This window comes from Myotis yumanensis, unplaced genomic scaffold (genome assembly GCF_028538775.1).
Source record: "Myotis yumanensis isolate MYYU_CA2020_CCGP unplaced genomic scaffold, mMyoYum1.0.hap1 SCAF_5, whole genome shotgun sequence".
Taxonomy (NCBI): domain Eukaryota; kingdom Metazoa; phylum Chordata; class Mammalia; order Chiroptera; family Vespertilionidae; genus Myotis; species Myotis yumanensis.
Genome location: NW_027223756.1, coordinates 20,303,126 through 20,572,568, shown reverse-complemented (window position 1 = coordinate 20,572,568; position 269,443 = coordinate 20,303,126). Strand labels below are relative to the sequence as shown.

The following is a 269,443-nucleotide window of genomic DNA, read 5'->3' as shown; positions in this document are numbered from 1 at the left end:
CTGCTGTGTGGGAACCCAAATACTCCCTTGGGGGCGGGGCGGGGGACCCGGACTATACTCCTTCCTGGGTAGTTGGTGTTCACTCTGGGACTCTTAGCCCATGGGGGCTCAGGAAACCAGGGTTTGTGCACGGCCTCTCCTTTCTTCACCCAGGGCCCCTGTCACTGTATCCACTATGGTGCTACTCCTTGTGAGAGAAGGTTTACAGATGGGGACCCCAAAGGTAGGTGTGCTTAGTGTGGGAAGTGAAGGGGACTCTTACCTTCCGCAGTAACAAAAGCCCTGCAGACACACCTCGCAATTGTCAGTGTCATGTGGCCTTTCAAGAGAGATTCCTTGATTGTAGGAATCTCCTCCATGGACTTAAATCCTTCTCTACAGCATTTCTTCGGAATCCGGAACACCAGGTTGTTCAGGACCCTTGAGACGTTCTCTTCCGTGAATTCTGGAACCTCAAATGGAGGCTCAGAGCACATCTGACATCTCTGGGCAAAGATGCTCATCTTTACCTGGCCCGTGGTTTCCCTCTTACTCAAGTGCACGTGGAAAAGGACTTACACGTGGGCAGAGGCCCAACTGCAAGAGCACCAGGAGCACTCGAACCTGTGGAGGCAGAAAACCAGGCCCTCAGCTTGACCGAACCGTGGGCTGTGCCAGAGGGAACGTTACAGAGACACGGCTGGACTGGGGTCCTGGATCAGCGGGGGAAGAAGCGACCAAGTCCCTCGTTTCTATCTCCGTTGTGGGCCAATAAACTCGTGACTCACAGGTGTCTATCATTACGACAGCGGGTCACATGCTCTCAGAACCAAGGGATCTCGGGCAGCTTCTAAGTCCCACGGGGTCATGTCAGAGACGAGGCAGGCACCAGGAGCTTGTCAGGCCCAGGAACTCCATGGGTGTAACAGGCAGGACAAGAACGGTTTCCTGACTCCAAACCAAGGCTTCTCCGAATGTAGATTGAAGTGGGCCAAAGTCCACAAGTGAAGCAGCTGCCATTCAATCAGCCCCGAACCACAAGTGGATACAGGTGGGTGTCTATATCTCTGGGACGTTAACACCTGCAACCTCCCTGCAGGGTAATACAACGACATAGCCACAGTTACAGATGCACAGAGGGCCCTGGAGCCTTCTGGGTTTGGGAAATGGGACCACATACATCAGCAGCAGAGACCGTCCTGATTCCCAATCCAGCTCTGCTCCATCCCAGCTGAGGGGAGCGCCCAGGCCTGGCTCTTATCTGTGAAATGGGAATGATGTGCTGGGCTGGTTCCCGGTGGGAAATGGCTGGGCAGCAGGGGTGACTCGTACCTCCTGCAGGTACAGGAACGGCCAGCAGAGGGCAAGAGCACCCGGTTACCCTTCAGCTGGGGCTTCCAGGGCCTGCACAGGCCCCTCTGGACCCCTTGCATGGACTCTGGACGGGCCACTGCTCTCCTGTCTCCTTTTCAATCCCAGCTGTCACAGTCCCCGCAGGGGAGAGATGGCATGCGCAAACGATTTTCTGGAAGGATTCTGGCAGAGGGACTGTTGACAGGGGTGAGAGCAGGGTACCGCCAGCCAAACAGGGAGGTGGCACTTGGAAACAGAGACCATGCAAGGTCTCAGGAGGGCGGGGCCACATGAACACAGGAGCGAAGGCACCTGAACAAGGGGGTGGGGCCAGGTGAAGACTGAAGGTATGTGGCCAGGAGCCCCCAGAAGCTGAAGAGGCAGGAAGGACCCTCCCCTGGAGCCCTGGGAGGGAACACAGCCCCAGACACCCTGATTTCAGATTCTGGCCCCAGAACGGGGAGAGCACATGTTCCTGGTTGTTTAGGCCAGTTTGTGGTCATCAGAGCAGCAGCCCCAGGAAATAGACCCCTCCCTGCCCCTCCCTTTGGGGCTTTGACCAGGTTCTGGGAATTGCTGAGCCCTGTGCCCAGCAGGGGAGACCCCTTAGACCTCTCGCTGCAGGGCTCACAGGGAGATCCATCCCTGTGTCTGTGCCTCGGCCCTGTCTCCCGCTCCTCCAGGGGGCTCCTTGGCAGTGACAGTGCAGTGGGCACCAGGGCAGGCTGCTTGGTGGGAAGTGCAGGCCACGTGGCTCAGGGACTCCTGGCGGCCTTGCTGCAGGATGAGGCAGGGCACTCCCCAGTCCCGCCCTTACCTCCCAGGCCTTCCCCCTAATGAGTCCAGCCTGGGCCTCAGCTTCCTGGAACACCTGGGTTGACAGGAGCCAGCAACTGGTTGTCGTGCCCATATTCTAGATGCCAAAACTGAGGCTCAGAGAGGGGGAGCAGAGGTCCCTATCCCCAGCCCACCTCCCCCTCAACCCAGCCCAGCTCACAGGTGGCTTCCCCAGCTGCCACCTGGTTGCTATGGTGTCAGAGGAAGAGAAGGAGATTTCTGAGAAGCGATCTAAAAATAAACACCAGCTGGTCCCTTTCCTCCCTCTCTCCAGCTTCAAAGCCTCCTTTTGTGCAGGTCGGCAGAGGCCTCTTCCTGGCCATGCAGCCGGGAGCAAAGGAGGTCAAGGAGGTAGAGGGTCCAGGTAGTGGGTTCTGGGACCCCAGCCTCACCCAGCAGATTTCCTGCACCTGGGTTCCATCTCCCTCCCACAGTCCCCAGACCAGGCGGGCTGTTTCCTGCCTCCCTGCCTCCCTGCATGCAGTTCCCTCCACCTTGAATGCCCTTCCTCATCCTTCAAATCTTAGCTCGGCTTTAACTCCGCTTAAACGGTGCAGGATACAGAGGGAGCCCCAAGTGAACCTTCCCTGAGTCACCTGGGGCTCACTCTGCACCCCGCACCGTTTTCTGGATGATGCTTTCATGGGGCGGTGAGGTCTCGGGGATGCCAGCTTTGCCTTTGTACCCCAGCCCCTGGCACAGACAGGGGCTCAGTAAACCCAGAAGGAAGGGAAGGAGGGAGGGAGGGGTAGGGGGAAGGGAGCGAAGAAACTATAGGATTGGAGAGGATCTGGACCGTGAGCACCTAGCACAGGGCTAGGCACGGAGCAAAGCCCACTCTCTTCCTGCCACCTCCACTCGAGCCTGGGCTCCAGCACCTTCTGCCTCATCTGATTTGGACCCGGCTCAGGGGTCATATCCATACCCACAGGCCTGTGTCTGTTGCCCATTTGGATGCAAGGTAATTGCACCAGGATGCAGACGTGCACTTGACTTTATAAGGAGCTAGTGTGTTTGGGAGAAAGGCCTCCATTCTCTGAAATCCTGACTGTGCAAACTTGCAAGGGCCTGAGGGCTGACCTTGAGCAGGGGGTTTTCAAATGGTTTTCACACTGAATACTTTCTGCAAACAAAGCCTTACCTGACGGCCATTATATAAAACAGATGGAAAGTAAGCTTTTGGGGCGAAGTGGTGGGTGTTGAAGGGACTGGGAGGCGGGACCAGAGTCCCATCTCCCCTGTAGCTCTGGGTCCCGGGGAGATGGGGGTTGGGGTTGGTCCTGGCGGTGGGATGTGGCAGCCAGGAGAGAGAGAGAGCCCTGGGGAGAGTACAGTAGCTGACATTTACTAACGGGTACAGAAGGGCTTCAATATTTTCAGAACTGCATGTTCATGCCAGTGTGGCTGGGCCAAGGAACTCATCTTTCACAGCAAGAAGTCAGTTTATACAAACAAAAATGAAAATATGTCCTTGGAAAAAATCATAATTACTTCAACGTTTAATGTTCTCAGTTTCTTTTTTTTAATCTTGAAGGGATATTTTCGGGGAGGTATCTCTTGCCTAGAGGAAATATTTATATGAATTCAGCAATCCCATCAACTTCTTTTTCTTTTGTGAAATTCAAGTAAAATTAAATTTAAAATTGTCTAAAAAAATAACGCTTGCATGTAATTGCTATAATGTGCATTTTTGAGCCAATTGTGAAACTAGTCTGTGACTGTTGGTTTATTTTTTTTATTTTTTTAAATATATTTTATTGATTTTTTACAGAGAAGAAGGGAGAGGGATAGAGAGTTAGAAACATCGATGAGAGAGAAACATCGATCAGCTGCCTCCTGCACGCCCCGCAGTGGGGATGTGCCCGAAACCAAGGTACATGCCCTTGTCCGGAATCGAACCTGGGGCCCTTGAGTCCAAAGGCCGACGCTCTATCCACTGAGCCAAACTGGTTCGGCGTGACTGTTGGTTTAATCTGTTGTTAAATTCACACAAGATTGTTGAAGTTTATTTTTTTAAACCGATTCATGAGTGTCTATTTTGAATTTAAAATTGTTATGCCACTACAAAAAAAAAAGCAAAAAGTTCTGGAGGGGAGAGCAGACAAGCTCTATGTGGCACAAGAGAGCAGAGCTGACTAGGGTCACTGGTACATTTCATTTAGAGAACTTTATGGTACACAGCTCCCTCACATCTCCATGGCTGCTTCGGTCGGTGGCATTCTCATGTGCTGGGGTTAACCATAGTGCCTGACGGAGGCTGCCTGTGAAGGAGATTCCTGAAAGGCAGGCGTGGGAAAGGTGTGAGGAGTCGGGACTAGGTAAGTTCTGAGTCCCTTACAGCTCTCAGTTTTGATTTCAGGACTCTCCTAATAAGAACCTTGACTTACGAAGTTGTAAACTTCTGGAACTAATGGTGAAGTGCTCCATTTGAAAAAAAGAGCCACACCGCCATCTGGTGATCATCACAATTATTTTTTAGTAATTGGTTTTTGATTATTGGGAGAAAACTCATTAGTTTCTTAACTTGTTGACATTTTTTCCCCTCCAGTGCCTCTTCTTTGTAGCATCCCCTCCTGGAAAGGACCTACTTTGTTTCTACTTTTTATTTTGATAAAGGACAAATGTTTGCATCTAAATCCCCATTCAGCTGTCTGATAATTTCCTGGCAATAATTTCCTAAGAAAGGGTCAAAGATTATTGTTTAATGGAAAGCGTTGCCTATGCATTTTCCAATTGTCCTTGCAGGGAGCAGAAAAAGAGGATAGACTCCTCACCTCACTTTATAAGGGCAGCACAACTTCGATGCCCAAACCTGAGAAGGACATTATAAGGAATGAAAACTATAGGATACCATGTTAGAAAGCTGAATCGATTTCTCTCGCCCCCTCTCTATCCATCTATCTATTTAATGGTATATTACAACATATTGTTTATTTCCATAACTCGAGATTGATTAATGTGTAAAAGTAAACTGTTGACAACCACCACAGTAAGCACACACCAAGCTCAGTGATGCAGAATGTGCATTTGAGAAGGACGTGGGTGCAAGTGTTTATTTGGAAGATGGTCCCAGGAAATCCAAGTGAGGAAACTGGGAAAGTGAGACAAAGGTGGAAGAGAAGCAAGAAAAAAAGTGCAGTGCCCGGCTGGTGAGGCTCCATGGTGGAACGTTGACCTATGAACCAGGAGGTTAGGATTCAATTCCCCATCAGGGCACATGCCCAGGTTGTGGGGTCTGAGTGGGGCCAGGGTGCTTTGGCCCCTGCAAAGCAGGTAGTGCTCCGAGGCTCACTTGAAAATGAATCGCATTGGGAGGGGTCCAAGGATCAGCGAGCCACCATTTGGAGGCCTTGTCACAAGGAGAAGGTTCCTGGTGCTTCCAAATTGCTCTGTTTCCTGCGGGTGAATTTCAGAGCGCCCTGGATGCCAGCTCCTGCGTCCTCATGCCCAATGTTGTGATGCCCATGAAAGCACACTGACCATCCAATCTATTCTTGAACACTTACAATCCCAAGACAGGCAGTCTGGTCTGTTGTGGGACATTCTTAACTGATAGAAAATCCTTTTATCTGAGCCATAACCTCTCTCCCTGTGACCATCAGGCACTGACTTTTGTCTACATCAGAGGCCGTGCAGCACACTGTGCATGTGCACGACTTGTTAGTAGCTATCAAAATGTAAAATATGCATACGCTTTGGCCAACACTTCTAGGAATCTATTCTGCAGATACACGGACAAAGTATCTATCTATAAAACCCTAATATGCAAATAGACTGAACGGTGGTTCAACCGAACAACTGGTCCCACGCTGTCAGCGGGTGCGGGGGGGGGGGGGGTGTTGTGTGTGATTAGGTCATGAGGGTGGAGCCCTCATGAATGGGATTAGTCCCTTATAGAAAAGGGTTCTTTCCAGGACGGGACCGTGTGGCATCCCCTGCTTGGTCTTTCAGCTTCCAGAAGTGTGAGAAATAAATTTATGTTTCTGATAAGCCACCCAGTCTATGTAATTTGTTGTAGCAGCCTGAATGGATTAAGACACCATGCTTTCCTCCTGTATCAGAAAGGAAAGGTCCTCTTTAGACCCCACTTTCCCTCTGTGTTCTAGATCCTAGTCATCCCACTTCACCGGGGTCTTTTGTGCAATACAACAGCCCCCGTTCCCTGTACACAGCTGTGTTCCAAGATACAGAGCCATCAAAATCTTTGCACACAACACATACTCATCCACGTGTCTGCAAACATCACACCAACACCAAAGATGAGCAAAGGGGCGATGGATGGTAGGGGCGCCATCCCAGTTACAACAAGCATTACTTCATGATACTGAGACGGGCACTGCCCTTACCTAGAGATGAAAAGAGAGATTGTCCTAAACCCTGGGAGGTAAACCCCACAGTGAGAGAATCCATTTTCACTTGTGGATGCCAGGACCTACCCCTTTGCTGGCCTGAGCTGACTCTGAGGTGGGTAGCAGATCGAAAAGGCACTGGGTAAAGAATATAGGAAGACATCCACCGTGTTTCCATAATTTCGGAATCAGTCAGGGCTCCATAAAAAATGGTTTAAACTTTGATGGGAAATGGGGAGACATGAGAATCTCTACGGCTGAGCACCTGAGAGAAGAATGTTTGCATGTGAGCCATTTAAATAAATGAGGCTGACATCTGGCTGCTGCTGTGTGATATCAGCCTAGGGTCACAGTGACTCTGGCATTGCTCGAATGGAGCCATTTTTCTGGCTTTTGTATAAAAGTGTCGCTGATCACTTCTTCCTCCTAGAAACGCCTTCTTGGCACCAATGACAACCCACTCTCCTGGTTTCCTTATTTCCTGGACTGTTCCTTCTCTGTTTCCTTCCTGGGTTGTTTCTTCTCCCCTGACTCTGGTGAACTCATCCATCTCCTGGTTTTACCTACGTCTGTGCTGAGAACTTTCCAACTCTACCACCAGCCCCGCTCCTCCATAGAGCTTCAAAATCATAGCCAAACATCTGCATTTGGCCGCCTCCATCTGATGTCAAGCTTTGCCACTAGCTGTTCTTTTTGTCTTCACCTGTGTCTCCCTTCAGATGCAAGAGAACATCTTTTTTTGTTGTTTATTGTAAAAACCTTGTTTACCTCCTGAGATCACCAGTGGAGCCTGACAACAGTACTTGGGCCATTTCACCGAGGGCACAATGTACATACCTGTCTTTGAGGTAAAAGGCAAGCAGAGACCAGAGGTTAAGACTTAGCAGAAACTCTAGAAGATGAGGCTGGAGTGCTTTGGGAAAGGAGTCAAAGGCTGGTCCTGCAGTCTTTGGTGCTCTCTGAGACTCATCTGGAAAAAACATCACATTTGGAAGGGCCCAGGGCCAAATGAGCCACATTTGAGAGGTTTTCCCAAGGGCGAATTTCAGAAATTCTTTAGATGTCAGCTTCTCTAATGCCCTCTACAGAATCCAGATCACTAACTCTATTCTTGAAAACTTATTACTCCAACCCAGGCAACCTGATCTGATGTGGGTTATTTTTAACTATGAGGAAGCACTCTATTTTTAACTATGGTCTGTTTCCTCATGATGGTCATGCACTGATTTTATATGTCAGAGGTAGTTCAACATGGTTGTGCACACGTGAACAATTTGTTAGCAGTTACCAAAATGTTAAATGTGCATAGCCCTTGGCCAGTAGTCTCACCTCTAGGAATGTATTCTGCAGATATATGAACAAAAGTGTACAAAGGTGTATGAGGATGTTCACTGGTGAACTGTAGTGGTTCTTTTCCTCACTGGCTCAGGCTCATGAGGGGCACAAATGCTAAATCACGGATCATGCAAGGTAGATTGGTAAGTACCACAAGAAAGCAGCCAAGTAACATTAAAAGGATCTGGCTATTTTCCTCTCTGGATTATGAGCTCCATAGGGCACGAGGTCAGGTCTACTGTGTAATGAATTGATGTCTCCTGTGGGAAGAAACGCTTCATTGTGCTGCTTGCCTACTCTGTGCCAGGTGTTGTGAAACTGGCACTTTACTGTCAGTTTATAGCTAATGCTCATAATGAGACAGGCCAGTAAACTAAGACAAGTGGATTAGGGAAACTGAAGCAGAGAGCTAAACAAACTGGCAGAGTAATTTACCCAGATACAGAAGGTCACCTCCCTAGAAATGACATCTAGGCCTCAACTGCATTTCAGCTCCAGACCCAGAAGAGCAGCAAAATCATGTGGGTGACACCAGGATCGGCTGCAATGACTGACGAGACCCTGCTCTGACACTGACCAATCAGTAACGACCACGATTCTGTTGAAACCCTCCCCCGAGACCTCCCCTAGATTCCCACCTGCAAGAAAGAGATAAAGCCTCCAGACAAATGACCCAGCCCGTCCTCTCCCTCTGGGGAGCAGCCCCCTCACTGCTCATAATGAGACAGGAATTGGCCCACATCTCTGTCAGATGTGCCCTCTCCCCTGCAGAGGTTCTCCCCAAAGGGGCCTGTCTTTTCACAATAGACAATTCTACCATGCAAGAAAGGGATCAAGTGAGCAGGAAATGTGAAGGAATCAAGTGGGAACTAGGTGAACATGGGTCAACTGTTTATTCATAAAGACACCCTCATCTTTTCCAGGTATGCTTTCCCACAGGCACCTCCAGCACAGGTCCTCCTCTAAAGCTGCTTATGAACAAACAGGTAAAACCACAGGAAGGAGGGCAGGAAATAATTTAGAGATATCAAATGCTCAAATCGATGGCAGGCATGACTTCTCACCCCAACAGTTTCCTCTGTAAGTACCCTCAGCTCTCAGGGAGAACAGCTGAGGCTGCAGGGCAGGGGTCAGAAAGGAACTGAAGAGATATTAGACTGGGTCTTTATGTGCAGTCACCACAGTTTATGCAAGTGTATGTAAAATGTAATAAGAGTATAATAAAATATAAAATGTCACTTTAACATAGCAATAAGCAAGGCCACCAAGACCAAAGACAGTAAATGAGCCAGTCATAGGAATGAGATATCAAAAGCAAGAGTGTCTGAAGTGCAAGTACAGATGTGTCTTTTAGACATTAGCACCTGTTATGGCAGGAGAGAGAGTATTTTTTTAAAAAAATATATTTTATTGACTTTTTTACAGAGAGAAAGGGAGAAAGATAGAGAGCTAGAAACATCGATGAGAGAGAAACATCCATCAGCTGCCTCCTGCACACCTCCTACTGGGGATGTGCCCGCAACCAAGGTACATGCCCTTGACCAGAATCGAACCTGGGACCCTTCAGTCCACAGGCTGACGCTCTATCCACTGAGCCAAACCAGTTAGGGCAGGAGAGAGAGTATTAAAGAGGACTAATATTAACTAAAAATCTGCTCTGTATTACACTTTTATTTACCAACAAGAAAAAAATATTCAGATGGGCAAAGCAGGCTTGCCTGAAGTCACACAATCTTTGAATAGTTGAGCCAGGATTTAAACCCAAGACCATCTGGTTCTGTACCAAAGTCTTTCCACCATTCCAAATTCCCAGTGAAGGAAATAAAGGGGATACCTGGTCAAGAAGCATCCATTTCAAGGTTCAGGACACTTCCAGAAGTACAGGTCAATCTATATGCTTGAGATGGGGAAACACATAAACATCACCTTTATTGCATTTGATTAACTATCACTTTCCATCATTGCACAAGAATTTTACAAGTATCATTAGGGGTCATGCTAAGCCCCTCCTTATAATGCAATTTCTAGGAATTTATTTATTTTTTATTCAAGCTTTCTCCATGTCCTCTATAGGGTCTGGCTGTATGGCCAAAACTATGATAAGCTAATATTAGCAATTTCACAATGTCTGGTTATTATTATATTGTGTAATAAGGAATATGTAACTTGACATCATTCTGTATACATAATTCTATTGACCATTCAGTTCAAAGCTATACATGCCATGTAGATTAAGTTTTGCATCATCTTTGCTGAATTACACATCATCACACTACAGACATGAATTATCTTGTAAAATTTTATGTATAATGATGTCTTCCACAAATTTATCAAATTACTCAGGTTTCTAGTATTTATTAAGGCTTGAGCTAATACTGAAGGCTTTTCTGTGTTCACTTCATTATGGTTTTCCCATTGTTATGAATTCTCTGGTGCACAGTGAGTTGTGACTTCTGTATGAAGGCTTTTCCACATGTAGCACACTGATAGGGTCTTTCCCCAGTATGAATTCTCTGATGTAAAACAAGGTCTGACTTTTGAGAAAAGGCCTTTCCACATTCAGCGCACATGTAAGGCTTCTCTCCTGTATGAATTCGCTGATGTCCTGGGAGGTGGGACTTCTGAGAGAAGGCTTTCCCACATTCAGTACATATATAAGGTTTTTCTCCTGTGTGTACTCTCTGATGTCCAATGAGATGTGATTTCTGACAGAAGGCCTTTCCACATTCATTGCATTTGTAGGGTTTCTCTCCAGTATGTGTTCTCTGATGTATGATGAGCTGTGACTTCCGGGAGAAGGTCTTCCCACATCCAGTACATTCATAAGGTTTCTCCCCAGTATGAATTAACTGGTGTGTGATGAGTTCTGTCTTCCTGCTGAAGGCTTCTGCACATTGATCACATTTGTAGGGTTTCTCTCCAGTGTGAATTCTTTTATGTATAATGAGGTGGGACTTCTCACAGAAGGCTTTCCCACATTCAGTACACTCATATGGCTTCTCCCCAGTATGAGTTCTATGATGTATAATCAGTTGTGACTTCTGGGAGAAGGCCTTACCGCACTCTCTACATTCATAAGGTTTCTCTCCAGTGTGGATTCTCTGATGTATAATGAGGGGTGATTTCTGGGAGAAGGCTTTCCCACAGTCACTACATTCATAAGGTTTTTCCCCAGTATGAACTCTCTGATGTATAATGAGAGATGATTTTTGAGAGAAGGCTTTTCCACATTCAGAACATTCATAAGGTTTCTCCCCTGTATGAGTTCTCTGATGTACAATGAGATGAAACTTCTCACTGAACCCTTTCCCACATGCACCACAATCATATGGTTTCTTTCCAGTATGAATTCGTTGATGTATAATAAGCTGTAACTTCTTAGCAAAGCCTTTTCCACATGTAATACATACACAGGTTTTCTCTTTAGTTTCAACATTCTTATAATGAAGAAGGGATTGTCTAGTTAAAATGTTTTTACCATCACAGGGTATTACTCCATTTTGAATTTTCTCAAGATTAGAATTGGACACATTGTGGCTAGATGATTTTTCACATCCAAATCTCTCATCAGGATTTTTTCTTGAACCAATCTCATTACAACTAGGTAGGTCAATATTAGATTTTAAGTACTTTTTAAATTCATCATAGTTATGGGGTCTTTGTCTTGAAGTATCTGGCTCTATGAACTCTTGAAACATTTTCCCCAATGCCTTATATTTATGGCCTGCCTCCACAGTCACTCTGTTGTTACTGATAACTGTTACTTGACTGAAAAGTCTGTCTTGATTTTGTGGACATCTCTGCAGCTGGCCATCAACGTGACATACTTTTAAAATGGAGTACAATGAACCATCCTTTGTGACTCCTTTCAATGTCTTATTATGGAAGGAAAAAGACCCAAAAATACATGATGGGGGGTTTTCAAGGTTACTCGTCCTGTCTAAAGAAAAGAAAGATAAATAAAACAATCATAAAGAACAGTTAACAGATCACAGAGGTGTGAAACAAATAAATGATCTAATGTAGATGAACTCAGAAAACAAGGGTGGAGACAGGCCATTTTGTAAGACAGTACAGCATATAGTATGATCAGGTGAATGGACATACAAAGATCTCAAAGAGAAATATTCATGGCAAAGATAGACTTGAAGAAGATAGAAAAGTGTTCATGTTATTAACACTCTAATCTTGGATTACTATACTAGCATCTTCCCATTTACACCGCCTTCTTAATGAAAACACCTTTCGCCTTTTTAGTTCATTTATTTTATAAACCATTTGAGATATATATACTATTGTCCTGCCACCACTATCTAAAGAAATAAGTACTCTCTGGTACTCAAAATACTTTACTTCTCTGTCTACATTCCTAATTAACAAATAATATAAACAACAGAATAATCCACGATCCTCTTATGGGTTCAATATCAGATTCACACCAAGAATCCAAACTTGAATTCCACTATTCCTCATAAATATCTTTCCCACATTCAGTACATTTATCTTCTATATGCATCAAATAAAACTAGCAAAGTTCACCCAGAAGAGCCATATTTCCCTAACTCATATACTACCGCCCCCCCCCACCCACCACCACCACACTACAGCAGTTTGACTTCATCTTCCTCCTTTGGCATCATCAATACTTGATATCTTTCAAAGCAGCTACTGCTGCATACTCTAAAAATACCTTCTCAAATTCTGTTGCATCTCTTTAGATTCTAATTTTCTCTGAACTTTTAAAATTGGAAGCTATATTCGATATTTAATTTTGTATAGCCATGCACCTGGAAGTCTTACCTTCTAAAGTATAACCTATGTATCTTGTATGGCCTATTAAGACTTTTCATAAAAGGTAAAGGGATATATATATATATATATATATATATATATATGAATGAAAGAGTGGGGATCAGTAAGAAATAGCTCCCCCTGTAAAGACTTATAATTATTTAATTGATTATTAGTTGAATGCCTACTAAATTCTCAGCACAGCAGCAAAGAATAAGAGATTTCAATAAGGATAGAAACATAAGCCTTGGGCACCAGTCTGTTAAATAAAATAAACAAACAAACTGATATTTCACTTCTCTTGTCTCCCATCTGCCAGATTTTTACCTGGATAAATCCAATTTGATATGTCTCTCTTAATGATCCATGGATCTTCTCCTTGTTCCAACTTGGAGATTACATCAGGTTTGGAAACTGGATGCCCTATTAAATGGAAAACACAGAGGAACTGGGATACACTACATTGAAGGAAGAAGAGAAGGTACCGTTCAAGTGTACAATGAAGCAGTCCAGGTAGCCCTCAACAGAGTAATGACCTCCATTTGGGAAGGTATGAGGATCATAAAAGTTATTATATGTCAGGAACCACCTAACCACAGCAACTGATAAGGAAAGGTATTGGATTGTACAAGTCTTGGTTATGCAGAAAGCCATCCTTACCCATTGAGACCAGATGGCTGTAGTTCTCCAGCATCACATCCCTATACAGGGTCCTCTGAGCAGGGTCCAGTTGCTGCCACTCCTCCTGAGTGAAATCCACAGCCACATCCTTGAATGATACTAACCCCTGTAACAGTATATTCCTGTTCAATCTGAAGTGGCCATTCTTATTTCTACTAGAGCATGCAATACTATAGCTACACTTGGTTTTATATCATGTTATCTGGGATAAACAATGTAATATACTGTCATTAGCTGGAAGAGCCAGATAGACCTGGAAAACAGAAGAGGCAAATAATAAAATGTCTACCTAATACAAATGATAATTTGATATATGATAAGGGCAGCATTCAAATAACTAGGGGGAAAGTGGATTATTCAATGGATAGTAGTAAAAATAGTGGATAGTCAACAGGTAAAGAATAATGCTGAATCCAGGTTAAATTGTCTCCCCTGAAAACTCGTATGTGGAAATCCGAACTCCCAGTGCCTCAGAATGTTTCCTTATTTGCAAATATGTCATTGCAGATGTAGTCAGTTACAAGAGGTCGTTAGGGTGGATTCTAATCCAATATGACTGATGTCCATATCAATAGGAGAAAGTTGAACAGAGGGACAGGTGGACATAGAGAAAAGAGGATGATATGAAGAGACATGAGGAGAAGATGGCCATCTATAGTCCAAGGAGAGAGCCCTGAAACGGATCCTTCCCTCACAGCCCTTCAAAGGAACCAATCCTACTGACATCTTGAGTTTTAACTGCTAGCCCCCTGAACTGTGAGATAATAAATTTCTGTTGTTTAATCTACCCAGTTTGTAGTACTTTGTTATGGCAGTCCTAGCAAACTAATACACCATATCTTATGTCTTAGAAAACAGAAAAAAATCCATTCCAAAGGGAGCCAAAATTTAAATTATAAAAAATACCGAAGGCCATAAAAGTAACAGAACAAAACATGAGAGAATTTTTATTAATAATTATAGAGGAGAAAAGGCCTTTCTAAGCATAACACTTAGAAATCACAGAATGTCAGAGTTCTTGAATTAGATCATAATCAAATCTCATTTTATAGAAACATAATCTTAGCTTCTCTGAAATCCAACAGTTCTACTACATATACTCAATAGCCAGTAATATAATGAAATACATCAATTGAAATAGCAATATCACAGAACAAACTTAAGAAATGTGCAGGAAATATTCATGGGGGAGGGGGAAGAACACCTCACCGAGAAATTATTGACATGGCATTAAAATAAAGGACTTGGGTAAGTGTAGAGCAAGAAGATGTTTCTGGAGGGAGAAGTAACTATTTTAATGATGTCAGCATTATGTTCACAACAGTTGTCATCGAACAGAATCTGAATGATCTGTATTATTTTAAGCTATTTATCAGTCTTTCCTAAATATTCCATTATTATAAAACACTGCTTTCAGAATGAAAACAAATTAAATATTGTTTCAAATATCAACATTCCCCTGCTTAAAAAGCCTCCTTTGGACCCATCCTCCTGGAACATACAAATAGCCTCATCTCAATCTTATAGTTTCTCTTGTCCCACCCCACGTCCCATATTCAGACCATCAAGCTGCCAATCATTTAGTTTATCCTCAAAAAGAACTCTATTAATTTTCCCATTTTATGTTTGAGAAAACTGAGGATTACAGTGCTTAACTAACCACTTGCCAGAGGTTACACACTGAATATATGATTGATTAACTGAGACTTAAAAGTACGTGTTCTGATTTGGTAGTTTGGGTTCTTGACCACTGCCTCCTTGCTATTGTAAACATGATCTTTTATATTTTATGACTTCAATACCATCTGTAGTCAAATTTTCCATGAAACAGCCTCCACTTTGGTTTTCCTCAAATTCTCAGCCTTCCTAAAACCACTCTGCTCTTTTTACTTTTGCAAATGCTGTTTTCCATCTTCACCCTACCTTCCTTCATGACCCAAAGTTCAATAATCTTTTAATCCTATTTCCAACTTCCTTATAAAGCTAGTTGCTTCCCCCTCTCTGCTGTAACAGTTCCTTGCACCCATATGTCAATGTTGATTTCCACTTGGTTTACCCCATTTTTCTCCCTCATTTCTCCTAGGAAAGAACCATGCCTAACCATTCTTGAGATAGTCCTCTTTAGAGACCTGCAAATCATGTAACTGATGATGTCTGCAAGGAAGATCTGAAAAATCAGTACATCAATTTATTTAAATGGTTTCAGGCCAAGTTATCTACATATTACCTAGCAACTCTTTTTAAGTTCTGATTTTTATTTTGCCTACCTGTGACCTAACCCAAATTTTAGCTCTTTTTAACTTTTCCATTTGAATATGTGGAAAACCAAGGAGGAAATTTAAAAAATTAAAAATAAAAGCAACTCACCTGGGACTTCATATTTTCTGCTCTCTTCTAAAAGAACAGATGCCTGAAAAAAGCAAAACAGGTGATCAGAAGGACGTTTTCACAGACCAGACCCAGAACGCAGCTTCCGTATTCACCATTCGACAACAACAGGGACCAGAAGTTGGGTGGATGACAGGCCAACCTGTGGGAGAAGGTCATCTGGTCCTCACAGAATGTTCAGCAAGCACCATGTGAAGGAATTCCTCTTCTGACCACATAGAACTTAGACAAGGTTTTTTAATTGTATAGAGTGAGGATGTTACATGTTGATTTACTGATAACTTACTCCGCCCCCCATGAACCAGCAATTATATTTGTAAAGTGTTTTCATAAGGCATACACATGGATAGATCTCTATAAAGATTTAACTGCAGATGGAGATCCTTGGCAATAAGAACGGCAATGACCAAATGGAAAACTATGGAATGTATTTCTTTATTCCTTAGAAAGAACCAGCAACTGAATTCCAATACTCTATTATTTTCCTTCAACTCGGCAAACTCTCCTGCCAATCAATATTCATGGACCTAAATGTTGATTTTGACCTGTTTTCTGTTTAAATTTTATTGGAAGGTACATACCTGGTAAATGTTTCTCAGTCCCAGTTGGAGGCGTGCAGACAGGACTGAACTGGTTCAGAGGACGTGAGCGCTCCCGTGACACAGACACTTTATCAAAACAGATCTGGCAGGAAAACCAGGAGAAATAATCACACCAACTTCTCGGTACCCAGCAGGTACTCAATAAATGTTTCTTGAATAAAATATAAAATGATTTCAATAAACTTAGAAACAAGTAGGTCCAAAATCACACTTTTCATAATAATCCTATCCTTTTTGTTTGGTCTTGTTTTAAAATGGTTATTTCTGGGGGTTGCATCAGATTAAGGGTGCAGTGATGATTAAAGAACTCAAGTGTCCTATGACCTGTGGAAATTTTAATGGATGTAAAACCTTTTCCAGTAAATTAGTGCTGATCACCATGATGCCCTGATACCATTTCTGCTCCATCCAAACCGCTGAACCCTGAGGCTTAGCAATCACATTCCCCACAGAACTCCCCTGTGCCCATCACATCACTGACCACCACAAGGACGCCCCCATCATTCAGTCCACAGCCCCCTCACCAATTCCCAGTCCCCTAAATCACCGACCCAGTCATCCCCACCCGTGTGCCACCTTACGCGCCACTGCAGATTCCACAGACAACCCCGTCAATGACACATCACTCCCCACTTACTAGTTCATAGTTCACACCATCCCAGACTCCCAAATAAACGCAGCACCAATCCCACATTCCTTCTCCACCAAGACTTCTTAAAGCTCTAATCAATGACCCTCACGGACCCCTCCCTCCTCATTGCCAATCCGCCTTCTGACCTGCGGCTGCGTTTTCAGGTCCCCAAACGCCGGTCACTGGTCACGGCTCAATGCGAGGCGACTGTCACATCCATATGGATGAACTCTCTTGCTTCCTGTCTGGGCGAGCAGAGCGAGGGGCCTCCGAGCCTGCGCTGATCCGTACAGGGCTGCTTTGACACTTCGCATCCTCAGTGGCTTTGTTCAGGAGCCAATGTGGCCGCCCCCGCGCTCTGTGTGTGAATGGGAGCCGCCCTGTTGAGGGTCCCTGCAGTTCCGTACGCGGAGGAATTCCTTGGTTCCCAGCTGTGGTTAGCAGCGCCGCGGCTGTGAGGGAGGGGAAGTGATGGGAAGGAGGATGATACAATCCAGTGAGGCACAAACTTTGCAGAGAGATTTTACAGGAGTACTGGGGAATACTAACTGCTAAAATATTTGGGCAAAGAGCCCAGCAATGACTGAATGTTTAGAGACTTGCACATCTGCTATACTTTTAAAGCATTCTGACACGTGCACAATTCAGGTGGCAAAGAGTGGGAGCCATACTGGCTTTGGATGTCTGATATAACTTCTGTTCAAAACCGTAACTCACTTCTATTTTGTGCAGGTGCAGGGGAGCCCCTTAGAGACCCTGGATTTAAAACAAAACAAAAACCAAGCAGAGAAATCAGTAATAACACTCCATGGGAGAAACAAATGTCACAGTTTGAGTCTAAGCAAGTTAAATGTTTTTATACCAAAAACAAAATCTTCAGAAGGACCAGCAGAATTCAGAGACACTACATTACAGTAAATGGTCTACGATGTCGTTTTCAACCAAAGAAACAGGAAAATATGAACAAAATAAGTCAATAGAGACTGACTTTAAGTGGGTGTAAATGTTATATTTAGCAAACAAAGTTATTAAAGAAGCTATTATAAACATTAAATATTTAAGGGAAAATATGATAAAAGTGAATGAACAAATAGGCAATTTCAAAAGAAAGTACATAAAAGGATGAGTTGGACTATAAAGAGACAGCAAGAGGAAATTTTGAGAGTAATGGAGCTTTTTTATGTCATGATTGGGAGGTAGTTAACTCACTTTATGTCTCTGTCAAAATTTAAAGAAGGAGTAATATGTATTTTATATAAATTAAAAGACAAAAAAATTCCAAGGCTGAAATAAAAATTTGACTAGATGGGCTCATTAGTAGATTTGACAAAGCACAAAGCAAAATCAGAATTGTAAACTGGTAGCTAAGTCACTACAAATTATCCAATCCAAAGAACGGTAACAACAAAAAGATTATAAAAAATTAAACAAAACCTCAGTGATCTATGGAACAATATTAGGCATTCTAGCATATAAGTAATTGGCATGATAGAAAGAGGGGAAAGAAAGAGGCAAAAAATGTTTGGAGAAATGTCTTTAAAATTACCAAACGTCATGAAAAACATTAATTTACACATCCAAGAAGCTCAATAAACCTCAGAGAGTATACCTAGACAACTAGCCACATTGCCTTGGCTAGTTCACAACACTGAAAGCACAAAAAATAAAATGTTGGAAGCTGATCCAACCTACAAAAGAGTCTAACAATTCACTAAGGCACAGAAGACAGGTTCACTCAATATCATAAGTTATACAATCACAGGAAGGTAAATACCGTTCAAGCTATTCAACATAGGTTTTTGAAAAGAAATAAAACATATTTTCAATGTTTAATTAATTGCAGGGTAGTTGTTTTACTATATTTCCATTTCTCTACACAGCTATAAACAACAGTAAAATAGTGTTTAATGTTTTGACAAGAAAAGTTTAAAGGTCGCAAAACAATTAGGGTTAAGAGGTTACTTCCCAGGAACCTAGAACAAAAGCCAGCCAAATTCTTTATTACACAATAGTAAATGCTGTTTAGGCCTTTCTTTTTGTTGTAATTTTCAAGCCACATGAAAAATGTCATAACACGAAAGGTGATTATCCAATATTCTTTTTTCCAAATGACCAGTTTCCCTCGAAGCATGGCTACCTATCAGATAGGGCACTGGTTAATGTCGCACTAGATCAATTCGGAGGAACAGCATCTTCATAATATTACACTGTCCTGTGGAGGAAAGCTGCCTCTCAGCTTTTTCAAGTTTTTCTTTTTAGATATTACTCAGACGAGTTAGCTATTAGTCTTTTTTTTAAATTGATTTCTTTTTTAGAGAGAGAGAGGGAGAGAGAGGGAGGAAGGGAGAGCAATGTCGATTTGTTGTTCCACTTATTTATGCATTCTTGTATGTGCCCTGACCAGAGATCAAACCCACCATGTTGGTGTATCAGACGATGCTCTAACCAACTGAGCTACCCGGCCAGGGCTTAGCTATTGGTCTTCATATTTGTGTAATCTATATGCATGTGTGTGTGTGCTTAGGAAATAGCCCACTTGGTCACAGAATACTAATTTAAAGCACTGTACGCCTTGATTTGCAGGCATTTTAAAGAAATCTCTAAGATATATTTCCCCTTTTGTCATAACGTTTTACTCACAGATCCACCCAGGGAAGTGGAAATGCTGACCACAAGAAGTAGGAAAGGCCTTGGGCTCAAACTCAATTTCCACAGTGCAGCCCTCACATCTTCAGTGAAATGTGATCTCACCAGGCAGAATTCTTGCAACGGAGAAGGTCTGGTCGCCATCCCTACGCTTGTCGCCAAGCGCCGCCTGTGCCTCGCTGAGCCTGCGTCTTTCTTAAGGAGAGTATTGGGAACGGAGGTGGGGGCCGCATGCTGGAATCGGGTGGAACTGGCCTAAAGCCTCGCGTGCACCTGACCTATCACTGCGCCCTGTGCCCCGCCGAAGCGCAGGCATTCTGGGAGATGCAGTTTGCAGGCAGAGGAAAGGGCGTCCGCTTTTGCGCAAGTGCTCTCCTTGCCCTCCTAGCACTACCCCAAGGGGCCAAGTCCCTCACTTGGCTGGCCTTAGTCACAACTGGGGGTGTGCTGAGCCGAGGAAGTGGGTGCAGGCAAACAACAGGACTTTGCGGTAGGTGTGCATTGGAGTGTGTCAAAAGCTGCTGTGAGCCCTAGCCAGTTTGGCTCAGTGGATAGAGCGTTGGCCTGGGGACTGAAGAGTCCCAGGTTCCATTCTGGTCAAGAGCACATGCCAGGGTTGCGGGCTCCATCCCCAGTAGCGGGTGTTTAAGAGGCAGCCAATCAATGATTCTCTCTCATCATTGATGTTTCTATCTCTCCCTTCCTATCTGAAATCAATAAAAATATATTTTTTAAAAAAAGCTGCTGTGACCCTCCATAACCTGGTCCTTGTGCTCGAGTTAAACTGGGTGGGCGGACCGGTGGGCGGGCCCAGGACTGCGTTCTTGTGGGTACACTTGCACCTAGGTGTCCCGCCCTGCGCTCCCAAGAGTACCCAACCCTGACACTATGATGAGGAGTGCCTCCGGGGTTTGGAAAGAGAATCAAGCTTTACTGAAGGTCTGAAATGTTCCAGATGAAGTGTTTCCATGGGTGACTAAATTTAACCCTTAGAGCAACCTTGTAAGCCAGTCTTTCAAACTATGGACTGCAACCCAGTAGTGACTATGGATGGTTAAGTCTGCTTGGTGACTCAAGACTAGTATATTTATTTGCCAGTACTTTTCTTAAGTTGGGATACAATTTACATAGAGTGTTTTGCACACAATTTACATAGAATAAAAGTGTAAAATTTGTTGTAAACTCACCAAAGTAATATAATATTTTAATCCTCCAGAAAGTTCTGCCCTTTTCCAGTCAACCCCTCCCCGCACCTGCCCCCAAACGACCAGTTTTCCAGTTTCTATCTCTATAGGTTAATTTTGCCATTCTACACCATCATATACATGGAATCTTGCAGTATCTACTCTTGTATGCAGGCATTTCAGAAATTAAGTAAAATAGCATATATGTATCCCATGTAATAAGGATTTTTTATGAAACTTATTCAGAGAGAGAGAGAGAGAGCGAGAGAGAGAGAGAGAGAGAGAGCGCATTTGTGCATTTGTGACACGGTTCCTGGTGCTGGGGATGCCACACTGAATCAAACAGACAAAAATCCCTGCCTTCATGAAATTTCAGTTTTAATTGATCTAATAAGTTTATTTTTAAAAAGGAGTAATGGCAATATATTGGTTGACTGTAGCCTATGGGTAAGTGAAATGAATGGTAGCCATGTCATGAAGAATGGGAGGGAGAAACTGTCCTTTAATCTTTGTCTATATATATGAGTTTCTTGTGAACAACATACACTGCTGGCGGGAATGTAGACTGATATAGCCACTTCAGAAAACACTCCGGAAACTCCTTAAATGACTACACATAGAGTTACCCATAGGACCCCAAAATCCACTCCTAGGTATATCCAAGAGAAATGAAAACTCACGTCCATACAAAAACTTGTACAGATATGTTCGTAGCACCACTATTCACAACAGCTAAAAGGTAGAAACAACCCAAATGTTCATCCAGTGATGAACAGGTAAGCAAAAGGTGGTATATATCTGTACACTAGGATATTCTTTGGCCATAAAAAAAGAATCAAGTACATGATACAACTTGGGTGAACCTTGAATACATTGTGCAAAGTGGAAGAAGCCAATGACAAAAGACCACATGTCCTATGATTCCATGTATACGAAATGTCCAGAGCAGGCAAATTCTACAGACACAAAAAGTAGACTAGTGGTTGCTTAGGACTAGAGGAAGGGATGAGGGGATAGGGGTATGATGGATAAGGGTACAGAATGTCTGTGCCAGTGTTCTAATATCTTCTTAAATATGTTTTTAAAAATTTATCTTTATTGTTGAAAGTATTATAGCCCAACTGATGTGGCTCAGTGGTTGAGTATGGACCCAGGAACCAAGAGGTCATCAGTTTGATTCTCGATCAGGGCACTCGCCTAGGTTGCAGGCTCGATCCCCAGTAGGGGGTGTGCAAGAGGCAGCTGATCAATGAATCTCTCTCATCATTGATGTTTCTATCTCTCTCTTCCATTCCCTTTTCTCTCTCTCTAAAAATCAATAAAAGTATATATTTTTTAAAGAATTACATATATCCCCTTTTTCCCTATTGACCCCCACCCCCAGGCCTTCACTAAATGGGTTATGCATATATGCATACAAGTTATTTGCTTAATCTCTCCCCACTCAACCCCCACCCCGCCTTCCCTCTGAAATTCTTTAGAGAGAGAGGAAAGAGTAGAAGAGTGAGAAACATTGAAGTGAGAAAGAAACATTGATCAGCTGCCTCCCACTGCACCCCAACCAGGGGTTGAACCCATAAGCTGAGTATATACCCTGACCGGGAATCAAACCCATCAATCTTTTGGTGCACAGGATGCTCCTCAACCGACTGAGCCACACCGGCCAGGGCACAATGTCTAATATTTATTGTGATAATAGTAACACATATTTGTGAATATACTAAAATCACTGAATTATACACTTTAAGTGGGTGAGTTTATGGTATGTGGACTAAATCTCCATAAATCTGTTTTTAAAAATTGAATTGTTGGGCCTATAAAATAGAGAGATTTAACTTATTTTACAGTACAAAGGAAGGGAGAAAGAAATTACAAGGGAGTAAGGAAGTGACATCAGATGGTAACTTGAAAGCATAGGAAAAATTGAAGAGTGCCAGCAATGGTAAATGTTTTTTAAAAAATTATATATTTGTGTGTATGTATATATGTGTGTGTCCTTTCTTCTCTTAGTTTCTTGAAAAGATACAAAGTTAGATAGAACAACAGTTAGAATATTTGTTTTTAGCATATATAGACATATATGATAATAATAGCACGAAGGGGTGCAGGGTGGGGCAAATATTTTATATATCACTGGAACTGAGTTAACATTAATCTGAAGGAGATTATGGTCAATTAATAGGTAATGTCTAAGCCCTCGAGCAACTGCTGAGAAAATAATAAGTAGTTTTAAAGTCAACAGATACTCTGCCCTCAAGAATGTAGAGCATAACTTCTCAGTCCTTGAATGTGTGCTGTGCATAGTGACTTCCCCAAGGGATTTTACTTTTCTAACAGACAAACCCTGGTAGAAGACCCAGACCTCCAGCCCTAGATTCCTCATTCTCCTTGGTCCCTATTCCCACCTTCTTCCACCCAGGACTCTCTGCGTGGAGCAGGTCCAAGGAACAGAAAAATGACTGTTGAGGCTGCCTCTCAGCGAGGCCCACGTCTCTCGGTTTAACGTAAACATCAGTTTATATATGTGCATGCAGTGTACTGGAGCATGAGATATGTTTAAAATATATGACTCAGCGTACTCCCTGACTCAGATCGGCCTGTCACAACAGGCAACCAATGGGGTTCTTGTTTTAATAATAGGTTCCCCACGTTAGATGAGCTAAGTGTTTCGAATAGCAATATACATGCCCATTGTTAAAAACTCAGACATACAACTATAAAGAAGAAAGTGAAAAGCAACGGAATTTCACCTCCCAGCATGAACACGATTAACATTAGATGTTTTACAGAAAAGGAGCCAAGTTTATATGTTTATAGCTAGAGTTTTACTTAGCAGTACATCATAGAAGTCATTATATTAAAATGGCTCGATAATATTCCCTTGTGTGGGTATATCATCACATATTTAGCCAAACTCCTATTTGGAGGCCTGGTTACTTTTCAATTTTTCAGTAAAAAAAAAAAAAAAAAAAAACAACCACAAACACACACACACACAACAATGCTGAGATAAACCTCTGGTTCCTAGATTATTGATATTGATTGGTTTTAATATGCGATTTGAATTTTATCCACAAGGGGGAAGCAGGCTACTGTGAGAAGACAAACTAAGATTTTAAACAAAACAAAACAAAACACCAGAAATTTCTTTAGCATACGTAAGCTCACCCCAAGCTTGTGAGGCAGACTTTAGTGTCTTCCCTTCATCTGGATAAGGAAACACAGTGGGCAGAGTAAGCGAGGTGTATGGATTTTCACGAACAGTGAGTGCCCAGGGGGTGTTGAAAGGTGACCTCTGGTTCCTAGAGCTGGCTCTCCGCTTGTCACTGTGCTTCCAGAGCTGGCAGCAGGCAGACCTTCTCCCCACGTCCCATTCAGTTCTAGGAACTGTGCCGGGCACTATTCAGAAGCGAGTAAGAGGATCCTTGCTCCTGGTGGTGGTGGTGGCGGGGGGGTGGGGGGGGGGTGGGCATTCATTATCAAGTGTGAGGACAGACCTATTCATAAATAGTTGAATAACTAAATGCCCCCAGAATACAGAGAGGCCAGGAAGGCAGGAGAGTTGCTCTGACAGTGAGCTGGGCACAGTTTTATAAAAGAGGCGTGACAACCATAAGAGTTGAGGTTTATTTAGCATTTTCTCTGTTTGAGGCAGAATCTCATTTAAAGTTCCCCATGGACTCAGAAAGCAGTACAACCCACACCCTCAATGTTTGTTTGGTAGGATCCAGAAGGGATGGTAGACCTTCAATGGGCAGAGCTCGGAGAAAGACTTGTAGAGAGGGAAACGCAGAGACAAAATCTGGGGGACAGGAAATGCCGGCACAGTTGGGAACACTAGGGGACCGGTGTGCTTGGAGTATGAAAGAGGAAGAATCTGAAGAGATTAGAACGAGAGGAAGAAAACTGAGCCAGATTGGAGAAGTCTGTGAATAGCAAGCCAAGGAGATCCTACTGTATTGTATATTCAGGCGGGGAACCGACCGCAGAGAATGACATCACCTGTGCTTTCTGAAGATTACTTTGGTGCATTGCATAAGGGAATAAGGAGGCTACTTAGGGGGTTGTTAACATAATCCTGGCTAAAGATAAAAAGGAATGAGAACAACAAAAAAAAAACCATTACTGAGATAAAATCCCCAAGATCTGACATCTTATTATATATCGGGGAGAGGGAGAACTGTGTCTCAGCTTTCCATGTTTGGGCAACTGCGAGAATGTGAGGGTGTACACCAAGAGAGGGGCTGCGGGGAGAGAAGAGGTAAGGTCACTTTTGTTATATGAGATTGGGGAACCTGAGCCACCTCTGGGTGGGTTGTTCAGTGGGGAGTTAGAAGTAGGAAGCTGGTGACTTAGATGTGCTACCTGAGAATCAGAAGAAATGACCGGGGAGCCAGCCAGGGAGAGTCTATACTTGAGATTCGGCGGGGGGTGATCATGCCGTGGGAACTGTTGAGAAGAGGCTGCTCCAAGACCTGAAGGCTGTCTGACCTGAGAGCTGGACCTGGGTCAGAATGGAGGTTGCTCACTGCAAACCCACCTCCCTTGGGGACTAATCATAATCGACATAGACCATCTGACATAAACCAGCACCCCTCCTCCGCCTCCTGGTGCATGCTGGTTCCCGGAACAGGTCACTGTCCTGACCTGGTCAAGCATGTATGGTAATTTCCCATACCTGGTAGCATTCACGTGCTATCCCTCTTTTATTTTCCTTTTTAAAAATAATTCTTTATTGTTAAAAGTATTCCATATGTCCACCTCTTTCCCCCATTGGTCCCCTCCAGCCCCCCCTCCCTCTTTTATTTTCTATGTAATTCTTTGGCACCTGCAAGTGTGCAGGGATCCATTTGCCTGGCGGCCACCCAAGACATGCCTCGTAGGTAAGTTTCCCTCAGGTCAGTTACCAGACTGAACTGGGCGGCTCTTTCTTCAGTCTTTCCCTACTCTCCGCGTACAGAGGTAGATTTTCGGACCCAGGAACTTTTTCTGAGTCTGTAAGTACTTAAAATAATCTGTAATTCCACTGCCAGCTTTCTGTCCCCAGGAAATGCAATCACATGTGCACAGGAAGGCGTCCGGAGGCCAGTCACGCAGCACTGTTTGCAGCCTCGAGAGACCGGGTGGCCAGAGGAGTGAGCCAATGAACCATCAAACACCCACACGGTGCCATGGTTAAAAATTAAGTAGATTAAAAATACTAACGTGGACAGATCTCTAAAACATACAGTAGTGAGAAAAACAAGTTGCAGCACAGTAATAATGTGTAATAGTACTTACGGAAAAAGAAGAAGAAAGCCCCAAAATGCTGCCACCTCTGCATTTTAAATGCTGACTGTGCGCGTTTGTGTGCGTATAGAGAACATTCTGGAAGAATAAGCATACTGCTAATTGTGCTAGAGAGGCGTTGTGACAAAAATGGAGAGCAGAGGGGGTGAAATGGGATTTTAGCCTCACTTGTCAAATTTTAATTTTACAAGGAGAATGTAATCACATATCACTCATGTGGAAAAAACTCTCAAACTTTTAAAAAATATATAGATTTAATGGGAAGAAGAGAGAATGGAAGAGAGAGGCACATATTCCGAGACTGTGGGTTGGACACTGTTATTGGGAGCACTGGAAGACGTTTCTGGGAGCGCGAGGTGGAGGGGGCCGCTATTGCACTCCTAACCCTGCAGAGGCAGCCTGCTGGATGGGCCCTGTGTGCTCAGTTAGTTTCTAACACCTTTCAACTACAGAACAAATTCCTGTGTCTTCGAAAGGTCACCATGCCCCACCACTGGCCTTGGAATGAGACTGTTCTACGTTGTAAATGTCCTAGGACTTTTCATCCAATTCCTGTGTTTGCACCTGCCCCTCTTTCCCAGAAATTCCACAGTGGTTGCTCTTGGTGATCTCATTTTGAAGCTGCCTATGAAATCCACTCCCGCAACCATCCAGCCCCAGCAGATAACCTGCCGCATATTCCCAATCCAGGTCACGTGTGAGAGGATTGCTGGGAGAGGCCTCTGATGGACTTTCTCAAGGGGACACTGGAATAGATGTAGCTAAGACTGAGCTCGGGGAGGTGCCAGGCACTGTGCCCAACTTCATAGAAAGTATCTCTAACCTTCCAACAACCCAGTAGGTCAATACTATTACAGCCCTTGTTTCATAGCTGAGGCTTGGTGTGCTGGTAAGATGGGGTAGTTGAGTGTGTGTGTGTCTCACTACTCGAGTTTGTCTTAAGGGACTGAATGAAGGTGGGGTGTGGGGACTAGGGAGGAGGAGGGGCTGGACTAGGGAACAACTTCTCGGGTGCTCAGGGGGCTTCAGTTTGCCAAGTGCCCTTACAGCCATGATGTCATCTGATTTCACCACAACGCTCTAATGGGGCGGGGGTCATTAGGGAAAATAAGGAGATGAGTCAAGCTGTAATTCCCTTAAAGTGGCAACCACTGGGTCAAAGGCTTCTAGGGCCCATTAACCTACTATAGGGCCTTGAGCAAGTCAGCGAGGGGTGGACACAGGATGTGCACTCTCGGTGGCCTCTTCTGGCCCAGCTCTTTAAGGATCATCGAGTTCCTGGCAGCCGCTCCTCCCAGTCTGGAAACTCTTGGCCAGGCACCTCCTGCTCTCCATGGCCGCCCACCCAGCCGATAAAGCTAAGCAGCAGAGGAGCCAGTTTCCCGGGGTTAATAAACAGGCTGTTTATATCCAGGAGCAGTCACGGGTTGGGAACAGGTCACGCTGCTTCTGAATGTTTAAACATTTGCCCAGGGAGCCTTCTGGGATGCAAGGACAACTCCAGGCCCATCGCCCTCGTGGGGTAGAGCACCAAGGCCCTCAAACCTCACCTCCTTCTCCCTTCTTCCCACTGTGGCTCTCCTCCTCTTTCCTGTCTCCTGTCACTCTCTCCTTTCTTCTATAATGGAAAGGGGATCCATTTTCACAGTAGACGCACCCATAATTCATCCCTGCATCTCAGTTTCCTCCCTCGTAACAAAAATAAATAATTTTTTTAAAAATGGGGGTAACTGCCCAGCCGCAGCATCAGCCCATGAACCAGGAGGTCATGGTTCGATTCCCGGTCAGGGCACATGCCCAGGTTGATGGGCTCACTCCCCAGTGTGGGGCATGCAAGAGGCAGCCAATCAATGATTCTCTGTCATCATTGATGTTTCTATCCTTCTCTCCCTCTCCCTTGCTCTCTGAAATCAATAAAAGTATATTTTTAAAAGACAAAAACAGGGGTAACAATGGGGCCCTCCTCACAGGGTGCATGGGAAGGTGCCTAGCACTGTGCCTGGCACACTCTGTGGGTATTTAAAACATGTTTGTTCTTCCCTTTCCCCCCTTCAGTCCACCTTTCCTCCCTAACCTGGCCCCTGCCCTTTTCTCTGTCTATTTTCCTGCTCCAGCCCTGCTTCCCACCTCCATCCCCAGCACTTCCGCCCCCTCTGACTGTGCTTATGGGGCCTGGGTGGGTGAGAGAGGGCTGACCACTGTGGGACCAGCCAAGCCCACAAGGACACACCCTAGGCCTCTTTGCTTTTACTAAACAGCCATAGGATTTGGGGGTGGAAGGATAATGCAGAATGGGAGAGACTGGGGTATTTTAAGCTTCGGCTTATATTTGCCTTCCATATATGACTCTTTCAGTGGCTTAATGGTCAGAGATCGTCGCTTAAGTCGCTGTGTGACTTCGGGCAAATCCCCTTCACTCTCTGGGCTTCCGTGCAGTGTGGGATAGAAGTGAAGGGTGTAGGTCCTGGAGCCAGATTGTCTGAAATGGAACCCCCTTCCCACCACTTCCTAGCTTAGGTTATTAACCTCCCTGTGCCCCAGTTTCCTCAATTTTAAAATGGAATTTATATTATACATACTTTATAGAGTTGTTATGGGATTACATAGTCTGTTTAAAACACTTAGGCCAGAGCCTAGCCCGTAGCAGGCATCTCTCAGTTAATCTTGGCGATTATATGTGAATGGCAGGTTGAACAGAGGGTGTGTGCCCATGGGGAGAGCAGGCATTCTAAAGTCCTGAAACCTCACATTCCTCCTCTTCGTTGACCTCCGGAGAAGAAGAGCTCAGACTCTTGTACGCAAAGTCCTTGCCTGTCCCGGGGAGACCCTAGGAAACTAGTCAAAGTTTTTCCAAACCAGGTGGAGCCCTGAGGCCATGTGACCCACGGAGCAGAAAGGGCAGGTGAACCGGAGCGACTACAGGGACGACGCTGTGATGAGTTGTAGAACTGCAGGTGGTGACCTCAGAGCACGGAGGGGCTAGAGGGGACAGTGGATGGTAGAATGCTGAGGGTTCGAGGGTGCACTCACTCCACAGCTAAGATACTTGGGGCCTCATTGATGTCTTTAGTGATAACCATGTGAGGAGGAAGGAATATATCCGAAGCACTGCACCAAGTGTATTTACATGCATTACCTCAGTCCACACAAAATCCCCTTTTACAGACGAGGCAAGAATCCTTGCTTAGGGCGAAACAACTAGAAAGAGGCAGAGCTGAGATTCAAGTCCAGTGTTTTCGGATGCCAGAGCCAGAGTGCTCGTGTGACACGCTTTTAGTGCTTCCCAGCCTCACTTGGGGCTTGAGGCCACAACCCAGAAAAATAAGGACCTTGCATTTTTGTCCAACTGACTGGCCAAGCAGATAATACCAATGGGTGAGCCTGGGCTGCAGGTGATCTTCCCAGCCCTGCTCACCCTGACCCGCGAGCCACGGTGGGAGACCAGCCCGTGTGGGGAGAGTACATCATCCTCTCCTTCAGGGGCCCTGCCTTGATGCGATCTGCCACGTCGCCCCCCCGCCCCCCGTCAGGGGAGAAGTGGTGGCTACTTTTTGCCAGAGGCAGGGAAGGAGGGCTTAGAACCTGGGGGGAAGCTTATGGGCCTGACTTGCCCAAACTTCAGCCAGGGCCTCCTTGATCGACTTGGACGGAAGATCAGGAACAAATGGAAAGTGGGGGGAGATGCAAGAAAGGGGGTAACCTGAAAAAGAAACTTCTTCCTCTCAAAAAAAATGTAAAGTTGACATGAATCTGTTATTTTACTGCAGTGTAAGAAACATTCGATTTACGTTATACAGTCTGCCTTCCCACACGTGCAGAGACCCATCTGTTAGTTCACTAGAACATGCTCAGTGCCCAGCCCAGGGCCTGATGATGGTCGGTGCCCAATAAACATATGAAAATACGGATGGAGAGAGTGCGACCTGGGTCAGAAGACCTGCCTGTTAGTGTCTAGCTCCCTGGCTCGCTGTGACCCTTGGGCAAGTCACTCTCTGACGCCATAAGCCTCAGCATCTGTAACATAGATGCCCTGGTAGTTCCTAATCCAAGGGCTTTAACATCATAGGGTTCAGGGTGGGTAACAGTGGCTTAAACGCTGAGTGTCAAGCTGACAATGGTATCCCTCCAGCGCACAACAGATGGCTGGGTGTAGCAATGCATTCAGAGAGCCTTGCCAGACCGGGGCAGGGCAAGGCCAGAGTGTGGCTCTAGAAATGGCAATGAAACACGAGAAAGACTGCAGAGCTGCTTGGAGAAATACCATCCAGGAGGGTGCAATAAGCAGGCCCCTGAAAGAGATTCTTCGGCCTTGCCCGTTCAGGGGGTCGGTTAGCACTATCTGGGGCACAGAGAGACTTAAATCTGAAGGGCTTCTAGGTCATCTAGTCCACATGCCTCCCCCACCTTCTCCAGGTAAGAAGACAATAGTCCTGTGAGGGGGGTTCGGGGCTGCGTGACAAGGACCACGTAGTCTACTCTCAGCTCAATGCTGTTCCCACTGCACCACGTCAAGAGGGAGGGAATGCAAGGGTGGGTTTTAAGAGAAACAGGTTAGGACAGGGAAAGAGAGCTTCCACCAAGCAATTTAAAATGGGCTTACAAAGGGCTTAAAGAGGAGGAACCAGGGGGAGGGAAAGGTTGAACATAATCTCTTACCCCTGTGTGGATTGTGTTTCATGTGGGACGGCTTGTTAAATGTGTGGTTTTGAGGTGGAACGTTACGGATGGGGCATCAGAAAGGCCCTTTTCATCACCCAGCTCTGCCATGTACAAGCCCTGTGACCGCGGGCAAATCCTCTCTCAGATTTGAAAATTATCACTTGAAGCGGGAGGATAACAGTGCCCACCCTGCGGAGCTGATCCTCAGGGACCCATTGGGTGACGGATGGGGGGTTGCTAATAAAAGCTAACAGAGCCAGAACTAGATCCCAAAGGTCCTGTTACACTAGATGGGAAAAGAGAGAGCCACGGGCAGGGCAGGCAGCTTTGGGAACGCCTGTCAGTAGAGTCCCAGGACCACATTTTGAGTAGCAAGGACTAGGTCGTCTCCAAGGGCCCTTCTGGCCTGATAGTCTCTACGAGGTTGAGAGATCAAAGCCTGAGAAGTAGGACAAGAACTGATTCTGACCCTACCCTAAAAGACATTGGAATTCAGCATGAGGGCCAGGCTATTTATTTCCCATGGACCACAGACCCCTTAATAAAAAGGAACTTTATGTCCAGAGCTCAGGCAAGTTTTCAGCTTCAGGGTCAGCTTATCCGGATCCTCCTCACTGGCTCATTTCTTAGCCTAACCTGCACTTCACTGCCTGAAGGCAAGAGACAAAACTTTCTGAACCACACCCCTCCCCTTTGGAGGGTGGGAGGCCGAGGCTTGTCCCTAAATAAAAGCAAAGGACAAACCAGGAATAAGACACACTCTCAAATCTATGTGCCCCACTTCTTTTTCTCATTCATTCATTCATTCATTCATTCATTTATAAACACACACACACACACACAAACTATGTATTGAGTACTTTATGTGCCTGGTACTCTGCTAGGGGCTGGAGTTACAACAGAGAATAAAATAGACATGGTCTTAGACTTCATGTTGCTACATTCCCTTTGGGAGGAGAATGGCATAGACCATAAATAGGTAGATAAATGAATGCGATTATTTAAAACTGTGAAAAGTAATAAAAGAATAACAAAACAAACAATGACAAAACAAAGTGACGGGGTTTTCTTCTGTCCACTGTCCTCAAGATAAAGTCCAAGGCCATCAAAGCCCATCACCATCTGCCCTGTTTAGTGCTCCAACCTTCTCACTTTTACCTCCAGCCTTTGATCATGTGATCATGTGGTTCCTTCTACCCCAAACACGCTTTCCCTTTTCCCCGACCACTTTCATGTCTCTCACCCAGCTGCTCCTTATCCTCCTTCCCAGATTCCTGGATACTTCCACCTGGAGGCCAGCCCTGCTACCACTGATCTGGGTCAGTTGTCTGTCTGTGCTGTCCTTTCCCCACAAGAGCATCCATCACCCTGTGCAGCCAGTTGACTGTCATCAACTCACCAGGCTGTGAGCCTCTGGAGGTCAGGAATCATGTCTTGTTTGCTCTGAATGATCGAATCCTCAGCGGTTGGCACAGTGCCTCAATAAACACCTGTTGAATTAATTAAGACGTAGTAAGTTTAGGAGCTCAGTAATATGAGGAATGTATTGACAAGATCTGGTTTTGGAGACAAAGAAGAATTGGAAGGAAAAAAACAATTCCTCAGTCTTTATTGGAGTTCAGAGTCCAGCATCTCCCGCCCCCGACCCTCTAACAGAGCCTCCTTAATGGCTTATCCACTAGACAGGGCAGAAATTATTGACCCCATGTAACAGCTGGGGAAGGTCACCCCTCAGATGGGAGATGTCATCGGGCCTAACCTCTTCATCTCACAGGGCATGTGGATGGGGTGGTAACATGTAGACTCTGAACTAAGTGTCTTCACTCACTTAAAATCAAAATAACCATTCGAGGGTGATAATAACCACAAAGGATTTACCCATAGTCCCCCCTCACCCTGTAACCCAACCCCGACTGGGCGGACACTCAAGGGCACTACTCCATTTGTCCTCAGGAACTCCTCCCCTGGGTCAGTTCATGAGAAACTATAATTACAGACCGACGAGCATGGACAAAACCTCACAATTCTAATTTCCTCATTGCAGAATTGGAGGGAGGCCAAGGCTCAGAGGGAAGGGTCGAGGCCAAGGCACATACTGAGATAGGATCAGGACTCCAGATTTTCAGTCCACAACTTTTTCACATGCACCTCCCTTGACATGAACCTTCTGAGTTGAGGAAGGGGTAAGAATGACGTGGACCTGACTTGGCCATTTGTTAGCTGTGGTCCTGTTGGGAGAAGAGAGGCAGGAGGGGTGGTAAGCTACCCACCCCATTTGGTCGCCCGACTCTAGAGTTTATTGGTTCCCTCTAGACCTCATTGTTGCTGTTGTTTTAGGCTTTTTAAAAATTTACTTTTTATTGACTTGAGAGAGAGAGAGGAAGGGAGATGGAGAGAGAGAGGGAAACATTGATGTGAGAAAGAAACATCGACCAGCTGCCTTCTGCATGACTCCTACTGGGGATCAAGCCTACAACCTAGGCATGTGCCCTAAAAGGGTCCAACCAGCGACCTATCGGTGCACAGGACAACGCTCAACTAACTGAGCCACACTGACCAGGGCTAGCCCTCACTGGTTTTGTGCATTGTTAGTTAACCCACAGAAGTAGGATGTGGGTTGCTCACTGTTTGGTGACTGTTTATGAAGGTTTTTTTTTTTTTTTTTTTTTAATATATTTCTTTATTGATTTCAGAGAGGAAGGGAGAAGGAGAGAGAGATAGAAACATCAATGGTGAGAGAGAATCACTGATCGGCTGCCTCCTGCACACCCCTTACTGGGGATTGAGCCCGCAACCCAGGCACATGCCCCTGGCCAGAATCGAACCAGGGACCCCTCAGTCCACAGGCCGACGCTCTATCCACTGAGCCAAACCGGCCAGGGCTATGAAGGTTGTTATTGCTACTCCAGCACTGTTATCTCCCGGCTAATAATAACCTAGAGAGGATGGAGGGTGGGTGGAGTGAGGCTAGCAGAGGCATAGGTAGGGCTCCCCACTAAGAAATGGGAGAAAGAGTACATGTGTTGGGTTCCAGCAACATATAAGGACATCAAGAGAAGGGAAGGGACATTTTGACTGCAAGCGTGGAACTGTGTCCAGCCTGTCTGACTCTTGTAGACACCTCGTGCCTGTGGGACCTTGGACAAATCACTCAGCCTCTGAGAGCCGCAGCCGCTCAGATGAATGAGATAGTTTCTAGGGACTTTTCCCCTTTTTGTAACTCTCCCTCCAACAATGCAGACTTTGGAGGGAGTGGGAGTCATTAAGTCCATTTCAGCATGTGCCAAGGCCTACATTTGCCAGGCCAAGTCCTGTTGAAACTAAACCAGGAGGCCGAGGAAAAGAGTTATCAAAGCAGGCCCAAGAATGTTATCCTTAGAAAGATCTGCTTGCATGGCTCGTCCTTGGGTGGCATTCAGGAACTTTGATTTCAGGAGATTTCTATTGTCCCCAGAACTGATAATTGTGGCGCAACTGTTTGTACAAGCAACGTGGTTTGTGCTGAACACCTGATTTCCTGCTGGGAGTCTGGAATTACATGCGCGGCAGGGGATGCCTACGTGGCCAGCCCCCGGTAGAAGCCCTGGGTATTGAGTCTCTAATGAGCTTTCCTGGGACAACACTTTACACATGTGGTCATGGTTTGTTGCGAGAGGAATTAAGCTCATCTTGTGCGACTCAGCTGGGAGAGGACTCTTGGAAGCTTGTGCCTGGTTCCCTTCAGACTTTGTCCCCTGCACCTTTTCCCTTTGCTGATTTTGCTTTGTATCCTTTCGCTGTGATCACATGCTGAGCTCTGCGAGTCCTCCTAGGATCACTGAACCTGGAGGTGGGCTTGCGGGACCTCAGACAGGAGATAAGCCTAGATTTCACAGAGACATAATCCTACACCAGCCTTTCATGAATAGGGCGTCCCAAACACTGTATACACACACTTTAACAGCTCATGGCTCAATTTTGAAAACAAAATATATTTTAGTAAACACTGCCTTTATAGTTATTCCAAGTGTGTGCCTACTTTTTGGGACACCCTATATAGCTTAAACCAGCACTGTCCAGTAGAAATGTAAGATCAGTTGCATATTAGATTTTAAATTCTCTAGTAGTCACATTTTAAAATTTAAAATAAACAAGTAAATTAATTTCAAGAAAAATATTTTCTGTAACCCAATATATAAAATGTTAACATTTCAACATATAATGATATAAAGAGCTATTGAGGTATGTTTATGTTCCTTTTTTCATACGAAGTCTTCCAAATCCAGTGTGCATTTTACAAGGATAGCACATCTCAATGTACACATTCCAAGTGCTCATTAGCCACACCCCTCCAGTGGCTGCTATGTTGATGGCCTAGAGATGAATGACAAGGGCTCTGGAAACAGGACATCCGGGTCAGGATCCTGGTTCTGCCACCTACCAGCTGCACGACCTTAAGCAAATGTACTTAACGTCTCTGTATTTCTTTCCTCATCTGTAAAATCGGGATAATAATGTTAACTACTTCATGAGGTTGCACAGACTTTCCACAAAGTGCACAAATCTAAGGGAGCACCTGGTTCATATAGGATGTTGGGTGAATGCTGGCTATTACTCTTATTATACAAAAGCTTGGCTCTTGGGATCAACTTGTCCAACTCCTCATTCCATAGATGAGGAAACGGGCTCAGAGTTTGGAAGGCATTGCTTTCAAAAGCAAATGCCACCGCTCCTCCTGATAGGCTCCCTCTCTGCTGGCTCTGAGACAGGATCTGCCACTAATTCAGAAAAGCAGCATCTGGCCCTACCTGGGTTCTGCAATCCTGTTTGGTAGGCCAGACAGGGTCACTATTTGAAGTTGGCACTGAAGAGATGGGGGCTGGGCCTCCTGGCTGCTGCCTCCACCCGGACCCATTAGTTGGGCTGGCTGACCCCATCACTGAGTTCAGTGCTTACTCAGCAATGGCAGGGCTGGCTTCCACTGTTGGCTTTTGCAGCCTATTGTTTATTAACTCGTCTTCCTTCCTCGAAGACACAGAGCATCAGCACTTTTTTTTTTTAATCCTCACCCAAGGATATGTTTAAAGACAGGAGAAAAGAGAGAGAGGAATAGGGAGAGAGAGAGAGAAGGGGGGGAGGGGAAGGGGGAGGGGGGAGGGAGATCCATATGTGAGAGAGAAACATCGATCAGTTGCCTTCCGTATGCACCCTGACAGGGGATTGAACCCACAACTTTTTGGTGCACAGGATGACACTCCAACCGACTTAACCACCGGGCCAGGTCTATCGGCACTATTTTTTAAACCTCCTTCTAAGTCATCTGCAGTCCCCATTCACCAGCAAGCAAAGATTCTGGGTAGGTAGTGAGCTCCCTGTATGTGTCTCAAAAAAAAACAGAGGGTGAAGAGGTACTAGGTGCCCACATGTCGATGCAGCAGAGCACTTTCTCAGGTTGAGAGCAGAACTGCCCTATGATTTGTCTACAGCATCTATTTCCACCCTTTCTTTCCTGATATTCAATGCAAATCATCTATTCTCCTTTGACAAGTTCAGTCAGCATAACTCCCATGGCTCGAGTCTTGCTAGCAGCTGGAATCAGATCAGTTTTAAGGGCTCAAACTTCTTAGCATACACTGAGTTAAAGCTCTGCTTATTCTTTATGCCAGATAGTGTTTTATTTATTTAGTAGATTTTTATTGAGCATCTACTATGTATTAACCCCTGTGCAAAGTGCTGGGAATGAAGCTTTTGTGGACCTTATGATTCAGTGTAGAAGATAGATAAACAAGAAATGATGATGAAGTACCACAAAGGGTTGATGTAGAAAGTGTCCAATGTTCTAGAAATTGTAAGGGGTACTGGACAAAACTCTTTTCTTAAGAAATAACATCGAAGTTGAGACCTGAAAAAACAGTAGGAGAGAAGCAGTTAAAGAGAGGCCATGGAGTGCTCCAGGCAGAGGAACAGCATAGACAAAACATGGGGTGAGAGAGAACGGTGTGTGGGAAGAATCGACCAAAGTCCAGCACAGCTGGGCTAGAGAGAACAGGCGGAGTATGGCAAAAGACGAGGAGGCGGCTGGACTTTGAGGATATTGAAGCGCTAAGGAATTTGGACTTTAACCTGAGGGTAAGAGCAAACAGCCTGGAGAATAACATCTTTCAAAACATAGGGTTTCTGGGAACAAATCACCAAAATGTGCTTCAGAAGCTGGTGGTGGAAGCCTGGAAAGTACTTCGTCTTCATGCTCTTTGTACTAAGGCTCAGAGCTCCATTGAAAGTATTCTATAGCCTGAAGGCCTCCTCAGTGCCCAGCCATGCTCCCCGACCTCTCACCCCACTGCCCATGAAATCAGGACTCCTGAGTCTGGTGCCGCACAGGCCTTCCTTACACCCTTGGAACTGCAGGGCCTCTGAGGCCTTCTCGTTCCCCCAAAAGAAAAGGAACAGCAGGGCTGGGACTAGGCTGAGGCAAGTCAGGCGCAGAGGGTGCAGAATTTAGAGAGGTGCTCACTCTCTGGTGCCAGCTCTGCAGTTCCATGACCCTAGGTGCCACTTGTATCATCCTACCCCTCGCTCTATTGGCTCACACTTTGAGGGCAGGGATTATAACTTCAAGGAAACTCTTTGACATCTCTCATGGTGTTGACATGATGCCAGGCACACATTTTGAGGGTCACTAGATGCCTACTGATGGTAATGAACAATGAATTTCTGACAAACTGATAGGTGTACAGGTGTTTGTATCTTTGGGTGTATATGACCAACAAAAGACAACGGAACAAAGTGAAGAGAGCTTGAGATTGGATCCTAGAACCCTGGATTCTGGTCTCCTCTCTGCCACCTATGTGCTAGGGCAGTGGTCGGCAAACTGCGGCTCTCGAGCCACATGCGTCTCTTTGGCCCCTTGAGTGTGGCTCTTCCACAAAATACCGACTTCTGTGCATGGGCCACGAAGTTTCAATCGCACTGTACGTGCGCGCCTACACGTGGTATTTTGGGGCCAAAGAGCCTCATGTGGCTCGCGAGCCGCAGTTTGCCGACCACTGTGCTAGGGGAACTTGGGTAAATTGTTCCCCATCTCCAGGCTTCAATGAAATGAGGTGGTTCAGTAAATCACATTTATTGAGCACATCGTCTGTTTCAGCCACTGTTCTCTGTGCTATAACTCATTTCAAGACTTCCTGGCATTTAAGGTTCCCTTCATTTCAACAGTCAGTGGTTGGAGATAAGGAAGGCTTCACAGAGAATGTGGGACTTGAGACAGACCTTCCAAGTTCCCACGGGAACATAATATCTTAAATCATAATAAAAACATGGTATCCCAAGGTACTTCTCCAACAGAAGACGGAGAATCACCAGCCTCAGAATCACCTTTGGAACCTGTCTGGTGTAGATTCTCAGCTTCCGCCCCTGAGATTCTAATGCACTGATTCGGAAGTGGGGCCTGGGAGTCTGTATTACAAGCTTCCCAGGTAGGCAGACAGGTTTGCAAAGTACTGATCTCAACCCATTCCCCTATCTGTGGACAGAATCATACCTCGACAGCCCAGACCTAGAGCTGCCTGACCTGAGCATCAGTATCTCCAGGCAGAGAAATGAATTCATTGATTGAGTGATGTAGCAAATATTAAGCACCTGTTGTGTTCTAGGCCCTGTGCCAGGTATTGATTATGGTCCCTACTCTGGAGGGACTCCTGATCTGTCACTTATTTTAGAAGCAAGCCATCTAGCCAGAACCAGCAGGGCCTTAGATAGAGATCATCAACCAATCCCATTACACAGATGGGAAAACTGAGGCCCTGAGAGGAAAAGCAAGTTGTTCGAGACGACACAGGAACAAATGAATTTCCTGCTCTCAAAGCAGCTGAAGTATCCCAATGTTCTACCCAGGACACCCACAGTTTGCTTCCTAAACATTAAACCTATACAGAATAAATGTTCCCTGAAGTCTAACTCCAGATCTTGCTGACATTTTAAATCCTCAACAACCGAATGGACGGGGAGGAAAGAGGGAACGCCATGGGGTATTTTAAAGCTCAGAGGAAGAAAGGCTCTAGACTAGGCTCGAGCCTTCCCAACATTGAGCCTTCCATCACTTCCTCCGGGCTGTCTAAAGCCCTTTCCCGGGCTGTGCCGGCGGGCATGCTGCCTGCCTCCTCCGCACTCTAGAGCCAAAAGAAGGGGGGCGCCTCTCAGGTTCACAAGAACCTGGCTCCCACCTCTCTGTCCAGACTTGCTGACGTCACTGTCGCCCCGAGCCTGGGGAGGGGGAGAAGCAGGGCAATCGTGCCCGCCCCTGCAATGCCAGCCGCCCTGCGATTGGCTGCAAGGACTCGGGGCGGGTCGCGGATTGGTCATCGCCGAGGGCTTGAAAGGTGGCTGAGCGCACCGGACACCTCAGACGGACGGTGGCCGGTGGCCGGGGATCAGCGGCTCAGGCCAGTCCCAGACGCACCCTCCGCGCGCGCGCCATGGCCCGGCTGCTCCGGGCATCCTGCCTTTTCTCCCTGCTCCTGGCCGGCCTCGTGCCGAGCCTGGGGCAGGAGAAGTCGAAGGTGAGTGAGCCTCCGGGGTAGGGGCCGGGAACGCGCATAGCCCCCAGGTGTCCATCTCGCGGTGGTGAGGCACCCCTCCTCCCGGGCTTCCCTCCAGAAGGGCGACCCTAGGGGAGAGGGACGCCTTTAACTCCGGTTGCTTCCCGCTCCTGCGCCGGGACCCCCACACCCAGACCCTCCGTCTCCTCCTCGCAGTTCCGTCTGTAGAAGGCCTGGGTGCCCCGGGTGCGCAGCGAATAGCGGGGGAAAGTCCCTCTCCCCGAGTTCGCGAGTTCTCCCCCATGGCTACCTGGGGTCGCCTTGCTACATCCATGCCACCTCTGGCCTGGAGCTGCTCCCCTCCAGACAGGCCTGAAGGGGGTGCGCTCACAGAAAAGGCCTAGAGACTTTGCAACTGGTTGGCTGTGGAGGTTCCCAGGGAGACTGACAAGGCAGGAGGAAGCGGGGAGAATTGCAGCTGGGTGGTCCCCTGTTTTGAAGAATTGCCTTGGGGGCTCTTCTAGTCCAAGAATAAACGCAGGTAGAGATGCACTGGGATTCGGGGCATTGGTAGACGAGGCAGAGATCTGAGACAGAAGGAGCTCTGGACTGGCAGGCAGGGCACAACTCCCAGGTCCCTGACTAGTCCCGACTCCTTAGGACCTGATCCTCCACCTGCAGGAGGTGAGTGTGGGCTGAGGTGGAGTGGGGGGGGAGGGGGTTGGGGGAGGGGGGGGGGCTGTGGCAAAATGAAGCTGATGATTTCAGAAGGGATGCTGCTTGGAGAAGCTGTTCTCAGGAGGGTTTCCTGCCCTGGGGCAGCCTCCCCCCCCCCCCCTCCTGCCCCCACCCCCACCTGCCTATATTGGCCTGAGCACACCTGGTAGTTGGAGCAAGCTGGGCACTGCCAGCTCAGTGGGAGAGGCAGAAGTCTCCTGAGCCTCAGTGTATCCCAGCAGGCCGTGTGACCCTTCGCTAGAGTGGGGGTGCTGAGGCCAGGACGACCTAGCACACCTATCTCCTTGGATGGCATGTGCCAAGGTGGGCCCTAGGATTTCTCCTCTTTAGGGAGGCAAAAGCCAGGCCTAGGGCTAGACCCAAAGAGAGAGATTCCCGTCTCCAGCCTCCCAGCACACACATACACCAGGCTTGTGCAAGCTCAAGAGAAGCTTTGAGCCTCTGTGTTCCTAAAATCTTCGGGGTCTTTATTCTAAGATCTTATGAAACAGTCTATGATTCTGTTTCCAAAATGCTGTCCACTGCTCAGGAAGCCCGTTCCAAGCACAGGGTTCCTTCATCATAGCTGTGTGTTCTCTGTAGAACTCTGGGGAGGAATAGATGGACTTAGAGAGAACAGGATGGGGATGGCCAAGAAAAGTCTTAGGGTAGGTATGGTCCTATCAGATGCTACCAGCTAGGACTTGCTGGCTAATAACAGTTTGGGCATGCCCGTCTTTCTTCCCTGGTCAGCAGATAGTTGCGATGTCATAACCCTGGTTCTAGGGCTCAAATGTTTACATTACCCTCACCCCAGGGCCAAGAGGTCAGGCAGGGGGCACGTGGAGAATGGGCAGGACCAAAGGTGACTGCCCCAGAGAAAGGTTTTCTCCTCCCACTCAAAGGGGGGGGGGGGGCTAGAGAACAAAGGAGGGGCTGTCCTCCTTTCCTTGCTGTGTCCCCTCTCCAGTCCAGCTCCGGGCTGCCCAGACTCCCTGTCCTTGCTCTGCAAAAGGACTGTGCAGAAGCTGGAGAGAGCAACAGCTGCTGACGTGCACAGGACCCTAGTAACCGCTGGTTTCTAGGCGACTAAATCAGGCAGAGAGAATCATGGAACCACAGACGGATGGAGTTGAAGGGCCCTTATGACAGCCCTGAATCTGACCCCATCTCACAATAAATAGCGGGGAGAGCAGTAGTTACAGAGTCAGAGGCTCGGCCAGGCCCAGAGCTCAGGTCCCCTGCCCCCAGTCCAGTTCTCCCTTCACAGCATCCCATTGACGGGAGTGGTAAGATAGGAGAGGAGAAAGACGCAAGCGCAGCGGCCGAGTCCCTGTGCGCCTCCCACTCTCCAGCCATCAGAACTCTCCTGTCTTGTCCAACTGGGAGGATTGAGGCACTCTCACTGCCCCTCCCTCCGTCTTCTCTGGCCTCCCCTGTTTAAGGTGAGGGCTCTGGGATTCCATAGGCCCAGAGCGGGTAAGGAGGCTTCCGTAAGAACTGGGCTGCAGTGCCCAGTGGTGAGTGCAAGCCATGGCTTCCCGGACCCTGGCCACTCCGAGCCCCATTGGTTTGAACCCTGAGCACTGACCTCACTGGTCCCAGTAGAAAGCGAGGAAGCTCTGTCACTGGTCCTTCGTCCTGGAGACACCCTGCCAGTGCATCACCTTTATAGTGGCTGGGGAACATCAAGGCCTCTTCACAATAATGTAGGAACAAGGGGCCCTCTACCCTGGCTGCAGGCAGAATAAGCACTACCCCTGGATGTGGGGGTTTCTTTCCAAGAGAGGCTTTCAAGACTTTTGGGACCTGCCATCAGATTCTCACAGCCATTTGGGGAGGCTCAGAGAGTGAGCCAGCAAAGACTGAAACCTGATGAGAGGGGATTCCCCTCGCCCCACCCCCACCCTGAAACTGTGCTCAGAAGTGGATCCTCCTGTTGTTTACAGGCTTTGGTTATTTGGACAACCTTTTGGCTTGTGTTCTCTCCTTCCCCAGAGGTTGTCTTTGGGTCAGGGCAGAGTGGAGGAGGTGGAGAGGCTGCTGGGAGGCCTTGCCTCTGGCTGCTAGACCTCTGTGCCCCCTGGGGTGTGTTTGCTGTTCCCTCAGTTGTTTGTATTTTGAGGTGGAACTGATCCCAGATGGGGCTTTGGAGGCCCAACGGCTGGAGAAATATTGAGCTTAGGTCTAAGGCCTGCCTTTAGCACCCACCAAGTCATGGGCATGGAATATTAGACTCATATAAAGCAGGGAATTTGCACCGAAGCCAAGAGAGTTTTCGGCTGCCAGGGAATGGTGGGACCCAGCCTCACCTGGCTCAGCAGACCTGTGGCCTCTTCAAGACACAGGTGGCTTTTCTTCACCCTCCTGGAGTCACGCCCTGCCAGCCCAGAGGGCTCCCTTCACCTACTTGGGCCCAGGTACCTCACCTCAACAGCATGTCTTCCGTCTTCCGGGACTGACGGGAAGAGATGGTGTGGACTTGCTTCTCTAACTCCATTCACCTGTGTCTGTCTGCCCGGGTCTATAATGCTACTTTGCATAGGCAGTCAGGGCCAGAAAGCACCATAGAGATGACCTGATACAATAGTGGCAAGCTCTTTTCTTTCCCATCAGGAGCAGCGCACCTGCCTGTCGCGTTATTGACGCCATGACATCCTTCCAAGAACAGACCCAGATTTTTGTAATCTGGGCTAGAGCTGAGGGAAGGGCAGTGGAGTGAATGCAACCTCGTGCTCGTTAGCAGCATTCCCACTGACAGCATGCTGTCCAGCCATCGTGGTTGAGAACAGCTGATCCAGATTCTCATTTTATAAATGAGGAAGCTGAGGTCCAGAGAAGAGAAAGGGCCAGTCCAGGACCACACAGCGAGTTAGGGGCAGAGCTAGACGTGGAATCCAGGTCCCCCGACTTGCAGTCCATTGTACCCTGTTCCTACTTGTCCTGGAGGTTGACTGTGGAGCAGAGGCTGGGCAGAGAGGAAGGCACAAGGCTCATCATCACAACGGCTCACTCACAGGGACATCTGATATATGCGAGGTGCTGTTCTTTACCCTTCATCCTCACGGCGGCCTTTCCCCATTCCTGGCTCCTCCTGTGTCCCTATTCTACACCCACAGCCTCAGCTTTCCAGTCCCCTAGTCTGGAACCTCTGAATCACCTCTCTCCATTCTGCCCCTTCCTTCTTCCTGCTCAGCTCTGCCTTTTCAATGGTTTACTTCAGCCTCATCATCACTTGCCTGGGTTCTTGCAACAGCCGCCCACCCCGTCTCCATCAGCCCATCCAGTAACAAACCCGCCGGTATCAGCGTAGTGTCCCTCAGGGCTGGTAAATCTTTATGAATCCACGTGTGCTGTGCAGTGATGATGACAGGAAGTCACCTCCAGGTTTCCATGGCACTCACCAGCATACTAAGTGCTTCCATAATCATTTTCTTGCGCAAGGAGTTAGGAGGCCTCGGTGCTAGTCTAGTTCCAAAGCCTGGAGTGGTCTTGGGGTCTTTCATGGTCTTAAAAGTGGAGATGCCCAAGTTCCCTTCCAGCTGTAACCACTCCCTGGCGCTGGTCTCTGTTCCAGACGGACTGCCATGCTGGGGTGAGCGGCACCATCTATGAGTATGGAGCCCTCACCCTCAACGGGGAGGAGTACATCCCCTTCAAGCAGTATGCCGGCAAATACGTCCTCTTTGTCAACGTGGCCAGCTTCTGAGGCCTGACGAGCCAGTACGTTGGTAAGAGCCCTCTGCTTTATTCTGGACCGTTTCTGCCAGTTGGGAATATTTCAAGGGGGGAGGGGGACAGTGATCATGAGATTCCAAACCGTGTATCCCGGTCCTCTGTGCCACCGTCTTGTGAAGATGATTATCTAAATCTGAGATCTGCTTGCCTTGGACATGTTCTAGAAGACTCCCTGCAACCCTTCATCCCTGAGCACAATTCCCCTAAAAGCAGGGGGATGGAGGTTTGTGCCTCAAGTGTCCTTTCCCTGGAGAGGAATGGTAGCGTTGCCTTGCTGAGAATTTCTCACCTGCCTCAGCCCCATCGCCCTTAGTACTTCTCCTGGCCCCTATCTGGAAGGCAGGCAGTGGCTCGAGGTGTTTCACCCAGGTTCTGAGAACTCTAGTATCCCCACTCATTTCCTTTAGCCGGGCAACCGTGCAGGCACAGGACCTTCAGCGCCAACAGGAAAATGCTCTGGGGCTGAGCACAGTTGGCTGGGAGGGGCTGGGAGGAAGCAGGGCACCTGAGTGTCCTGCCTGGCAATTATGCGAAATTCCTGCAAGTGCAGTGATGGCAACTGGGCTGCACAGTGGGCAGGGATGCTCTGTTTAGAATGCTTCTGTCAGGCCTCGGAATAGAGCCGTGCGTTTGTGCAGGAGTACGGTTGGACATGGCCTTTGACAGGCCACGGGCAGAGGGAGCTGGGCCAGGGCCTCCCTTGGATCCCTGATTCCCAGAGTATAGGAGGATTGCGAGGGCCCCACCTCACCCCAGGGAAGTCCTCTGCCTTCCCCCAGCGGGGGATAGTTTTTGTTCCAGGAAATAATCCTGAAGGAACTTGGCCGTGGGCCAGTGACTGAATACTGATTTGAGAAAGGGTGTTACTTGCTTCCCCCGCAAACCTGCAACCCATCCAGCTGAGTCAGGAGGGTGGGATTTGACTCCCAGCATTGACATGTTCGATGAGTGGTCCTGGGCCAAGCCCCCACTGTCGGGCCTCAGTGATTTGAGCTGTACGACGGGCGAGCAGGCGCTGGTGCGATGAGGCAGGGCTCCTCACCAGGCGAACCGGGTCTCTGCTCTCTCTCCCTGGCCCAGAACTGAATGCACTACAGGAAGAGCTGCAACCATTTGGTCTTGTCATTCTGGGCTTCCCCTGCAACCAATTTGGAAAACAGGAGCCAGGAGACAACTCGGAGATCCTACCTATCCTCAAGTGAGTGCTCAGGCAGCGTCCGGAAAGCTCCGCCAGCACAGCCAGCCGCGTCCTGGCCGGGGCGCCAGGCATCTCTTGCGTTGGCTCCCACTCATGCTGGCATTTATCAGCCCCGAAGAACTCCTCTCCCTCCCCAGGAACCCACTTAATGGAATGAGGGGAAGAAGGGACGGGGAGGAACAGGGACAGGAGGACTGGCTGTGAGTGCATGACGGATGGGAGAGTGCATGTGGGGGGCAAGGGTTACGGAGAAGGTACCAGAACGGAAAGAGAAGACCGCAGAGCCACATTATGCCATTGCCCAGTCAATACTCATGGGCTCCCACTGCCCACTATGGAATAGAACCCAGACTACCCACACCCCCTGCCCTGCCCTGGCCCTTCCTCTCATTTCTGAGCCTTGTGCCCATCCATCTCCTGGGGACCCACCTACGAACATTTCTCGTAGGCATGTTCGGCCGGGTGGGGGCTTCGTCCCCAATTTCCAACTCTTTGAGAAAGGAGATGTGAACGGGGAGAAAGAGCAGAAGGTCTACACGTTCCTGAAGGTGAGTGCACAGCCACCTCTGCGATGCTGGCTCTGGGGGGGCTGCTCGGCTCCAGCCCCTACAGAGACAAGGCCCAGGCCTGTGCTGCCCTGCCCTGCCCTGCTCTGCTCTAGGGAAATTTCTGGGCATCCAACTGTCGTTCCAATAGAGGGCTTTGCACACCCTAGATCCCATCTGTCCATTTTACAATAAGGCCCAGGCAGGGCCCCAGAAGGGACAAGGGTCTCACAACCCACTAGAGCCAATGACGGTTCTGAGATCCAGTCTCCCAAACTGGTGCTCTTTCCTCAGTGGCAGGCTGTTCCCCCGTGCCCGTCCCCCCTGCCGCCCCCCCCAGGAGGTAGGAGGGGCCCCGAGCAGGTTAACATTTTTCATCCCTGTTCCAGAACTCCTGCCCTCCCACCTCGGAGCTCCTGGGCTCGCCTAACCGCCTCTTCTGGGAACCCATGAAGATCCATGACATCCGCTGGAACTTTGAGAAGTTCCTGGTGGGGCCGGACGGTAAACCCATCATGCGCTGGTACCACCGGACCACGGTCAACAACGTCAAGATGGACATCCTGGCCTACATGAGGCAGCAGGCAGCCCTGGGGGTCAGGGGGAAGTAACCGAGGCCTGCCCCACCCCACGTCCACCACGCGGGGCCTGGGAGGGACTCTGTTCAGGAAGGAACCCGTATCTCCAGCCACACTACTCCTACCACAGACCCTTCTTACTATACAAGGCCCCAGTGTGCACACAGTGTGTCTATACTGCTGTGCACGTGGGTGTTTGCCCACAGGTGTGAGATCAAGTGTGAATGCACCTGAGTGTGCAGCCACATGTGTCTACCTGGACGAATACCCAGGAATGTGTACCAATATGTGCCCACGGCTGTGTGCTGTGGAGAATGCTAGAGAATAACACCCTTTCTCTCCAGTTCTCTGCCCCAGTGATAACAATTCACTGAGCCGAGCCCAAAGAAACCAGCTCTAGATGCAATTATTCTGCTCTCCCTGGGCCTCAGCTTTGGGGCCAGCATCTCCCCCTGCCTCCAAGTACCACCACGGCAGTGCCCAGAAGTTCCCAGGTTTACCATACTGTCCATCCTCCCTCTGCTCCTCTGTACATCTCTCTCCTTCCTGAAGGGCCCTCCCAAGCCCCTCCCCGCACCCCACAGTGCTCCCTGAGCAGCCAAGGCAGACGTGAGAGTAAGGGCCACGTTCCCCGTGTCAGGAGTGGCGTCTCTATGAAGGAGGGGCCCAAAGCCCTAGTGGGCGGACCTCCCCTGAGCCTGTCTGAGGGGCCAGCCTTTAGTGCATTCAGGCTGAGACCCCAGGCAGGGATGCCACCCCTGCTACTTCGGAGGATGTGCTCTCACCCCTCACCCTTGCCCATTGGCATAGACTCACCCCCACCTGCCCAGTAAAGGCCTTTCTGCAGCAGCTGAGCCTACTGTGGTACTTCCTCAATGGGGCCGCTCCAGCGGACAAGGGAGGGGGAGGGTCGAAGAGGGGGAGATGGGAGGGTATGAGAAAGAAAGAAGACATGGAGTGCTTCGGGCCCTTGCTTTTTGGTTTCTACCTAGGCCCACTCTGCTTCTCTCAGCATTTGGAGTTTATGAAACATCTATTCTCATTCCCTCCCACAATTCTCCAAGGGCTGAGGCGAGGTGTTCTATTTGACGGGTGAGGAAAATGAGGCTCACAGAAGGCCCAGGCCTTGCCCAATGTCTCCTGATGAGCGGTGCGGGACTGGAATGTAGACCAGGTCACCTTCCTCTGCCCCTGGATGCCCCGTTCTCACGGAGGCTCTGAGCAGGACCCCAGGGACATCAGCCAAGAGTAACAGTGATGCTCTTGGGAGGCTGGGGGGTGGGGGTGAGGTGGGGCACAGAGGACAGGGACCAGGAAAGCAGCATTCTGAGTGACTGGGATGGAACATTAGCCGCAACATAAAAACACCAGCTACAGAAACTTCCATTTGGATTTATGTCCAAGATTCGTGCAAAGAGCTGCCCAGGGACGGACAGCCACCCCAATCCGGGCCTCCAGCACCACAAGCCTCCAGTGGCGGGGCCGAGGGTCTGGTCGCTTCAGGCTTGGGCCCCTCAGCATATGTGGCTGGCATGGCTTCATCCCGGGCTGCAGTGGCGAGAGCAAGGCTGCCGTGGCGGAGGTGGAGGGCCAGCAGCAGAACATCCCTCGTTCTCTTCTGCTCCCAGAGGCAAACCTCCTCTTCCCACAGCTCCTCACAGAGGGAAGGGATGGGCGTGGTCTAGGTCCTGCTACTACAGAGCTTGAAGCAAAATTAAACACACACATGAATTGAACGTGGTCCCCAGAGGGGCTGGAACCCCTTCTGGGGTAGTTTTGAAAGAAGGGTCTCAGCTGCACCCCACTCTTGTGACTGACGTCCCCCGGCGGATTCCACAAAGGATGGCAGGTCCTCTCTCCAGGCGGTGGCAGGACAGTGAGTTTTTTCCAGTAGCGCCAAAGGCAGGGCGCAGACAGAAACCTTCTGGGTAGAGCCTCCCCAATCTGCAAACAGTTCAGGTTGGGCCAGGACATAGGCAGGTGGTCCCTCTCAGCTTCCTGTCTGGCTCAGACTCTGGCCACACAGAGCAGGTGGCCTCTAGTTTTTCAGAAATCTGAGGTCAGCTGGCTCTGCAGGACGAAGGTGGAGCCAAGTGAAGTAATCTGGTCTCACTGAGGCCCCTTGCGGTCATTTTTTGCAGAGTCTAAATAAACAAAAATTTTGAAGACTTAAAGATGAGGTGGTACAGTAGGTTTCAAAGTCCTGTGGAAACCAATACAGTAACAGTGAAAGTAACAGCTCGAGTTATTAAGTGTTACCGAGCGCCAGGCCCTGGGCGAAGTACCGTAGGTACATTCATCATTCAATACATTCAGTTCAGCCCTATGAAGCAGGCAGATGACGATCCCTTTATGGAGGAGGGAGCTGGGGCCCATAGAGGTTTCAGAAACCGGCCCAAGTCCCAGTTCTAGGAAGTGTTGAAGCCTAGTCAGTCTCGCTCAATCCCAGAAGTGGGGCATTTCCGGAAGAGGGGACAGCCCTGCCCATTTGGCCGCCTCTGGGGAAGATGAGAAAATGATTGAGCAGCCCAATCCCTCCTCCCAACCACTACCTCCTCCAACCTCACTCCCTCCAAGCTGCCTACAGCCTCGGCTCGCACACCTTCATGAAGGGGCCCACGACCTCCCGGCAGAGCCCCCCTGTTTCTGCACAGCTGAGACCCTTCCCAAACCCCTCTGTACTAGGGGATCACACTTACCTGGTTCTGCAGGCCTAGCTGTAGGCGAGTCCATCACTTGGGAGGTCTGATTGCGCATCCCTCCATAGGGTGGCCGCCAGGTGTATCCTGGCTGCAACAAAACGTGCTTAGTAATCAACAACCACACTTGCAAATTACAATAGCAGGTACTGAACACATACAGGTATCCCTCAGTATCCTCAGGGGACTGGTTCCAGGATGGCCCCCACCCCCAGGATACCAAAATCCAAGGATACTCAAGTCACTTGTATGAAATGTTGTAGTATTTGTATATAACCTACACACATCCTCCCATATACTTTAATCATCTCTGGATTACTTACAGTACATAATACAACATAAATGTTACGTAAATAGTTGTTATACTGTATTGTTTAGGGAATAATGATTTTTAAAAAGGTCTTGTTCAGTACAATCAACCATTATAGGCCTAACTACATGGTGCATGTCAGCAACAACGTAACATTTTTTCCGGATATTTTCAAGCCACGATTGATTGAACCCAGGGATGTGGAACCCGTAGATATGGAGGGTCGACTGTAATGGAATCCTTACAATAATCCAGGTTGCCATCCCCATTTTACAGATAAGGAAACTGAGGCTCAGAGGGGCTAAGTAACTGTTCAAAGTTCATCCATCTAGAAAAGTGCCCAAACGTTTATTAGATCCCAGATTTCTATAAACCCAGAGTCAACCTCTTAAGCCCCACGTTATACTCCAGTAAAGAATGGTCATAGGGAGAGAAGCTGAAAGAGAGGCCGGATAGGAGGCTGCTGTCCCTGTCCAGGTGAGAGTGGGGTTGCCTGAGGGGGCTGTGGCGGAGAGGATGGGACAAGTGACAGCAGCTCTTTGGAGAAACAATGATCAGCAGGGAAAAGAGAAGAAAGAAGAGAGAGAGAGAGAGAGAGAGAGAGAGAGAGAGAGAGAGAGAGAGAGAGAGAAAAGAAGAAGAAGAAGAAAAAGAAGAAGGAGGAGGAAGAGGAGGAGGAGGAGGAGGAAGAGAGAAAAGGAAACTGAAGAAAGAGAAGAAGGAGAAAAAGGGGGGGGGGGGGGGGGGGAGAGAATGCATGTGAGGAACTGTGGTGCCTGACCACATGTGGAAGTTAGAAGACAAAGTAAACCCACACTCTGACACCCTGGCCTGGTTGGTTGGAGGGAGTCCTCCTTGCTACCCAGCCCCCTTTCTCAGCCTTTTCTGTCCTACATCGTGGCTCTGGGCTGGAGTCCTGCCCCTGGGATAGCAGGCCAGAGCCGGGCCCTGGACATCCGCCCGCACAGCACGATGCTGTTAGGAAGAAGCCCAGAGTGGAGTTTCTGACACCCTCGCTTGACTTTGCCCTCTGGAAAATGTCTGGGGTGGCCCTGTGTGGGTCCTGGGGTGAAGGAGGGACACAGACTCACCATAGGGTAGAGGTGCGAGTTGGGAAGTGGGGGCGGGTGCTCCACAGCCATGGGGGGCGGGGGGGTAGCGGATCTGGGACCATTCCTCATAGCCGTGATGTGGCACGGGCGGACCATAGTACCCGAAGTATGGGTGGGGTTCCACGTGGTAGCGCTCTGCCGAGGCCTGCAAAAAAGGCTGATGTCTGGCTCTGGCCTGTGACAGGCTGCAGGGCCATCCCCAGGGACACCATCTCATCTCTCATCCTCTAGAACAGTGGTTCTCAACCTTCTGGCCCTTTAAATACAGTTCCTCAAGTTGTGACCCAACCATAAAATTATTTTCGTTGCTACTTCGTAACTGTAATGTTGCTACTGTTATGAATCGTAATGTAAATATCTGATATGCAGGATGGTCTTAGGCGACCCCTGTGAAAGGGTCGTTCCACCGCCAAAGGGGTCGCGACCCACAGGTTGAGAACTGCTGCTCTAGAATGTTAGTTCTCTGAAGGACATGGGCACAGAAGGCTGGCACATGGCATGGAAGAGCAACAATGATGACAGCTAATGTGACCTGAGTAGTTACTCCGCCCCAAGTCCTGTTCTAAGTGCTCTACTGCATTGCTCAATAGTTAGCTGGGCACCTGAGCAAACACTGCCTCTCCCATCAGACTGTAGCTCTGAGGAAGGTCAGTGAAGTCAAGGCTGCTTCCTCCTTGAGCCCCCTCACCTTTGCTTTCCTCTTCTGCTGTTTGAGGGCTTCTTTCGCCTTCTCTTCATCTTTGAATGCTTTTAGCTGAGGGAAGAAAGGAGGGAGAGAAGACTGTTGGCCCAGGTGCTTCTGAGCCAAGCCTGGACCCGGCCTTCAGCAGCCCCAGGTTTGATGGGCTGATGCTCCAGCGTGGGCTGTCCTGCCTGGCCCAGCCCTGGGGAAGGACCCTGTGGGGCAGAGCACAGCCCAGGCTGGGGGCTACCAGTAAGGCCTGCTCACTGTGGGAGGTCTGAACACTGGGCAGGAGGCGTCCGGTGCGCTCACTGCTTCTGCGCTTCCCTATTAACATTTTCCAGGTGCATTCTGCGAGACAATGGGGGGCTCAGGGCCAATCCCCGAATTTGCTCTTTAAAGGCATCAAAACTGACTGTGGAAAAGCAGAGCTAGAGGTTAGGGGCGGGGTGGGCATGTCCCCCTGAAATCCACAGAAACTTATAGCAGAGCTGGAAGGAGAAGCAGTGAGTGCCCTGACATCCAGGCTCACATCCAGGGACCCTGCAATCCATGCCCCCGTCCCGAGGGCAGGCCAATGGCCCCTTCCTCGGGCCAGCTCTTCTCACCTGGGCGTTTGACAGGGTGACCTGGGCCTGCAGTTTCTCTACCTGCTTCTTCAGCTCTTCCTTCTCCTCATTCATGCGCTCCCGATCACTGCGCTCTCTCTGGAAGTCCTCCTCAAAGATCTTCACCTGCAGGGGTGAGGGGGGGAGAGAGGGAAGGGGTGAAGGGAGAGGGACAGCTCTGAGTGGAGGCTCAGACCTGCTGAGGCCCAGAATCCTGGGTTGGCTGCTGAGAGACACAGACATCGGAGCTGGTGTCACCTCATCTCAACAGCCCCCATGGAGTGGGGAATGTGTACACCTCCAGCCCCACCCCCATCTTCAAACAAAGTAGTTCTGGATCCCCCTACTTTATTTATTTATTTATTTACTATGTCTTAGATACATTATTTTTTAAAATATGTTTTTATTGACTTTTAGAGAGAGAGGAAGGAAGAAGGATAGAGAACTAGAAACAGCAATGAATGAGAAACATCATCTATCTGCTGCCTCTTGATGCCCCTAGTGGATGGAGATAGAGCTCGAAAACCGAGCATGTGCCCTGACCAGGAATCGAACCAGTGACCTCTTGCTTCATGGGTCGGTGCTCAACCACTGAGCCAGGTGTGGATCCCCCTATTTTATATTCTTGGCTTCAACACAGGGTTTCATTTAAACAAGGGAAGTATGACTTTTTAAAATATATTTTATTGATTTTTCACAGAGAGGAAGGGAGAGGGATAGTTAGAAACATCGATGAGAAAAAAACATCGATCAGCTGCCTCCTGCACACCTCCTACTGGGGATGTGCCTGCAACCAAGGTACGTGCCCCCGGCCGAAATCGAACCCGGGACCCTTCAGTCCACAGGCCGACGCTCTATCCACTGAGCCAAACCGGTTAGGGCAGGGATGTATGACTTTTTTAAAAAGGTTGACAGCAATTAGCCAGTCCAATCCTATCATATTGCTTTGGCCCCAGAGGCGAGGCTATGGGACCAGAATGTGGATGGAAGACCTTCTGAGAGTAAAGGCTTACAAAGCTCTCCCACGGCTCCCGGGAGCCTGGCAGGGAAGAGGCTGGGACCTGCATGGCATCACATGGAAACACATGGGACAGTGTGACCTTTTCAACCTTTCAAACCTCCCGTCCCTTGAGGAGAAAGTCTGTTTTATGCTAGTATGTCTTTAAGGCCTTTCTGGTATGTGTTAGTTTCCCTTAAGGCAGCGGTTCTCAACCTGTGGGTCACGACCCCTTTGGAGGTCGAACGACCCTTTCACAGGGGTTGCCTAAGACCATCCTGCATATCAGATATTTACATTACGATTCATAACAGTAGCAACATTACAGTTATGAAGTAGCAACGAAAATAATTTTATGGTTGGGTCACAACACAAGGAACTGTATTTAAAGGGCCAGAAGGTTGAGAACCACTGCCTTAAGGGAAGGGAATGAGGACTCAAGTTCAGAGTCTTCATCAGAAAGAGTATCCGGCTCAAGTTTAATAACACTGTTTTGCTTGCTTACAGCTAGTTTTTTTTTTTTTTGTAATATATTTTTTTATTGATTTTTTACAGAGAGGAAAGGAGAGAGATAGAGAGTCAGAAACATCGATGAGAGAGAAACATCGATCAGCTGCCTCCTGCACATCTCCTACTGGGGATGTGCCCGCAACCTAGGTACATGCCCTTGACCGGAATCGAACCCGGGACCTTTCAGTCCGCAGACCGACGCTCTATTCACTGAGCCAAACCGGTTTCGGCAGCTAGTTTTTTATTTATGGAAAATAACAAACAGGTTTTTCTATTTATGATAGTGATATAAAGCTCCTTTTTAATTACATTTATTGAAAGTAATTTATGTAAAACTTATTCTTAAAATACTAGGTAGATAATGGCATAGTTGGAGTAAGGATGGCTAAATCATAGAGCAATGACTAGTTAGGGACACAATGCTGGAAAGGATGAACCTATAACCAGGCCGGGGTCCTGGCCAAAGGCAGGAAGTGGACTACCAATAACTGCTTCCACGTGATGCCAAGCCCATCCTGGGTGCTCAGGATGCTGCTCCAGCTCCCACTACCAGCTCCTTCCTACCTGGCCTCCCCCCAAGGCTCACCTGCTGTTTCAGCAATTCGTTCTGCGTGACCAGCTCCTGTTTTCTGAGGAGGCCCCCAGCTCCTTCTGGGTTCCCAAAGGCTGTTGGTGGAGACGATGGGGAGGCCTGGATGCTCAGTGCTTCCTCTAGGGCCTGAGACCAGGAAGAGAGAAGATGGGTCCATCAGCAGAAGCCCTGAAAGTCAGGTTCCACTGACAGGGTCATCCTTAGGGACCCCCTTCCTGACAATAATGATAACAATAACCACCACTACCAGTACTATTTAATAAATGCTACCCTAGTCATTAATACTATGCACACATCATTTCACTGAATCCTCTCCACAGTCCCAGGAAGAAAAGGCTATCATCCCCATTTTACAGATGTGAAAACTGAGGTTCCGAGACCTGAAGTGATTTGTCCAAAGCCACACAGCAAGTGGCAACGTGGGGATTCAAATCCAGTGTGTGCTATTAACCAGCAGCCTAAACTTCATGAAGAAGGGAGAATTTCCCTTTCCCGGAGCAGGTGTGGCTCAAGCCCAGCACCCAGACCTAGAAGGAATATTAAGTCCCTCCAGAGAATCTTCAGTCTGGCCTGGCCTGAGATCCGTCAGCTTTTACAACCCATTCCCACTAAACCAACCCTTCCATCCTCCTCTCTCCTGGAGTTAGATTAGACTGGATTTTAATTTCAACTTGCTCACCTCTTAAAAGGTTTCTATTAACTGGTTTTCTCCTTCAGACCTGTTAACTTGTTAGGCGAGAACTTTGGAACACTTCTCACGACTGGCCACCCTCATCCCCACCTCAGCTTCAGCCCCTTGGACAGCAGGGCCTCTGCCCTGCACATGGCAGCATTGCCCAAGGTGCCTTCCTGGATGGCACGGAGGTCAAGGAAACCTCCCCCAACTTGAATGGGGTCCGCCACTTGGTCTGCTTGACTCCTCCAGAAACAAAGCAGAGTCAAGAGTCGACTCGGGATGCTGCGAGGGGAGGCTATGGCTCCCTTTCATCCTCCTACTCCCTCTGCCCCATTTTTTAGGTGGGAAGATGGAGGTCCAGGGGCAGGGAGGGCCTGGCATCAGTCATCCACACCTGTGTCTCTGTCCCCAGCTATGCCAAGGAAACCTGGGGGGAGGAGGGGCATGATCCTGCTGGGCCATCCCTATGACCAGCACCATGTACAGTATTCTGCCTGGATTTTAACCCCAAGTCCCCCAGGTCGGGACACATCATTCTTTTCTCTGAGATCAGGTCCCAAGGACCCAGACTCATCATGATCAATGCTTTTCAAACACCAAAACCAATAGAAGGGAAAAGCTGGCCCATAGACTCAGCAACTCCAGGCCTTCAGAGGTTTCCTCCCAACGCTCCCGTCGGCAGTGCCTTCCTCTAACCCTGCACTGGAAGGTGGGTAGGGCCAGAATGAGTCCAGGGAGGACTCAGATGGCAACGTGGAGGCCCAGAGAGGGTACAGACCTGGCCGTTCACTGCCACTCGCCTGACTCAGAGGAGAGGGTTTCTGCTTTCCCCAGCCCACCCCGGGCGCCCTGTCTCCTGGGTCCTACTTCACAAGGGTGGGAACCCCGGGGCCTGTGCTCACTCACTCCCGTCAGCGAGTATTCCCTGAGCATGTGCTTTGTGCCAGGCACTGGGGGTATGTGTCCCTGTGAAGACGCGCACCTCCCACCACTGCATGAGAAGACAGATGTTAGATAAGTAATCACAAGAAAATGCGAGAAGGAGCGGGAAAGAAGTTGCTGGTACTCCAGGTGCGCAGAACAGGGCGACCTGCAGGAGATTTGTGGGAGGCCTCGCTGCACCTGAACCATGAGCAGGGTGGCACTGAGTGAGGAAATGGCACGTAAAGGGCAGGAGGGGAGCGAGCACAGGCTCGTCCCAGGGCTGGCCACTGCACGCGGGGAGGAGAAGGCAAAGGTGGGAACCTCGGGTGACACCAGGCCCGCAGCACCCATGCCTTGACCCAGACCTGCCCCTCCTGAGCTGAGGGTTGGGCGCTGGTGGGAGTTGGGCTTAGGGAAGCTCTGGTGCCCGAGGGACCAGGACCAAGGCGCCTACCTTGTTGAGCCGCTGGATCTCCTTCTCCTGGTAATCCCGCTGCCGGGTCAGAGGGCTCAGCTGATCCTGCAGATACCTGACCTTCTGGCGCAGCTCCTTGGCCTCTGCTGACAGCTGCTCCTTGTCGGTCTGCAGGGAGCACAGGGTGGGTAAGCTGGAGCCCGTGCAGGAGACTGGGACTCCCTGCATGCCGCCCCACCTCTCCGGCACGCCTCCTCTCTTGCTCTCACTCCGCAGCCCTCACTGTGCTCACACAAGGCACCTGGGGTCACAGCAGTAATGCCCAAAGGGCCTGACCTCAAAGAAGAGGCACTTTGGTTGAGTGAAAGGCGCTGGGTTCTGACACCAGCTCCTCCACCAGCTGAGACCTGGGGCACTGTCACAGCCCGCTCTGGTCTAAGCTTACCTATCCGCCGTAGGCAAGGAGTTTCTTTTGTTTTTGTTTTTCTGTTAATCCTCACCTGAGGATATTTTTTTCCCTTTGATTTTTAGAGACAGTGGAAGGGAGGGAGAGGGAGAGAGAGAGAGAGAAACATTGATGTGAGAGATTGGCTGCCTCCTGCATGTTCCCTGACTGGGGGCGAGGATCAAACCTGCAACCTAGGTGCTCACCCTTGACCAGAAATCGAACCTGAGACCCTACGGTGCACAGGCTGACGCTCTAACCACTGAGACACACTGGCCAGGGCAAGCAGTTCTTAACATGAGTCACACATGGACCTCAGGAAGTCTGTGAGCCCCAAAACAGTGTAAAATTTTGCCTGTACAATTTTCTAGGGAGAAAAGCCATAGTTTCTGTCAGATTTGCACAGGGATCTTCTGTGACACAGAAAGTGAGAAACCACGAAGAATCTCTAAAAGATCTTTCTGCTTTTTAGTCTCTGAACCTAGAGGAGAGAAAACACTCAAAGAAATAAAAGTAGCATAAGGCAGAAAGTGTTCCTACACAGAGAAACAGTCCGTCCTGTAAGGTTAAAGAGAGAGCGCAATAGCCGAGAAGAAATCAGGGAAGGCTTCAAGGTGGAAGCACTGCTCCAACACCCACTATGGAACAATCAGGGCCCCTTCACTGCAGGGCCACAGCTGGATTGGCCCTTAGAGAGCATCAAGTCCTAGCCCCTTTGTGTGATGGGAAATGACTGTGCAGAGAGGAGAGATGATTTCTCCCAGGCTACACAGTGAGCTGGGGTTAGAGCCCAGTTGTCTTAATTCCAGTGCTCTCTCTCACCTTGCAAGTCACAGGAAGTGTTTAAAATAGGGACAGGCAGCCAGAGGTTGCTGAGGGCAGCCTTGGTCAGAACGGGTGGGAGCCGGTCTGGACTCCTGTTGAAGAGGCTCCAGGATTAGCACGGCCTCTATCGCCATGTGCCCTTATCTACAGGGCTGTGCTGTGTCTCGAAACATCCCCCCTCCCCGCAGCTGAGAGGGAGGTGCTGTCAGATCCAGGGACGTGTCTACCTACTGATGTGAGCCAGGAGAAGGGACCAAAGAGCTAGGGGTCACAGCCGACAGTCACAAGATGTGACTGCACTGAAGAGAAAAGATAGGCAGTGTCCTGCCTAATCCTCATCTTCAAGGGAGGGGTGGTCACGGAGGCAGGCGACAGCCCAGACAAGGCCCCTGAGTGTCCTATGCTGATGAGAGGGAACTCTGAAATGCAAACCGTGTTGAAAATGTCCATTTTGAAGCTGAACAATAATAGCCTGGGCCGTTCCCATGAAAGGGAAGGCAACACGATATAAATAAAATCTCCCAGAAGTCTGCGGGTCAGGCGGCCTTTCCTCTTTCAGCCGTAACAGGAACCTGAGGGCCTTGGCTGGAATCAGTCACACGGAGGACAGATCAGATGCTGCTTCTTCAGGGGGCAGAGTCCTGGCCCCATGACTGAATCTGATGCCTCTTCCTGCCCCTCCCGGTCCCTGTCACTTCTCCTGTGTAGTATTTAACACGCTTCAGCTTATTGCTTCTGTAATCAGTTGTTTAGCGTCTCTTCCCCCTCAAAGCGGGTACTGGACGGTTCAGCACTGAGTCTCTCCGCCCAGCACAGTGCCAAGTGTATGATCTGTTAAATAATGACTAGAGCAGTGATGGCGAACCTTTTGAGCTCGGCGTGTCAGCATTTTGAAAAACCCTAACTTAACTCTGGTGACCGTGTCACATATAGAAATTTTTTGATATTTGCAACCATAGTAAGACAAAGATTTACATTTTTTATATTTATTTTATATATTTAAATGCCATTTAACAGAAAAATCAACCAAAAAAATGAGTTCGCGTGTCACCTCTGACATGCGTGTCATAGGTTTGCCATCACTGGACTAGATGAATGAATAAAGAAACTCTGTCCCCAACCAAGAGCCATCACAACTCAAACACTCAACAGCACCCACCCCATCAAGTGCCCCAGAGCCGGCCTGCTTCTCTCTCTTTTCTATTCTGTGCTTCCCTAGCCCACAGATTTTAATTGAACAAAAAGTTCTGTTAGAAAATAAGAAAATATGAAAAGCAATGGCTAATCCAATCTTCTCAATGTGTAGATGGGAAACTGGGGCAAGGGGAAGGAAAGTGCTTTTGCCTGTGGCCACACAGCCCTTTGCACCAGAGCCGGAGCTGGAATCCTGGCTTGTTTACTCCACTGGGGTGGGAGGAGCAGGCCTCCCTGAGCCAAACCCCCAGGGCCCAGCAGCCACACTTGCCTCCTCCATTTCAATCTTGGACTTGGCCAGGAGAAGCTTGCGGTCAAAGTCACGCTGCTTCTGCTCCCGCTCAGCTTCCAGGTCAGTCACCTGCTTCTGCAGGTCCGCCAGCTTCTGGCGCAGCTCAGTGATCTGGGTTCAGAGGCAGAGGGAGGGGGTGCGTGAGCGTGACTGTCCAAGGGACGACACTGCTGAGCAGGACGGCGGCGGGGGGGATGCGCTGACAACAGCTGAGAACCTGGGCTCAGCCTTGACTTCCCGTAACTCCCACACTACCTTCTGCTCGTACTGCTGCTTCATGGACCGGAAATGCTGGTCCCACTGTTTGTTCACTTCAAGCAGCTGTGGGGAGAGAGCGGGGTTAGCAGGGGATAAGCAGAGGACCACAGACAGCCAACTCCACGCACACCAGCTTCCCCAGCAGTGCACAGTGTGTGCGAACGCTGGCTACAGACACTGCCTCAGTCTCTTGCTTCTCAATAAATCTTGGTGCTCCTCAAAGGGAGTCCCTCTATCAACCGCCACATTTTATCCTTCCAGGGCAGCGAGACTAACACCAAGACACAAAAACAGTATATCAGTTCGGTGTAGAATTATGAAACACACCCCCATTTGAAGGGCAGTTTGGGACTATGTATAACCCCGTAATTCTACTCTAAAAATAGTAACCAAAAGAAGCATAAAAATATATGTATATTGTGATCATTTCAACGTTTGTATTACAAAACAATCTAGAGGCCAACCTAGGCACAGGAGATGGGTGACAGAAATTACAGAGTAATCAGAAGCGGAACGCCATGCAGTTGTTCAGAAAACCTAATATGCTGCCTCAGTTCTAAGGTGACACTACTTATTTGTCATACTCTCGATATAACAATTCCTCCAGGACCGAAAACAATCCTACATCACAAATAAAATGATGGGAAAGGGTATCCCAATTTCAGAAACATAAAATAAAAAGTACTCAGAATTAAAGAAATATATATATTAAATATATACATATATATTAAAGGTATATACATATGTACATATATATGTGCATCCTTAAAGTTATAGTTTATTTTAAAGAAAAAAAGAAATTTGTAATGCAATACGTACAATTTTTTCTGCTATTTTAAAAACCAGATTATACATCAGTGAGTACATAGACGAAAACAAAGAATATGTAATGAATTGTTACTAACCGTTAATTGTTACTCTAGGAGGTGAGATTCTCAATCTTTTTATAATGAACATTATATTACTTTGTTAATCAGAGAAAAATACCTTAGGGCAATGCAAGCAGGAAACTAAAATTAATATGTACATAGGCAAAGGACTAATGGAGCCTGCCTTCCCAATGTGCTGGGGCCAGGGAGGCAGAAAGGCCCAGGACCAGGAGAAGGATGGAGCACCGCAGAGAGGAGGGGCTCAGAGAACAAAGGGGGCTGGGCTCCACCTGGGGGTGGGAGGTGGAGGGGGAATAGGCATGAGACAAGGAAATAGCCTCGATCTGGGGGTTCTCAGCTGGTTAGAAGCAGTGCCACAAGGCGTGGGATCTCCCTCTATAACAGTCCCCCCCCAAACCAGTCGCAAGGTGACCGATGAACCCCAAGCTCCCCATTCCTGAGGCTGAAACTCACCCACCTTATCACAACCTCTTTCCACCATTCAGGTTTAGCCTTCCTAAATTACCCCTCCCCTGCCAACAATTTTAGGCGGCTGTGCCCCAAATGCCACCTCCTCAGAGTGACCCTTGTGGGCAAGGGGACTGACCAAGAGACAAGATTCCAGGACAGCCTGGCTGGATGGCTCAGTTAGTTGGAGTGTCAACTCATACACCAAAAGGTTGCTGGTTCGATTCCTGGTCAAAGCACATGCCTCGGTTGCAGGTTTGATCCCCAGTTGGGGCACATACAGGAGGCAAACCGTCCATGTTTCTCTCTCACATTAATGTTTCTCTCTCTCTCTCTCCTTTCCTCAAAATCAATGAAAACATATCCTCAGGTGAAGATTTAAGAGAAGTCCAGCGAGTTATGGGCAGATGGTTCAGTGGTCACCATGGCAACTCACCATGGTGACCTCGGACTAACCAGAGCCAGGGGACAAGGGAGGGCCTTAGTCCTGTGGGTCCTAGGAGGCCACCTACTTCTGTGCGCTGCTGCTCCAGCATCTTCACCTTCTTCTCAGCTGCACCCAAGGCTCCCGCCTCTGGGATCTTACTTGCTGTTGCACTAGCCTGGGGAGAAACACAGAGGGGCCTTTAGCGAAGCTTCAAATAACAATACTCTCACGGATCTAAGGCTCCTTACCTAGCCGTTTGTCCCCACCTCTCTACCCTCCCACCCATCAGGACACTGCTACACATCCCAGCCATGACTAAACCCCCTCGGGAAGTCCACAGGGGCTCCTAGGCCCTCCTCCCGTCCTCCTCCCACAGCCACTTCTTTCCCTGCTCAAACTCTGTCTCTAAGGCACTGCCAACTGCTCTCCCCTCCTCCATCCCCATGTCAACCCCAAATCCTCTGGCCTGGAGGTAAGAGTTATATATTTTTAAATGTTTTATAAAACAATTATTTTAAAATGTTTTTAGAAAGATACAAAAATAAAGATGTTTATGTCATTAGTACAGGTACACATACTTCCTAGCTCTGTTCTCTGAGAGAGCCTAAAGCAGTGACACTCCAGTAGCAACGAGCACACCTAAGACCCAGATCTTGGTTCCTAAATACCATTCTCCAACAACAAGGAACAGGACTCCTTGGGCAAGGGGTTAATTCTAGGGCTGGGGCAGGGAATGGGTTTGGGGCATCTCATGGTGTCAGAAAGTAAAGAAGTGCCAAAAAAATAATGATAACAATAATAACAGCCTGTCAAATGGGCATAGGAGACAACTTGAAAGAGCTTCCCACAGCCAAGCTGGAACAATGTAAACCAGAAAAATAAAATCGTGATAATACTGGGTTATAATCCAAAGAATAAAATAAATATCCTTGAGTCTATAGTGGTAGGAAAATATAGCTGAATAATTAAATAAATGGGGAGAAGGAGCACTCTTCCTTACAGAAGAATTCCAATTAGTGACTGTGGAAAGAATGAGGGAAATGCAAAACTGCCATCATAATACTACAGCTCTCCTAATCACTGCAGTGAGAGTCACCAATGGATACCGAAGCTAGTGAGCGAAAGCAGAAGGAGAAACAGGGCATTTGCATAGCCTCCAAGTTTCTCCTAAAAATAAGTGTTTAATAATTACAGAGAGAAATTCATCACTTTATATAGAGAAAGCTGACAAACATCCACTTAGCCACATGATCAAGGTTGACAGCAATAAGACACTTGACATAATGCAGTAAGGAGGGTGCGACTCCTGTGATGTTCTTGCCCAAATCCATAACCCCAATCCAAGCACGGGCAAACATCCCATAAACCCAAATTGAGGGACATTCTACAAAAGAAATGGCTAGTATAACCCGAAAGTGTCAAGCTTATGAAAGACAAGACAAGGAACCCTGGGACCTGTGACAGATTGGAGGAGACTAAAGAGTCGTGACAACTAAATACAATGTGGGATCTGGAATCACGGAACAGAAGAACATGAGTGAAAAACTGGTGAAATCTGAAGTCTGCAGTTTAGTTAACAGTACTGTGCCCAAGTGTATTTTCTAGTTTTGATCATTGAACCATGGTTTTGTAGGACTTTAAGGCCTGGGGTGAGCCCTGAGAGCAGAACTTGGGAGGCTCAAGTGCCCCCTGCAGGCTAAAGTCTGTAAGCACACCATAGAACTGGGAGTAAAGGGAGCAAGCTAGGGGAGCCCTCCAGGGACCACCACCTCCTCTGAGAAAGATGAGATGGGCCTGACCCTAGAAGCCTGCTGCCTCCTGGAGGGGAGCTGTGCTTAGCATTACTGGGGAAGGAGGAAAAGGGGGTGCCAGGCTCCCAGAGGGTACATTCTTAACCTCCACAAAGAAGAGAGGAGTCAGACTGCTGGCTGCTGCCACCCAATCTGCCATTAAAAGCAACAGCTAATGTTCACTGCTGACCACGTGCCAAGCACTGCACCTACTCTATAGGCACAACACCGAACCCTCCAACTACCCTCTGAGATAGGTGCTAATATTGCCATTATGAAAGAAGGAAACTGAGGCCAGAGCGTATGTAACTTGTCCAAGGTGGCAGCAGCATTCAACCCACATGGGACTCCAGGGCACTGGCTTCATCGCTGCCCATGAGCCCACAGAGCCTTCCTCTGGGCAGGGTGGAAAGACTATCCGGCCTGCTGGGGAGTCAAGTGAGATGAGGTGATATTAAAGGGCTTTGGAAAAGTGAAGAGGCCTGCCCACAGAATCCCAAGAACCCAGAGATCAGGAGTCCCCAAGTCACTTCCACAAGAGGACAAACAAGGCAGACTCCGACGGGAGGGGCAAATGGAAGCAGAGATGGCCACTTCTCAGTGTGGTTCCCGGCCCGCCTCGGGTCTGCCTCACAGCGAGTGGTGCAGGAAGCTTGGTTAGTGATGCCACATGACCTCTGCAAGGTCATGCTTTCCAGCCTCCAGGCAAGGCTGGGTAATGGAGTAATAGTCCTGGCTCTGCCTACCTTACAGGGGAAAAGAGATCCAAACAGGACGATGGATTGGATTTTTGAGTCTTGGGTAAACTCAATAGTAAGAAGTAATTAAGTTTTACTAGGACAATTACATAGGTGTGGGGCTTATTAAATACAATTGAGTCCTGCTGTGCAGCCATTAAACTCCATTAAAGGGGAAAACGTGTTAGTAAGAAACTGGGACTCAGCCCTGCAGCCAGGGGAAAGGCCCTGACAGGGCAAGGAGCCAGCTCCTGCCTGGGGACTGGATGTGAGTCAGTCTCCCTTGTAGAGTGGGATGTGTTCAGGGAATGTGCTCACACTGAGCCAAGGACTCGACCACCGTCTTTGAGCAATGGAACTGGAGCTATTCAGCCTGGAGAAGAGGGCTGGTAGGGGCCACAGAGCCATGGTCCTGGCTGGCAGCCTGCGTGTGTGTTGCAAGGAATAGATGTTCCATGTGGCTGAAGGCAGAATAAGCACTGAGCGGTGGAAGCTCCAGTGAGGTGGACTGTCAGGCCAAGCTAAGGAAAAGCCATCTAACAACCAGAACCTTCGATCAGCGGAACTGGCTGAGCAGGAGGCAGTGAGGTCACTGCCACTGGAGGTGGCAATGGAGGCTGGCAACAGCAGGTGGGATGCTGTGGAAGGAGTTTCTGATCACATACCTGCAGCTGTCCAGCTACCCCCTTCTTGCCTGCGCCTTCCATCTTGGGTGAGCCTGGCCGCCTGCAGACACCCTCTTTGCCGCTGGTCATCAACAACTTCTTGAGCTCCATGTTTTCCTCCCTGGGTCGGAGGCAAACACAGAAATCACATTGTTGGCTCTGGGTTAAGGACCTACTATTCATCTGAGTTGCAGCTGAGACCTGGGGTGTAAGGCAAGACCCTGAAAGCTTTCCTCTGGTGCAACCAAAAGGCATCCTTAACCTCCTTGTGGCAATCTGTGGGCTTCCCTAGGAGTCGCCAATCATCACCGCAGGGTTCCCCAACTGGGATGCCTACAGACATGGGATCCTCAGGACACAGCCAAACCTGCATTAAATAACCCTGGATCACACTCTAGTGATCCTTCCCAATTATCTTCCAACTCCCGGTGTGGAGCAGGGGAAAAGTCTCAGCGTGATGTCTTGAGCATCTTTCTTGTACTCGCCAGTCTCCCTGGTTAAAAGGGAAATAGCTGCCCAGTCAGTGTGGCTCGGTGGTTGAGCCTCGACCTATGAACCAGGAGGTCACGGTTTGATTCCCTGTCAGGGCACATGCCTGAGTTGTGAGCTCAATCCCCAGTAGGGGGAGTGCAGGAGGCAGCCAATTGATGATTCTCTCTCATCATTGATGTTTTTTTCTCTCTCTCTCTGAAATCAATAAAAATGATTTAGAGAGAGAGAGAGAGAGCTCGAGGGAGAGAGCGCGCAGGCTTCAGGCTCAGGGCCTTCAGTGGGCAATGGTACTTTGCCAGAATCAAGAACATCCTCTGATTTTCACTACATTTATCATTGGAATTACCTTTTACTTAGTAGAGGTAATGCTGTCTTCCATTTACTTTAGTGAAAGCTTTCTTTATAGTATTTTTTTTAAGTCAAAACATGATTCAAATTAAAGTAAATTCTTAAGTAAATAACAAGATAGGTGATACAGGACATAATAAAAGTGTGACTGGAATATGGAAAATATTTATGTTCTGTTTGCCAGCTGGGTTTCCACGTAATAGAAAAACAGAGAAGTGGCTTTCCCAAGGTCACACGGCTTTGTACACCTGCTCTCTAGTCAGGAATCTTTCCTCCAGCCTGGGTTTTTGGATCCATGGATGGAGTCTTAGAGCTATAAAACTCCAACTACTTGGAAGTAAATAAATATATGCAGATTCAAAGTGGCACGGTGGCTCAGTCGTTACTATTGCTCTATCCGGACCTCACATGCCTCTCTGGGCCTCAGTCTCCCTCTGCACAATGAGGTAAAGGGTTAGCCGCCGAGATCTCACAGGCCCTTCGAGTTCTGACAGTCAAGATCGGTGTTTCTCAAGTGTGATCCTGCACCAGCCGACATCATAATCCCAGCGGCCCTTTGGAACATGCAGATGCCTAGGTCTTGCCTCAGACCCACGGTCTCAGAATCTTGGTAGAGGAGGGAGGTGTGGGAGTGTAAAATGGGGGCCTTGCCTGATCCTCAGTAATCCTGGTGCATAATTAAGTCCATGATCCACTAGCCCTGATGAGGGAGCCCTGGCTGTTCTCAGGAATACAGAGCAGAACAGAATGATGACCAGCAGGGGGCAGCACAGTCCTGAGCTCTCCTACAACCAGCCAGCAGCTGTTCACGGTTCACAGGCTAAGCTTAGGCGTAGGCTCCCAAGGAAGAAGTGCAATTTGTACAGATCTTCTTTTGAAGTTCTCAAGGCACTTTATAAATAGACACCCCCCAAGGTACCCAAGAAGAAGAACCAAAGACATCCAAAGCAGGGCTCTGGGCAGAGGCCTCAGAGCTCCATAGGCCTCTGAGCCCTCAGCCCAGAAATCACTGCCATGTACCCGCCCCCTCCTCGGCCATCCGACTCCTCATCCCCGCTCTGAGGAGCCTGGACTTACCGCAGCCTCTCAGCAGCCTGATCCCGCTGTTCCAGGCCCTTGTCCAGTTTGGCCTTCAGGGTCTCATTCTCCTTCCGAAGCTGCTCACACAGGGTCTGAAGGGCAGAGGGGTAGATGAGGACAAGGGAAGGGGAGGGGTGCATCCCTAATCCACGCTGATGTTGGAGGACAGGACAGGAGCTACCAAGTCCTACACATTAGCCCCTTGGCATGGCCTGACCCAACCCCTCCCAGGACAACTGAAAGCCAAGCCGCTGGGACCACCCAAGCTCCTTTAAGCATCCTCATAAAGCTAGCATAAGGATGCCCACACAAGAATCAGCCAAAGGGCCTTTTCCTTCTCCAAGGCAGAGAGCTCCATCTCCCCTCCTTCACTGCTGTTCCCTCATCCTAGAACACTCTTCCCCACAGGCCTTCCCGATTTCTCCTCCTGCTTCAAGTCAGCCTAAACACCACCTCCTCGGAGAAGCCCTCCCTGATTTCTACATCCCAGTGAGTTAGGTCACCTCCATTATCCTTGCTCACAGCCCCCTGTTCTCGGTACTTGTGGCAATGAGAGCTGAAGAGCCATTTTTGTCCTCATTTTCTTAATATCCAACTCCAACCCACCCTCTCTAGTCTGTGAGCAACCTGTGGCCTGGGACCCCTCCCCATTCTCTTGTCCACTGCCAGATCCCAGCCCAGCCCAGGGTCTACACAGGCTGACACTTAACTCTGTTGAAGGAACGTACAACTGAATGACTGAATGGCCAAACGAATGAACAACCAGTAAAGATCTGAGACCTAGAGCCCTACAAGCTTAGTCGATTTGGGAAGTGGACGAGGCTTCCACGGTGGTCAAATGGCATGTCAGAAGACAGGGTATCCGGTCAACTCCTCAGGTGTGGCCCAGGCTTCCTTTGTCTCTGAGCCACAGTTCCCTCCCCTATAAAATGTGGGCAACTGCGCCTTCTCTACCTCCTTCGTAGGGTCCCTCAGAGGACAAACAAGACCGAGAGAGGGCAAGCATCTTTGAACTGTCAGTCCCCTGATAATACCTGACGGCCTGTGTTCCAAGAGCTTTGAGGTGAGGGCATTACAGACGGGGAAGGGAGGGGGTGCAGAATAGCAATGGTGCTGTGCCGTGTCGTACTAAGTACTCAATCTTTAACAAATACTGAGTGAGCACCTAACCGCGCCAGGCGCGTGGCTGGGTGCTCTTCCACTCACTGCATCATAGGAGCCTCACAGTGTCCTCAAAGCAACATAATTCATGTCTATTTTTAAAGTAGGCTAAGGCAGGTGAATTAATTTGAATGAGGTTGAACAGCTGTTAAGAACCACCAGGGGGGTTAAACTCCATCTGGCAGGCCCTAATCTGGTCTCTCCCCAAACTTCCCCTCTCCCCCCTTGCAGTGGTCATGTGACTATTTCTGGCCAAGGAAAGGTGAGTGGAAGTGATAAGGGTCTGTTCTGGCTGGCCCATGCACATTCTGTGGTCTCTCTTCCTGTGCTGTGGCTGTGGCTGTCTCATAATCCAAAGGGCACAAGATGAAGGGGCCGCTAAGTAACTGTGGAGCAGAAATGAGGAGTCCCTGCCACAGGGATTGAGGGAAAACTTTTGTTATCCTGAGGGATTTCAGAGTTGTTTGTTTCCCAGGAGAGACTTGGGAAGGCATCAAAGCCTGAACTGGGGATGGTCGGACACGAGAGGTCCGAGGCAGAAAACAGAAAACTACTGTAATTAGTTCCAATGCCTAGCAGAAGCCTTGCGTCATAGCTGGCCTTGAAAATGTTGTCGAGTAAACCAAGAAACAAATCCACAAATGAATGAAGAGGAACCGGATTAATCTGCCTCTACCCATAGGCGGGGCAAATACCCAGGATGCCACAGCCCTGGGTGGGGCCTCCAGGGAACAGAACGTCCTGCTCCTGGACACTAAGGGAAGGCCAGGGTGTGCTGTCCACCTTTCTAGGCTAGAGGGCTGTTCCCTCCAAGCTTCTGGGGAAATGCCCTGCGCACAAAGCAGCTGACGGAGGTGAGTTGTCACAAAGGTCACAGTCCATTAAAGGGGCTAACAGAGCTCACCTGTGAGTTCCTTAGTCCACTCACTCACTCATTCATTCATTTGCTCACCAAATGTGCATTAAGCACCTATTTAGTGACAGGCACTGGGATACAGTGATGAATATGACAGACAGTCCCTGCCCCTCCTGTGAGGCTTATATTCCAGCAGGAAGTACAAGGAAAAAAGCCACAAAGCAAATAAACCACTGAATGCAATAAAACTATTACAAACTATGTTAAGAGCTAAGAAGGAAATAAACAAAGGCCTGGTATAAAAAACAACAGAGGTAGACAGGACCCCCTTTGATGAGGCCAAAATGTTGACACTGAAAATTCTGTCACCCGTGTGATGCACCGGCTTCACCTCCCTGGAGCTGGAGCTCAGCTTTGACACCTCTAAGCCTTGCTGACATCTGAGAATCTCCCTCAGTCTGGCTCTTGGGCTCCAATCACTCCTCCAGCCTTGCCTCCCTTGTGCCCTCACCTGAGGGGGTTTGAGGGTCCTGCACTCTCCTTGGGGTCCTCTGCTCCCCACATCTCTCCTCACACTGTCTCCAGCCTGGATGCCCTTCTACTCTTGTCAACCTAGGCCCTTCTTGAGGTCACACCTGGTAGACTTCTCACCCATTAACTGGGCACTTGAGTGTTTGCTGCCACGAATGAGATCACTGACCAGTGACTGGAGTAGGAGGGCCCGGGAGGGAGGCAGAGGACTTAAAGTTACAGCCTTGTCACTGAGGGGACAGGTGCTCAGGTCCTGAGCAGGTTCCCTAGGAGCCTCAGTTTTGCCATCTGTGAATCCTGCCCTACCCCAAAGCCCTCAAGGCTAAGACCCCCGGCCCAGTATGGCAGTCTGGTCATCATCAACTCCTAACAGTGACCACTTTTTGAGCACTTAAATGTTCTAGACTGGACTTCATTTATTACTCCCAGCAATCCCATGAGGCAGGCACTCCCAGCACCATGCTACTGAGAGGGACAGTGTGGGACAGAGAGGATAAGTGACTTGTCCAAGGTCATTCAGCAATAGAGTCCCTACTGAAACCAAGGATCATATGGCTTCAAGGCCTGGGCTGGCCTAGAACTCAATCTGGCTTCGTTACCACAGCACGGGAAGGGTTATGAAAGGAAGCCTCCTCTGCTGGGAGATAAGCTGGGATGGTGGTGGAGAGCATGGGCTTTGAAATATGACAGGTTGAGGTTCAAATCCCAAGTGCACCATCTACCAGCTGGGCAACCTGTGAAGTGGGGATAATGATGGTCCTCTTGCCTTGGTCCCCTCCCTTTCCCCACCTGTCGGTGAAGAACAAGGCAGGGCTGTTCCCAGCCTGCCCACATCCACGGCCCCCAACCATGAAATCTGCATTGCCCATCCCATATTTCCCAACTTCCTTCCTCTTCCTCACCCCTTCCCACAACTTCCTTACCCTGCTCACTACCCCAAACAAGAAGCCCAAAGTCAGCCCCCAATGGCAACGTCATTCTCAGAAGTCCCCCGAGTACCCTGATTCCCAAGAAGAGCCAGAGGAGGAGGGAGGGGAAGCACACTGCCCACCCAGGTGACCCTCTCCCGGCCAGCCTTACCTGCAGGATGGAGGTGCGCTGCTCATTCTTGTGCACCTTGGAGGCTAGCCGGTTAAACTCGAGGGCCATGCGGCCCAGGTGGGTGAAGAGCTGGCTGTGGTCCGGCTCCTCGGCGCACACGCTCAGGGTGGTCTCCAGGCGCTGCAGGTGGAGCATCAGGTTGCTGTCCTCGTGGGGCAGGGGACCCAGCTCCTGGCGAGGAGGGGAACAGGGCCGTTCTTTACCAGGGTCTGAGTAGGCGCTGCCATTCTCCTTCTGCTTCCCCATTCCTCATGACTCAGTTTCCCCCTCTGATCCCAGCTCAGCCCAGGGAAATTCTCCAGTTACGCAGGTTCCCTGTCTGGGGCTGACTCACAGGGCAGGACCAGGACTCCCAGGCCAGCAGCTGGCTTACCAGCAGCAGAGCCACTTTCCTCCCACACTCTGGGCCTCCCCGAGTGCCTGGGGGTGGATCGCTCATCTGCTGGGCTTCAGAATCCTCATCTACCAAATGTGCACACACCCGTGAAGGCAGCAAGCCCAGGAAAGGGGTCTCACTCGATGCACAGTACTGCTCCTTTGGCTTAGGGAGTCTTGCTAAGGGAGCTACGCAGAGCAGAGCTGCCTGACTTTCATGTCTATTGTGTGTCTTCTGGGGAATAGCTGCAGCATTCATCAGCTTCTCAGAGGAACCAAGACTCAAGACAGGTTAAGAACCATAATCTAGATATTTCACAGAACCCAATCCAGTAGCATACATAAGAAAGGAAGCGTACCGTGGGCAAGGGAGTCCAATGTCAACAATCAATCAATCTTTCTCTCTCTATCTCTCCTGTGTCTAGAACATTCCTTCCAAAGACAGTGCCTTAGTTATGCCAACACTGTGCCTGAGGATCCAGAGTGGCCCCTTGCAGCTAACTGCTACCCTGCCAGGCATCTGAGACCCCACCGTCCCCACACACTTCCTATGGCTCCATTCCCAGTGTCCCCTCTGCTCATCCTTCCTGGCCTTGCTGACGTTTCCACTCTTCTAGCAGGCCTCCCCTAAACATGGATGTTGCAGGACCGTAGAGCTATGGGGAGCCTCCGGGTTCAGGCTGGGAAACTAAGCTACAGGGAACAGGAACTTGCCCAGAGCCGCCCAGTGGCTCAGTGGCAGCGCCAGGACTGGAACCGAGGCTTCCTGATGCTCAGTAAGTGCCTATGCAATACTGTTAGTACTTTATTCTAACAGGAGATAACGCGGCTTCTTGGACTCTGCATTCATCCCCCACTGCCTCTCTTCATAAAGGATTTGAGGTGGCAAAAGCTGCTCTATTTAAGGTCCATGAATTGCTTCATCCACTCATCTCCCCCACTAGCCTACAAGCTCCCAGAGGGCAGGGAGGCTGTCTTGTCTTGACTCAGCACAGACTAGGCACATGGTGGGGCTAAGGAGGAACTTATTAATGAGATAATGTTACTGGTCCAAGGTCATAGGGCAAATACTTTCTGAGCAGGGGGTTCTTGCCGCCTCCACCAGCTTCTCAGAGCCCTCAGAGACAGAGCAGGGTAAAAGCACAGAAGTTCCCAGGAGACAAAACTCAGAACCTTTCTAACACTCAGCCTGCACAAAAGGGTAAACTGCTTGGCTAAGCTGCTCTGGGTCTCCCTGACCCTTTCTGTTCCACCTTCTAGGAGCCCACTGGCCCAGAGGCTGAGTCATAGTGTGTGGAGGTGCCCGGCATTCATGGAGGCCAGCAGGGCTTTCACAATGATCGGGCGCCTGTGTGACCCAAGAAGGGAAGTCACCAGCAAGGGATTTGCATGTTCGAGAAGCATCCCCTCCTCCGGCCCCCCATGGGTCCCCAATTGACTCCAGGGTGCCCTAGGGACCCTGTGCCTCTGACCCGGGGCCAGGTGACTGAAACAGAGAGGAGACATGGGATGTGCCCGGGACCTGCCATCCACTCACCATCATGTTTCTGGTTTGGCCGCCGCTCTCTGGTGGAGAATTCTGCTCGTTGGGAACCACTTCAAATTCAGAGGATGTGCCCTGTGCAGAGGGGGAGTTAGTTACAGGCTGCCTGAGAGAAAAAACACTCAACCCACAGCTGACAGCAGCAGGGAGGGGCAGGGAATGGAAGGACAAAAATCTCTTCCCTCATCCAGTTCATCCCGGCAGCCCCTCCGTGCAGAGCTGCGCACCCCGGGCAGTTACACATCAGTTCATGTGCGACCATGAAGCAGGATCCCAAGTCTGCCCACAACCCACTCACTGTGAGGTCTGAGCTTACAGCCCTCTGTGACCAGTTTCCTCATCCGTAGAACAGGGATATTGGGCTAGCTGACCTTGAACCACCAGAACTTCAGGATCTTTTCTTTTTTAAACTTGTACTTTTAAAATCTCTCCCACCAGAGACTTAAAATGTTTTCATGAACTCCATTATGGTGAGTTATATCCCCTTTGGTCAGATAAGGAAACTGAAGGTACTTTCTTAGCTAATGCAAAAAGTAGGGGGTGAACCCAAGGCCTACAAAACCAATGTTCCTATTACGACCTCGGAGCTGTCTCCCAGGTCCAGTTGTCCCCTGACTGTTCGGATGGAGAACAGACAGCAGTCAGTGCGGCCACACAGAGGTGGTTCTGTGCTAGCCTTACCAAACCAGCTCCAGAAAACCCGATTCTCTCTCTCTTCCTCCCTCCCTTCCACTCTCTCTCTCTAAAAAAAAAAAAAAAATCAATGGGAAAAATATCCTCAGGTGAGAATTAACAACAAAGATCAGTGAAATCTGAGTCTGAACTTTGGTGCTTTATGAATGGGGTCAGGAATCTGTTACATAATGTGAAAATTAAAATTTCAAAGACATTTCTATTAAAAAAAAAAAAAAAGACTCCCAGCCTTTTTCTCATCTCTCAGCCACTCCAAGTGGAATGTACTGGTTGTGCAACCAACAGATAGGCCAACGGTCCCTCTGAACTAGTAACTGGCTCTGGGATTGCTATTAACCTGGTCTACAAAGTCGACTGCAGCCCTCCCTCGGAAAGGGCAGATGGATGGGAATGGACGGGAGGATCTCCACTCGCAGCTTCTGGATCTCTGCTCTGAGCCTCATGGCCACCAGGAAGCCAGCTCTGAATCTTGGCCGTGTCCTATAAAACCTCACGTTCACCTCTACGTTTCCCCCACTGTCTGAGAGACTGTGGAAAATGCTCTTCTCACTGTGGACCTGATCTGTAGGATAAAGATGCTACAGGATACGATCCCTTGAGTCTCTTCCAGTCCTAGGATACCAAGCAAAACGTCTCGAGGCGATTCCTCAGCCCCTCTGAGAATGAGTTCTATGTCACATCCACCCGCTTCCTAGCACCGTGCAGTAGGTAGATACATGCTTCACATTCTGCGACTTAGCATAAGGGAGGAACTCCTTGTGCATAGCAGGGTCTTCCTGGCAAGTTTTAATTGTGACCTTCATTTAAAGATGGGGAAGCCGAGACCCCAGAGAGAGATTGAGATCGGCCTGCCCAACATCACCCAGCAAGTCAGAACCTAGGCTTCCAGACGCCAACTCTCTCTCTTCATGTCCTTGTATCTGCCAAAGGGATCTCGAAGTCCAGGCAGCTTTCAGCCAGGACTCCAAATGCAACTTACACTGGATGGAGGTTTTTGGACTGGCTCTGGCTTGTCACTGGGGGGTGCAGGGTCAGCAGGGGGTGCTGGGACATTTGCATCCTTTCCTGGAGAATGGAGAAAACACAGATGAGCAGTAGGGAAAGAGGAAAGCTGAGACACCGCCCCTTCCAGGACAGTCCTGGCCAGAAGACGTCTCCGAGTTCCCTCCATGAGTCTGGGAAAATGGGAGGTGGTCCCACCAGGCCCAGGGACAGAACTTGGGCAGAGAGACCAACTTCCCTGGACTTGCTGGCCACTGCTTTCTGCTGCCCTAGACCTGCCTCAATAATGACAGGATGACGATTAACAAGTAAAGCGTTTTTATATGTATTATCTCAGCCAATTCTCATGGCGGCTCCAAATTCCCATTTCAAAGGTAAGGAAACTAAGGCTTGGAAAAGTCACAGAGCCAGTGACTGAAAAACCAGGACTCACACTTGGCTCCCCAACCCCCGACCTTCTGGGGCTCCTGCCATAGGGAGTCCCTTGAGGATAGCTGCACATCTCACCCTGGGGATGGGCCCGGACCAATCTGGGACTCAGCAAACATTGCTGAAGGGACAAGTGGAGACTGGAAACACCCACTGATGGGCACAGTGGACTCTGAGGTCATCACTTTCCTCCATGTGTCCATTCAGCCCATGTAACCGCCAGCCAAAAGGAAGGCTGGCACGCTGGCCTGGGCTGGTGCTGTGGGTGGGGCTGCAGCAGGAGGCCGCTGAGCCCCACAGGTGGAGACCTTTCCCCCCGCGCCCCAGACGTTGCCCTGGACCCAGAGACATGCCAGAGGAATGCATGGTGACCACATGCAGGACTTTAACCTTTAGTCGCAGTCAGCACTTTCCAGCAATAGGTAACATAAGTAACCTTACATCTGAAATACACTGCAGCAGGCTGATAGGCAAGGCCAGGTTCTTCCATGGGCCTCAGCTTCCCCAGCTTTAAAATGGAAGGAGAGGGGCCAGACCAGAGAGCTACTGACTCATGTGCCAACTCTGAGTGACCTGAAGTAGATGCCTGGCGTGCTCAGCCTGGTACATAGCAGCTGCTCATTAAATATTTGCTGCATAAATATGCTGATCTTTATCTGATAAAGATCTTGAGGCCATATCTCGGGTACAGTGGATTGCTGTGATCCATAACTGATGTCTGCGAGGGCCTCGGGAGTGCAGAGTCCCATCCAAAACATGACTGGAAGGATGGCCTGTGGCCCAAGGGTAAGTGGAGGAGATGTGGACTTCTAAACAGGAAGGGGTCCACTGTTGAGGGTTTTGGGAGCTGGGAGTTACAAGGAAAGGCAGAGGACAAGCTGGTGCCCTTGGACCTGTGAGCTCAGGCAGGTGGTCGAAGGAAGTCAAAGTGGGAGACGGTGGTGGGAGCAGCTGCCTGTCCTTGCCCAGCTCACTGTCCTGGACCAGCGCTTCTGCCTTCTGCCGTAGCCTGGATGCTTCCATCTGGGACTCTTCCAAAAGCTCCCCTGGAAAGAACGGGGAAAGGAGGAGCAAAAGGAATTACTCAGCACTGTACGTGGGTTCTCCACCCTGTGCCGCTAAACCTGCTTCGGCCTGGCTTTGGATGCTCCAGGCCCTGGACTTTACTGCCACCGCTGCCTTATGGGTTGAGTGGGACGAACATCATTCCAGCCCACAATCAGAGACAGGCCCTGAGGAAGAGGGCCCTGCAATCAGGGAAGGGGTGGAGGGGAATCTAGGACAAACTCCTGGCCCCTGGTTCCCTCTTCCTGCTCCATCCCGCCACAGCTGGCTGGGACTCCACAGAAAGCCAGGGCTCTCTTAAACCTACCATCATGGCACCCAGGGGCCACCCACAGCCTGCACCCACAGTCAGGGGCAGTCTTAAGGGACGAGCCCCTTGATAATGCCAATCACCCTCTGGGCCTCAGTCATCCTTCTCCCACAGGTGGAGAAGAGGCAACTCTACTCCTCGTTCCCCAATCTGCCATTTTAAGCAGTGGTCTGTGAAGCAAGGAGAAAGCATTTGGAAAATTGGAGAACTGAGCTCGCCCCCAAAACCTAAGACCAGAGAAGGTGGCAGCAAGGCAAAGGAGTAGTTGTAGGAGTGTGGAGGACAGAGGGACCCCTCTGCGGGGAAATCACGGAATGTCGTGGAGGAGGAGGTGGCATCTGAGCTGGGTGCTGATGGATGGGGATGACAGTCATGCAAGGCAAGTGGAGCTCCTTGGCAGTGGGGACAGCTTGAGCAAAAGCCAGGAAAAGAGAAATCAAGGGACCTACTCCCATCTGCTTCAAGCCAAGCTTGGCTCCCTGCTCCAACACCTGGGGACCGAGCCCTGGTTGCCCAGATGATGCCAGCTCCCCCTTCACTGGTGTTCTGGAAAATAAGGCCACTCTGTTTCCACATCCACAAAATGGGCCTTCTAGCTCCCTCTCTCTAACCCCACACCTTTTTCTCAGCCCCTCAAGGTATTCTGAGTCCTGTCACCATGGCTCTTGGGTGCTGGGGACTCAGGGCTATGGAAGTGCATAAAGACACAGCTGTGGGGCAGGAGCCAGCGCAGGGCCGGGAAGGGCAAAGGGATGACATGGGTGGAGGCATATGCCAGCTGGCACTGCAGGCTACAGGGAGATGGCTCGCAGGGAGAGTGCAGCGTCTGCTTTACCTAACATCTTTATCCCTTGCATTTTTTCCTTTAGTCTGGAATTCTCCTCCACTAGGCGCTCAAAAGCTGTGGACGCCTCTCCCGGAGGGACGCTGCCCCCAGGGTCGTAGATCCGGTACGGTCCTCTCCCTTCCATGAGGGTGGCTCAGCCCCTGCCGGGGTGCCCGCCTGGCTGTAAGGACAACAGCAGGAAATCAGGGGGCTGGCCAGGCCATTGAGGTGCCCCAGAGGCAGTCCCCATAACCCAGAAGAGAACATAGCACTTCGACTGGTCTGGCCACAGCATAACAGAGCAAGACAGTCACCTCCTTTGATCTGGATGCTCTGCCTCTATTAATGCAACCTAAGAATGGCATCAGTCTCTTTCAGCTGCCTCACTGCACTCACTGCAACAGCAATCAACTATGAAGTACAATGTGGATGGAGTATAAGAAAGCACTAGACTTGGAGTAAAAATACTTGAGTTCATGTCCTATTGGTGGGGTCCAGAAGGCCAGGGTCCCTGCATCACAGCATCCCCAGAACCCAGCACAGTATCCTATATAATAAAAGGCTAATATGTAAATAGACCGAACGGCAGAACAACTGGTCACTATGACATGCGCTGACCACCAGGGGATGTGTGCGTGGAACTTGGTGGGCATCAGCAGCAGGTGGCAGAGTGTGGAACATGGCGGGTCTGGGCTGTGTGGGATGGTGGAGCAGGTGAGTGGGGACACCAGACCAAGGTGGGGTGCAGATTGCTGTCATTGGGGTGAGCCTCTGGTAGTTACTGAAAATTCTTTGCTCCTGTGTGCCGCGGTCCCACCCAGCGCCTGCTGCTGGCACCAGAGCCTGGCGCCAGCCTCGATCGCCCTCAGGGCTTCTCCACCTCACCCTGCTCCTAAGGGGCAATCAGGGCAGCAGCCACTGCTCGCACCCGCTGCTGGCACCAGCCCCAATCACTCCATGCTGTCAGCGGGTGCGAGTGGGGCCAGTGCCATCAGCCCATGGGAGCAGTGGCGGCGAGAGCAGGGCTACTGGCAGACAGGGGGCTGGGGGCCACGGCGGGAGGGGACAGGCTGGAGCTCGGAGGATGGGCCGAGACCTGCCCCTGTGCCCACTGCAGCCTTGCAGCCTACAGTTCCTTTCAAGGTGCACAAACTCGTGCACTGGGCTCCTAGTTAGCTATAAAAGAGTGCCCAATAAACACTAAGTAAATAAGTGGTCTAACCATTAACTCACTATGAAATCATGGGCAGTCCCTTCCCCTCCCTGCAGAGGGGAAATGAAAGTTGTTCACTAAATTAGGACTTTATAGTGAAATGCTTATGCCCTAACAGATAAGCTAGTCAATGCAATCCCAAGTTCCATTTATATATATGTCATCTTTTTTAAAAAGAAAGAAGAAAAAAACCCTGACTAATATTTAATATACTAGTTGACACTGTCACTCTCATCCTTTACTCTCATATCATGCATGGTCTGTCCCTTCCATTTCTACTGAACAGATGAATTTTCCACCAAACCACTAACTACTTGCTCAAGTGTTTCACATTAATCTGTTCAATTTCATCTGCTTTCTTTCATTTGATTTTAGAATCCTAGTTCTGTGACTTAGTAGAGAAACTTCGTTCTTGCATTTGTTCATTCATTCAGCAATTATTTAATGAGCACCTACTCCTTGCCAGGTACTATTTTGGGAAATTACCAGCTAACAAAACAGACAAAAATCCCTTATGCAGCTTACATTCTAGTGGTGGATGTGATTGATAGATAGATAGATAGATAGATAGATAGATAGATAGATAGATAATGGACAGACAGATACACAGACTGACAGACACAGTATTAGGAGTGATGAAAATATCTATGGACAAAATTTAAACAGGAAGCACGAGGCAGGGACTTTAATTGTACATGGAACTGTCAGGAAAAGCCTCACAGAGAAGGGGTTATTTTAGCAAACATCTGAAGGAGGAGAGGGAACTAGCTATGCAGACAGATATCTGGGGGAAGAATACTCCAGGCAGACAGAACAGTGAGTGCAAAGGCTCTGAGGCTGAAAAACGGATCCAGCCTCCAGACCTACAAAGAGCTTCCCAACACAAAGGAGTTCCAAAGGCCTCCACTGGGACCTCAGAAGGACTTGGGGCCCTGAAACCTCCCTCCCAAGATCACTATCCCCACAGTGATCCCCGAAAGAAGAGTGAAAAGGGACTAATGATAACAGCCACCATCCATGAATCATCTACATGCCAGGCATTGAACACCTCAGGTGCACTATCTCAGGTAAGCTGCAAATGACCCTAAGATACATACTAAATTGTCCTCATGTTATAAGGGAGGCCTCATGTTATAAGTGAGCCAGGATTACATGGCCAGCAGGTGACAGGGGAGATGAAAAGCCAGTTCTGCCTAAGAAAGCCCAGTTGCCCCCTGCTACACTTGAGCAGCTCCCCAAAGGCTCTGGCCAGAGGAGTTCAAGCCAGACTGTAGGGTAACATGGGGCTCTTAGGTACCCTCTGGGCAGTGTCCCCTGCCTTGAAGCATAAGAAATAACAAGGATTTTGGCCAGAGGGTCCACATTGCCATAGTTCAGAATGAAAAATAAAGTTCTGGTGAGCAGAACCCCTCCCCGAAAGCCTGACAAACAGAGAAGACGAATACACCCACGCCCTTCTCAAGGCACCCACGCCCTGCTGGGCCCCATGAAGGCAAAGGACAGCAGCCTGCCCCCCCCCCCCCCCCACAAAAGTCATCACTCAGCTTGGGGGTGGGGGGAGGGGGCTTGTTTTCAAGTTGAAAGGTCAATACTACACAGTAGAACAAGAAAGCCCTGAAATGTTCACTGAATTAAGAGGCAGTGTGGGTAAAGCACTAACGCAATGACTGGCACAGAGCAAGGTACTCAGAAATGTTGGTAGGTGTGTGAGGGAGGGAGGGGGACTTCCTTGATGCTCCCCTTTCTCTTCATGTGCTGCTCTAGCAAAACCTACTGACCAGTGTGGAATGTATCTGAGTGCCATAAGCATTCAAGCATTTGACGGAGAACTTCCTGTTTTCACAGGTCTGGCACTTGGAAGGTGAGCCATGATTGACAGCTGAATGAAGTTCACCAAGGGGAAGGCTGAGAGCTGGAAGGGACTTGTAGCCACCTCTGGTGATAAGGGGCGGCAGGAGTCCTGGTTCCTGCTCACCACTCCGCACCCACCCAGAATGGGACTGACAGATGACTTGATGTGATAATTTGGGTATGCTTTTTGCTTCCCATCTGGCTTGCCCAACAGATTAGAAGCTCCAGGAGAGCTGGGCCGAGTCCATCTTGTCCACCAGGGCATCTTCAGAGTGGTCCAGAAGAAAGCCTCAATACATCTCTAATCAGAGCAGACAGAGAGAGGGTGGGGGGAGCCCCTGCCCCTGCCTCCTGAGAGGCCATGTGCAAACATCCAAGAGCCTGACCGTGACCCACTGACCAGAGGCACTCTGAGCAACCATACACTTGTAGAATCAGGGCTGGCACGGCCGTGCTCCGTTAGAGATGCCCAGATGTAGGGCCAGGAGGCAAGGCAGGATGCAAGATAGAGGAACTGAAAACCCATCTCCACATCCTGCAAACCACACAACGCTCGGGCTCTTTCTCGGCACTGGGGGTTGACAGGGAAGAGCTCTTGTTCAGGAGAAGCCAAAAAGGGGGCAGGCAGCGCCATTCTCCCCAACTCCAGCCTCAGCAGGGAGAAGAACAGGCAGAGGATGGATGAAGAAAGGCGAAAGGGCCTCCTGTGAGAAACCCTCTCTGGAGGTCAGAGGAGCCACCCAAGGGAGGGCCTGGGCTTCTGGAGGAAAGACAGACAAGGAGGAAAATGGGGAATTTCCACGTCCTGCTGACCTCACGCCCAGATGGTCGTCAGCAGTTCCAGGATGCTGCTGGGCAGACAGGAATCTCCTCCTGGCCAGGGTGGTTTTTTTACCCTTTCCTGGAGAGAGGATCATTCCCAGGATGACGGAGCTGCACAGGAATCTCCAAGGGCAATGAGGCCAGGCCCAGACCGAGACCATTCCCAGGCGTCCAGGGGCTCTCTGGATGAGAGGCGGCTTTACACTCTCTTGCCCGCCAGGCTGGCAGCATGTGGGGTCACAGATCCCACCCCTCGTCTGGGGCAGTGCGGGAGCTCAGTGCCTAGGGTCCTAGGGCCCTCCGACTCTCCCTCATGATATGAAGGCCACCAGTCAGGGCCAGAGCACAAAGACCAAAGTCACCAAAAGTCAGGACGGGGCTGGAACCAGAAGGTCTCTGCTCTCTCCAGCCTGCCCACTGCCCGCCCGCCCACCCCCCGACACACACACACCCCTCCTCCATTACTGCTCCTGCACTGGGATCCCACTGCAAGGAGAGGCCCCACCCTATGTTCTTGCAGGGTCTGGCCCTGACCCGGTATCCACCTGGGCCTTGTTCCGGCAGCTACAGATCAGCAGAGGGACACCAACCCCCGCTCCAAAAACAGAAACAGACGGTAGTGAAGAGGCAGCCAGCTCAGACCTTCTTCCAAAACAAAACCTTAGCTGGGGGCAGGGGGTGGAGTGGGGGTGTTCCTACCCCCTGCCCCGAGGGGCCCAGGGGTGCCCACTGGAACCTGAGAGACCCAGTTTAGGGGCAGAAAGGGGCCTAGACAGATAGGCAGGCAGGGACCACAGAGTGAAGATGTAAAGTGATGCTGTTGAAACAGGAGGAGCCACCAGCCCCCCAAAAAAGAGGTGGCAGAGTGACAGGCAGCAGCTAAGGAAGTGTGAGGGGGTGGGAGCATGGGTCCAAATCGCAGCCTCCACCCAAGAAGAAGAGGGTTGAAAAAGGTGAGGTTCGGATTTAAATTTACACCCCAGCTTCTGCCCTGAAGTGCTTCTGAGATTGCCATGTGCTGTCACCAGGAGGAGGGCTCCCGGGCCCCCCAAAGGATGGAATTTGCACACCAGTAACATTTGCAAAATACCTAGTAGTTTCCCAAGCACTGTTTTTCCCTCTGATTGCCACACAGCCTTGGGAGAAAGGCAGGGCTGATGCTTCACAGATGAGGAAACTGAGGCCCACCTGGGAATTTAATCGGCCGATCTATTGCTGGGGGGACTGGCTGCATCCTGGGGCCAGCTATAACCTACAGCCAATCGGGGCGGGGGGGGGGGGGGGGGGGCGCGGTTCTGAAGCTCTCCCTGTCCCAGAGGGAAAAGTCCAGGCAGATCTCAGGTATTTTGAGGTGGAAGGTCACAGTGGCCAACAGTCAACTACCAGGCAGCTTGACCAGGCAGTGGCAGGGGCTTCCAGGAATGCTGGTGGGTGGAGGTGACAGAGATGTGAAGCAGAGGGGTCTCCAGGGAGGAAGGCACAGGACAGAAAGCCAGAGGGTCCTAGCATCTACTCAGCTACTCCTGGCCATGGGCAAACCTGCCCACTCTCGGCACCTTAGTTCCCTGGTGTGCACAGGGAGGAGCCTGCACTAGAGAGAAGCTGGGGGATGGCTTAAAGCTGGCCTGAGGACTGACTGAGGCCCAGCAGCAAGTCACAGAAAGACAGGGGTCCCAGCACACTGGAGATAATACAGCCTGGGAGTCAGGAAGAAAGGGTCCAAACAGGGTGGAGCAGGTGAAGCATGCAGGGCGCAGCTCTGAAGCGGCACCCACGTGCAAGCACGTGACCCTGAGTGCCTCAGGTGCTGCACCTGGGGCCACACCTGCCCTTGCCTCACCCCAGTCCCAGCTCTGTCCACCCCTGCAGGCTGAGTGATACCAAACCAGTCCCTCACCTCTTCTGAGCCTCAGCTGCCTCATCTGCAAAAACCCTATATAATAAAATCGTAGTAGGCAAATTGTCCCCTCGACTAGGAGTTGTCTGGGAGTTCGACCAGGGGGCGGGGCCGACCCGGCCAGCAGCCGGCAGCAGCTAGGGGCTCTACCAGTGCACAAATTTTGTGCACTGGATTTCTAGTAGGAATAATAATAGAACTAGCTGGTATCACATTAAAAACATTAAATGAAGCAATATGTGTACAGTTGGGAGTTCTCATTTCATACTTCCTCATTATTTGGTTAATGCAACAAGAAATGTACTCATTTTATAATAAAATTTCTGAAATAGTAATAATGTGTTTATAGCACTTAGCTAAGTACCTGGTACATAGTAGGTTCTTGGTACCCATAACTGTGCCAGCTGATTTAAGGGCCAAGTCTCCCCCAACCCCATTTAATCCTTCTTTTAACAAGTTTTTAGGTTCCTCTGTAGGCTCTGTAAGCCAGGTCGTGACATCTACTCAATGTCTGGTGACTGCAAATAACCATTCAGCAGGGACACTGGAACAATACCACAGCCAGTGAAGATGTAGGTAGAAGCAGCCATGGAGAGGGTACCACACTCATGCAAGACTGAGAATCATCTGAGCCTCATTCTCCTCAACTTTAAATGGAAATGTCCTTCAATTCCCCCTAAAGATGAGAGGAACTGAGGTGTCCTAAAAGCATCTTGCCAACGAAAGCAAAAATCTTTCCCTGCCCATTTCACAGTCAGGGACACTGTGGTCCCAGGCCCATCCATCAGAGAGCTGGCTGTGCCCTCTTGATGACTGTCAGCAAAGACACAGCACCTACTTTCGATGGTGTGTACTCAGGGAGCCCACCCTGGCATCCTCGCCAGTGAGGAGCCAAGGACTTAATAAGTCTTTGCAACCAATTCAGCAATCAAGAAGCCGCAGGCAGGCATCGGGTGCAATATGAGGAGCCAGGGCTCAGAAATCATGGGATGTAGTCAAGGGACACCAGGGCAAACATCTTCCCCTCACTGGGCCTCAGTTTGCAACAACAACAATAACATCGTGGGGGGACTAGACAATCTTTAAGGCCCCTTCTAATTCTAACAGTCCAGAACTTGCAATTTGTTATCATCCCTTTCTATAACCTTATGACCTTAAGAAGGCTACTCTCTGCAGCCCCAATTCCTCCTAACACCCAAGTGGATTTCCCTGACCCATGAGCCCTCCCACAAGTGCTATGGGGGTGGGGGGTGCTGTCGCCTCCCCAAGAGCAGTCAGAAACTCCCAGATAATGTCTGCAGCCCTTCACAAGGTCCTACCCTCCTGCTGTGTTCTTCTTCCTTCCCTTCCCTCCTGTCCCCTCCTCTGACTCACCCACAGAGGGAACTTCCACTCAGCCTGCAAGACCTAGGCTCCACACCACCAGCCTGGAGACAGGGGGGTAGATCAGGGCCATCAGCCAGCTGGAATCACTGCAAAAGAAGACTAAGGAGCACCTATCTAAAGCTGGGAGAGGGCCTGACCATTGTGAAGTGCTCCCATATGCCAGGCCATGGGCTGTGCCATGAAGCACATTGGCTCACTTTTCTCTCCCACACAGAGATAAAAAATTATTATCCCTGTGTCCCAGCAAGGAAACCAATCCTCTCGGCTAGATAGCATTATCCCTATTTTTCAGATCAGAAACAGACTCAGATTGGTTAAGTAACTTGCCTAAGGACACACAGCTGGTTAGTGGCAGGACAAAGAATCCAGTCTCGATCTGTCAGACTCCAATACCCATGCCCTTCCCACCGGCCTGTACTGCCCCAGAGGCAACTGACTGAACCTCAGAGGGAGGAAACCAGTCCTGCTGTCGGCTACCTGGAACAAGGCCCCAGGTTCCCAGCGCTGCCTGTGTGGCTATAACCTTGCATGCAATCAGATCCCAGGCTGCCCGTAATCACCAGCAGTCACCAGGGCTTAGGTCTCGGGCTGGAAGGAAGCTCAGGGGAAATTCAGTCCCGTGCTTGTCCAGTGCCTAGGGGAGGGGGCCGAGGGACTGCCGTTGATCACCTTCAGTGACCCAGACTTCCTTCCCAAGGAGCCTCCCCTCAGCGGCCAGCACTGGCTGCAGTCGGCTACTCCCAGTTCTGCTTCCACCAGCCCTTGCTCTGCCTCTGGGGTCCCTGGAATAAGGAACAAGATGCCTGCCTCTCTTCTCCATTTCAGCCCTGAAGAGATCTGGACCCTGATGCTTTCTCTTGAAGCCGATCAGCCCCTGTGCCCTCCATGGTTTCTCACAGGGACTGGCTTCCAGACCCCTCCCCATCCACTCTCCTCAACCCTCCACCTCCTGTGCGCTACTTGTAGCTGGTCCTGAAACAGAACACAAGGCTCCAGGTGTGGTTTGCCTGACCAAACAGAGAAACTTTCTCCTCCACCCTTTTATATATTATGTTTCTACTGATCTCACCTAATAAATATTTGTTTTTCTTACAGCTGGGTCACCCACAGTAACTCATGCTCTTTCTCAATGATGTCAACATTGAGACTGTTGTTTGCTTGACTGCTGAGAACAAAGTTCTCTTGTAGAAGAGTACGCTTGAGGAGGTTTCAATTATCTAAAGGCCCAGAGGTAACTGACTGAGTAATCCCCTATCTAAGAATCTAGAAATCTTCGCATCACTGTACACAGGGCGCTGGACAAAGATGTGTACTGTCATATGCTTTGTAATAGCAAAACTGTCCTGAATGTCCATCAAGAGGGGATTGGTTTAATTAACTACAGTGAACTTATTCAATGGAATACTAGACAGCCATAAAAAAGAATGGGACATTTGTAATACTTTAAGCGAAAAATAAAAAAAATAAAAAAAATAAAAGAATGGGACAGACTGCTTTGCAATGACACAGAAAGGTGCCTATAAGATACTGTTAAGGAAAAAAGCAAAGTACAGATTTATATGTAAACAGGATTTAAAAAAACAAACAAACACATAACTATGTGTGTATGTGTGTGTGTATAAAATCTCAAATGTGTATAGGAAAAGCTCTTGAAAGATACATACCAAACTGCTACTAGTAGACAGCTCTAGAGGAGAAATTGGGATACAAGACTAGAATCAAAAGAAGCTCTTATTTTTACCTACAGTTATTTTAGCTCTTTTAAAGGGAAATCTAGTTCTGTTCTATTTTTTAAAATTCATTTTAAAATACAACAGGGACGGAGCAGGGGAGAGGAAGAAGAGAGAAGACAACTTCACTTTTTACTTTATACCTTCATATTGGTTGAGTCTGAGGGGAGGTATTTTTTTCTCCAATGAGCACATGCTATTTTGTAACTTTTTTTCCCATTGATTTTTTAGAGAGAGTGGAGGGGAGGGAGGGAGGGAGGGAGGGGAAGGGAGGGAAGGAAGAGAGTAAGAGAAAGAGAGAACCATTGATATGAGAGAACAGATGGATTGGTTGCCTCCTGCATGCACCCCAACCAGCACCGGGGATGGAACCTGCAACCCAGGTATGTGCCCCTGCCAGGGAATCGAACCAAGACCCTTCGGTGCGTAGGCCGACGCTCTAAGCATTGAGCAACACCAGCGAGGGCTAAAGAGAGGTTTTAAAATAATTTTTTTTTAAATTTAAGTATCTTGACAAGGTTGGGACAATAGGGAAAGCCTATTGTTCCAGCACCAAAGAAGGCTGGAGGGCTGTGGGAGGGTTGAGAGCCACCTGGCCATGCATTTGCTTCATGCAGACAGACAAGGCTATAGGGATGTGATCATAAATCAGGAGGTTAAGTCCAGGAGCAAGGTTTCTAGTCAAGGAATTTGGCAGATGGAGAGTTGGCAACTACAGAGGAGAGTTTCAGCCTGGAACCTGCCAGAAAGGATCTGGCTTCAGGAAGGTCAGGGCTGGCCTTGAGGTGGCAATGGTGGGAAGAGAAGCTCCAGGCTTTGAATACCATCCTCAGCTGGGTACAGGTGCCAAGCTCCCTGCCCACTGCCCGTGGGTCCTCACACCGGGCTTGACACCTGCTTTGCTGGAGAGGAAGCTGGGTTGAGACAGGTGCAGAGCTTGGCTCAAGGCCACACAGTTCCCAAGGGACAAAACGGAACCATCACCAGTCCTCACCCTGTGCTCCCCACGGCCAACAGCCCCTAAGGAGGGCTAAGAAGGCAGCACAAGCAACCCCAGCTCACTTTCCTTCTCCCCCATGCACAGCTCCTCTCAGCTTCTGGGGTCCACAGTGTGCACATTCCATGACTAGAAGCCCACTTCCCTCCCAGCAGCTGGGAACTCACCCAACCCAGAAGGACCTCAACTATCAGCTACAGGGACAAAGGGCACTAGGCCCAACTGTGGGATAAAAGGGATGGGGAACTCAACTGTCCTCCTGTCTCCTAGTCCCCAATATACCCAGAGGTGGTTTCTCCAACTCTGTAATTACCCTTTCTAAGAGGAAAGATGACAACTTGTGAGAATTCCTTTATAACAAATATGATGGAAGAAGGTTGAATGGGTTCAAATCCTGGCTCTGCTCCCTTACCAGGTGACAGTGAGTGACCTCACTTTCCTGTTTCTCCCTCTGGAAATGCTGAGAGGACCAACTAGAAACCATATAGCTCTCTGTAGATTTTAAAGTGCTGGCCCAACAGAAGCCATAATGGCTAGGAAAGAGACAGCTGGACGGGGTAAGAACACTCAGATAAAAGCCGAATATGTCTTGTTTTAACAGCAAAAGCTGGGAACTACCTAATGAAAAAGAAAATGAGTAAATACAATGGGGCAATCTCATATTAGGAAATACTACAAAGCCATAAAAAATGAATGAACTTTTAGTGACCCAGACCTAGAGATATCAACATGGATGAATCTCACAAATATATTAAGCAAAACAAGCAAGTTTCAGAATAATACAGACAGTATGATAGCATTTAAGTAAGATTTTAAAACATACAAAACAATACTACATATTGCTTAGGGAGGCATACATTTATAATAAAACTATAGAGAAATGCAAGAGGATAAACTCTAAATTCAGGGGAAGGGAAGGGATGATCAGGGAGAAATTTCAGGCGCAGAGAAATGTGTCCTCGTGGGTGCCCAGGTATCTGCCTCTTACCCTCTATGTCTGAAAGATTCCTTCATATTTTCTAAAAGTCCATGTTGCTGTCCTCAGAACCTCTTCCCAGGTGACAAACCTGTAAGGCACTTCGATCTCCAGCCTCCAGAATGGGAGGGGCTCGCACTTGCAGAGGCAGAAGTGGGGTGCGGAGGGTCGGGGTTCCTGAGCTCTCTGACAAAGCTGGCCATGACAAAGGCAGAGGGCAATGACCTGCACTCTCCAGTGTGGGTGGAGACCAAACCAAAGGCCCCTGACTCATGGGCCACCCCCCACGCCTGCCCTAAAAATACCAGCTCTGGCCTCTGAGTATGACTCCTCGGTGACAAGACTCCCACAGCACCCCTCCCCTTGTCCTCCCCCCACACACATCCATCTGCCTCGACCACCAGTTTGTCCACCCCGTAGGTGCTCAAGGACACAGGGACCAGCCTCGGGGTAAGGTCCTCAGGAAGAGAAGACCTCCACAGGAAGGCAGCCCCAGACAAAGAGCCAGCAGTTCCCCAGGGCAGACATCCATTCCTCTTGGAAGAGTGACTGTCCTGGGCCGGTCATGGGGAAAAACATGGAGAACTTCCTGCAACTGGCCGTGGAGGCTGCCAAGATCTGTCTCTAGGGTTGGGGAGCTTCTCCCTGCTTCCCTGGGCCTTCTTTTGCACAACCCTCCAGAGGACTCCAGACACTCTCCCTTCAGAGAAGGACGGGAAAGGAGGGCAGTGGCGCAGCTCTAGGAGCAGGGAGGGTGGGCACAGGAAGACATGGCCCACCAGGAAAAGCTCAGCAACTGCTGGAGGCCCAATCGCTGGGCTACAGAATTTTCAGAGCTGGAAGAGGACACCCTGAGGCAGCAGCCAGTGCAATCCCTTCATGTTGCAGCTGGGATGCCAAAGTCAGCAAAGCAAAGAGGCCTGCCCAAGGTGGCACGGGATGGCAGTGAGGCCGAGGGGAGGGGCCCAGGTCTTCCGGTGGCCAGCTGTGCCTTCTCTGCCTCACCACCCTACTACCCTGTCTCTTTCCTTCCCTCTCTCCCCAAAAGTGGTCAGGTGAGCGAGGAGGGAGCAAAGAGGAGGTAAGAAAGGAAGGACCTGCATCAAGCCCCCTCCCCACTGCTGTGAAAGCAAGCCATCTGTAACAACACCGGGAGGCAGCGTGCTCCCTGACGCTGAGGGTGGGGATCAAGTGGAGGCTGGATGATCACCTGCTGGGGTGCTGGGTGCTGTTGAGGGAACTTGGGCCAGATGTCCTGTGTGCCCCTCACACAGGTAAGCTTCCACTATTCTAAGAGGTCTGAGACAAAGCAAAGGATGACCCCGTCCGAGAGGACACGGCATGGTCCATAGGTGGCAGAGGGTCGATGGCAAGTTTTCCTGAAGCACGGAAAACAGACCATCCTCATCTTCTCCTATTAAAATCCCTCCAATGCCCTTGTGATTATCACCATTAACAAGGTCAGCAGTGGCATTTACTGATGGCTTACCCCGCACCAGCCCTGTGCTGAGTGCCTGCATGCACTCTCATCCATTCGCCCCACTCTAGAAGGTAGCACGGGGGGCACAGAACCTTACAGGTGAGGAAGCAGAGCCAGCACCCACCCAGGAGTGCCCAACTCAAAAGGAGGGGGTCCACACCAGGGGTTCTCAAAGAGCCGCCCGGACCAGAAGCAAGCATCTCCAACACTTATTGGATCAGACACCAGGGGCCACAGCCCAGCGATCTAACAAGACGCCCAGGTGGTGCTGAAGCCTGCTTAAGTTTGCCAACCAATGGTCTAATCACTTCCCAATGCTGCCCACAGGGAAAAACCAACACGTCTCTACCTGGTAGTCAAGACCTTAGGGTTTTTCCTAGCCCAGCTGGTCAGCTTCCCCAACCCAGGAGAACCTTACCCCACATCTGCTGCTCAGCCCACCAAGTTCCAGAAGGGGCTCAGGCCCCCCTCTGCACCTCATTATCAGGCCTGGCCTTGGAGTCATCTCTCTCCAGAAGCCCCCAGCCCACCTGGCACCTGCAAACTGCTCCGCACGACAGTCAGACTTACTGCCAGGCACTTGCTGGCACACAAGGGCTTCCAGACAGCACTCTGGGCACCTTCCTCCCCATTTACTACAAGCTCCTCAAGGGCAGGGCCAGTTCCTATGCACCTGAGCCTCGGGCCATATTCACAGCACCAGGCACGAGGGCCATCAGGAAATGTTTGCTGACTGTAGAGACGGATAAAGGGTGATGGGAAAGATTAAATTAAATTTTTTAAAAATGAAAAAAAAAAAGCCTCGGAAAGCAAGTTCTGGTTCTCATTCCAACTCTGCCACTACCTCTCTGGGACAAGTGCCTTCCCACCTCTAGGCCTCAGTTTCCCACCTGGGAAATGCACCATTATCCTAGTTTCTTCTATTCTACTCCCCCATTGAACAAAGCCAGCAGAGCCTTACCCTCGACCCTCTTATCTATTATCAGGGATGCACACATGAAACCAAAGAGGCCCCTGCTCTCACTCTTCTCTTCTAGGAAAAAGAGAAAGACGACAAACTGAAATTACTATATGCCAGACACTGAGTTCTATACATAGACTTTCTCATTCACAAATAAATAAGATTATTTCAGAGGATGACAACTGTATAAAAAAAAATACAATAGTTTTATGACAGAAAGTGAAAAAAAGGGGCTACTTTGCATAGAAAGGTCAGGGAAGGCCCCTCTGAGGAGGTGACATTTGAGCTGAGACTTGACAAATAAGGAAGAACCAGCCATAGAAAGAGCCAGAGAAAGGAGTTCCAAGCAGAAGGAACAGCATATACAAAGGCCTCAAGGAAAGGCCAAGCCTGGCAGGGAAGAAAAGCAGGGGCCATGGCTACACCACAGTGAGAGCAGAAGTAAGGTAGTACCCAGGGGACTCAGAGAGGGAGGCAGACAAACCTCTTACAAGGCTAAGGTGCTCAAATCAGGTCGGCCCGACCCAACCCAGGACATCCGGGCCCGAGTCACAAGCAGCACTGGGGGTAAGGGTATGAGTCAGACCCTACGGCTTCCTGGGGCCCCAAAGGACTGGTGTGGGCATAGGGGCAGGCACCAACCCTCAGCATGAGTGCCATGCCATACCCACCGGACACTCACCGGACACCCACGGGTGGGGGGAAACAGGGTCACCTAAGTATGTAGAACACAGGACTCTCACGGCTGCCGATTTCAGAGGGACATGGTCAAGTGCTTCCATGAAGCGCCAGTCCCCGATAACATTATTTTCCCAGGACACAGCAAGGACAAGAGCCTTGGTCAGTGGAAAAGGAACAAGATCCAGGGTTCAAAGCTTACTAGTTTGGGGCCAGTCTTAACCTTTTGGGCCTCAGTTTCCTCACCTGAAAATTGAGGCTACTAACAGTCAGGATCTCCTAGGATGGTTGAAAAATTAAATGAGATACTGAATGTAAAGCACCAGGCCTGGCACATGGTAAGTGTTCATAAATGTAAGCTGTTATTATTACCAGTACTGGTTGCTCACTGCCTCAGTTCCCTCTGCTGTAAAATAGGGATATTGATACAACATCATAGGATTGCTATAAGTCTGTACTAATCAATACTCCAGCTTCCTAATGCAACATCCATTGTCGGGAATTAAAAAAAAAAAATGCTGAGAGTCCCCTTTCCTGACCTCTCATCAGATGCCGAATTCCCCTCTACCATACCCCACTGTTTGGAAAGTGAGTAAGTGCTGCTTAAATTCCATTTTGACTATACTGTGAAATAAAAATGATGCATTCGGAATCCACAGCTTCCCCTGCGCTGTCATTCTGCAAGGGGGTGGGGATGGATGTTGCAGATTCTTCCGCATCGTCCACAAAAGTCCCGCCCTCCCAACCAAAACACAATGTTGCTCAGTCACATAAACACGTCCATACACACGATTAACGAATGTATAATGCCATCGCTTCCATACACATCAATGTATGCACACAAATGTCCTACAGTGGAAAAGTCACCCATACGGAGAAACTCCACACGCAAAATCATTCCCAGAAATTCACTTACAGATACCCCGCACATGCACACCGATGTAGTCTCCAACACTGTGCAAATATGGTCAACAGTAGATCGGGGGACTCGGAGACAAATGCCAGCTTTCAAATCCTGCAACCCCCTAGCTGTGTGACCCCAGTCTCCAAGCGCCTCGGTTGGGAGCAAAATGGGGACAATAATACTAATACTCACTTTGAAGAGGAATGTTATTTTCCTCTTCATTACCCATGCACACTGCTTCCAAAACTGGCCTCCCCCAGCGGTTCTCAACCTGTGGGTCGCGACCCCTTTGGGGGTCGAACGACCCTTTCACAGCGGTCGCCTAAATACATCTTGCATATCAGGTGTTTACATTACGATTCATAACACTGGCAAAATTACAGTAATGAAGTAGCAACGAAAATAATTTTATAGTTGGGGGTCACCACAACATGAGGAACTGTATTGAAAGGGTCGCGGCATTAGGAAGGTTGAGAACCACTGCGTGAGTGTAAACAGACTCAAGCTCACGCGCTCTCTCCACCGGCCGGCGCACACCGCCTGCAAGCCCGGCACTGGCCTGCACCCCGTTTCTAGACACGCGCGCCTACGCAGTGCGCACGCGCACCCACCACCCTCCGCGAGAGCAGGGATTCCCCACAGAGCCGGACCCCCCAGGAGGCGCCCCGCGACCCGGGGCCTCAAGCGCCATTGCCCCGGAGCCGAGAATCCCAGGCCACCTGGCGGGGCCTGACCTCCCACTCCATGCCAGGCCGCCGCCGAGGCGCTGAAGGGCCGGTCTCAGACGCCCTTCCTCCCCCTCCATCCTCGCTCCGGCCCGGCAGGCTTACCTGAGGGTGAGGGCCTTGAGGGACAGCGCCCTCTCTCCGCGCCCAGCACGGGCTCCGGGGACGCTCCAGGGACGGGGTGGCGGGGTAGCGGCCCGGGCGGCACACCTCCGGCTCCTGGGAAGGGGCTGGGACGAGGAAGTGCCGGGAGCCGGGCGGCCCCACCCCTGGGAAAGTCCCCGGAGATTGACAGGTCTGTCGTCCAATCGCGCCGTGCTCTAGGGCGGGCCCGCGGCTGCTGGGGTGGGGCCCGGCGAGGTAAACAGCCCGAGCAGCTGCCGAGCGGCCGCGGGTGTCCGTCCCTCGGGCCGGCGACGCCCCGGGTCTGGGCAGCTCCAGACGGCACTCCCGGCGTCGGAAGCCTCGGGCTCCGGAGTGAGGCTGCGACCACTTGAAAGCCCAAACTACCGAGCGGAGACGAGCCGCAGAGACCACCCCACAACTTCCTGGGCCCGAGGGGCACCGGGCCAGAGCGAGGAAGGAACTTGCCAAAAGGCACGTAGCGTTTGGAGCTCAGCCGGAGCTCCGGCTGCTCAGGGCCCCGGCGATCGGGGCTGGGCGCTCCCGGACTTGTGAGCAGAGCTCATAGAAATTCCGAGCTGGAGGGACCCTGCAGGACTCTCACTGTTGCTGCTAACATGCACTGCTCCAGACACTGTAAACACTTTGCACGCATTACTTCAATTTACTCGGCCATCCTAATGAGACGGGTTTTGTACACCACCACCCCGCCTTATTTTATTTTATTTTTTTTTACCATAAATATATGAAAGACAGAGTATATCTTATGGTAGATGGGCCAGGCTGTGGGATTTCCCAGATGCATAAGGAGCAGTAGTTTGGTTTAAGGTTGGGAACACTGGTCTTTTTAAGGTTATAATTTTATTCTACAGAGGGTAAGTTTAATTTCAGAAGGGATTTGAGGAGCTGTTTCACACAGGCCCTCATTTTACAAATTGAGGGATCTGTCAATCAACTGATTCTGTGCGAACACACACACAAGCATATGCCTAATCCAAGCATTCTCCTTTCAGGCTCGGTGACAACCTGGGATGCCTTCAATTACTTCAAAGGTGTTATCAAATTCTCAAAACAGCCCTGGCTGGTTGCCTCAGGGTGTGTGCCAGAGGCACCAATGATACATTGATGTTTTTCTCTCTGCCTCCCTCCCTTCCATTCTCTTAAAAAAAAAAAAAAAGAAAGAAGAAAGAAAGAGAAGAAAGAATGAATATCCTCAGGTGAGGATTTAAAAAATAATAATTCTAGTTCATTTAAATTATTAAAATAAATACACATATACCCAGATTTTGAAGGGAGGGAGCCAAGGAATGCAAACACCAAAGCACCATTGAGTGTCACCAAGAGGGAGGTTACAGGGAAATTAGAATCTATAAGGCAGCCCTCAGGCATCACCTCTATCCATTGGGTCCCCACACCAGTCTCCTTCCTGTTCATCAGTACACCCCAAGTTGCCTCTTCCTAGAATGCTCTCTTCCTAAGCCCAACCTCTCTTCTCATGAACATTGACATTTACTTAAAAAGAGAGAGAGAGAGAGAGAAAAGGGTCTTCAACTATTTGCATTTTGTTTCCAAACTATTTCAGCTGTTTTTATAAAATGTCCGATTGAACTTAGAGAGTTAGAAAAATAATTCCATTCCCCAAAATACCAGATGACTCCTAGGTGGGGTTTTTTTGGACAATGCTCTAGTATGACATAAAAAGGTTACATAGTCATCTTGTTGCCTGTATTCCTACTTTGGGATAATTTTTCTTAACAATTACAACGTGTGAGAAAACTCATCTCTTCAAAGTCATGACCGCACCCACCCCTTCCATCCTTTTTTAAGTCTTTGTTGGACTTCAGAACATCCCACCATGTTAGAGGCCGTGGGGACCACTGATCACAATCTCTTATTTGACGGGTAGGAAAGCAGAGGCTTCAATGTAGTGAAGGACTTGTTAAAGGCCACACATGTCGAGTGATGCAACCAGTGTTGGAACTCGGGACTAGGGCTCCCCAGCATATGTACACTTTCCACTGCACCACGTTGCCTTTACAGTGTCATGATTTTTCGTACCGTCTTACAGAAACTCAGCACTCATTATGAACCTAGGCTATGAATTTAACTAATGGGGTTCCAAACCCTACTCAACCACTTGCTACCTGGGTGGCCTCTCTAAGCCTCAGTTCCTCTCTGAATGTGGAGATGATCATTGTACCTACCCCTCAGGTGATCCTGAGGATAAATGAGATAATGCGAGTAAAGCCCAACGCTTGGCACAAAGAAGGCATCTGAGAAATGATAATGGCATGCAGACATGGGTTACATGCATTGGGTAGACCGTCACAGTTAAACCCAGGAATACAGTTTCCCCAGTTGCCAGCCACCATCCACATCCACGATAGGGCCCTAGATTGAGGGCCTGGCAGGGTGGGAAACAGGTCCCCTAGCCTGTCACTTCTGCTCCCCCCAGATCTGGAAGATTTCCAAGCCAGGAAGCTTGGCCTCACCCTGGAAGCTAAGCGACTCAGGCAGCTGGGAACCTCTTGCTCTTCCAGAGTGACAACAAGCACCTGTGCAAAGCCCCACCTGGGAGGACAATCAAAAGGCCTGTGTTTTATTTTGCTTTGTTTTAAAGTACACAGATTCCTAATCTCCTTTCTGCCACTACCTCCCCTCCTCCACCAAAGCTGTTCCAAAGTCAGACCTAAATCCACGTTTGAGGAAAATAAAAAACATACCCCAAAGAAGAAAAAAGTTGGAGGGTCACAATACTGTATATCAAACTATACTGCAAAGCCATTGTAATCAAAACAGCCTGGTACTGGCATAAGAACAGTCAATGGAACAGAACAGAGACCCCAGAAATCAACCCACGCCATTACGGTCAATTAATATTTGACAAAGGAGGCAAGAGCATACAATGGAGTAGAGACAGTCTCTTCAATAAATGGTGTTGGGCCCAGTCGGTGTGGCTCAGTGGTTGAGCACTGACCTATGAACCAGGAGGTCACGGTTTGATTCCTGGTCAGGGCACATGCCCAGGTTGCAGGCTCAATCCCCATTGTGGGGCGTGCAGGAGGCAGCCGATCAATGATTTTCTCTTATCATTGATGTTTCTCTCTCTCCCCCTCCCTTCTTCTCTGAAATCAATAAAAATATATTTTAAGAAATAAATAAACAGCACTTGGAATAGTGCTGCTTTATACTATTCTCTCTATATTTATCCATGTTTGAAAATTTCAATAATGAAACATTAAAACATTTAAAACAAATAAAATAAATGGTGTTGGGAAATTGGATGGGTACATTAAAAAAAAAAAAAGGAACTGGACCACCAACTTACACCATACACAAGAATAAATTCAAAATGGATAAAAGACAAATGTAAGTTGCAAAACCATAAAAATTCTAAAGAAAACATAGGCAGTAAAATCTCAGACATCTCACATAGCAGTATTTTCACTGATACATCTAGGACAAGAGAAACAAAGGAAAAAATAATTAAATGGGACTACATCAAACTAAAAAGCTGCACAGCACAAGAAACCATCATCAAAATGAAAATAACCCATGTGTGGGAGAACATATTTGCCAATGATGCATCTGATAAGGCGTTGATTTCCAAAATACATAAAGAACTTATAGAACTTAACACCAGGAACACAAACAATCCAATTTTAAAAAATGGGCAAAGGACTTAAATAGACACTTCTCCAAAGAGGACATACAGATGGCCAACAGACATGAAAAAAATGCTCAACATCACTAATCAGTAGAGAGATGCAAATTAAAACTACAATGAGGTTTTAATCACCTCAACAATGGCTACCATCAACAAATCAACAAATGACAGGTGCTGGTGAGGATGTAGAGAAAAGGGAACCCTAGTACACTGCTGGTGGGAATGCAGGGTGGTGCAGCCAATATGGAAAACAGTATGGAGTTGCCTCAAAAAATTGAAAATGGAACTGTCATTTGACCCAGCAATCCCACTTCTGGGAATATATCCTGAGAATCCCGAAACACCAACCAGAAAGATTATATACATTCCTATGTTCATAGCAGCATTGGTTACAATAGCTAAGATCTGGAAACAGTCCAAGTGTCCATCCGTAGATGAGTGGATAAAAAAAGAAGTGGGACATTTCCACCATGGAATATTATGCAGCTGTAAAAAAGAAGGATCTCACCCTAACTGGTTTGGCTCAGTGGATTGAGCATCAGCCTGGGGACTGAAGGGTCCCAGGTTCGATTCCGGTCAAGGGCATGTACCTTGGTTGCATGCACATCCCCAGTAGGGGGTGTGCAGGAGGCAGCTGATCGATGTTTCTCTCTCATCGATGTTTCTAACTCTCTATTCCTCTCCCTTCCTCTCTGTAAGAAAATCAAAAAAATATATTTAAAAAAAAAAAAGAAGGATCTCTTACCCTTTGCAATAGCATGGATGGACCTGGAGATTATTATGCTAAGTGAAATAAGCCAGTCTGAGAAAGACAAATATCACATGACCTCACTTAAATGTGGAATCTAATGAACAAAATAAACTGATGAACAAAATAGGTTCAGAGGCATGGAAACATGGAGCAGACTGACAGATCTCAGAGGGGAGAGGGGGTGGTGGGGACAGAAAGAGATTAACCAAAGAACATATATGTGGCTCAAGTGGAAGGGGTAATGGGGGAGGGGTAATGGGGGACATCTGTAATACTGTCAACAATAAAAAAATAAATTTAAAAAAATCTTATATTTCTAACCAAAAATTTCATACTCCCAAACCCTCCCATGACTGATTGAACTCTAAATCAAGTGCCTAAAGAAGAGTGAAGGCTGCATATTAAAAACATTGAAAGGTAACATTTGTGGAGTATTTGCTGTGTGCTAGGCCTGCACTTTCACATATTGTGTCTCCCAGCCACACTCTGAGGTCAGGACCATTATCATCCCCATTTCTCAGATGAAACTGGGGCTTGGAGCTGTTAAATGACTTGGACGAGGTCATATACAGCAACAGGTAACTGGAGCAGGAAGATCCACGCTCTTAAACTCGTAACACTCCTAAGCATTGTGTTATGGAGTCTTGCCAGCTAGCAAGACATAGAACTCAAAATGCCAGACCTTTTAAAGAGTGGTTAGAAAGGATCAAACCCAGACTTTTACTTGTAGGGATGAAGACACCGAGAACCAGAGAAGCAGGGATGTGCCGGAGATCTCACAAGTTCGTGATTAGTAACTTGGGACTGGAACCCATCTCCTGCTTCCAGATCAGTGTTATTTCCACACGCCCCACCGATGGGAAATGGAGCTTTCAAACAAGCACGTGTATCATTCCATTGTGTGCATTAGTGAGCCGGGGCCTTGGCTAGTGGGGGGGTCAGTGAAACTCAGGGCCAGCAGCTACGGACCAAAGAAAAGAGCAGTCCTGGCTCTGGGTCCCTTCCTTAGATCCACGTGTCCATAGCCTGAGGCCGCCCCGGGAGTGTAAAACCCTCTGTGGATTCTAGGTGCTTTCTGGTATTGGGTGTGTGTGTACACAAGAGAGATGTCAGCGATAGTTAAATGAGAAATGGGTGTCAAGCACGTTTCTGTTGACTGAAGTTGTACTAGGTAATCGTGTTTCTTGGTAAGAAGTAAATCAGTCTCTAATTCTGTCTACTCCCAAATACCATAACTGAATGAGGGCACAGACACAACGGCAGTAAGACAGCGTTAGCTTTGCACATTCACTCGGCACCCTGATGTGAATTAAACCATATACTGTACCCACAATTGCCCTTCCTCCAAGAAGCAGAGCCTGAGAGGATTAGGGAGTCAGACAGACCTGGGCCTAGAGGACAGCCCTGCCTCAGCGAATACTCCTCGTGATTGTTCTCTGCCTGTTTCCTCATCCACAGCATGAAGGTTAGAACAGTGCCCAACACACAGGGTGGAGCAAGTGAAATGCCACAGGGCCTGGCATCAGTGAAAGGCAGCAACAATAATTACGATCAATCCTATAGGGTCCCCATGGGCTAGAGCCCTGGAGGAACTTGCCTCAGACCTCACAGAGTATGTTCTCGGAACTGCCAGGCCTGGAAGGGCTCTCCTGTTTTCCTCTTTCTCCACCCCAACTATTTCCCCTAAGTCCCTGGACCTGGGGTTTCTAGGGCGCCACTACAGAGAGGAGAGGTAAAATGACACTGGGGACATTCCGGCCTTCGTGACCCCACCAGGCCCCTCTCATAGTTCCTAGGAGCCCAGGCCTCCCCTGTTCCAGCTCCTCTCCCTCTGGCCTCCCTGTCTCCAGGTCAGGGTGCCGATTGGATTTGGGTTTAGATCCAAGCTTGCCCCCTGTCATCCTCCTGGAAGTGGGAAGCGGTAGGCCAGGCCCAGCCCAGCCCCCGAGGGAGGCAGACCCATGGGAACCAGAGCGATTTCTAATCCTGGGAAGCCCTGACAGGGCCCTGAGAGTAATCAATCCTCCTTCAGCCTCACCCCTGTCCTCTCATGCTCGTTCTGCCTGGCCCCTCCTGCTTCTCCCAGCCAGAAGCCACTGCAGTGACTTGGCCTCCACTGCTTGCCACTCCTCGCCAGGGACTTCCCTGGGCTGGGCCTCTGACCAGCTTTGGAAAATCTGGACTGTTTGTGATCAAAGAGGAGGCCGCATCGCTGCCGCTATCAGCCCTTCACCCACTCCTGGTGCTTCGGGCTCTGTTAAAGGTTCAACCCCAGAAAGGCCCAGCCTCCCCGGGAGGGAAGCAGGTAGGGGAGTGCTCCATAGGGTCCCAGCCTTCCAGTCTTTAGATCACAAAGTTCCCAACACACACACACACACACACACACACACACACACACTCATAATACCCAACCACTCACATACACACCTACATACTCCTCACACCCAGATACACCCAGATACACACACCTACACACCCTCACACACACACACACACACACACACACACACCTACACACCCCTCACACACAGACACACACACACACACACACACACACTCATAATACCCAAACACTCACACACACCCCTACACACTCCTCACACACAGACACACACACACTCACATAATACCAATACACTCACACACACACACACTTCCCTCACTCACACATACAGACACACACATAATACCCAGACACAATCACACACACCTACACACCCTCACACACACACACACACACACACTCACACATAGCTACATACTGCCCTCACACACAGACATATACAAACACACTTTTGCTCACAGGGTCATACACATGTACACCTCAGTAGATTGGACTCACTAACAAAGACACACGTACTCACTCACACACACAAACATCCATGTTCATACTAGGGAACCTACTCCCTTTTCTTGGGGGGAAGAATAAGATAAAAATAGACCTTTCTTTTCCTTCTCTTTGGAAAAACTAGTAGCGACTAGAGAGAAAAGACTGGCTGAGGAAGCCGGGCAAGAAGAGGAGGGCAGGAAAAGGAAATAAAAGGAGGGAGAGAAGCAAGAAGAGAACAGCAGGGCCTGCCAGCTGGGCGGGCAGGGACATAGAGAGGCCCAGAGCCCAAGCCCTAAGTGGGGGAAGAGGGACCTGGGCCTGGAGCAGCGACCCCAGCAGGCAGGAAAGTGGGAGGCTGGTGGCCCTTGGCCCAGAGGTGGGAGGGCCTGGTGGGCCCAGCACCCTGGCGCAGTGAGCCCTTTCCCCTGTCCTGCCTGGCTCGCCGCCCCCAGGCTGGGTCACTCACCTGGAGAAGGGCAGGAGGAGACAGGGTGTGTGTGGCGGGGGCTGCCGGCCCTGTGAAGGCTGCTCCGCTCACTGTGCTTCTGCAGGAAGGAGGGCTGGGCTGGGCTGGGCTGACTTTTAGCAGGAGGGGAATTCCCCGAGATGGAGGAGCCAGGCAGCCACACAAGGCTCAGCGGAGGCCCCTTCCCACCCCTGGCAGAGCACAGGGCCCTTCCCTATCAGTCCCCACCTGTCACTGCCCAGACTGACTGTCGCTTGCTGTGAATTCCAGGAGACGGCTCAGGGGAAGAGCTGGAGCCTGCGGATTCCGTGGCTGGTCTGAGCACTGGCGCAGGGGAGGCAGGGGCCACCTGGTCTGCTCACCCCACCTCGCCCCAGGGTTCTCCCAAGGACCTCTATTTCCTCCTTTGCCTAAGATGGGGGATTCCAGTGCTCAGGACCCTGAGGAAATCACCAGATGTCCAGCCCACATCCTCCTGCCCCCAGTCCTACCCCATCTGTTTCCACTTAGTCTCAGTGGATTCTCTGCTGGACAGGAAGAGCTTACTCCCTTCTGTGCAGACCTCATTCAGATGTCGAGGGGGGTCTTAGAGACCTCCCCACCCCGGAGCAGCCAGCTCTGCACGAACCAGCGCGGGTGCTCTGGAGCCTTGCTTCCCCATCCGGAGTCTCAGTGATCCCTGCTGGAAAATGGGGACAGTGAGTCCTGCTTTGCCTGCCTCCTGTGATGATAAGTAAAGTAAAACGATGGATTGCAGACATTCTTTGTAAACTATCGACGGCTTTACAAACATAAGGTCTCAGTTCATTATCTGTTGACGCCTGGAGAAAGGATGGGAGGGGGCCGTGTGGATGAGCTGGCCCCTCTCTCTCGATTGGCCTCGGTACAGAGTTTCTTCATTCTTACAGTTTCTTCAAGACCACTCACAGGCTTACAGACCACTGAGGATACGGGGTGGACAAGCCAGCTCCTGCCTGCTCACAGATTTGGTGGCTGCCCATCCAGAACAGTAGCCATTGGCCACACGTGGCTATTTGAATATAAATTCGTTAAAATCAGGAATTCAGTTCCTCAGCACCAGCCACATTTCAAGTGCTCAGTGGCCACATGTGGCCATCACATTAGCTGCACATGTGCAGAACATTTCTATCATTGCCAAAAGTTTTATCGGACAGCATTGCTGTGGGGGCTAAAGGCAAATTCATAGGTAGTGACAGTAAAGCGTGGTAGAGATGTGTTTTGGCAGGAGAAATACAGGGAGCTACACGAGCTTGGACAAGGGAGCAGCTAGTCAGAATTTGGGGATCTGGGAAGTCCTCCTGAGGAAGTGATGCCTTAGCTGAGACCTGAAAGTAACCAAGCGAGAGCATAAGGAAGAGTGTTCTCAGCAAAGGGAAGAGACTGTGCAAAGAGAAGAGGACATTCGGGGAACTTAAAATCGTTCGCTCTGAATGGAGCCTGGAGTTTGAAGCAGGCAAGGGGAAGTAACATAGGTAGGGCCTGAGGAAATAGGCAGGCCAGTCACAGGGGCCACATTCATTCCTGGGGGTGGGGCAGGGGGGTGAAGTGGGAGATAGGAGGGAGGAGGGGGAGAGTTCACGGAATCCAATCCTCAACTGCTCTGTGCCCTTCACACTGGGATTCCAAGAGAGTGCTAGAGACACCTCCTGGCTCAATGGCCTCACTTTACAGATGAGGAAGTGAGGGACAGGCAAGGGAAGTGACTGTCCAAGTGAGTACATGGAGGGACTTCCTGGCTCCTAGTCCAGTGCTCGGTCCCACACCACATTGTCCCTCGGTGGCAGTGCCACTTTAAAAATGTGCAATAGCCGCCCGGCAGGTGTGGCTCAGTGGTTGAGCGTCGACATATGAACCAAGAGGTCATAGTTCGATTCCCAGTCTGGGCACATGCCCGAGTTGCAAGCTCGATCCCCAGTGGGGGGCATGCAGGAGGCAGCCGATCAATGATTCTCTCTCATCATTGATGTTTCTATCTCTCTCTCCCTCGCCTTTCCTCTCTGAAGTCAATAAAAATATATTTAAAAAAATAATAAATGTTCAGTAGCCACACAAGTGGCTAGTGTACCAGAATGGGCAGACACTCCCATCACCATAGGAAGTTCTATAGGATTAGATGAACCAACCAGTCCTTGAGTTAGCCAGGCGCACAGGATGGTTGCTACCTTCTCTCCACATAGACCCTTTTCTCTGCTGGGAGTAAACACACCTTCCCACACTCATGCTGTCAGATGCTCTTCTCTCTGCCCCCTGATACCAAACTGAAGGGCCTCCCTCACAGCTCAGAAGCAGGCATCTGGGCTGGTGGCAGGACTTAGCATCAGGGAGAGAGATCTCGTCCCGGCTCCCTTTATGAAATCTCCTGGTGACCTGGGATCCGCCCCCAGGGTCAGCTAGAGCCTTCCATGAAACTGACAAATGTCCCTAACTGGAGGAAATGGAGTTTTGGATTCCTCTTTTGTAGAATGTATCACTCAGTCCTAATATTTCTGGATTGCTACATTCCCTCCAAATGCGATGTTTTCTCTCCCGAGGCCACAATAATCTGTGAGTCCTCTGTGAGTTCACGAAGCCCCACTTAGACAGGTTCCTGCTCATGGAGTCTTAAATGGCAAGGGGACCTAGAAGCACTAAGGCGGCTGAAGGAGCTGGATCCTACCCCCTCACCCACCGTCCCCCACCCCCACCCCACCCCCGAACTGGAATCTCCAGTCAGGAATACTTGGCTTGCACATCTAGGGGAAGATTAGCACTGGGTTTCTTTCCCTGCCAAGATGCTGAGGGCAATTAGCTTCTCACACCTCTCTCACCTCTTCTTTCTTCCAGCTATGAATTCCCTGAAATTGCCTCTTCTGTTCGGGCCATGCGATAGACATCAAGGAAGAAGAGGCCCTTGGACTGAGTCCTGGTTCTGCTGTGTGGTCCAGGGCAAGTCCTTCCCCCTCTCTGAATTTCCCCTTCTGTGAGGTAAAGAAAGGAGTCAGACTAGATCACCACTAAGGGACCTTCCATTCTGACTCGGTACAGAAGTCCCAAAGTTCAGAAGAAGGAGAAATCGGGGAAGGCTAATATGGTCAGGAAATAATCGGTAATATTTAGGATTGACATCTATCAGACAAAGCCCTCAGTGCTCTTAAGTGAATGATGGCATGCGTTCCTCATCAGAGCCCTCGGAGACTGGTACTGCTATTCTACAGATGAGGAAACTGAGGCTCATGGTGGTTTAGGCCAACGGCTAATCAGTGGCACAGCTGGAGTTCAAACTCAGGTAATGTCTCCAGAGCTCACCTGGAGAGGAGTCCTCGAAGGATGGGTATACATGGGAACCTCTCCCAGGCCCACGCCTTTGATGCTTAATTTTTCAGCTCCATCTCTTCCACCTTGTTAATGTGTGGGGACAGCACCCCGGGCCAGTCTCATCATAGTCAGTCAATCAATATTTATTTAGTGAATGAATGGATTTGAGCCCCTGGGTTTCCTGACTCACGAATTCTATTGAAAGCTCCCCAGGATGGGGACTCCTCATGCTCTTAGGACCTAGCCCAGGAGTCTGGGCAGATCCAGGTCCCACTGTAAACCTAAGAAATCAGACTCTCGGGTGGAGGGAGGACTGGAGGCAGCATTTTTAATAACCTCCCAGGGGTGACCTTAGTACTTAGTAGAGTTTGAGAAAGCCAAGTCCTTAAGCTGGGCCTTCCAACTCCAAAGTGAGAAGTATCTGCTTGTAGACAGGCAGCCAAGGAGACCTCGGTGTCATGAACCCTCAGGAGGTACCAAGTAGGCTAGTACTTCTCTGGGTCCCCCAAGCATCCAGTCCATGATTTTTGCAAAAGCGCTTTGAGTCTGTGAACATCCACTCGGTGCCAGGCCCACTGCCATTCCTGAACTCCCCGTGTGACCTCAGCAAGTCGTTTCCTCTCTCTGTCCCGCACTTTCCTCATCTGTGAAAGGGGGTCAGTGCTCTGTGCCCATCTACAACCCTGGGCATGTGCCCAGAAGGGGTACCCGTTAGGATAACTTCGCAAAGAATAACATAGGTCAGGGGATTGTCAACTCTAGTGTCCATTGGAATCCTCTGATCTATCTGGTCTCGGGTGGGTCCTTCCATCAGCAATTCTCAGTCCTGGCTGCAGATTAGAATCACCTGGTGAGCCCTGTGAAAACACAGATGCCCAGGTCCCACCCCAGACTAATTACAGCAGGATCTCAGAGGGTGTGGCCTGGGTTTGCAATTTTAAAAGCTTCCCAGTTGGTTCAAAGTTGGGACTACCGCTCTCAAAGGGGCCATTCTAACAGTTCTGATGCAGGTGGTCCCAGGACCTCACAGTTTCTTAGGGCTCTGTGGTCTCACCCCACCTCTTCCCCTTTTTTTGTGCCAGGGAAGGTGCTTTCTCAGTACCAGGGTCAGAGACCATGAGGACGACAGATTTTAGAACATTATACATGATGGATGTGAAAAGAAAAATTAAAATTCAGACCAAGTCATGATGAGGAGAGCAGATGCATATAACTCTGTCGGCATCTGAAAAATGGGATTCAGGGATGCATTTTGCAAAATTGTGTTTTCCAAGGAAACAAACACCGGGCAGTGTGTTGCAAGATTTTTGTCCAAGGAAAATGCTCCAAGGACAAATGTTGCAAGATTGTTCTGCTGAAGGAAGTGGCTTCTTGGCCCATCAAATCTGGAACAAAGCTTAGAGATGATCTTAAACCACCCCCCTGGCTGGATAGAAGAGGACACTGAGGCCCAGGGATAGGTAGGCACGTGCCCAGGGTCAAGCAGGGAGTTGTGGATGAGCTAGCATCACAATCCAGGCTTCCCAACCACTTCCTGTCTCCTCCCTTTCCTCTATTCCTCAAGTATCCACCACGTCTGTTGTTGCTCCAGGTCCCCAGCCCACCGCCTATACTCCCATTCTCTTGGACAGCACCCAAGGTCAAAGCCTGGGACTAAATCTGTGCCTGGGTAGACACCTGCCAGATAACTGGGGCCAGAGCCAGCGGGAGGCTGGGGCGCGCTAGAGAGGAAGGAGCCGTCTGATGATGTGGCCTGACCTCAGAAAGGAAGCCTGGTCACCAGGGGGAATTTCCCCGGGGCGAGGTCTCATGTCTATGCAAATATGGTACTCCAAGTAACCTGGACCCCAGAACGGGAGAGGGGAGAGGCAGGAAGCAGGGAAGGCACGGGGTCTGCACCTCCCAGGGTACCCACATTGTGCCAGGCTCCCTCTGTGTGATCTCATTTTGTCCCTGAGACACCCTGCTAAGGAGGAAAGTTGGCCAGGAGTCAGTGAGGGGAGGGTACATTTGCCCAAGAAAATGCAGTACATTCCAACCCCAAAGAGAGACCAGGAAGCGGCATGAGTGAGGATGGATTTGGTGCTGCCGTGGCTGCCACTGACAAGGGTGACAGTAATGATGCTTGAGTCCGAGAAGTCTGACAAAGTTTCATTTTAGGTTTCCATCTTGCTCACTGGGGAGTTTTATCCTGGGGCCAGGTCCCCTGCGGAGGTAGTGACCCTCGCCTGTTGGGTGAATCTCAGCGCTCAGAACGCTCGGGGGTATGGCAGCTGGCGCCGTTAACCCTTTCACCGCCAGCTCCCAGAACATTCCTAGATAAGGGGAGAGAATGGGAATGATGTTTTTGAAGGAGAAATCTCTCTTCTGCCTCTTTACATGTCACTCACCTTGAGCCTCACTACCCCCAAAAACCTTCCCCCAGATCCTGCTCCCTTCCAAGGCTGACCCCATCACTGCCTGGCTCTCCAGGGAGCTGGCCTTGCCTCCCCAGAGCAGGGCGGCAATAGGACCAGAGTCTTGGCAGGACAGTTAGGCCCCACATCTGTTTATCCGCCCATCGCAGCACATACACTAGAACAGCGGGCTGCTGACTTCTGGGGCTGTGCGCTGCACACGAGGCTGTGTGCCAAGAAGAGTGAGTGTGTGAAAAAGCAAGTGCGGGTACTTGTGTGAGCTGCTTCCTGTGTGGTCAGTCATACATATACGGACCACAGACCAGTCTTTCTGATTGTTACCAGCAGTGTATGTGTGGACCTCATCGTTTTATTTTTCTCTATGTGGCCACCAATGTGTGTCCCTGTGGATATGACTGGCAGTGATTTGGAATCCCGTGTGTCTGATAAGTAGTCATTACAGGCTTTGAGTGGATACCAAATAGATGGGAGCGTGGGAATGGGAGTCGCTGGCCCAGCACTGGCTTAGAATCTCTGTGTCCAGGCCCTCCCATCCCTGCCCATGGCTATCTCCATCCAGGCCAAGGCCATCGCAATGGGGTAGCACTAGAGGGTTCTGACTGCAGCTGGTGGCACAATAGGCAGATGGTGGTAGCGGGGAGGAAGGGGCGAGACCCTCCCACAGAAGGAAATGTATGTTCTGGAAACCGCTACAACAGCTGGGCCTGGGGGGAGGGCTCATTCCTACATGGCTCTGATTTAGGGCTTCCTCCATCCTCCCTTAGCTGAGAGGGCAGTGGGGTGGCCTGCACCTGGGGCCTGGGCCTCACATCCTGCCTCTAAAAGCATTTCCTGCCTCTGGGTTCCCAGGTAGTGACTCCTGGCTTCACTGCTGCCTCCCTCGCTCATTCCCCAAAGCCAGTTGGGCAGTTCCCTTGGTTTCTTGCTGCCCCGTGTGTTCGTTTTCTTTTCTTTTCTCCATCTCTGCTTCCTCCACTCTGGCTCAGACCCTCCTGCCTCCACATCTGGGGAATGACTACAAGCCTGTCCAGTGGTCTCCCAGGCACTGGGCCCATCTCCTCCACAGACACGTCTTTCTAAAGGGCCTCTCTAATCACACCAGTCTCGTCCCGAGCACCTTCCGGGTGAAGTCCACACTCTCGCCTAGACTCTGTGAACTTCCAGATGGTATTCGCACACTGGGTGTGGGGCCCAAGGCCCAGGGGCCCTTCCCCTTGCCTCCACTTCTGTGCCCTTATTCCAGCCGTGGCCTCTCCCACCCACCTTTAATATCTTTCATTGTTGGAAGCATATCTACACATCTTTCAAGGTGCCTGGACATGCCTCTTTCCAGGGAGCCGCTCTCTGCTTCTCTGTGGTTAATCTGTGGCCTCTGCCCTTGGTACCACTTGCTGCCATGTGCTTGGTTGAATTTTTCTAAAAATATTTCTCCACTTGGCTGAGGGTTAGTGGCACAGTGTAGGGACTCAGTAGTCCTCAGAGACTGTTGGAAGAGACTCTCCCCCACCCCGTTCTCCTCCACGGACTGGAATCTAGTCCATTTATTAATAACAAAGAGCTGAGTCCTTACTGTATCTTGGACAGTGTGGTCTAGTCTTCACAACCCTGTGAGTTAGAAACCTTTGTCATTCCCTTTTTACAGATGAGGAAATCAAGACACGGAGAGGTCAAATGACTTATCTATGTCTGAGCGGTTTGCTGGGATTTGAGGCCACCTGCCTGCCTCTGTAGATCTAACCACTGAGCAGACGGCTGTTATTCAACGAGAATTTCCCACTTGCCTAACTCCAAACGTAAAGCGGGGAAGTCTGCGTTGGGAAACCTGAGGTCTGAGGGGAGTGGAGAGGCCTGTTGGAGCGCCAATTTACCGCTTCTGGGTTCTGAAATTTGGGTTGGGCAACTTGACACTTCTCCCTCCTATTGTCTGTGGGCTCAGTTTGGCTTCCGCATGAGGAGGAAGAGGAAGAGGATATGTCAGCAGAGAGAGCAGGGCAGGTGCTGGCCCCAGATCTAGCCCTTACTCAGCCAGGGCCACAGTCCTGCTCTCTGGGCCGCAATTTCCAAACTTATGAAATGGGAGGGCTGCTTCGGATGACCACTAAGGCCAGTTCCCGCTCAGTCAATCTTCAGGCAATTTGCTTCCCCACTTGGACCATCAGTGTCCTCATTAAATGGGGTGACACCCCCGCCCCCCCCCCCCCCCCCCCCCCGACGCTACTGCAAAGGAATGGTTGTGGAAAAGCTTCTCCCACCAGATGCCTCTGGCAGGGACTCTCTCTGGCACAGTGAATGGGGATGGGGGGGATGGGGGTTAAAGAGCCAGTATTTCCCACACTGCTCTCCAATGGCAGGAAATGTGACAGTGGCAATTCCCAAACAGCTGCTCTGTGCTCGGACTCAAAGGGCAACCCCTCCCAACCAGCCACTTTCTTCAGGCATTTCCTGTGGCCCCGGAGACCAAGGTTGGCACATCCCAGTCCAGAGCTTGTGAAAAGGGTTTGCCTTGAAGGGAAAATGCATGGCTCAAGGCAGCAGGGGAGCAGCGAGGAGCTCAAGAGAGGATGGGTCTGGCCCTAGCTGGTTCGCTCAATGGTTAGAGCATCGGCCCGTGGACTGAAGGGTCCTCGGTAGCAGGCTCAATCCCCTACCCCGGTCATGTCTCTCTCTCATATTGATGTTAAAAAAAAAGTGTTTTTTAAAAAATATATATTTTATTGATTTTTTACAGAGAGGAAGGGAGAGGGATAGAGAGCTAGAAACATCGATGAGAGAGAAACATCGATCAGCTGCCTCCTGCACACCCCCCACTTGGGATGTGCTCACAACCAAGGTACATGCCCTTGACCGGAATTGAACCTGGGACCTTTCAGTCCGCAGGCCGACACTCTATCCACCGAGCCAAACCGGTCAGGGCAAAAAAAAAAAAAGTTTTATTATATAAATAAATAGGATGGCTCTTGGTTGAAGCCTCCCCTTGGAGGAGAAGAAGGAAGTGGGAGAACGAACGTTCAGGGAGTTTATAAAAGCACTGAAGCTGGGCCGGGACTGCAGGGTCCCAGTTCTGTCTGCTGCTAAATTGCTGTGACCTGGGCCCATTGCTTCCTCTCTGTGGAAGTGACAGTTGCTGCAACGGAGAGGGAGGTGAGAATTTCTGAGGCCCCTTCCACATTCAGAACATTCACCACCATCGTCGTCTTCTCCCACTTTGAGACAGTGCGGTTTGGGCTTCTGCTTTCTCTTTCCTTTTAGTTTTAATTTAGTCCCCACTTCTCTCCCTTGAACTCTGGCCACAGAAGCGATCTCCAGTCTGTTATCAGTTGATACAGGTGTTTTGAAGGGAGGTGGGTGGAACACTCAAATGGAAGCTCGTAATGATTAGGACCAATTGGATCTAACTTTTTACATCTTTAGCATCGAGCACATAGCATGGCACATAGGAGGCGCTCGGTAAGTATATGCTGCATGAATGAATGAATGAATGAATGAGTGAAGTACCTTGGATTCACAATAGTGGCTACTCTGTCCTCTGCTACATCTCCAAGAAAAAAATGTGGTTTGTTCTGCAGGCACCTGGGTCTTAGTGGGATTGTTGCACTAGATTCCCAACTGGCCATGCTCCCTTCATGTTTCCTTTTTTACCTTTAATTTTAAAAATTTTATTTTTAGAGAGAAACACTGATCAGTTTCCTCCTGCACACCCCTTACAGGGGAATTCATTGTCTGCCTCCTGCACACCCCCTACCGGAGAATCAAGCAACCCAGGCATGTGCCCTGACCAGAAATAGAATCAGCAACCTTTTGGTGCATGGGATGATGCTCTACCAACTGAGCCACATGGGCCAGGGCCCTTCATGTTTTCCTTAAGTGCCTGGCTAGATGCACACCTTCCCTTCTCAAGAAAGGCTCCCCTCTGGGTTATAAGATAAAATCTGGACATACATGCCTTCCATAATTGGATGTGAACTCCCATTTCTAATCTGGTCTACCTTACCCCACCAACCTTGAGGGTCCCCCTTCTACTACTGACCAGTCCTAGAATACAATCTACCCAACTCAAAGAAAATTAAGTGGAAAATGCATGTTGGGAAATTAGAAGTGTTTTGTCCAGCACGAGGGCTCAGAGCTGTCCTCATTCCTGATTTCTAGGAATTCTACAAGTCCTAGTTTCTCCACTTGTGTGTTCCCTCAGCCTCATGGGGCCTCCCAACTTCTATTCCCTCAGGTCCCATTGCTCTTTCCTTTCCACTCCCAGCGTATTTTCCCACCAGAACATATTTTTAAGCAAATGTCATATTTAGCTTCGGATGCCTCTGTGACCTGCAGCTGACTTCTTGAGAACAAAGCTCAGAAAACATCTTGGGATCCACCTCTCAGCTCCTACAATGGGGCCTGGCTCAGGGCAGGTGGTGCCATAAAGGACCCCACTCCACACTTCCACGCATCACCTCTTTCACCCCACACCCCACACAGAGTATGAGATAAGCAGAATTGGGGGCCGTGTTTTACAAATAAGAAAAGTGAGACTTAGAGATGACATGCTCACAGACAGTTAATGTTAAAGGTCTGACTCCACAACTCTTAACCATTTTGTTATCTCTTGGTAACAGTTAAATTAAGTTGGGCAAATACCCCAAAAAACTCAGCTGACTCTCATGGGGTTTGGGCTCACCATGGGGTGGAAGACAGGAAGTGGAGAAGACACAAGGTAAATTGTCTTACTTTCAGACTCATTTTGTCAGAGATGAAGAGAGGGCTCTTCAATACTGTTGGGTCCAACCCCTCAATGTACAAATAAAGAAACGGAGGCCCAGTGAGGGCACTGGCTAGTCCAAAGTCACACATTGAGGGAGGGACAAGACCAGACCCAGCTAGTCTCCCAATACCCACGGCCCTTGCACAGCAGCTACATTATAGACACAATGAACTCCCAGGACGGCCAGGACAGGGAGCAGAGCCCTCCAGCAGCAGGCACTGTCATGCCATGTCACTGGACAACGTTAGATCCAAGTCTCAGGGTAGAAGCAGAGCTGGGGGAAGGGAGACAGAGAAATTGCTGTTGATTCTACTGCTTATCAGTGATCTTCACAAAGTGGAAACTTTCCACAGGCCTCCCCAGATCACGATCACATCTGGTGCCCTTGAAGAGTTCAAAAGAGGAAGTTTGGGTTTGGTTGTAATGGATGAAGAGCACACAGACAAACGTACGTCCAAGCAGCAGGGGGAGAGGGGGCCCAAGACCCAGAGCTCAGACTCTCCTCTGGGATCCCCAGGAGAGAGTATAAAGCTAGCGCTCACTCCTGGGCAGGCTCCAATGAGGACAATCTAGGCTGCAGGTTCAAGGTCAAATATGCAGGTCCTCACTGGGAACGTATTTATGTGTGTCTTTTTATTCAAAGAAAGAAGTATACAGAGAATGATCTGGAGGCACATCCTTGAAGGTCAATGCTAGAAGAAAAGCCAAGATCTCTTTGCCCAACCCTCTCATTTTGTAGACGAGAAAACAGCGAATGGAGAGGGGAAAGAGATGGGCCCAAGGTCAGAAAGAAAGTATGTGGCCGATGCAAAATTGAACCCAGGTATCCGGACTCCTGGTTCAGTGCTCCAGCACAACCACCTGGACGGAGGTGGGAGCTGAAGAGGTGGCAGGACTGTTGGCCGGAAGACCTTTACTCCTCCCTCCCTCCCCGCTGCCAAGAACACTCAATCGGCACCTGCCACCAGGCCCCACCATTCAAAACACACACGTCACTCATTTCATAGACAGAGGCTCAATATCTTTTTGGATTTGACAACGCCCAAGCTAGGGCAGGGGCTGTGGCAGGGACAGAAGGGTGGAGGAAGAAGATGGGGAATAGAGGTGGACAGAATCTAGGGCTACCATTCTTCAGCCAATCAGATGTGAGGAGTGACCATGCTGGGCCTTCCGTGGCCCCTGGGAGTGGGAGCCTTTCCTAAACCCCAGTTGACGACAAGAGCCCACCCCTGCCCCCCTCCCCCCACCCTGCCCCTCCCTTAGTCTCTGAAGCTGGAGAATCAGGCTTGGTCACGGTGGCTGGTGCTGATGACCGTGTCTCGGCCCAGGTGCCCGTCAAAGCCAGCGCCCTAGTCCTGGCCCCCACAGATAGCCAGCAAGGCCTTCATGAAGTCTCCGGAGGTGTCACCCTGGCAGAGGCAGAGGGAGAGCCCAGTAAGTGAAAACAATCCTGATGGTCTCGATGTCCCTCCTCCTAGCTGCCCACGTTCCATGCAGTCTGTGCATCTACAAACGTGTGTATATGACATCCCTTTCCTACACAGAAACAGATATGCAACAGCCGCACTATCTGGACCATACTTTTTTGAATTAAGAGAAGATCTCAAACCAACACATAGAGTCTCCTCATGCTTTTTCACGCCTGTATCTTATTCTACCAGAGGGATATACATCAGGTATTTAAGCAGTCCTGTATGGAGGGCTTCCACTCTTGTGACTATAAACAATACTGGCATAAACATTCCTTTACGTGCCTTTGGGAATAGGTACGGCTGTGTCTGTAAAACGAATTCCTACACACAAATACCAAGTCCAAAATGTAAATGTCTTGAATTTTAAATTCTCCAAACTCCCCTTTGAAGACATGCTACCACGTTACCTTCCCACCAATCTGTGTGGAACTGCCTGTGCGATTTCCCACAGTCTTGTCAACCAAGTACAGCATCAAACTAAGACCCTGGTCAGTCCAAAGACAAGAAAATGGGCTCCGTAGTGAAAAGAGTCGGACACAAAAGAACCACATATTACGTGATTCCATTGATAGGAAATACCCAGAAAAGGCAGCTCCGCAGAGACAGGAAGTCGCTTGATGGTTGCCCAGGGCTGGGGGTGGAAATAGGTAAACAGGTACGAGTACCATAGCAGGTGATGGAAATGTTTTAAACTGGATTGTGGCCATGCTTGTACAACTCATTGCATTGACTAATATTTTTAAAATTATACCCTCAAACAGGTGCATTTTATGGTATGTAAATTATACTAGTTCAGTAACAATTTTTAAAAAGCAAAAAAGAAAGGCCCTTGTTTTATCTGGCAATCTTTAATTATAAACCTTTGAACCATCTGGAATTTATTTTGGTGTAAACAATGAGGCAGGTCTTTCATTTAGCAACATCCTGGCTGTCCTCAGAGGTAAGTCATTGAGAAAAAGAGTATGGGAATAAAAAGGGCTTCAAATCTTATGTTCAGGGATCTGACTCTCACCCCCTTCCCCACTGACCTCTAGCCCCTACTCCTCACCTCAATGACTTCGTTGAGAGACTTGTCATATTTCTCAATGAACTCCCGCCGGATGTTGAGTAGGTCGATCTCACTCCGGGAGACCATGATCCTGGTGAGGGTCTTCTCATCCGTGCCGGCACCCTGGTAGAGCCGGGCATGAGGGAGACACAGGGCAGGAGAAGAAACAAAGCCAAGTCAGGCAAGGAATAAAGGGTGTCTATCTGCCTCTCTCCCTTTTCCTGCTTCTGTCTGCCACAAACAGTCCTGACCCCAATCCCCCTGGGCTTAGGGCTGACCAGACAGGCAAAACTGGCTTGTCTGAGGTAAAGAGTGTACCCCCAAAATTCACATCCACCTGGAACCTTACAATGAGACTAATTTGGAAATAGGGTCTTTGCCCATGTAATTAGTTGAGGTCCTACTGGGTTAGGGTGGCCCTCGATCCAGTGACTGGTGTCCTTATAAGAAAAGGATGACCCGGCTGGTGTGGCTCAGTGGTTGAGCATTGACCTATGAACCAGAAGATCATGGTTTGATTCCCCGTCTGGGTACAGGCCCAGGTTTTGGGCTTGATCCCCAGTAGGGAGCGTGCAGGAAGCAGCCAACCAATGATTCTCTCATCATTGATGTTTCTCTTTCTCTCTCCCACTCCCTTCCTCTCTGAAATCAATACAAATATATTTAAAAGAAAAAAAAAAAAGAAGAGGATGTATGGACATGGACACAGCAGATCCAGATAAAGGCAGAGACTAGAGGGATTCATCCACAAGCCAAGAAACACCAGGATTCCCGGCAACCACAGAAGCTAGAGACACCAGCGAGTTTCTCCCTCGAAGCCTCCAGAGGAACCAATCCTGCCAATACCTTCCCTTTGCCCTTCCAGCCTCTAGAACATGAGAGAGTAAGTTCTGTGGTCCCTCAATTTGTGGTCACTTGTTACAGCAGCTCTGGAACACAAGGCTCAAGGAGCAGGCACAGTGCAGGGACTGTGTGGGCAGCTGGGGCCCACTTTGCCCCCGAGAGCTCAGGAGTCAGAGCTGGCACATGGTTAAGTTCCAAGTAAATGGTGTCATGTTTGGGGACTGCAGGCTGATCGGGCTCTCAGCTCGCTCTCACCACGCAGCCTCCCCAGGCTCTGTCAGCAGCTGAGACTCCACTTACTGGGCTGAGAGGGTGGCCAGCGTGGCCTGGGTTTTTGGGAAGCCAGGGCCAGACCCAGAGCTGAGCACTTGCTACCTTTTGTGATCATTTCATAGGAGGCACTGTGACAGCTGCTGGAAGGTGAGCTCTGAGAGGGCAGACTGTGTCCCTCTCACTCAGCCCCGTGTCCCCAGAGCACGTTTCTCAACCTTGGCCCCTGGGGCCGGATCATTCTCTGCTATGGGATCTCTCCTGTGCACTGTAGGCTGTTGGCAACCTCTGTCCTCTACCCACCAGGTGCAAGCAGCTGTCACTCCCCAAGCGGTGACGCTCAAGATGTGGCAGAACACTGCCAATGTTCCCGGGGCTGGGCCACCCTCCCCCCACGGGCTGAGAACTACGATCCTAGAGCCAGACACAGGGCAGATGCTGCCAAACATCCCATGGGAACCCAGCTGTCACAGCGCTGCTCTGGGGGATGGTGGACGTGCTGGAAACGGAAGGAACGGACGAGCACGTCTTCTTACCTTCATGGACTTGTAAAGTTTGTCGGCGAAGAAGAGAGGCTTGTTCTTGACACTCTGAACTGCAGGAAGAGGAGGGGATGCAGGGAACTTGGTCAGAGGAGCTGTGCCCAGACTCTGGGCGGGGCTTTCTTCTCCCACTCCCTCTCCCCCCAGTCACTGCCAACCCCAGGGTCAAACTCAGGGCCTGGCACACTCACTCCCCTTCCTGATGTCACCTCCTCTGGCTCTCACTGGGTTGCAACTCACTCCCTGCTGAGGTGCTTGTAGCTAACCAAAGGAGAGCAGAGGGACTCAAAGGGAAGAAAACCTCATGAACCCAGCCAGGCCCTGGGCCCCAAACTTCTAAGCGCATGGGAATCCCTAGAGAACTTGTTTAAAACTCAGGTGCTAGGCTCCACCCTAGGGGCTCAGATTCAAGGAATATTTCGAGCAGAGTTCTCAGACAATGGTCCTGGACAGCATCACTGGGGAGGTGGAGGAAATGCAAATTCACATGCCCCACCCCAGGTGTGCTGGCATTGCAACTCTGGAGGTAGGGAACCAACTTGTCCCTCATTGCCCGGGCAGTCTTAGTGTTAGCACGAATCAGGATGGTCAGCAGCCCCTGGTCCCCAGATAATGCCTGTCTGGCTGTACCAATCCAGCCCTTTCTCAAGGCCTGGGGGTCTCTAGCCCTTGGCTGCTGAGGGATTTCAAGGCTCCAGAGCACACATGGGGGTGTCTCAGACACCAGTCCCAGAGAGCCAGAATGACTCTGGATAAAAGTATTTCTATGAGAAGGGCAGGGGGCAAGAGGGTGGAGCTGTGCACCCCAAGATCACAGTCACACAGGGTCAGTCCTGCACCCTCCCTGGGACAGGCTCAGGAACCCATGGGAAAGGTCCCATTTTATCCCGAGCTTCCAAGCTCTGTATGTAGTTCCCTACTACCTTCCACACTGATCCCAAGCTCCTTGGCTAAAAGTCAGAGCTCCTACCTCCCTTTGCTGTCTCATCGCTCTTGTTCCCCCGTTCTCGGAACACACTATGAATTTCCTTGTGCCTCTGTCCTCCTGGTATGGAGTTTCCCATCTACCCTCCACTACTTTATCCCCGCAACCCCACCCCATCCTGCAAGGCTGTACTGACATGCACATCCCCAGTTGTGTCACCTCCTCCAAGAAGCCCACCCTCACTCCAGGCCCAGGACTCAGTCAATCTGGTTAAGGAGCAAACTTGGCAGAAACTTCCATCCTCAGCAACCAACCCTGAAACCTGAAGCCTGCTCACCTGCCTCAGAGGACCCTGGCCCTGCCACAGTGGAGTGATGTGGAGTGGTGTGTGTGCGTGTGCGTGTGTGCACACGTGTGTGCACGAAGGCTCGTTCCAGGTGGGAGGAGAGAGGAAAGAGGGAGAAACACGAGGAGACCAAGATCTGAAAGTGCCCAAAGACCAGTTGTTCTGGTGACTGCAAGCATGAGCTCTGGCTCAGGCAGCCTCTGGTTTGAGTCCTGCCTCCACCACTGATACGTAACTTCTCTGAACCTACAGGCCCCACTTTGTAAAATAAGCTGATAAAAGTACCTCAAGAGGATTCAACAAAAGCTGTGTGCGACTAACTCCACACAGGGCCCGGCAGGAAATAACAATAAAAGCTAACACTTCTCCAGTGTGTTCTGTGTGCCAGGAGGCAGTGTTCTCAGTCTACACATAATTAACTCATTTAAATTTTACATAAACCACTTTATGGGCTGGATACCGTTATTCTCTCCACTTTACAGAGGAGGAAACTGAGGCACAGGGTTTTCGTGACTTCCCCAAAGTGGCAGAGCAAGGATTTGACCTAGATTCACTATGCTATACTGCCCCCTAGGTATTGCCCAGGGGGTAAAGGCCCATTTGAATGCTAAATAACAACAATATCTCTATTTCATCTATTCCAAACATCTCCAAAATGTTAACATCTCTAAATCACTGTGCCTTATAATTGATGGCAATTATGTGAAATCTTCCACCGATACCTCCAGGTGAGATTAAAAAACAAACAAAAAAACACGAGCTTCGATGTAATGCAATTTATAGTCATAAAAAAGATACTACTTCTCATTAATGCTAACAAACACAAGTTCAACCTGTGCTCATATCCACTCACCCATTTCTAAACAAGGAGAAACTGAGATCCAGAATAGGAAAGACGTTTTCAAAGTCAAGGACTCAAATCAGGGAGTGGGTAACAGAGGTGAGTGGATTAAGTACAAATTAAAAAAAAAAGAAGTGCAAATTGGTGGTTACAAAATAGTCACAGGATGTAAAGTACAGCACAGGGAAGATAGTCAGTAATATTGTAATAACTATGTATGGTGCCAGGTGGGTGCTGGGAATACCGGGGAAGACACTGTGTAAGGTATGTTACTGTTCTATGTTAAAGTACAGAACACTATGCTGTACACCTGAAACCAATACGAAATACTGAAAGTAAACTGTAATTGAAAAATAAAAAAGTAAATTTTTAAAAAGGACTCAAATCATGCAAGAAGAGAGTAACCAAAGAGGTCTAGGTACTGGGAGGAGGAAAAGGTGCGCGCGCAGTATGAGTGTGTGTGTGTATATGTGTGTGTGTGTGTCTGTGCATATGTGTGCTCAGGCGTGTGCGTGTGTGTGTGTGTGTGTCTGTGTGTGTGTGTGTGTGTGTGTGTGTACACTGCGGTCCTGCACACGTTGCGCCCCTACCCAGCCCGCTATTGCCCTCCTGGTTTCTCCTGCAGGGAGAGCTGTTTCCTCTTCCTGCCCTGCAGCCTGGAACAAGCCCTCCTGTTGCCCACCGCTCCATCACACAGAGGCAGGACCGCGGGAGCCAGTGAGTGGCAGTGTTGATGTTCCGGTACCAGTTGCTTAGGCAGCTGCCACAGCCACATGTTCAGGAATCTGCCCATGTGCCCAAATCCCCAGTCCCTGCCCTGGACCCCGAGCCCCTTCCCTTGGTCCCCGCCAGTTACCAATGGCCACAAACGCGTCCTTGACATCCCCAGACATCTCCTTCTTGATGACGTGCTCCACGTCATAGTTGGTCATCTTGATGAACTCCTGGAAGACTGGCCCCAAGAGAAGCCCCAGAGGGGGGGTAAGCTTCAGCTCAGAAGGAGGGGGGAGATCAGCCCTCCCCCGCATCCAGCTCCGCCCACAGGCTGTGGGAAGGGGCAGCAGGTATGGCTGTGCCTAGTGCACCATCATTGAGGGAGGAAGTTCTGACCTCAGGCTGCCTTGGGCCCAGAGCCAAACTGTGTCAAGTCAGACACTGCCCCAGAGCCTTGGACAAGTTCTAGGAAAAGGGCCAGGGCAGTAGATGAGCGTGGCTCCCAGTCACAGCTCTACTGTGAACTCACTGAACGACCCTGGAGGACCCCTCCCCGTTTCTGGGCCTCCCGTCCTCCTGTGTCAAGTTGGGACGGAGATTACTCTAAGACAGCGGTTCTCAACCTGTGGGTCGCGACCCCTTTGGCGGTCGAACGACCCTTTCATAGGGGTCGCCTAAGACCATCCTGCATATCAGATATTTACATTACGATTCATAACAGTAGCAACATTACAGTTATGAAGTAGCAACGAAAATAATTTTATGGTTGGGTCACAACATGAGGAACTGTATTTAAAGGGCCAGAAGGTTGAGAACCACTGCTCTAAGGAATCCTAATGATAACACTGAGGCAGTTACTATGTGCCCGGCACTGTGTTAAGTGCTTTTTGTGAATTACATTTGTTATATCCTCACAGCAGTCATGTGTGGTAGAGCTAACATCCCAGTGTATAGCTAAGGGAACTAAGACACAGATACTGACTGACTTGCTGAAGGCCCCAGGGCTAAGTGGGAGACTCAAATCCAGACAGTCCGGCCCAGCCGGTGTGGTCGACAAATGTAGGGTCTTCCTGCGGATTGGAAGGGGAGGGGGGAGGCTCACCTCTCCGGAGGTGCGGATAGCTGCGTGTACACAGGATCGTCATGAAACGCGTCTCCAGGGAGGTCTTGTCTCCACTGCTGGACGTGTCTGCTATTTCCTGCAGGGACCGTGGGGGCGAGGAGTGGGGAGGAAGACATAGGAAGGCCTTGGTTATCTCTCACTTGCATGTCTCTGCCTGGGTCCCTGGGTCCAGTTAGGAGTTGGGCTAACCCAGCCACCCAGGGGCACTGACACTGGCCCCTTCTTCTTTCCTCGGCCTCCTCAACCCCCACCAGTTCCCAGGATCCCTGGGGACTGACACACAGGGCTGAGCCTCAGGGCGGAGGACTGCGACCCAGGGGAGGGGCAAACAGGCACTGGGCGTGAAGACGTGGGAAGTGTGTTGTGCACACGGGCAGGGAAAAGTGGCCCAGCTAGTGTTTCCCGAGTGTTGGAGTGTCACACAGACTTTAACACACCACAGCTATGCTTCCACAATGATCTCGCCAGCTACAGTCTATTTACATTGATTTAAAGTTTCCCTTTAAAAATAACTGATTTCAGGTTGTAAAAAAGAGTCTATTTAAAGGAAATATTCACAAGTCAGGGTATGTAGCACAAATCATGTGGGAAATGAGTGGTAAAGTCAGGGAAACACTTGCCTGGCCCATGTTTTACCCAGAGGGGTTCTTAAAGGAGAGAGAGAAGCTGCGAGGCAAACCCCAAATCACCGCCTGACTCTGCCCCCTCAGCCCCGCCCAGAGGCACAGGCACAATCAGACTTCACTCAGGCAGGCCTTAACCCACAGGGAGACCACGGCACTCACCAAGATCTCAGCAGCCACCTGAGAGCAGGGGGGAGAGAGGGGGGGAGGCAAGAGTCAGAGGAGGCCCGGAGAGGGTGGCTCTGGGGGCCCTGGGGTGCAGGGGCAAGGGCCTGGCTCAGGGTGGCAGAGGTCCCGAGAGGCCCCAAGGGGACTCGGGACCACAATGGGAGCAGGGAGGAGAGAAAACATGGTTCCCTGACCTTTGGGCTGGAGATCAACATGGGGATAGGCCTGGGAATTCGTTACAAAAGTGCTCACCAAGGGGGGAGGGGAGGACACAGAGCAGGGCACTCTGCCCATCGTCACCCGGGCAACCCAGGCACCTCCAGACCTAGTGTGCTCCTCTGCAAGCCCTGAGCAGTCAGACTTCCTCACACCCTGCCCCCCGCTCGGTGGAGGGTCCTCAGGAGACCTGCCACTTCACTCCCTCAAGTGACAGAGAGCAGACAGGAGAGCTGAGGCCTGGAGGCGAGGGGATTTACAGGGCACACAGCCAATCAGGGGGCAGTGCCAGCCTGCCAGTCATTTTACAGGGACAGTGTTTATTGCTGCCTCAGGCCGAGCACAAATTCTGTGGGGACATGATTTTGTTAGGCGAGAACCACGACCTGGAATGCCGGGGTATGACATGTGGCCATCCCTGTGCAGCCCAGGCTGAGTTCTGCCTTTGCCCACGTTCCCAAAACTGCCGGCCCTTTCATCTGTCGGACAGACCAAAACCATCCTCTTCATGAACTTCCCAACAGCTCTCTGCTTTGGAAAGCTTCTTTTCATTCCAGAAGTCGGCAATGTCCACCAAAACTTAAACGGCCCATGCTGCTGGATCCAGCAGCGGTGTGGGTGGAACCTGCCTCACAGACCGGCCAGGTCCGCGGAGACGGCGCATGGTGCCGCCGAGGTCTTCGAAACGGAACAACCGGGCACCATAACCAATGGCTTGTTACCCAGGCCACGCATGGCTCATCCAACGTGAGAAAGGAAACCCACACAGCTATTTAAAAGAACGAGAGCGGCCTGCAGTGTTGATAAGGAGTTTCCATTTAAATTAAGCAGAAAAGTGTAGCCTAACAGTGCGTAACTGCGGCTAACAGTGTTCCTTTTATCTAGATAAGGAGACGAACACACACTCTCTCCTCCCTACTTCCTGGGAAGTCGCGTAGAGGGACGGCCAGGACACTGCTGACCACAGTCAGCTTTGAGGGGGACTGTGGGGGGAAGCTTTTGCATTTTATTTTATTTTCCCTGAAGTTTTATGCTTACATTTGCTCAGCATGCGAGTATGTTATTTTTATTTTTTATTTTAATGTCAAATCGGAGTTATCAGGGCTACTAGGTTTACAGGACGCTTCTGGTTTTTACTTATACTTTTCTACATTAGAAACTGCCTGGCTTAGTAGCTGAGCGTCGACCCCTGAACCAGGAGGATTCCTAGTCAGGGCACATGCCTGGGTTTTGGGCTCCATGTGCAGTGTGGGGGGCATGCAGGAGGCAGCTGATTGATGGTCCTCTCTTCATTAATGTTTGTATCTCTCTCGCTGCCTTCCTCTCTCTGAAATCAATTTTTAAAAAGGTTAAAAAAAAAAAACCCCAGTAAGAAACAAACAAACAAAATGACGTAGCTGAACCTTGAGGACATCATGCCAAGTGAAATGAGCCAGTTACAAAAGGACAAATACTGGATGATGGTGACTATCTGACCTGGAGCAGTCAATTCACAGGGGCAGGAAGTAGAATGGGGGTTGCCAGGGGCTGGGAGAGGGAAATGGGCAGTTATTTCATGGGCACAGAGTTTCGGTTTTACAAGATGAAGAGTTCAGCGGATGGACGGTGGTGATGGCTGCACAACGATATGAATGCACTTGTCACTGAATTGGACACTTGCAAAAGATTAAGATGGAAAATTGTACGTTATATGTATTTTTATTATGTGTCATGCACGTTTTGCCACAATTTTTAAAAAAGTTATGCCAAAAATGCCTAGTATTTTATTTTAAAAGAGGGAGATGTTTTAAAAATTTTAAGAAAAAGGAATTAAGGTATCAAACATTCTTCATTTACTTGGGTCAGAGAACCTCAGGCATATGTTTTTTTCAAAACACCTTTAAAATAATAGTTTTTGGCCGAAACCGGTTTGGCTCAGTGGATGGAGTGTCGGCCTGCAGACTGAAGGGTCCCAGGTTCGGTTCCGGTCAAGGGCATGTGCCTGGATTGCGGGAACCTCCCCAGTGGGATATGTGCAGGAGGCAGCTGATCGATGTTTCTCTCTCGTCGATGTTTCTAACTCTCTATCTCTCTCCCTTCCTCTCTGTAAAAAAATCAATAAAATATAATTAAAAAATAAATAAATAAATAAAATAAAATAATAGTATTTGTAATACGAAAAATGCAGTGGGTTACTAAAATAATTTTCCAGATAGTCAACACAAAAACTTTTCCTCATTAGCCTAGCTACTTCATGTAAAAATTAATCTGGGCTGTTCCTCCAAAAGTTAAGTCATCCACTCCTAGAAATATACCCAAAAGAAACAAAACATATGTGCACACAAAGACTTGTACACAAATGTTTATAGCCAGCAGCATTATTCGTAATAGCCCTAAAGTAGAAATAACCCAAATGTCTATTAGCTGATAAATGGATTTTTAAAAAAACGCTATATTCATACAGTGAAATACTATCTGGCAATGGAAAGAAAAAATATATGTGGCATAATATGGATAAATTTTGAAAATGTTATACTAAGTGAAAGAAAAGTCACAGAAGACCACATATTACATGATTCCATGTATGTGAAATGCCCAGAATAGGCAAATCTTAGAGACAGAAAGTAGATCGGTGGTTGCCCAGGGCTGGGGGTCTGCGAGGAAATGAGGAGTAATTGTAGTATGTACAGAGTTTCTTTTGGGGGATGATGAAATGTTCTAAAGTCGACTGTGGTGGTGGTTGCGCAAGGCTGTGAGGACACTAAAAACCACTGAAGTGTACATTTTAAATGGGTCATTGTACTGGTATGGTGGATGAATTATATTTCAATTGTGCTGTCATATTAAAAAATACCATCCGGGGACTAAATTGTCTAAAACTGGCCACAAATCTTCATTTCACTCTTAGAGTATAACTAGAAAAGTTATAGGTATTCTTTTGTATGGCCACAATTCATTTCACAGTTAGATTATCTATATTATTTGTTGCTCCAACCGGAGCACGGAGAGTGAAAGGGAAGCTATTGGCAATGACTGTGGGGCAGGAGGTGAACGCTGGACATGGGTCACCTGTTCACAACGGACCCAGAGCCCTAAGAGCCTGTTCTGGAGGCCCAGGCGAGAGTGTGGAAAGGAGGAGGCATAAAACAAGCAAACACTGCTAAGAACGAATGTGCATTATCTAGATTTTCAGGGGGCAACGTGGTTCTGCCTACCAAATGCCTTCAATTTTTGGATACATATTCTGCCAGCACTCCCATTTCACCTCTAGAAATCTAGTCAAGGGGAAAAGTCACGCATGTGATAAGAGAGTTGGCTGCTCGGACGAGGGCTGGTTAAATAAAGTGTGGCAGATCTTAAATGGGACAGTATATAGCCATTAAATGATGGTGATTTTTAAATATAATATGCCACAGTTTTATCAGGATATTACTTTTACATTTTTAACTATTATAAATCAGGAATGACAACTAGAACAATATGTTCCGAAATGTTAACAATGGTTATGACTAGGTTCTGGATTTTGTATTTATTTTGCTTGTCTCTATTTTCTAAAGTTTCTACAAAAGAATGCATGTACCTTTCCTAGTTATAAGGAACTAAGACCAGGGTCTAGCATCTGGAAAGGCAGCGGAGTGGGGCAGGGCTCTGGTTCCTTTGGTTGTTTCCACCCAGGTTCTCTCTCACCCCTTCTCTTCCCCAAAGCTGCAAGCGAGGCTCACCACTGCCCCCTGCTAGTAGCAACTGGAAGCATATTCTCATAGGCAGACCAGGCACCAAATTTCCAGAAGCATTGAGACAATGGATTTCAGGTCAGCTTTAAGGAGTAAGCCAGGTTCAGAGACCCTCAGCAGCACCATAGGGCCACTCTATTGAATGAGTGAATGAAATCCAGCCTCAGAAAGCCACTCTAGGGGGCTGGGTTCCCAGGTTAGTCCCTGAAACAGACTCATGATGCAGCTGGCAGACCCATGAACGGTACCCTGCAGCTTCTGGCAGCGGACTCCCAAACCAGGGGCTGGACACCTGGACGACTGGTTTGGAAGGTGCAGGGAAATAACTATATTGAGTCAGGCAGGCCTGGGTTCAAATCACACTATGGGCACTTAGACATTGTACCCTTGGCTTTGTAAGGAGTTTCATTTTCCTTCAATAAAAAGGGGGGGGGGGACGTAAAAAAGTACAAAGTAGTCTTAGCAGCATACTCAGTACTTAGTAAGCATTCTAATAGTTCTATAGTTGTCAGGTCACAGCTAAGGATGCCTCCGGCTCAGGTGCTGCAGTAGCATTCCACACCTCTGTTGGTGGAACTGGGACCTGACTCCTAATCCATCAGAGCTCTCTTCAACCCACAACTGTAAAAGAAGGGGCTGGATCCGCAGGCTGTGGTGTCTGTGCCAATCCCTGGACCTAGAGTTTTGGGGGCTGGGAGTGGGTCAGGAGAAAGAGACAGAGACCAGGACCTGGGCCAGGCCAGAAGGAGCTGGGATCAAGGCACAGGTGAGTGGGGACAGTGCGGATGGCCTCAGCGGGGGCTGCCAGCCATAGGGACACTTAGGGACAATGGATTTGGGATTGTCCAGCCTCTGTGGGAAGCCACCCCCAGACTTCAAGCTCCCCAAGCCTTAGGAGCAAGGCAGAAGCAGAGAAGCCAAGAGACCCGAGAGAACCCCTTACCCCTTTATTCATTCAACAACAAATATATATTGCGTTCTGATCACGTGCCATTTCGGTACACCAGTGAGCAAAGCAAAGATCCCAGCCCTTGATAAACTCACTTTCTAGGTTCTCCCAGGATATGACCTTCAACCTTGGTCCCATTTCATAAATAATAAACTAGGAGCTGTAGCGCTCAGGCCCCCGTCCCAGCAAACTCCCCGACCTGCTCCCTCTGGGTTAATTTCACCTGGGCTACTGATTTGCGGTGTGACTTGCAGGGGTCATTTGCCCTCTCTGGGCCTGTTTTCCCTCTGTAATACGAGGAGTTTGACCTGGATGATCTGTAAGTCCCTTCCAGCTCTCAAGGTCTGGGACTTTTAGCCTAACTCTCCACACAAGAAATACCAATAAGACCAGCACCCCATCCCCGAACATCACTCTGACAGCTCTGAGGGCCCTCAAAATCTCACTTCTAAGGGTGGAAAGGGGCAAGGGGCCCAGAGTCCAAGTGTCTGCCCATCAAACCACCCATGCCTTTGCCAGAGCCTTCCCCACTCCCAGAGCCAGGGCCTGGCATGGATGGATGTCAGCTGAAGCAGCTGGGGTCTCACCTTGGCATCTTCCCGGGCCTTCTCCCGATCTTCTCCTCCCTCCTCACGGTTCCCCTGCAGCAGGACCAGTGGGAAAGGTCAGTCCCCAGACATCTACCCTCTCTGTCCCTCAGCAGCCACAGGAGCCCTTTCCCTCAGCTGGAACGTGGGGACAATAATCCGGCCTTCATGGGGTCGGCTTCATGAGCACTACATGTGAATAATCCGGCCCTCATGGGGTCGGCTTCGTGAGCAATGCATGTGAACGTCTGGAAGGCACTTGGCCCAAGGCCCGACTCAGACACAGTGAACTTGCATCAGGGCCTGGCACCCGGGCTGTGAGAATTCAAGAGATGGTGGTGGCAGCCCCTGGGTAACAACACAGGGAAAGGTCACCCACATGGTTTCCTCTTGTCAGCCGAGTGCCCAGAAAGCCAGGCCGAGGGCCATCCCGGGAGGGCTGCCCGGAGAAGGTGGCACCAAACCAGCGTTGAAAAGTGAACAGTGGAGAAGGCTTTACACGAGGAAGTAACTGCCTCAGCAGTGGGACTGAGTTGGCAAGAAGGGAAGATCCCTACTCTTCCTCAGGATTGGGCTCCTGTCCCCTGCCCCCCAGATAGCAACCCTGCCCTCCTCCCAGGGCCCCAGAGGGCCAGCAGGCCTGGGGCCATGAATCACCCACCGTAGCCAGAGAGATGAGGATCCTTCTGAAGTGGCCAGATGTGTCTGAGCTCAGAGCATCCTCCAGGGACTTGTGATAGTCTGAGACAGAGAAAGGGGGTGTGGGCAGCTGCGGGCCAAGAGGACTGGTGGGGGGGACCTAGAGACCCAGACTTGGTGGGGGTGGTGGGGATGAAGGAGTCTGTAGTTGGTTCTTGGGAGTATTCAGCCGTCTGCTGATCTTGACACTGATATGCCCATTGGTCCTTCACCACCCTCTGCTCCTGTCCCGGGTGAGGTCTCGCCTCTCCCATGAAACAGCCTCCCTGTCTTCATTCTCTCTTCTACCTTCCCTCCTGCATGACAGTTGCTGGCTCCACAAGCACAGCTCTGACCTCACAAATTCTACCATTTAAAAGCTGCTTTCAAGAGAAAAAGTTTAAACACTCTTGATCGGTATTGAAGGTTCTTCAGAATAATATAGGGTCACTGGTGAAAAAATTAGTAAGAATTTCAAGATGGCAATGGTGTGGCATGCAATCAAACACAGGCCTTCAGGCCGCCCACCGAGCTGCCCTTCCTCTCCGGGGTGCTCTCTCCCCTCAACTCCCAGACACTCTTCTACCCTCAGGCCTTTGTCCGGCTGGGCCTCTGTCTGGAGCACCCTTTCCCCAGACACAGGGCTGGCATCACCCACGGCACTTATCAAAGCCTCCTGGCCTGAGAAAAAGGAGACAGCGGAGCTGTGGACGAGGCGGGAAGCTGGGGGACCTAGCTGTTCGCCCACCCGCCTCCCAGTAGTGCTGGGCCCAGGCCTCCTTCCCAGGACTCACCTTCCTTGTAGGCCTCATTGATGGCCTGGATCTCAGCATTGGTCCGAGTGGCTAGGATTTCGATGAGAGTCTTTTCATCGGTGCCGGCTCCCTAGAATGTCAAGGTGAAGAGCATCGGAACCACAGCCCTGATCCGCGTGCAGAGGTGCGCACGCTCCGAGAAACCACCAGGAGGTAAACACTCAGGCCACCAAGCCCTCCGGGATTTTTCTCCCCTTACCCAGACGCAGCCCCCAGACCACAGACCTTGGCCCAATCAGGGGCGAACATGCCAGCTTGTCAAGATTTCCGGAACCTCCCACAAAAATTGCTGCTTTTCTTTTTAAATGTTTTTATTGATTTTTAGAGGAAGGAAGGGAGAGAGAGAGAGAGAGAGAGAGAGAGAGAGAGAGAGAGAAACATCAATTGGCTGCTCCTGCATGCTCCCTACTGGGGATTGAGCCCACAACACAGGCATGTGCTCTGACCATGAATCAAACTGGTGACCCCTTGGTTTCTGGGTTGACGGTCAACCACTGAGCCACACTTGATGGGCAAAAATTGCTTTGGCTCAAAATTTAAAATGAAAAGAATATATGGTATATGGGTACTTGTACATAAAATGCATATACCACGTGTACATATCGGAATATAAATATTTACACACGAGTATATAAAAGGAACAGAGGACACGCATCACAGGATCCGTGACTGGTCTCTGGGTAGATGAGGGCTCACAGATGATTTCTATTTTCTTCTCATTTGCTCGGTGTATATTTTCTCAAGTTTTCACAGTGAACACATACGGTTTTGTCAGAGGAAAGAAGGAAAAAAATATGCTCTATTTGTTTATATTTGGATGTATCAGTGATACATGGACTGATCCATTAGGTCTTTGGGACTGAGGCAGCTGGGGAACCCGCTCCTCAAAGGTCCCCACTTTGAGGGAGGGCGACAAGACTGATGGACTAATCGATCGGTAGATTCAAATATCTGTTAAACACCTGCCATACGCCATTCACTGTGCAGGCTGCTGGGCTATGACTATAAAAACAGGGAAGTCGCCCTGGCTGGGTGGTTCAGTTGGTTGGAGTGTCATCCCATACACCTAACGGTTTTGGGTTCGATTCCCAGTCAGGCACATACCTAGGTTGCCGGTTCAATCCCTGGTCTGGGCGCGAACGGGAGGCAACCAATTGATGTTTCTCTCTCACATCAATGTTTCTCTCTCTTTCTCTCTCAAATCAATAAAAAAAAACATATCCTAGGGTGAGGAAAACAAACAAACAAACAGGGAAGCTGTGTTCTCTGTCCTGGGAGGTTACAGCCCAGTGGTCAAGTGGTCCCTGAGTTCTCTGCCCTGAAGCAGACTGAGGCTGCCTGAGAACTTAACAGCCTCTTTATTAAAAGCTGCATTGGTGAGGTCAGCCGATCCTCAGTGCCCAGACACCCAGGGTCTAGCCCAGGGGTGGGCAAACTTTTTGACTGGAGGGCTACAATGGGTTGTTAAACTGGACCGGAGGGCCAGAACAAAAGCATGGATGGAGCCAAAACCGGTTTGGCTCAGTGGATAGAGCGTCGGCCTGCGGACTGAAGGGTCCCGGGTTCGATTCCGGTCAAGGGCATGTGCTTGGGTTGCGGGCACATCCCCAGTGGGAGCTGTGCAGGAGGCAGCTGATCGATGTTTCTCTCATCGATGTTTCTAACTCTCTATCTCTCTCCCTTCCTCTCTGTGAAAAATCAATAAAATATATTAAAAAAAAAAAAAAAAAAAAAAAAAGCATGGATGGAGTGTTTGTGTGAACTAATATAAATTCAAAGTAAACATCATTACATAAAAGGGTACGGTCTTTTTTTTTTTTTTTTAGTTTTATTCATTTCAAACGGGCCGGGGGCCGTAGTTTGCCAACGGCTGGTCTAGCCTCATCCTTCTCTCAATTCTGTGGGTTTTTGTTTTTTTTTTTAAAGTCATTCGCTTTTTTGTCTAGGAGTTTTAAAAGGACAATCTCAACTTGCCTTGCCAGGGAATGTTTATCTTTAAATCCTTCAGAGGCCAAAGCCCTAGTGATTTTGAGGCAGGATAGTAAGAAATTAGGAAAACTCCTGGCAAGTGGAATGAGGGAAACGGAGACAAAAACAGCTGCATAAGGCTGAGCTAACGAATCACAAGATCTTATCTTCCCTAACCAAGGACACTTGGGAGCAGATGGTTCCCCAACCAGAGAGTGAGTAGCTTAAATCACCCTGGTCAGGGAGACAGGTAACAGAGACCCAGTTGATGCCATCACTGCCAGTTAAACTCCAGAACAGATGAAATCAGGGGAATAAGTAACAAAAAAGCCCAATTAGAGCCAGACAAACCCACGATGAAAGTAAAGCAGTGAAGCTGACCACAAATTTATCCCAAACTCCCCTATAGGCTGACTTCGATGTATCAGCACGTTAAAGGACACGCCTGGAAAGCTACTGAATATTCTGTTGAGACCCTGTCCCGAGACCTCCCCTAAAACTCCCACCTTTAGAAAAGAGACTCGAACCCTCAAGACCCCGTGTGTGCTCTCTCCCTTGAGCACACCCACACTGCCCCTTTCCTTGGGTGCATACTTTTGCTTTCCTTCTCCTAAACTCTAAGGGTCCCCATGAGACTTGCAACCAGGGGAGCAGCAGCAGCTTGTTCTGGGCTAACCCTCGGAAGCTGTCTCTAAGGATTCTCCTTTTACCCCTGTAACTTGTTTCCTGAGTCCATGCAGCCCAGCATGGCTCACTTCTTTTGCCTCTGCAACTTCCTTTCCTGAGTCCACACAACCCAGCCCTGGTTCGCTCCTGTTGCTGTGATTGTGCCTCTACTACATTAAGCTTCCTTTGTTTCACTGTCCCCAGCTCTAATAAACATACTCTCAAAATCACCTAGACCTGTGTTGTGACATCTTTTCCCGCATGAAGTCAAGAACCCACACATTCCAGACCGTGCAGGGCAGACCCGCCTTGGTCCTGGTCCCTTTCTGGTGACAATTTCATGTAGTTGTCAAGTCAGGCTCTAGAGCCAGACAGATTTGCTGCCCACACTGTACCTCCATGGCCTTCTTTAACTGCTTGGCATCGTAATGGTCCGGTGGCAGCATGAGCCCCAGAATCAGCCTTGCCAGGTCTCCAGAAAGCTCTGACTTTAGGTCAGCCATCAAGTCCTGCAAAGGGCAGAGCCAAAGTCACACCAACAGTAGCACTTGCCCACATGTGACCCAGGTCAGGGAGGATATATGGAGGAAAGGGGCTCCCCGTGGGGGCAAGGGTTCATGGGAGCCTGTGTCTGTTTTTGCTGATGTCGGGTTTACTGTTTAGAAGAACTCAAAAGAGGGTGGGGAAAATACAACCCGGAGGAAGACCTGCTCTCCTTGGAGCAGCAGACAGGGAAGGAAAGGGGACAGTGCCACTTCAATCCCGGGCAAACATGCCAGCCGCAAGCAGGTGCCACGGAGGCACAATGATGAGTGACACTCAGCCTTGAAGCCTCTCTGTGCAGAGGGAACCGTGGGACGCCCGAGACACTGAATGAAAACGTATACCCTCGATCTCGCCCAGAGCCGAGCCTTCAGCAACTCCAAGCCATTCACACGAGTGTTGCTGACCACAAGGAACTGGGGGGTGCAGATGTGTTCCATACCCAGCGGTGGAGATGCTCTCAGAACACGTGACCACAGGGGGCCCCCTGCCATGAAGACCCAGGTGCCCCACGGTGCAGAGCTGGCTGCGACAGGCCAACAGACAGCCCAGGTCCCAGGCTGTCCCTTACCCGGCCGAAGTGAGACTTGAAGGTCTGCCGAAGCTGCTGCCGCTGGGCGTTGCTGCGGTGTGTGATGATGTCAATGATGGTGTCCTCGTCGGTTCCTGAGTCAGAAAGCCACGGGGCTCAGAGGCAGGCCTGCGGCCCAGCTCCCCCCACGCCCCCACTGATAGGCCCTGTCAATCTCTGACACAGAACTCTGTCTCTCAAAAGCATCTTTGCACTGTTATCTTTGAGTCCTAGATACACTCAGCAGACACCATCCTTCCCAAGAGACAAAGGAAAATGAGGCCCGAGAGCAGGTGCCTTCACCCCAGGTCCCAGGGAGGTGCCCGTGGGCAGAAGCGGGGAAAGGGCAATGGAAGCCCCACCCTAGATGCTGTCCCAGTGGCCTTTCTGAGGACGGGCCATCCATCTACCCCCAGGATAGTTCTCCCACAGGACAAATGGAGGCCTGGAAGGGGTGGCCACCAGGGGGCGCTCCCACCTGAGCCTGGGGACTCTTGGGTTACAGGGTCCACACCCCTTATTCGGCATGTGGGGGGACTGAGACTTGGGAGGCTTGAGGGATCTGCCCAAAGTCACACAGTGAGTCGGTGGCAAAGCCAGGACAAGAGCCCAGGCCTGAGGACCTTCCACCTGCACTAGGACATTGCTCCTGAGGGGCTCCTTGGTCTCTGGGAAGGGACTGTGCCAAGTCCCTCACCAACCCCTCCTGGCCATGCCCCCTCCACTCAGGGAACCAGGAGCCTCCTCAGGAGGGTGGAGACTCAGGGGCCCAGGGCTGAGCCCTCTGCTCTTGCTCCTGCCTGGCACCCTGCCAAGCTCCAGAGGCCACCCGGTCCCTTTCCCGGCTCCTTACCAAGCCCCTTCATGGCTTTCCTTAGCGCTTTGGCATCTGCGTCAGGGTTGAAGTCGTTGGCTGGACGCACGGTTCCATTCAGCTGCAAGAAGCAGAAATAGACTGAGCAGGTGCTTGGAGGCCCCCCGGGGGGCCAGGCCAGGAGAGGAGCATGCGAGGGAGGGGAGGCTATCCCCACGAGCCCCAAACCAAGCAGCTTGGGGGGAAGAGGCAGGAGTGAGGGCATAGCAGACAGACCCTTGCCCGGGAGCTGAGAGGGAGAGAGACAGACCTACGGCAAGTGCTGGGCAAGCCAAGTGTCCAGGCTCTTGCCCAGTCAGCTCTGCCCTGGCTCCACGGGGGCCTCCCCAGTCCCTCAGTCTCGTCCTGTCCCCAAGGCCCTCCTGCCTCTTAAAGAGCCACTGCCCCCCGAAAAGACAATAGGAATGCTCTGGAATACTAGAACAGTGTTTCCCAAATGTTAGTCACCCCTGAATGACCTTCACATTGTTTTCCATATTTGTATACATCCTAAGCTTTTTAACTTTTTTACTGCATTCGTTCTCTTTTCTGTTTTCCTTAAAGCATTCCTTTTGAAATACATTGAAATGCTGCTCAAGGGCAAGGCTTTCTGTCCAGGTTGTTCTCTGACGTATCCTCAACAGTGCCGGACACAGTAAACACTCAAAAATATTTGTTAAATTAATGAATGAGTAACATAATTTATATCACTATCCCAGGTAGGAAGTTGGTATCATGTTCTATAAACCCAGGAAAAGAAATATAACACAAACAAAAAACCCACATTGTCAAATACGCATCACATTGAAGCAGGTGCCGTTCTTGCCAAAAGCAAAGACGCGGAGCTTGGAGCTGGCTCGCTCGGCTCTCTCTCGCTCTCTCTTTGTGGAAAAGGAAAATCAGCAGGTGTGGCAGAGATGTGGCACTGACCAACACCCTCTCTGTGACATGACCAGAGAGAGTGAAGAAATGAAGAGGAGCAGCTCTCTCGCCCCGCGAGGTTCCGTTATTTCGTGCTGCGGAGGCCCGCCTCTCCCGGCTAAACTCATTTCCCATGTAACTCCAGGTGATATGCAATGGCAGCTCTTGCCTTGTAATTTGGGAAACGCTGTTCTAGAACATCAGAGCCCAAGAGCCCTTCAAGGGCACCGAGACCGCCATGTCCAACACCCTCATTATAAAGGTGGAGACAGAGGCTCGGAGAGAAGCGGGGACCTGCCGAAGGGGGCACAGCGAGTATCCAAGGTCCCGGATATTTCCGTGTGGCGCCCTGCTCCCACTCCTGAGTGGTTTGCTCCAGGCACTTCTGTGAACACTCTCGTCCTCGTCCTTTGTGGAGCCTGGGTCTGAGGGTGGTCAGGACAACCTTGAATCCTCCGGTGCACCCCTGGGTGCCCCTCTGTTCTCAGCTTTCATGCCTCCTCAGCCCAACTGTTGGACCCAGGATGGGACAGGCCCCTCCATGGAACCAGCCAGGTTAGCAGTTAGTGGGCCAGAACCCTTCCCAGCGTGTTAGAAGTCAGTGCAGGAAGCAGATACCCACACCAGAGTGCCCACACAGATTCATCACTCCCAGGAGAAAAGGAAGCTTCAGATGCGAGAACCCTGTGCTGGCCAGCAGGGGGCAGCTGGGCGCTAACCAGAACAGCAGGAAAGTGCGAGCAGGAGAGTGGAAGCTTGTGGTCAAGCAGGAAGTGGGGAGGGTCTGACCTCTACTCGGCCCACTGCACTAAGCTCCCACATCTGATAGGCCACCTGCGCTGCCTCCGGGAAGAACTGGCCAGCAGCACTGGAATGGAGGGGGTGGGGGAGGACAGGAGGGAATGTCATCGTAGGCACCACCACCACACACACACACACACACACACACACACACAGTAAACCCATCTACCTTCTCCCCAGCCTATGCCTCACCCATTCACCAGAGCCCTCCCTCCTTCCATCTCTGAGGGCCTGCTGTCCTCTCTCTCGACCCGCTGCAATGCTGGCTCTGCCCAACAGCCTTCCTGCCCGGGTCCCAAGCAGGACAGCATTTCTCCAATCCTTCTACTCCCCCTCTTCCTTGTACTTTGAGTGATTCCTATTCAAGTCTCCCCTCAGAAAAGGCCAGGCCCAGCTTATGGCCACATCACCTCCAGCGCTCGCTCCTCCTGCAACGCCCCTGGCATGTCGGGTGCTCAGTCAACATCTGAACTGAACCACCCGCTGTGGCACTTACCAAGGGGAACCAAGGTTCTTGTAGCCCTTACTTAACTGGGCCCTGGCAAGCCAGGGACTCACAGATGGAAGGAGGGAAGGGAAATCTCAGTGCCCACAGTTCCCACCCTAGCACACTGGTCAAGTCACACTCCAACTTCATCTCTGCACTGGCCCACCACCCGGCTCATGTGCCAGGAAGAGGCCCCCAGCCCGGCTCCCTCACGGCCTCACCTTTGTTCCCCGCATTCTATACAAGTGCGACCTCAGTTATGAAAATGAACCAGGCTGGCCCTGGCTGGTTTGGCTCAGGAGTTAGAGTGTTGGCCTGTGGACCGAGGGGTCATGGGTTCGATTCCCGGTCAAGGGCTCGTATCTCGGTTGTAGGTTCCCTACCCAGGTGGGGGCCCATGTGGGAGGCAACAAATTGATGTGTCTTTATCATAGTGATGTTTCTCTTGCTCTCTTTCCCCTTCTTTCCTTCCTTTCAACCTCTAGAAATCATTGGGGAAAATATCCTCGGGTGAGGATTAAAAAACAAACACACACCAAACTAGGCTGTACCCTCTCATCTCAGGGCCTTTCCTCCATCCCAAACCCTCTCCTGCAGATGCTGACTTAACACCCCCGCCCCCATCCCCCTTGGGCCTCAGCCTCATTGTCTTCAGGAGCCTCTCCCAGCCTGGGCTATGCACCTCTATGTGCTTCCACAGGCTCACACCTTCCCCCTACAGGACTGTCCCGTATATATGCCCTGGTCTGTATGCCTTTCTAGGCTGCAGACATCATTAGGTGCTTCCCACGAAGGCACTTTGTAAAATATACTGAATACACGAGTAGGGAGAGCAGGCATCTATATTTTTGCCATTTAACGGATGACGAAACTGAGGAGCAGCTATGAAGCAGGCCTGGGCCCCATCTTCTGGTTCCTGGTTCACACCCCCAGGCTGACGTTCCAGGAGCAGACATCGTGTGTGCAAGGCCACGTTCATGTTCACACACAGACACTCGGACTTTCACCCGCATAGTGCTCCTGGCTCGGGGAATCCCCAAGCTCATCCACTCCATCCACTAGGGTGAGGGCCAGGACAGCCCTGGCCTGCCGCCCCCCCAAGGCCACTGCCCCGCGGCCAAGCACCCACTTACTCATCGTCTCCCCCACACAGCTTCAGCAGAGCCTTCTTGTATTCGCCAGAGGTGTCATTCTGGAAGGAGGAAAGAGAGCAGGGTTACCTCTCACCCAGCCCTGGGATCCTCAGACAAGGAGAGACGGTTCTGGGGAGCCCCAAAGAGGGGAGGCGAAACATTTATTCACTGAGGCCCTGCCTCTCCTCCTGTCTGGCAGTGGCCGAGACACCAAACAGCGGTGTACCCGCAAGTATTTAACAACTGCTCTCTGGGGAAAAAAGCAAAACAGCCCTGATGTGTAGCATCTGCCAATTTCTGGGTATAAATACCTCCAACGGACAATTCCAAGCACCAATCTGATTTCATAGACTGTGAAATTAAGAAGAAACGCTCACTGCTCATCTACCAGATAATCCCCAGCCCAGCCCTCCCAAAGTGAAGACAGGCCTCCATGCACAAAAACCTTGGCAAAGGCAAAAAATAAGCAAACAAACGCACATTTAAGGGAGGTGGCATATTCCCTCTTGGAGCTTCATAATGGACTTAACACATTAAAAGCTGTGAGAAATTCTGAGATAAAGAAACTGGCTTATCTTTGCTTATTCTAGTTTTTTCCCAAACATTTTCCCACGGAGCCCTTTTGCATGTCATGCCTATAAAATTCTGCTTTAGAAATACACTTAGGGGAGCATAGCCTGAACTCAGAAAGCTTCATCCCATTCACCCCCAAAAAGGAGAAAAAAACCCCAACTCTACATCAGTCTCTTGACCAAGTCTCATGAGCTGGACATCCCAGAGTCAGCAACTGGCCCAGGGCCAAGGGGTTCCCAATTAACTCTTCAGTGTCCTCCCCCTTCTTCCCCGAGACTGAACGCTCGCCGCCCTGGGATGGAGTCCTCCTGGATTCAGCTTGCGTGCCCTTCAGGACCCAGCCCTGCCTTCTCTAAGAGGCGCCTCTCGGATTCACGTCTCACAAGCACCGGCAGACATTAGCTTCCCCGAACGTGCCACAGGCAGGGCTCCCGGAGCTCCCGGGACTCGAGCTTTCCAGGACAGCCGCTCCCAGCCCTGTCTCGGCAGGAAGCCCCCGCCTCGTCCCCTCGCCCCGCTTACCTTGATCATGCTGTAAAGCGACTTCTCATACTTGGTCCGGAATATCTCCCGAATGTCCAGCATGTCCAGCTCACTGCGGGAGACCATGATGCGGATCAGGGTGTTGTCCCGAGTCCCCAGGCCCTGGAAGACAAGTGGGTTTGGGGGACGGAGTTGAGAGGAGGCCAGAGCGCTGACAGCCCCCCACCTTAGTTGAAAATACAATTTTCCTAACAAAACGTTATGATCAGGAGCAAAAGAAGCAGAGCCTGGCCTTCCGTCCCTGTGTGTCCCTCCTGCTTTGATCTCCATCATTCCGACCCTCGTTAGTTTACCTCACTTTGTAGCTCTAAGCAATACACTGTGTCAGTTTGCACATCTGGGATCTTTGTAACTGTGCCACGGTGACCTTACTTTCCCTGCTACTCCTGATGGAGACTGGGTTGTTCCTAGTGTTTTCCTGACACAGACAATACTGAGAAGACTGTAAGAACACAGGCCACACCTCTCCAGGGCCCCACTCTGGCACTGGGAGACACAGAGTAGGCTGCCCACCCCTGTGGGACGGCCACGCAGGAGCCTGGGCCTCTGGCCTCTGGCAACACATGCCTGCCTCCATTTCCCTGTGTGCTATGGGCATGTCATCGGTTCTCTGTGTCCTGGGTGTTGTCAGATGCCCAGAGTGCAGTCGCTGGGTCATGTGTGAGCATCGTGACTCTTAGCGGACAATGCAAAAGTGCTTTCTACTTACCTCGGTCTCTATATGAACATTCTGATTGATTTTTTTAAAGTGGGGGCTTCCAGTCCACCTGACTGGATGGATTGGGTGCAGGCTGTCACTGTGCCCTCTGCTCAGTCGGGAGGCCAGGGCAGGTACTGGGTGGGAAGGTGTGTGATCAGGGAGCATCGCAGGCTCTGGAGCTCACCTGGGACAAAGTGCTCTCACTCTGACCTGTGGCCAATCCCCGAAGGCTCCCTTGGGCCAGTGGACCACAGGGACTTGCCCAAGAGTCCTGGCGGGGTGGGCAGAGACCCCTCCCCGAACCTCGTTCACATCAAACCCATTACGTACCTTCATGGCCTTGAAGAGCCGCTCAGCAAAGTACTCAGGGGTGCTCCGGATACACTTCACTGAGAAGAAAGAAGAGGTGGTTTCAGGAGGAGGATGGGGTGACCTGCCCCTGTTGCCATTGCTTAGGGGGCACCAAGTCCAAACCCAGGAAGAACCTGGCTCCTGATAACCTGCAGCCCCAGAGCGTCCCAGACCTGCCCACTTGTACCGCAAACCCAGGGAGTAAAGAACTGAGGACACGGGTCTCTTGTCATGTGGGTCATGCATTACAAAGACCCACTTTCTAGTCCTTTGGGGTTTCACAGGGAACTGGGCCGGATGGGTGGTAGCATCTGGGCGGAGCAGGGAAAGGTGTGTCTTTAGATTCGGCTGCACTGAAAGGTACTGGCTGCTGGACCGCTGGACCCCGTGGGCAGAGCGGCCAGAACCTGACCACTGGAAATGGGGCTGCCAGGGGCCAGCTCTGGGTGGGAGGATGAGGCCTGGGCTGTAGCCCTCTCCCAAGAAACACACACACAACCCAGGCTCAGACATGCGGGCTCTTGGAATGTCTGGATCGCAAGGGCCTCTGGGTCAGGCACTCCGTCCCTGCCCCCATTCGTCAGATGACGACACTGAGGCCCAGCAAGGATAAGAGGCTTGTTTTAAGTCAACAGCAGATTGGGAGAAGCCCCAGGTTTGAATGTTGACTCCACATTGACCAATCAGCTCCTGGCATCCCTCACACCGGAAGTTCATTACAAAACGCAGCCCCAGAAGGCAACATCAGGACGTACCCACAGCCAGCATCAGCTTCTCAAAGTCCCCGGACAGCTCCGCTCGGATGCTGGCTTCGATGGGCTTCCCCGTGTTCTTCAGATACTCATCGAACACTGAGGGGGGCAGAGAGTCAGGGGTGTCATGAATGTCCCCGTGGCATTGAGAACAAACAGGGACGTCAGAGGGGGAAGGCGCTGTGGCCAGGACGGAGTGCCAGCATGAAGGCAGGGCTGGTACCGGGGAGGTGGCAAGGAGGGCGTGCACACCACCAGCCACCTGCTGCGAATGCTGTGAGCGCCTGTGCGCACCTCGGGCTCCAGCGTGAGGACAGACGGGACTTAGGTGGAGGGGATAAGCATCCTCCTAATGACTCTGGTGAAGGACATACAAACCACAGCCCAATAAAATCGGGACCGGCGTCTGGGCTGCTGATGAGGTAGTTCCCACGCTCCGTCGTAGGGAAGGAGAAGAACAGAATTCTTGGCACAACTCCCAGGGGGCAGCTGCAGTCTTTCCTGGTGCTTACCCAACCGAAGATGCTGCTTGCTGCGATTCCCCAAAATGTAAACGAACTGGGCTTCATCTGTTCCCCATTTCAGTTCCCCCGCCTCGTACAGGTCCTGAAGCGGGAGAGGGAGGACTAAATGAAAGAGGAAACCTCAGGAGCAGGGCTCGCTGGCCAAGACTCTCAGAAGTGATGCTGAATCCCTGAGCAGACCAGTAACGGGCAGCCTCAGGACCTTTGCATATTCCGCACAGCTTTCCCCCTTTCTTTCTGGGAAACTCCCAGTCAAGCTTCAAGTGCCAGATGAGACATCTCATTGGTTCTCAAAGCACTTCCTGATATCCCCAGGCAGACCTGTTTCCCTCTCTCCCCCTCTCTTCCAGTTCCTGCTTATTTATAACTTTGATCCACTGTAGATTACAGTGATTTCTTTATATGCCTGTCTCTCCACTATGACCTGGACCCCTTCAGGACAGGGACAACATCTTAGCATTCTCTCTATCTGCCCCTCCAGAGTTACTGCATACAGTGGGGCTCAAATGCCTGGAATGTTCGGTATATCTAAGGACAAGGTGTTCGTGTGATTAATATAATCCCAGTACTGTCTGATTTCGTTTATTAGAGATCCCTCAATGCCTGGCAGAGTGCCTGGCACACAGTAGGTGTTCAATAAATATTAACTGAATAAATGGAAAAATTAAGAAAGCTCCAAAATACATCTTACCCACTTTACCCATGTTGTATACCTTAGAGAGACAACATAAATCCTCTCTTTAACAAAACACTATATACATGATGCCCGTGAGTCAGTTATTTCTGGTATTTGCAAATTACTTCGCCTCCAGCCCTTCCCCAGGGCCCCAACTATTCCCGTCCCTTTGGGCTCCCTTGCTGTGCCTCAGGGACCTCCATCAGGGCTTGTTTACCTGGGCATCCTGCTGCACCAAGTCCTCGCTCACTACATCGTCCTCCTCCCTGGTTCCCTGGGCAGAGAGACAAGGAACACGTGGTTCAGATGCCAGGACCAGGAAGGCCTGGTGCCAGTGGTGGGCACAGAGAACACTGGGAAAACCCCGGTGGCCCGAGTGTCCAGGAGCAGTGACTTACAGCAGCCACTGAGTCGAGACCACATCATCTATTTTGTGGGGAATCATAGTCCCTCCACTGGCTTTTCCCTTCATCCTTGGAGCTGGGACCAGAAGGGGGGTCCTGGGAACAACCAAGGTCCTTCCAGGTGCCCCCGCCCTGAGGAAGCCAGGCCTTGTATCGAGAACACCTCGGAGGGCAGGGCCCCTGCCACAAGTCCTGGCACAGCCCACGACGCCCGCAACAAGATCACAGAAGTCTGCATGTGTGCCTTCTGGTAGGGGCTCCCACGAATTCACCAACCAGGATCTGAGGCCTGGGCCCTCAGATCTCAGCTCAGACGCTGTGAAGGCACCAAATCCCCTGGTGCTCCTTGCTCCCCCCAGGTCCTCGGCCCATCAGACACTCGCAGGCACAGGGGACAGCCAACAGAAACAAAGCGGTGGCTTAATTACACACACAGCTTCCTAAAGGTTTGCTCCTCGGAGCTGGGCTTGCCTATCTCAGTGTCTGTTCCCACAGGGCCTGCGGCCACAGAGATGGCTGCGCGGCTGGACAGGTACAGGTCAAATGGCATGAGACCTGCTCCCTAGTGCACTGCAGTCATGCAAAATGCAGGCCTGCTGCTGCCAGAACTTTCAATTATTCAAAAGAGTCCAGACGCCTGGAGTTTTCTAACAAAATCTCCCTGTTTGTAAACGTTGGCAACTAACTAAATATGGTTGTTGTTTTTAAACCCACTGTGTGGGGAAAATCCCTACTTGGCAGCCTTTCTAATGGTCTCTTTTTTATGTGCTCCTCTGTGGGGAGGGAGGAGCAGCAGGGCAGCTGTGGGGGATACAGTGCGGCAGCCCCGGGACCACCACAGCCCTGACTGGAGAAGCAATGGCAGGAGGGAGGCCCGGAGAGGAGGGGGAGTGCGTACGGAGAGAGGAAAGAGGTCACAGGAGAGGATATTCCTGGGCACAGAGAGGAGGGTGCGTGCAAAGGGAAATGTGGGTCACCTGCCTGTGCAAACCATGGCAACAGAGCAGACACCTGGACGCTCAAATTCTACACCAGGTGAGCCAGAGGGAAACCATCTCAAGTTCAAGGATAAATGGGCAAAGGGGGAGGGAGTGGCCGCAGTATGTGAGGAGCCACCAAGAAGCCCCTCACAGGCTACCCCGCCTGTGGGGACAGGGCGGTGCACTCTGGTAGAGAGCTCGGGGGAGAGCCCCCCATGGACCAACCTGGAGCAGGACCACGAGCATCTTCTGGAAGTGGCCTGAGGTGTCGCCAATGATGTCAGCCTCCAGGTCTCGCTCGTAGGCTGCAAGGTTGGAACACAAGCTCTAGTCCCATCCCCAGGACACCCCAGGGATCCAGGAGAAAGGTCCCTGCTACCCCCAAATGATCAGATATTGGTTACAAATCCCAAACCCCAGTCTCCATGACAACCCTGGCAAGACCCAAGGTGTATTTTCACAGTTCCTTGTACTGACCCATGAAAAGATATGATGGCATCTCTATCCCCACCTGTGCCATCCTCCTCCGGGCACCATCATCGCTCAGTGGACAGCGGCTACCGCCTCCTGACTATTCCCTCTGCGTCTGCTCTCACCCCCCTCTCTAATCCACAGCAACAAGGGTGACCATGCCTTAAAGCCATGTCTGATCACAGGCTCCTGCTTTCCACTGGACTTAGAATAAAACAGCATCGCTTCCTCTTGTCCCACAATCCCCTGTGCCCCACCCTGCACTGCTCCAGCCTCACACTGGCCACCAGGCTCATTTCTGCTCCAGGGCCTGGGACCTGCTGTTCCTCTGTCTACCAGGATCTTCCCCCGACTCTCTAGTACTGGCTCCTTCTCATTCTGCAGGCTTTCCCTGACCACCTGTCTGAAGCAGGTCTTCCCCAGTTAAGGTTTCATTCTTATATCATTTGTCTCCTTCATAACATCACCACATCATCATCATCGTGTTTTAACTGTTCATTGTCTGAATCCCTCATTATCTCATTAGTCCATAAGCTCTCGGAGGCAGGGACTACATGTGTCTTGTCTAGTGTCATATCCTGAGAACCTAGCACACTGCCCAGCACAGAACCCCTGTGGACAGGGGGACAGTCAGATGAGGGAAGGAGGAAAGAAGATGGATGGATGGATAGGTTCTTAGGGTCTCCATCATTGCAATCACCCCCATTTCATGTCTAAAATCCCCAAATGGCCCCTCCCACCCATCTCACCATCTTTGTACGCTGCCACCAGCTGGTGGATCTGCTCATTGGTCCGGGAAGCCAAGATCTCAATGAGGCACTTCTCATCGGTGCCGATGCCCTGGGAGAAGAGAAGGGATACATGAGTCAAGGGCTGGGATGGGCCTTGGGCTGGGATCCTGGAGTGGCCAGAGCTATGAAACCCTCAGCATTTAGGGTGCTCCTACTACAGTTTGTAAGCAGCGATTGGGAAATACTGCTCCGAGAATCAAAAGACATAGATTCTAGTCCCCCCTCTGCCTGTAGCTTGCTTTGTGACCTCTCATTAAGAAACTTTATCTTTCGGCCCTGGCTGGGCAGCTTGGTTGGTGAGAGGTTGTCCCAATATGCCTAGGTTGCAGGTTTGACCTCTGGTCTGGCCACATACAAGAAGCAACCAATCAATACATAAATAAGTGGAACAAATCAATGTTTCTCTCTTTCTCTCTCTCTCTCTGTCTCTCTCTCTTTCTCCCTCTCCCTCTCCAAAATCAATCAATAAATTAAAAAGAGACTTTATATTTCTGGGTCTCAGTTTTCTCATTTGTAAAATGGAGATGCTACTAGTCGCTCTACCACCTCATAGGGATATGGAGAAGGTAATGATCTGCTTCCTCAGGACTGGGAACTGCTGGTGTGGGTGTCTGGGCCAAGGGCCCCTTTCCACACTGACCTGTGTCCCACATCTGCCCACCTGGAGGGAACGTGGTTCCCTTCTGGGAAAGGGTTTAGGCAAGCTGCCTCCTGAAGCAAGGCACATCCGTGCGTGGGTGAGGGCTCACTGAAGACTTGTTGTAGGGCCAGAATCTTACCCTTAACCACGTCCACACCCCTAACACACACAGCCTCACAGTTCTTACCGAGAGGGCGTCTTTAATTTCTTTGGCATCACAGTAGGCAAGAGGCCTCATCAGACCCACAATCAGTCGTTCAAACTTCCCCATCAGCTCATACTTCAAGTCTGCAATGAGGTCCTAGCAGGTGGGGGTGGGGGCGAGAGGAGGTGGGGGAGGAAGGGGAAGAGCAGTTACACTGATAAGAATTACATTTAATGAGCATGAATTCTGTGCAGGCACTGGGCTAAGTAAGCTCATTTAATCGTCACTCTTGGAGGTGTGTGCTATCATCAACCCAAAGAGGCAGGCGTAGAGACTTCAGGTCACCAGCCCAAAGTCACGCAGCTAGCAAGTGGTGCAGGGGTCAAGTCCACAGCGTCCTGCCTGCTCCCCACCATTGCTTATTTACTTGTTTATTGTGTCTCCCTCCCACTATCAGTGAGTCCAAGGGGTTGCCACCTCCCTCCCTGGTCTCATCCATCCGCGTGGCCATAACACCCAGCATAGGGCCCAGGCAATTTGTGGCTGAACGGTCCCTGACTGAAGAGAAAGAGAGGCTAAAAATGCCAGCACAGAGGCTGACCGGGAGCAAAATGCTTGAGAAAGACCCTGAAGGAACACACAGGTGATGAAATCATTCCCCCAGCCCCACCCCCTGCCCTCCGGTCGCCATGGTTACCTTGCCATAGAGGGACTTGTAGCTCTGGGTGATCTCCTGCCTCTGTCTGTTGCTCCGGGAAGTGATCAGCTCCAGGATGGCCTCCTTGTCACTGCCTGGAGGAGGGGAGGACACCGTCACCTTACCCAACCTGCCTCCAGGAAGCCCACCAGGGCTGCTCCCTGCAGTCCTCGGCATTAGCCTTCTACTCATCAGATCAGGTGGTGGCATCACAGAGGAGGACCTATGGGGCCCATCAAGCCCCCACTAAGAGGGATCATAGCACACGCAGTATGTATGCTCAGAGGGCCCATGATTCAGCTCCTCATCACACAAAGAAGAAAACTGAGGCCTGGGGATGGGGAGCAAGGACTCACCCCAGGTCTCACAAAGAGCCTGGCTTAGAAGAACTCAGGGGTCCTAACACCCAGGACAGGGTTCTTTCAACAAAGAAAATAAAAGAGAATACTGAGGCCTTGGCTGGTGTTTCTCAGTGGTTAGAGTGTTGGCCTGCACACTGAGGGGTTGCAGGCTCGATTCCTGGTCAAGGGCACATACCTGGGTTGCAGGTTCAATCCCTGGGCCCTGTCGGGGCGTATGCAGGAGGCAACCGATCAATGTGCCTCTCTCACATCAATGTCTCTCTCTCTCTCTCTGCTTACCTCCCTTTCTACTCTCTCTAAAAATCAATGGAAAACATATCTTCAGATGAGGATTAACAAAAGAACAAAAAGAGAGAATACTGAGAACCAAGTTCAGGGTAGTGGTCACCCCGAGAGGAGAGGAGTGGGGTGGTCAGCAGGAGGACCCGCCAGGGGGTTCTGACCACAGGAGGAAGTGGGGTGGCAGGTCTGTGGGTGAAGCTTCTGTTTATTCTTTAGACCTTGCTGGTCTGGAGTATTTCATTGTAAAATTATGAAAAATAATAAAAAGAGGAAACAAAAGAGTGAGTGCATCTTCCATCTCACCCCCACCCCCAACAGGGCTCAGGGCTGTGCCCACAAGCCCCAGCGAATCCCGCCTCCTTTCCTGTGACCCACTCCCAGTGGTGGGCACCCACCGATGCCCTTCATGGCGGTATACAGAGCCTCGGCATCCTGGCTCGGATCGAAGTTGGGGAAGTCATGAATGGAGCCGCGGTACTTGGCACCCTGTGGAGAGAAAAGCAGACGGTGCGCTGCTGAGCCTGACCCTGACCCTGACCGGGGCTCCCAGCCCCAACCTCAGGTCATATTCCCAGCCCTGGCCACAGGCAGAGTCCAGATTGAGCCCCTTTTCCTAATATTGAGCGTTGACTACAGAAAGCCTGGCTGAGGGCTGACTCTCTTGGTATCTGCGACCACAACCTGCCCCAAGGACGGTGCCAATTCCCCGTGGGACGGTGGCCCAGCCGAGCCCACGGCCCTGTGCCACTTTGCTGGGTCCAGGAGAGATAAGAAGCCAGGCCTGGAAATGATCCCTACAGGGGTAACAAGAGCCCCACATATTTCTATGGCACTCTCTGATTTACAAAGCCCTTTCGCCTTCATTATGACTCTTTAGCAACTTGGAGAAGCACCTAAGACAATCTCTACCACAGAAACAAAGACACCCAGAGCCCAGAGGAGGGAAGCCTGTTGGCAGGGCCCCTGGAGGCCAGCTCTCTGCCTGCTCCGCTCGGCTCTCCAGCTCCAGAACCCTGCAGCTGCCAGCTCCTGGGGGCGGGGGTCTTGGCCCGGAGAGCCCAGAGCCACCCTCAGAATCAATGCCAGGACAAGGCACCGCCCCTCTGGGACCAGTAAACTGAGCTGTGAACTGGTATCTGAGGACAAGCTGGCTGGGTGCTCGGGGCCAAGGGGCGGAGACGCAGAGCCAGAGGATCTTAGACATCGAACCTGAATGCACAATAGGCTGGTTCACAGCAAAGTCAGGGGTGGGTCTGCTACACGGCCTGAGAAGCATGGGGTCTAGGAGAGCAGCAGAGAGCTGAGAGCCGAAGGTGCCAGGGCCCCAGGCACTGAGCACACAGCTTGGGGACAGGGCATTCAACCTGGGCCAGGCCTGACATTGCAAGCTAGAGATTCAGGGAAAGAGAAGACCCCATCCCGTCTTTCGCGAGCTTCTGACCCAGTGGAGACAGGGACAAACATAAAGCTTGCAGTAAATACCCGAAGACAGAGGCCAAGTAAACTGGGGAAACAGCAGAGGTGGAGGCCAGCCTGGGGGAGGGAACCAGGAAAGCTTCGTGGGGGGTGGGGGGTGGCCCACATAAACTGTGCCTTAAAGGAGGAAGTAGGCAGGCCTCCGATCACCTCCCGAGTCTCCCAGGGACCTGGCCAGGCATTTGGGTGCTCTTTGGTTTATGTCTGCAGTTGCTGGCTTCTCCGAGGTATGCACGCGTGGGCGCCGCATGGGCACAGGGTTGCTATTTAAAGTTCTGACAGGGCGGATGGCCAGAAAGGAACACAGTCCTCTTCCCGCCATCAGTGAATCCCTTGCAACCTGATCACAGCCCTGGCCAGAGAAGGAAAGAGGAAGGAACACGTGCCAAATACCGGGACCAGAAAAGACAGTCCCTCTAGAAAGCTCCGAGTGTCTGTCCTGCTCACTGACGTACTCCAAGCACCCAGCACAGGGCTTGGCACAGCAGCACCCACTGAAGACGTGTTCCCTAGATGAATGGGTGCGTGAATGGGTGATGACCGAGTGTGTCTGAGCAGAAGGAAGGTGGAATCTAAGCTGTGTCCTAAAGGAGGTGTAACAGCTGGCCCCACGGGGGCTGGGCAGGGAGAGGGCTTCATACAGAGCAAACAGCCTGCCAAAGGCTTGGAGGCAAGAGCAAGCAACATTGAGGGAAGCAAGCCCAAGGCTTCAGCGCTCAGTGCAGACGCCCAAAGTCGTCAAGATCACGCACTGTAAACTGCCAGGAGGGAGCAAGAAGATAGAAACGTGTCCCCAGGATGAAGGGCAGAGGTGTCAGCCATGGCCTGTGAGCTGAGAACCCTCTCCTGTCCCTGCTCCCCCACCTCCACCTTCTCCCTCCTCACACACTGCGGTGGCTGAGGCAGTGTTTGGGGAAGCAGCTGCAGCTGAAAGATGAGGCAATGCCATCCTGGGGGAAGGGAATTCTAATGACAGGCATAAGCCTTGATCAAAATGACCCCTTAGAGCCAGGCCGTTGTGGCTCAGTGGAGGAGCATCAACCTATGAACCAGGTTTGATCCCCGGTCGGGGCACATGCCCAGATTGTGGGCACAATCCCCATTAGGGGACGTGCTGGAGGCAGCCGGTCAATGTTGATGCTTCTTTCTCGTGGATGTTTCTTCCTCACTCTCCCCCTCCCTTCCTCTCTCTGAAATCAATAGAAACATATTTAAACAAAAACAAAAACTATCACAGCCGCCAGAAGAGGTGGGGTGCAGGGCGCCTCAGCACTGGTCACACAGAGACAGTCCTTCAAATCACCAGGCTCAAGTGTCCCGCCATCGGTTATTCTCCCACCAACTTGGTGAATTTGGTGCCACCTGTGCAGCTGCCCCTACTTCTCCGGCAGACAGGTTCCAGGCCTCAGGTGCCCATGATCGCGGGGGGAGGGAGAGCAGAGACAAAGGGACTTTCCACCCTGAAATATTCAGCAGGTCCGGATGCCAGCTGGTGAGCAGCCTGAACCCTGGGGCTCTGAGGTCTTGGGCCCCATCCAGGCTGCGGCTAGAGTAGGAGCGCCCAGGCCTCTCGGGAGCAGAGGTGACACCACCCAGAGAGAGGGCTGCGGCCAGGGCTCCCCCGGAGAGCTGCCTTGATCAGTCCTGACCCAGGCCTCGTCTCTGCACCTGCTGGAATTCCAGCACCTGCCCTCTTGGCCTGTCCTCAAAGTGTTCTTACTCCCATGATCACATTCAAACTCAGACCTCCCTGTGCAACTGAGGCCACAGAGCCATGCCTCCGGCACCTTTCTGACACCACACTATTTCCTCAGTCTTTGGGCCTCCAGTTCTCCTCTTCTGAACAGAAAGGGAGGGAGACTAGCACAATCACAGAAGTAACTGGGAGTGATCTGGGCCAGAGGAACGAGTAGCTTTTCTGTGCATGCATGCATGTGTGTATGTGTGTGTGTGTGTGTGTTTGCATGTGTGTGGTGAAAGCAGGCACACTAGAAGCCGAACTAAGGTGCTAATAATTGGGAGCAATAGACACAAACTTGGAAGACCTTTGTCACACTTCTCTAGTATTGTCTTCTGCAACCTCCTCCCCTCCTTAACCCTTTGCACTCCGAGCATGGCTGTTACTGCTACTGCCTGAGTGCACTGCATCCCCTCCCTCCCTTCTGCTCCAGCAGTCCCTCTACCTAGACCGCTCAGCCCCTTGCCCTTTCCGAGTAGCGACTCCAGGCAGCTGCCCCATTCCTCCCACCTGTGTGCCCCCAGAACATCAGCACCGTGCCTGGGGGATTCCAACTCACCCCATAGGACCCGGGACCCCTAAGGGTCTGCCACCCCAGGACTCTTGCTTGCAGGATGTCTACTGGCCTTGGCCCATGGCAACATGGGTCAGCCAGGCAGACAGCATGGTCTGGGAGCACTAAACCAGGAGTCCAAGATCTGAGCCCTAGGTCCTGACCCCTCTGATCTCCCAGGGTCTGATGTGTCTACTTCAGTCACCCAGAATCTTGCAATTTGAGTGCCTCTCAGGAAGTCCTTGGGGATGACTGCCCATGGAGAATGAGGAACAGCAAAAGTGCTGCCTTGGATCTTTGCCCATAACCGGGAATACCCTCTCCTCCTGGTCAAAGAGGCCCCTTGTGCCAAGTGTACTCACAGAAGCTCACAGGGGGCCAGAGCTATATCGTCCTATATCACATGATATACTGTGCTCTTCAAAACCTGTGACTAGACATCCTTAAGGCTCTTGTTCATTGGGGACATGAAGACAGGGACGAAGTTTAGTTTTCACTGAGCTCAACCACCTCACAATGGAAACTGAGGCCCAGAGAGGGTAAAGGATCCACCCAAGATCACACAGCTTCTGTGTATGTCCATGGCCAGAGGCTCTGTGACTGAAGTGAGGCACAAACAGGCCAAGTCGAGAGGCCCTTCGTTTTATTCTCCCTTTCAATCCCATTGCTGCAGTGACCATGTCTCTTTCGCTAAAGCCAGGAAACAGGCATCTCTCTCAGGCAAACCAGGCACAGAATGACCCTCGCTCTTTCCAAGGGCAGAACCCGGTCCTGGCCACACACAGGAGTGAAAGCTCTGACACACCTCAAATTCTACTGCCCACAAGGTGTCACACAACATGAAAACTGGGGTCTTGCCCGGCTGGCGTGGCTCAGTGGTTGAGCGCCCACCTAGGAACCAGGAGGTTATGGTTCTATTCCCAGTCAGGGCACATGCCCAGGTTGCGGGCTCAATCCCCAGTAGGGGACATGCAGGAGGCAGCCGATCAATGATTCTCTCTCATCATTGATGTTTCTATTCCCCTCTCTCTTTCCCTTCCTCTTTGAAATCAATAAAAATATTTTTTATTTTTTTATTTATTTTTTTAAATATATTTTATTGATTTTTTACAGAGAGGAAGGGAGAGAGATAGAGAGTTAGAAACATCGATGAGAGAGAAACATCGATCAGCTGCCTCCTGCACATCTCCTACTGGGGATGGGCCCGCAACCCAGGTACATGCCCTTGACCGCAACCGAACCTGGGACCTTTCAGTCCGCAGGACGATGCTCTATCCACTGAGCCAAACCGGTTTCGGCAGAAATCAATAAAAATATTTTAAAAAAGGAAGAAAGAAAGGAAGGAAGGAATGAAGGAAGGACGGACGGACGAACTGGGGTATCCTAAGCCAGGGGAACTTAATTCCAGATGTGTGTGACAGCACACTCCCACCGCCAGAGCGTAGAGGACCCTCTGGTGCTCCTGCCTGTCCAATGTCCATTTCCCCTCCTGGGGGAACCCCTCTTGGGCCATGAAGTTCAGGTGGGACCAACTCAACTTTCTGGATCCAAGTTACCCAGGCCCAGCCAATGAGAATCTAACCTTGGACTTTCCCTAGAATCACGGGGAATAAATGATGTTGTTTCCTCCAGGCTTCTCAGGAAGCAGAAGGAAAGCCCGGAGCTACTGGTGACTAGTGTGCCAACTCAGGGGAAGACCTGCCCAGGAATGAAGCCAACCAGAGGAATCCCACTTCAGAGGCAGAGTCTAACACTAGCACTTGGACCCCTGGATCCAGCCAGACCTGAAGGCCTGGGCTTCTCAGTCATGTGCACCAATACACATCCTTCCTGCTTAGGATGCTGTGTTACTGTGGGTCACATGCCTGGAGGAGCTGTGACGTGGAACAGGAACAAGCAATGCCGGAGAATCTCTCCAGCTCCGCTCAGGCTGAAGGTACCAGGGGTCTGTGCAGCACACCCAGTGACTCTAGGAGCCCAGGCCCGGGGAAGGCAGAGCACAGCCTGAGGCGGGGAGAGGCTCCTTACCTGTGCTGGATTGGCCATGGTCTCAGGTTCTGCAGCAGAATAATACACTGTGGAGAAGAAAGAGACCCCATGAGACTCCCTTATACTCTGCTCCCCTCCATTCTCTCCCCTAAACTTGCTCACCCTTCCTTCTTCCCAAGGGAGAATATGTTCTCCCTGCTCTTTCCCAGCTGCCTCCAGCCCTTCAGGTTCAATGACACTCCAACACCTGGCTTGGGGCCAGGTGAATTTTCCAGAGGACAATGGACAGACTAGCCGGTGTCCAGGCACTCCCACCAGAAAGGGAAAGGGACTTAGAACCCAGAGGGAGAGAAGTCACAATCACTGACTGCACGTGGCCCCTCCAGGCGGGGCAGGGTACTTTCCTAGAAATGGTCTCACTTAACCCTCACAGCAATCCTTCCCAGCATCCATTCCCCCTTCTTACGGAGGAGAAAACTGAGGATGAGGGGAGTGGGGGTCAGGGAGGTTAAACAATTTTCCCAAGATCACACAGCTTAAAACTGAACTCAGTCAAGTCCAGATTCCAGAGTCCACACCATCTGCACCTGCGTGCCCTCTTTCCAAGTCACCAAGATCTGTTCCAAACCCAGACAGCTGCACATGAGAAGACTCGGGGCTCCTGGTCCCCTGCTGCAAATACCTGAAGGGCCTCGGGGCTCCTGGTCCCCTGCTGCAAATACCTGAAGGGCCTCGGGGCTCCTGGTCCCCTGCTGCAAATACCTGAAGGGCCTCGGGGCTCCTGGTCCCCTGCTGCAAATACCTGAAGGGCCACGGTGTCTGTGTAAGTCACGAGACACGTCCTTAGCATCTACTCTGATAAGGCACCGCTCTCGGGGCTGAGTTCAAAACCTGCTTTTCTGGAGCTTACTCCGTAATGGGGAATGCAAATGCATGTGATAAAAACCAGGGAGAAAAGTCCCGGTTGGGTGGCCCAGTGGGTTGGAGTGTCGTCTTGTAAACCAAAAGGTTATGGGTTCGATCCCCAGTTGAGGTTCGTATAGAAGGCAACCAATTGATGTTTCTTCCTCACATTGACGTGTCCTCCTCACATCTCCCTCCCTCTCTTTCTCTCCCTATTCCTCTCTCAAAAATCAGGAAACATTTCCTCAGGTGAGGATTAAAAAAAAACAACAACAAAAAAAACCACTAGGGAGAAAAGATAAAGCTTGGTCGGGAGAGAGCGACAGTGGTCAGGGGGCTCAGTGTGGCTAGTATGGAGGAGGTGGGGTCAGGGGCCCAGTGCTTGAGGCCACTGTGGAGACTGAAATTTTCTTTGATGAAACAGAAAGTCATGGGGTTGGGGGGTGCCTGAACAAACAGGGCACACGATCTCACTGAAGGAAATGCCAGGACACAGGTTCTACATGAAAGCATTAAGAAACGAAGGTAGTAAGTCACTAATGTTGAGGTAACTGCACGGTGCCAGTGGGTACTTGAAATACGGGGGGGACCACTTTGTAATGTATATTACACTATGCTGTGCACCTGAAAGTTATACAAAATCATACTGAATGTCAACGGTCACTGAAAAATAAAAGTAAAAAAGATACCAAGGTATCTTACCTAAAAACAGATGAAAAAGGAGGTGTGATTGGTTTGGAAAGGGGAAGAGAAGGGGGAGGGGCCGATAATGAGCTCCCTCAGCGGGAAGGCAAAGAAGGAAGTAAGCAATCTTCTCAGAATGAGAGGAGAAAGGAGGACCAGTGCTTTCCATTTTATGGAAATTAGAACTTTTTAAACCATGTCTATAGATTGCTTTTTAAGAGTAAACGTCCCAACTCTGTCAGACATACTCCGTAAGATCTACGAGGGGCTGAGCTAGGAGAGAGGGCAGACACCCAGGCGACTGCGGCTCAGTGCTTTCCAGTTCTGCACATCAATTCTCCCCCAAAAACCCCAAACAGAAACGTTGAAGGGACAGCAGCCCGGGCCTCACTGTGGGGTCACTGGGGCCAGTGTGACACAGCGGGGGAACACCAGTTTTGGAATCAGACAGACAGACCCGAATTCAAATCCAGTTTGTCACTTATTAGCTATGTGACCTTGGGCATATGACTCATCTCTGAGCTCAAGGTTATCTCAAGTGCAAAACTGGGGCTGCCCTTTCCTGCCTTGGTGGGTGGTTGAAGGATGAGACACGGCTCTGGTCGGGAGCAGAGCACACGAGGCCAGGCAGAGGCCTGTTCTTCGTCAATGGCGGCATTTGCTGCACTAGTGGGAAGCTCTGAGGACGGGTCCCCACTGCCTGACTATAAGCTCCCCAAAGGGCAGTCAGCAGGCAGACATGAGATGTGGTAGGAAGTGAAGAAGTGAAGTGAAGAGCAGAGGACGAAGATTTGTCTGCAAACACCCTGCTGTTTCCCTGACAACCAGGGGCCCCTTGGTACAAATGTGCAGCTCTTACCAGGAAATGGAAACCTCCCCGCCCCCCCCAGCCCCCCCCCCCAACTACCCTAGGGCCTGGCTAGGAGCCAGTCCTGGGTTTCCCTGGGGCCTGGGGGAAAGAGTGGGGGAAAGAGCACCAAGGCCAGCAGAGAAACAGAGACTTCCGAGGAGGCCGGGAAGTCAGCTGAGGCGGGAGGGCGGGCTGAGGCCTGTCACCTGCGCCTCCCGCCTCGAAGCATTTTCTTTTGGCCTTGGAGATGGAAACTCAGCTGCTGGCTGCAGCCCAGCCCATTTGGACAAGAGCCCCTTCCCAAGGAGAGCGGCTCAGAGGAGGGGCCCCCGAGGTCCTTGGGAAAATGCTCTCAGCTCTGAGAGCTGTTTTTGAGTGCCTGCCTTGTGTGTACGTGGAAAGCAAGCTTCTTCCAGAATTAAATGTTCAGACTGCAGCTCAGGGGGGTCGATTTCCAACAGCCCCCCCTCCGAGGGCTCAGGGACACTCTGGAGCTAATCTCAGAGGCGCCGTCTACACTGCTGTACCCTGGCTTTACAAGGGGCTCCGCGTCTTCCCAGAGCAACCCAGAACACACTTCCCAACTGGCTGAGTAAATGTTTTCTATCCAACGTTTCCGAAACCCAGAGGGCCCCTTAATGATCCACTACTCTCATCTCTCATTTTCTAGATGGGGTGAAGGCGCCTTAGGGAGACAAGGGACTTGCCAAGACCAAGACCACAGCCACCGCTCCGCCTCCCAGCCTGTCACAACAAGCACCCGCACAGCCCTGAGCCCTGGCTGCAATGGGACCTTAGGAGGAGGCCCCAAGGTGAGACCCGGGTTCTTGTTCCCAATCTGTCTGTAACCTCAGACAAGCCAGGTTCCCTCTTTGGACCTCAGTTTCTTCATCTGTAAAATGGGGACATTATCACTCCCTCTTTGGGAAAACTCAGGGTGGATGTGAGAGGCTTTTACAGATTTCAACCAGGAATCTTCATAGCAAAATCTCAGAATATCAATCCTACTAGGATTCTCCCCAGACCCCACAGGATTCCTCTCCAGCACCCCATCCCACCTCAATATGCACGTTTCATCATCTTGGTTGAGACAGTTTCTCAAAACCAGCAGGTATGGCCACTCTAGACCTGAGCCTCTCTCCTCCTACGAACACTGAATCTCTTCTGATCTGGCTACTCATGAGGGCTCATCATGGCTGATCATTCCAGAAATCCACTCAAGGGCAGAGTAGCGTCGTGGCTGCTGTGGCCACCCCCTGCCTTTGCCCTGTAGCCTGCACCAGCCCTGTTTCCTCCTCCCTCTTTGGGAGCTCAGGACTGACTCTAGGAAGAATGCTCTGGGGCAGAGAACACACCAGAGCCGGAAGAGCCTGTGGCTCGCTGCCACAGAGCTGGGGAAACTGACAGCTGGACAGGGGAAGGTCATGTCCAAGTCATGCAAAAGGCATGGGCTTTGAGATCAGATGTGACTGTGAGTCACAGCTCTGCTCCTGCGACCAATTTGTGATTTAAGTGAGTTACTAAACTAAATCTCAATTTCCACATCTGCAAAATGCATTTAAATGTCACCTCCATGTACTGAGAAATAAATGAATCAGTGAATGTACAGCTCTTAGCACGGTGCCGGCACATAGCAAAAACAGAATAAATGGCAGCTTTTATAGTGACGAGCCCAAACAAATACAAGGGAGGCAGCGTGGCATCCTAAGAAAGAATGCAGGTTTTGCTGTCATGACCCAAGTTCAAATCCTGACACAGCAAATTCCTAGTTCATGACCGTGGGTGAGTTATGTCATTTCTCTGACTCGGTTCCTTCATCTCTGAAATGACAATCTCATAAGGTTTTTGTAAAAATTCAATGAAGTAAGGCAGGTAAAATACTTAGCATGGGCAGATACAGATGCAATGTTTAATAACTAGTGGCTTCTGTTACTGCAGTCATCCTCTTAGAGCAGTCTCTCCAGTTTTGATGGTCCATGGTGATGTTTGTCATACACACAGACAGTTAAAGATACACACAGAAGGTCACAATCAAGAGTGCAGACTCGCCCTAGCTGGTTTGGCTCAATGGATAGAGCGCCGGACTGCAGACTAAAGGATCCTTGGTTCGATTCCAGTCAAGGGCACATACCTGGGTTGCAGGTTCGATCCCCAGTAGGGGGTGTGCAGGAGGCAGCCAATCAATGATTCTCTCTCATTGATGTTTCTATTTCTCTCTCCCTCTCCCTTCCTCTCTGAAAACAATAAAAAAAAAATTTTTTTAAAAAAGAGTGTGGATTCAATGCAGCGACGCAGAGGGAGGAGGAGAAAAGGGGGAGAGGCAAGGCAATACAGAAACACCAACATAAGAAAAACATTTCTGTCCTCCAAAGGTTGCCCTGGCCTGTGTGGCACAATAGGTTGGAGTGTCGTGCTGTGTACCAAAGGATTGTGGTTCCATTCCCGGTCAGGGCACAAATGCAGGTTACGGGTTCGATCCCTGGTTGGGACCTGCAAGTAACCAATGTTTCTCTCTCTCCCCCTCCCTCTCTAAAATTAATAAAATAAAATTCATTTTAAAAAGGTGGCTTGTGGGCTTTGGAGGAACAGAGTGCACTTTTAGGGAGGGAGGACATGTTGTGTGCAAGGGGGTGAAATCAGGTGTGTGGGGTGGACAATTTGAGGAAAATCAAGAAATAACCTGGCCGTGGATGGTGTCCTCAGAGGTTAGAGCATCAGCCGGCAAACCGAAGGGTCTTGGGTTCGATTTCTGGTCAAGGGCACGCGTATCTGGGTTGCAGGTTTGATCCCACATGCAGAAGGCAACCAATCAATGTGCCTGTCTCAGAGATGTTTCTCTCTCTCTCCCTCTCTTTTTCTCTCTCCCCCTCCCTCCCTCCCTTCCACTCTCTCTGATAACATCAATGGGAAAAATATTCTCAGGTGAGAATTTTAAGGTAGGAAGGAAGGAAGGGAGGGAGGGAGGGAGGGAGGGAGGGAGGAAGGAAGGAAGGAAGAGCCTGGACGGTGGTATATGTGTGCCCCAGGAATCCCCAAGGGACTTAAACTTGAGCTGTGTCACTGCCCTCAGTACAGCACTTCCCTTCCCCCCTCACCAGCTCAGCATTCAAGGCCCTTGACATCCTTCCTGATTTAACTGCCCTCTCCTCCCTCCATCCACCACCACACCCTCCCCTGCACCCTCAAACCCAGAATTTCTGTCTATCAGCATTTTCGATCCAGCTTTCCAGCATCAACACCAGTGCTTTTAAATTCTGGCTTCATTAATACCCACTGGGAGCTTGGGGGCGGGCGAGGGGGGCTGGGGGGGGGGGGGGCGGGGAGGGTGGTGGTTCAAACTAACCAACCCATACATAAGGCCAAACCCCAGAGATTCTGATTCAACAGTTCAGAGGTGAGGTCTGGGCTTTGGTAATTTTTTTAAACTTTCCTAGATGATTCTGCCAACTCTTCCAGGAAGCCAGGAGAGATTTCTCCGGCCTCTGACCCCCCCACAGCATTCTGAAACCACCTACACTAGGTGGTGTGGGGCAACCACTGTGGATTTAGTATTCTCCTATTAGATCAGCGGTTCTCAACCTGTGGGTCGCGACCCCTTTGGCGGTTGAACGACCCTTTCACAGGGGTTGCCTAAGACCATCCTGCATATCAGATATTTACATGATGATTCATAACAGTAGCAACATTACAGTTATGAAGTAGCAACGAAAATAATTTTATGGTTGGGTCACAACATGAGGAACTGTATTTAAAGGGCCAGAAGGTTGAGAACCACTGGATTAGATGGAGGCTGCTTGCTTCCAAGGTGGAGGTATTGTGGGGGGAAATCTGTACTTCAAATTCTCCAGGTGTCTGGTTTCAATCTTTGTTTCTGAGCTAGTTTACAGCTCAGTAAGTTGTAGATAACTGACAGTAATGCAAAATAATTCTTATGGCATGCTCATCCTGTCCTACCTGGTAAAGGTCTAATTATTTCTCTCCTCCTCTGATGGAAAAGAGTTTGCCTCCATTGTACATTCCTTTCAATATAAAGATATAACACCTGGCTGGTTGGGTCATTAATTAATGAGTACAATACAATCCTTAGCACATGGTCATTTTTATAGCTGGGTGAGCCATGATTCTACTCTTTCTTGAAAATTGTTGTATATGTGTCTTTGCCATGTACCACAGTGTGTGGCTCATAAGGACTGTTGGATGAAATGCACTGAGTAGCTTTCATGCTGTCTTTAATGACCCCCTTGAAAAATCAGTGTAGCCCTAGCTGGTGTGGCTCAGTTCGCTGGGCATCGTCCCATGCACCAAAAGGTTGCTGGTTCTTGCTGGTTCCATTCCCAGTCAGGACACATGCTGGATTGCAGGCTCGATCCCTGATAGGGGGAGTGCAGGAGGCAGCTGATTGATCTTTTGCTCTCACATCAATGTTTCTCCCTCTCCCTCCTCTCTCTAAAAAATCTATTAAAAATACTTTTTAAAATCAGTGTAGGGGAGGAAAAATAATTTTCCTTTTACTAGACCTTCTAGGTTCTTCTGTCTGGTTTAATAATGAAATCAACATGAGACAACTTAACAAGAGAAAATAACCAAATTTATCACGTATGTACATACAGGAGTTCCATAAGAATATGGGACTCAAGGGCAAATCTCCAGTGGAGGCTTATAAACTCCTACTAAAGGGAAAGGAGTAGTGGCTTGGACTTCAAAGAGGAGGCAGGCCGTTCACAGATAGGTGAGAAGGAGCAAACATCTGGGCCACCCAGAAATAATGGGACCCTTGGGGGTCTCACCACCAGACTGTTAGGTTCCTCTCCATCTGCCACATCTAGTTCATATGATGCTAAGGTGAATATGCTAGGGTGAGCTCCCTTCCTGGGGCAGATTTTTCTATCTAAATTATTTTAGGCAAGTAGCGGGGAGTTAAAAAGCTCTTCTTGAGTCTTTTGTTTCTAAAAAAAAACAAAAAAACAAAACAAAACCACACAGCTGAAAATAATCACTATTCCCCCAAAATGGGCATATTTGGGGGTGGCAAACTCTGCTCCCCCTCAACAGAATAAAAGGAACCATCCAGCCCACTGCTTTTATTCCTAGTTAGAGAGCTAAGAGAGGAAATAACCTCAGGGGTGAAGTAACTTGCCCAACTCATAAAGAAAATTCTTAATTAAGCAGGGGCTCGTTTTTCAAAAAGCATTTACTGAGCACCTCTTGGGTGTCCACTGATAGGAACTGGGGGTAGGATAAAAAATGAAACAGACGAGTCTCCCCCTGCCACAAAGTTGGCAATTTAGTGCAGTAACCTGCATTTTTTTGGATCCCGTACACCACCAGCAACAAAGGAAAGTAATTGTGCATTCATGATGATGAACAAAAATAGACTTTTTAAGCATGAGATCAAACGCATATAAGAAGTCAAGAAGTTTCTACCTGTACCTTTCTGATGACAGAAAGTCATCTTTAGTGCCTGCCGGGGTGTGTGCCCCCCACTTAGAGGTCCCTGGCCTATAAAATTTAGACCCTTCCCTTTCCTCTTTCCTGATGGCTCCGCCCCCAGCCCGCAGGAAAACGCCCAGGACCGCCCCAGTCCTCCGGGAGCCTCCCGGGTAAATGCCATTCCTGGCCCAGAGCACGGGCACCCCCCCCCCCCCCCAGCTCAGGCACTCGGGTTTCTTAGAGAGCAGTGTCTTTCCCTCTCCTGACCCAGAATCATTGATCCCAGGGCTGGACAAGGCCGCAGGGGATGACTGGGCTGCCCAGGTTGGAACTGGACTGACCCGGTTTGAATCCCAGCTCTTCACTTTCATGGGAGGCAGCAAGGTGTAGTGTCTCACAGTACAGAGGCTAGAGCTCCAAGGCCTGTGCCTAAAGCTTACCCAGCTAGGCAGGAGCCTTGAGCAAGCACTTAACCTCTTAAGATGAGAGATAAAAATAGTGCCTACAACAGGTAAGTTATGGTGAGGGTGAAAAGAATTAAAATGGGGGACATCTGTAATAGTGTCAACAACAACAACAAGTTAAAAAAGCCCTAGCAGGTTTGGCTCAGTGGATAGAGCATCGGCCCTCAGACTGAAGGGGTCCCTGGTTCAGTTCTGGTCAAGTTCTTGGTTGCAGGTTCCCGGGCCCTGGTTGGGGCACGGGCAGGAGGCAACCCAACCAATCAATGTGTCTCTCTCACATTGATGTTTCTCTCTGTCTCTCCCCCTCCCTTCCACTCTCTCTAAAAATCAGGTGACGATTAACAAAAAAATAAAACAAAAAGTTAAAAAGGAAGAAAACATGGTTAGTGCTTAGAAGAGGCCCTGGTGCATAGGACACATTATGTGAGTATATTATTTCTCCCCTAAACTTTTAAAGGCTCAGTTTCCACATCTGCAAAATGGGCATGGTAACAGCATCTCACATATCAAGAGCTCAGCCAGGGCCTGCCAAGTTGGAAGGGTTCAATAAATCATAGAAGTCGCTATTTTATTATTAAAGAGCACCAGGACACTCATTTTGCAGATGAGGAACCTGTGGCTCAGGTCACCTCAGAAGAGCACCACCCTCTTCTGAGATTACAACAGTAGCACTTGCTTCTCTGTGCACAGCACTCTCCGGTTTACAAGACACTTTCACATCTGCAATTCTGTCATCTCAGGAGGGTAAACTCATCCTCATTTTACAGGTGGGGGATCTGAGGCTCAAAAAACCCAAGGACAGTCATGCCTCCTTAGCCAGTCTCTGTGGGGGTTTTTCGACCCCAGGAAGAAAGAAAATGGAATGTGGCTGATTCCCAGCCAAGAAGTTCATAAGCATAAAGGCACCCCCACTGCGCAGACACAGACTTCCGCTCCTCTACGGGGATGGGGGTTTGGGGGAGAGAGATGTGCATACTCAGAAATCTGGGTAAAGACCACATCCTGTGCTTTGTCTCCCCCAGGAAGTATCTTGGAGAGGCTGGGTGGGGTGAGGTTGGCTACACCACTGGGCCTCCCCAGAAAATCCTAGAATGATACAACAAGAAGACCCCTGCAGCCCCAACCCACTCTAGCAGCTGGGTAGGTACCCTGGGCACATCTCTTACCCCTCTAGAGAGGGAGGAACTAAGGACCAGGGTAGGAGGCGTGTACCCAGGGCTCCCCCCCCCCCCCCCCCCCCCCCATGCTGCAGTGCAGAGGTTCCAGACCCTGGCAGCCACCCATCACTGCGGAGCTCCCCCACCCCTCCCAGGAATCAGCCCCAAGAGCTCAGGTCCCCGACTTTCCAGGGGCAGCCTGGAAAACTCACACATTCTGCCCCAGCAACAGCTGTAGCCCTTACCCAGAAACCACAACTATTTTCTGTATCCCAGCAGCTGCCTTGGGAACAGGGGTGGAAGGCAAAGGAAGATGGGTGAGTGACTATCACAGCTGCAGAGAGGGAATGAGGCCTCGGCCTCCCCGCCCAGCCCCACCCAACTCCCAGAATTCTAAATCTTGGGACCTTGAATCCTAGAAAACCAGCACCAGCTCTGGAAGAGAAAGCCGGTTCAGCAGACTTTGCTACAGAGGGGGTTAGAGAAGGCCCAGAGAGGGAAGGGGCTTGCCCAAGAACCCCCAGCACCTGGAACTATAGCCCAGCTTTCCACTGACCCCAGGCCATTGCCCTCTGCATGGTGCAGGGCGTGATGGGCAGAAGGGCAGGGTGCGTGGGAGCTGAAGCAGGGCCGGTCATTCACCCCGAAGGGGAGGGACTAAGAGGTCAGGATATCCCCTCCGCTCAGTGGGGCCAGAGATTTAAGGTGTGCTTTGTGCAGGGAAAGAAGGGGAAGTGAGGGAAAGGGCGGACTCAGGGAAACCAGAGGCCTTTCACAAACCCTGGAGCCATATATCCAAATTTGGAATAGTCCTGGGAGACCCACCAGGGTTTAGAGAAAAGGAGGGGGAGGGAGGAAGCAAAGGCTGCACCCATCCTCCCAAAGGACCCCTTGCCCCTTCCCCTTGCAGGGCTACAAGGGGGTGGGAGGTGGGGGGTGGGGGGGGCAGGCTTTTCACAGCCACTGTTTCCCCGGAGAGGGGCTGGCTCTATCAACTTGTCCTTGAGATGGAAACTGAGGCCGAGAAGGGAAGCTACCGCTCCAAGGCTACACTGCACGTTGTTGGTGGCGCTGGGCATTGATTCAAGGACGTCACTCCCGTGCAGGTGTTCTAGGGGTTCCTGAAGCCCCCAAGTTTGGGGAAGGCCAACACCGGGCTTGGGGAGAGCAGGAAGAAGGGTGGGGCCTTTGGTGGAAGCCTCCTTTAGAGGCCAGCAGGGTCCCCGGGGCCTTGCGGTGAGGACAGCCGGTCCACACCCAGCCTACCCTCCCCCCAATGCATCCTCCAGCCACTTCCGAGGGCGGAAAGTCTGACTCCTCGCGACCACTGCCTGCGACTCGGCCACGCCCGTCCTGCGGGTCGGGTCCTTCGATCCGATCCCCCTCCCCGAGTCCCGGGCCTTCCGAGCCTCCCCAGCCCTCCCCGCGCCCAAAGCAGGGCCGTCGCTGCCGCGGCCTCAGCCAGGTGCCCGGGCCCCTGGACCACACCCTCCGCAGAGCCGGCCCCCCGCGTCCCTCCGGCCCCCGGCGTCCCCCAGCCAGGGCGCCCTCCGCCCCCAGCACTGGCTCTGCTCCCCGCGCTCCCGGGGCCGCACCCAGCCTGCGACCCTCTCGGGTTACCGCGCCCTTGGGCTCCAGTCCCGGCGGCCCTCCCCGCTCCCGGGCGCCTCCTCCCCATCCCGGGCGGGAGACGTTTACTCATCGCCCCCGCGTCTTCGCAGCCCCCGGCCGGGGGGTCCCCGAGAGCGAGACCCGCTCGGCCTCAACGCACTCACCGCGCGGCCGAGGCCTCTGGTCGCCGACCGGCGGACGGGCAGACGGGAGGAGGGACGGGCGGACGCGGAGCTCGCTGGGTGGAAGCCCGTTAGCGGAGCAGCAGCCGCAGCGCGGGGGCGGGCCGGGCGGAGAGCCGTGGGCCCTGCATGGACACGTGGCGCGCGGGGGCCAATCCGGCTCGCCCCGCCTCCCGCCTCCAATCCCACCCCCCTTCCTGGGCTTAGATTCCAGTCCTCCAGGGCCCACCAGGACTTGACGCGACCGACTTACCTGCTTTCCAGGAGACAAGGGCCCAGGGAAGCCCCGATCTTTGGCGAGTGCCACACAGCCAGTAGGTTGTGGAGTCCGGAGAGGAACCTGAGCCAGGTGACTCCAGGGAGCTGCCGCTTCGTGCTTGGTTCTGGGTAGTGCATTGTCCAGAGGAGAGGGAGACAAAAAGACCAGCAGTTATGATCCAGGCCTGGGGAGAAAGCAACAAACATTTTCTGAAAGCATAAACTCTTCGGCAATACAGAGAAAGCCGAGTATGATCGTTCCCCCGGGATTTGTAAAGGCTTCCTGGAGGAGGCGATGTTGCAGGGAAAGTCAGCAGGACCTCCCATCCTCCGCCTCCTTCGAAAGTCGGCTTTGGAGAAAAGACGGAAAGATGGCAATTCTGAGATGTCATTCAGCTGCAGAGACTCCCTGGGCGAGACTCTGATGATCAATTTGCTCATCTGAAAGAGAAGGATAGCCAACATTTTTACAAAGATGGTCCTCAATCTGTTACTATTTCAGAGCCGTCTAAGCCTCCCACAAGGAGACGTGGTTGGAAAGTCCTTGCATCTCTTCATTTCCCAACAACATTGAACACCGTTCGAGCGAGCAAGGGAGGAGGCCGAAGTGCGCCGATGGGAAGTGGAGCCCGGCCCTGCCCTCATGGAAGGCAGATGCAGATGCCTAGGTCATTGTTATAATAAAGTTCAGCCAGTTGTAATCTGGAAATCGTAAAGGGCTGTGCTGGCCCACAGCTGGTGGATCCAGCCTCACCTAGGCTTCCGCACTCGAGTGATGCTACGTTGTGACCAGAAAGATGAGTGTAATCTAGTAAGAGACTAGGAAGAAATTAAAATAATTACCTTACGATTAGGAGAGACCAAATTGTGGGGGGGGAGGGAGGAGGCTTGTGAGCCCTGTGAGACCTTGCGTTTACTCTGAGGCTTTTGGGGAGCTGTTGCAGAGTGTTGAGCAGATGAGGGACATGACATTTTTGTCTTTTTTTTTTTTTTTTTGTAAAATCTACCTCACATAAATTAAGCATTTTACAGTGAACAGTTCGGTGGCATATACTACATTCATATTGTTCCACCACCACCTCTATCTAGTTCCAAAACGTTTCCATCACCCTAAAAGGAGACCCCATAGCCTTTAAGCAGTCACTCCATTCTCCCCTCCCCTCAACCTGGCAACCACCAACCTGCTTTCTGCCTCTATGGATTTACCTGTTCTGAATATATCATATAAATAGATTCGAAGTATATGTGGCTCTGGTCTCTGGTGTCTGGCTTCTTTCTTTTAACTTAATTGTGTTAGGGTTTTCTGGAAAAACAGAACCAAAAGGATATAAGAGGAGATTTGTTATAGAAATTGGCTCACGCAGTTATGGAGTCCGGGACATCCCACAATCTGCCATCTCCTGGCGGAGGAGCAGGAGAGCCAATGGTGTAATTCAGTCAGAGTCTGAAGGCCTGAGAACCTGGAGCCCTGGGGGCAGGAAAAGATGGACATCTCAACTCAAGGAGAGAGAGAGAGAGAGAGAGAGAGAGAGAGAGAGAGAATACATCCTTACTTCACCTTTTGTTCCACTCAAGCCCTCAATGGCTTGGGTGAGGAGGGAGGGGCCTTTGCTCAGTCTACTCAATCAAATGCTAACCCTCACAGACACACCCAGAAATAAAGCTTTACTAGCTCTCCAGGCATCCCTTAGCCCAGTCAAGCTGACACATAAAATTAATCATCACAATAATGATTTTGAAGTTCATATCAATACTCTATGCTTTTTATAGCTGAATAGTATTCCATTGGGTGGATGTGCCACATTTGTTTATTCACTCATCAGCTTGTGGGCAGGGCTGCTATAAATGCTTGTGTACAAACATTTGACTGAGTACATGTTTTCAGTCCTTCTGTGTATTTCCTGAAGAGTGGAATTGCTGGTTCATACAGTAACTCTATATTTAACTTTTGAGGAACTGTTGAACTATTTTCCACAGTGGCTGCACCATCTTTCTTATTTTACTTATTCATTTCTCTTTCATGGCTCCTCTGGTCCTGGCGTGTTCCCTCAGCTCCTGAAGAACTCTCATGGTTCCCCAACCTTCTCTATGCATCTCTCTCTCTCTCCTTTGTTTTTGTGAAGAAGCCATTCAATTGGCCTTCAGTTGTCTCTGGGGAAGAATTGCTCTAAATATAGGTGTACCTTGCATCTGCTCTTGGAAAGGGGTGAGTTCAGGGTCCACCTACGCTACCATCTGGGACCAACCTCCATTTCATATTCCCACCAGCAACGTATAAGGATTCTCCACATCCTTGCCAACACTTGATATTTTAGTTTGTAATTGCCACCCTAATTGGTGTGAAATAGTATGCATGTGATTTTGACTTGCATTCCTCCAGTGACTAATGATGTTGAGCATCTTTTCAACTCCTTTTTGGCCATTTGTATATCTTCTTTGAAGAAATGTCTATTCAAGTCTTTGCCCATTTTTTAAATTAGGCTGTTTGTCTTTTTGTTGTTGAGTTGTAAGAGTTCTTTATATATTCTGGGGATGACATATGTCTCAAAGGGTCATCAGACCCCTGTGCTAAGAGCACTGAATACCACTGAGGGGAAAGAGTAGAAGCAGATCCCAGTGGTTCTCAACCTTCCTAATGCCGCGACCCTTTAATATAGTTCCTCATGTTGTGGTGACCCCCAACCATAAAATTATTTTTGTTGCTACTTCATAACTGTAATTTTGCTACTGTTATGAATCGTAATGTAAATATCTGATATGCAGGATGTATTTTCATTGTTACAAATTGAACATAATTAAAGCATAGTGATTAATCACAAAAACAATATGTAATTATATATGTGTTTTCCGATGGTCGGGTCTCGACCCACAGGTTGAGAATCGCTGCCTTAGGAGGTTTTTGCAGTAACCTGGGCAACAGATGCTGGTGGCTCAGTGTGTGTGTGTGGGGGTGGGGGGGTGGGGGGACACCAAAAGTCTAAATTCAGGATTGATTCCGAAGAACTGACACGTAGCCTTATTCAAATCCATAAGAGCTTTAGTAGGAGAAACTTACATACAGGGGCAAGGCAGCTGCTTCCAGTGGTGGCCGGCTGGGGAATAATCCACAAGCCTCCCAGGACAGGGTCTCTTTTTAATCAGGTGTTAATAATAAAACCATAGGGTGGAGAGTCCCAGAGGCCACCGGAAAGAACAACCCATTCCTAACTTATCAGTAGCATCAGGCAGTGATCACACTCTATACATTCATTAACCCCCTTCCTAGGCCTATGGTGTTTACCTTTGGGAGGGAGGCATTCTGGTTTTTTGGGTTAGTCGGCCAGTCAACCAAGCCCGAGGCTACAGAGAGTTAAGAGTCCAACATTTCCCAGAGGCCTTTGCTGCTGGAGCACTATCGCATTTCAGCGAGTTCACCTACACTTGGCCGGAGGTGGTGATAAGTGGTTAGAGACAGGATATATTTGAAAGTGGCGTGAACATGATTTCCTGAAGGATTGGATGTGAGGTGAGGAAAAAAGAGAGGAATCAAGAAGGACTCCAGGGATGTTGGCCTGAGCCACTGGAAGGATGGTGTTACCATGAACTGAGATGAGCAAATGCAGGCGGGGCAATTTTGGGGTTGGAAGTGGGAAAAAGATTAGGAGTGCAAATTTGGACCAGTTTGTTCAAGATTTCTATCTCACATCCAAGAGGAGACGTCACAGAGGCAGTTGGATAGACAAATCTGGAGTTCCGAAGAGGTCAGACTGGAGCTATGAATCTGAAAGTCAGAGGCATATAAATATTGCTCAAGGCCTGAGAAAGAGATGAGGTCATCAAAGACGGAGAGAACCAAGGGACACGCTACACTGAGTCAGGGGGAAGAAAAGGGTCCAATTAGGTGACTGGGGAAGAGCTTGCTGTGCCGTGGAAGGAACCCAGGGGAGCGTGGTGTCTTAGAAACAATGAGGAGAAAGTGCTTCAGGCAGGAGGGAGTAGTCAGTGTGCCAAATGCTGCTCTGAGGTCCAGCAGGACAGAACTCAAGAATCCATCATGGATTTAGCAACGTGAAGGTCAACGTTTCTCGTGCTCTGAAGAGCAGACGTGGTGGAGTATTGGGGGTAAGGGCCAGATAGGAATGGGCTTAGGATAAAAGTGCCCACTACTTATTCTAGGAGTTTTGCTGAAACGGCCAGCAAAGAAATGGGGCAGTGTCCAAATTCTTAATTTACAGTGAAGTTCCGAGAAATGGTGACCTTTGCCCAAAGATAGCCCGCGTGCCTGAGGCGGGACTGGAAGCCCGGTCGCCTTGACTTCAGAGGCCAGTCTTGTTCCTGAGCTGCAGAAAAAGGAGAATGCACCGCTCCGTCTCTTTGAGTTGATCATCTCATTTCTGGAAACCACACCTAAGAAAACAATATGAAATACAGAGAAAGGTTTGAGACCCAACACTGTATCTTTTTAAATCCTCACCCAAAGGGAGAGATAAAAGGAGAGAGAGAGAGAGGGAGGGAGGGAAGAGAGAGAGAGAGAGAGCCCGATTGGCTGCCTCCTGAATACATCCTGACAGGTATGTGCCCTGGCTGGGAATTGAACCCGAAATCTTTTTGGTGTACAGGACGACATTTCCACCAACTCAGCAACCTGTCCAGAGCAAACACTGTATTTTTTTTAACCACAAAAAAGAAAGAAAGAAAGAAACAATTGAAACACCCAGGGGCCATGCAATAGCAAATAAACATGTTACTGGGAGGAAGGCTGGTGGAAGAAGGCAAGCATGGGGTAGAAACACTAGGATGACTTCAACTTTTTGGCCCTCTCCTACACCACCTTCCTCCATGGAGCTAGGCTTCCAGAAGTGTTTGTAAAAGAGATCGTGCGATGTGGCCCAGAACAATGGACTGGGGTTCCCTACTTCCTCACCTCCCTTCTCTGGGCTTTAGTTTCTCTGATTTAGGAGGTCAGGATCTCCCGGCTGCCCTCGGGGGAAGCTGGAAATGGTCCCATACTGCCACCTGCTGGCAAGTCCTAGTTATGTCGGCCTCCCTCGGGAGAGGGTGCCTAGTGTTGGGCATTCTAGAGATGGGTCTCCCTTTAAATTCTCTAGAGCAGGGATTTTCAGATTTTCAACCCGTGTGCCGCAAGATTTTTAAAGACATGAGATACCTGACTATTTAGTCAGGGACACTGACATCTTTTCCCTTAGATTGTCAATTAAGAAAATGACAACAGCCAACACAATAGCTGTCTGGTGTGAATGAATCAAAATTATACATATTTTTTTTTTGTCAGATCAGAACAAAAAAATTTTTTTTGGTGTGCCCCAGAATTTCAGTAATTGGTTTCTGTGTGCCTGAGATGAAATGGGTTGACAAACCTTGAAGGAACCCTGTTGGAGTGACCACCAGGAAGCCCCCTTCTGCCACAACTTCCCTTACGGCAGCGGTTCTCAACCTGTGGGTCGCGACCCCTTTGGCCGTCGAACGACCCTTTCACAGGGGTCGCCTAAGACCATCCTGCATATCAGATGTTTACATTATGATTCATAACAGTAGCAACATTACAGTTATGAAGTAGCAGCGAAAATAATTTTATGGTTGGGGGTCACAACATGAGGAACTGTATTTAAAGGGCCAGAAGGTTGAGAACCACTGCCTTAAGGCCTGCCGTCATCGTGCCTGCCATTCCTCTATAGGAGTTGAGGATTTCACTTCCCTATGGGAGAGAACATAGGACTTTCTAACCTCTTGGCGTGAGCTGATTATTTTCTGCGATGGTGTCTCAGCAACATGAGGATGCTGAGCTTTGGGCAGGCAGGTGGCTTAGAGGGCGGAGAGATGGAGAAGCAGTGCACAAATGAGAGCCAGGCTTCACAATCACAGAACCACTTTTCTCATGACTTCCATTGTTTTATTACTGTAACAATAATAGCTATCCATTTTAGAGAGCCACAGATAAAAAATGTAAAGTTGATCCGACAATCCAAAGATAGCCTACATTAACACTGCATTAACACATCGTTCTTTTATTATAGAACAGTAAGAACAATAATAGAATAGCCACATTTATAGAGTGCTTATGTGCCACACACTTACACTTTGCAAAACATTGAAACTTATTGCAAATATTAATTTACCTTTTCTAAACCTTCATTTATTGTGAATATCCTTTTTAAAAATATATTTTATTGATTTTTTTTACAGAGAGGAAAGGAGAGGGATAGAGAGAGTCAGAAACATCGATGAGAGAGAAACATCAATCAGCTGCCTCCTGCACATTCCCTACTGGGTATGTGCCTGCAACCAAGGTACATGCCCTTGACCGGAATCAAACCTGGGACCCTTGAGTCCACAGGCCAATGCTCTATCCACTGAACCAAACTGGTTAGGGCTGAATATCTTTTTTTTTTTTTCAATCCTCACCTGAGGATATGTTTAGAGAGAGGAAGGGAGAGAGAGAAACATCTATGTGAAAAAGAAACATCAATGGGCTGCCTCCTGCACACGCCCCAACCAGGGATTGAACCCCCCAACCTAGGTATCTTCCCTGACCAGGACTCAAAGAACCCACAACCTCCTGGGTTATGGGACGATACTCCAGCCACCTGAACCACCCGGCCAGGGCTGTGAACATCTTTTTATGTGATTAAATCTTCTTCTTCAAAACATTTAAAAGGACTATCAAATTCCATTGTTTGGTAATAGTATAATTGATTGAATTGCCTATTGTTGGACATTTAGGTTGACTCTAATTTTTCCCAAACCTTGAATTCCAGATAAAAGAGTAATGAATAGCTTTTGAGGCTTCTGATACAAATTGCTAACTTGCTTTCTGTTGAGAGGAAACCTCACTCACCAGGTAGAAGGAAAACCATTGAACCTTACCTCTATTGCATAGGTCACAAAGCATGTTTGAATCGGTGATTCCTTCACAATGGAGGTAGACAGAGCAGGCACTGTAATCCCATCTAAAATGCATGGACTCACTGGCTGGTGGGAGCTCACTGGGACCAGGGAGGCTCCGTGACTTAGCCTGCATAACATAGCTATTTGGTGCCTGGGCTCAGGCTGGAACTCATGTTTCCTGAGTCCATGCTGTCTCTTGGATCCGATAAACAAGCACTTCTTTTAGGTTTAACAGCAGGCGTAGGCCTTCAGAATGCTTTGCTTCTTGGACATGAGCGTATACGATGGACCTTCTAGGCAGCTCATCACCCCACAGTCTAGTCAAGCCAAGAGATTACCTTGACCCCTGAAGGGAAAGTTATGGAAGGCTGGGTCACTGTGAAAAGGGTAGGCCTGTAAGCCGCTGTAATTAGAAAAGCAACTGCATAGTTCAGTGCTTTAGAGCAGGGGTCCTCAAACTACGGCCCGCGGGCCACATGCAAATACAAATATTGTATTTGTTCCCGTTTTGTTTTTTTACTTCAAAATAAGATATGTGCAGTGTGCATAGGAATTTGTTTATAGTTTTTTTTTTAAAACTATAGTCCGGCCCTCCAACGGTCTGAGGGACAGTGAACTGGCCCCGTTTAAAAAGTTTGAGGACCCCTGCTTTAGAGCATGGTCTTTAAATTAAAAAGCAAATAAGCAAAAACAGCCCTAGGGTCTGGTTCCACCACATTCTAGCTGAATAACCATTAAGCTTTTTTTTTTTTTTCTGAGAGTCTATTTTCTTGGTCATAATACATGACTAGTATAAGAGTATCTGCCTCTCAAGTTTGTTGTTGGAATCCACTGATATAATGATATAAAATCACTTAGCAGCATTAACACGTAGTAATGAGACAATAAATGTAAGCACTGCTACTATTATTAAGTAAATGGATAGAGCCCTGCTTTATTAATAATAAGGGGTGAGAGCTAATGCTGGCTGGGCTATACATGTCCTTGCAATTTTGCTTTGTTCTGTCTGTACAATGGTAGAGAGAAGGGATAGGAACACGTGATCTCTTCAGATTCCCTTTATTCTTATATGAGGAAACTCTGAGTCTCTCACATTCTAAGAGTTTACTGTTAAAGAGTCGGTAAGCGCTTGTCTCAAGATTCTGTGAAATTAAGATTCTATAGTTCTGAGATCCTTTTTTCTGGGATTCCAAGATCCCATGACTCACTCAAAATTCCGTTGAAATATTTCATTTGCATGGAATGAAATCTTCTAAGCCTGGCAGAAGCTTGCCTGACTAGCTCTTACTATTCTTGTAGGTCTCTCCTTAAATAGCACTTCTTCAGAAATTCCTTCCTAATTCTTCCTCCAGTGCTCTTTACCCACCCATTCCCTTGTCTCTGCTGGAATCCTAGCACAGTCCTTCTTGGTAATCAGAGATTGGTGTGATTTGGTTAATGCCTGTGTCTCCATTGCTTGGTAAAGTAGACTCTCAATAAATATTTGATGAATGATACATAAATGAATGCATGAATTCTATGAGTCAAAGATTCCATGAGTGTTTATTCCCAAAGTCTACTATTCCAGACACTCCCCATCCCCCACCACCTGAGGACCTGACACCTGGGAAGGGAGTGACCTGTGACCTTTCCAATTCCATGATGTTGCCTGGCCTGTTTGTGCCCCGCCCCCTCTCTCCCCACACCTCCATTATTTGCCTGTTTGGGAGCTCTTGCTCCTGAATTAGAGAAAAGCCTGGACACCAATTCATTCATTCATTCAGCAAATGCTTGGCTAGTGCCCATGAAGTGCCAGGCCTGTGCTAAGGGACTGGGACAAAGGGTGAACAAAGCAGACCTAGTCCCAGCTTTCTCAGAGCTCACACCCTAGAGAGCCAGATATGGGCATTCATGACATAATCACAAACTTAAACCATGAACGTGCTGTGGGAAGAAGAAGAACAGGGTGCCCGGAGAGCTTACAACAGCACATGGTCTAGACCCAGGCCACCACTCAGGGTCCTCCAGGGCCTTGAACTGGTCTCCACGTCCATTGTCTGGACATTCTGCTTATGAAACCTCTCCCTGGGGAACAATCAGCAAGAACTTGGGTTCAAAGTGGTGACAGGCTGAGCTCCCAGTACCCTTGAAAGTACTACATCCAGCCCTAACCGGTTTGGCTCAGTGGATAGAGCATTGGCCTGCAGACTGAAGGATCCCAGGTTCGAATCCGGTCAAGGGCATGTACCTTGGTTGCAAGCACATCCCCAGTAAGGGTGTGTGTGTGTGTGTGCAAAAGGCAGCTGATAGACGGTAAGACAGACTTCACTGTAGGGCCCAAACCTCCCTCCGGGGCCCGAACCGCCCTCCCAGGACCCTGACTTACATCCGGGGCTCAGTCCTACATCCGGGTCCCAGACCGTCAGGCCGGGGCCAGAAGTCCATTCCGGGGCCCGTACCTGGTACCCAATATCTAGTCCTTTATCTGGGTCCAGACAGCCACAGTAGTCTAGACCACCATTCCGTGATCCAGAGGTTTAGTCCATGACCCAGACTTTCAATGGAAGCCCAGACCGCCCTCCAGTGCCCAGGCCTCTCTCCCATGACTCAAACCTACATCAGGGCATCAGACCTACATCCGGGTCTCTCACTGTCAGGGTGGGGCCCTGAAGTCCATCCCGGGGTCGGGACCTGGAACCCAGTATCTAGTTCTTAGTCTGGGTGCAGACATTCACAGTAGTCCAGACCACCATACCATGATCCAGAGGTTTAGACCGTGAGCCAGTTTTCGGCCCAGAGCCCAGACTTCCCTCGGGGGCCCTAACTGCCCTCCTAGGACCCTGACCTACATCTGGGGCTTAGTCCTACATCCGGGTCTCTGTCTGTCAGGCCGGGGCCCAGAAGTCCATTCAGGGGCCCACACCTCGAACACAGTATCTAGTCCTTTATCTGGGTGCAGACATTCACAGTAGTCCAGACCACTATACCATGATCCAGGGGTTTAGACCGTGCGTGAGACCTCCCTCCAGGGCCCACATCTCTCTCTGGGGCTGAACCTCCCTCCCATGACCCAAACCTATATCCCGTCATCAGACCTACATCTGGGTCCCAGACCATCAGGCCAGGGCCCAGAAGTCCATGCCGGGGTCTGGGCCTGGAACCCAGTATCTAGTCCTTAATCTGGGTCCAGACATCCACAGTAGTCCAGATCACTATTCCATGATCCAGAGGTTTAGACCATGAGGGAGACCTCCCTCCAGGGCCCCAACTGCCCTCCCAGGACTCAGTCCAACATTGGGCATTCGACCTACTTCTGAATCCCGGACCTTCATTGGAAAGCCCTGAAGGCTATTCTGGGTCCCAAACCCCAAACACAGAATCCATTCTTGTATCAGGGAGTCAGATCTTCATCGGTAGTCCAGACCACCAGTCCATAACCCAGATCCAGCCCACAGGCCAGACTTCCCTCCAGGGCCCTAACCACCTTCCCAGGGCTATGACGTACATCCGGGTCTCAAACCTTCAGGCCAGGGCACAGAAGGCCATCCTGGGCCAGTCCTCTAACCCGGTATCCCGTGCTTTATCCACAGTAGTCTGGATCACCATTCCCTGACCCAGAGGTCCAGCCTCTGACACAGACCTCCTCTCTGCCCCGGATCGCCCTCCAGTGCCAAGACCTCCCTCCCTGGACCTATACCTCCATCCGGGGCTCAGACTTACATCCCTGTTTCTGACCTTCATGCTGGGAGTGGGCCTAAGCAGCAGTCTGGCCTCCCTCTGCGGGAGGCGACCGGGTAGATCAGGGGAAGGCGCCACCCCATCACCCCACTGCTGCTGCCTGCCCTGGGCCCCTGCTACTTAGCGCTGGCCCTGCCCCAGACCACTGGTGGGTGGTGGGTGATCTGGGGCTAGGCCAGCTAGGGGAGGGGCCGTGGGAGGTTGAGGCACAGCATATAGCACCCTGTCCAGCCTCTGAGGAGGCGTGGAGTCCGGGCCGTGCCGCTGCCTCTGTGACTGCCTCTCCGGAAGGGGAAACACTGGGACTGATACCGAGCAGCCCCCTCTTCCGCTGCCTCTGCGGAAGGAGCCAAGGCGCTGGACTGGCCCGGGCTGTGGCCTCTCCTGAGCCGCCGGCACTCGGCCCTGGCAGATGCCGTGGCTTTGTCAGGAAGGACATCTGGAAGACGTCCGGTCCAATTAGCATGTTAGCCTTTTATTAGTATAGATTATTTACTTAAGTAAAGTTATTTTTTAGAAATACCAGTCTTTAGAGCAAGGTTAACAAACCTCTATGGCAGAGGCACAGGCAGTAAAGATTTGGGCTCTGTGGGCCACATGTCACTGCCACTAATGCTCCATTCTGCTGTCGTGGGGCAAAAGCAGCCAGACAGTACTCGTGAGTGTGGCCATGTTCCAATACAACTTTATTTTTGGACACTGAGATTTGAATTTCCTATAATTTTCATGTGTCACCATTTTTTTTTAACCATTTAAAAATATTAAAACCATTCTTAGCTCACGGGCTATGCAAAAGCCAGCGGCCAACAGATGCGGCCCAGGGGCAGTTGCCAAGCCCTGCTTTACGTCCAGTTCAAGCTCCACCTCCCTTCAATCCATTCTCACCTATTTTGTCCTCAAATCTTCCTGTCCTCTTCCTCCATGGCCCTCCCGTGACCTTCATGGCCCCTCCAGCTGCCTCCCAGCTCCTCCTGTCTGGCCTTGGGGACCCTCATCTCCTGGCGGCAGGACTGTTTTTTCCTGAGCAGGGCTCTGAATAGCTCCATTCACCTTGGCAAGGGGGAGCCCAGAGGAAAGAATTTTGTTTGGAGTCCTGGAGAAGCCAGGACTCGAGACTTCGATTTGCCTTTGAAATCAGGTCCCTTCCCCTCCCATTCCCAGGGGTCCCTTGCTACTACTTCCCCTGCTCACACCCCGCCAGCCCCAACAGTCTGTTCCCTGCAGCTCCTACGGCCACATCCGCTCCAGGTCGCTCACCATGGACCTCAGGACCCTCTGCTTCTTGTCCTGTTGCCTGTTCATCTGTGTCCTTTCAGGTATGGACCTCTCCTTCCTTCTCCGCCAATAACTTTGACTCCCCCAGGATGTCCTGAGACCCCTCCTGCCTCTTCTGTTCCCCGGAGTGCCCGTTCCAGCATGGGGCAGGGGAGTGAGGCTGGAACCCTGGTGTCAGGAGGCTGAGCTCTAGGCTCAGCTCCTCCACTCACTGTCTGTGCTACCTTGGCTGGGTCCTGCCACGTCTGGGACCTCAGCTTCTTCATCTGAGCAATGACAAGGATGGGCTGTGGGACCTTCCGGAGCCAACAGGCCTCTCTGATCTGAAAGTCAGGGGCTATCCGTTTAAGTCTAGTACTGACTTAGATTCATGGGTGGTTCTAGCCTGTGGAGCTCTGAAATCTGACGGGACAAATCCCGGCTCCTCCGCTCGCTCACTGGCAAGATTTCATAAAACAGTCTCTAAGACTCAGTTTATTCAGGAGAAAAGTGGGGATAACAGTAATCTTAAAATTATAGAGCGGTTTTGAGGATTAAATGACATAATGTATATAAACGTTTGGCCTGGAGCCTCGCGTGTAAATACTCAACAAGTGGTAGCAATGTTATTTTAACTTTAAAGACCCCTGATCAAAGCTGGCCAATCCAAGATAATATAATTCTAAAAGTCAGAGTGATTGTTTCTAGGTTCTTTGACTCTAAGAGTCTATATATTTTGCTCACAAACAGCAGCAGTTGGAGGGCTCCATCAGGGGCACAGCCTGAAAGATTCTAGCCCAGAACCTAATAGAAGACAGATCCTCAGGGGAGGCGGAGGCCCCAGGGAGACTCTTCCTCCATCTCTCCACTCCCAGCGTCCCCAGAGGAGTTGGGACTAGAATAATCTCTGCAAGAGAAGAGCTGGGTTTGGCACAGGATTTGGAGAGATGCTGTCATCTCAGACCTCCTCTTCCAGATGCTGTCTGGCCACTGGCAATCTCCCCACGTGGTGCTATCAGATGTTATGTAGGGAGCTTCCAATGGAAGGGAAGGGGCAGGCATCCTCCTGGTAACCAAGGAGCAGGTTAGCGAAGGGTTGATGGTTGATATTGGAGGGTTATTTGAAGGAGGAGGAGTTGGGGGGGCGGATTCTGGAGGTCAGGTGATCTCAGACATTTAGAACAAGGGCACTGACAAGGCTCCTTGAAAGTCATCTACTAGTAGACGAGGTTTTATAAAGCTATATACTCTAAGGAAGTCATTCTGTTGTCCCACTGCCTGCCTTGGGGTGGGAAAGAGAGGGGAGAAACAGTGGTTGAAAAGCTGGATGGGTGGGTTTCCAAACTCCACCCCCTTCTACCAGAACAACCCTATTATTATGCTTGATCGTTGGCCTTTCTTTTCTTCAATATATATATTGATTTTAGAGAGGAAGGGAGAGGGAGAGAGAGATAGAAACATCAATGATGAGAGAGAATCATTGATCGGCTGTCTCCTGCATGCTCCCTAATGGGGATTGAGCCCACAACCGGTCATGTGCTCTTGACTGGAATTGAATCTGCAGGCCGACGCTCTACGCACTGAGCCAAACCAGCTAGGGCTATCATTGGCCTTTCAATATTCCAAGAGAGGGTTCTGCTATCTAGACTCTATCTATTGATTGGTTTGCTCTTAAACTTGAAAACCTCTGGTTTAGTCCAACCTCTTTGTTTTATAAATGCAAAACGGAGACCTAGATACAGGAAGATGAATAATACAACGTGGTAGCATCAGATAGAATCCCTGGGCAAACCATGGGACCCTCGTTTCCTCTTCTGCAGGCTTGTGAGTGTTAGATAAGATAACGCACAGAGAGCACTCGGCACAGTGCCTAGGGGCCCAACAATTAGTTACAACTATTATCATCATCATCAGATGCTGAAATAAAACTTGACGTCTTCCTGCAGTTTGCCTAAGTGCCTGTTGCCTTGGCAAGCCCAGACGCTCCAAAGCTGTAGACATCGTGTGACGGCTCCCAACGTGGTCCCACAGCCCTCAGTCCTGGAATGTGCTTGCAGCCCCCTGTCATCAGGGCTTGTGGTGGGCCCTGTCGGGTCTGCCAGGACAGCTCCAGCTCTGGGAGCCACCCAAACCCAGCCCTCGGCCAGATATATTCTGGTTTAATATATGTAATACAGGCATACCTTGGAGTTATGGCACAGACCACCATAAATAAGGTGAGTACAGCAATACAGTGAGTGGTAATCTTCTTGCTGGTGAGGTTGTAAAGAAAACACAACATCTGGGAAGCACAATAGAGTGAAGCGCCATAAACGAGGTACACCCTAGTCCTGCAAGACAGGCGTTCTTGTTCTCATTTTCTAAATGAAGAAAGTGTGGCTCAGGGAAATCAAGTGACTTGGCCAAGGCCACACAGCTAGTTTGTAGCAGAACCAAGATGGAGAGCCCAGACCACTGGCTCTGAAGTCCGTGTTCCATCAGCCGGTCCAGGCTCGCCATCCCTTCTCCGGAGTGGCCTAGGTTTGGCCTCTGAGAATCTTCGCGTTTAGATGCCAGACTTCAGTGTTCTAGGTCACCTCGTTCTTATGTTGAGCCCAGCTGTTCTCTCTGAGGCTTTCTCAGCCTGTAAAAAGGAGTAAGAAATGGTCCCTGGGTGGCTGTTGGGGCCTATGGCTAAGATTAAACCAGGATGTGTGTGTGTGTGTGTGTGTGTGTGTTTAGAGGGTGGGGGAGGAATTCTCTGTGAACTGTTGTTAAGTGCTCTTCCCAGGTAAGGGACTCAGAATAAAGCTCCCCCAAACTACCAGAACTTCTTAAAATTATTAAAACACCCTTTCCTTCTAAGGTTGGGCATGGCCCCCAGGATAGATGTCCCCATTAGGGACACCAGGGAGACCTTTTACCTTGTGAAATGATAGAAAAATTATATTTTGGTCTTTGCCCCCAGTGCCGGGCACAGAGCTCCCAAAACCCCTGCAGTTTTCTCAGTGATAAGAGCACAGGAGTGTCTTTTGTTCTAATACTTGGTCTTTGACCCGCCTCGATTCCTGACTCAGAGTTCCTGATTCTCCTGGAATTTCCTGTGTGATAGGAGGGTCTTTTGTCCTAATGAGGTGACTCTTGGAGGGCTGCTGGATAGCTTCAGGATGGGGCAGGCCACCAGAAAGACCAAAGAAGCTTGGAATGGTCAGCCCCACCCCCATCCTGTGGGAAGCAGAGAGGGGTGGAGATTGAGTTAATGATGGATGGCACCTGTGTGGGGAAGCCTCCAGAAATATCCCAAGAGGATGATGGGTGGGAGAACTTCTGGGCTGCTGAGCAGGTGGAGGGGCTGGGAGCGTATGTACCTGAAGAGACCACGGAAGCCATGCGCTCCTCCCACGTAGCTGGCCCTGTGCGTCTCTCCCATCCGGGTGGTTATATGTATCCTTTATCATTTCTTTTTATAATAAACTGGAAAACATGTTTGCCTGAGTCCTATGAGTCATTCTAGCAAATCGGACCCCAGGAGAGGAGTGTGGGACCCCTATTTATAGCCTGTCAGTCAGAAGCACAGGTGACAACCTGGGACTTGAGACTGAGCTCTGAAGTGGGAGGGGAGGGCCAGGCTTGTGGGACTGAGCCCGTAACCTGTGGGGTCCTCTCTGTGTAGATAGTGTCCGAATTGATTTAAGCTGTAGGACACCAGTGTGTTGCAGAGAATAATACGTATGTACTTTGCAGTCATTAGGAGAATGAAATAAGAAAATGTATATAGCCCTAACTGGTTTGGCTCAGTGGATAGAGCGTTGGCCTGTGGACTGAAAGGTCCCAGGTTCGATTCTGGTCAAGGGCATGTACCTTGGTTGCAGGCACATCCCCAGTAGGGGGTGTGCAGGAGGCAGCTGATCGATGTTTCTCTCTCATCGATGTTTCTAACTCTCTATCCCTCTCCCTTCCTCTCTGTAAAAAAAAAAAAAAAAAATATATATATATATATATATATATATTTAAAAAAATGTATATAAAGGGGCTAGTACTGTTCCAGAAATGCTGTAGACTCTATAAACGGTAGCTATTGGTATTATTAAATACTGAGCTCCCCATCACTAGACAGATCCAAGTGCAGATTAAGCGACCTCTTTTGGAGCATGCTTAAGAAGGCATTCAAATATTGGTGGCAAGTTGGAAAAGAAAATGTGTTGAGTTCCCTTGCATAGCCCACCAGTAGTTTCACTTCTAAAAAATTCATTCTCAAGAAGCAGTCTGGCCCTAACTGGTTTGGCTCAGTGGATAGAGCATCGGCCTGTGGACTGAAGAAGCAACCTGAGTAAAGGTGTATGTATAAGATGATTACTGCAGAATTGCTTATTTTGGATAAGAATGTAAAAACCCAAATACCCAACTATGAAAAAATAAATCATGAAATCCCTACCATGAAATCATATACAAGTTATTAAAAATGTTGGTGTACAGCCCTGGCTGGTGTGGCTCAGTGATTTGGGTGCCATCCCATACACTGAAGGTTGCTGGTTCAATTCCCAGTTAGACACATGCCCAAGTTTCAGGCTCGATCTCTGAGAGGAGGTGTGCAGGAGGCAGCCCATAGATGTTGCTCTCACATGGATGTTTCTCTCTCTCACCCTCAAAATCAATAAAAAAATTTTTTTAAAAATGTTGGTGTACCTGTGTTTGCCATGGAATAGTAATCAAAACATACCACTAAGTGAGAATTCAATTAAAGACATGTATTATATTATTCCACTTTATCTTTAACAAAGTAGTTGTTTAAAATACTTGCATTCAAATAGCCTTGGGGAAACGTGCTTCAAATATTCATGGTGCTTATCTCTGGATGGTAAGTTTGGGGGCAAATTTAATATTTTTCTTGGTTTGCCTGTATTTTATATTTTTCCCCTAAAGAGGGACAATGACTTGTGTACAAGGTCCTAACAGAACTCCTGGGGTGAGGAAAAGACAGAACTGGAGGCTTATGGTGAAGGCCGGTGACCCCAGACCCACCCTGTCTTCCTGCAGCTGAAATCCAGGAGCGTGGCAGAGTTCCAAAGGCTCAGAACAAGGACAGCAAAGCAGCCAGCCCTGGGGGGGTGAAGCCCTCAGGAGCCTCCGGCAGGAGAAAACCCAAGTCAGAGCGGAGACAGCAGCCCCTGCAGAAGAAGACTCGGGTGGAGGCTGCAGCTCCCAGCACCCCGGCCCCCTCCATCCTGACCCTGGTGTTGGGGAGGGGCCACTTCCAGAAGGTGGGGGACTCTCTGAGCCTGCGGGCTGGGGAGCCCCTGGAGCTGCGCTGCCGGGGAAAGGTGGTCCGCTGGAGGGTGCCCGTGTACCTGGAAGAGGAGGGTGAGGGCCGCCTCAGGTATGGGGAGGAGGAACTCCTGCCACAGCCTGAATGGGTCCAGGGTGGCTCGGAGGAAGCTGGGCAGCGGCTTATAAGCACTTACACCGTTTTCATAGGGATTAAGATGGACCCACACTGGGCATCCCATTCTGCACAACTGCAGGCACCTAAAGGAAACAGTAAGATGGGCTCGCAAGACCCATCAGAGGCAGAGAGGCTTCACAGAATGGACACGTGCCTTCCCGCAATTCTGGGAAGTCAGTTCTGGGGGCAGCAAATAGGGCCCGTAGGGAGGAATGTGGCAGAGGCAAAGCAAAAGAGGCGGACAGTCCAGCTGGCGGCCACCCTTCTGTCAGGGGCACCGCGTCGGGAAGCCAGAAAGAGAGACAAAGTTGGCCCCACCAGCACTGCCCACTCCAGCCCAGAAGAAAACCAGGCGGAGGCTGGGATATAGAACTGGGTTCAGAAGGTTTGCCTACTGTTTGTCAGTTTAGTTTCTTAACATGAGATCTCCGGGGACTCTGCCTCCTTTAGCAGGTGGAGGCGCTTACAGGGCAATTGCTGCCCTGAACCAAGGGCCAGAGGAAAGCCAAGGAGCACAGAGGTGTTTGGGGGATCCCGCTTGCCCTGTGTGGGCATGGTCAGCGGGGAATAGATGATCCAATGAGAAGTTGCGTGTGGGATAGGCGAGCCAATCAGAAACGGCGGGTGGGGCCAATACAAACCGGGCCAGCTCCATTGGGGAAGGGGAGCTGGCTGGTTGAGCGATGACAGTTGGGGAAGAGGACTGTCAACCAACCCAATGCTGCCACTAAGTGTCCCAAGCCACCCCCTCTCCTGCCCCCACCGACGGTCTTTCAGAATCAAGCACTTCAGCCAGCACAGCCGGTTACAGCTGGTGAACTCCACGGGCGCGGACACCGGGGAGTACAGCTGCTGGGCTCGAGACTGCCAGGATGCCGCCTGCACGGAGGGCGAGGACCGCCAGGGGAAGACCTTCATCTTCGTCACAGGTGCCCTGGAGCAGGGTCTCCAAGCACCGCGGTCCCAGAAAACCCTCCAAACATAACTGTCTAAGTCTTTCCCCTTCGTCCCACCTGTACAGTGAGGGAATGCGCGAGTGGTCTCCAAGATCCTACCTGTGACGATCTGGGGTTCCATGGCTAATTCCAAGGAGAACTGAGGAGCCCTACTTTGTCCCACCAAGGAAACAGATGACGCCCCTAGAATCCGCTGGGTTTCCCTTACTCAAATCCAACCGTAGCAGTAATGATACCCAACCCAGAGGTCCTTGACCCTGACTCGGTGTCACTCAGAAACACCTTAAAAAACACAGGTTTCTGGGAGCCATGCCCATTAAGGCTGGATGAAGCCTGGAGCCCTGGAATGCCAACATTGGGAAGATTTGGGAACCAGCAGTCAGTGCTCCCCAAGTCTGGTTGCCCACTAGGGTCACCTGTGGAACTATAAATCACCTGATTCTCTCCCATGCCCCCAGCAAGGTGCTGATTTACTTGGTCTGGGGGTGGTGCCCAGGACTTGGTTATTTTTAAATCACTTCAGGTGATTCTGATGTCCAGCCAAAGTTAACCATTGCATTTGCCTCACCCTAGAGCGGTTTCATCCAGTACAGATGCCACTAAATCGATGTGGCTATTTAAATCTAAATTAATGAACATGAAATAATGTTTAAAGTTCAGCTCCTCAGTTGCACGAGCTACATTTGAAATGTCCATGGCTAGTGGTGACATAGGACAGCACGGATACAGAACATTTCCATCCTGATGGAAAGTTCTATTGGACAGCACTGCTCTAGAAAGCTGGTCCCCAGGTAATTCCTACTCATTGCACCATTGTGCAGCCAAGAATCTGGCCTGAGGCTATGTTGCTAAAGGTACCTTGAAAGAGTTTGATGAATGTGTGCCTCTCATAGGCCCGGTGCCTCATATCCAGTATCCCATTTGCTTCTTATCAGCTCTGCAAAGTAGGCCATAATCGCTCCTACTTGACATGTAAGAAGAACCAAGGCTCAGAGGAAGAAAGTGATTTGCTTAAGATCCCACAGTGAGAGGGTGGCAGAACTGGAATCCAACCAGAAACCTAACTGCAAGTTCAGTACTTCCTGTAATACTTTCCACATAGAAGGACCCTTAGAGACCAAGCCATCTGAACCCCACATTGTACAAATGAGGACAGTAAAGACCAGAGAGGGATTTAAGATGCACAGCCAGCTAATGACAAAAGCTTGAACTAGCAGGCTGGTCTTCAGCTCCCAGTCCAGAACCCCTTACCAGTGAGGAAAGAACATGGAGAATAGAGAAGGGCAGGGAAAGTGGGATTTCAAATCCTCTCAAGGGACTTATGCTCATGAGTGATGGTAGAGCATCAGGAAACAATACATCTGTCCTAAACTCATTCTTCTCTCTCCCTCCTTCCTTCCCAGACCCAGAAGAACTCTTTGTCCCCACAGAGAATTATTATGAGGTGATACAGTTACGCAGTCATCAACCAGTCCTGCTTCCCTGCCAGGTGACCAACCCCCTGGCCCAGGTGACGCTGCATCGAGAGTTCCCCCCAGAGGAGGTCCCAGTAGATGGTACGGACATCTCCTTTGATGTGAAGAAGGGCTTCACCATCCACCGGCCCCAAGCTTCCTTGGCTGGCTCCCTCTTCTGCTTGGCCAGCCTACGAGGCATGAGACAAATCTCTACCAAGTACATGCTGATCTACATCAACTGTGCGTGAGCCTAGGTCTCTGGGTGGGCAGGGCAGGGCAGAGCAGGGCAGGGCATGGCAGGGGAGGATATGGGAGGGATGCCTCCTTTGGGAACCTCAGGTTTGGAATCTGTGGATTAGCTCTAAACCACCAACCACCTTTTCACAACACTCTGTGTATTCAACCATCTTGTCCAGAAATAGCCAGGCAATCAGCTATTGAGCTAGCCTGCATCCGTTCAGCCTTTCTGTCCACCCACTTATTCTTAATCAAGTCACATTATTCCATTCATCCATCCTCCCTTCAATCAACCATTCCATTCACCCATCGTCCATCAGATTAACTGTTCCATCACCTACTCATCCTCTATCAATTCATTACAACCATTCACACATCCTCTATCAACTCAACCACCTCAACCATTCATCCTCTATCAATTTAACCATTTCACCCATCCATTCAATCACTGCAACAATCAATTCAACATGTTTGTCCCCATTTCTCCCATCTTCTCCATGGCAGACCCATCATCGTCCCCAAAACCCACCATCCAAGCTTCAACAACATCGGTCCTACTGGGAGAGAATTTCAGTGTGACCTGCACGGTTCTGAGTGAGCCAGAGATTGCTGTGGACTTCCATTGGGAATATCCGGGGCAGAAGGTAAGCAGAGGATGAAAATATGTGTGTATGTGGTGGTGGTGTGTTGGGACAGGAGTGTGGGAGTGAAGGGTTAGGATGAGGGCCAGGAGCGATCACAGCAGAGTGGAACCCCTGCTTGACTAGGAATCTGATGAACAGGGATTCTAGTCCCAACTCTGACACTACTAATTTGAGTGACCTTGGGCAAGTCACTTCCCTTTTCTGGGCCTGTGTGTCCTCATCTGTCAAATAGAGCTACTTCTCAGGTTAATGTATAAAAATGTATAATGTGCTCCTTTGTTAATTTATCCAACAATAATTATTGAGCATCCACCACAAGCCAGACACTGTACTGGGTACTCTGACTATGATGCTGAGCCAATAAGAGAGGGCTTCTGCTCTCTGCGAGCTCACAGTTTATTTATTTATTTATTTTTTTAATATATTTTATTGATTTTTTACAGAGAGGAAGGGAGAGAGATAGAGAGTTAGAAACATCGATGAGAGAGAAACATCGATCAGCTGCCTCCTGCACATCTCCCACTGGGGATGTGCCCGAAACCCAGGTACATGCCCTTGACCGGAATCGAACCCAGGACCCTTGAGTCCGCAGGCCGACGCTCTATCCACTGAGCCAAACCGGTTTTGGCTGCGAGCTCACAGTTTAAACGGGAAGGGCAGTGAACAAACGTCATCATCTGGAGAACACTAGGAGCTACATCAAGGATGAAATGGGAAGGTGACCAGGTGTATTTAAGATAGAGCGGTCAGGATGTCTTCTCTGAGGTGACACTCAAGCTGAGGCCCAACCAGCCCAAATCACTTAAAAATGGGAGTTGAGCCGTGTCTTGCTTCTGTCTGTTTTGTATACTTTCGTGTTTTTGTTTCTGATAGAGGGGCTCCTTTTAACATTTCTTTGCCTGGGAAAGCTTTAATTTCTCCTTCATATCTAAAGGATAAAATCCTTGGCTGATGGTTCCCATCTTTCACTATTTTCAATATTTCCTTCCATTCCCTCCTGTCTTGTAATGCTTCTCTTGATAAAATTGGATGATAATCAAATGGGGTTTCCATTGTAGGTTATAGTCTTACTAGAGGCCCAATGCACAAAATTTGTGCAAGAGTAGGCTTTCCTTCCCCCGGCTGCTGGCACTGGCTTCCCTCTGGCACCTGGGACCCGGGCTTCCCTCGCAGCCCCGGCTTCATCCGGGCTTCATCTGGAAGGATGTCCAGTCTAATTAGCATATTACGCTTTTATTATTATAGATTCCCTGGCTGCCTTGAGAATTCTTTTGTCACTCATTTTTGACAATTTAAAAACAATGTGTCTTAGAGAAGATCTTTTTGTGTTGGTATAATTATATGTTCAATTAGCTCCCTCAATTTTAAATTCTAGTTCTTTCCATAGGTTGGGAAGTTCTCATAAATTATTTTATTGAACAGGCTTCTCTTTCTTCTATTACATGTATTATCCTTGGGTGGCTCTTCCTAATGTGATCAGTTCTTGTAGGGTGCTTTCATTAAAAAAAACAAAAACCCTCTCTTCTTCCTCCTGGGTTATTCCTAGATTCTATCTTCAAGCTTACTAATTCTCTCTTCCATCTGATCTGCTCTATTTCCAATGCTCTCCAATACATTGCACATCTCATTTATTGAGTTATTCAACTCCAGAATTTCTGTTTGGTTCTTTTTTGTAGTTTCAATCTGTTTGGTAAAGTACTCCTTTTTATTGATTTTATTCCTGAGCTCATACAACTGCCTTTCTGAGTTTTCTTGTATACCATTGAGTTTCCTTGTCACTACAATCTTGAATTCTCTGTCATTTAAGTCACAGTCTTCCATGACTTTGAATTTGGAGACTTTTCATTTTCTTTCTGTGCATGTTACCTTGGTTGTTCATGGTATTTGATGGATTGCTTCTCTGTCTGCACATCTGAGGCAGTGAACGCTTGTTTAGATACTGTTCTGCTCTCTCTTCAGCACGTTAATAGGTAGGTACTTTCTTTCGTTTCCCTGTAGATGGTGGTATAGCACCAGTTTTGTGTTCTCTTACCTGCACCATTAGCACCTCTGGGCTAGTGGTGGAGTAACATTATTAAGGTTGAGGAAAACGCTGCAAACCCACTGGGATTCCCCTCTGTGACCAGCTCGCCTCCGTTACATGACATGACCATTGAAGTGAGGGATGTGGTGGGTGGTGGAGAACGGCTTTCATGAGCTCCCAGAGCCACCTCCCACCCCCCAACACACACACTAGTGGCCACTGACCCTGCTGTGTTTTTGGAGGCATCACACTGCCTCTACTGGGCTCTGCTGAGATGGGTAGGGCAGAAAGGCAAGTTCATGATCTCACATCTGCCCCTCTTACACTCCAGGCCCTACTGTGAGGGCTGCAGCTCCACTTTTTCACCAGGACCTTGTTTGCTGGAGTTGCAGTGGGCAGCAAACCACATCGGTTGCCACCATCCCTGTCCTTCCCTGTTCCACCTCCCCTTCTCATTCCAATGTGCCCACCTTCAGATGCCCCAATGCATGGATCTTTCAGGCTGTTTGTGTGTTGAGCTAGGGATCCTCTGAGTTACACATACCCAACTCGTTGTAAATTCAAGGGGAGAAACAAAGGAGTCTTGTCACTCCGCCATGATGGAGATGTCACTTTAGGAACATTTAAAAGGGCTTCCTGAAAGAGCTGGGATTTGACTTGGAGGGAGGGCTGGACCCAGAAAAAAATGTGCTGAAGGTGAGCCCTGTCCCCAGAGGTTTTAGGACATAGATATAGTGTGTGTGTGTGTGGGGGGGGGGGGGGGGTTGCGGGGGGGCGGGGGTGGTGGTGGTGGTGGAGGGGGCGGGGTGTCATTCTCCCACTTGTCAAAAGTGCAAGCTGAGACCCAATAAGAGAAAAAGGACATGCAGATGGTTGGGAGACCATGGTTTCCCTCTGCCAGCATTTCCCCAAACATTTTCTCCTCGAAAAAGAGTGTTCTTAGGAGAACACTGCCTCTTATAACCATCACCCACTTTGGAGATTCAAAACCCACCTGCACACGTGACAGACACAGTGGTCTGCGTCTCCCCAGTTAACTTTGCTTGCTCAGTGTTTCCTAGGCAATTTTGATAATGAGTCCCCCACTTCCCCTCTTCGGGGAGGGAGTAGCCATTGACATCCCCGCGGAACCAGAGTGCTACCCACCCACCCAGAGAGGTGCTGCTCTGCCCGTTACCCCCTGCATGTCCGTGAGCGGGGAGGAGACCCCAGCTGCTCTCCAGGGACTTGACAAGCTTCGCAGTTTCCACAAAAAAACCTGACCTTTCGGGGGCTCTGACACTGAGCTGTGGTCTTGGGCAAGTCACTTCCCCTTCCCCGGAAGGATACGTGGTACCTCTTATCTGCTGGGGCCTGAGTGAGAGATGGCACTGGGAGAAGCTGACAGATGGTTATCTCTTCCCTACAGATGGGCCGACCCCCCTACGTCAGCGAGTGGGCTGACGTGGTCCACAGGGAGGGCCAGGCTCAGCAGGAGGCAGGGAGCACCCTGTATGTGGAAGAGGCCCGGGCTGGGGACGCTGGCGTCTACACCTGCCGGGCCACCAACCTTCAGGGCACTGGGATGGCCACCACCCGCGTCCATGTGACCCGGAGCCCTCGAGTCTCCCCTGTCCCTTCCTAGTCCCTCCCTGACTGCAGGTATCTGCGTATGGAGCAGTGGGCAGAAGCAGGGGTAGGTAATTGTGTGAACTTTGGTGTTTTATATGACAAGGAGGTGCCCCCCTTGGGGAGAAAGAACCTTAGCCTTCACCCCTTACACTCTCCCATCTCTACTTTCACCCCTCACTTCACGATCACTGCCTCACGCCCTGCCCTGACCTGCTCTGAAAGCCAGCTCCATTCCAACCCCAGGTGCAGGGCTGGGCAAAGCCAGGGCCAGGGTGGCACCAGCACCCCGGGAGGAAGCCTAGACCCTGCTGAGCCACCCAGGCCCCAGGATTATTCCTCACAGATGCCTGCCCCTGGCAGAGGTCATCAGCAGGATCCACCTCTTCCCTCTCCCAGGAAAACACAGAGGCCAAGAGAATACTATTGTGTTTCTATTTGGTTTCCATAGCTTGTCTGCCCCAGGGTGAGGCTAAGACCACAGTTTATCTCCTCCAGGCACCACGGGCTACACAGGGAAACCCCGCTCCCCACAACCTGCCCCCTTTCCAGCCCAGCCCCGCCCATAGAAACAGGCTTTCCAAAGGGCATTCTGCCACCGCCAGCAGCGCTCTGAACGCAGCCAGAGAAGTTTAGGAACCGCTTTGCTTCTTCCCTGGGACTCTGAAATGTCTGTTAGCATATTAAAGGTTCTGAGAAGGCCTGCAGCTGGCAGATCTGCTTCATCAGATTGAACCTAGAGTTGCTCAAATTACTTGGCCACCACTTCTTTTCTTGGTTGTGTCCAATGAACTAGTGTATCCCAGACAGGCTTTGGGTAAAGTTACGTGAAGAAGTCCGCGTGTAACTCACTCCAGAGCTGCCCCAAAGCTCCTGGATAACCCGTCTGCCCACCGCCGGACTCCCCTAGCCCCACAGAACCCCCAGAACTAGAAATGAATGAAGAAGGCAGCTGGGACGATGGAGGGAAATCTTAGTTCTAGTGGACTAACTTTTCCTACGAGCTGGCCCAGGGCTGGGGGCCTCAGGCAAGGCCCTCGGGCTCCTGTGATCTGTCTGCTTTGATGTTGAAGAGAGGTAAGAACCTGCTTCAATATTTTATGCAGATCGGAGGGGGAGGTGTATTGGAAAGCATTTAATTAAAATGATCTATGCAAGGAAGGTTGTTATTATAGCCTCCTGCTGACTGGAAGCTTCCTGAGAAGAATCTTAAATCCACAGATAGGAGGGCCGGATTGGCCTGCCTGGGTGAGTTGCTCCAGCCACCCCTTCGCACTAGGTGCCTGGGCTCAGGGGTGGTAGAAGGAGTTAAGGTGCGAGCAGGAGTAAAAGAGAGACCGGAGTGTGTGGGGGCCAGAGAGAGGAAGGAGGAGAAAGACTGTCACAGACTTGATCTTCCCAGAGCCTGGGGAGAAAGAAAAAGCACACGATGAGACCTGAATGGCAGATGAGGCCCCTGTCCTGGCTCCGTGAGCCCCACTCCCCACCTAGGTTTCCTCATCTGGACAGAGAGGAGGTTCCAGCGTTGGCTGTGGAGTGATTCAGATGCACCAGGTGGGCCCCGTGCCCACATGGCACTGAGACTGAGGACCCGGAGGGCTGAGGAGTGAGCTTTGCCTGGTCAAGGAGGAGCTCTGGCCACACGCCCTGGCTTAACCAGACTCTGGGAGCAGGAGCAGTGGCATGCCCGATGCCCTGCCCAGACCCTGCCTTGGCTGGGTGGCCCCTGGCACTGCCATCCCCAAGGGCCTCCATTGACCCCCTCCCAGATGCTCCCTTTCCCAGGTGAATCGTAGGGTTTGGCCCACTTCCTCCCCTGTCCCGAAGTCCCTATCTGACCTTCAGACAATCCTAGAATGGGACACTGTCGTGACGTAAGAGTCATTTGCTCAGTTCCCCCACCCGCTTTAGAGGAGTGGTAAACTGAGGCTGAGAGAAGGCCAGGGCAGAAGTGCGGACATCTACGGGTAGGTTGATGAGCTGGCAGCAAAGCTGACAAGTTAAGACCAGGAGGTTGTGTCCTCTTTGTCCGATGCTCAAAGCGGCACAGGCTCCCCCTGGGAAAAGCCTCAAAACTCCCTGATTTGAACAGAGAGGAGGGAGGGGCGGAAGGGCTCCTCTTGCTTGTTCCCTGGGCCAACTTGAGGGAAGGCTTCCTGGGGCTTCTAACGCCCGTGGGTGAGTCTACGTGGCCCGAGCCCCGCGGCTCACCGGGCACACACCCCGGCTCCCATCTCTCTCCTGCCCTCGTCCCTCCTGGGGACAGAACAAGAGGCTCCTGCCATCTCCTCGGAAGGTCCTGCAGAGGGAGCGGTGACACAGTCGGCATGGTGGCCAGGCCCTGAGCCTATGTGGCCAGGAAGGAGACCTCAGTGGGCGTGACGGAGGCCAGGGGGAAGGCGGGGGAGACGTCAGCCCCGAGGACCCGGTACAGCAGCTCCTCCTTCTCCTGCTGCAGCTGTCGCCTCAGCTGTGACTCCTTCTCCAGGGCCTCCTGGGCGAGCAGCAGGTCCTCCGAGAGCTGCCTGTGGGTGCAGACAGAGGCCAGGGTTGCCCCGCAGGGTCTCTAGTGGCTCCAGAGACCAACCCGTTCCTCTAGGACCTCTTCCATAGATGGGTCACCTGCTTGCCCCAGGGTCCGCACCGCCCCATCAGGCCCCCTCGCATGCAAGAGGTGACTTGATCTGTTGACCAAGGAGCCCTCATGGGCAGACAGCTCTGGGTTCAAATCTGCCCCATCCCTTAGCTGTGTCTCCTTGGACAAGTTATTTACTCGTGTCCAATTTCAGTTCCCTCATTTGTAAAATGGGAATGAGAATAATGGGACCCAGCTCCTAGAGTAATAAGGAGGATAGATGATATGTATTCATCAAATTATGTCTGACATGATATCAGCTCTGATTTACTAAGTCCTTAGATCTGATTCATTCACGTACATTCATTCATCCTTTGGGCCTCCTGAGCTAGTCTCAGATTGGGCTTCCCATGAAGCCCACTCAGCCAGGGTGGGGACAAACGGATACTAATCAGGGCCTTTGATTTAGGTTTCCAGGCAGAGTTGGTCCCCAGGGATACTGGCTCCCAAGGAAGGAGGAGCCACCTTCCCCAGATAGGCCTGGGCCCACGTGTCAGCCCATTCCCTGGGCTTCTCTGAGACTCGCCACTGGAGGTTTTGGCAACTAGGGTAGAGGAGTGGAGGCCGGGGAACAGCTACCTGGACACAACCGCCTGGTTGCGGCCTCGGACATGGAGGTCCTCATTCTCCTGCTGGAGGGTGGTGATCTTCTCCTCCAGCATCAGGTTTTTTTCTTTCTGTAACAAATCAGGACGAGCTCAGATGGCCACCAAACAATGTGTGCCGTCACCTCCCTCTTATCCGTGGGCCCTAAAAACGCTGACTCACTCTAGACCAAATGTTACAGTTCATGGAGCAAGAAGATGCCTTTAAAATAAATAAAGCTAAGGAGGCACAGGGGGTGGCCCGTTTTTCATTTGGCCACATGAGAACGTGACAAAAGGATACGGCCACCACCACCTAGTGTCTCCATCATTTCAGAAGAGAAAGGATGTTCTTGGTTCTCCAAAAATCAGGGGATAGACTATATAGAAATAAAATGAAGTGTGCCTGTTCTGCTATGCCATAAAAATGGTTGGACAAAATGAATAGGGAACATTTGAGATTAAATGTCTGATTAAAATATAGGTTGTGGCACGCACAGGCCAGGGAGACTTCTTCCAGAGCCACATAATCTCATGCAGATCCAACCCCCGGTTTCCAAGGCCTTCCTTCTCCTGCAGACACAGCCACCTGTGTCCTCAATATCCTCTGCTCCCAGTCCTGTCCCCGCTCACTCTGGTTTTCAGCCTTCCTCAGCCCCTGCCTGACACGTGACATCTGCCAGGCCCTCCTCATTAGCCAGGCTACACCCTGGTGTCACCCATGTGACAGCAACACGAGTAGCCAAGAAAAGTGCAGGACCCAGATGACAAGGAGCCACTGCTTGACACAGACTGGCCACAGAGCAGTCTCAGCATGGGTGGCAGGTCAAAGCTGGTAGGGGCCTCATCCGGGTCCCGCCCTCTGCACACTCCACTGAGGAGGTCCTACCCTCTGCACACTTCACTGAAGGGGGGGGTCCTACCCTCTGCACACTTCACTGAAGGGGGGGTCCTACCCTCTGCACACTTCACTGAGGGGGTCCTACCCTCTGCACACTCCACTGAGGTCCTACCCTCTGCACACTCCACTGAGGTCCTACCCTCTGCACACTCCACTGAGGAGGGGGCCTACCCTCTGCACACTCCACTGAGGAGGGGGCCTACCCTCTGCACACTCCACTGAGGGGGTCCTACCCTCTGCACACTCCACTGAGGAGGGGGCCTACCCTCTGCACACTCCACTGAGGAGGGGGCCTACCCTCTGCACACTCCACTGAGGGGGGTCCTACCCTCTGCACACTCCACTGAGGAGGGGGCCTACCCTCTGCACACTCCACTGAGGGGGGTCCTACCCTCTGCACACTCCACTGAGGAGGGGGCCTACCCTCTGCACACTCCACTGAGGTCCTACCCTCTGCACACTCCACTGAGGGGTGGGGGGGGGTCCTTCCCTCTGCACACTCCACTGAGGAGAGGGTCTACCCTCTGCACACTCCACTGAGGAGGGGGTCTACCCTCTGCACACTCCACTGAGGGGGGCCTACCCTCTTGCACACTCCACTGAGGAGGGGGCCTACCCTCTTGCACACTCCACTGAGGAGGGGGCCTACCCTCTGCACACTCCACTGAGGAGGGGGCCTACCCTCTGCACACTCCACTGAGGTCCTACCCTCTGCACACTCCACTGAGGGGGGCCTACCCTCTGCACACTCCACTGAGGAAATGCTCAGAAAGCAGAGGCCTGAGGCTGCATCCCCCTTGACACCCCCGCCCCCACTTCCTCCACGTACCACTGTTTCCATGAGGATCAGCCGCTTGTCTAGCTCATGAATACGCTCATTCTTCATCTCAATGACGAAGTGCAAGCTCTCCAGCTCCTGCTCCCAGAACTGACTGGGGCTCCCGTAATCCTAGACAGGGACATGAGTGGCTTCATCAGACCAGCAGGCAGAGGGCACGCGCTGTCTCCCTCCTCCCCGCTCTGCCTCCAACTCATGGTCTGACTTACAGAAGTCTCCTCCCTTTCTTGGCCCACGGTAAGTGCTTCACATGCTCATTCTATCCCAATAACATCCCTTGAGACATCACAGATAAGGAAACCGTGGCCCAGACAGGTTAAGTTGCTGTGCTAAGCGGTCAGTTTGCCGTTTGCACCTAATTCTCCCTGAATCCAGAGCCTGAGCATTTTACTAACCCATATGCGTCTCTCTGAGCCTTGCTTCCCCCGCCCCGGTGACACGGGGACCCTGTGTCTTCCGGTCCCTGGTGAAGAGAAGAATGTCAAGTCTGATCTCTGTCCTTGAAGAGGGCTTGGCCTTTCCTGTGGCCCAGACCTCGACCTCCCTGGAGATTCCGGAAGGAAAGGCCCCAGCTGTCCTGCCACCCACCTGGATGTGCTTCTTATAGTCTCGGCTCAGGATGGACTCCTCCACCCTCTTCATCTTGGCCTGGAAGACCTCCAGCTGGGAGCTCAGTCCATCGATGGTCTCCTGGAGCAGGAGCGGATGATCAAAGCCTGGCTCACGGAGGCAGTAGGTGGCTTCTCCACCTCCCAGAGAGGGATCCGTTTGGGTTCCTCAGCCTGTCTGCTCTACCACACCCAACGAGGCAGGCGCAGACCACTCCAACCACTGCTTGAGACACACCAGCCCCGCGTCGTGACCTAAAGCCTTTACTGCCCCTCCATAGCCGTGGTTACTGCACACTCCACTGAGGAGGTCCTACCCTCTGCACAATGTCCTGGTATTCAAGGCCGGTGTTAGCTTGGCATTCACAGTACCTCCAATCCAAGCTCAATACACTCTCCCCGGCTCATCTCCACGGCTCCCGCTACACACCACCTCCCGCAGCCAAGTATCACATCACCCCTCCAACTGCAAGGTGCACCCTTGTCTCTACAGCTCTCCCCTGCCAGGGATTTCCTCCACCTACACCTTGCCCATTGCCTTTAGGACGGAATGCACCCCTTAATGTGATGCACAGGCTCCCCTGCGTTTGGCCCTTGCCTACCTCTCCAGTCCCAGTTCTCTCTCCCACTCTACGCTACACCCCAGGCATCTTGGGCTTCTTCCAGTCCCACAGGTATTCCATATGGCCCCCGCTCCTCCATGCCTTGAAACACACTGGTTTTTGTTTTTGTTTTTTTCTGCATAAGGCACCTTTCCGACCCTTGTTCTGAAGAATTCCAACCTATCCTTCAGGTTCTGGTTTCGATCTCACTCCCTTTAGGAAATCCCTGACCAGCCAGATTGGGCCGGATGCCTTCTCTCATGCTTCCACAGGTCCCAGTCATCCGTCCACTCTCCATTCTCATCACACTGTGGCAGCAGCCCATGTAGTCGCCAAGATCCTCCCAACAGTCCTTGCAAAATAGGCCAACCCTAATCTCAAGCTTGGCTGTCCTATCAAGGCCTGGATACGTGGAAGGCAATCAAGTCTGTCCCTCAGGCCCAGGTAGAGGCCACCAGCTTTGGCTGTTTGGGGCTCCGTGCTGCTCCTCCCCTCCTCTCACAGAGACTGACATGGCCCAGCCCCTCTTACCTGCAGGGCTGCCTTGGCCTCCTGGAAGGAGTGGGTAAGGGCTTCCTTCTCTTGCTCCTGTGAGGCCCGGAGGACTGTAGGGAAAGGAGACCTCTGTGAGCTCAGACACCCAGACATGCCACCCTAAAGCCTTCTGGCAGGCCCACGGAGGCCAACAGTGTGGGGATGCTCTTGTCCTTCCTCCTATCTCACGCGCGTGCGTGGGGCTGTGTTATAAATAAAGTAGATATCTAATAAAAGCTCATGGAAATGGCAGTAAATTATGTCCTGCGAGGAACCATGAACCCTACTAGATTATGGGTGCCACCCACACGTCACTGAGGCTAAGATCCAAAGGTCTTACATCAAGCTGTTCATCTCAGTCCATAGCATGCGTGGAAAATGCGTGGGGCCGATGTTTTGTAAGCTGGGTTACCCAATTATGAAATCACTGAGGTATGACTCGTCAAACCATGGCACAAAACTATGGTAAGTACATTAGATCTGGGGCATGGAAGTCCACCTGGTCCTGATCCTGCTTCTTCAAAACTGAGGACCTTTGAGGTCACTTAAAATATCTAGAAGTCCTTTTACCTCGACTGTGAAACGGATCAATAAGCCTGACAATGAGGCCAGGACATGCAAGGACTTTGCAGGCTGCACAGTGCTGTGCAGAGCTGGATTTATTCATTCTTCAAATCAACAGAGTAATATTTTTCATCCCACCTTCTCTACAAAGTACCTTCTGGAAAATTCCAACTATGTCTCAATGGAAAGAAGACAGCACAGAAATGACCAATCAATAGTGGATGGGAAAGAGGACAGAGAGGACAGGAAAGGTTAATAGAGCCAAAGGCCCAGGGACAGAAGGGTCTGTCAGAGTGGGCAGTGACACAGAGAAGGGAATGTTCAGGAATAGAAATGTGATAGGGCTGTCAAAACTGAAAAGACAGTTACAGAAAAATTACAGGCTTAATTTTTTTAAAAATCATGGGTCTAATTTGCCTAATTAATTTGCCCATCAGTACAGGTTCTGGTTCCAGGAAAGAAGAGGGAAGCTGAATGTGGCTATACAACCTGAACAGAATAAATGAAGCTGCTGTTTCTAGACTCTGAAAAGTAAATGGTGGCAGGCCGACTGGGCAAGAAGACCAGAATCTGAAGTACCACTGAATCAGTAGATTTAAACAAGACCCAGAATCTCTTGTACTCAAATATTCAAAAAGATAACAATACAAAATTGCTCAGCATATTGAATCCAAAATGGCTCAGCACACAATCCCAAATACTTAGCATACGAAGTAGCAAGATAATCGGCCTAGCACGTTTGTCTCAGTGGATAGAGCGTTGGCCTGTGGACTGAAGGGTCCTGGGTTCGAATGTGGTCAAGGGCACATGCCTGGGTTGCAGGCTTGATCCCTAGTAGGGGGCATGCAGGAGGCAGCCAATCAACGATTCTCTCTCATCATTGATGTTTCTCTCTCCCTCTCCCTTCCTCTCTGAAGTCAATCAAAATATATTTTAAAAAAAGAAAAGAAAATCTCAACTTGCCAGAAAAGAAATCCAACAGATGCCAACACTGAGATGCCACAGAATCATTACCAGAGACTTAAGGCAGACATTTTAAAAGCGCCATGAAGTGATCAGGGTGAGCACTCTTAGAAAGAATGGAAAATAGGAATTCTTAGCAAATAAACAGAACATATGAAGAAGAACTAAAAGGAAATTTTAGAACTGAAAAATACAATAAATGAAATACAAACTCACTGAGTGGGCTCAATAGAAGAATAGAGATGACATGAGAAAGAGCTAATGAAGCTGAAGTTAATCAGTAGAAATTATCCAATCTGAACAACAGAGAGAAAATATTAGAAAAACTGAACAGAGCCTCGGGGACCTTTAGGATAATCTCAAAATGTCTAACATTTGTGTCATTAGTCTCAAAAAGAGAAGAGTGTAGTGCAGAAAACCTATTTAAAGAAAGAATGGTTGAATGCTCCCCAAATATGGCAAGACAAACCTACAGATTAAAGATGCTCACTGAACCCTAAATGAAGTAAACCCAAAGGAGTCCACACCCAGACATATCACTTGTGAGAACTAATGACAAAGAAAAAAATCTGGAATGAAACCAGAGAAAAATGGTGTCTTATTTAGAAAAAACAACAGTTTGAATGACTGTGGATTTCTCATTAGAAACCTTAGTGACTAGAAGGAATAAGCACATTTAAAAATTGCTGAAATAAAAACAACAACAACTATAAATCTAGAACCCTATATCCAGAAAAATATTCTTCAGGAAAGAAGGTAAAATAAAGACATTCTCAGATGAAGGCATACTAAAAAAAAAAAAAAAAAAAAAAATTCATCACCAGCAGACTTGCATTAAAAGAATTTCTCAAGGAAATTAATTATTCAGACAGAAGGCAAATAACACCAGAGAGAAACCTGGAACTTCAGGAATATAGAAAGAGCAACAGAACTAGTGAATACCTGAGTAAATATAATAGGCTATTCTTCTTCCCTGAGCTCTTTAAAACATGATTGATGGTTAAAAGCAAAAATTATAACATTGTCTGATGGGTTATTCAATGTATGTCGATGTAAGACATCAGACAAGTACAAGAAAAAGGGGAGAGATTAGAGGGATGTATATGATGGTAAGATTTCTATATTCCGCTTGAAGTGGTAAAATATTAATTTAAGTAGACTGTTACATTTACTGTAATTCTTAGAGCAATGATTACACACACACACACACACACACACACACACAGAAAGATATAGTAAAAAAGACAATAGGTAACGTAGATCTAAATGTAAAACTTAAATCTATAAAACTTCTGGGAGACAACATAGAAGACCTTTGTTACTTGGGGTTCAGCAAAGAGTTTTTAAAATGATACCAAAAGCATCTAAATATATATAAAAGCCTAATATGCTAATTGTCCCTCCGATAGTTCAATCAGTCACTATAATGCACATTGACCACCAGGGGGCAGACACTTCAACCAGTAAGTTAGCTGGGGTCTAGCCGGTCAGGACTGGGCAAGATAGGCCAGACATGCCCTGGAGCCCTCCTGTGGTTCCTCCCCACCCCGATTGTGTACCAGTGGGGTCCCTTGGCCTGGCCTGCACCCTCTCGCAATCCGGGACCCCTCAGGGGATGCTGGAGAGCCAGTTTCAGCCTGATCTCCACAGGCCAGGCTGAGGGACCCACTGGTGCATGAATCTGTGCACCAGGCCTCTAGTAATCAATAAAATAGAAAATAATACATTGGAATTTATCAAAACAAAAAGTTTTGCTGTTAAGAGAATGAAAAAACAAACAAACAAACCCACAGTCTAGAACAGTGGTTCTCAGCCTTCTGGCCCTTTAAATACAGTTCCTCATGATGTGACCCAACCATAAAATTATTTTCGTTGCTACTTCATAACTTTAATTTTGCTACTGTTATGAATCATAATGTAAATATCTGATATGCAGGATGGCCTTAGGCGACCCCTGTGAAAGGGTCGTTTGACCGCCAAAGGGGTCATGACCTACAGGTTGAGAACCGCTAGAAGAATATATTTGCAAATACAAAGGACTCACATTAAAAAATATAAAGACCTCTCAAAACTCAACAGTAAGAACAAGCAAGCTAATTAAAATGGGCAAAATATGTGAAAAGACATTTGACCAGAGGCTATATAGGCAGCAAGCACAAGAAAAGGTATTCCATAGCATTAGTCATTATTGAAATGTAAGTTTAACCCACAAAGAAATATCACTGCACGCCTATTAGATCAGCTACAGTGAAAACTATTGACAAGTATTGGCAAGAAAGAATAGTAGGACTCATACATTGCTGATGGAATGAAATGATGGTCACTTGGGACCACAGTTTAGCCATTTCTCATAAAGCTACACCTACATTTATTATGTGACCTATCAATCCAACTCCTATGGATTTGCCCAAGAGAAATGGAAACTTACGTCCACACAAAGCCCCGTGCCCACATGTTTAGAAGAGATGTATTCATAATCGCCTCGAATTGGAAACAACCCAAATGTTCCACAAGTGAATGAGTGACCAATGCAATGCAGCTCAGAGATGAAAATGAATACACTAATGATGCATGCAACAGCTTGGATGAATCTCAAAGGCATCAGGATGAATGGTATTGTATTATAAAAATGGTATTGTGTTATTTTGTTTATATAACAGCCTCAAAAAGACAAAACTATAGCGGAAGAATAGATCAGTGGGGGGTAGGGGAGGATATGAGTACAAAAGGGCAGCCTGGGAGAATATTTTTGGGGTGATGGAACTGTTTTATACCAGATTATGGTGATGGTTACATGAGTCTATGCATGTGCTAGAATTTATGAAATTGTATACCCCAAATAGTCAATTTTGTTTTAAAAAATAAAAACAAAAATAAAAAATAAAAGACAAAAAAAGGTCATCAAATGTGGAAAACCACCACTATCCTCTCCCAGTTACCTGTACACCTTCTCCCAAAAAAAACCCATATATTTCCCCCCAAGCTGTGCATTCATTTAATACATGTTTATGTAGCACTTAATATGTGTCAAGAAATTTAATAATAACTAGGAAAAAATTCTGACTGATGAGAAGAACTTAAGACAGACAGTCCCTTCTCCTCTGGGGTTTTATAATAGGACATTTTTCTTGTCAATATATTTATAATGCTAAAAATCACATCCAAGCAAGGTTTGGAGAACAGTTGTTTTCCCACAATAGCCTTGTGAGGCAGGGAAGGTAGATTTTAAATATTTGGGAAGTGAACTGAGATGCAAGGTAGAATTTAGAGTCACAAAAAGTGTACTGAGGTCAAGAGACAGGCACAGCTTCACAAGGTGTTTCACGGGGTGTATTAGTATTAAAACGCAACTCTTCCAATTCCCAGGGCGAGGGCCTCAATTCCACTTCAAAACATTTTGTGCTAATGTTGCAATATGTTTCAGGATTCTTAAAATTGTTCAGACCTCTGTTCTAGTTATTCCATTTCTGGGCATCTGAGGACATCATGTGAAATGTGTGCAAATCTTTATGCAAAAGACGTTCAGCGCAGTGTTATTCATAGTAGTTAAAATCTAGATGTCTAGACTCATGGGAACTTAAGGAAAACCATGTATGCAATTGTCTAGCCTTCATAAACAGTTAGTGACAGCATAATTACATGGATACCTGTTTAATAGAATGTTAAAGTGAAAAGAACAGGGTACAAAATATTACCTGTAAGTAATCATCACGGTGTTTTTAAAAGATAAATAATTCTGGGGAAAGGTCATGCAAATACTGATGATTAAAGGGAAAGCTGGCATAACATTTTCTAGGTCAATTTCAATAGCATCAAAAATAGTATATGTAAACTTTTTCAAAGACAATGTACAAACGGCCAACAAGTGCATGAAATGATGCTCAGCAAAATTAGTCATTAGGGAAATGCAAATCAAAACCACGATGAGAAAACACTTTGTACCCAATGAATGGCAATAATATTAATAATAATAGTATCAACAACGGAAAATAACAAGCGTTGGCAAGGATGTGGTGCAACTGGAACCCCTGTGCGTTGCTGGGGGGAACGTAAAATGGTGCAGCCGCTGTGGAAAACAGCTGGTGGTTTCTTAAAGATGTAAGCATAAAATTACCACATGACCCAGCAATTCTACTCCTGGGTGTACACGCAGGGGAACTGAAAGCAGGTGTTCAAGCAGGTGCTGGTTCTAGTGGCACTGTTCACGGTAGCCCAAGAGTGGAGGTAGCCCATGTGTTCATCAACCAGTGAATGGCAACAAAGTGTGGTGTATCCATGCCAATAATAATGAAATATTATTCAGCCATGAAAACGCATGGAGTAATTTGTAAAATGGGCAAAGCAACAGCAACAACAACAAAGGAATGGAGTGCAAATGCATGCTGCAGTCTGGATGGGGCTTGGAAATATGCTGGGTGAGGGAAGCCACAGGTTGTATACTTCCATTTATATGAGTGATCAGAATAGATAAAGCCAGCAGATAGCGGATAGGTGGTTGCCAGGGGCTGGGATTTGGGGAGGGGGTATGTGGAGTGACTGCTGGGTGAGTATGGGGTTTACTTTTTGGGTGATGAGAGTGTTCTAGAACTGGATAGTGCAGTCCCACGGAGTGGAAGTGGGGTCATCATAAATACGTGGAGCAACAAGTGATGGTGATGGACAGTGGTGGTGAATGTGGCCAAGATTTTACAAAATGGGGTTCACACATGTATCATTACTATTGTAAAAAATGGCAAAAGTTTGAAATGATCTAAATGCCTATCCAAAGGGGCCCAGTTAAATGAACAAGGATACACACTGGAATGCTATGTTGTTACTGAAACTTATGTCGCAGAAGTTTAATAAGTTGTTAATACAATTCAAAGTAAAACAACAACAATTTATCTCCTCCCCCCAAAGTATGTGTGTGTGTGTAGATGTATAGCCTACATATACCCCCAAAAATGAAGAGGATCTATATCGAAGGGGTAACTGACCAGTTCTGGGTGGAACTGCACACGATTTTAATCTTCTCAATAATAAAATAATAACGCTAATAATTATTTGCTAAATATCTTGCAAAATATCAGGCCCTATTCTAAATTCTATTTATTTACCTAAAAATTAAATACCCTGTGAACAAAGCTAACTAACTTTTTCAAGGTTACACAGCTGCTAAGTGGTAGAGCTGGAATTCAAACCCAGGGCTGATGGCTATGGAGTCTGAGATCCTAACCACCATGCTCTAAGATCTTTTTGTTTAATCTGTAGATTATAGATTTTCTATGAGGACCACATTTGGTGATATAAGAGGAAAGGAAGCTATTTGAAAGAAATGATCAATCTAACCAGAAATTGTAAGCACTGTCATTACTGTGCGGAAGAAATATGAAACATTCTCATACATGTCTAGGTTTTCCAAATGTCCTTTAAGGAACATGAATAGCCTTTAAAATGGAAAAGAAAAAAAAACCCCACCTCCCAACTAAGGTGAAACAAAGCATGATGTCAGACTTTTAAAGCGATGCCCCACGGGGCCAGTCAAGGAGCCGACAGACTGCAGTCCTGCAGCTGCCAACTGCTGGTGCAGCAGAGGCAGAAGGAGGGGCCAGTGGGAGTCCCCCCTGTGAACTTGGCAGATGGGGCCAGAAGGAGGCCCGCCCACACCCTCCCTAAGCCCAGCTCCATCCTTACCTTGCAGGGCTGCCTCATGCTCGCCTTCCAGAACTCTCCGCTGCTCGGCCAGTTTCTCTTGAAGCTCTAGCTCCCTCTCCTTCTCCACCTGGGGGTGGGGGTGCCAAGCGGGATGAGACTGAGCAGGTTCAGGTTCAGGTTCAGGTTCAGCACAGCCTACTTACCCACCCACTGCTCCCTGGTGCTTCGTGGAGTTAGGTGATCAGAATCCACCCCCACCTCATCAGAGTGATGGAAATGTGCTCGGAGAGGGCACAAGACTCCCAGACATAGCAGGAATGACTGACTGCTTTCTTTAGGGCTTAGAGGGGGGTCCCTGAGAATTATCTAGGTGGAAAGGGACTTAGGAGTCTTCTAATTCTGATGCCCACTCGAGGTAGAAAGCCCTTCTACTGTGTTAGTGTTTCTGCACCTTTCTTTGCATATAATGAATATAATGAAATGTATGCAAGCAGTTAGAGATATTTGTTCAACTGATAAATGACTCCCTTCTTGGAAAAAGGAGTAAGAGATACTTACCTCAATAATAAAGCCAAAAGTCGGTCCTCACTCCTGGATTTTGCAAGGCTAGCTGAACAGGAGGAAAGGGGAGTGGCTGGGACTTACCTGCTGTGCCCATTTCCTCTTGTCCTCTTCGTGCTGCTGGAGAAGCCTGGCAATTTCCTTCTGGTGCTGCTCAGTCTCCTCAGATGCGCAGAGCTGGACAGTTGTGGCTACAGGTGAAAAAGCAAAAAAAATGCAGTCCCACGGAGTGGAAGTGGGGTCATCACAGCGACAGAGCGTGTGGGAGGCTGGAGCTGGGGGGTGAGAACCCTGATCTCCTCGCAGGAATGGTTTCAGCTGGGGATCAACCTCCAGAGGCAGCCCAGCCTCTCGGGCTTTGCAGGCCTCCTCAGTGCAGGAGCCAGTGGTCTCGTGTTGGTCCCTAGGATCCACAGCACAGCTGGTAACTCACAGGACAGACTCAACCCAAGCACCCTACCCAATATCCAAATTAAAAAAAAAAAGTTGCTAATATTTAATGACTGGGCAGCTGTTACTTACTACAGATTTTCAGCTTTTTTGCAGAAGCCAAAGAACTGGCGGTGTGTGCCTTTGTGTCAAGCAGGAGCTGGGGCGAGGAGCAGCTGCCGCCCTCGTCCAGCAGGGGGCTCTGCTGTTCCCACAGTCCCCACCTCTTCCCACTGCGCTTCACCTGCCTGGGCCTGGGAGTGTCTGACCCTCGCCTTTAGCATTTCCCCAGCTGGAGGGTGAGGAGCTGCCTGAGCAGGAAGGAGCCGCAAACAGGAAGTCTAGCCCTTGCTTAGGGAAACTCCAAACAGTCTTAACAGGCTCTGGGTAGGACCTGCGGCAGTGGCCCATCCCCTCTGTGCCTCAGTTACTCAACATGTGAAATCAGGACAATAATAATACATTCCTCATGGGGCTATTGAAATGATTCAAGTAGAAAACAATGGCAATAGAAATAATGACAGCAGGAAAGGAATACTGAGAGGTCAGCGTGCCCGGAATCATGCCCAGCTCTGCTCCAAATGCCTCACAGGTGTTACTTAATCCGCACAACCACCCAATGGTGGGCACCATGATGATTCCCATTTCACAGACGAGGAGACCGAGGGACAGAGGAGTTAGGCAATTGGCCCGAGAGCTCACATTTCACAATCAGGGAGAAGGGCGATGAATCAATCTGATTCCACCACCACTTCATTCACCTGGTTATGCACGAAAAGCAGTAAGTGTGTGCCATGGCCAGGTAGCTCAGTTGGTTAGAGCATCACAGGATACACCAAGGTTGTAGATTCGATCCCCCGTCAGGGTACATACAAGAATCAACCAATGAGTGCATAAATATGTGGAGCAACAAGTCAATGTTTTTCTCTTTCTCTCTCAAATCAATAAGTAGAAAAAAAATGTAAATAAAGAAAAGCAGCAAGTGTGGTGCCAAGCATTTGGAAGTGTGCAGTACTCTCTATTGTTCACTAAATGGCCTCCAACTGTTCCTTGGGGCTCATGACAAGCATTAGAGGCAAACACTAGTGTTGTTCGCATTATTACTCATGTTCGTATTATGATCACAGACCTCCATAGGCTGGGCCTGGCTAGGGTATGACCAGAAATGTGGGGATCGGGGCTGCTAAGCCAGAAGCCAACACTGTGATCAGTCTATCGGGGCAGAGGAAGCGAGTCAGCGCTCTGAGTCCTGGCAGTCACAGTGGTCAAGGTCAGAGAGCCCCACACGCTCACAGATCACTCAGCTCAGGGTCCCAAATGTTAGTTCCCAAGACCAGGAGCAGACTGGCCCCAGCTGCGAGAAGCTTACTCAAAAATATATCATCACTAACAGTGCAGGCTCTCCAGCCCCACTCCCGGGGATTCTGATTTCATTGGTCGGTGACGGGGCCCCCGGACCTGTATCTTTGAAGTTTCCCCAGGCAATTCTCATGTACAGCCAGGCGAGGGAAACTCTGATTTCTGGTTCAATTGTTTATCTGGTACTTGAACCTCATCTACAATATCGCTGACAGCCTCCAGGCTGTAATTAAACACTTTCAGAGATGGAGAACTCTTCTATTACTAGGCGGCTCTGATGGTTTTAAGCCAACCACCACACAAAACCATCCTTTGAGATTGAACTGAATCCTGCCTGCCTGTTCCTGTTACCTTGAGGCCCTAGTTCTGACCTCCGGGTCACACTGTACAAGGCTTATTTTTCTTCTCCATTGAGGGCACTTCAAACACTTGGAGAGAACTGTGTTTTACTGCGACACCTTCTTTCCAGGTAAAACATCCTCTGTCCCTTTAACTGCTCCTTACAGGGCCCGGCTTTCCGATCCCTCATAAGCCATTCTTCCTTCATTGTGCTCCTTCCAATTTTTCTGGATTCCTCTGAAAAATGTACTTTACAGAAATAAACTCAGGTGTGGTGTCACCAGAACAGGAAAGCACAGGTCAGGACTATCACCTCCCTGATTTTAGACACGATACTCCCATTAATGCCACCTATCTAAAAATCTCCTGAGGTAATTAAATAGCTAGGTCACCTTTGTTAATTATAAAGTAGGAAACCTCATGGATGTCAGGGAAGGCATTTATGGAGCAGGCTACTCACCTGTGTCCCCATTGAGGGGACCTAGTTCCTGGGGCTCCGGTCGGGGTGGCTGATCTGGTTCTTGGCGTCTCTGGAAGAAATGGCACAACAATGAGGTGGAGGCGGAGGGTGGGAGTCAATGTGAGGATGGCTGCTACAGTAGCATTCTTCCAAAGCCAGACAGGACTTCCGCTGTGGGGACCACGTAGGCCGCCTCCCTCCCCACCCCAACGCCGCACTCCCTCCGCGTGGAAGGGGTTCCCAGAGCAGGATTTTTCTGCATGGCCAGGAACAGCCTCCCTGTGGTTTGACTCCTGCCACAAACCAAGGCCTCTTCTTCCTTCTCCCAGGATTGGCCAGATTTTCTGCTTTTACCCTCACCCCGGTTATGACCTTCAGGTGCCCTAACACTTCCCAACTTCCAGTTCAGTGACAATTCCCCTTTCTCCTCAGGGCCTGTGGCTAGCACCACTTCCAGCCAAGTTCCCCTTAAAGTTCTGTGGTTTTGGGGACAGAGCATTGGAAGTCCAAGCTGTGGCTTTGCCATGTTTATCTCTGCTGGAAGGGGCTGTTTCCTCAACCCGAAGGAAGCGGAAGTGCTCACCTTGCCAGACGGGGTGAGACACTGTAATTGGGATGCACTGGGCACTATGCTGTCCACACTATTTAGCTAATCTTTAGAGCAACCCTGGGAAACAGGCATGTCCCAGTTTAAAGAGGAGAAGGCAGGCTAGGACTCCATCAAGGTGGATTAGGGCATAAAGGGCAGTCAAGTATTTGAGCCAAACCTAATGGGCGATTTAACCAGCCTTGGCCAGCGTTGGCTGAATCTGATCAAACGAGAACTGGTGAATGCAAAGGGCTTTCTAAATCACAGTGTCAGCGGCTTCCAGATGTTCAGTTTTCACAAGTGAGTAATTTTTTTTTTAATATATATTTTATTGATTTTTACAGAGAGGAAAGGAGAGGGATAGAGAGTTAGAAACATCGATGATCAGCTGCCTCCTGCACACCACCCACTGGGGTTGCCTGCAACCAAGGTACATGCCCTTGACCGGAATAGAACCTGGGACCCTTGAGTCCGTAGGCCGACGCTCTATCCACTGAGCCAAACCGGTTAGGGCAGTGAGTAATTTTTTAAAGATTCTCACCTAAGGATGTGTTTAGAGATGAAGGGACAGAGGGAGGGAGGAAAGGAGGGAAATTGAAGGGGAGCGGGGGAGAGGAACATCAATGTGAGAGAGAAACATCAATCAGTTGCCTCCCACATGTGCCCCAACCTGGGATCAAACTCGCAACCTAGGTATGTGCCCTGACCAGGAATCGATCCTGCAAACTTTTGGTGTACCAGATAATGCTCCAACCAACTGAGCCACCTAGCCAGGGCAAATGAGTAATATGTTTAATAGGAGAGTTTTTACGGATTGATAAGCAAAAGGGCTGAAAAAATTATTTGCAGACTACCACGCACTTCACAAAATAGAGAACATTTTAACCTTGAAAAATATAGTAAGAAAAGCTCAAAAACCAGTTCTTCCAGGAAAAGGGAATGACATCTTTATTCAAGGTTGCACACACTCACACCTTTAATTTTCTCATTTCGCCTCAGATAGGTGAATATTTGGTCACTATCTGGCACTGACCACTGGACCAGAACCAAAACAAAATAATGTAAATCCTTTTGTACACTTCTTAAAATATTCTTTAAAAAAAAGATATCCTAGACCCCATTTTGAGAAACATTTTAAAAAATAAGTCAGCCCATGAAAAGGCTATGAAAATGTTCAATTGTGAATTACCACTATAAAAGAAAAACGTTAACAGATGTTTACATGTAATTATTAGAATAAAAATTATTAACAATTTCATGAACTCAAGAACCACTGAATGCTGTTAGAAAGCATACTTCTGGTTGGGGAGGGAAGATAAGTGAAGGGAAGGCTTCTAGATTCCAGAACATTCTGCTCCTGGCACAGTATGAGCCCCTAGCAAACTGAGGGAGGCAGGGTGCCTCCCCCAGGCCCTGGTGCCCCAAATCTGCTCAGTGGCTGGGCGTGCCTGACAACAGTGTCCTCCATCCACCCTGTGAAGACTCAGCCCTCCCTTCCCAGGGGAGAGGGAGATGCCTGGGCCAGGCACAAGCCAGGGAAGCTGTCAACACAGGAATCTGGGGAAGTGACAGGAGCCAGCCTCTCCACCCTGGGCTGGAGGAAGGAGGGAGATAAACGCAAATGGTTGTCTCATCCCTGTTGCCACCACTGGTTACATTCATCTGGGCAACGTTTCCATGGGAGTGAGAATTCCTGAGCTCCTGTCACGGCTCTGCCACGAACTTGGACAAATCCCTTTCCTCCTTTGGGAAGGGGAGGCGAGGAGGTGTTCATTTCCCCCGTGGCACTCAGAACACTAGAGACTGGAGCAGCGTGATCACAAACTCTGGGTCGCCCAGATCTGGATTCAAATCCTAAACCCAAAACCGAGTGATTTATGACCTCCCCAAGCCCTGGTTTCCTCCGGAGGTTGTTTTAAGGATTAGATGAGATAATGCACCTCTCACACCTGGCACATTCTAAGAGCTCACACATTGCATAGGTTTATTACGTTATGTTCGAAATGATGGCAGGAGCAGAGACTTCGAAGTGCTTTGGTAGCTCACTGAGGCTGCCTGGGCCTCGGGTTGCCTGAAATCAGATCATAAAGCTCATGAAGAACTGTCTTCTCCCAAAGAACAACCAGAGGAAGGGGCACAACTCTCCTTCACTGGTGGCTTCCGGACCACAGGGGGGATGTGGCCTGCACCCGAGTCCCCAGATCCTGACAAAACCACCCCAGGATCACTCCTTACAATGACATTCAGAGTTTGTCACGGTCACTCCTCAGTATGCCATCCTCCTCCTGCACCCCATTTCTTTAATTGAGGTAAACTTGGTAGAGAGCATTATATCAGTTTCAGGTGTACACATTAAAATTGGATATTTGTACACACTACAAAGTGGTCACTCCCCCCACCATAAATCTAGTGTCCACCCATCACCACACAACTGACCCTCTTCCCCCACTTTGCCCTTCCCCACCCCTTTACCTCAGGTAACCACCATCTGTCCTCTTTATCTCTGAGGTTTTTGTTTTGCTCTGTTTATTCATTTGATTTGTTTTATAGATTCCACATATAAGTAAAATTAGACAGTACTTTTCTTTCTCTGACTTATTTCACTTAGCATAATACCCTCAAGGTCCATCCATATTGTTGCAAATGGCAAGATTTCCTCTTTTGTGTGTGTGTGTGTGTGGACAGGTAGTATCCCATTCTATATATGTGCCCCATCTTTTTTTATCCATTCATCCATCAATGGAAACTTAGGTTGTTTCCATATCTTGGCAGTTTTAAATGTTGCAATGAACATAAGGGTACAGATATCTTTCTGAATTAGTATTTTGTATTCTTTGGATAAACACCCAGAAGTGGAACAGCAGGATCACTTTGTAGTTCTATCTTCAATTTTTTAAGGACTCTCCACATTGTTTTCCATAGTAGCTGTCCCAGTCTACAGTTCTACCGACAGTGTAGTAGAGTTCTCTTTTCTCCACAGCCTCTCCAACACTTGTCATGTCTTCTCTGTTGGGCATAGCCATTCTAACAGGTGTGAGGTGAAATCTCATTGTGGTTTTGATGGGCATTCCCTGATACTTAGTGATGCTAACCATCTTTTCATGTGCTTGTTGGCCATCTGTATGTCTTCTTTGGAAAGCCATCTATTCAGATCCTCTGCCCATTTTTTTAATTGGGTTATTTGTTTATTTTTGTTGTTGAGTTTATAGATTTTGGAGCCCATTTTCTTAATATTTAAATATGTGTAAACATTTTTCAAATTACAGTAATAGCAATATACATACATGTATTCATTATTAGAATATTACATTATTTCCTTACATATTAATTTTTCAAATATATTATGAGCATTTACTACATGGCATTAAATACTCTGTAAAAAATATTAGTGTTAATGACCCAAGTATTACATCTCTATGGATGGACTTAATCTTTTAATCAATAATCTACTGTGGAGTATTTAGATTATTTCCATTTTCCAATTTCCAAATTATGCTTCAGTTAACATACTGATGTATAAGATTTTTTTACACACCTAAAAGTACTGGCCCTACCCTCCAGCAAGGTTCTACCAATTAATTTGCCCACTAATAGCACATAAGGCCAGTTTCACTGCAACCTTGCCAACATGGAATAGTATCACTTTTTTTGTGTGTGGCAAATCTTCTAGGCCAAAACCAAACCAAAACAACCTATTGTACCCCACCACATGCATCCCAAGGTCCTCAAGATGACCTCAGCATGACATACCTCGGAAATATTGAGGGTTTGGTCCCAGACCACCGCAATCAAGTGAGTTGTAATCTTTTTGCTGGGGGAGGGTCTTGCCTTCAATTTGTAAAAAAATGCAACATCTGTGAAGTGTAATATAGTGCAGCACAATACAATGAGGTATGCCTGCACAGCCAACAATTTCTCAGACCTCCAGCCCCAGTTCATCTATCATTTCTCCTTCATCTCTCCCTAGGCCTGAGTTACTTCCTATCTAATCTCCAGGGCCTAGTCAGACATGTGAGGGCCTACCTGATCACTTGTGTTTCTCCTGCTAGTTCAAGGGGCTCTTTGAGGACAGGGACCATTTGTGAAATCTACTATGGATTTGCCCCATTACGATGCCCAGAGCGGTATTTGTAGGAGTGGCCGCCGGGCCTGCTGTATTAGAACCACATGGAGTGCTGGCTTAACATACTCCCCAGGCCCAGTTTTATACCTACAGAACCTGAGAGTGTGTGTGTGCTGGGAGGCTCCAATCTACAATCTCTAGGTGACTCTGATGCTCATAAAAACCTGGGGACACATTGCCCAGTACTGGGTAGGAATTGATAAGCAGCCACTCATGGAAAATCCCCAGGTTGGACCCTGGCCGCTTCCTCCTTGGAGGTCATGGAGCAGAGTTCACCCTGCAGTGCGAGAGGACAGGAGCAGGGAGGGAGACATGACAATTTCCCATCCAAAAGCACAGCCAGGGGGTGAGGGGGAGGCCTGGGACAGGGGTGGGACATCTGGGCTGAGCTCTGGAAGAGGGACGGCAGCTTCCCCAGTCAATGGAAACTCGTGAGAGGGGAGGGCCGAACCCAGGACTAGGGGAGAGGCTGGGAGACCTGGGTCCAGCTTTACTGTGTGGCTTTAAGGCAGTCCCTGTCCCTGTCTGGACCTTAGTTTCTCCATCTGGGATGGGTCAGAGTTGGGAACAGATGTTCTCAGTCCTTCTGAACTCCCAGGCAGCCCTTCAACTAAGAAGGCTGGAACAGGATGCCTGTCTCTGGGTAACACACACAGTTCTGGGTCCAGGTCCTCGTTGTCACGCAGATTAGAGCCCTGCTCTGGGTTCAACCCCAAGCAAACCTGGTCTGAGTAGGACGCGGCCGCCCCAGCAGACACAGTCGGGGTCCATGGGAGGACGGTGCCCCGAGCAGAAGCCAGACAAGTTCAGTTGGTGAGACCCCCTAGAATGTTTGCATTTTGGAGGGTAAATCGAGAAAGGAATGTGTCCAAAAGGAACCAACAGGATGTGGAAGGAGACCCCAAACCAAATTACAGGGGGGACTGTTAACAGAACACTGTGGGCCAGCCTCCTGAGCAGTCAGAAAAACCTGTCACTCTCTTCAAATCTGCAGAACGCTGTAACTGCTGGCATGTGGTCCACAGCCTTGGAAGGCAGGGCTGTGGCCAAGGACTAGATGTTTCAAGAAGTTTCAGTTCAACCTGAAGAAGGATTTCAGAACTATCCACACAGAGGTAGGCTGCCTTCCTGGAGGGTGGGGCGGGGCGGGGTGGGGTGGGGAGTAGTGAGCTCTCCATCGCTGGTAGCATAAGAGGCAGACTTCCTTTTGCAGGCGGAACGGAGTGAACTCAGAGAACCCTCAGCTCCAACAGTCTATGATTCCATAAGGCAGCCCCGATGTTCAGCAACTATAGACCTCTGGTAAGACAAAGTGTTTAGCTAGTGCAGACGGTGCGTAAAACCACCAGCGTCAACAGAGCCTCAGAGCGCTCTGTCCAGTGTTGTTCAGCCTGCACTACTTGAGGTGTACTAAAGCCTCAGGGTAGACTCCTCCACTTCCCTTAAATTCTGGGCCTCGCCGGCAAGAATGAGTAAGGCAGCCTGGCCAGTGGCTCAGTGGTTGGTCACCGGTTCCATTCCCGGTCAGGGCACATGTCCAGGTTGTGGGCTTGATCCCCAGTGAAGGGTATGTGGGAGGCAGTCGATAGATGATGTTCCTCTCTGATTGATGTTTCTATCTCTCTATCCCTCCCTTCCGCTCTAAAAATCAATAAAATCGTATTTAAAAGAAAAAAATGAGTAAGGCAGAAGCCACCGCGATAGAAGCTGCCTGGCTCTTCCTTTCCGGGGGAATCCTACCAGGATGGGAGCCCAGCATATTCTGAGGATGGCTCGGCCTCTGCTGAAGACACTGACTGGTCTAACCTGACTTCAGGGACCATCACTCCATCCTTTTTGTGGGCCTTCAGGGCTTTTGATTTATGCCCTCAGTATTTCTGCTTAGCTTAGAGAATTTAGTCATCAAGGGCACCTTAAGGATTCACCTGGCACCTCTGTCCCCCTAAACCACAGCCCTGGCTTCCCCATCTTGACCCAGAGGACAGGGTTGGAGGGGCCCCTGAAGACAGTTTACTCTAATCCCCCCTCCTATCTCCAGATGGAAAAACTGAGGCCCAGAGGTGGGATGGGCAATAACTAGTCAGAGGCCACAAAGCAGGGGGCAGAGCCTTAATGAGAATCCAGATTCAAGGCGGGGCCTGGAGTCCCTTCCGCTTCCTTAGTGCATATACAGACGGATCCAAGTCGCTCAATGTTTAGGGGACGGGTGATTCTGAGCCTCAAGGGGCTCGGGTCACACCCCTCTGCAGTATCAGAGCTGCCTTTCCGGTGTCTGGACTCAGCGTGGGTGGGGCCCCAGCCCCATTGGTTTCAGGATCTGAACAACCACAGTCAGAGCGCATTGGCTGAGGGTGGAAGCAGGAAGGAGGTGGGGGCGGAGGCCCCAGGGGCCCTCTCCAGGGCCTCGGGTGGAGGAAATGCAGGGCCTAAGTGTTCAGGGCTGTTGAGAAATGTGACTGTTCACATGCAAATTGGTGAAAGATGCAAAAGTAGGACCCACTCTTGACTCCCAGTCTAGTGCTTCCCTCTGCAGATGCTGCAGCTGGTGTCCAAAAGCATCTGAGCATCGTCCCAGCACCTCCTTGTCTGCCATGCTCCCTACTCCTCTGCCAAACCATGGGTCCAAAGGGGAGGCCTGGGGTTCCGGTGCCATTTTGACTGGTGGCAGGTGGGGGTGGAGTGTGAGAGGGTGGGGAGTCATTAACCTTAGGATAGATAACTTTCCTGGAGTAACTTATATATAAATCACCACAAAGTTGGTAACTTAAAACAACAGAAATGTGTTCTCTCACGGTTCTGGAGGCTAGAAGTCCAAAATCAAGGTATCTGTTGGGTCGGTCCTCCTGGAGTTTCTGCAGGAGAGTCTGTCCCAGGCCTCTCGCCCAGCTCCTGGTGGCTGCCAGCCATCCCGGTGTTCCTCGGCTTCTAGGTGCATCTCTCCGATCTCTGCTTCTATCATCACATGGAACCTTCTCCCTGAGTGTCCGTGTGCAAATTTCCCTGTTCTTATAAGGACACCAGTCACTGGATCCGGGCCCACAGTAATCCAGTATGACCTCATCTTAACTGGATTATATCCACAAAACACTATTTCAAATAAGGTCCTATTTATAGGTTCCGGGTGTACATGAGGTTTGCAGGGACACTATTCAACCCAGCACAGATAACGTTTCCGATGTCAGGGCTGTTTCCTTCAGGAGGGACCAGGGGGTTGGGTTGCATGGGCAGTGGAGAAATGGTCAGGAGGTCTGCAAGGCTCATAGACACTCCGTGAAAAAGAACTCCATCTCTGGGGGGAAGAAGTACTGAAAGTAGGTCAGTTTGTACATCCCTATGGGGGGAGGGGGGAGCATGGGTGGGGACGGATGTTTTATGTATTGTGTAGCATTTGCCCTAGATGTTCTGGAAGACTCGGGTTTGACAATAAAGTGACACAAGATAAATGATTTTTAGGGATTAAAATTCACTTGCCGAGAGAAGTAGGATGGGTCGTCTCCAGGTAATGGACAGATTTAGATCCATCTACGGTGAAGATGGATGGATTTTCTCTCGCTCCTTCTCTTCTTTGCTCCTTCACGTGCAGTGCAGTGCAGTGCGTGAGCTCGCGGGAGTTCCCCTCCCCTCCCCTCCCCTGCCAGTCCTGCTCTCCCTCCCCTCCCCCCACAAGGCTCCCAGTGCTCAGGAACTCCCCTCCCCTGCCCTGCCAGTCCTGCTCTCCCCCCACAAGGCTCCCAGTGCTCAGGAACTCCCCTCCTCTGCTCCTCTGCTAGTCTGCCCCCCCCCCACGCCCCCCACCCGCCAAGGCTCCCAGTGCTCTGAGGGTGGAGGACGCTAAGAGGAGGGGTGGAAACCCAAGTGCACCCCAAGATGTCAGAGCCAGGACTCCGGTTGTCTGCTAGACTCTTCCTTTTATGAGGCGGGGGTTTGAGGGTTGAGGGGGGCGGGTCTCCTACTTTTCCCAAGTTGGTTTTTTTGAACATAACCGTTTATGAATGTTATACCGACCCCTTGAGGCTCCTTTCCCAGGGAGGTTCCAGACTTTTGTTCAGTAGCTGACCTAGGAACATGCCAGAGCAGGTGGCAGCCCCTCCAACCAGGGTATCACCATCTTCACTTGTCTGCCTCTTAGCAACTGATTTGAAGTTTTATTGTTTCTGCCCTTTTTACAACACAAGTGCTGATGTGAAGCATGGGCCCCAAATGCAAGACCAATTGAGGGGAAGATGAAGTCCTTAGGTGGCTGGGGCATATCAGACGATCAGGGGACCTATGCTAGCTGCCTGGAAATTCAACTACAAGGGAAAAGAACAGAATTAAAACCATGTATATGTGCAGAAAAGGTGATACCAGAGAGTGCGCCTCCAAGGCAAGGACGATTAAAACATTTTCTAATGGGCTTCAGGCCGCAGAGTACAGAAATCTGGTCTGACCTCACCAGGTTTCAGTGCATGTGTATGGAAGCCTGTGCTGGGTTTAGCTGGGATGATGTGTGGGGGGGATGGTGGTTTCCAGGTTGGGCAAAAACCACTCAGAGGCCACATATACACCAATGTCCCGTGATGTCTGGGGCAGAGGGCTCAGTGCCCAGGAAAGGCAGCTTCCTTTCATAGCCCCTCAGTGTCCCACCTTGGCACATGGAGTTAACAAGCCAGATGTGCCCGGCCCCTGCTAAGCAGGGCCCTGCCTCTCATGTGCCCCATTCACCCTAGCACACAGTCTAGTCCTCCCACCTCAAAACCCAGCCAAGATGCCACCTTCCTCAGGAGGCCTTCCTTTGTCCCCTCCACTCCCCTCTGAACACAGAGCCACAGTGGCCTGGGGTTAGGATGAAACGCAAGGATGCTCATGAATAATGTAAACACCCAAGTGTCCACTGGTTAAAAAAGTCACGGGACATCCATAGATTACTAGGTGGCCATTAAAAATCATGTCTCCAGCCCTGGCCAGTGTGGCTCAGTTGGTTGGGCATCGTCCAGTGCACCGAAAGGTTGTGGGTTCGATTCCCAATCAGGGAACACACCCAGGTTGTGGGTTCGATCCCTGGTTGGGGTGCATATAGGAGGCAGCCAATCGACGTTTCTCACATCTCTCTTTTTCTCTCAAATCAATAAAAACATATCCTTGGGTGAGGATTGAAAAAAAAATCATGTCTCCATGAACTATTCAACATGGGAGAACGCCCCAGCAAAATGTTAAGTAACCAGAATACAACCATTTAAAATAGCCACACTCATGTATATTATACAGCAGCAAAAACAGCAGAGAGAATGACACTGAAATGTACACAGAGGCCAGTTCTTAATGATGGGATTAGAAATGACTTTCAAGTTTCTTTATACTTTTCCAAATTTTGAAATTCTTCCTCAAACACTGTAATAAACAGAATAATTAGATTTCTTAAGTGGAATCCTAAATATTTGCTAGTCCTAGGTTTGTATCCCCTCTTCTATCCTTGCCAAAATATCATCTGACCTCTACTTGAACTCCTCTAGAGATGGGGAACTCACTACCCTTTCTCCTCACGAGAAGTAGAATGTGGCTTCCCCTCACTGGCCACAATTCTACCTTCTGGAACAACAGAGAATGAAGCTAGTCCTCAGGCTCCTTGACTGTACTTCAGAGGTTCGAAGGCAGAGGCCAGCCTCCAGGCTCCATGCTCCCAACCCCAACAGCCACTCAAGGACGTTAATGTCCCCCTGGCTCCCACATCCCACTTGCTTTCCTTGGGTACAATCTAGGCAGTGATGTGCTTAAAGTATAACTATGTTTCCTTTATGACAATACCCACAATTGCCTCTTATCAAGGGCGTACCATTTGCCAGTCAGTGCATCAGAGACTCTATTATACATTCTTTCATCTAATCTTTAGAACAACCCTCTGATGTAGGAGCTAATATCACACCTATCTTACAGATGAGGAAACTGAGGCATAGAGAAGCCAAGTCCCTTCCATGACCACTTAATGGATCTGGGATGGAGCCAGGACTGAAGCAGCACCTAGCCCAGAGCCTCATACACCAAGTTAATAACTGGATACATGAATCTAGTTCTAAAACCCCTCCCCTAGTGTCTCTGGTTGAGTTTCATTATTATTTACTAGAGGCCCAGTGCACGAAATTCGTGCACAGGTAGGGTCCCTAGTGGCTGTCTGCTGCTGGCTGGGGCCTCCCTTCATTCCGCGCTGCCCTCTGGTGGTCAGTGCCCATCATAGTGAGCAATCAAACTCCCGTTTGGTGGAACTCCTGAGGGGACACTTTGCATATTAGACTTTTATATATAGATAGATAGATACCCATGCAGGCTCTTCCTATGTCACTCACTTCTGCATCTCTACCTCGGTCTCACCTGGCCTGTTACCTGGACGTGATCACAAAGAGTTACTGAATGACTGAGCCCCTGAGAACCTGCTCCCTGAGGCCCAGCTCTGGGAGCAGTGCTGAGCCGGGTCCTGTCACCCTGCTCAGGGCTGTGGAGCTGTGGCCAGAGCAGAAGTCTTGGGGACTGGGGAGTTCAGACATCATGCCAGTCAGGGTGGACAGGGGACCCCATGACTTAGTCTTTCAATGGAGTCCAGAACAGCTGGTCAGCTGAGACCACCAGGCATGATAACAGAACTCAGCAAACTCTCAGAACCTTGAACCTGGAGAGACTTTGAGAAGTCCCAGTGGTCAAGCCCTGGTCCCTAGCCAGAGTGGGCCCCACTGAAAGCTCTGGCCTCCTTCCTTGCTACCTGCCACCTCCCCTCCCCACAACGAGCCCCATCACATGAGCTTTCTCTGGCTCAGCCTTTGCTCAGACTGCTCTCTCTGCCTCAACTGGGTAACTGCTACCAAACCTCCAACACTCAGTCAAGGCATCCCCCACCCAATCCAAAAAGCCTTCCTAGATCTCCCAAGGCTGGATGAGCTACTCCTGTTGCACCCTGGGCTGAGCCCTAGCCTGGCTCTTATTTGGCCCCCACTCACTCACTCAAATGTTTACGTAGCACCTGCTCTGCGCTCTGCACCAGACGATGAGCACTGGATGCGGCGAGGAGAAAACCAGGCTCCGTTGCGCAGCTTTGCCACCAACTGGCTCGATGACTTTGCCACCAACTGGCTCTATGACCTTGGTTCCTCAGCTGTACAGTGGGGAGGACGCTGCAGCTCAGCCTAGCTTCCAGGGCTCTTGTGAGCTCAGCAGGATGTGAAAGTACTCTGTAAACTGCCACTCAGGTTGAGTCATGGTTGTCGTGACCTGACCTCCTCTTGTCTGAGCTCATTTCTGTATCTCCCATCCTCAGAGTCCCCCTCTCTCCCAGGGGCCTGATAGCCAGTGGGATGGGCTTGGGAGCTCAGGAGTTGGCAGCTGGAGGAGAAACTGGGCATGGACATGAAACAGGCATGAACTTTAAACAAATCGATTTACAAATCCTGCCTCACAGGGGCAGGGCCCTGGCATTGCTGGGGCAAGGAAGACATGCCAGGCTGCTCTGGGGCAACAGAGTGAAGGCTTTTATGCCAAAGGGCTTTGGAATCATTAAGAAGGCGCCAGAAGCACAGGGTAGAGTGGAGACAAAGAACACTAGGTACCAGGGGACTAGGTACCAGGGCCCTGCTCTCAGTTGCTCTGAGGGACATCAGTCAAGACCCTTCCTTTCTCCAGACCTCAACCTCCATCTGTACACTGGGTGCTTCAGCCCAGATGGCACTCAAGGCCCTTGCTCCCTCGGATAGTCTGTGCTTGCCTTCACAGGTTGGGAGGGGGGTCCAGCTCAGGCTGTGCTCAGGACAGGCAGGGACAGCTGGTACGGCTCTCAGAAGGGCCAGGAGGCACAGGGACCCACGTTCACGGTGGTCTCCTCTTGCAGCCTGTGGAAGGCCAGGCCGGCACAGGCTCCTCCCAGCCTCCTCCCACCACTGTGTGGATGGAATTCACCGCTGGCCCGCTTTGCAGGCTGAGAGGTTGACACAGGTACACAGACTCTCAGACTGTTAGGAATCATTCTGCACATCCCCCTCCTTCTCCTTATCGAGGGCGAATCTGAGGTCCAGGGAGTGGCAAGGGTGTTCTTAGGGTCACACATCATATTGACGGTAAAGCCAGGATTTAAAGCCAGGACTGATGTCCACCTGTCACCGGCTCGATGACAAGTCTCAACCCAGGCTCAGGCTGATGGGCCCACCACTCCTGCCAGCCAGCCCTGTGCTTCCGCGGATGGAGGCATGCCTCAGTTTCCCTGTTGGAGCCAGGGAAGACATGAGGGTTTCTGGGTCAGAGCCTGGGTGTAAAGGGGGAGCAAGGAAAACTGGGGAGGCCTTGTACTTGTGACCAAAACTGATCTTCCTGAACTAGGCACAGGACAGGGAGTAGGACCATCCAGGTTGGGGACAGTACTGAACACCCAATAGGCAGAAAAGCTTATGCTTGGGCACAGAGAGAGACTCAAGTTCAATGAAAACTGACTAAATATTCTCACAGGTTGGGCTCTGTCAGGGTCTCCAGGGAACTGATGACCACCTTTATGGGACCACTTCTTCCCACTGGCTGGAGGGCAGGCAGTCGTAGGGAAAAGGGCCAGGACCTGAGGGGTCCTCCCTTTCCTCTCTGCGCCCAGGCTGTCTCCAAGGAGGCTGTCCTTCAGGCTCCAGGCTATGAACCTTCTGGGCTTGTCAGACCCCAAGGGGCAGCTGGTCCCACTGCAAGAAACCTGAGTAGTGTCTCCTGGGCCCTAACCCAGCTCTGAGGCCCCTTGGGGAGGGACAGGAAGGGAGGGAAGGGCAGCAGGCGGTAGATCTCCACCCTCCTTAGCCCCTCCCAGCCCCCCCGCCCCCCCAACCCCCCCCCCTCCTTCAACCCCAGCACAGCCCACAAGCTCCAGACCAGCGATTCTCAAACTTTAAACCCTATTGTAATCACCTTGTATCTTGTTAAAAGACCAGCTCTGTTTGAGCAGTCCGGGCCAGAGCCCGAGATTCTGCATTTCTAACGGGTCCCACGTGATGCAGATGCTGCGAAGCCGCGGACCACTCCGCGAGCAGCGGCCCTAGCGACGCTCGGCTTCGGACCCGTGGGAACGCCGCGGGGCCAGAGAGGTCAGGCCACTTGTCCACGGCCACACAGCGACCAGCCCCGGACCGAAGGAAAGGGGCACCTGCCGCCGACGCTAGAGGTTTCCTCACTCGGGCAGAGGAACGACCTGCCCTTCCCAGGCCCGGCGGCCGTGTTTGTAAACTCCGCTGCCCCGCGCGGCTCAGCCCGGGCCCGGGGGAAAGAGCGCCGCCCGGCCGGCCGGCCGCCCTGCCCCGCCGCCCTCCGGGCCGCCTCTCGCGGTTCTCCGCCCGGCACCCCCCGGGGCCGGCCAGGGGGAGCCCGCGGCGCCGAGGGTCCCCGGCGGCGGAGCGGCTCCACACTTCCCTTCCCTTCCGAAGGCAAACTTCTCCGCCTTACCTTTTTGGGGGGTTTGCAGCAGCTCAGCCGGCTGTGTCCGCAGCCCATCCTCCTCCGGGGGCTCCCGGACGCCGCCTCCTCACTCCGGGGCCCCCAGAGGACCCTGCCGCCCGGGCCCCGCTGCCGGCTGCGCGCCTGCCGGCCAGGGCTGCGGGCGAGACCCTGAAACTGAACCTGAAAGCGCAGACTTGAGCCCGAGCGGCGCGGCCGCGCGCCGTAAATACCCGAAGAGCCGGGCCCCCGCGAAATCCCTGGGGCCCGCCGCGCCGCCGCTCGAGGCAGGTGACTGGGATCTTTGGAAACGATAGGAACCTCTGGTCAGGGCGGAACAGATCCCTACGAGCAGTGGATGCTTTTCCGGGCACTCAGCAGAGAAAAGGCCGGGGGGGAAAAAAATCAAAACAATTTTTTTAATTAAATACAACAGCTGCCATTTATTGAGGGCTGGTGCTATCCTGGCTACTTTTTACATATTGTTTCTATTTCTTGCCATCTCTTTGCAACACAAATGTTATCGCCTCCATTTTACAGGTGAGGCTCAGAGGCGTGAAGTGATTTGCCTAAACTCACATAACTAGTAAGTACCAGAGCCCAGGTATAATCCAATTTCAACTCCAGAACCTAAGCTTTAAACCACTTCCTTACAGATACATAACAATATTAATTGCAATGCCTCCTCACCTCTGGGTGGAGAGCTCTTTCCAGCTGTGATATTCAACGTTGTCGATCTGAGATAGATGTTACCCATCGAAACAACTCTGTGAGGCAGACAGCAGATACAGGGGGAATAAGGAACATAAAATGCCGGGGGCAAATACTTTTAATCTGCCCTCACTTTGTTACTAGCTGAGGCTTCTGGGAGTAGCAATGCAGGAAAAAGACACCTAACTTTGAGAATCAGTGTGCAGGTGTGTCTGTGTGTATATTAGGAAAGTACACACGGCCCAGAGACACTTGGAAAGGGTGTGGATGAAAGGGGTTTACAGTCATGAGTGGGGAAAGAATATGAGACCACAAAAGAAGTTCCTCCTCCACAGAGTACAAGACCAAGTGCAACAGGTCCTCATAAAGGAAACTAAGGACACAGGTGATAGGTTCTTGGAAGAAGAAGAATATAGGATGGTGGTTCACAAAGTATGTTCCCAAATCAGCAGCATCAGGACCACCAGAGAACTTTGTTAGAAATACAGAGTCTCAGGCCCCACTCAGACCTATAGATCCTAAACTCTGGGGATGGGTCTCCGGCATCTATAGCTTCACAAGCCCTCCTGGTCATTCTGGCCCATGCTGAAGTTTGAGAACCACTATTGTAGGATGGGCTAACTGGGTAATGAGCAAAGAGTGCCTACTTAAGTTAATGTTTATCCAAACAGTGCTCATGATTTAATCAAAACCAACAAGGCCCAAACCGAAACAACCGAAACATCCAAGAAAAGAATATTGGTTAAATAAATTATGCTCTATCCATAAAAATAGGATGTCATGAAATCAGCAAAAACACTGATGAAGATGAATGTTTTCAATATTATAAAATGTAATAAACTCATTCTTATTTTAAAAAGTGTTATTAGTGACTACTTCTGGATGGGTGAGATTTTAGCTTTTTTAAATTAGTCTTCATTTTCTTATATTAAAAAATGAGTATATACTTATTACTATTGTAATAAGAAAATTAGTATTATAATAAGAAAAAAGGGTTTTAAAAAATATAATTTTAAATCCATGCATGAGACTGAGACTAGTTTTTCACCATCAAGTCATGGGCAAGTATGTGAAATCCCAAAGTAATAGATAATGACTGTGAAAAGCAACAAAAATGGCAAAAATGCAGCCAGGCTGGTATGGTGCAGTGGTTGAGTGTCAACCTATGAACCAGGAGGTGTCATGGTTTGATTCCAGGTCAGGACACCTGCCTGGGTTTCAGGCTTGATCCCAGTAGGGGGCCTACAGGAGGCAGCCAATCAGTGATTCTCATCATTGATGTTTGTATCTCTCCTTTCCTCTCTGAAATCAATAAAAATATGTATTTTTAAATGGCAAAAATGCCTGGGGAGATCATCCCGAAACACTTATTTCCCCCTTTGAAGAGTTTCTCATATGAACATTGAAGAGTTGGACTTTTAAAATTGTTCTTGGCTTGTCATGTCAACAATCGCAATCAATCCCTGGGCTGGTGGCTGGAAGCTAGGAAGGCAGATTCTGTTCCTGGAGCCTTTGTTCTCAGGAGGTCTTGCCTCCAGCTTTCTTGAGCTTTGTGGGAGTCCAGGCCTAGGTTTCCCACTTTCACACACCTTGGCTTTTTTTTTTTTTTAAATGTTTTTATTCATTTTTTTAGAGAGAGAGAAAGGGGAAAGGATAGAGAGAGAGAAACATAGATGAGAAACATCATTGATCAGCTGCCTCCTGCACGTCCCCTACTGAGGATCAAGCCTGCAACCCCGGGGAATGTGCCCTGACTGGGAATCAAGCCAGTGACCTCTTGGTTCATGGATGGACACTCAACCACTAAGCCACACCGGCCAGGCAGAACTTGGCTTTTAAATGATGTGCTTCAAAGTTCTGCCTGAGGAAAAAAAATAAAAAACTACAGATTTTTGCTTTAGTGACTTAAGTTTGAATATGTGGCTAATAGCTTTTCAGTGGTTGATGTACCAGTCAGATTAGGTTAGGTTTTGCTGCAAGAATGGAAAACAGAACTGTCAGGGGCTTCACACAAGTGAAGCTAGGTTTTGCTCACACTGCATGTTCAGCATGGGAGGCAGTGGGCTCTGTTTTACAGCAAATCTACGCCATCCTGTGATGCAGCCATCTCAGCACCCTGGCTCCAGGGTTTGCCAGGGTGCGAGAAGAGACTGTACAGAGAATGGTGTGTGGAGTCTAAAATGCTTCCACTCGGAAGTGACACCCATGAAGACCATTCACATTTCATTGACCGAAGCAAGTCAGACATACAGCCATGCCCAACTTCACAGTGATGGGGGAGCACAACCTGTGCCCCGAAGGAGAGGAAAGCCCAGAACCCAAAATAGTGGTGGACAAGCAGTAAAGGGCCATCGTTAGGTATCAGCAAGCAGGTTCTAAGGTGTGCCCATTTCTTGGACAAGTTTGGTGAATAACTCATCCTGATTTGCTCAGGATTTCCCCACTTTTAGCACTGAAAATCCCATGTCCCAGAAAACTATGGGCAAGGTATACTGAGGTACCAGAGAAGAAGTTCTTGTCCTTGAATTAGTTACAACTTGGTTTTGGTTTTTGTTGTTGTTGTTCATTTATTTTTGACATTAGACCTACACCTAGGGAAAAATGGGAAGCAATGCAAACACGTTATAAAGCTAATGTCGAGTTGTATTCTCCATGTATTAAAAGGAGATAAAGAGCCCATGATGGATGGGGATGGGGAAGGAGGACTTCCTGGAGGAATATTAAAACCAAGGGATATTTATGCCAAAGGGAATCCTTGCATCTCAGGTTGGGATGGTATTTGATGCTTCCCTTCTGTGGCTTGCAGCTCAAATCTCTTTGCTAATTTCCTTTCTAGGTGTTTGTGGAGCCTATGATCAAATACTTCCCGTGTAGGAGGAGCCATCAGCTATCTAGCCCTATCTAGGGGGAAGAGGAGAAGCAGGGAGGAGTAGTTACAAGAAGGAGGAACAGTGTGAGTCAAGTCACGGTAGAATGTGGAGGTTGGGGAGTCGGGGAGTGAAAAATTAGTGTTTGTAGCTCGGTTGTGTGGAAAGGGTTAACGTTGAGGGTGGGGTGGGCTCTCTTGCGAAACATTGGAAAGAACAATAGGGTTTACCCAAGGCCTCTTCCATTAGAAAAGCACAATGTGCCCATTCATAAAAAGTTGTGCATAGAACCTCAGGCAGCTCAGAGCCCCCTGCAGCCCATGCAATGGGGGCTGTGTCTGGATCCAGGTTAAGAAGCTCTCCACTCAGTGGTTGCTAAACATCTTTCTAGCTCCCAACACTTCTTCTGTTCCGATTCTTCTGATCGAGCCCAGTTGATTTCCAGGTACGTGTTGTCTGCCCAGAGTGACTTTCTTCACCATTCATCTCTGTGGGTTATAATTCTACCTGTGTATCCAACAGCAGCTCAGATGACCCCCGCCGAAAGCCTTGCAGCACCTGTTCTACGGTTCTCTTAGCGCACTTGGCAGCGTTCCTCTGAGTTACACTTGTTTATGTGCTCTGCGTATCCTCCCTAATGGACTAAAGGTTACACAGCTCTGTCTCCTCCCTCCTCACCCCACCCCGTACTTAATAGATGGTGGCAGAGATTTGCAGTCACCTTATTCAACTTTCATTCTACCCTCTTCCCTAGTTACCGGACCCTGATAGTCTCTGGGACAGCAATGTGCTGGGCTCACAGGCTGCTTACTCAGCTCCTCTTGCATCTGGGGGCAGCCGGTGACATGTAAGGGGAAATCGCTGGTTGGAGCTTCCAGGAAATCTTTTAATAGGGGAATGACTCAGCTTGGAGCGGGATCCCTCTTTCCTTGCTCCACACCCCCCTTTTCCTGCTTGGAATACAGACACGATGGCTGGATTCCAGCAGCCATTTTGTTACCCTGAGCAAAAAGGTGGGAGGTGCCTTTATCTCTGATGAATGTATGGAGCCCCTGTACCAGCCTTGATCAACTACTTCCTAACTTTTTTGCATAATAGAATAAATAACAAATCTGTTTAATCCACTGCCATTGAGAGTCTGTCTAGTGAATGCAATGTCTAACCAGTTCACAGTTACTAATTTAGATTTGTTATGTTGAATTGAGTAAGAATAGTTTTCTCTTAAAGACGCCCTGTGTAGCCCCGGCTTCAGTTCTGGAGGTGGGAAGTGAGGCTCTGCTGAGCTTTGCCAGCCTCTTGATGGAGATGTTTTTGACAGCTTTCTCTTGGAAGATACATACAAAGAGAAGGAAATGAGAGGAAACCTAAAGTCGTTGAGTCCTTATGCTTCAGCAGTGTTGCTGAAGGAATGGGCAGGTCATTTGCTTCCAATCATCTGGGCATTGTTGGTTAAAGCACAGTTTCCCTGGAGCCCTCTCTCCTTTCCCCTCCATTGAATCGGGGCCTGCAGGACTGAGTCCGCGAACGTTCGCACTAAAATTTGAGCCTCATTGGTCAAACGGTTGTGGTGGGTCATCCCAGCAGGGAATCAAGTCGCTACATTAATTATACTGAACTGTGTGGAATTGAATTAATGGGGAAGTCCTTTGAAAGGAGGATTGAGTCTGAGTAATGCTAATGATCCAGAAGCCATCCCTGCCTGTTGTCCCAGGAGACCTGTGGTTTGGGATTTGGGACTGCCTTGGGAGAGGTGGCAAGATTCACATTACCGCGTCTCTCTACCAAGCGTCGACTCATGCCCGTAACCATTGGTGAGCACTTTCTCTCTTCCGTGAAGTTCAGATGGAAGTCCTAGGGCTTTTCTCTCGGGAAAACTGTGCACATCACCTCTTTGAGGGGGTGCTGGGGTCTGGAGGCTACTAGAAATGAGCAGGAGTGGACATTTCTTTACAGCAGTGGTTCTCAACATGTGGTCCAGGGACCAGCAGCAGCAGGAGCATCTCGTGGGAAGTTGTTAGAAATGCAAACTCTTCGGCCTCACCCCAGGCCAGCTGCATCAGAACCTGCTGGCGGAGGGGCCCAGGGATCCGTGTTTCCCACGTCCCCAGGGAAGTCTGACGCATACTTACGCTTTGACCTCTCTGTCCTCCGCAGGTCTGACAGCCGCTTTTTTAATGGGCACCGAGATAAAGGGTAGAGTGGAGTCCAGGAGTCTACAGGGGAGCCCCGTTTTCCATGTTTGAGCATCCTTGGCTGGGCTGCGTGACTGATGTCTGAGCCGCTCCCACCTGCACCCTCCAGGTGAAGCACAAGGGACTGCTCCTTGGCCTCTGAGCCATCTCACATCTAGGGACTAAGAGTCACTTTCTGGATAGGGCCCTCTGATGAGCAGCTTGGTGATTTAAATGTAATCGAATGAGCAGGACTCCAACACCAGCTGGGGGCTTTCAAGGCCCAGATCAGAGATGGATATTCACTTGTCTGGCTGCACCTAAATCAATAATCTACTTGTCCCCGCCTACAACCCCCCTCATATCCCTTATCATAGGACTGTGTTTGCACCTTCTGCATTTCCTACCCAACATCATGTTGTCAATTCCATTCAGTTCCAAACATATTTACTGTGTAACCTGACTCAGTGGGAATCACAGTCTCCAGCAGCCTACCTCATTCTTGAGTTGAAAAATAGTTTTCCACCTATGTCACCTGCTATTTAATTACAATTTAAGCAACTGCTTTTCACCAGATAACTGCCCTAACCCCTCCCTTTTGGAAAACCCGGTGTTTCCTGGCCCTGGTCTCACCTTCCTTGCTCACTCCGATGGGGAGTGTCTTACCCACGTGAAACTAATTAAAATGAGACGCAGAGGTTGCAAGGACAGGGGCTGTGTTTTCCATGACAAAAATTGGAAAACGTAATTTAGCAAAGGAATTTATGACATTTATGTTTTTTATTGACTTGATTCATTCATTTATTCTCTGCCAACATACTGGAATTCTGGGACATCTCAAGTAATGAGATGGGACAGGGAGGTAGAATATTTGTCACCGGGAGGGGGCCCAGAACATATGAGAAATATGATCGAGGTTCAGGGCTTAAAACTTAAGTGTCTACAGGGCCGGTAGGTACATCAATGAGGAGAGGGCCAGCATAAGTCGGGCTGGGGTGCACACTGGGAGCCATGTACCCTTCAAAAGGAGCACAGGTGGTTGTGCGGCAGTGGATGGGTGTTAGAAGGAAATGAAGGCCCAGGCTGGCCCAACCTTCCAGTTTTTCAAGAGAAACTAGAAATTGGGGTTTCTTAAATGTAACATCTCTCTCTCTCTCTCTCTCTCTCTCTCTCTCACACACACACACACACACACACACACACGCACACACTTACGCAGGCCAAACCAAATATTTAATATTTGCTGGAGGTTATATCACCTGTGGTCCAGGTAGGCAAATGATGTAACAAGGCCTGTGGGAAAATACTATGAAAGCAAAAGTGAACTCTAATTCAATCTGGGGCGGGGGGGGGAGCTGGGGGGGGGGGGGGGGGGGGGGGGAGGGGAGGGAAGAGCAGGCCTTCACCGAGGGGGTGGTGTTTGCGCTGGGCTGTGTGGATTACATATGGGTTCCTCTTGTCAAGAAAATGGGGAAGTTTAACTAAGTGAGGTCATGGGTGTGTCAACTGACCTTACTGAAGTGAGTATTTTGCAATGTAAACATGTATACAATTAAAATTAAAATACAAGAAAAAATTTTAAAAAAAAGAAAAGAAAAAGAAAGGAGGGAAGACACTCATGCCCAGTGTGGTGTGGCTTTTCAGGGGGCTCAGGGGCTTCGTGTGGCTGGAGTGCTGGGTGAATGCAGTGAGTGAGGAGCACCAGATGGACTGCAGCCCCGAGGTCCAGCTCAGGCCCTGCCCTCCCTGAGCTCCCAGCCCTGATATAATATAGTAACTACGGTGGCGGTGGCATGTGCAAGGCCGAGTGTGGGGTGCTGCAGGGGTAGGTGGGGTAGGCGGAGAGCAGTTTCCTCTCCTCTCCAGCCTGGGAGGCGGCAGCTAGCAGCCGGCAGTGTTGTGGGTTACCGGGGCCTTGGGTTACAACACATGTTTGTTTTTAAAAAACGTTGCAATACCTTTTAAATCAGGGCCCTGGACAGGATCCAAGGACAGTAGCAGGACCAGTCCCCCGTGGCGCTTCTTAAAGAAGCAGCTGCAGGGGGAGGGAGTCTTGGGAACCTGGACTGTGGGGAGGGCCTGCGTTAGGCAGGGCTTGGAAGCTGGGCACGGCTGGGAGTAGATCAAATCTCCAGTTCACCCCACTGCCCTTCTTCCCCAAGGCGCTGTGGACCTGGGACACTTGAAGAGGATCAGTCTCCCAAGCTGTCTTGGAAAAAAGAAGCCGTGGGCGCAAGCCCTCAGGAATGTGAGGTCCACATCCTTCCGAGGAAAGCCTCCCAAATCAGCGGTTCTCAACCTGTGGGTCGACCCTTTCACAGGGGTCACCTAAGACCATCCTGCATATCAGATATTTACATTACGATTCATAAGAGTAGCAACATTACAGTTATGAAGTAGCAACGAAAATAACTTTATGGTTGGGTCACAACATGAGGAACTGTATTTAAAGGGCCAGAAGGTTGAGAACCACTGTTCCAAATGGTCCAAGATTCAGGGGTCCAGCTTGACCGGGAGTGGGTGCCCCATTTGGGGAGGCATGCGAGCAGAGACTAACATTGGTAGGGGCCTATTGGAAAAAGGCATGCCAGGGTCTGCTGAGGGCATGGATGCTCAGAGCCATTTTGATTGCGACTGGAAGGGAACTTGGTCCCTTTTCAAAGACAGAAGTGACTCCTCCAAGGAGTCAGGATGGGGATTCATGAGACTCCCACTCTGGAGTACTGTTGCTGGGGATGTAAATTGGAGCAGGCGCTATGGAAAACAGTATGGAAGTTCCGCAAAGAATTCAACGTACCCAGCAATCCCACTTCTGGGTATATATATTGACATCAGGGTCATAAGAGATGTCTGCATGCCTGTGTCCATTGCAACATTATTCACAATAGCCCAAACGGGGAAACAGCCCCACTATCCACGGACAGGTCATGGAGGACATTACGCTGAGTGAAAATAAACCAGCCACAGGAGGACAGATACTGCATGATTCCCGCTTACAACGAGGTTTCTAAAATAGGCAGCCCAGAGAAGCCGAGAGCAGAAAGCTGGTTCGAGAGATCTGTGGCACAACATGGCGCCTTAGAGTTAACAACACTCTATTGTGCACTTAGACCTTTGTTAAGAGGGTGGATCTCATGCTCAGTGTTCTTACCACAAAAACAAACAAAGGAACAAAAACAAAAAACAAGGCGGGGGGAGGGGGAGGCGAATTTTTGGAAGTCATAGGTATGCCTATTAGCTTGATTTTGGTGATGATTTCTGGGGTGTATGCATATGTTCAAACTCACTGAATTGCATACATTAAAATAAGTGCAGGTTTTTTGTACACCAATTGTACCATCAAGAAAGCTTTTATTTTTTTTTAGGAGAGAGGAAATGAGAGGGAGAAAGAGAGAGAGAGAAACATCAATTGGCTGCTTCCTGCAAACTGAGCATGTGCCCTGACCAGAATCGAACTGGCAACCTTTTGGTAAATGGGATGATGCCCAACCAACTGAGCTACACTGGCCAGGGCAAGAAAGTCACTTAAATTTTCTTTTCATTCTGATTCTTGGCTTGCTATTGATTTGCACTTGACCCTGGATAATTCACATACATTCATTTCTCTGGCCTCACATCCTCACCCTTCCATTTACACAGTGTCTGGCATGGAGACACTAGTGAAGATTTGTTGAATGAATGAATGATTGAATGATTTGGGTTGGGGCTGAAGTTGGATAGGGATCAGCGAACTTCATAGTTTACAGAAAATTCCTGAATTATTCACAATCATGTGCATATAAGCAATTAAAATTTTTTCTGGGTAGAGGGTTTATAGCCTTAGTCACCATCACCATAATTTATTGAGGATTTATTATGATATGCTACGGTCTTCACGTTTAATCTTCAGGAACTGTGAGGGAGATTGGATAGGTTACTAATTCCACTCTGCTGCAGTGGAAACTCAGGTTGGGGAGCAGTAAGGACCTGCTTAGGGCCAGATGCTGGATTTGAACCCAAGTCCACCAGGCCCCACAACCTGAGCTCATGATGAAGCACTACAGCTTCTCAAAGAGATCTGTGACCCCAGAAGGTAAACAGGAACGTTCTATGGCTCTAGAGTTCGCCTTCTCTGCGGGACTGTGGGGAATGGGGAGGAAGGGGCCGAGGTGGAGGAGGAAGAAAGCTAGCGAGAGCAGGACCGCGCCCACGCCAGCAAGGGCTGCTATTTAGAGCCGCCCCAGAACCCCTAGGAAAGGATGATAAGGGGGCGGGCAGGGAAGAGCAATTGAAACAGGAGCCCCAGGAGGGGGAGGGGGCTATCTCCTCCCCCGCCCCCGCTGCCTCCAGCTCACCCTGTCGCCTGATGTCTAAATAAGGCTTAGAGGCACATTCTAGGCAGCTAAAAATAAACGCCGGCTCCCCCCCTGCCCTTGGGCTCTGGCGACCTCCCCAGCCCCGTCAGGGCTCCCCTTGGCAGGACCCGCTCTCCGGGGGCACGCCCGCGGGGATACAGAATCAGGTCTTTCTGGGGGCCCAGGGTTCTGATGGGAGTGCTTCCTACTGCAAGAAGACCTGGACAGAAGTCAGGACGCCTGGGTCCTGCTCTTAACTTTGCCCTAACAAACCTGGAGACGTACTCCCGCCCCCCCCCCCCCCCCCCCCTGAATCTCAGTCTCCCCACGTGTCAAATGCGGACTGTTGGAATAATGATGTGAAAGCTCTGGCATTTTTGAATGAAGTCAGAATCCCACACTCTGGGATCAGACTTCAGCATTTGCCCACTGGGATTTTTTAGGGTACATCTGTCCTGCAGACTTGTTGTAAGCTCCCCCCGCCTTTTATAATGATCTGAATTAGCTGTCCATCCTTAACGATGTAAAGAATTCACATAAAAGTCTAGATTCCCAGCTTCTCGAAAAATCCGATCTGTCCACACGGGGCCAGTGTTTTCCGGCAACTTGAGTCTGAATTGGGTAGCGGCCGCCCCCTGTCGGCATAATGAGTGTACTACAGGTGGCTGCCACCGCCCTCCCTAAGAAGGGTCAAGATCCGCGTAATCTCGCTCTCAACCCCACCCTGTTGGGAGACTTCAGACTCTAAAGGAGCTCTTAGGCATTGCCTGGACCTCCGAAGACGTCAATGGGTTAGCAGACACGCCCAGAGTCTGTTGAATTCAAATAACCCCCAAGAGCCACTTTGGAGGCCAGCAGAGGGGTGAGGGCCAGGGAAGGAAGCGGGAGGGAGGAAGGGTAAGAAAAGGAGGCAGAGCTGTTGGAAGAACAGGATTCTGGTCAGCCTGCTGGGAGTCACCCAGCTCCTTTAGGGCGGCTCATGGGAGGCAGACTCTCCAAAGAATCAAAGATGCTGCATCTGCGATCGTGGGGAAGGGCATGTCATAAGAATAGAGCCACAGTGGTTTCATAGTTAGCCACCTTCCTAACTACAGATAAGAAGTGTTCTTACAAACCCTGGGAAACTGGAGGATGTGCTGCAAGAAGACACACAGAGCTGCAAAGAGATAAGAGACACCTTGGGGCCCGAATGTGTCCATTGCTCAGAAAAGAAAATGCCTTTTGAGAACAAAGGACAGTGCGAGCTTTGATGTGGTTGCTGTGCCTGGACCCCGACCTCCTCTGGGAGTTTGCTGCAGGAATGCTGACCATTCTCAGGTCCCAGGAACTGGTAGAGCTGGGTTTAAACATCATTGAAAATCAACTACCTTGTTATTAGACTTCAAGATCCTGGAAGGAGATACACGGACCACAGACCCTGCAGCCATTCCCTCCCCTACCCTGCTACACTCTTGCATGCAGCCTCTCTTCCTTATCCCTCTATGATCAGCCAGCTAGTAGGAGGGGGCAGAGCAGATTTCTGTGGATCACCTGCTGCTCTCCCATTATTGGAATAAATGTTCGTATATGATTCAACACTCTCTGCTTAATTAGCTCAAGTAGTGACAGGCAGCCCAGACCCATTATTCGTCTGGTTTCATCTGGACTGGCCCTCAGACGAATGGAATCCATCCCACCTCAACAGTACGGTGTGGGGGAGGAAGAAATTTTACTGTCCTTCTAGATTCTTCTGGCTGACCTAATAATTAAGTTGCCATGCGACAGATTAACAAGAAAAAAAATAACCAAACTTAATTACATGCGTATGAATGGGAATCCCACATACAGGAGAGGTTCAGAGACAGAGAGGGGAAATAAGGAATATATGACATTCTGAGCTAAGGAAAAGGTCAGGTACCTGGGTCTTCTGAGGGGAGGGAGGAAGGTCATTCACAATACGATAAGAGCAAGCAGATGTTTAGTAATTGGGTTTTTGCCCTGTCCTATAGATAGGTCATAAACAGTTATTTCCGGCGATAGCTCTTATTATGGCCAAGGCCCCACATTTAAATTATTTAAAGGAGAGGTAGAGAAGGCTTATGTGAGCCTGCAGGGTTTTAATTGCTTTCAGCTCAAAATAATCCTCATGCCAAAGTAGCACAAAGTAGGGCCTGTTCTGAACCCCTTGAAGGGTGATGGGGTGTAGACATGAGAACCTGGGAACCACTGAGGCTTTGTCCTTCCTGCTGTTTCACCAGACACCTTTCCTTGGGAGAAAACAGTGACTCCTTAGGTGTCCCTCACCAGCCACTCAAGGGTGGAGGAAGTGGGTCTAGTTCAGACCCTTGCTTCTCTGTGGTCCTCAGACCCGGGGCACTGGCCCCATAGGGAGCTTGTTACAAATTATTGAGCTCCAGCCTCACCTACTGTGTCATAATCTGCACTGTAAAGGGGGATCTCAGGTGGTTTGCATGTATTAGGTAAAAGCTGCTTTAGACCAGTGATTCTCCTGTTGGCTGCACCTTGGAATCCCCTGGGGGACTTGTGAAAATGCTGATGCCCTGTCCCACTCAGGGGTGTAGCCTGGGTTTGGACTCCCAGGTTATTTGTTTAAAACCGTCCAGGTGATTCCAATGTGTAGCCAGCACTGAGAATCAAAGCTCTAGGCCAGTGGTTCTCAACCTTGGCTGCACATTAGAATCACCTGGGAATCTTTTTAAAATCCTGATTTCTGGGCCTCATCCTCCAGAAATTCTGTTTCTTTGTTACTAATGTGGCCCATCCCATAACAAAGAAACAGAATTTCCGGAGGATGAGGCCCAGAAATCAGGATTTTAAAAAGATTCCCAGGTGATTCTAATGTGCAGCCAAGGTTGAGAACCACTGCTCTAGGCAAAGGCTGTAATGAGATGAAAATATTTGGGAATTAAAGTGATGCAAGCTTGTATAGGGCCCGCCCAGTGCCCTCAGATTGAGGCTGGTGGGGCAGGCTGCTCTTGAGGCACCTTCCCCAGCCCTGTTTGTCTTGCCAGACCAGTACAGCTCTGCTCCCCAGGGCATTTCCAGGCCTCTCCAGGTACTCTCAGGTTTCAGAAGAGTAAGGTGAGAAGGGAGTGGTGCTCCTGTTAGCTCTGCAATCATGCCCTGGGATGTGGCCCTGAGCAGGGAGACCAGAAGCCTGGGTCCTCATCCTACCTCTGCTGGGTGGCTTTGGGCTCCAGTGTCTTGCTCTCTAACATGGGCTAATCAGAGGGGACTGAAATCACATTTAGTGTTCCTTCCACTTTATACACATAGACCCACTCGCAAAGTTGAAAGGGACTTTGAAGAGCCCTGGCCCGATACTCAGTTGTTTTGAGTGTCTTCTTGATATGCCAAGGCTGTGGGCTTGATCCCCCATCAGGACACATAGAAGAAGCAAACAATGAATGCATAAATAGTGGAACAACAAGTCAATGTTTTTCTCTCTCTCCCTTCCTCTCTCTAAAATCAATCAATAAATATTCAAAACAAAAACAAAAGAAAGGGACCTCAGAGATCATCTAGTTTGATCTTATCTTCCCACAAATGAGAAAACTGAGTTCCAGAGAGGTTAAAGGCATTGTCTAATGCAGTGGTTCTCAACCTTGGCTGCACATTAGAATCACTTGGGAATCTTTTTAAAATCCTGATTTCTGAGGCCCCACCCCATAACAAAGAAACAGAATTTCCGGAGGATGAGGCCCAGAAATCAGGATTTTAAAAAGATTCCCAGGTGATTCTAATGTGCAGCCAAGGTTGAGAACCACTGGTCTAATGTCAGAAATAGCATTACCATTTAAAGAACAAATGGGCTTTTGTTACAGAACAAAATTCAACCGAGTGAGTTCGAAGATTTAATTGGCTTTATTAAGTGAATCATGAATATGGCAGCATCCTATTTAGCAACTAGAAGGGTGCTTCTGAAGGGCTGTACAGAATGGAAGGTTTTTATAGGCAGAAAGGGAGTGGGACTACGAAGTTAAAAGAGTAGATTGTTTCAGGCAAGGATACCTTCCTTTTGGAGAAGGCAGAGGGGGTCTGGTCAGGCAGATTACTTTACTAGTATTGAGCAGGAAATTCCAGTTCATTAAAATTTCACTTCTGAGAGAGACTGAAACTGCAATTAGGTTAGTTATTAAGTTTTGGCTTGGTGATGTGGCTTAGCAAAAGTGACTCCATTTGGCCATTGTTTATTTGTTTGTTTGTTTCTTTCTTTCTTTTGTAACACCTTCAATGGAAAACTCTTCATTTTCTAGAGCATACTCTTCTATATACCTAATTCGGATTCTGTGATGGGCTCTATGCCTTTCATTGCCTCTGAAGTTGCAGATAATTCATAAGAATGGAAAGTAATCTTTGCCTTTACACATGTAAATTTTTGACCTGTGGAGGTTAAACTGACTTCTCTCCACCATTATGGAAAAGGCCAGTTTTGCCTTCATTTGCACATTTATCTCCATATTCCTGATCTAAACATGTGTTTGTTCTTTGGACTCTTCTTAGCACAGTTTGTTACATTTCACAAGTTCCCTCACTGAAGGAGTTACATTAAATCTCTAATGTATGATCATTTTATGTCAATGGGAGTTATGATTTTGCCTTCTGTTAAAGAGAAAACCCACAGACCCAAAATGGCATCACTTATGCTAATGACCATGATACCAAACCTAGATTTAGTACCTGACCTAATCATTGTTTCAACCTTTCCTAGAAATATCTTAAAATTCCAGTCTGGAACCAGTAATCTGTCACATGGGCCCTCTCCATCCGTAGAAAGAAGAGGCAATCTGCCTAAAAACCCTGGCCATTCACTTGCCCCCAGAAGAAGATGTCTTGGTCTAAAAAATAATCCTGAGAAAACCAAGATGGCGGCATAGGTTAACTCGGGAGTTTGCTGCCTCGAACAACCACTTCAAAAATACAACTAAAAGACGGCACGGACATCATCCAGAACCACAGGAAGGCTGGCTGAGTGGAAGTTCTACAACTAGGAGGAACCGAGAATCAGAGGAGGCGCAGTGCTGAAGTAAAACACTAAGGTGTGGAGTGCGCGCGGTGTGGGCTGGTGACTGAGGGCGCGGTTGACTGTTTCAATCCAGAGGGAGCCTCAGACTCTGAGCTCCAGATCTGGGCAAGTCTCTAGGGACCCAGAATCAAAGGGGAGAAGCGGGACTGTCTGGCTCAGTCCCTCCGAGGTTTTCAGCAGTTGCTGGGACAGAGGGGCAGAGCCCCTGGGGACGGACTGAGAGCATCCATAACTGCTCCCTCCTCCGCCCTCTTGATCCTGTGGGACCCGCCCCGCCCAAGCCCTGCACAGAGGCATTTGCCGGATAGCCTCAGGCAAAGGCTAGATTAGCACCTCCCTAGAGGACAGAAGTTCTCCCACTGCAAACACAGCTGATTCTCACAGCCAGCTGGCCTGGAGGTCAAGTAGTAATTACCTACAACAATCAAGGCTTGACTACAAGACTGCTCACAGAGACCACAAGGGGGTGCACCAAGAGTGTCTACCTCAGGTAATTGGGACACTTAACATGGAAAGCCACTCTATCGACACAGCGAAGCATAAAAAAATGTCAAGACAAAGAAACAGGCCACAAAGGACAGAACCGGAGGAAAGCAGGCTACTGGATATAGAATTCAAAACCACATTTTTGAGGTCTCTCAAGAGGCTTCTAGAGGCTGTCGATAAACTTGATGAGATGTACAGGAAATCTAATGAGACCCTCAATGGTGTGATAAAGGACCAACTAGAAAGTAAGCATACACTGACTGAAATAAAGAATATTATACAGACTCCCAACAGCAGACCAGAGGAGCGCAAGAATCAAGTCAAAGATTTGAAATGTGAGGAAGCAAAAAACACCCAACCGGAAAAGCAAAATGAAAAAAGAATCTGAAAGTGTGAAGATAGTGTAAGGAGCCTCTGGGACAGCTACAAGCGTACCAACATCAGAATAATAGGGGTGCCAGAAATGAGAGAGAGCAAGATATTGAAAACCTATTTGAAGAAATAATGACAGAAAACTTCCCCTACTTGGTGAAAGAAATAGATTTACAAGTCCAGGAAGCGCAGAGAATCCCAAACAAAAGGAATCCAAAGAGGACCACACCAAGACATATCATAATTAAAATGCCAAGAGCAAAAGACAAAGAGAGCATCTTAAAAGCAGCAAGAGAAAGAAACTCAGTTACCTACAAGGGAATACCCATACGACTGTCAGCTGATTTCTCAACAGAAACTTTGCAGGCCAGAAGGGAGTGGTAAGAAATATTCAAAGTGATGAATAGCAAGAACCTACAACCAAGATTACTTTATCCAGCAAAGCTATCATTCAGAATTGAAGGTCAGATAAAGAGCTTCACAGATAAGGAAAAGCTAAAGGAGTTCATCACCACCAAACCAGTATTATATGAAATGCTGAAAGGTATCCTTTAAGAAGAGGAAGAAGAAGAAAAAGGTAAAGATACAAATTATGAACAACAAATACGCATCTATCAACAAGTGAATCTAAGAATCAAGTGAATAAATAATCTGATGAACAGAATGAACTGGTGATTATAATAGAATCAGGGACATAGAAAGGGAATGGACTGACTATGCTTGGGGGGAGAAGGGGTGTGGGAAATGCGGGAAGAGACTGGACAAAAATCATGCACCTATGAATGAGGACAGTGGGTGGGGAGTGAGGGCGGAGGGTGGGGTGGGAACTGGGAGGAGGGGAGTTATGGGGGGAAAAAAGAGGAACAAATGTAATAATCTGAACAATAAAGATTTAATTATTAAAAAAAAATAATCCTCTACTTTTGTAAAGGGTTCCTTGCCTGACCCTTTTTCCAATAAAAACCTGTCATTTTGTACAACTCCACAGAGTCCCTCCAGTTGCTCGATGGGATGCTGTCCAACTCATGAGTCGCTTAATAAGGCCATTAGATCTTCAAATTTACTCCATTGAATTTTGTATTTTAACACTTCCTCTTGAAAAATTACTCTATAATAAACAGAATAGCCAAGATTTGAGAGTCTTATGTTCTATGGATCAAGCTAGCTGGGCAGAATATTTAAAACCAGATGTCCAGACTATATTTGGGTTGAAATCCCACCAAGACCAGTTAGTAACCAAGTGTTCTCATGTTTACACCATCAGCTTTGAAAGGGTTCAGAACAGGGCTCCCCAAGATGTGCCGCTGTGGCATGTGAATTAGTTTGAGCTGAAGGCAATGAAAACCCTAGGGCTCAGGAGAAACTTTCACTTTTCCCTTAAAGAATTTAAATTTGGGGCCTTGTCCAAAATAAGAATTATCGCCAGAAATAACGTTTTATGACCTATGTACAGGACAGGGCAAACACCTAATTACTGAATATCTGCTCTTCGCATCCTGTGAATGACCTTCCTCCACTCAGAAGACCCAGGTGCCTGACCTATCCTTAGCTCAGAATGTCATATTTTCCTCATATGCCTTTTCTCATGTATGTGGGGTCTCAGACTCTCTCATGGATGAGGGGAGGGTTCCCATACATAGGTTTGTGTAGAGAGCGCCTGGGAAGGCGAATGAGCTGATTGTCGGCTGAGTCCAGTGGCGTTGGCAGAGCCACGTCCTGGAAACATACCTTGCCAGAGGCAGGTATGTTGTCAACCTGACCTTTAGCTTGGGTGCCAAGGGGTGGGTTTCATTATCTAAGTTCAGCCAGGCACCAGGAACGGATGCAATGATCAATTATCCGGGCTCAGCCAGGAGTGACAATTACAAAGAAGCCACAAGAATGAAGAATTGCAGCTTGATATTTAACCATGATTTCACATAATTTCCTTTGTCTTAAACTCTCGTAAAACTTACTGGTGTCATGCTGTATATAATAAACGCGCTGCACCAGCTCTGGGTCACTGTCTCTCCATCCGAGGGCAGCGTCCCACCTGGTCCCAGCTTTCCCTACTGTCTCTGTGTCTGTCTCTTTCTTTTTCTCAATCCCCTGTTGCCCCTACTCAGGACTTGTCTGCTCTCTAGCCATGCTGGTCTCGGCTCAAGAGAGAAAAACGTATAGGTTTGTAATTAAATTCGTTCATGTTCTCTTGCTAATCCATCTCATGTGTATTTGATCATTAGACCAGCCAAGAGAACCTAGGAAGCAGAGGAAAGTTCCTTCTCCACAGTTGTTTGTCTGTGACTGCTACATCTGACCTACTTGTCTGATTCATATGCATTTGAGGTGGTAATCACAGCCTTTAGATACATGCTGTGTCCCCACAATTTTCACCCCTACTCCACACAAGCATGGCTGTTAGGTCATTCTGGGCCACGTCATTCCAGGACCCAGTTAGTTCTCCAGGAAACACATGATGATGAACATCAGAGTGACAACAGTTTCCACATTTCCAACCCATCACTCCTAGAATGTGGGTTCTTTAAAGACAAGGGCCTTGTTTTAGTAATTGTCATTTTTACTTATGTGTGCACCTATTGTATGCCAGGTGGATGTCAACCTTGGCTGCACATTTTAATCACCTGGGATTAAAAAACCAAACCAGCCAAACCGGTTTGGCTCAGTGGATAGAGCATCGGCCTGCGGACTGAAGGGTCCCGGGTTCGATTCCGGTCAAGGGCATGTACCTTGGTTGCGGGCACATCCCCAGTGGGGGTGTGCAGGAGGCAGCTGGTCGATGTTTCTCTCTCATCGATGTTTCTAGCTCTCTGTCCCTCTCCCTTCCTCTCTGTGGAAAATCAATAAAATATATTTTTACAAAAAAAAACAAAAAACAAACCAAACCAACCAAACCAATGCAGTGTCCACCTCCAGAGATTTAGATGTAACTGGTGTGGAGGATAAATTGAGCATCAGGATTTTTAAAAGCTCGCCAGAGGACTGCAGCGTGCAGCTCTGGCTGGGAACTGTGGCCTGATGGGCTTGACCATGTTTAAATTTCACATTGGCTGTTACCCCAAATGTTTCTCATTTCTCCCAAGGATGGCCAAAATTCACTTCCTCCGAGAATTCTTATTGGACTCAGGAAAGCAACCACTGCACTTTGAAGTAGTTTAATCTGATTTCTTGTCTTGTGGTATTATTCCTCTTGGATAATATCTTGTTTATTTCTTTACTTGCTGATTGCTCTTCTTCAATGGACCCTAGTCTATGTGGGAGTAGGAACAAGGTCTTTATCTTGTTCAACTGTTGGATCTATAAATATTTGTTGAATGGGCTTAATACTGAAAGGTCTCCTTCTCCTTCTCCTTCTCCTTCTCCTTCTCCTTCTCCTTCTCCTTCTCCTGCTTCTTCTTCTTCTTCTTCTTCTTCTTCTTCTTCTTCTTCTTCTTATTTTAGTCTCTGAACAAGCCACTGTTTGCTCGCCCTTCCACCATGGTTATGGCATTGGTTTTCAGTCACTGTCTGTAGCCTTCCAGAATCTGCTCCAAAACCCTTCAGATGGGCATGTCAGATACTCTGATCTCCAAGGAATGCACTCACTCATTGAAAGATCCTCCAAAGTTGCTTGGGCAGTAAAAGAAGTGTTAACTATTTACTGCCCATGATGATTGACTTCTTGTGTGAAGAAGTGTGCCTGAAGCTGAGAGAATGGAGTATTTAGAAGCCAGGAGGAAGTGGGTAATGGGGTGGAGAGGCCTTGGCATGTGCAAAGATGGAGAAAGGATGATGCTGGAAAGGAGGCTTGGAGTCCCTTCCTATTTCCCAATGAGGCCCCAATGATACCAGCGTTGGCATCCAGTTCCCCCACCCACCACCCACACGTCCATCAAGGAGCACAGCCACATGGACATCTCTCATAGTACCCTGGGATCAGCCTCCTGAGAAGTGCGTTCTAATTTCACTTCTGCTGTGTGACTTGGGCAAATCCGCTTCTTCATGGGGCCTCAAATTGCACTTGTGTATAATGAAGCGGTTGTGCTGGACGAGAGAATGAAGGATTAATCAGATTGGGAGAAAGATGTGCAATTTAAAAAGCATATTAAGGCCCAGTCGGCGTGGCTCAGTGGTTGAGCGTCAACCCATGAACTAAGAGGTCCCTGGTTCTATTCCCGGCTGGGGCTCCATCCCCATTCCAGGGCTTGCAGGAGATGTCTCTCTCTCTCATTGATGTTTCTATCTCTCTATTCCTCTCCCTTCCCCTCTCTCTAAAGTCAATAAAAACATATTTAAACAAAAGCATATCAGGTAAAGTCTGGAGCTTAGTTAACAATAATGTACTAATGCCAGTTTCTTAGTCTTTATAAAAATACTCCATCTATTGTTAACAATGGGGGAAACAGAGATAGCTCTGAACTATTTTTTGCGATTTTTCTGTAAATCTAAAATTAATTCCAAAATTTAAAAAAATGTTTAAAAAGATGATTGGGTAAGTTTCAAATTCTATTCATAATTTATTTTTTCAACAAAGATTGTCTATTATGTGTCAGGCACTGGGTACACACATCAGTAACTAAAAGTCATAGTCCCATCCCTTGTGGGGTTTACAATCTAGTAGTTAATATTCCTATTGCTTCTTTAAAAAGCAAACCTCACCTACAATATGTAGTATCTTAACAATATCTTGTCTGATGAAAAACAAATGTCCTTCCTGCTTAGACGCGCACAGCGTCAGTTCAGAAACCACAGCCTCGCCCCTCCCTCGCGCTTCGGCCCCGCCCCACCCCGCACTCAGCCCCGCCCCTTTCCTCTTCCGACTCCGCCTTCGCCCCTCCGAACCCGGGGCTTGACGCCCACGCCGCTGAAAGGGGCGCAAGGAGGAACCTCTGAGGTGCATATTAGGGAAAGATCTGCTTCTCCTCAAGGCCTTGAAATCCCGATCCCGACGGGTCGGGCGCTTCAGGAAGTCGCCGCGCTTCGCTTTGCATAACAAGACACAGCTTTGCATAACCAACGCCGACCGGCATTTAAAGGCGTCGCCGCGGCCCCAGACCTTGTAGTTACCTTCGCGCGAGCCCACCTTTTGCAATGATGTCCCTGATTCGGGCTCCGCTCCTGATCTCCCTGGGCTTGCTTCTCGCTGGCCATGAGGCCCTTGCAAAGGCTCCAATGAAACAGGTGAGTGCTGCTCTTTTAGGGGGCTGTTTCCACTATCGTGGCCCAACGGGTTGGGATGGGAGATGGGGTAAGCTGTTCCCCTCTCTGGAATTCCTTCTCCGCAGCAGAGCCTCCCAACGTCACTAACTGGAACTTTGGGCCCTTTTCTTTCTCAGGGTTTGTTTCCCCATGTGGGAGATGAAACAGCTCTCCTCTATCCTCCTAGGTTCTGTCTGCTGGTCTAATACTCAGATCGACACGAGACAGATGAACAAGAGAAAATAACCGAATTTCATTACATACTTATATATGCAGGAAACATGCCAAAGTGGCACATCTCAGGGAGGCCTGTTCTGAATCTCTTTACCCATCTGTACGGCCTTGCTCAGCTCCAGACGTCTTCCTAAGTAAAGTTTAGCCTCATTCACTTCTGTACTCTCCTGCCCCCTTTCCAACGTCTGAGTGAATATTTGCAGACCTGGAAGACTAAGGTACTGTTCCTTAGTCCCAGGCCTGTTTACCTGCCCACCTTCCCCCCATGGGGCTGGGTGGGTGGTTTGAGAGGCCCTCCAAGCAAGAAGGTCCAGCCTTGTTCCTCTGGTGACAAAGATCCAGCCCTGTTCAGCTTGTGAGCTGTGGAGAGGCTCTGACCTCCAGGCTTGCTCTTTCTTTCTTACTCACCCCAAGCTCCAGACCCTGGGGAAAGGGAAGTTCTGTTATTCTGAGACCTACAGAGGCCTAGTTTCATGGCCTCTTTGCTGCATAGCTGCAGGCAAGATACCATCTCTGGCAGTAAAGAGAGAGGATCAGCCTAGATTCCCCTCCTTCCAACCACCTTGGAAATACTTGTCTGAGAGCGAGAAACCATGTGGTATAGTATAGGGGAAAGTAGGATAGGACTGAGAGTTGGGAGGCTTGGCTTTTGATCCTATCTTTGTCTCTAATCCATGGGCATGGCCTTTGGGCTCCTTGAGCCTTAGTCTCTTCATCTGTTAAATGGGCATGATGCCACCCTGCTTTTCTTATGAATTGTGGGTGAAGGAATTGCTCTAAAACAGCTATTTTCAGCTCATGGAACACATAAACTAATTACTAAAATCCTGCGGCACACCAATATATATATTTTTTGCTGATCTGACAAAAAAATAGGTTTAATTTTGATTCATTCACACCAGATGGCTGATATTGACTGTTGTCATTGTTTTTATTGATTTCAGAGAGGAAGGCAGAGGGAGAGAGATAGAACCATCAATGATGAGAGAGAATCACTGATTGGCTGCCTCCTGCACGTCCCCCATTGGGGATCGAGCCCACAACCCAGGCATGTGCCCTGACTGGGAATCGAATCTGGTTTATAGGTCGACACTCAACCATTGAGCCATACCAGCCGGGCTGTTGTTGTTTTTTTAAAAAAATATATTTTATTGATTTTTTTTTACAGGGAGGAAGGGAGAGGGATAGAGAGTTAGAAACTTTGATGAGAGAGAAACATCGATCAGCTGCCTCCTGCACACCCCCTACTTGGGATATACCTGCAACCAAGGTACACGCCCTTGACTGGAATCGAACCCGGGACCCTTGAGTCCGCATGCCGAAGCTCTATCCACTGAGCCAAACCGGTTAAGGCTGTTGTCATTTTTTTAATTTGACAATCTAAGGGAAAAGAGGTCAGTGCCCCTGACTAAGCCATCAGGTATTGCATGTTTTAAAAATTCTTGCGGCATACCAGTTTGCCTCTTGCAGCACACCGGTTGAAAATTGCTGCTCTAAAATCTTACAGGAATATAAGCCATTGGACTCAGCCTCACCCTGGCACAGGGGCAAGGAGTCTGTTTTGCCTGTTGAGTGAAGGAGCTAGGATCTTTGGATTCAGTTTGTCCACGAACGTAGCTTGATAATGTTTCTCTTGGCTCCAGGTCTGACCGCTATGAGGTGGAGTTCAGGCCAAGGCTTGAGCTTGCCCTACATCCCCATTCTATATGTCTTGGCTAGGGATGCCATTCCAGAAGGTCTTAGATTGGCAATTTTGGAGAGGCCTTGAGACATCATAAAGGTCACTTCCCTCACTCGGGCCCATAGAGAAACATAGGGGACTCAGCTAAGATTACACAGCAAGTGGCACTTTTGATCCTTACATGCCATCATCCAGAATTTCTCTGGCTCATGTGATTCAAAGCCCTGACCCTGAGTTCGCAGGCCAGATGAAGGCTGTGGGGTAGTGGTCAGTGTTTGGGGATCCATAATATGTTAAGCCATGTGCTTTTTTCCCCCCTAATAACCTTTCTTTGGGGGAAGTAATTTCAGAGTTGCAGAGAAGTTGCACAGATAGAACAGAGATCCCACAGGCTCCTCACTCAGTTTTCCCTGAGTGTTAACATCTTATTGACCGTGGTGCACTTGTCAAAACTGAGAAGCCAACATTGCTACTCTATGAAACACTAGACTTTTTATTTGGATTTCACCAGTTTTTCCATGAATGGCCTCTTTGTGTTTCAGGATTCAGTACAGTTGCCATTTGCATTTGTTGTCACATCTCCTCAGTCTCCTCTGGTCTGTGATCCTTTTTCAGTCTAGTGTTTTCATGGGCTTGACAGTTGTGATCTATACCCTCAGTAGATAAACTTCTCCTCTCCCAGTAGCCCTGTGAGAAGATATAATTATGCCCATTTGGTAGGTGAGGAAATAGCCATGATCTCAGCTAGTGGCTCAGATCTGACTTGAACCCAGGTCTCTGATTTGTACCCACATTTCTCTCTTCAGAGCTGCACCTTTCCCCTCTGCCCTATGTTGCCCCATGTTGCCTCTTCCCACATGTTGGGATGGCAAATATCCGGTGCCAGGCCTGGCCCTTGGTGGGCATTGCTAATCCATCATACCTCCTCTTTCAGATGAGGCTGGCCTCGGCTGCAGAATTCATTGCCACAGGAGCCTCTAGTCAGGCATCTGGAAACCATCTTGTTACGTCTCTCTGAGGGCCTGGGGGAAGGGTCACTTAGGAGAGGGAAGGGGTTTTTCAACTCCAACAGGGCTCTCTGACCACTTCCTCCAGCCTGGGATCAGTCCTCAGTGTCAATCAGGCTGCCTACGGAACTGTGAAACGAGTTCCGGAAAACGGCTAGTCCTCCTCCAGCTCAAATCTTAATCCCAGGCTCCCTTTCATTTGACAGTGGCCTCCTAACTGGTCTCCCCTTCCACCTTGTTCCTTTCCAAGCTGTTCCCAACCATACACTGGAGCATGGCCTTCTCCTGCAATGGGGTCCATTGCATGTACAGAAAATCCAGCCACCTGATTATGACCTGCAAGGTCCTGCGTGAAATGACCCTGCCACCCCTTCGACCTCCTCTGGGTCCCTTGTCCACTGCATCTAGCTCACTGGCTTTCTTGTAGTGCCAGAGCAGTAAGGTGCTTGCTACCACACGGCCTTCGCACATGTGCCCTCTGCCTGGACGTTTTTCCTCTCTACTTACACGGCTGACTCCTCGTCCTGCAGGAGTCCAGCTTAAGTAGTAAGTCCTTGGTTACTCTCCACCTTACCTTTTGTTTCCCTATGGCACTCAGAAATCATAGTATTATGTACATTAGACTAAGCTCCTTAAGACAGGGCGGGGACATTTCTGATTGTTTACTACTATTAACACAGCGCAGTGATCATTGCTCCATACATATTTGTGGAACGAATGCTGAAGGATGCATTTATTGGTTCCTACACTGTGTAAGGGGCTGTGGGGAATACAGGGACGAATCAGACCCTGTCCTGCCTTTCTTAGTCATGACACAGTGTTTCATTCCAAGAAGCTCAAGTAAAGGTGTTTATTCCAGGTATATAAGGAATCTCATGGAACTAGAGGCAAGAAGTGGAGGCCGGGATGGCTAATGGCTGTCATTTAATGAGCCAGCTCATGCGTTGGGCCTGGCATTGTGTAATGAGCATTACATACATGCTCTCACCCTTGCCACAGTCCCAAGAGGAAAGTATCAATGCCTCCACTTAAAAGATGTGGAAATTGGGGCTCCAAAGAGGAAACTGGCTTATAGAGTCATATGATATGGTGGCGGAGCTCTGATTTCCACCCACGTCTGTTGACGAAAGCCTTGATTTACCCCACATCTCACACTAAAGCTATGCCCTTCACTGCCTGTTTAGGTAAGGGTGGCAAGGGGGTAAGTGACTCCATCTGTTCCCTTTTCCTTAGACCCTCAGTTCTTGTTCCTTTGTCTTAGTCGTGGGTCATGGGTCTCAGAATTCTGGCCCCATCCCAAAGCTATGACCCAATAACAATGCAAAGCCCAAAGTCCGCAGAGTGATTTTGCCTCCATCTAAAATCTTAAATCAGAGGCAGAGAAAATCGGTCAGCAGATTGGGCTCGGTGTTCTTTTTTGGCCCAGTCGGCTGTGGGTATGTGGATGATGGGGATTAGCATGTGGGCTGGCAGGTTTTCCTTTAAGTTGGGATGTGCATGGCAGGCATAGTGTACGTTTCTCAGAGGGGGCTGGGAAAGGTGTGAGTGGGTGAGCAGAATCTGCATGGTGTAGGAAGTTTGAAAGCTCACAGACAAGCAGGGTTCCTGGGAGTAGGGAGTCAGTGGTCCTGTGTAGTTGGACAGATAGTGGAATCAGGAGACCTCTGGAGGATGTGAAGGAAGAAGAGAAGTGGCTCAGCAGAGGGGAGGAGGGTGACTCAGATGGGGACAGGGCATGAGCAATGGGATGGGAGTAAGAAAGCACTGGTTAGGTCTGGGGAGCTTAATTCATTCAGTGGGATTGTTTATCAACAAGTGCCTCATTGGGAATCTTTTCATGTGTGTCCTATTCCCTTCCTGGGCTAATTGCATATTCCTTGGAGGGCAGGGCGTTGGATGTTTTGTTTCCCATTGTGTTTTGTATTTACTATTGTCCCTGGCCCTGGATTGGGTTGGGGGACTGCGGGTGTGTAATGGGAATCAAGTCCAGGGCATGGGCTGCAAAGGGAAATCCTCCAGGAGCTTCCCTCTAAAGCAGTGGTTCTCAACCTGTGGGTCGAGACCCCTTTGGGGGTCGAATGACCCTTTCACAGGGGTCGCCTAAGACCATCAGAAAACACATATATAATTACATATTGATTTTGTGATTAATCACTATGCTTTAATTATGTTCAATTTGTAACAATGAAAATACATCCTGCATATCAGATATTGACATTACGATTCATAACAGTAGCAAAATTACAGTTATGAAGTAGCAACGAAAATAATTTTATGGTTGGGGGTCACCACAACATGAGGAACTGTATTAAAGGGTTGCGGCATTAGGAAGGTTGAGAACCACTGCTCTAAAGAAACCCCAAGACTGGCTAGAGAGGAGTGGGGAGCAGGGAGGTGGGAGATCAGAGAAGGTCCCTACCAGAGGCAGATATAGTTAGTTCTCCTGTTTTGAGTGTTTGAGCCTCTGTAACACTGAGTTTCAGTTCCTCCTCTAGCATTAACCAGTTCAAGGTCAGGTATACTGTGTTTTATTTTATAGTTTAGCACACTTTCGGGAAATTATGTCTTTTGAGTCTTTGATTTCACCTACCTACCTCTCCCAGGGTCACACCGTCAGTAGCTTGTTCTGTTGATTTTTCTGACCTGTGAGAGTTCCTTTTGTCAGCTTTTCTCTTCTCTTTTCTTGCTGCCGTGATTTTCCCTAGGCATTCCGGATCAGCAGCTTTTCCTGGGAGAACTGTGACGATGGGAAGGACCCTGTGCTGATCAAAAGCCTGAATGTGGAACCTAACCCCATTGTAGAGCCTGGGAATGTGACTGTGAGTGCCGAGACCCAGACAAGTGTCCCCCTCAATTCTCCTCTGAAGGTGAGTGGTGTTGAGGGAGGCGGGGGATTGGTCAGGAGCTGGAGGGAAGGTGCCAGGGGCCAGCTGACAGGGCACTGGGGGACTTATGCTCAGGAAACTGGATACTGGAGGCCTGGCATCCCAGAGCAGCAAAGGAGGCACTGGTTTGTAGACTCGTGCTCGGGTTCATAGACTCTCAGTACCATGATGTTTGAGATTGGAAGGAATCTGATGTCAGCCCCAACAGCTTCCCACTGAGTGCGCCGGCCTCCCGGACAGGATGGCACAGTATGCACTGTTGTCCAACAGCACTGGTTGGGCAATTTGGTTTTGGTAATGGTGTCATTATTAACTGTAAAACAGGCACATCAATTAGCAAGTGATATGTAGCCAACTTTAGAAAACACAAATGGTCAAAATGGGGGGTGAGGGGGGATAAAAGAAATCATCTGAAATTTCTCTACCTCATGATAAGAGGTAAGCACTTTTAACATTTTGGAATATTCCCCCATATAATCACATATAACATACATATTAATTTAATGGATATATATGAAAATAACCAATGCTCTTTATAAATGTCCTCTTATAATCTAACTCCTCACAAGATAGGCATTGTTAGCTACTTACATATCCTGTCAGAATTTTTTTCTGCATTTGTAAATATATGTACATTTATGCTGTGGGATTATATGACATGTTATTATTACTTTTTGCATCATACTATTATTGTCCATACCTCTTTCTGTGGCATTTGGCATAGATCTACCTAATCGTTTTTAATGGCAGAAATACACTGTTGTAGATCTGTCATAATTCACTTAAATCTAATGTTGGATATTTAGTTTGTTTCCAGAGTAGTTTTTTATTTTTTGCTATTATAAAGAGCTTTGCAGAAATTATCCTTGAAATGCACCTGTTCCTACTTTTCTGATCATTCAGACACAGACTTTTTAAGTCTCTTGATATATATATTGCCAACGTGCCTCTAAATGTTTCAACCTGTTTGTCCTCTCACTGGCAATAGCAGATTTGGCTTTCCCCACACATTTATGACACTGAGCATTTTGTAAAAATCCTCTTCAGTCTTGTATGTCATCCCTACTGAGGTTAAAGTTCCTCTCATACGTTTATTTGCCTTTTGTAGTTGCTTTGAGAAAGTCTAGGAAGCAGTGCTACAGTTAGCCAATTAGCAGTTAGATGACAAATGCATTTCTTTTTTTTTTTTTTTAATTAAATCTTTATTGTTCAGATTATTACATTTGTTCCTCTTTTTTCCCCCCATAACTCCCCTCCTTCCAGCTCCCACCCCACCCTCCACCCTCACTCCCCACCCACTGTGTTCATCCATAGGTGCATGATTTTTGTCCAGTCACTTCCCGCATCTCCCACACCCCTTTTCCCCCCAAGAATAGTCAGTCTATTCCCTTTCTATGTCCCTGATTCTATTATAATCACCAGTTCATTCTGTACATCAGGTTATTTATTCACTTGATTCTTAGATTCATTTGTTGATAGATGCATGTTTGTTGTTCATAATTTGCATCTTTACCTTTTTCTTCTTCTTCCTCTTCTTAAAGGATACCTTTCAGCATTTCATATAATACTGGTTTGGCGGTGATGAACTCCTTTAGCTTTTCCTTATCTGTGAAGCTCTTTATCTGACCTTCAATTCTGAATGATAGCTTTGCTGGATAAAGTAATCTTGGTTGTAGGTTCTTGGTATTCCGCACTTTAAATATTTCTTGCCATTCCCTTCTGGCCTGCAAAGTTTCTGTTGAGAAATCAGCTGACAGTCGTGTGGGTATTCCCTTGTAGGTAATTGAGCCTCTTTCTCTTGCTGCTTTTAAGATTTTCTCTTTGTCTTTTGCTCTTGGCATTTTAATGATGATGTGTCTTGGTGTGGTCCTCTTTGGATTCCTTTTGTTTTGGGTTCTCTGCGCTTCTTGGACCTGTAAGTCCATTTCTTTCTCCAGATGGGGGAAGTTTTCTGCCATTATTTCTTGAAATAGGTTTTCAATATCTTGCTGTCTCTCATCTTCTGGCACTCCAATAATTCTGATATTAGTCCGCTTAAAGCTGTCCCAGAGGCTCCTTACACTATCTTCACACTTTCGGATTCTTTTTTCATTTTGCTTTTCCAATTGGGTGTTTTTTGTCGAATCTTTGGTTTGATTATTGTGCTCCTCTGGTCTGCTATTGGGTATAATATTCTTTATTTCAGTCCGTGTATGCTTACTTTCTAATTTCTTTATCGTAGCATCGAGGGTCTCATTAGTTTTCGTGAGGCTCTGCACAAATTTATGGCAAGCCCTCAAAATTGCGATTCTTAGCTCCATATCCTCCATTTCTGTCATGTTTTTTTGTCTCCGCATCTTTTATGCTTTCTTGGTGCACCCCCTTGTGGTCTCTGTGCGCAGTCTTGTTCTAGCCAAGCCTTAATTGTTGTAGTTAACACTAGAGGGATTTGACCGCCAGGCCGACTGGCTATAGGAATCAGCTGTATGGAAAACGTCTGCCTTCTGGGGAGGCGCTAATCCAGCCTTTGCCTGAGGCGATCGGCAAATGGCTGTGCGCAGGGTTTGGGCGGGGCGGGATCAACAGGGCGGGCGGAGGGAGCAGTTATGGCCACGCTCAGTCCCGTTCCCAGAGGCTCTGCTTCTCAGAACCCCGGCAGCCGCTGCAAACCTCGGAGAGAAAGCTGCCCTCAGGTTCCAACTGATGCCGGATAATCCCGCTTCTCCCGTTTGAGTCTGGGTCCCTAGAGACTCGCCCGGATCTGGAGCCCAGAGTCTGAGACTCACTCCCGACAGAAAACGACAACCGCGCCCTCAGCCACCAGCCCGCTTTGCGCGCACCCCGGTACCTTTGTATTTTCCACACTGCGCCGCCTCTGAGACTCGATTTGCTCTTCTCTTTCCTTCTAGTTGTAGAGTCTCTCTTCAGCCAGCCTTCCTGTGGTTCTGGGTGATGTCCGTTCAGTCTTTTAGTTGTATTTTTGAAATGGTTGTTTGCGGCAGCGGTCTCCGGTGTTTACCTACGCCGCCATCTTGGTCTCCCCTGACAAATGCATTTCAACTCAAGTGTTAGCTTCAACCAATGGGTATGGGTGGTGACTACCTAAAGAATTCTAAGACTGTGTGGTTCAGTGAAAGGGGAAAGTCACATTTGATGATTCATGTCTGTCATGGGCACAGGAAAGGATAATATTGGGGCACGTGCCACCATTTGTCGTTTCTGGATCGGAATATCTCCAAAGATCCCAACCAATTAAAAACCGTGTGATTGAAATGAAATGCTGACCTTTTAAAGAGGCAGAGGAACTAGTATGTTTGCCTTGAAACTGACACTTTTTTCAAAATCTTTTCACCAGGTGGACTTAACTGTGCAGAAGGAAATGGCTGGCCTCTGGGTCAAAGTCCCATGTGTAGAACAAATCGGTAGCTGTACCTATGAAGACATCTGTAACGTATTTGACATTTTCCTTCCCCCTGGAGAGCCCTGTCCAGAGCCCCTGCACACCTATGGGCTTCCCTGCCACTGTCCCTTCAAAGAAGTAAGTACTCAGGGAGGAAGAGCATTATCCCCTTGGCTGGAGTAAAGACCTGGGTTTTAGAGGGAAGGATCCTTGCCTTCTTTCTCCTGCAGATCTGGATGTCTATGGGTGGATGTACATTGGTGCGATCTATTCTGAATTGCTTATCTTTTGGGAACCTCAGTTTGTTCATCTGTGAAACTTCGGTGTGACCTTCAGTGCTCTACGGCACTATGGCCGTCTCCAATCTTCTGTGGCTCTTAGGAGGATGGGAGGAGGGATAGTTCCTGGTTGCAACCTAGCGGTGCTCCAGGAGAGAGTTCTATCAGTAGGCTCCCACTGACCTGTGATCCACTGGCATTTCCACAGGGCAAATACTCACTGCCCAAGAGTGTCATCAACATACCCCACCTGGACCTGCCCAGCTGGCTCAGTACCGGAAACTACCGCATCCAGAATATCCTAAGCAGCGGCAAGAAACATCTGGGCTGTTTCAAGATCGATGTCTCTCTAGAGGCCATTACTGTGGCACCAGCTACAGCAGAATGAAGGCCTGTGAGGAAGGTGTCCCTCCTCCTCTGTCTTGCATTTGTCAAAGCCAAATTCTGATTTTCTGTCCCCCTTCAAGCCCCTTTCCCCAGTGATGCTACTACCCTCGCTGAAAGTCATCTTGTGCCACTTACATTTTAGGTGTGGGCAAGCAGCCCTAACCTAAGGTGGGGTGATCCTGGCAGTTCTTGATGGCTCAGGACATCCACTGGGCTGGCCACTTCATTCTCCTCTTCGCCCCTATGGCTTTCTCTTTAAGAGCTTAACTTATTTTCCAAACAGTCAAGGAAGAGAATGAACATGTTTTGTTACCCCAAGTTCAGACTAACCCAGTCTTGCTCTCCTGAAGTACCTTGAATGATTTTTCTCATTAAAATTTTTTTTTTTATCACTAACTTAAAAGCAGAGTGAGAGTATTATCAGTTTTCATTTTACTCCACCCGCCTCGGACAATGAAGGGCCTGAACTAGTAGAACTCAGTCTGTTCCTCCATTAACATCTGCGATTAGTTTGAGTAGTCTTCTAGATTTGCCCATTTAACAGTGGGTCACAATGTATCCTGGAGAGGTAGGGTGTGGGGTGGGGGGGTCTTTCATGGGAGAGAGATTTAAGAATGCTCTATGTATTTAAGGTAGTTGACAACCTCAGGTGCCTGCAGGGCCAAGTACAAGACATAAATGAGTGACCACAAGGAAGACACATGCCTTCCCTTTTTTCTTTTTATAACAGCCCATATGCATTGATGTGAGGCAGCCGATGCCCAGTCTGGAGTTGGGGATATAATCAGGGATGTTGGGGACTGGGTGAGTTGGAAAGGGCACGTGCTGTTTGTAGGGGCCACTGCTGTCTGGACATAGCCAGTTAGTGCCATGTGAGAATGTTGTGGGCCCAGTTTGCCAGATATTTTCAATTTTTTTTTCCTTAGAGATGCTGGAAATCCACACTTTTATACGGAATCTTACAATGTTTAGATATTGGCAAGCAATTATTTTTTTTAAAACACTGTGCAGGGGCCAGAGGGGCCAAACAGACTTATCAGTGGGAAAATTTGGCTCAGGGTGGCCAATTTGCGACCTCCAATGTAAGAACATGCATGCTTTGTCCTTTTGTCCTTGAGACAACTCCTCTGGCCCCAGTTTCCCCTCCAGAGGGCCATATCCATAGTTTCTGACCCAAAGTAGGCCCTTCCAGTACTAGGGGAGGTAGAGGCAGCCCTCAGAGCTGTGAGCGCTGTCAGGGTGAATGTGGCAAGTAGATGCTGAAGAGGTGGACGCACCAGCAGCTGTTCTGGAGCAAGGATCCAACAAAGAGAGGTGGACTCATGTCAGGTGCCTGGGTTTGTCTGTCATCCTGTCCTGCATGACAACTTACCCACAGACCAGCCCTAAATTCTGGGCCCAAGATCCCATAGGAAATAAGTGGCAGAACCAATGCTTGGATAAAATTACTGCAAAGTTCTATTTTGTTCTGTCTGGGACTGTTCCACATAGAAGAATATCTAAATAGAAAACCCTCTTCCCCAACATACACGTTTCTAAAGTCGCTGCTTTCAGGGCAGCTGCTGCCCAATAGAGGAAACAATTGCTTTTGCATTTACAAGTATGTGTGGTCTCTGATTCCAGGGATATCATGGGCAATTGGCATCCCTTGTCCCATTAAACGAGGCTGATAATACAAATGGTTGAATGTGGTTTTGGTTAGGAGGTACGAAAGACCTCCAAAAATAGCCAAAGCTTAAATAAATAAGTAGATAGATAGATAAAAATAGCACAGCCTGAGAGGTCTCTGTACAGACTTGTGTAATCTACATTTCTCTTAGAAAGGTAAAGAAGGCACTAGTTAATATAAGAGATGGTGGGGTTTGCTGAATGTATATAATATCCACAGTGGAAGTCAAACTCTGGATGGGAGGAGGGGGAACTCTTAGAATAAAAATAGGTAATGACGCGCATGGACATCTGTGGAGTTGCCTATGGAATGGTTGTAGGGGTGGATCAACTCATAGAGGGCTTGGTATGTCCCAAATACACACCCCAAAAGGCCCACGATGCTGATCATCATGTCCTTTGCAATGGTGGCACAGCTCATGTCTTCAGGGTAAAAGGTGATGAGCTCCAGGAGGGGCGGGATGATGAGGGCCAGGGCACTGCTGCTCACGGAGCTCATCAAGGAGATGATCAGCTCCAGGCGGGGGATGATGATGGCTGAGACACCTGCAGGGGCAAAGAAATGGTGTCACTGAGGTTCCCGCAAGAAGGGAGCTCAGGAAGAAACCATTTTGGGGAGCCTTATGATGCCACCTGTCTGATAAGTCATTCAGGAGAGGTGGGGAAGGAGCCCATTGCAGACTTGAATAGGTCAGGCACCATGGCTCTGGACTCCCACCTCTGTTCTGACCACTTTCCTTTTATGTTTTAACTTACTGGGTTTTTCACATATAATATTTATTGGAAAGGCCCCTCGACCACCTATTATAACCTACTCGTTGTAGAGATGGGGAAATCTAGAGCTCTAGAGGTCACACAGCTGAGGTGAGAATCCATTCCAATGCCCAATCGAAGGCCCTTTCCACTCTCCGGTGGGGCCTCCCATTTATAAGAAGGAACTTGGTCCATCATTGGTACTCAACAAGTGCTTGGCTCTTACTTGGACGCTGAATCTACGGTGAATGTGTACTAATCTACATAATATAACCACTGTCTCTAGAAGCAAGGATATGAAAAATGAGAGCTAGCTCGTTGCTGTCAGAATCTCAGCCACGTGTTTTCATACTCTTAAAAGGATCTGGATAATGAAGGAGGACATAAAACACGAAGACAGCATTAGGCTGCTCACTCCCCATCTCTCCTATAAATACTCAAATCTCTCCATTTTTTATGCATATAATGAACATATATCATGCATTTTTCTAGGGGAGTCCAATTTTGATCATGTTTAAAGGGGCATGAATAAATATACAACCTATGTGGTTCAACTTTATACAACCATATGATTGTCCTATGAACAAATTAGGGAAAACCTGTTCGGAAAGCACCCTCACTAATTTGCTGGCTCTTGAAGAAAATATCATGTGTTTATGAAATTGCTCCAACACATATAATCAGAGAATGAGAGAGACAGACTCTCATGGTTGGGAATCCATCAGTCCTCTAATGGGATGGTCCCTGTCACAGTATTCCTTCATCAGATGTTTAATAAATTTCTTAAAGGGGTACAGAGAAAGGTCGGTGTCTGTCCTCCAAGAGAGCTCACAGTGACAGAGAAGATATGTTCAAGGAAGCTCTAAAGCAGGATAGACCGGAAGGGTGCTAAGTGTCAGGTCTGGTCATGTCAACCCATGGCTCTCTGTGGCCTGCTCTCCTTGAGGCCCTGCAAATCCTCTGGCTTCATGTTGGATCACTCCCCACTGCTTTTAGTTTTCCAAAAAGGCCAGATGTCAATATTTGCCTCAGATCTGTGCAGAGCCTGCTCCCTACACCTGGTACACTCTTCACTCCTCCATCTACCTCCTACTTATCTTTCAGGTCTGAACTGACCAAGGCTAAGGGTATGTGCTCTTAGGGTATCTTGTTCTTATGACCCTAACCATCAAATGAACATCTTTATTGCTGTAATTATGTTCCTGCATATATTTCCCATCCAACTGTAAGCCTCAGGAGAGCAGGAACCCTTTCTTACTCCTTATTCATGATTGTGTCTCTCGTGCCTAGCACAATGTCAAGCACATAGTGGGTGCTCAACAAACAATTGTTGAATGAATGAAGGGTAACAATTGACAGATGACTAAAGGAGGAGGATGTGGTCATTCAGCCTATACCAGAAGCAGGACATGGTATTACGTCAGCTGTCTCTAGTGATGCCTTCCCTGAACTTGAGTGGCCTGAACCACTCAGTTTTTCTCTTCAACTGACACCTTTCCTTAGGAAGGATCTCAAAACAATATATTGTCAGGTTCCCGATGTCTTGGAACAGACTGGGAACTCTGTAACACCTGAAACCAAGCAGGTGCTGTTTCTGCTTATAGAACCCCAGTTAAGGAAAGTATAACATCTGATGGCATCTCTGCTGGGCTGCTCCAAGCACTACACAGTTTCTCCTGACCCCCAACTGAGACGGAATTCCCCCAACTTTAAACTTGGACGCGTGGAACTTTTAAGACTCAATTACGCTCTCTCTCTTTCACAACAATTCCACAGGTGGTTGAGGACAGATATAGAAGTTACCCAAACCCTCACTTCTGCTGGTTCTTTCCCCCATTCCTCTTGGGGCACCTTTTCTAATCTCTGGACATGCTTTGAGAAAGAACCCCTGGCATCCCTGTTCATTCGGTCTGTATAAGAAGCAGGGCATGGTATTAGGTCAGCTGTCTCCAGTGATGCCTTCCCATGTTCATGATGTTTCCCAGACATCTACTAGACTAGAGCACCTAATGTAGAATGAATGAGTGAATAAGTGAATGGAAAGAAGCACGAGGGAAGGGAGAAAGGAAGGGAGGGTGGAAGGGAGAGAAAAGAGTGCACCCAAAGAGTGATCTCCAAGCCCTTAACAAAGGGCCCTAAGGGGATCAGGCCACAGAGAGCCATGGAAGGGCTCTGAGCAATGGGTTCACATGAATGGACCTGACCCTTAGCACCCTTGGGGTTTTCCCCTACAGTTAAACACACTTTATGATTAGGAACTTGACCCTAATTTATAATAGACAGGAATATGGCACAATGGAAAACACAGACAACATAACCCACACTCAAATCCCAGCTCTGTCACGTAGCAGCTATACCATTTGAGCTGTTACTTAAATTGTGTGAGCCACAGTTTCCTCAGTTGTTACTATTGTGCTGCTAAGCTTTCATGAGTGTTAGATAATATCAGCACCACGCCTGGCATACAGAGGCAGACAGGAGTGTGATCGAATGAATGATACTTCTTCCTCCCATAATCCAGCTAATGCATACCTTCTATGTGTAGGTGGTAGAGATTACTATAATATTTACTATGTAGTAGTTCTGTTGAGCCCATTTTTCAGGTGGAAAGTTGAGATTCAGAGCTAAAATATCTTGCACAAGCTCACAAAGAAGGCAAGTGGCAGAGCCAGTAAATAGTGAGGTAGATGCCAGTGTGGCTGCCAGCCACAGCTTTGGGTAACGCGTGCCCTTATCCTACTCACAGGTCACACAGACCAAGGCTGTGCGGACAGACAGGTCTGCAAACAGTGTCCAGCTCTCTGACACCTGGGAGACGACGAAGGGGATGATGATCTCAGCGGGGACGTGGAACTGGAGGGCGTAGGTGAAGAAGATGCCAATGGAGTACATCAGCTTGACTGACTGGTACAGCCTGCAGACACACAGAGAGGACGGGAAATGCAATGTGGCTCCTGGGCAGGGCCATGCAGGACTCGCTCACCTCTCAGAAGCCAGTACCTGCGACAGAGCTGGCTAACTTCCAGTGACTAAGGCTGGACCTGCCATCCATCAGAGCCACCTGGAAGCTTATTAAAAGTGCACATCCCTGGAGAGTCTTAGTCAGCAAGTCTGTGGCTCAGAAATCAGTGCCTTTTTTCTTTTAGTTTTTTAAAAAGGTATATCACCCTGGCTGGTTTTGCTCAGTGGATAGAGCATCAGCCTGCGGACTGAAGGGTCCCAGGTTCGATTCTGGTCAAGGGCACATACCTCCGTTGTAGGCGCGATCCCCTGGTCTGGCTGTCGGGAGGCAACCAATTGATGTGTCTCTCTCACGTCAATGTTTCTCTCTCTCAGTCTCTCCCTCTCCCCTCCACTCTAAAAAGCAATGGAAAAATATCCTTGGGTGAGGATTAACTAAAAAAATAAAATAAATAAAATAAAAAAGGTGTATTGGCATAGAGTAAAATTCATAGCACTAAAGCCCTGTAGTGAAAAACCTCCCTCCCACCCTTACCAGTTTCTTTTTCCACAGACAATCCCTCGAACAGTTTTCTTGTAGCTCTTCCAGAAATCAGTAGATATACAAGCTTATTTAGACTACAGGCACACACACACACACACACACACACTCACACGGCAGCATCCTCTACACACCACTGAGCTCTGTCTTTGTTCATTAACTATGTCTTGGAGATTGTTCCCTATCAGTACACATAGATCTGGCTCTTCTATTTAACAGCTGCTTGGTATTCCAATTGCATGGATATACTACAGTTTTTTAACCAGTCCCCAGTGAATGGATATTTAGATTATTCCTAGTTTTTTTCTGCCAGTAAACAGTGCTGCCAAGGCTATCCTTGTACATATATCTCTGCACATATAGTGTGCAATCCCAGAAGGAGCAATGATGGGTAGAAGTATATGAGATTTACTATTGCGATAGCTGTTGACAGTGGCTGTGTGTGGTCCTAGCCTATTGGAGGGCTGGTTCCCACATCCTTGCCCAAACAGTGTCTGAACACCTGCTGCTCTTTGCCTTTGGGCTTTTAAAAAATTGGCATTTCTGTTATGAGGGAGATATAGCGTTTTTAAAAAATGTAAAAAGCCATTTTCTGGGATTTGTCAGAGAATGTGTCATCATGGCCATTTTTTCTTGGGCTGTTGGTCTCATTATCAGGGAGGGTTATTTGTTTATCCCTTCTTGCAGGCTGCTCTGGCGAATCTCATGACCAGCCAGGTTTAGAGCACGTGTGAAGTCCTCATGGCACCCGATGTCCATGTTTTCCAGTTGAGCCCCCACCCCCACCCCGGAAGGAAAAACGCCCTGTCCCAGGTGGCCAGTGGCAGCCCACATTGCCCAGAATAGGAACAGCCTATGAGGATGCTATATGACTTGTGTAAAATAAGTCTCAACTTCAAAGAAATGCCACATTTAACATCTAGTCAGTACTACAACGCGGTGAGGAGGGTGGGGCTGGTGATACATTTCTCATTTTGCAGTTGTGGCCTTGTAGGAAATGAATGGCCCACCATCCTACTTACCCCAAAGTCCCAGGGTGTGGGGACACATAACCATGATAATAGCCAACATTCAATGAGAGCCTACTGTGTGCCAGATACTTTTCTAAGCACTTTGTGTATGATCAATTAATCCTGAGAGAGTGTGGAAGTCATCTGGGCTGTTCAACAAATCCTTCCAGTTCTTCCAAGTACGTGGTAGAATTAAACTTCCCTGCCCCTGGAGTGAGGCATGGCCGTGCACTTGGTTTTGACTGATGCAGTGCTATCAAAAGAGGTGTATGCTTTGGCAGCTTCGTGGTAGAGGGCATAGTTCAGGTGCGCTCTGTTATGGCAAACAGCAACATTTCAGGGAGGGGCTGTTCCTTCAGTCTGAACCCTGAAGTGGGGATGGTGCAGAGCTGAGCCCCAGCCATCCCATAATGGACATGCAGCATGAGCATATGTTTAAGCATTTGTGTGTATTCAGTTATTGAGATTTCGGAGTTGTTTATTATTGGAGCATAACCTAGTCTATCTTGACGGATACAATTCAGCAATGGTATTACCCTCATTTTACAGAGGATGGAAATGAGGTCTTCGAGATTGGGTAGCCTGTCCAAGGTCATATGACAACCAGGATGCAAATCCCATTACACAGCGTTAGGACTTGTGCTCTTAAGTACATGGCTCTACTGACTGCTTAGTCACTATGTACCCCATATTGCCAGAATGAGAATAGCTAACACTCGATGAATGCTATGTGTCAGCCCCCAAATTTCCTAGATGAATGAATGAATGTGTAAATGAATGAATGATTTAATGTAAGAACTCCAGACCGAATTGCAACCTGGGGTATAGCCATGGCAACCTAGGCCAATTTCAGGAATGAGAGGCCCAAGGAGCTGTCCACCTGCAGGACCCTGAATTATTACTCTGGAGTTAAATTTTTTATCGCTGCTGTTTCTGTTTTCCAAACACTCCTGATCTTTCCTGTTTTAGGGCCTTTGAATCATAGAGTCAGACAGATTCAGTTTCGAGCTTCAGTTTCTCCCAAACAATATGCACCAGGCAAGTTACTTACCTCTCCAAATACCAATTTCCTCACCTATTAAATGGAATTGAAAATAAGGATGCTAACTCATAGTGCCTGGATTGTCAAGTGTACCTGTTATTATAATGCAAACAGTGCTGCCAAGATGTGTCTCTCTCACATCAATGTTTCTCTCTCTCAGTCTCTCCCTCTCCCCTCCATTGTAATTTCTTGCTAATATTAACCCAAGGAAATGCCACATTCTGTTGCTAAGACTCAGAGCCCACCCTGGGTGGCAGGGACATACCAGCAATTGGGCAAGTTGAGAGTGATGCTGGCCTGGGTTTTCAACCCGAACTTCATGTAGCCAAACGACCCCATGCAGATGAAGAGGATGATGACAAGGGACATCCCCAAGTACAGAACAAGAGAAAACTGCTGTGGATGCTTCATCTGGTTTTGGAGAGGCAGAACCTGGTGGTGAAAGGAAGTTGTAAAAGGAAAGGTAGAAGGAGATGTGACACCTTGTGAAGGAGCCGGTTCCCCACAAGCACAGACATCCTTTTCTGGTGGCCCTGGGGCCAGGAAGGGGCCTCTCCACCTGGCCACACCCCCTTTCACTTCCCTCCATGCTCTCTATTGCCAGGACTGCCCTCCTCCATCTGGGCTGGATAGTGAATCCTCACTCAGTCTTCAAAGCTTAGCGTGGTGCACGAGGCATTTGGGGCCCTGAGAATGGGTCCTGACATTCCCTTCCACCAGAAGATCATATTCTCACTTTCCATAAATACTATTATTTGCTCATCTGGGACAATGACTGGCTTCCCTCGAGAGCACAAGGGACCCTTTGCTTAAAGCCCACATCAATCTTACCATACCGACGCCCTCAAACGTGAAGACGGCTGTGCCGAAGAACAGCAGGAAGTTCTCCCAGCTTGCCATCAAGGGCAGGTTGCCGGGATCCGGAATCTCCTGAAAGGAAGGGGAAGAAGGGCATTGGCTTTGCCATGGCACAAAAATCATTGCCTGGTAAACAGCTGGGCCAGCCCTGATATCAACAGAGACAGTGTTACGAGCACCCAGGAGATATCTAGAATTGCTCAGCCTTCTCAACTTTTAAAAAGTTATTTTTATTGTGGTAAAATACACATAGCATGAAATTTACATATTTAACCATTTTCAAGTGTACAGTTCAGTGGCATTAAGTACATTCACATTGTTGTGCAACCAACACGACTAGCCATCTCCAAAACTTGTTCATCATCCCAAACTGAAACTCTGTACCCATTAATAACTCCCCATTATCCGGCCCCCTGGCCACCCCTAATCTACTTTCTATCTCTATGAATTTGACTAGTCTAGGTACCTCATGTAAGTGAAATCAGACCATATTTGTCTTTTTGTGATGGCTTACTTCACTTACCATCGTCTTTAAGGTTGATCCATATTGTTTACCATAGATCAGAATTTCATTCCATTTTAAGGCTGAATAATATTTCATTGTATTTACCGTATTTGTTTATCCATTCGTCCAGTGATGGGCATTTGGGTTGTTTCTACCTTTTCGCTATGGGGAGTCCTCTCATCTTTAAATGTGGGACCCAGAGAGGAGAGTGGAATTGCCTGAGGCTACCCTCCAAGTTAGGGGCACAGCCCAGATAAGGATTCCTCTCTCCTCCTAAAAGTCAATAAGAATAAAAAATCTTACAAAAAAATCTTGAAAAAATTAAAAATCTTTAAAAAAAAGTGTTCACAGCTATCACCATAGCAGGGGCTGCTCAGAGCAGGGGGGTCACCTTCCTTACCTTGACCTGCCCACAAAGGTAATAATGCTCCCCAAGTGTCTCAGAAACCCCAGACACTGACCCACTTCTGGCTTCAGGCACAGACCTGCATGATATACTCAAAGATCAGAATCATGCTCCCCAGGGTGGTAATGTTGGCCAGAGTCGAGAAGACGGACAGCACATTGAGGTTCTGGATAAACACCAACAGGACCAGGAAGGGCAGGATGGTCAGCATGTAGAAGCGAATGTCCAGGATGGGAGTCAGCACCAGCATCTTCCTGGGTTGGCAGGTGTTGGAGGTCACGTGGGCTTCTTCCACTATCTGACATAGAGCACAAAGCAGGGAGGATAAGTAGGGGTAAAGATTAAACAAAGGATACCCACTTAAGTTTCTATTTCAGATGATGAACAGGTAACTTTTTAGTACAACTTGTCCCAAATATTACATAGGACATAATCATAGTAAAAAAAAAAGTTATTTGCTGCTTATCGGAAATTCCAATTTAACTGAGTGTTATATATTTTTATTTGCCAAATCTGGTTATCCTAACTGTAGTGCCCATGACTGTGACAACCAAAAACTCTTAGAATCATAAAATCTCCTTTTGTCATCTTCTTCCCTACGAAATGGTTTTCTTTCATACACTCAAACATCGGAAGTTGATTACACAAAGGTATTTTCTTCTACTTTAGATAGCTCTAAAAGGTAGAAAGCTCTCAATATTGGGCACCATCTATCTACTTGAATATTTCATCTACATTACTTGTTATAGTTCTGGCTATTTGAGAGCACAAACACAAATATGTTCTCTCTACTCCATGAAGTCAAGAGAGAAGGCTAAGATTGGTTTGTAATGCCTGTTAGGAATGTAATGAGGGCAAGGTTGTAGCTTGTTCGCCTTACATTTAATTAGTCATCTCTATATGACAACCGTCAGATACTTAAAGTAAATCTTACTAACACTTTTCAGGCTAAAAAAAATCTCAATTATTTCTGATTGGACATGATTGTAAGCCTCTCTCCATCCTGGTTACACCCCTCTCTGATCCTTTAAAAGAGTGATTCCCAGGATTGAGAACTCCCAAGAGTAGTCTCATCAGGGATGAGAAATGAAGCCATCTCCTCCCATGATCTGAACTGTATACTTTTGCTCATGCAGCCCTAGCAGTAGGAGGTCTGCTCTTCTCCCATTCTATCTAGAAGAGGCCTCTTTACCTGTTGTAAATTGTCTGCCATAAACATAAAATACACACTGCAGAAGCCCAGTTGAGTGACGATTAATAAGAAGCTGACAGTGTACCTGGGAAGGAAAAGGAGAGGCAGACAGAGGGAGAAAATTATTTTTTAAAAATGCACTCATTTCTATTTTTTGAAATAATTATTTCTGTTATTTTAAATATTTCCCCACTTTTCTATATTGAAAATTTTCAAGTCCACAGAAAAAGGTGAAAGACCAGTATAATTAACATTATATATCCTTTAACTAGATATACCAATTGTTAACTTTTGGCCCTAACTGCATCATGTATGTATTACACACACACACACACACACACACACACACTTTTTCAGAACCATTTGAAAGTCAATTGTAGATAGAACACTTCAACTCTAAATACCTCGGCATACCTCTCTTAAGACTATGATGCCCAGAAAATCAACTTCAATATACACATATAGTCCATATTTTTAAATAACCCAATTCTCTCCAAAATATCTTGATTAGCTGTGTGTTTTTTTAATTCAGAATCTAATCAAGGTTTGTATATTGCATTAAGGCTGTGTCTCTTTAGTCTTTTTTCATGTGGAACAGCCCCAAATCCGCCTTTTTTGTTTTCCATGACCTTGTTTTTCTGGGAAGAGTCCAGGCCAACTGTCGTGCTGAATGCCCCCATTGTGGACTTGTATAATTGTTTCCTCGTGATCAGGTCTAGATAAGCACTTTGGTAAACTTACCACATAAGTGATATTTTGTACGTTTTTTCATCATATCGAGAGGCACATGATGTCCTGTGGTTACACTGTGAAGTGACTGCCAGACTTTTCCAATGTACATTTCCTTCTCTGTAATCTGATGGTAAAACTTTGAGATGGCATGAAAATCTGATTCCCCTCAAACTAAGGGTTTTAACGTTCATTAACGACCCTTGCCTGAATCAATTATTTCATTAGTGGTTGCAAGGTGGTGGTTTTCTAATTTTATCTGTCATTTCTTCTAAATTTATTAGCTAGCATTATTCTTCCTCCGCTTTTTAAAAAAATTACAATAGACTCACATTAATTTTTTTGAACTTTTGAGCCAAACTGATGACATTGCTGGGAAGAAAGATTTCAAATGCTCCCTCCGATCCATTATTTTAAAATTTAATATATTATACTCCATCATAATCATTATGCTTTTATTTTTATTTTTAAAATATGTTTTTATTGACTTCAAAGAGAGGAATGGAGAGGGAGAGAGAGATAGAAACATCAATGATGAAAGAGAATTATCGACTGGCTGGTGATTGAGCCCACAACGAAGGCATGTGCCCTGATCGGGAATCAAACCGTGACCTCCTGGTTCAATGCTCAACCACTGAGTAACAATGGCTGGGCTCTCTTAGATTTTTAAATTGACTCCATTTGAGGATGCATTTATTTATTTTTAGGGAACAAAAATATGCTCCTCTACTTAGATTCTAAAGTTTAGATCGGTGTTTTTCAAAATTGGGTTGTAGTGTCAATTGCATCAGAATCATCTGAGGTTTAGGCATTCCTGGCTCTCATATCAGCTTTTGAGTCAGAGGCTGGGTGAGGTCATGTGAGATTTCAAAATGGAGAAGTCTTTTCTCTCTTTACTAGGCAGATTTTCAAACATATACAAAAGCAATGACAATAATTCAGAGAATTCGTGTGTGCCCATGCCAGCCTCAACAACAGTGAAGTTTTTTCCACTCCTCTTCCATCTATCCCTTCACCCCTACACCACACACATGCTTCTTTTGTTGGAATATTTGTAGCAAACTGAAGATCTCGTGGCACTTCACCTGTCAATAACTCAGAATGCAACCCTAATGGACAAGGACTTAAACAAATAGCCATCATGCCATTACCAACCCTGACAAAATTAACAATAATTCATTTATATTATTTAATATTCAGTCCATATCAATATGAATAATGTTTCTCTAATTGGCTCAAAAATGTCTATTTTACAGTTTCTAAAAAGTTTATGCATTGCATTTAGTTATTAAGTCTCTTAAGTTTTTTAAACTGCTATATCCCCTTTGACCTGTTTTATTTGTTTTTCTTTGCAACTTTTAATTTTTTGGTTAGTATTGAAGCTATCAGATACTTTGTCCCATAGTATGGCCCACTTTCTAGATTTTAGTTGATGACTTCATAATGTCAGTTATCTTGTTGCTCTATCCTGTGTTTCCTGTAAACTGATGTTAGATCTAGCAGCTTGATTAGACTGAGGTTCAGCATGTATCTTCCTAGTGAGGATATTTCAGAGGTGTGCTCTGTACTCCCTACTGTACCCTTTTATAAGATACCTCACGCCTGGCTGTCCTGTGTGTAAACATGAGACGCCAAGATTAGTACCTGGGGTCTGGTGGTGTCAGTGTATTCTTCCTTCACGAAGTTTCCCAATACCTTTCAGCTAATGGCTTGAACATCCATTGATGATTGCTGACTACATGCAATGGGCAGTTTTGTTTTTAATCTTTCATTGATTTATTTTTTATTTTTATTTTTAGAGAGAGAAAGAAAGGGGGAGAGAGAGAGAAACATTGGTGCAGGAGCAAATCATTGATCTGCCGCTTCCCGCACACCACCACCAGGGATCGAGCCTGCAACCGGGCATGTGCCCTGACCAAGAATTAAAGTGGCAACCTTTCAGTGCATAGGACACGGCTCAACCCACTGAGCCACACCAGCCAGGGCTGAAATGAGCAGTTTTTAATCAAGCTCCCCAGGTACCCCTTGGCACACTAAAAATTACCAATCATTGTTATAAATGTTTTCCCAACTCTCTCTCAGTTACTGGACCGCCAGAGAAATGGAATGGTGGGAGCTAGATGTTCTGGATTCCAGCCCTCGCTCTGCTACTGCATTCCTGTGTCAACTTGGGCAGCTTTATTGCCCCATCTGGGCTTCATTTTTTCCTCCATTAGAATAGCCATGGTTATGGTGATCTCTAAGGACTCTTTCTACCCAAATGTTTTCCTCATGGTGCCATCAGAAACTGACAAACCGTGGTAACAAAGGATGGGGCAATTAGGAGTCACCCATTATTGCTGCCCCAAGATTTCACTGGCCTGATAATTAGTGTGACTCCTAATCAGGAGATCAATGACCTACTGAGAGTCCCAAGTGAGGCGTGGCCACAGGAATCTTGGGAGCCACAGTGCTGACTCACTACCTCCTGAGGGGCTCTGCTGGGAAGGATGAAACGTGAGGTCCTTTTTAAGATTTTTTATTGGTTTTTAGAGAGAGAGAAAAGTAGAGGGAGAGAGAGAGCAATATCAATGTGAGAGCAGAACATGGATGAGCCGTCTTGTGCACAACCCCTACGGGGATCGAGCCTGCAAACCTGGGCATGTGTCCTGACCGGGAATCGAACTGGCAACCCCTTGGTGCATGGGAAGATGCACAATGGCCAGGGCTGAAATGTCAGGTTCTTGATCGAATCTCTGCTCCACCACTATCTCTATGTCCTTGGATGTGTTATTTTGTCTTTATGAGCCTTGGTTACTTCATATTCCCAGGACAAAAACCCCCCAGCCTACCTCACAAAGTCATTGAGAAGATCCAAGGAGCCAAGACATAGAAAAGCATTTTGTATGTCTTAAACTTTTTATCAAGCAAGGGAACAACCTAAATGTTCACTATTAGGAAAAGGATTAGATAAATCTATGTTATACATCCATACCGGGAACATCGTGAGCTTTAAAAAAATGAGAGAGATTTCTATGTCCCCACGTGGAAAGAAATTTGAAACATATTGTTAGATGAAAGAGCAGATTTCCAAAAATTATTCTAATTAATGTACAAGATAATACAAAACAACGTGTATATTTTCAGCCCTGGCTGGTGTGGCTCGGTTGGTTGCGTGTCATCCTGTGCACCGAAAGGTTGCCGGTTTGATTTTCCATCAGGGCACATGCCCAGGCTGGGGGCTGGATCCCCAGTAAGGGACGTGCAGGAGGCAGCTGATCAATGTTTCTCTCTCTTTCTTCTACTCTCTAATAATCTTTAAAAATAAAAAAAAAAATATTTTTTAAATCGTAAAAAAATCTTAAAAATATATATTTCCATTCCCACACAGATATCCACATACATGCAGAGAAAAACAAGTCTGGAGGAACACTGACTAACTAGATAGCAGTGGTTACTTCTTGTGTAAAGAGTGGGAGTGGCAAATGGAACTATTCAAGGAGATGCTCTATATTGTTTGACACTTTGTAATAAGGACATATTCATTTAAAACCTGTGTAACTAGAAATAAAGGAAGATCAGGTGAGGATTATTAGTGCCGTTGTTGTTGTTATTATTACTGCCAGGACATCTATGACTACTACCTTCCCCACACCGAGTGGGTCCTCAGCCAGGCGTTTGGGCAGGTTTCAAGGCTATACATCATGGCCTCTCCGTAGTTCACAAAACTCTTTTGCAGTCTAGAGAAAGAACAAGAAATGCATAACTTAGAAAATTTTGTGAAAAGTACAATTTACTCCTATAGTGAGTAACTATGATATATTTGGGTGTTAACATGGAGCATTCTAGTAATTTTCTAGCAACACTATTACGGAAATATTTTATAACAGTATATACCTGAACAACTTTCAGGAGTCAGCCTCTTCTCTTTTTTTGTAGCATTTTTTAAAAACACTACTACTTAATTGGATTTTTAAAAAGTAAGCAGTAGCTGTGAGTGGATTAGTCTGCGAACCAGGAAGAGAGGATGTGAAAGGAGGTGTGAAGTGTGCAAGCCCGGTCAGGGGGAGGAGGGAGGAGGAGAGAGGGGTTGGGTTTCTGGGCTCACATTCCCTCCTTCCCACGGCTGAGGGTGTTGGGACATTTGGGAGGCCTGTCCGGGACCATATCACACGCAAAGATGATACTCGGGCTCCTGCCCAGCAGCCCTGTAGGATGTGACACCCACATTCCAGCCTATCTTGTCCCTCTTCCCTCGGCGGCCCTTCCTCGGGGTGGGGAAGGCCCTGCTGAGGAACTGCCCTGAGTAAGTGGGAGCAGCAGCAGCAGCAGTTTGTTGAGGACCCTGATCCCCATGTCAATTGCAGGACTGAGGGGAGAAGCTGGGAGGGGAAAAGATCCCAATATGCCCTCTCTGATAGCTGGGAGACCTTGAGTCGGTCTCTTTATTTTTTTAATTTTTTAAAAAAATATATTTTATTGATTTCTTACAGAGAGGAAGGGAGAGGGATAGAGACTTAGAAACATTGATCAGCTGCCTCCTGCACACTCCCTACTGGGTATGTGTCTGCAACCAAGGTACATGCCCTTGGAATCGAACCTGGGACCCTTGAGTCCGCAGGCTGACGCTCTATCCATTGAGCCAAACCGGTTAGGGTTAGTTGGTCTCTTTAGATTTCTGGGCCTCAGTCTGGGTTTGGGGGAGGAGACAGTGAGAGATGGATACAGAGATGTGTTGGGAAGGCCGCATGGTTCTTCTATTTTTATTATTACTATGCTTGGCATTTCAAATATAAAGGAGGTCACAATGCATAGGACTGGCAAACATTGGCCTGAGGATTACAAATTCAAAAGCTCTGGGGACCAAACCGGTATCGGTAATGTGGTGAGAAGGGCTGGTATGGGACAACGGGGAATAGTGGAGACAGTGGCAAACCCTCTGGTTCATTCCCCCTCCTGAAAGGGCTTGACTGGGACTTGGCTTCAGCTGAATGAGTGAAGCCCCAGAGGTGCCAGACTGTCTAACAGGCAAGAAGAAGATGAAGATCTTTTTTAAAATGTGAAATCTCTGAATTTTTAAATGTAGGCTAAAACAAAACAAACCAAAAACTGTGGAATTTCCCCAAAACATATCCAAAGGCCATAGTCAGCTCTCATGCCATCAATCTGTAACCTCTGTATTAGAAAAATGGAAAAAGAAAAAGAAAAAAGAAAAACAAGTAATCAAAAACAAAAACAACAAACAAACCCCAGGGGAAGGCTATCATGTGTGGCATAGATATTAGAAGACTACTCGGTGATATGATGGCCCCAGTAAGCTTGAGGGAAAAAGAAATTTGCAAAATGTTAGAGTGGAGTCAGAGAGGTCTTGGAATACCAGCTCTGCCACTCCCTAGCTTTGTGACCCTGAGCAAGGCATCTAACGCAGATCTAAGTCTCAGTTTGCTCATCTGTAAAATGGGAATAATGGTGCTATAAAAGTTTACTGTAAGGAGTAAATAGAAGGTTTGCAAAGCTCTCGCCATGTGCCTGCCACAGTGTAATTGTGCAATAAATTTAATTGCAGAATGAGTAAGTGCTCTTAACAATGTTTTGTGAGCTGGAAAGTGCTCCACAAATTAGGTGTGACTGATATAGTCTCCAGATACACCTAGTTGGGTTTGATAAATTGGCTTTAAGAGGAGTTTCATCAACTTTGACTTTGGAAGTCTTTCTGCACGTGTCTGATGACTCGTTTAGACTTACACACCTCTGGAACAGCTCGGTGCTATGGATACAGAGCCACCAGGTGGTGGGAAGTAAGGAGTTACCAATCACCCATGAATGGTAGTTTTTAAATAGGAAACTCTCAGCATTACTTGTTTTCACTGCATTTGTCTTTTCTTTGCATTGAAGTTTAAAAAATATAAATACTGAGTATCAGATGTGTGCTGTATTAATGACTGATGTAATTGCAAACTAGTCATTTCATCGCTAACTTTTTCACTTTTACTAAATTGTCCCCCAAAAGGTTTATCTGGAACCAATGACCCATACAAAGTGCGTGTATGGGAGGTGGGGGGAGGTTGAGGAAGAAACATATCTCTAAGTATCTCACATAAACATGGCGGTTTATAGAGCATGTCTGCATCTTGTATCAATGTGATCTCTCTAGGTTCAGGGGGAGCTGGAGCTTGACAGTATCGCCCAGCTAGTTAGCAGCAGAGTTGGGCCTGAACCCAGGAGTTTCCAGTGGAGTTCTTTATCACCGCCTCTGTAGAATCTAGAACAGCAGGGGCGGTGGTGGCTTGAAGAGATGACCAGGTAATTGGGTTAAGTCAAAGGAAACTGAACACACCCTCAGACAGGGCCTGGCACGGGCTGAGAGAGAAGCGGGACCCTCACCTGTGACTGAGGTGATTGGCGCAGTTCACCAGGATGACCATGCAGTGCACTGTGATGATCCCGATGACCAGCAGGCTGAGGGGACCGACCTGGAGGGCAGTAGAGAGGCGGGGATGGTTAGCCACGCACTGAGGCTCCCACACCCGGGCCTCTCCCAGCCTCTGATGATAAAGCTGCCTCTGGGGTGAGAGCCCCTGCCTGAGTGTCCTAATGCCTCCAGATGTTCTGGCCGACATGCCCTTCTTAGCATCACTATGAAGTGGCTGCCCAACCTCTACAGGACATTTCCAGTGGCAGAGCACTCACTCCTTCCTAGACTTGGGACTTTTCCTCTGGCACGGGTGTCAAACACAGGCACTCATGACATTGTGGGCCAGGTGATTCTTGGTTGTGGGGGCTGTCCTGTGTGTTTTAGGATGTTTAGCAGCATTCCTCGGCCTCTACTCATCAGGTATCCGTGGCATGCTCCCTTTCCAAACTAGTTGTGACAACCAAGACTGTCTCTAGACATTATCCATATCTTTGGGGACGTGTGTGAAAAATTGTCCCCAGTTGAGAGTCACTGCCTTCGTATGTCTAATTTGTCAATATTTCTTTTACTTTTAACTAAAAGTTGTATATATTTAAGGTGTACAACATGATGAGTTGATATACACATAGATAGTAAAATGATTACTGTAATCAAGCTAATGAACATATCTTCTCACATAGTTTCCATTTTTTCTTTGTATGTGGGAAGAGATTAAAAACAAGAGGGCTCATTATTAATCATAATCTCCCATGCAGTGCACTGGGCATTGAGTAAAGAGGGTCTGGCTCACCTCCTTTGTTCTGGATACTCATACCTTTAGAGATGTGACCTGAGATAATATTATCTATCATAAAGAAACAAATGAGAGATCAAGAGTACCACTAGATTCCACTAGAATGTAACCTCCTTATAGCAGAGACGCTGCCTTATTTACTTCTATATTCCCAGGCCCTAAGAATGCACATAATGGTTTTTCAATATACATATTTCTTGAGTGAATTATGGTCAAAGGTTCTGATGGGAGATTAGGAAGCAAAATAAAAGGACAAGAGAATTATCTTAAACAGCAAATTCCACATTGGCAAAGACAGTGGCAATGGGGTAATAATACTCTTTAGAAATTCTAGAACCCTGAGAATTCCAAAGGGGAGAGTCCCATTTCTGGGTTAGAACTGCCACAGGTTGGAAGTTATAACAGAAACCAGGGTCTCAATATGCTTTCTTTAGACACGGGGCCACTTACCAGGCCTGGGTAGGAGGAGAAATTCACTTCGATTAAATGGAAATCGTCTGTTTAGCATTAATTCAATACACATGAATTGGGACTTCCCGTGTGCCAGTCTCTACAGTGGGTACGCTGGAGCGGTGTTAAGATAAATCAAAGTTCCTGCCCTCAGAACTTTCAGGTAAGTGAGGAACATAGAAATATTAAAGAAGAAGTGTGTCTCACTTTTGTAAGTGCTGTAAGAATTCCAGGTGAGGTAGGTATAAGTTCTAGAGAACCAGAAGATGACAGTGGCACTAATGTCAAAAGGAATCAGTCAAGTTTTACAGAGGAGGGAGAAGGGAATGGCCTACAAAGAGACAGAGGTGAGTGGCGGGGAGGGTAGGGGACTGGAGAAGACGTTATCCTCATCTTCCAAGCCACTCTCTCAGAGTTGATCAAATGGACTGAAACAGAAGCCACATGTTCCTACTAACTTCAGGGACTGGGCTGCTAATGGGAACGAGGAAATGGGTGGGTGATCCTGGGGCATGGGAGGACTGTGGCAAAGTTGACTATGTATCAGTCTGTGAGGATGGTCTTGAAGAATAATGGCAGGGTGGTGGGGGCATTGAATGAAGTGGTCCAACTTCCGGTTATGAGATAAATAGGCACTGGGGGTGTAATGTACAGCATGAGGACTGCAGTTGACTCTGCTGTGGGGCATATTTGAAAGTTGCAAAGAGAGTAGATCCTAAAAGTTCTCATCTCAAGGGAAAAAACATTTTTTTTTTTTGTACCAGGAGGATGAATGTTAGCTAAACTGATTGTAGTAATCATTTTACAATATCTCTATGTCAAGTCATTATGTGGTACACTTTAAATTCATACAGAGCTGCATGTCAATTATACCTCAACTAGTGGCCCAGTGCATGAAATTCATGCACCGTGGGGCGGGGGGTGTCCCTCAGCCCGGCCTGCACCCTCTCCAATCTGGGACCCCTCAGGGGATGTCCCACAGGGATCAGGCCTAAACCGGCAGTTGGACATCCCTCTTGCAATTCGGGACTGCTGGCTCCTAACCGCTCACCTGCCTGCTGGCCTGCTCACCCCAAACTGCCCCGGTCCCCCCGCCATGGGCCTGCTCGTCCTCAACTCCCCGCTCCCCGCTGGCCTGATCGCCCCTAACCACCTTTGCCTTGGCCCCACCACCATGGCTTTGTTTGGAAAGATGTCCAAAAGGTCTCCTGGAAGGTCTCCCGGTCTAATTAGCATATTACCCTTTTATTAGTATAGATAAAACTGGGAAAAGAATAATGTCCTGTCACCTCCGGGCTCCAGGTTGGCTCCTGTGGATTGATGCCTGCATTCACATTTGCTCTTACAGAGGGTACCTCAAATTGTCTATTGATAAACAGTGCAAAGGCCTCAGGGACCCACCACCCTATTCCCCCAAATGGGTAAACCTAGTTTTCATCACCAGATTCTTCTTACCAAGATGCCGGCATTTTTCATGGCCATGGGAAGACCCAGGAGCCCGGTGCCAATGTTGCATTTCAATAAATGGACCAAGGTTTGCATCATCCTGTGTGGGAAGAGCAGGGAGACAAGAGGGCATGTTAGTGGAAGGGAAGGGTGGCCCAAAACTCAGCCTCCTTCCAGAACCTCCAGCACCTTCTGTGTGGAAGAGGGACAAAACCCGATAAAGTGGACTCTGGTTTAGGTCCCAGGATCTGTCCTGGAGGAGCTGATCCAGAGCTGGGCTAGTTCAGATAGCTCAAAAAATATGTTTTTTAATTGATTTTTTTTTTTTTTTTAGAGAAAGAGCGGAAGGGAGAAGGGGGAGACAGAGAGAGAAACATCGATGTGAAAGTGAAACATTGACTGGCTGCCTCCTGCATGCCTCCTACCTCTGATCAAGCCCACAACCCAGGCCTGTGCCCTGACCACGAATCAAATTGGCAATCCTTTCGATGCATGGGATGATGCCCAACCAACGGAGCCACACTGGCTAGGGGAACTCAACAAATATTTAACATGCACTAAGCATAAAGAAAATGTTTCTAATAATTGCTACCATCTGGATAACTCCCTAGTACCAGTTTATTCATTAACTCACCCAATGGTTTCTTTCATGATTTATTCACTCAATATTTATGAAGACCTACTAGATGTAGCATTTAGGTAGACAGTGAAAAAAATTAACAATTTTCTCAATTTATGGAGTAATTATTGGTGCCAGGTCATTGATTAATTCACTCCCTAGAAAAAACATAACCTCACACCAATATATGGAGTATTTACTGGTTCTCACTCACTCTTTCATCTATTTACCCGACCAGTATACATTTTGAACTTATTCCATGCTATGTATTGGATCAAATTTAATAACATTGCTACTGTGCATGTAGAATGCTTACTATGTGTGTGGCAGGGCTTAGTTAAGTCTATTTATCTAAGGATGGGGGCACCCATTGTCCCTTCACTTCTAAGAGGTGACATTTATTTCTTGGTAACTGGAATTATTGAAAAATATGTCAAAGCAAAAACATTAAACAATATTTTGTCAATTCTTTGATAAGAATTTTTCCAAAAGATTTGCTCTTTCTCCCTACTTCCTCCCTTCCTCCCCTCACTTCTTTCCTAGAGTGGTGTCCGGTCTCACTTGAATCAGGTCTCCTGGGAAAGGGGAGACAAGGTTTTGGAGAAGCTGTTAGCTAACCCCATCATAGATCAGGGCCTTGGAGAGTAAAACATGTGAGGAATTCCTGGGAATTAAAAAAAGTTATATTTATGTTTTTCTTGAAAAATATTACATTGGTGTTATAAAAGGAAATACCAAAATTTCACTAAATGGGAATAATCACCCTTAACATTTTGATTGACATTCTTTTGGGCATCCTTATTTGCTTATTTGCTTTTATAAACACACACCATTTACACAAGGAGAAGCATTATAATACTATATCCTAAACTAATTTTCATTTTGAATAGTATGTCCTATACATTTTTCACAACCATAGATTTCCTTCATCATCTGTAATGGCTGTATTTACTCTCGTGTGTGTGTACATACTTTATTTAAATGATCTCTTATTGTTTCTGAATTGTCAACACTATAATCAGTGTTTCAATAAAATCATCATGCATACCTATCTCTCCCTTCTCTGCCTCCCATTTCTTTCCCCAGAGCAGTCACTACTGCCAGTTGTGTGTGTATGTGTGTATTTTCAAAGAAAGCAAATGCAAAATAGTATTTGTATGTTTTATATAAATATACATTAAGATCTGCAATACATTACAACATTGTCAGCTACAAAGATACCAAAAGGACATGAGAGAGGAGGACATTTCTTGACACCCTTATCAACACTGGGTATTGTCATTTATAATCTCATCATGCCCATGGCTATAATGTGATCTGATTACTAGGTAATAGTCCGCTTGGCAATAAAGTCCTAAGAAAAATTTCCACGTATCCGGGTCTATGGCAGTAAAAGTAGGGACATGAGGCTAGGACGTGACCTTTTGTTTCCTGGATGGGTTTGTTGTTGGGAGGGAGGGAAACAGGGATAGAGAGGAAGAAACAGAGAGAAAATGAAAACTAGTAGATGGAAGAGAGGGGAGTAGCTTGAAACTGCAGCAGAAAGAGCAGCCAGCCTAAGACACAGAATTTTTCCTGGAACCCAGAAACTCATGCTGGGGGTGGCTACTCTGTCTGTGTTCTTTGCAAAAACTGGGCAACAGGTGTAATACCCAGAGCCACACGGATCAACCTTCTCAGATTCTGAAGGTTCTTCCATCCATTCGTCCCTTGTACACTGGGGATAAGTGTGTAAAGAAGAGAGAAGTAGGAAGATGTAGCCCAGAGCTGAAGGCTGCAGCGCTTGACCTCAGACCTGGAAGGGCAGTGCAGCCACTTACGACAATCTATTGGCTTCCTCAGCAGGATGGACACCCTCTGAGCTGGTGTTACTGCTACTCTCGGAGACTGACTTGGACCCGTCATCCAGGGAGTTGGACTCACTGTCGTCCCTTCGAAGCAATGAAGTCTTCGACATGGTGGGGAGGTGGTGGTGGCTCAGGGTTAAGTCCTGTAACAGCCTCAAACCAGCCTTCCATGGGTTTTTCTCCAGAGAAACCAGGGCTGCAGGCCTGAGATGCTAGCTCTGAATCCTTGAGGGTGCCTGCCCTGGGTGGAGCCTGAGCGTGTGAATCAGTGAAATCCCTGGTGGCAGGGGAAGCTGATGTTGATTATGCTTCACCCGGCTTTTGGGGGGACTTAGGAGAGTCTCATCTCAGGAGGACCCTCAGTGCCCCTTGCATTTGATTGGCCACATGCCAGGATTTGCCTGGACTTTCCGCCCCTCCCACTTTAGCCCTAAAGTGAACAGTGTGACTGGGAGGAAGAAGGCACCATTGGACTGGAGGTCCCGGGGACTGGATGTGGGGCCAGGCCCAGTGCTCCCCTACCCCTGGCAAGGGGGAAACCAGAACTACCTCACAATGGAGGCTGCCCAGCCAATAAAGTGCTGCAGAATGCCAGGATGCAGGTGTGGTCCAACAGAGGGAAA

The 269,443-nt window shown here is 48.9% G+C and overlaps 8 protein-coding genes across 11 annotated transcripts; 3 read left to right on the top strand and 5 right to left on the bottom strand.

Annotated features, from left to right (window-relative positions):
* Positions 1-9,516: 9,516 nt before the first annotated feature.
* ZNF300 (zinc finger protein 300) lies at positions 9,517-13,353 on the bottom strand. Its single transcript, XM_070414580.1, has 3 exons — positions 13,305-13,353; positions 12,972-13,067; positions 9,517-11,793 (listed from the first exon to the last, which is right to left on the bottom strand). The coding sequence occupies exons 1-3, from the start codon at positions 13,336-13,338 to the stop codon at positions 10,247-10,249; spliced, it is 1,677 nt and encodes a 558-aa protein (XP_070270681.1). The 5' UTR covers positions 13,339-13,353; the 3' UTR covers positions 9,517-10,246.
* Positions 13,354-39,102: 25,749 nt separating this feature from the next.
* GPX3 (glutathione peroxidase 3) lies at positions 39,103-46,865 on the top strand. Its single transcript, XM_070414578.1, has 5 exons — positions 39,103-39,261; positions 43,535-43,688; positions 44,776-44,893; positions 45,342-45,441; positions 45,828-46,865. The coding sequence occupies exons 1-5, from the start codon at positions 39,178-39,180 to the stop codon at positions 46,047-46,049; spliced, it is 678 nt and encodes a 225-aa protein (XP_070270679.1). The 5' UTR covers positions 39,103-39,177; the 3' UTR covers positions 46,050-46,865.
* A 527-nt stretch (positions 46,866-47,392) lies between these two features.
* TNIP1 (TNFAIP3 interacting protein 1) lies at positions 47,393-91,195 on the bottom strand. The gene is given in 19 exon segments (XM_070414577.1): positions 47,393-48,160; positions 48,716-48,806; positions 50,117-50,179; positions 50,181-50,282; positions 50,826-50,891; positions 51,428-51,553; positions 53,521-53,652; positions 55,581-55,709; positions 58,277-58,408; positions 58,553-58,618; positions 60,405-60,494; positions 63,512-63,632; positions 65,429-65,523; positions 69,060-69,251; positions 70,993-71,073; positions 72,671-72,756; positions 74,016-74,168; positions 75,333-75,504; positions 91,049-91,195. Coding segments are annotated over 18 exon segments (1,896 nt in total). The 5' UTR covers positions 75,469-75,504; positions 91,049-91,195; the 3' UTR covers positions 47,393-48,125.
* Positions 91,196-110,517: 19,322 nt separating this feature from the next.
* On the bottom strand, positions 110,518-159,098 carry ANXA6 (annexin A6). Of its 2 annotated transcripts, XM_070414575.1 has the most exons (26): positions 158,992-159,097; positions 147,768-147,814; positions 142,368-142,458; positions 141,329-141,423; positions 140,674-140,787; positions 139,805-139,895; positions 138,810-138,889; positions 137,418-137,474; positions 136,513-136,606; positions 136,004-136,099; positions 135,228-135,286; positions 134,177-134,299; positions 133,082-133,140; positions 131,450-131,528; positions 129,740-129,821; positions 128,887-128,981; positions 128,168-128,281; positions 125,118-125,208; positions 124,307-124,386; positions 123,646-123,699; positions 118,175-118,192; positions 117,369-117,465; positions 116,409-116,504; positions 113,435-113,493; positions 111,786-111,908; positions 110,518-110,674 (listed from the first exon to the last, which is right to left on the bottom strand). In XM_070414575.1, exons 2-26 carry the CDS (start codon positions 147,783-147,785, stop codon positions 110,615-110,617), a joined length of 2,025 nt encoding a protein of 674 aa, XP_070270676.1. In that variant the 5' UTR covers positions 147,786-147,814; positions 158,992-159,097; the 3' UTR covers positions 110,518-110,614. The 2 variants fall into 2 exon arrangements, with proteins under 2 accessions (XP_070270676.1, XP_070270677.1); XM_070414576.1 differs by lacking the exon at positions 118,175-118,192 and having other exon boundaries at positions 158,992-159,098.
* A 12,029-nt stretch (positions 159,099-171,127) lies between these two features.
* On the top strand, positions 171,128-183,486 carry LOC139010306 (platelet-derived growth factor receptor-like protein). Its single transcript, XM_070414573.1, has 6 exons — positions 171,128-171,185; positions 176,140-176,479; positions 177,323-177,474; positions 178,905-179,198; positions 179,700-179,839; positions 183,271-183,486. The coding sequence occupies exons 1-6, from the start codon at positions 171,128-171,130 to the stop codon at positions 183,484-183,486; spliced, it is 1,200 nt and encodes a 399-aa protein (XP_070270674.1).
* Positions 183,487-184,783: 1,297 nt separating this feature from the next.
* On the bottom strand, positions 184,784-214,818 carry CCDC69 (coiled-coil domain containing 69). 2 transcript variants are annotated; one of them, XR_011471498.1, is made up of 10 exons: positions 214,623-214,758; positions 200,482-200,551; positions 197,979-198,085; positions 197,373-197,460; positions 190,170-190,243; positions 189,017-189,118; positions 188,420-188,539; positions 186,685-186,782; positions 185,682-185,995; positions 184,789-184,875 (listed from the first exon to the last, which is right to left on the bottom strand). XR_011471498.1 is itself a non-coding variant. In XM_070414574.1 (9 exons), exons 1-9 carry the CDS (start codon positions 214,668-214,670, stop codon positions 185,818-185,820), a joined length of 885 nt encoding a protein of 294 aa, XP_070270675.1. In that variant the 5' UTR covers positions 214,671-214,818; the 3' UTR covers positions 184,784-185,817. The 2 variants fall into 2 exon arrangements, 1 of the variants encoding a protein (XP_070270675.1); XM_070414574.1 differs by having other exon boundaries at positions 184,784-185,995; positions 214,623-214,818.
* A 20,545-nt stretch (positions 214,819-235,363) lies between these two features.
* GM2A (ganglioside GM2 activator) lies at positions 235,364-246,012 on the top strand. Of its 2 annotated transcripts, none has more exons than XM_070414571.1 (4): positions 235,364-235,737; positions 241,383-241,544; positions 244,897-245,083; positions 245,619-246,012. In XM_070414571.1, the coding sequence occupies exons 1-4, from the start codon at positions 235,648-235,650 to the stop codon at positions 245,771-245,773; spliced, it is 594 nt and encodes a 197-aa protein (XP_070270672.1). In that variant the 5' UTR covers positions 235,364-235,647; the 3' UTR covers positions 245,774-246,012. The 2 variants fall into 2 exon arrangements, with proteins under 2 accessions (XP_070270672.1, XP_070270671.1); XM_070414570.1 differs by having other exon boundaries at positions 235,365-235,737; positions 244,897-245,079; positions 245,428-245,703.
* A 1,464-nt stretch (positions 246,013-247,476) lies between these two features.
* On the bottom strand, positions 247,477-268,930 carry SLC36A3 (solute carrier family 36 member 3). The gene is made up of 10 exons (XM_070414194.1): positions 268,794-268,930; positions 266,364-266,454; positions 263,635-263,723; positions 260,895-260,990; positions 256,543-256,627; positions 255,430-255,648; positions 254,413-254,511; positions 253,847-254,013; positions 250,772-250,941; positions 247,477-247,820 (listed from the first exon to the last, which is right to left on the bottom strand). Exons 1-10 carry the CDS (start codon positions 268,928-268,930, stop codon positions 247,531-247,533), a joined length of 1,443 nt encoding a protein of 480 aa, XP_070270295.1. The 3' UTR covers positions 247,477-247,530.
* Between the last annotated feature and the right edge of the window lie 513 nt (positions 268,931-269,443).

Coding starts and splice junctions, on each gene's coding strand:
- ZNF300 (XM_070414580.1), bottom strand. CDS start 13,338: ATGCTGGAGAACTACAGCCATCTGGTCTCAATGG. Junction 13,068..13,304: donor CAGCCATCTGGTCTCAATGG/GTAAGGATGGCT, acceptor TCCATTTAATAG/GGCATCCAGTTTCCAAACCT. Junction 11,794..12,971: donor ATCAAATTGGATTTATCCAG/GTAAAAATCTGG, acceptor TCTTTTCTTTAG/ACAGGACGAGTAACCTTGAA.
- ANXA6 (XM_070414575.1), bottom strand. Junction 137,475..138,809: donor TGCTCGTGGTCCTGCTCCAG/GTTGGTCCATGG, acceptor CTCTCTGCCCAG/GGAACCAGGGAGGAGGACGA. Junction 113,494..116,408: donor GGACGCGTTTGTGGCCATTG/GTAACTGGCGGG, acceptor CTCTTCCTGCAG/TTCAGAGTGTCAAGAACAAG.
- LOC139010306 (XM_070414573.1), top strand. CDS start 171,128: ATGGACCTCAGGACCCTCTGCTTCTTGTCCTGTTGCCTGTTCATCTGT. Junction 179,199..179,699: donor CATGCTGATCTACATCAACT/GTGCGTGAGCCT, acceptor TCTCCATGGCAG/ACCCATCATCGTCCCCAAAA. Junction 179,840..183,270: donor GGGAATATCCGGGGCAGAAG/GTAAGCAGAGGA, acceptor TCTTCCCTACAG/ATGGGCCGACCCCCCTACGT.
- CCDC69 (XM_070414574.1), bottom strand. CDS start 214,670: ATGGGCTGCGGACACAGCCGGCTGAGCTGCTGCAAACCCCCCAAAAAG. Junction 186,783..188,419: donor TGATCCTCATGGAAACAGTG/GTACGTGGAGGA, acceptor GATTTGTTACAG/AAAGAAAAAAACCTGATGCT. Junction 185,996..186,684: donor AACCAGGCGGTTGTGTCCAG/GTAGCTGTTCCC, acceptor CTGCACCCACAG/GCAGCTCTCGGAGGACCTGC.
- GM2A (XM_070414570.1), top strand. CDS start 235,648: ATGATGTCCCTGATTCGGGCTCCGCTCCTGATCTCCCTGGGCTTGCTT. Junction 241,545..244,896: donor CCCTCAATTCTCCTCTGAAG/GTGAGTGGTGTT, acceptor TCTTTTCACCAG/GTGGACTTAACTGTGCAGAA. Junction 245,080..245,427: donor GCCACTGTCCCTTCAAAGAA/GTAAGTACTCAG, acceptor GCATTTCCACAG/GGCAAATACTCACTGCCCAA.
- SLC36A3 (XM_070414194.1), bottom strand. CDS start 268,930: ATGTCGAAGACTTCATTGCTTCGAAGGGACGACAGTGAGTCCAACTCC. Junction 256,628..260,894: donor ACCCACTCGGTGTGGGGAAG/GTAGTAGTCATA, acceptor TTTCCTTCCCAG/GTACACTGTCAGCTTCTTAT. Junction 250,942..253,846: donor CTCAACTTGCCCAATTGCTG/GTATGTCCCTGC, acceptor GTGTGTCTGCAG/GCTGTACCAGTCAGTCAAGC.